General features: G+C 42.3%; 2 protein-coding genes and 2 long non-coding RNA genes across 7 annotated transcripts; 2 read left to right on the top strand and 2 right to left on the bottom strand.

The window, feature by feature from the left end:
* Positions 1-19048: 19048 nt before the first annotated feature.
* On the bottom strand, positions 19049-38199 carry rnf125 (ring finger protein 125, E3 ubiquitin protein ligase). Its single transcript, XM_072569740.1, has 6 exons — positions 37873-38199; positions 32070-32223; positions 25893-26005; positions 24826-24943; positions 22328-22435; positions 19049-21335 (listed from the first exon to the last, which is right to left on the bottom strand). Exons 1-6 carry the CDS (start codon positions 37956-37958, stop codon positions 21267-21269), a joined length of 648 nt encoding a protein of 215 aa, XP_072425841.1. The 5' UTR covers positions 37959-38199; the 3' UTR covers positions 19049-21266.
* LOC140476870 (uncharacterized) lies at positions 26980-52678 on the top strand. Of its 3 annotated transcripts, none has more exons than XR_011960617.1 (3): positions 26980-27025; positions 38835-38944; positions 52357-52678. It is a non-coding gene; the product is annotated as an uncharacterized lncRNA (long non-coding RNA). The 3 variants fall into 3 exon arrangements; XR_011960619.1 differs by having other exon boundaries at positions 52354-52678; XR_011960618.1 differs by lacking the exon at positions 26980-27025 and adding an exon at positions 38308-38574.
* A 13461-nt stretch (positions 52679-66139) lies between these two features.
* LOC140476868 (uncharacterized) lies at positions 66140-71939 on the bottom strand. The gene is made up of 2 exons (XR_011960616.1): positions 71699-71939; positions 66140-69794 (listed from the first exon to the last, which is right to left on the bottom strand). It is a non-coding gene; the product is annotated as an uncharacterized lncRNA (long non-coding RNA).
* Positions 71940-77957: 6018 nt separating this feature from the next.
* trappc8 (trafficking protein particle complex subunit 8) lies at positions 77958-219840 on the top strand. 2 transcript variants are annotated; one of them, XM_072569737.1, is made up of 31 exons: positions 77958-78264; positions 83240-83434; positions 107438-107521; positions 124854-124943; positions 130121-130295; positions 132345-132498; positions 133367-133463; positions 140372-140622; positions 147116-147231; positions 147894-148044; positions 156820-156920; positions 160161-160266; positions 164461-164592; positions 167310-167534; positions 170970-171078; positions 172919-173113; positions 176265-176425; positions 177718-177783; positions 182851-182980; positions 184384-184512; positions 185390-185544; positions 188083-188525; positions 191716-191866; positions 194204-194300; positions 196113-196181; positions 196303-196361; positions 199249-199425; positions 204070-204171; positions 206664-206809; positions 212935-213024; positions 218692-219840. In XM_072569737.1, exons 1-31 carry the CDS (start codon positions 78108-78110, stop codon positions 218924-218926), a joined length of 4548 nt encoding a protein of 1515 aa, XP_072425838.1. In that variant the 5' UTR covers positions 77958-78107; the 3' UTR covers positions 218927-219840. The 2 variants fall into 2 exon arrangements, with proteins under 2 accessions (XP_072425838.1, XP_072425839.1); XM_072569738.1 differs by lacking the exon at positions 107438-107521.
* The last annotated feature ends 32285 nt before the right edge of the window (positions 219841-252125 follow it).

Below are 252125 nucleotides of genomic sequence, written 5' to 3'. Positions count from 1 at the left end.
GAATTAATGGCGAATGTGGTGACATCGGGTTCACTAATGTCCTTTAGAGAAGGAAGTTCTGGCACACTGGGCCAAAAGGACATCTCGCTGGGTCTGCAACAGTCCGAGACTGCGCTGAGGCCAGGAGTTCAGGATGTTACCAAGAATAAAGAAGAGGGAAATAAAAACAGAAAAAAAAGAAGAAAAAAGAAAAAGAAACGAACGGAGTGGAGAAGCTCCTGCTGAAGCGACCAACCCCACCGCCATCTTGGATCTATCAATGGGGTTGGAAAAACTGCTGTTCTGAGCATTTTATTTCTTTATTTGTCAAGCTTTATTTTTCCTCAGAACTTGTACAGAAGGAACTGTGTCTATTGTAAGTGTTGGCTTGTAAACTTCTCACTGTACTCAGTTGAGTACACGTGACAATAATGCGAATACAATTCAGTTCAAATTCCATCATCCTTACCTCTTCCGTGCTTAACTCTTAACTGCTCTCTGCAATAGCTGAAACAGGCACCTAACTCAAAGGTAATGTGTGATGGGCAGTCATGGGTTTTGTTGCTCTAATGGAATATATTTTTCCCACCACAAATAAGGCCACCATGATCCATCTAAAAGTCAGGTCAGCGTAACAATATATTTTAAGCTCGATGTAAGATCCGGGAAAACACAGCAACAATTATAATCTGACCGTGAATTTCTTTGCAAATCAGTGCTTAAAAATGTCTACATAGGTACAATGTGACATTACAACTGTAATTCAGAGACTGTTTACCAGTCATCAGAGGGAAGTCGAGGCAGGCAAAATAACTTTTTGTTGATCATCTCTAACTGCCGTTGAACTGAGTGGCTAACTCGGCCATTTCAGCAGGCAGTGAAGCATCAGCCACACTGCGGTGGGCCTGGAGTCACATGGGTAAGGACGGCAGAATTCCTTCCCTAAAGGACATCAGTGAACCAGCTGGACATCCACAACAATCAGTGATTTATTCCAGACTGTAGAACTGAATTCAGATTCAAGCCATGAGATTGGAAGCCATGTCCCCAGAACTCTGGGTTACTAGCGCAGTGACATTCAGGCAGTGCACTGTTACTGAACCAAGGACCAATGTGTAAGCAAACTAGATACTGGAAAATCTTCCTATCTCTTGTAAACTGTAACTGTGTGTCAAATCAGGATTGCACGATGTGTATCAGAATCGAGGTAGTGCCATATGACAGTGGAATGGTTTACAGTAAGAGGATAAGGCAAATGGCCTGCTCTCGATTGTTGCAGTTATATTGTGAAGCGCGCCCTTCACGTTGGAGAGCAAGGGGGGGATCTGAAACAGGGCAATGAGTGAACAATCTGTTTTCAGCTGGTGAACAGACAGCTTTATTGAGTATGTCCTGATGATTCAGAAATTTCCTCATTCTTAATAAATTCATTTTGCTGACAGGCCAGTACAAGACCATTCAGTCAAATGTACCATCTGTTGCAATATGTTTTGGTGCTGGTATACCCATATATAGATGATGAAAAGCTTGATCAAACAGGTTGATTTTTGAAAGTAAGTTGTAAAGGAGGAGAAAGAGAGAGGCAGGAATAGGGAGAAGGGAATAGAGCAGGAACAGCTATCAATGGGAGAATAATTAAAGTTGATCATATGCAAGACTGATGATATGAACAAATAAGAATCATGCCACAATACTGCCAGGAAATGGCCATCTCCAATAAGCGAGGTAAAAACAATGACTGCAGATGCTGGAAACCAGATTCTGGATTAGTGGTGCTGGAAGAGCACAGCAGTTCAGGCAGCATCCAAGGAGCTTCGAAATCAACGTTTCGGGCAAAAGCCCTTCATCAGGAATAAAGGGAGTGAGCCTGAAGCGTGGAGAGATAAGCTAGAGGAGGGTGGGGGTGGGGAGAAAGTAGTATAGAGTACAATGGGTGAGTGGGGGAGGGGATGAAGGTGATAGGTCAGGGAGGAGAGGGTGGAGTGGATAGGTGGAAAAGAAGATAGGCAGGTAGGACAAGTCCGGACAAGTTATGGGGACAGTTACTGAGCTGGAAGTTTAGAACTAGGGTGAGGTGGGGAAAGGGGAAATGAGGAAACTGTTGAAGTCCACATTGATGCCCTGGGGTTGAAGTGTTCCGAGGCGGAAGATGAGGCGTTCTTCCTCTAGAGACAATCCAACCACTGTCCCAAGGCATTCCAAGGCATTGCCATCACTGAATCCCCCAATATCAACATCAAGGGGCAATACCACTGATCAGGGATTCAATGATACACCACATAAATACTGCGGTTACAAGAGGATTAGATTCCTGCAGCACGTAAGTCACCCCCTGACACCCCAGAGTTGGTCCACTACATACAAGGCATAAGTCAGGAGGGTGATAGAATACTCCCGACTTGCTATTGCACCTCCAACAACTCTCAAGAAGCTCAACACCAATTACGACAAGACAGCCGACTTTGTTGGCACCATATCCATTAACATCAACTCCCTCCCCCACACCCATAAACACTCACTCCCTGCCCCACACCCATAACACTCACTTTCTCCCCCATACCCATAACACTCACTCCCTCCTCCACACCCGTAAACACCCACTCCCTCCTCCACACCCGTAAACACCCACTCCCTCCCCCACACCCATAAACACCCACTCCCTCACCCACACCCATAACACTCACTCCCTCACCCACTCCTTCCCCCACACCCATAACACTCACTCCCTCCTCCGCACCCATAAAAACCCACTCCCTCCCCCATACCCATAACACTCACTCCCTCCTCCACACCTATAAAAACCCACTCCCTCCCCATACCCATAACACTCACTCCCTCCTCCACACCCATAAAAACTCACTCCCTCCCCCACACCCATAAACACCCACTCCTCCTCCTACACCCATAAACACCCACTCCCTCCACCCCACCCACAAACACCCACTCCCTCCTCCACACCCATAAACATCCACTCCCTCCTCCACACTCATAAACACCCACTCTCTCACACCCATAACCACCCACTCCCTCCCCAAACACCTGTAAACACCCACTCCCTCCTCCACACCCAGAAACACCCACTCCCTCCTCCACACTCATAAACACCCACTCCCCCACACCCATAAACACCCTCTTCCACCCCCACACCCAAAAACCCCACTCCCACCCCCACACTCATTAACCCCACTCCTGCCCACACCCATAAACACCCACTCCCTCCCCCACACCCATAAACACCCTCTTCCACCCCCACACCCAAAAACCCCACTCCCACCCCCACACCCATAAACACCCACCCCTCCCCCACACCCATAAACCCCACCCCCACACCCACACCCATAAACACCCACCCCTCCCCCACACCCATAAACCCCACCCCCACACCCACACCCATAAACCCCACCCCCACACCCACACCCATAAACACCCACCCCTCCCCCACACCCATAAATACCAACTCCCTCCCTCACACACATAAACACCCACTCCCTGCCCCACACCCATAAACACCCACTCTCTCCCTCACACACATAAACACCCACTCCATCCACTACACCCATAAACACCAACTCCCTCCCTCACACACATAAACACTCCCTCCCTCCCCCACACCCATAAACCCCACTCCCTCCTCTACACCCATAAACACCCACTCCCTCCCCCACACTCATAAACACCAACTCCCTTCCTCACACACATAAACACCCACTCCCTCCCCACACCCATAAACACCCAATCCCTCCCCCACACCCGTAAACACCCACTCCATCCACTACACCAATAAACACCCACCCGCTCCCCCACACCCATAAACACCCACCCCCTCCCCCACACCCATAAACACCCACTCCATCCACAACACCCATAAACACCAACTCCCTCCCCCACACCCATAAACACCCACTCCCTCCCCCACATCCATAAACACCCACCCCCTCCCCAACACCCATAAACACCCACTCCATCCACTACACCCATAAACACCCACCCCCTCCCCCACACCCATAAACACCCACCCCCTCCCCCACACCCATAAACACCCACTCCATCCACTACACCCATAAACACCCACTCCATCCACTACACCCATAAACACCAACTCCCTCCCCCACACCCATAAACACCAACTCCCTCCCCCACACCCATAAACACTCACTCCCTCCCTCCCCCACACCCATAAACACCCAATCATTCCACCCGATGGCACTCAGTTGCAGCAGTGTGTACTGTCTACAAGATATACTGCAGAAATTCATCAAAGATCCACAGATCACACCTTCCAAACCCATGGCCACTTCGACCTACAGGGTCAAGGGAGCAGGTACATGGGATTGAATTGAATTAAATTGAATTTATTGTGACATGTACCGAGGTGCAGTAATGCCACGACCCTTAAGTTCCCCTCCAAGCTACTCAGTTACTGAACATAAGAATGGTATTGCATCAGGGATGATGGATGATGATTCTGTATCACAGTGCAGGGTTGATTTAATCCATTTGCCTGCCCCGTTGTGCACTCGTCTTGAGTTGGCCTAATTCTGAGCATGACTTGAAGCTGTATATTCCAAGAAAAGTGCCAAGATAATCTACATTGAAAATAGTAAACTCCTGGTCTGATCTTCAAAGAACTGTTGACATAATTGTTTCTGAGAGGCTAAAAAGACAATTTGCCAAGGTGTTCTCACTCAGCGGCATTGCTTGGTGATGCTGAAGGTATTTTGAGTTCTTAAGAAAGTTCAAACTAACAACTTAGCTCTTCTCAAACACTAAAAACAGAAATTGCTGGAAAAGCAGGTCTGGCAGCATCTGTGGAGAGAAATCAGGGTTAACGTTTCGTGTCACGTTCCTCAGCACTTTCCGTCTGTAATTTAGCACTTCAGTTTGATGAAATTCAATGTGACTTGACTGAAGGCCTCAATAGTAAATAAATAGAATATTTATATTAATATCTCAAAACAGCCCCGAATCCTTTCTGATATGCTGCACTTCAAAAGTACTTAATTGCCGGTAAACTACATTAAGAGGCTCTGAAGTAATTCAATGTGCTAGATTGAAAATTTAGTTAGTATCAAAGTTCAATGGAAATTATGTAAGATCATAAAGGTAATTGAGAAATCATTCACTTTCAATGTGCAAATGCCAGGCAACAATGCCTGATTACAACAACAATGTGCATTTGTATATTGCCATTCATGTAGTAAACCAATCAATGGCCTTCCACAAGAGTGTCGCCTGACAGAGTTGGATAACCAGCCATGAAAGGAGGCATTGTAAGGTGACCTAAACTCAGTCAGAGAGGCAGATATTGAGGAGTATCTTAATGGAAGACAGAGAAAGAGAGATTTAGAGAGGTTAGGGGATTAGAGATTGCAGACTTTGGGACATAGGTCTGATATTGGAGTGGTTAAAATTGCAGATGTGCAAAAGGCTGGAATTAGATAAGTACAGATATTTTGGAGGGTTGTGGAGCTGGAGAATGTTACAGAGATAGAGAGGAGGGATTTGGAAAGAAGAATAAGAATTTTAAATTTAAGGCTAAATTCAAGAGTGACTAAAAATTCAGAAATTAAGATTCAGCAGAACAGTTGGATGAAATTGTTTGAACAAAGACTGATGGAATGGACAATATAAGAGGACCCAAGATGTAACTTGATCAAGGATTTTGAGAACCTCAGAGTTCCAGAAATAATGTTGCTGTACTAAAAGATCTTTTGATTTTTATTAACATATGAACTCAAACTTACCGATTACTTGTGGTGCTGGCTGGAGAAAACATAAAGGAAATTGCAAATTAGAAAATGTTCAGTCCTGTCAATGTCAGATACAATAAACTGCATGAATCCATGTAAGACTCTGTTAACTCAGTTTTTAGATTAGAATCAGTCTAAACATTATGGCACAGACAATAGCACACAGGGGGCTAACACCTCCAACACATTATCTGGGCTGACACCGATTGTTAAAGTTAACCTGAGAATGTAACTTTTTAAAGAGTTTTGTGATTTACATATGAAAGAAGTGAAACTAAGATGGTCATTCTAACAGATGAGAGATTTAACAAACAATCCAGGTTATTTTTCAATGTATTATTTCAGTTACGTCACACTGTACATTTTTGTTATAAATTCTGTGTCTTACAATTGTGTCCTCCACAACCACCCGATGAAGGAGCAGTGCTCTGAAAGCTAGTGCTTCCAATTAAACCTGTTGGACTGTAACCTGGTGTTGTGGGATTTTTAACTCAAGACGATAAGAGGCCATGATGTTGGAGGTAGTATATTAGTATGGATAAAGGAATGACCAGTAGAAGGCTGAGAGTTGGGATAAAGCAGGAAACATTCAGGATGGCAATATATGGTAGTGTGTCACAGGACTCAGAGCTTGGTTCACCAATACACATTAATGACTTTGATGAAGGAAGCGAATATACAATAGACACGTTTATGGATGACAAAAAAAAAGAAATTGGTGGGAATGCAAGTGGTGAAGATGGTTGAAAATGGATATAGATGGGTTAAATAAATGGGTAAAAACACGGCAGATTGAATATAACATGGGAAAATGCGAGATTACGCACTTTGGCAGGAAGAATAGAGGATTTGAATGTTACTCAGATTGTGGAGAACTGAAAGGGGAGTTGATGGCCTAGTCGTATTATCAGCATACTTAAATCAAGAAAGTCAATACTTATAAAGAAAGCACCCTATCTGGATGTGTCATAGTATGGTATGGTCACTGCTCTGTTCATGACTGCAAGAAACTATAGAGAGCTGTGAATGCAGCCTAGACACAAACTAGCCGTCTATCCATTGACTCTATCTACACTTCCCAATGCCTCAGGAAAGCAGCCAACATCATCATACACCCCTCCCACCCCGGTTATACTGTCTTCCACCCTCTTCCTTTGGGCAGAAGGTATAAAAATTTGCATGCATTTATGAACAGATTCAAGATTAGCTTCTTCCCTGCTGTTATCAGACTTCAGAATGGGCCCTGCTTAAGGGTGGCATGGTGGCTCAGTGGTTAGCACTGCTGTCTCACCGTACCAGGGACTCAGGTGCGATTCCCACCTCGGGTGACTGTCTGTATGGTGTTTGCACATTCTCCCCATGTCTGTGTGGGTGTACTCTGATTTCTTCCCACAGTCTAAAGATGTGCAGGTCAGGTGAATTGGCCATGCTAAATTGCCCTTAGTGTCAGGTACATTAATCAGAGGTAAATGTAATGTAGAGGAATGGATTTGGGTGGGTTCTTCTTCGGAGGGTCCATGTGGACTTTTTGGGCCAAATGGCCTGTTTCCATACTGTAGGGAATCTAATCTAATGTTGATGTTGATCTCTTTCTGCACCGTCTCAGTATCTTTAACATTGTATCCTGCACTCTGTTCTGTTACCCTGATTCACTTGTATGAAACAATCTCCCTGTAAAGCACCTGAGACAACATTTCACCTTGGTACATGTGACAGTAATAAATCAAATCAATATCCTGGGGGATCCAGGTTTGAATCCCACCATGGCAGATGGTGGAACTAGAATTCTGTTAAAATATCTGGAATTAAGAATCTACTAATGACCATAAAACCATTGTCAATTGTCAAAAAAAAACATCTGATTCACTGATGTCCTTCAGGAGAGGAACTCTGCCATCCCCATCTGGTCTGGTCTACATGTGACTCCAGACTCACAGCAATGTGGTTGATTCTCAACTGCCTTCTGAAATGGGCTAACAAACCAGTCAGTTGTATCAATCACTACAAAGTTTCAAAGAAATGAAACCAGACGGATCACCTAGCATCAACCTGGGCAACGGAAAAGACAACAGCAGAAACAGTCCCATCGACCCTGCAGAGTCCTCCTCACTAACATCTGGGGGCTAGTGCCAACACTGGGAGAGCATTAATCACAAAAAGCTAGCACCCAGGTTCAGTGGAAAGTAGAGAAGGCAAATGAAATGCTGGCCCTTATTTCAAAGGGAATAAAGTATGAAAAAAAGGAAGGTCCTCCTAAAGGGATACAAGGCAGCAGTGAGACCACAGCTGGAATACTGTCAACAGTATTGGGCCCCTTATCTAAGGTAAGTAAGACTGGCATTAGAGGCAGTCTGGAGAAAGTTGATTGTGGGTATCAAGGGATTCCCTAATGAGAATAGATTGAGTAGGTTGGGGCCTGCACTCATTGGAGCTCCAAAGGATGAGAGGCAACCTTATTAAAACATACAAGGTTCTTTATGGACTTGACAGGGTAGATGTGGACAGGTTGTTTCCCCTTGTGGGAGAGCCTAGGAGCTGGGGGAATAGTTTCAGAATAAGGGGTCACACATTTAAACAGAGAAGGGGAGGAATTTCTTCTCTCAGGGGGGAGTGAATCTGTGGAATTTTTTATCACAGAGGGCTGTCGAGGCTGAGGTATTGAGTATACTCAAGGCTGAGACACACAGGTTTTTAATCAGGAAGGGGAATCGAGGGTAATGGGGCAAAGGCAGGAAAGAGGAATTGAGGATGATTAGATCAGCCATGATCTCATTGAATGGCAACGCAGACTCAATGGGCTGATTGGCCTGTTTCAGTTATGACATCTTATGGTCTTGTCATCATAGAGATATAGAATTAAAACAAAACAGAAAGAGGCCATTTGTTCCATTGAGTCCACGTCAACAATAAGAAACCGGTATTTACCACAACGCAAACCTAGTTAATGAAATTGCTGATTTGACCACGAGATTTATACATTTAAGTGAAATATATTGACTGTACATACTCTAAGCGTCTTTTCATTTATTTTAGGGAGAAAGATTCAAAAACAGGGAACGCTGGAGAAACTGAGCAGTTCTGGCAGCATCAAAGGAGAGAGAAACAGAGTTAATGTTTCACAACCCGTGACCCTTCAACATAAACTCCAGATACTGCGAGACCTGCTATGTTTCTCAAGGACCCTGCTTTTTGTTTCAGATTTCCAGTGTCTTCCAGTTCTTTATGTTTATTGGAGACAGATCCATGTTGTTTTTGTCATCAATGGACATTGTTTCCCCAATGGCAGATTCAACCGACCTTCTTCATCACTTCATCGTGTGGCCAAGTCCTATTGGTTAGGATATTATTCCAAATACTTTTTATTCCCCAAAATATTCTGAAATCAACTTGGATTTACCAAATTTCTTAACACGTAGCAATAGAAATTTAAAACTTTTTTATTGCAGAAATAAGGACAAATATGATTTTGAAATGGTGGTGGTTTTATCTTTTGGTTTCACAATCAGAATCTCCTCAGTGCAGGAAGAGGCCATTCAGCCCAATGAGTCTGCACTGTCCCTCTGACGAGCATCCCACAAAGACCATCCCCATAACCTCAATGGGCTTTCGACCATGGCTAATCCACCTAGCCTACACATACCTGGACACTACAGGTGGTTTATTTTTTAAAAGCACAGCCAATTCACCTAACCTGCACATCTTTGGACTGTGGGAGGAAACCCACATCAACACGAGGACAGTGTACAAACTCCACACAGACAGTTGCCCAAGGCTTGAATTGAACCTGGGTTCTTTAGCACTGGGAGGCAGCAATGCTAACCACTGAGCCACTGTGCTGCCTGAACTCCCTTTACTCATATGGGCATTGCTGGAAAGGGGAAGTTCCCTTGGATTCAGAACTCAGCAGTGATATCAGAGAGTCAGGGTCTCCCTAAGCATTCACTCCATCCAAGACCATTAGCTGCCAATTCTTTTCACAATACAGAGACCAGAACCATGCAGAATTTTTTTTTCAGTTGCCCCAGCCTCAAAGACTGTGTTGGATGGACGGGGAATCCAAATTTCCACTCACTTTTTTTGTGGAGAATTGCTTCTTGATGTACTCCCTCAAAGCTTTTGCCCCTATTTTCTGGACCATCGCCTGTTAAAGAAAACTGTTTCTGACTATCGCCCCTATCCATTCGTACAAACCCTGTAAACACCTCAAACAGATCAACCCTTAATCTTCCAGAAACAAAACAGAAGTTACTGGAAAAGCTCAGCAGGTCTGGCAGCATCTGTGGAGAGAAATCAGAGTTAACGTTTCAGGTCGAGTGACCCTTCAAAGATTGGTTACAAGTTCAGTCTATGCAACCTAACATGAAAAGTCAATAATCATCATGTTACTGAGTCAAAGTACTTTTGACTTTTCGAAAGATATGAACATTCGACACATTTGATTAATCATTGCAAGTTCACTTACCAAAGCCAACGTAACAGTTAAGACTATGGAGAAGCACAAAGACAAGTAGAAAAAGCTGAAAGCCATGCTGTCTGAGGTGCATCTATCTCTGTGTGACTTGGGACTTTAGTACATAACTTGCTAGTTTGCACAGGACTTTGACACGCACGTGCTTTGACAGCAGAAAACCCAGTGATATAGGAAGATTGCCAGTCTTCTGTAAGAAAATGGAATGTTGGTGAACTTGGGCACTTGTCTCATTATATCAGGGAAATATTCACACATGCCGCAAGCAATCTGAATCCTGAGAACCAAATATTTGGGACAACTATCTTAAAACACTATGTTCATGACAATCTCTGATAACATTATTATCCGTTAGGGTGTCTGTTCTAAATGCATTTCATTTAATTTACTATTTTTTCCACAAATGTCAGTGCTGGCATTATTAGCTTGGGCACTTAAAAGATAATGGAATAAGTGTGCTGTAAAAGACCTTTGAAATATATTATCAGACAGGTCTTAATTGAGTAACTCACCTCCTGACTCCCAAAAAGCTGTCCACCATCTACAAGGCACAAGTCAGGAATGTGATGGAATACTTCCCACTTGCCTGGATGGATGCAGCTCCAACAACACTCACGAAGCTCAACACCACCCAGGGCAAAGCAGCCCCTGCTTGATTGGCACCACATCCACAAGCATCCACTCCCCCATCGCCAACCCTCAGTAGCAGCAGTATGTACAATCTACAGAATGCACTGCAGAAATTTGCCAAAGACCTTTTTGTTATATAATTATTTTTATTGAGGAAAGGATTTTGAATTGTTTACAAAAATATAAAATTACTACAAAATAATAGAACAATCTTGCAATATAACAACAATAACAGTAAACAAACTATTACTCTACACCACAAACAATCTAGGAGAAAAGAAAACTCTACACAAACTACTATTCAATAAATAACGAAATCAAAACAAAAAGAAACTAAATTAAACCAAGTTGAACTAAGGCAAATTACATTAAATTTGGAGCAGCATCATGGCCCAGTAGTTAGCATTGCTGCCTCTCAGTGCCAGGGACCTAGGTTCAATTCCCATCTTGGGTAACCGTCTGTGTGGAGTTTGCATGCTCTCCCTGTGTCTGTGTAGGTTTCCTCCGTGTGCTCTGGTTTCCTCCCACAACCCAAAGATGTGCAGGTGAGGTGAAATGGCCACGCTAAATTGCCAATAGTGTTAGGTGCATTAGTCAGAAGGAAATGGGTCTGGGCCGGTTACTCTTTGGAGGGTCAGTGTGGACTGGTTGGGCCGAAGGGCCTGTTTCCACACTGTAGGGAATCTAATATAATCCAAATTATGTTAAATTACAACACTCAGTGCAATCCCACTAAAGCTCCCCATTTCTGGGAGAAACTGTTGGCATACTCATTCTTGTTCAGAATCCCTTCCCCCAGGGGCTCCCGGGCCGCAAGACACAGCTCTCATGGCTGCACAAAGGCCCTAGCCAATATGGCTGATAAGTCCGTGTCTATATGGTTCAAAAAGGGCTGCCACATCCTATTAAAAAGTTCTGTTTTCTGGTGCACCATACTTGGAAGCAAGTCCATGGGGATGAGCTCCATAACTAACCAACGCCACCCCAAGAGTCCTGGGGAATTTCCCAGCTCATCAGAATGTTCTTCCTCGCACAAAATGAAAGGATGTTAAACAATTTCATCCAAAGAGGGGAGATTCGGCCAACCCAGGAGGAGGGACACTGGATCTACCTTGAGTTCAGTTCCCATGACACCTTCCAAAACACTTGCTATAGCGCCCCAATACCTATGAAGCTTGTGACATGACCACAAGCAGTGAGTAAGAGTATCCACATCTATTTTACATTTGGGGCACAGTGGGGATGCTCCCATATTAAATTTCACAAGTCGCTCTGGTGCCAAATAAGTCCTGGGGAGTCCCTTCAATTGCACAGCCTGCATCCTTTTGCAGATTGAAATGTACCTTACATTCTCCCAAATATCCTTCCACTCCTTTGGTGAGATCTCTATCCCAAATTCCTGAGCTCAGATTCCATACAGCCACTCGATGTCCTTCGAGACATTACCTCCTATAAGTGATAGAGGGTGCTGACCGAGAGAGTGCCTGTGGATCGAAGCACTCTCCTCCCTATATCAGACTTATAGGGACTAGCCATTAATGTAGTCTTTTTCAGTATGAAGTCCCTCGTCTGAAAGTAATGAAAGAAATCCCTCCTAGATAGCTCATATTTCTGACTCAGCTGCTTGTAAGACACTATGACGTCCCTGTCAAATGAGCCTCACTTTGTCACATTATTAGCCATGTTAAGTACAATTGGATTTCTGCAATGGTCCATAACAGTCCTCAACTTGTCCATGGACAACAGAGGGGACCTTTTGCCTGGGAGTCCTCGACGTCCAGCCAGATTGACTGCGGGTCCTGGCAAGCCCAATCAGCCACACAGGATAGTTGGGAACTTAGTTGGTATTTCTTACAGTCTGGAAAATCCACACCCCTCATCCCCAGCGGAAACTGCAATTTGACCAGCTTCATAAGAGGCCACCTGTAACGCCAGATTAAAGAGCCAAGCCAGCTGTTAAGCCTCTGTAGCACCTGCCTGGGCAACATCAAAGAAAGCATTTGCATGGGATGTAATAAACGTGGAAGAACATTCATTTTAACCAGAGTTTTTCTACCCAAGCAGGGTATTGGAAGATCGTTCCAGCGCCGAAGGTCCTGTCTTATCTTCTGTAGCAACTGCACAAAGTTAGCTTTATATAATTGATCAAAAGTGGGGGTGATAAAAATGCTTCCCTGTGACCACCTGAAAGGGAATCAGATTCCACCCCCTGGATCGGGTACTCCAGAAAGAGCCAAATAAATTAATCAACTGTATTAAGCAGGGCACAGATACCATCGGGTTAGTTAGAAACAGAACAACATCATCTGCGTAAACAGTGATCTTATGCCTGCCTGACCCCACCTCTGGGGTCTCTCTGAATGGCCTCCGCCAATGGCTCAATCACCAATGTAAGTAGCAACAGTGAGACGGGGGCACCCTTGTCGGCTGTCTCTGCCGATACTAAAATTGTCAGACAGTATACCATTAGTGAGAACTGCTGCTTTAGGGTTACTATATAACACTGCCGCCCATTTGTGAAAAACTCCTCCAAGGCCAAACCGTTCCAGGACATAAAAGAGGTATGGCCACTCCACCCCGTCAAACACATTCTCTGCATCCAGGGAGACTACCATGCTGAGAGTCAACCCTTGCTGGCACATCTGGACCATATTTAGCACTCACCGAGGACCTGTGACCCCTAATAAAATCTGTCTGGTCTTCCTTTACGATGGAGGGCAAGACCTTCTCTCGCCTTAACGCCAGCATTTTCAAGAAAATTTTAAAGTCCACATTTAATAATGATGTGGGCCTATATGAAGTACAATCCTCTGGGACTTTCCCTCGCTTGAGAATAAGAGAAATATTTGCCTCTGTCAGAGAGGATGGGAGGCAATCCTAAGTGTATGAGTAATTGTACATATCCAACATTGGCCCAATCAGCATGTCTATAAACTCCTCATAACACTCGATCGGAAATCCATCTGGGCCAGGCACTTTAACACTCTGGAGCTGCCTCACCACCTCCTGTATCTCTTGGATTGTCAGAGGGGCATTCAAAAGAGTCACCTGTCTTAAAAAAGGACTCCATCTTCTCCAATCTGTCCTCACAGCCCTCCAACCAGTACAACCCAGAGTAGAACTTCCTGAATGCTGCGTTAATCTTTTTGGGATCACAGGTGATAGTACCAGCACCTTCTCTAATGGATGTGATGGATTGGGGGGGGTGGGGGGGGTGGGGGGACACTCTTCTTTCTGGCCCAGCACCTAACCGGTTTATCAGCATATTCAAATAACCTCAGTTTTGCAAAGGAAATTTCCCTATTTGCTGTCTGGGTGAGCGCAGCATTCAGAGCAGCCTGGAGGCTTAGTTACAGACAGTCTGTCAAAATATGCTGTCTCTGGTGCCTTCAGCCGAATCTCGAGCAGACGCTGCAGCTCTCCTGTCTGCCACGTCCAAGTTGCTGAGTAAGAAATAATTAAACTCCTTGCATAGGCCTTGGCAGTCTCCCAGAGCACCGACGGATTACTGGCCGTACCTAAATTAATGACCCAGAAAATGTTAAAATCCCGTGAAAAATACTCAATGAACTTGCTATCTTTCAGGAGGAAAGGATCCAATGAGCAGTACTGCGAGCCCGTCCCATGGCCACCAGCCCTGACCTCCATGTACACTGCCACATGGTCAGAAATGGCTATGTTCCCAATTCCAAAGGACAGCACCGAATTCAAAAAGGCCGATGGGGCAAAAAACATGTCAATCCTAATGTAGCACTTGTGTGGGTTAGAGAAGAAGGTGAAATCCCTACCCTCAGGGTGAAGACATCGCCATACATCCACCAACCCCAAGTTCCATGTTCAGGTCCACCAGCTGCCTGGATTGTAGAAATTTACCTGCAAGACCCTAGGCATCCTTTCCATTTCAGGATCCATAAGTCAGTTAAAACCCCCCCACTATAATTGTACGACGCACCCCAAGGGCCATCAACCTCGAGGGCCCATCCATTAAAAATTTGAGGGGGTGTGCCAGGGGGCAATGTACATTCAGATTCCATAATTCTCTCCATGTATTAAAGCTTTAAGGATCAGAAACCATCCACATTCATCCTTAATTTGGTCTAACAACTGAAATGATAGATTCTTCTGAATGAGTATAGCAACTCCTCTACTTTTTGAATTAAAGGATGAAAAAACATCTGGCCGAACCCTCTCTGCTGTAGCTTTAAGTGCTCCTGATCGGTTAGATGTGTTTCTTGCAGCAAGGCTACATCAACCCTTTCCTTTATAAGGCTTGAAAGTATCTTTTTTCTCTTAATCGGTGATAGAAAATGATAGACAAACAAAGGGTAATGGGACGGGAGAAAGAAGGGAGAGGAGAGAGAATGAGAGAGAAAGAAGGGACGATCCCCCCATATTAAAAAGACAAAACCAGGTAAACCAGGCAAACTACAGATAAAACAACATGAACATCGATTGTCCATATTATTTGAGCCAGCCAGTTTATTTTAAGGTGTCCAGGAAGTCCTCTGTCTTTTTCGAGGAGTCAAAATTAAACACAGACCCTTATGTGCCAGATATCTTACAGAGTACTGAATATTCAAGTCCCTCAGCCTCTGTTTTACCTCATCAAAGGCTTTCCTTTTACAGATCATGCCAACAGAAAGTCTTGAAAGAACATAATTCTTGATCCTTTATATATATATATATATATATATATATATATATAGCAGAGCCTGTGGATCCTTTCCCAGTGTTCTAGAAGCTTCCAGCTTATAGAGTCATAGAGTCATAGAGATGTACAGCATGGAAACATACCCTTCGGTCCAACCCGTCCACGCCGATCAGATATCCCAACCCAATCTAGTCCCACTTGCCAGCACCCGGCCCATATCCCTTCAAACCCTCTTCGTATTCATATACTCATCCAAATGCCTCTTAAATGTTGCAATTGTACTATCCTCCACCACATCCTCTGGCAGCTCATTCCACACACGCACCATCCTCTTCGTGAAAAAGTTGTCCCTTAGGTCTCTTTTATATCTTTCCCCTCTCACACTAAATCTATGCCCTCTAGTTCTGGACTCCCCCATCCCAGAGAAAAGACTTTGTTTCTTTATCCTATCCATGTCCCTCATGATTAGTTTAGGGTGGGAGTAGATTGGTTTGGGGTATCTGGTTGGCATGGACAAGTTGGACCTAAGTGTCTATTTCCGTGCTGTACATCTCTATGACTCTATGACTTTGTACAGTCTCAACATAACCTCCCAACTCCTGTACTCAATACTCTGACCAATTAAGGAAGGCATACTAAACATCTTCTTCACTATCTACCTTCAACTCTACTTTCAAGGAGCTATGAACCTACACTCCAAGGTCTCTTTGTTCAGCAGCACTCTCCAGGACCTTACCATTAAGTGTATAAGTCCTGCCCAGATTTGCCTTTGCAAAATGCAGCACATCGCATTTATCTAAATTAAACTCCATCTGCAATTCCTCAGCCCATTGGCCCACACGGTCAAGATCCCATTGTAATCTGAGGAAATTTATTTCGCTGTCCACTACACCTCCAATTTTGATGTCATCTGCAAACTTACTAACTATACATCCTATGCTCACATCCACCAAAACTAGTAAATAACAGTCCAGGGGTCTAAAAGCAGTGATTTTCACCACAATGGGTAATAAGGGAGGGTGAATGCACCACTTTGGGTGTCTGGGCAGAGCCCAGCAAGGCAGACATAATGGATCTTCCACCAAAGCTCTTTAGACAGAATCTTCCAAACCCACAATCACTTCCCTCTAGAAGGACAAGGACAGCAAATACATGGGAACACCACACCCTACAAGTTCCCCTCCAAACCACTCACCATCGTGACTTGTAAATATGTTGCTGTTCCTTCACTGTTGCTGGGTCAGAATCCTGGAATTCCCTCCCTAAGGGCATTGTGGGTCAACCCACAGCACATGGACTGCAGCGATTCAAGACGGCAGCTCACCCTCACCTTCTCAAGGGGCAATTAAGGAGGGGTGAGACAAGCCAGACCAGCCAGCAATGTCCACCAATGGACACCACACAACAACTGCCATACAGGAATGTTCCCTTCCAGCTGGGGAACACCTCAGCGGCAAAGGACATTCAGCTTCTGATCTTGCAGGAGGTGGTGTTTCCATGTACCTGCTGCCCTTGTACTTCTATGTGATTAAGGTTGCAGGTTTGGAAAGTGTTGCTGGATGCGAGTAGCTGTGGAAATATTGCTGCAGTGGTTATAAACATTGAAGATGGTGGATGTGGTGCCAGTCAAATGGGCTGCTTTGTCCTGGATGATTTCAAGCTTCTGGAGTGTTGTCGGAGCTGTACTCATCTAGTCAAGCAGGCTAATTCCACTTTCCAGCTCTTGGCCTTGAATGTTATCAAATGTCAAGCACGCATAGAATCATTGAGACATTTAAAGGTGGCAGTGCATTCCAGATTCCATTTGTCTTTCCCAGAATTCCCTCTAAACCTCCTGCCTTTCACCTTGAAATGATGTCCCCTTGTTCTTGACTTTTCAACTCAGGGGAACAGCTGCTTCCTATCCACCCTGACCATGCCCCTTATAACCTTATGTCCCTCTAGCAGGTTCCCCTCTCAACCTTCTCTGCTCCAAAGAAAACAGCCCAAGATTATCCAGCCTCTCTCTCTATCACTGAGATGCTCCATCCCAGGCACCATCCTGGGGAATCTCCCTCTGCACCCCCTCCAGTGCAGTCACATCCTTCCTAGAGTGTGGGGACCAGAACCACACACAGTACTCCAGCTGTGGTCTCACCAAAGTCCTGTACAGCTCCAACATGGCCTCCCTGCTCCTCTCATCTATGCCTTGCCTTCTTACCTCCTCTATTAACCTGTCCCACCACCTCCATGGATCTGTGGAAAAGAACCTCTCCATCTCCCTATCGTTCTGGTTTTTCTCATACTCTGCCATTCATTGAATACTGTCGAGAGTGTGGTGCTGGAAAAGCACAGCAGGTCAGGCAGCATCTGAAGAGCAGGAAAGTCAATGTTTCAGGCAAAAGCCCTTCATCAGGAATGCATCCATACTTTCCACTCGAATCTCCAGTATCTGCAGTCTTCACTTTCGCCTCATATTCCCTTGTCTAGTTAATTCTTCCAAAGTACATCACCTCACACTTATCAGTGTTAAATTCCACCTACCACTTATCTGTCATATCTAGGATCTGGGAGTTGTTTCTTCATAAATGTTGACTGCTGTTCACCCAGATCTGTTCCACTCTCACAATCAGCCATCACTGCACAGATACAATTATTACCTTTAGTCTACAATCCATGCCTGATGAGGTGATACATATTTTAGCTCCAGTGAATCACAAATGGATGACATAGCATTGAAAGATTCAATAGATGTTTCTTATAATAGCTCCTGGCATGTACATATATCACAATCCCAGGTATTGCTGTATATGGGTTCCTACTGAGCAATGAAGTCACAAACTGAAACATTCTCCTCTCAATGTGCCATACTGGAAGCTGTCACGCTATGTTGGAGACATGATATGATGATGATATTATTAGCTTGTCTCTTAAAGATGTATTTCATACTAACTTTGAGACAAAACAATGTCTAGCACCTTATCTGAAGTTTTTTAGACAGCACTGTTCATGTCAGTAGCCTCTACCACTTACACATGGGGGAGGGCAGCAGATACAGGGCAGCTCTATCACCTGCAAGTTCCCCTCCAAGCCGCTCACTATCCTGGCTCGGAAATGTATCACCTTTTCTTCAGTGTCACTGGGTCAGAATCCTGGAAGTCCCTGCCTAACGGCATTGTAGGTCTACACGGACTGCAGTGGTTCAAGAAGCCAGCTCACCCCCACCTTCTCAAGGGCAATTAGAAATGGGCAATAAATGCTGATCTCATGTCTCACAGATACATAATTTTAAAAACACCTCCAGTTCTTGAATCACCTCCCTTCACTTACTGCTTTCTCTGACACAAAAATCCTCTTTTCAGACACTCATTAAGAGTCTACCTCCTTAATCAAACCTCCACCCTCTTGAATGGTAAAGCAGCCTCAAGGGGCTGAGTGGCCTATTCCTGTTCCTATCATTTAACTCCTGGACAAGGAGTCTCAATTATTATGCCTGCGCTATTATCTAGGAAAGTGCTAATCATTTGTTAGGTCAGTCAAAAATTAACCACCATAAAATCATCATTAAGGGAGGCAAGATTGGGAAACACATTTCAGATTAAAGTTCATATATATTTATTGTGCAAGCTTTACTCTTCAATGCAAATAAAAGAGATAATAAAATGCAGCAGATACCTTCAATATTCTATTTAAAGCATACCATTTAAAAGACAACAGAATATATTGATGGACATATTGCAGGAAGTTGTTTTACTTGCACTAAGCTCTGGGCGCAGTCTTGCCCTGAGTGGAAAGGCAAGTAACAGAACGAGGCAGGGAAAAAAAAACACAGGATTAATCCCCAGTGTCAAAGTACCAAGTCAAGGGCAAAGGTTGGAGGGATTTCTACTTGGAATTTCCTCATTGTTGTTTCACCTTCTTCAAGACTAATCTTATTTGATCAGCTGACAATGGGTATAAAAGAAGTTTCACCTGCACTTCTGTCAGTCACAGAGAGGAATGAGAGAGAGAGAGAGAGAGAAAGGACAAGAGAGAGACTGAAAGTAAGACAGAGAAAGGTGAGGGAGGGGGAGTGAGAGAGAGAGAGGGAAAAGAGATAAAGAAAGACAGGAAGAGAGATAAGGCAGAGAAAAAGAGTAAAAGACAGAGGAAAGAGAAAGGACAGAATAAGGGAGAGAGAAAGAAGGGGAGAGAAAAAGAGACAGAAATAAAGGGGGCAAGGAGAGAATGAGGGGGACAAAGGGATAGAGAGAGAAAAATACAAAGGAAGAGAATTAAAGGGAGAGAAAAAAAGGACTTGCATTTATATGACAATTTTCACATCATCAAAATTGCTCGACATGCATGTAAACAGAGTGTGTACCTCAACATTGGGGAGGTTTGGCAGTAGCATCCTCTTTAAAGGAAGGAAACAATGGGGTCTGCTTGGCCCAAAGGAAAACCACTCAGCAATCTAACTAGAAGCAATTATTGCATGTTAGTAACTAGTTCCAGGTTACAATGACAGAACGGACATGTTCCTGAAACTTTGTGGACGACTTGATGCTGGATCTCGGATTCCGAGCTGTAGTTTCCACCCCAAATGCACATGACATTGTCTTCTGCACCTTTCAGTCCCATTTACTATAAAGGGCTTCACAGTAGGAGCTACTTTTTGGTGTGTTGCAATATTGGAACACAGCAGCCAGGAAAATCCCACTGACATCAATGTATAGTGACCAGATGATTTGATTTTAATGATGTCAGTTGAGGAATAGATATTGTTCAGGACACAGGTATATTTGTTACCTCAAGGGAAAAGGTTCATCTCATCTACACTGCTGTTCATTCATAGGACAGGAGCAAAATGGCCATTCCTACAGGAGGAAGTATCAGAAGTTGCAAGTTATGGCGAATGTATTGGAACAGATGGAATGGCAACACATGAACAATACAACATCAGTGACAGAGAAAGAAGAACAGTATGGCAAGATGGTCATTCAGATTAAAAAGCGATGGAGAAGGGAAGAGAGTTACAGAGATTCACATTGTGATAGAGGCATTATGATACTATAGAGTCAAAGTTAAAATCAGATAGGCTATGATGTTATTGAATTGTATAGTAGGATCGAAAGTCCCTGTTCTTATACTAATCCAGAATCCCCGGCTATTGTTCTGGGGACACATACTCAAAAGCCACCCACTGGGACTCAAATCAATAGTCAATCCAAATGATTTAATGCAAATCCTAGTGTCAGTAATGGCGACCATGAAACGAAGATCAATTGTAGTAGAAAAACCCTGGTTCACTAATGCCCTTGAGAGAGGGGCATCTGCTGTTCTTACCCAGTCTGGTCTCCACGTGACTCCAGACCCAGAGTGATGTGTTTCACCCTTAACTGCCCTCTGAAATGACCCATTCAATCATCAATCCAAGGGGCAATTAGGGATGGGAAGCACACACTGGCTTTGGCGATGGGGGCCTCCATTCGACAAAAGAATAAGGACAGTGTTATAATGCTCGGATTATTGCCATGATACATTGAAGATTCATTACTGAAAACGAACATTCATCAAAAGGAAGCCTCAGCTAACACAGTACATCACAAGGAATTATTGCTGCAAGATTGACAATGTTTCATCATCGAGCAGAAAGGTTCTTTCAGAAATGCTACAAACAAAAATCCAAACCAATCTTCATCAGGGTCTGGGATGAGGTTCCTCAAAGCTTGCTTGCAAAGTCACTTCTTTAAAAGCGGATTTGAAAAGCACGCCTATCTTTTAAAAAATGTGTGTGATTTTCTGCAGGCAATGTTTCTTCAAAAGGGATTTAATCAAATGACTTATACGAATTCCAGATGGTGTCTTGCAGCATCAATTCTTCGTCTTGATCAAAATTCTGAAATCAGGGGAGAAAGCAGTATTCGAGGTTAACGTTCAGACAGTAAGACCTTGTCCTGTTTCTCCACCGGCCTGATTTTCCCAAGTCATCACTTCTGCAAAGGATCAGAGAATCATACAGGACAGAACAGGCCATTTGGCCTATCGAGTCTGTACTGCCAAAGCTACACTAAACCTACAATGGTCTCACTTTCCTGCACTTGGATGCTCATCAGAGGGTTGGTGTGGACTTGAGGGGCCAAATGACCTGCTTCCACACTGTAGGGACTCTATGAGAGAAAGTACTTCTCCTCATATCAGTAGGCGACACCTAATTTTTGACAATGCCCCCTAGTTCTGGACTCACCCACAGAAGGAACTATCATTTGCACATCCACATTGTTAACATGTTATTCATCGCAATTACCCTCACTCTAAACTCCAGTGTAAACTAGCCCAAACCGTCTAACTAAAAACCAAAAGAACTGCAGATGCTGTAAACCAGGAGCACAAGTAGAAATTGCCGGAAAAGCTCAGCCGTTCTGGCAGCATCTGTGGAGAAAAATCAGAGTTAACATTTTGGATCCAGTGACCCTCCCTCAGACTCGAAACATGAACTCTGATTTACTTTCTCCCACAGGTGCCGTCAGACCTGCTGAGCTTTTCCAGCAACTTCTGTTTCGTTCCCAATCTGTCTAACCACCTCATTCCAACATTGGCACGTCCACATCATTCATTTTTTTGTCAGTGTGGATCTGATGGGCCAACTGTGCTGTGCTGGCTCGAAGAAAACCCTAGTGATTGCTGGTATCAATCGAGTAAACCCCCTCTCAATCTTTAAATAAAAGAGACTGAAACTGCACACAGTATTTGAGACGTGGTCTCACCAGTACCCTCTATAATTAAAGCATAATTTTACTTTAATGCTCCATTCATAATACATGATAGTATTAACCTTCCCAATTACTTGCAATCAGAATGATATACACACACAATGTCAAATACACTCACCACAAAGAATTGGTATTGGAATTGGTGTCGGATTCTCAGGTGCTGAATAAAATTCCTGCTGTAATAATTTGGATCCCCCCACGGCATTGATGCACAAATTGGACAGATCTATAGGACAAGAATCCACAGTTTCAGCTAAAACGAGTCACTGATAGCATTCACACCTTTTGAGTAAGAAATACTGTGGGTTCGTGTCCCACTTGAGTACAATAATCAAAGCAGACTCCCCAGTGCGGTACTGAAGGAGGACTGCACTTTGCACTGTATGTGATATTCAACTATCATCTCCTCTGATTTCATTTCATTTATTGTCACGTGTACCGAAGTACAGTGAAAAGCTTTGATTGTGAGCAGTACAGGCAGATCATAGTAAGCAAGGGTATACAGATCATAGGGTGAAAAAAGAACTTGGACAGAGAAAGGCGTTCAGGCTACACCGCACAGAAAGTGCACTACGCAAGATCAACATTAACAAGACCAACATTATATGAAATTAGAGAGTCCATTCTTCAGTCTAATAACAACAGGGAAGAAGCTGTTCTTAAACCTGTTCGTGTGTGTGTTCAGGTTTCTGCGTCTTCTGCCTGATGGAAGAGGTTGTACGAGATCATTATCGGTTGGGAGGTTTGATGATCTCTGGCCTCTCAGGTGGAGAGCAGGACACAAAATGATTCAAGAAAGTGGCTCACCACTCCCTTCTCCAGTACAATCAGTGATGGGCAATAAACGCTGGCCTCACCAGGGATACCTTCAACCCATAAACACAAACAAAACAGTAGGGATGGTCCTCCTTGGTTATTTAGGTCAAAAAGTGGCGCTGGAAAATCACAGCCGGTCAGGCACCATCTGAGGAGCAGGAGAGTTGACGTTTCGGGCATAAGCTTTCATCAGGAATGAGGGGGTGCCCAAGAGAACTGAGAGATAAATGGGAGGGGCTGGGAGAAGATAGATTGGAATGCCATAGGTGGATGAAGGTGGGGGGGGAGGGTTGATAGGTTGGAGTGGAGGGTGGAGCAGATAATTGAGAAGGAAGATTAGGACAGGTCAAGAGGGCAGTGCCGAGTTGGAGGGTTGGATCTGGGATGAGGTGGGGGAGGGGAGATGAGGAAACTGGTGAAATTCACATTGATCTCGTGTGGTTGGAGGGTCTGAAGGTGGAAGATGAAGCCTTCTTCCTCCAGGCATCGGGTGGCTAGGATTTGGCGGTGGAGGCAACCCAGTACTTGGTGGAGTGGGATGGGGTGTTGAAGTGTTCAGCCACGGGGCGGTGGGGTTGATTGGTGTGCGTGTCTCTGAGATATTCTCTGAAATGTTCCACAAGCTGACATCCTGTCTCTCCAATGTGGAGGCGACCACATCGAGAGCAATGGACACAGTAGATGAGGTGTTTGGAGGTGCAGAGAAATCTCTGCCAGATGTGGAAGGATCCTTTGGGGCCTTGGATAGAGGTGAGGGGAGAGTTGTGGGCTCAGGTTTTGGACTTATTGCGGTGGCAAGGGAAGGTGCTGGGAGTGGAGGGTGGGTTGGTGGGGGGGATCTAACTAGTGAGTCACGGAAGGAATGGTCTCTGCGGAATGCTGAAAGGGGTGGGGAGGGATATATATCTCTGGTGGTGAGGTCTGAGTGTACATGGAGGAAATGGTGGAGGATGATGCATTGTATCCGGTGATTGGTGAGCTGAAAGGTGAGGACCGGGGGGGTTCTAACCTTATTGCAATTGGACGGATGGAGTTCAAGGGGGGAGGTGCGGGAAGTGGAGGAGATGCTCTGGAGGGCACTGTTAACCATGTGGGAAGGGAAATTGCAGTCTTTGAAGTAGGAGGCCATCTGGGATGTTCTGGAGTGGAATTGGTCATCCTGGGAGCAGAAACAGCAGAGGTGGAGGAATTGGGAGTAACCAGGAAACGTGCAAGTCTTTGTTTCATTTAATTCCAAGAATTTCTCAAGCAATATTTGAGGAATTCTGGAACAAAGAATAAACATTAAATGTAACTGATGTCCAGTGCAGAAGGTAATGGTTATGGTGCATCCAAAATATTGCTTTTATAAAGAAGAGTGGTATGAGAGTTAACTGTGAATCTTCCCAGAAACTGGGCTCCATTCTCAATGTTTTAATAGAGCTTGTCAGTTGGTGTGGACAGGAGTTTGTCCCAGTTAGATGCAAAGAACAAAGGCCTTCTATGACCCCTTTGGAAGAGTTTCCATTTCTGTAACGAGTATTAGGATATTTGGAGGTCACAAAAGGTGCTGTACAACTGCAAGTTCTGGCTGTCCATCCTTGTTTCACCAACAGGAGGAGGCCAAGATGAAGCTTTTAAGTCTTTCTTGTTGGTGTGGAGTGAAGGACAGAAAGTCCTCTTTGTTTAAATGTCAGATAAACTCATCACGTCTTCTGCCTGAGGAGGCATATTTTCTAAAAAATGGCACTCACTCAGTGTAAATGTTTTCATTGCACAAACAATTTGGTGATTAAGAAGAAACAACATGAAAGCACTTACCACATGCCGATATTCACCATGATGATACGTACAACAGTGCAGCACAAGGTCACCCGCGGCATAGCCACTTTGATGGCAATACGGGCAGGTAAATGTAGATCTGTTTGGTTCTGTGGCACTTGAAAATAGGGAAAAATAAACTGTGTTATATTGTTTGCTGATGGATGAACAGCTCTGAAACCACTTACAAGACAATTCTATCAAACAACTTTTAAATTGTCTCTACAAACCAAATAGATAAGCAGAATGAGTGAAACATCACTAGTTTCTCTGTGTTTGAGATTTGCACTCAGTGATGCACATAATCCAATAAACTACAAGAGAAACTATGACACGTTACATGAAAGATATTTAGCCCAGTTACTGAATACTGAATGAAATGTTGAGATACAAGGGATAACAAGTATTAAATTGCATCTTATCAATGACTTGGATTTCATTTGTACTAAATTCAAATTGGACAGACCCAGAGTCTAAACCTTCAGGCACCAGTCAGATAAAATAATCTAAGAAAACAGTGTAGCATTGCCATGGCCAAAGCAATAGCGAGTGTAGGATCCCCAAACACAGGAGTAATTCAGGAGTAAGAATGTGTAAGACTTGGATATATTCCCTTTCTTTGTGCATGAACGTTTCTTACCTGGATGGGTGGCACGGTGGCTCAGTGGTTAACACTGATGCCTCCCAGGGCCAGGGTCCCAGCTTCAATTCCAGCCTCAACTAACTGTCTGTGGGAGTTTGCACATTTTCCCCTGTGTCTGCATGGGTTCCCTCCCACAGTCCAAAGATGTGCAGGTTAGGTGAATTGGCTATGCTAAATTGCCCAAAACATGTTGGGGGAATTCAGAGGGTCAGTGTGGATTTGTTGGGCCAAATGGTCTGTTTCCACACTGTAGGGAATCTATTCTTAATGAGCATAACTGAACAACGTAATAGGTGCAACCATTTATTGTAAATTGGTCATTGGTGTCACATTTAGGATTGTTCAGCAAGTTCTGGAATCGTATCTAACAGTAGACATTTTGATGTGGAATTATGTTTACTTCCCTGGCAGGTCTGAAGCTTACCTGACTGAGGCAGGTGTTGGGAGTGGTATTGCACTTGTATTGCAGTCTGGACCATATTCCCTCAGGTACTGTGCGCAGGTAGTAGTGTGTGCCCTCATGTCAATCAGGTACACCTGAAAACAAGCCCACACTCTTGTTATACACATAAACATAGCAGGAGATATAGGCCATTCAGCTCATCAAGTCTGCTCTGTCATTCTATGAGATCATGGTCGATCTGATAATCCTCAACTCCACTTTCCTGCATAGCCCTTGATTCCCTAACTGATTAAAACTCTTCTATCTCATCCCTGAATATACTTAATGACCCAGCCTTGATAGCCCTTTGTGGGAAAGAATTCCACAGAGTCACTCCCCTCAGAAGAAATTCCTCCTCATCTCTGTTTTAAGTGGATGACCTCTTATTCTGAGATTATGCCCTCTGACCCTAGATTCCCTTCTCCAATTTAATAATCATCTGCCTATAGCAGGGCGACCAGAACTATACACAATACTCCAATAGTGGCCTCACCAACGTCCTGTACAACCACAGCATTTCATCCCAAATCCGATCCTCAATGCTCTGAACAAAGTAGGCAAGCATGCTAAACGCCTTCTTAACCTGTGAGGCAACTTTCAAAGAACGATGTACTGAAACCCTAGGTCTCTCTGTTCAACAGGGCCTTCCCATTAACTGTGTAAGTCCTGTCCTTGTTTATTTTACCAAATTACAATATCTCGCATTTATCCAAATTCAACTCCATCTGCCACTCCTTAGCTCATTGCCCCAATTGATCAAGACCCATGTATAATCTTAGATAACCTTCTTCACTGTCAAATATACTACAAATATATCCTTTATCCGAACATCCAAAAACCGAAGAGCTCTGAAATCCAAAATTTTTTGTGAATTTTTTTTCTCATTAAGGTTGTTTGGCGAGCAAACAGTTAACCCAAGTTGACACCCACTCCATGTGTGTCACTCAGATGCGACATGAGGAGGCGTGGCCAAGCACCGACAAACCTGGGGTTTCTCTGTGAATTCCCCCAAGTCAACACCCAACTCAAAGCGTGACACTCAGATGCAACATTGGGCGGGGGGGGGGCAGGGGAGCATGGCCAAGCATGTTCTTAGTTAGACGTCTGCTCCTCTGGTAAGATTTTTAAAAATTTCACCATTAAACTGTCACTATTCTGAAAAACGAAAAATTCAGAATTCTGAAAAACAGCTGGTCCCAAGCATTTCGGATAAATCTGCTACCAATACTAATTTTGTGTCATTCACAAACTTACTAATTATTACTTACTTACTAAATTTTCATCCAAATGTAGAAATGCTGATCCCTGCAGCACACTGCTGGTCCTAGAGATTTATCCACCTTTATTTGTTCCTGCGACCTTTAGCACCTCTTCTTCTGTAATAGAGTCATAGAGATGTACAGCATGGAAACAGACCCTTCGGTCCAACCCGTCCATGCCGACCAGATATCCCAACCCAATCTCGTCCCACCTGCCAGCACTCGGCCCATATCCCTCCAAACCCTTCCTATTCATATACCCATCCAAATGTCTCTTAAATGTTGTAATTGTACCAGCCTCTACCACATCCTCTGGCAGCTCATCCCATACCCGTACCATTCTCTGTGTGAAAATGTTGCCCCATAGGTCTCTTTTATATCCTTCCCCTCTCACCCTAAACCTATACCCTCTAGTTCTGGACTTCCCGACCCCAGGGAAAAGACTTTGTCTATTTACCCTATCCATGCCCCTCATAATTTTGTAAACGTCTATAAGGTCACCCCTCAGCCTCCAACGCTCCAGGGAAAACAGCCCCATCCTGTTCAGCCTCTCCCTGTTCAGATCCTCCAACCCTGGCAACATCCTTGTAAATCTTTCCGATAGGAAGGAGACCAGAATTGCATGCAATATTCCAACAGTGGCCTAACCAATGTCTTGTATAGCCACACGTGACCACCCAACTCCTGTACTCAATACTCTGACCAATAAAAGAAAGCATAACAAACGCCTTCTTCACTATCCTACCTACCTGTGACTCCACTTTCAAGGAGCTATGAACCTGCACTCCAAGGCCTTTTTGTTCAGCAGCACTCCCTAGGACCTTACCATTAAGTGTATAAGTCCTGCTAAGATTTGTTTTCCCAGAATGCAGCACCTCACATTTATCTGAATTAAACTCCATCTACCACTTCTCAGCCCATTGGCCCATCTGGTCAAGATCCTGTTGTAATTTGAGGTAACCCTCTTCGCTGTCCACTACACCTCCAATTTTGGTGTCATCTGCAAACTTACTAACTGTATCTCTTATGCTCGCATTCAAATCATTTATGTAAATGACAAAAAGTAGTGGACCCAGCACCGATCCTTGTGGCACTCCACTGGTCACAGGCCTCCAGTCTGAAAAACAACCCTCCACCACCACTCTCTGTCTTCTACCATTGAGCCAGTTCTGTATCCAAATGGCTAGTTCTCCCTGTATTCCATGAGATCTAACCTTGCTAATCAGTCTCCCATGGGGAACCTTGTTGAATGCCTTACTGAAATCCATATAGATCATGTCCACAATTCTGCCCTCATCAATCCTCTTTGTTACTTCCTCAAAAAGCTCAATCAAGTTTGTGAGACATGATTTCCCACACACAAAGCCATGTTGACTATCCCGAATCAGTCCTTGCCTTTCCAAATACATGTACATCCTGTCCCTCAGGATTCCCTCCAACAACTTGCCCACCACCAACATCAGGCTCACTGGTCTATAGTTCCCTGGCTTGTCCTTACCACCCTTCTTAAACAGTGGGACTACGTTTGCCAACCTCCACTCTTCCAGCACCTCACTTGTGACTATCAATGGTACAAATATCTCAGCAAGAGGCTCAGCAATCACTTCTCTAGCTTCCCACACAGTTCTTGGGTACACCTGATCAGGTCCTGGGGATTTATCCACCTTTATCCTTTTCAAGACATCCAGCACTTCCTCCTCTGTAATCTGGACATTCTGCAAGATGTCACTATCTATTTCCTTACAGTCTATATCTTTCATATCCTTTTCCACAGTAAATACTGATGCAAAATACTCAAAATACTCTGAGCTCAAAAACTGCATGAATTTATGTAAAACTCTGTTATCTCACTTTTTGGATTAGAATCAATCTAAACATCATGGCATAGACAGAGAACACAGGGAGCCAACACCTTCAACATATTCTGGGTTAGTGGTGCTGGAAGAGCACAGCAGTTCAGGCAGCATCCGAGGAGCAGTAAAATCGACGTTTCGGGCAAAAGCCCTTCATCAGGAATAAAGGCAGAGAGCCTGTATTCCTGATGAAGGGCTTTTGCCCTAAGCATCGATTTTACTGTTCCTCGGATGCTGCCTGAACTGCTGTGCTCTTCCAGCACCACTAATCCAGAATCTGGTTTCCAGCATCTGCAGTCATTGATTTTACCTACCTTCAACATATTGTCTAGCTATCACCATTGTTAACAGCTAACCAGAGAATGCAACTTTAAAAAAAAGGTTTTGTGATTTACACATGAAAGAAGTGAAACTATCACTGTGTTCTAACAGATGAAAGGCTTAGCAGACAATCAATCTTTCAATGTATAATTTCAGTTTCATCACACTGTAAATTTTTGCTATAAATTCTGTATTACAATCGAGCCCTCCACTATCACCTGATGAAGGAGCGTCGCTCCGAAAACTAGTATGCTTCCAATTAAACTTGTTAGACTATAACCTGGTGTTGTGTGATTTTTAACTTGATGCAAAATACTCGTTTAGTATCTCCCCCATTTTCTGCGGCTCCACACAAAGGTCCTATTTTCTCCCTAGTTACCCTTTTGTCCTTAGTGTATTTGTAAAAACTCTTTGGATTCTCCTTAATTCTATTTGCCAAAGCTATCTCATGTCCCCTTTTTGCCCTCCTGATTTCCCTAAGTATACTCCTACTTCCTTTATAATCTTCTAAGGATTCACTTGTTCTATTCTGTATATACCTTACATATGCTTCCTTCTTTTTCTTAACCAAACCCTCAATTTCTTTAGTCATCCAGCATTCCCTATACCTACCAGCTTTCCCTTTCACCCTGACAGGAATATACTTTCTCTGGATTCTTGTTATCTCATTTCTGAAGGCTTCCCATTTTCCAGCCGTCCTTTTACCTGCGAACATCTGCCCCCAGTCAGCTTTCGAAAGTTCTTGCCTAATACCGTCAAAATTGGCTTTTCTCCAATTTAGAACTTCAACTTTTAGATCTGGTCTATCCTTTTCCATCATTATTTTAAATCTAATAGAATTATGGTCGCTGGCCCCAAAGTGCTCCCCCACTGACACCTCAGTCACCTGACCTGCCTTATTTCCCAAGAGTAGGTCAAATCTTGCACCTTCTCTAGTAAGTACGTCCACATACTGAATCAGAAAATTGTATTGTACACACTTAAGAAATTCCTCTCCATCTAAACCTTTAACACTATGGCAGTCCCAGTCTATGTTTGGAAAATTAAAATCCCCTACCATAACCACCCTATTATTCTTACAGATAGCTGAGATCTCCTAACAAGTTTGTTTCTCAAATTCCCTCTGACTACTAGGGGGTCAATAATATAATCCCAATAAGGTGATCATCACTGTCTTATTTCTCAGTTCCACCCAAATAACTTCCCTGGATGTATTTCTGGGAATATCCTCCCTCAGCACAACTGTAATGCTATCCCTTATCAAAAATGCCACTCCCCCTCCTCTCTTGCCTCCCTTTCTATCCTTCCTGTAGCATTTGTATCCTGGAACATTCAGCTGCAAGTCCTGCCGATCCCTGAACCATGTTTCTGTAATTGCTATGATATCCCAGTCCCATGTTCCTAACCATGCCCTGAGTTCATCTGCCTTCCCTGTTAGGCCCCTTGCATTGAAATAAATGCAGTTTAATTTGTTTGTCCTACCTTGTCCCTGCTTGCCATGTTTGACTTGTTTCTGTTCTCAACTGTACCAGTCTCAGATTGATCTCTTTTCTCACTATTTCCCTGGGTCCCACCTTACTAGTTTAAATCCTCCCGAGCAGCTCTAGCAAATTTCCCTGCCAGTATATTAGTCCCCTGTGGACTGTTTCCAAGGCATCAATACTTATTTCCCCTGAGTTCACGAGCCTCCACAGATTTCTCCACAGGAAAAACTGATGTAAAATATTTGTTTAGTATCTCTCCCATGTCCTGTAGTTCCACACATTGATGACCGCATTGATCGTTATTCTCTCCCCTGTTGCTCTTTTGCCCCTTGTGTATTTGTAGAATCTCTTTGTATTATCTTTAATCTTATCTGTTAAGGCTCTCCCCTTTTCCCTTCTTGTCTTCCTAATTTCCCTCTTAAGAATGTCCCCACACCCATTATACCTTTCAAGAGATTCACTTTATCACAGTTGTACATACCTAATATACAACTCATTCTTATTTTTGACCAGAGCCTCAAATCGTTATTTGACCTTTGCTCTTTACTCCTACCAGCCTTACCCTTCAGTCTAACAGGAATATAGCACCTCTGGATTCATGTTATCTCACTTTTGAAAGTCTCCTACTTGCCAGTTGTCCCTTTACCTGCGAGCAGTGTACTCTAATCAACTCTTGAAGTTCCTGCCTCATGCCATCAAAGTTTACCTTACTCCAATTAAGATCTTTAACTTTTATACAAGGCCTATTCTTTTCCATAACTATTTAAAAATTATCACTGGTCCCAAAGTGCTCCCCCAGTAACACTGCAGTCATTTTCCCTGCTTTATTTCCAAAGACAAGGTCAGGTTTTGCTCCTTCTCTGGTAAGTGCATCTACATATCAGTAAGTAAGATTTTCTTGAACACATTTGACAAATTACTCCTCATCCAAGCCCCTAACACAATGGCAATCCCTGTCTATGTTTGGAAAGTTAAAATCCCCTGCTATTACAACCCTGATATTGTTCCAGATGTCTGATTCCTGAACTTGTGCCTTCTCAAGGTGTGTTACCAAATGTGAGATGCCATGAGAGTGTACAACTGAGACAAGGTTTGGTTAGACTTTGCCTGTATTCCAGTGTCTCAGATGAAACAGGAGAAATCCTGTTGAGTCTGTTCAGACTCCATATGTTGAGATGAGATTGTGCAGACTCTGGATCACATGGAGCCAAAGTATCAAGAGGCTGCTTTTCGTGAACTAACCTCAACATCACAACCTGTGCAATTTGCTTTCATCGTTCTCATCCAGGTCTCAATGTCCGTTGCTGGTGGCTCCATGCCAGAAGTGGGATTCCGGCACAAAGGACATTTTCCATCGTTCATGGCAAAGTTTTGGATGTGGCATTCCTGGCAAAAGCTGAAAGGAAACGAAAACAGTGAACTGGGGCTCCTATCCAATACAAAGAAAAAGATGACTTGGTGGGGTGGGGGGAACAGCCTTTGCACTTAGGAAGGTGCTTGATAGAGTAGACAGAGAGAAAATGCCAAAGACAAACAGAAAATGCTAGAGACACTCAGCAGGTCTGGCAGCATCTGTGCAAAGAGAATCAAAGTTCAGTTTTCAAGTCCAGTATGATGCTTTGGAATGTTTCCACTTTCGGAGAGACCAAAATTGAGTACAATAAGTAAAAGACAGTCACGAAGATATAAACTCTTGTCTGTGCTGAAGAAGAGTCATACTAGTGAGACTCTGGACAGGATGCTTTTTGGAGGGTTGGTGCAGACTCAATGGGCCACATAGCCTCTTCTACACTGGAGGGAATTCAATGATTCAATGGTCCATCCTAAAGGGTGACACCCAGAACTGGACAAAAACTTGATGAATATTTAGGGCATAGATATTAGGGAACTAATGCCTGCAATTTTGTATGTAACCATCCTACTGAAGTTCTTCAAAAAAAGTGACGTGTTATGGATAAAGGGAGACTGATGCCTATACTGTCTGTAGACTTCTAGGAGGCAAAAGTAAGGAGATAATGCTGCAGTTATACATGGCACTGTGAGATAATATTTGCTGGAGTTTTGAAGTGTAAGAGGTGACTTGATTGAAACAGATAAGATCATGGTAGATAATGGAGAGAATATTTCCTCTTGTGGGAGAATCTAAAACCAGGAGGTCACTGTTCCAAAATAATGGGTTACCTGTTGAAAACAGAAACAAGCCAAAATATTTCCCTCCCAAGGGTTGGTGAAATATTTCCTTGAAAATTGGTGGAAGCAAGTTCATTTGATTTTTTTTAAGACAGGGGTGGATAGACTATTGAGAAGGAAGAGGTGAGAGGTTACCATAAATGAACGGGAATGTGGAACAATCAGTTCAGCTTTGCTATTCATGAATGATAGAGAGCAGAAATGAGGGCTGATTGACCTACCCCCACTCCTTGTTTGTATGTTCATGTATTTGTCATGTCATATATATAGATAGGACTAAAGCCAAGTGTGAGTACATTATGCAGAGTCCAAACCAAAGTCTATTGATTGCAAAGGGACATTTCAGCATTAATGACACCCTAGAGCCAGGGGTCAGAGTTTAAGGATAAGGGATAAATCTTTTCGGACTGAAGTGAGGAGAAATGCCTTTGCCCAGAGATGTGGAGGTGCTGGCTTTGGACTGGGGGTGGACAAAATCAAAAAGTCCCACAAGACCAGGTTATAGTCCAACAGGTTTATTTGCCCGTTCACCAGGTGGAGACTTCATATGACAAAGAATTTAGGCTACTAAGTTGGATGACCAGCCATCATCATATTGAATGGCAGAGCAGGCTTGAAGGGCCAAATGGCCTCCTCCTGTTCCTAGCTTCTATGTATGTTTCAAGGCAACTCCCAGAATGAAATAGCCTCTCAGGTATTTTCTTCAAGTAATCTCATGGCAAACAATAAGCATGATATTTTGTTTTGTACATTACCCTGTGCTATCTGACCTATACCAGCACCCAGTTTGGCAATTCCTTAATTCCAAAGCTCTCATGTTCATTTTAAATTCTGCAATGCACTCACCCATCTATCTCTGAAACCTTTGGAATGGTAATAACTCGGAGATCTCTGTATTTCTCCAGCTTTAGCCTCCTGCACATTGCCAGACATTCACCAGGGCGTCCTACCTTCAGCTACCAACGCTCTAAGCTCTGGGAATACTTCCCTAAACCTCTCCAATGCTCCCTCCTCCCTTCCATTCAGATCTGTTTGAAGAGTCATTTGGTCACCAGTGTCCCCATAGAATCATCAAAACATGGAGATACAAATTCTGGCACAGAAAGAGGCCATTCAGCCCAGTTGTTCTTGTTGGACATCCCCTTATATGGCTTGGTATGAAAGACTCTGAGCAAGGAAGAGCTGGTACAGAATGCAGTATGCGTATTTATTGGAACTGCCAAATGTCCCAGGTCAATTGGTGGAAACCTGCTGTTGCCCCTTACCCAGGAGAGTGGTCCTGCTGCTAAACTGGGTTGCTTTGACCAACCCTAGTTGCCCTTGAGAAGGTGGTGGTAAGCTATCTTCTTTAACCTTTACTGGACCATGAGGTAATAGTTTGTGTTTGAGGGCAATTCTGCAGTTTCTCCTGATCCCACAAAAAACTCAAGAATGCCCAGTCTGTTCGCAGTCAAAGGCATTTAGCATGGTGATAGTGTCACACAGTACATGCAAAGTATTCTCAATCTGATGACGGAACTTTGTCTCTACAAGGATCATGTGTTGGTCACCCCTACCTGCTGCAGGCAAGCTAGTGAGCATGAGGTAAAATACCCATCCCAGCAGCTTTGTGATATTTTATGTTAAGGCCAGCATTTGATACCCACTCCCATTTGCCTTTGAACTGACTGGCTTGCTGACACCATTTCCAGTTAAGAGCCACCACACTGCTGTGGGTTTGGAGTCACATGTGGGCCAGACCACATAAGGACTTCCTTCCCTGAAAGGAACTAGAGAGTTTTTTTTTAACAACAATTGAGGATCGATTAGAAATAGTATTGAAACTATGTTGCAGATTTTCCTGTTAGATACTTGTTGAGATTGGAACACCGCTCTGCAGCTTATCAGTCCAGAGATTTCACCACTGTGTTACCATCTGTCCCTGTCAGTATAAACACTGAATTCATCTTAGTATAAACAAAACCTCAAACTTAGAAAGTGCTATGGGGAAAAGAGTGGAGAGTAGGGAACTAGTTCAGAGCCAAGATTGACAGATTGAATGGTCTCCTTCTATGCTGAAGCGTTCTATAACAGCTGTGAATTTATACAGATTAACCTCAATGTGGATTACTTTATCCCCTGCTTTGCTCCTAGTTAATTCTAAAGATGGATTTTTAGGCACATATAAGCGTTTCCCCCCTCCCCCCCTTTAAGTTATATGCTATTAGCCAAGTTCACATAGGTACAACTCATTTATCAAACTTCAGAAACAGTCTATTCAACTTTATCAAGTCTTAAAGCAAATTGTGAGTTTTTTTTGGGAAGCTGATTGTGATCCGATAGTACAGCTCCAACTTTACTCACAACCACAGAACAAAAATCAAAGAATCATAGAATGATTACAACGTGCCATATGGCTATTCTGTCCATCCTATCCATGTTGGGTCCTCTACAACTGTAACTCAATATGCTCTAACTGCACTCTCCCTTGTTGTTCGGCAATCTGGATTAGTGGTGCTGGAAAAGCACAGCAGTTCAGACAGCGTCCAAGGAGCAGTAAAACCGACGTTTCAGGCAAAAGCCCTTCATTGGTATTCCTCATGAAGGGCTTTTGCTTGAAACGTCGATTTTCCTGCTCCTCGGATGCTGCCTGAACTGCTGTGCTTTTCCAGCACCACCAATCCAGAATCTGGTTTCCAGCATCTGCAGTCATTGTTGTTCAGCAAGTTGTCTCATGTCAGAATACTGTTCTCTTTCTAAAGTTATGACTGAGTCTGCCTCCCCCACACTCTCAGGCATTGCATTCCAAACCTTCACCACTCACTGCTAAAGAGAGTTCTCCCTCAAGTTACGGGTGCTCCTTTGTTGGACCACCTTACATCTGGTTCATAGACATCTGGTTGAGGAACATTCCAACAATGAACTGGAAGGAAGGGCCTCCTTCCTAAGTTTTATAAGATTATGCCTGGTCTAATTGCGGCTTTGATTCCATGTTCCTTCCTGCCCACCTCCCAAGGGCCTTTGACTCCTTTGTCAATCAAGAAACTGTTTATCTCAGCCTTAAAAATATTCAATGTGCCTACCTCCATCACACTCTCTGGAAAGGAATTGGAGTTTCGTCCCCCTTTAGTTCGAGTCTCAGTAATCTAGTCTCTGCCACAAGGGGGAGATGTCCTTTCACACCCACCCTGCCAAGTCCCTTCAAGATCTTTGTTCAGATATTTTAAGATTTGGATTTTATTGTCAAGTATGGGAGTACAATGGAAAGTGTATAATGTCGCCACACAAGGGACCATCTTAGGTACGGGTTCCTAGGTACAGAATCATAAATCAGAAGTCACACTATACCAGATTGTAGTCCAATGGGTTTATTTGAAATCACAAGCTTTCGGAGCGCTGCTCTTTCATCAGATAGAGTGAAGGCAAAGGAGCAGTGCTCCAGAAGCTTGTGATTTCAAATACATCTGTTGGACTATAACCTGGTGTCATCTGACTTCTGACCTTGCCTACCCCAGTCCAACACCGGCACCTCCACACCACAGAATCATAAGAGCAAGAAAGAAATAACAAAGTTAAAAGTTAAACATTACAGCGTTCTTCATATTAAGTAGAAAAATAAAGAAATAAAGCTAAAAGTCGATCATTAAGGTGCTCAGTCACACTCCCTCCAGGGGCTCGACCTCCTCTGGTTAAATCAGATCGCCTCTCGTTGTTACAAACACCAATGAACAGCCTTTTTACCTCCCTCTCTGCTTTTAATGTTAACAGAATTGTTACAGTGCGAAGGAGGCCATTCAGCCCACTGTGCGGGCACTGATTCTTTTAAAATGGTGGCATTAAAATAGTGATATTTACTTATCTATGCTATTTATTTACTTAGTAATACTACTTAACTCTGTGATCTGCCTGTATTGCTCGCAAGACAAAGCTTTTCACTGTGCCTCGGTACACAAGACAATTAATTCAATTCAATTCTATTCTCCTGCCTTGTCCCCGTAACCCTGCACTTTGCTTCTACTTAAATAACCATCCAATGCCCATCTTGAATGCCTCGTTTGAACCTGCCTCCACCCAGATTTCCAGGCAGTGCATTCTGAACCCTGACTACCCACTGGGCAAAAAAGATTTTCTCCCACATCGCATTTGCTTCTTTTTAAACTTGTGCACTTTGTTCCTTGATCATTTTACAAGCAGGAACAGTTGCTCCTCATCCACTTTGTCCAGACAAGATGTCCCCTCTGCCTTCTCCTCTCCAACAAAACTTCTCCAGTCTACCCTCAGAGCTGAAGTTTCTCATTCCTGGAACCATTGCTGTATACCTCTCTCTCACTCTCTCTCTAATACGTTCCTGTGCCTCCTCCAATATGGCATTCAGAAATGTAGCTGAGACCTAGTCTCCTATACCACACAACAGAGAATGCTGGTGAAACTCAGCAGATTTGGCAGCACTGGTGGAGAGAGAAAAACAGAGTTAATAATAAATGAAGAAGGGTCATGGAACTCAAAACATTATCTGTTCCTTGTTCCACAGACACTGGCAGGTTTGTTGAGTTGCTTTCTGTTTCTATTTCAGATTTCCAGCTCTTACTTGAGCAGCTGCTATTTGAGCACCTTATAACGTCTCCTCTTTTACTGCTTGACCAACATCAACTTAAACCTTTCATAGAGATGTACAGCACAGAAACAGACCCTTCGGTCCAACTTGTCCATGCCGACCGGATATCCCAACCCAATCTAGTCCCATTTGCCAGCACTTGGCCTATATCCCTCTAAACCCATCCAGGTGCCTTTTAAATGTTGTAGAGAACACCCAGTTTTACAGAAATGGAAAGAATAACATTCTCAGAAGCTTCCTTAATGCTCCAATGTAACTTACACGTGTTGGCACTGAGTCCTGATTGGTCTGTGCAGTGTTTGCATGCAGATGGGGCAGTCAAAATCCGCAGCTTCTTTCGAATCCATCTGCCCTAGGGTTTCTGAGGTGTGCTGTGGGCTCTTCCCATCAGAATCAGCCCCCAGCGATGGTTACCAACTGAGCGCCTTCAGGAGACGCTGGAGTCCCAGAGGGAGCGTGGAAACTGACAGAGTGAAACTGCAGGCGCTCAGTGACGGCTCCAGTTCACCGAATCAGCTGGGAATTCCCAACACCGCTGAATTCCCCTCGGAACTGCTGCCTTTTTCCGGAAAGTCAGAGCTAAAAGAAACACTTTCACTTTCGGTCATGCGAACAGCTGTGTACACTGCAGGGTGGGATTGGCTGCTCCCTCTCACACTCAGTCTCTTATGCTCTGTTTTCGACCAGAACCTTTCCAAAGGGGTCGTGAGAATGAGTCTCATTGTGAAAAATCTTCACCTCAAATTGATGCCTTTTTAAGAGAGAGAGAAAAAAATAAACAGCAAACTGTGGCCCTAATCAGAGACAAAAGGGCAGATTGAATGGAAAATGTGAAAGTGAATTTAAACAGCATTAATTTTAAAAGTTTTTGCTTTGTTCGGTAATTGGATGATTAAAAAATAATGACAACGCGAAGGAATTAGACTCCACAGTTCAGTGCCAGAGAGATGAATATGTAAAAAGGTAAATTATTGGGGTGCTGGAAATCTGAAACAAAAACAGATTGCTGGAGAAACTGGCAATATTTGTGAAGAGAGAGAGAACCAGAGTTAAGGTTTGGAGATTGTTATGTCTCCTCAGGTTTGTTGGGGTTGGTTCATGGTGAGAACGCAGAGAGGAAGGAGAAATGAGTCTTTAAGGTCTGTGTTTGTGGCCCTGGTTGTTTACAATCTACATTAATGATTTGGACATGGAGACCTGATGCAATGTTTCCAAATTTGCAGATGACGCCAAACGAGGTAGGGAACTGGGTTGAGAGGAGGATGCAACAGGATTTCATGGGGATTCAGACAGGCCGAGAGAGTTTGCAGCAACATGGCGGATGGAGTATAAGGTGGGTAAGTGTGAGGTTAAGCACTTTGGTGAGACAAGCAGGTATAGAGAACTTTCTGAGCCATGGGAGATTGGAAAGTGTTGATGACCTGCTCTTGGTGGATCTTCATGCTGGCTTCGGCCTAACGCCAATTCAGGGACCAGCCAACCTCTGAGCTATGGCCTCAGCAGCCACTCGCCGCCCGGGCCAGGGCATTCGGAACACAGTCAGGGTGACTGTGAAGAAGGTGGAGGAGCACACACCGGTGGATCGGACGGTGTTTGTGAAGAAAGTTCTGCTGGAGTGTTGCGGCCTTGCAGCCGCAGACGTGTACTGCCTGCAGGATTTCCCTGGGGCAGGCTACTTCGATGTGACCTTCAGAAGCATGAAGCAGTGCGAACAGCTCCTGAAGGTCTTCAAGGAGAAGGAAGGGGAACCGCTGTTTTCCATCTTGTCGGCGACCCCATTGTGTGTGCTTCCTGCACAGAGGAATCGGGTTGTTACAATCCATATGTACAACCCCTACGTTCCAGCGGCTGATGTCCTGACCTTCCTGGGAAGGTACGTCCAAGTTGAGGGAGAAGCCACCGATGTGATCGACCCCTTTGGGATCTGGACCAGTAAGAGGCAGGTCAGGGTAACTCTGAGGGCCGATGACAGTGGGAACATCCTCCACCCACCCTCGAGCTTCGCAATCGGAGGGAGCAGAGGCTACCTGACATATGCAGGGCAGCCCAAAGTGTGCCGAACCTGCGGGAAGTCGGGACACGTGGCGGTGGATTGCAAAGCGACCATCTGCAGGAACTGCAAACAGGAGGGTCATTTGACTAAGGACTGTCGGGAGGAGAAGAGCTGCAACCTGTGCGGGGAGGCGGGCCACATGTACAAGGCCTGCCCAAGACGAGGAGCCGCCACCTACGCACAGATGGCCGGAGGTGGCAACACGAGCCGCGGACCGACAAAGTCCAACGAGGTACCGCGAATCAGCAAAGGAACGGTGCCTGGAGGCACCCAGAAGGAAGGGAAGGTTGTAGAGGAGCAGGCGGCAGACAGCGGGGAGATGGAGCAGCCGACCCAAGCTCCTACAAGACAGACGGAGGAAATGGAAGAGGAGGGTTCAAAGGAGGCAGAGCAGTGGATTATCGTTAAAAACAGGAAAAGGAAACCTCTCGAGGGCCCCAAAGCCACCAAGCGAAGGGGGAAGAGACACCTCCAAGAGGAGGATACAGGCAGCTCCTCCGAGGGTGAGGACGGGCGCAAGAAGGGTCGCCTCCGGAGGAAGAGGCAGAGCGCCGTGGGGAGAAAGGAGGGCAGCACCGCCCAAGAAGGAAAAGACGATCCCTCTGAGGGGATGGGTGAAGGCCTCCCCCTACCCGGTGAGAACCAAGGGGTACCCACCGGCCCACAGCTCCAGGGAACTGGGAGCAGCGCCCCAGTGACAGCCCTGCTGTCAGATGGAGAACGGGGCGATGCGGACCCTGGGTCTGACACGATGACACCAGAGCGGGGAAATGACTCCAGCGTGGAGCCGGACAACTACCTCAGCCCCGGGAAGGTCCAGCAGTTTGCTGTCACCACGGGGATGCACGCAGCTACCCCACTGGAGCAAGACCAGAAGAAAATGGACACTGGTAACCCCGTAAACTGTTGAAATGGGGTTTAAAATTGCCAGCATAAATGTGCGTAGCATTAAAGCGGCTACGCGATGTGTTTCAACGCTGGCCTTCCTGGCCAACGTCAAAGCCGATATCCTGTTTCTGCAGGAGTGTGGGATACCGCACCTCAGCAGTTACAGGAGATGGTCGAGCTTGTGGGCCCACGGGCCGTCAGTGTGGTCGGGGGGCAACGATAGCCGCGCCTCCGGCCTGGGTATCCTGTTGCGGGGAGGCAACTTCACCATCTCCGAGGTTAAGGAGGTGGTGGGTGGGCGCCTCCTCGTCGTGGACGTCAAATACAGAAACGCTCCCGTGAGACTAATCAACGTGTACGCCCCAGTGGGTAAGAGTGAACGGTTGGCCGTCCTGCAACAGCTTCCACTGCTGCTGGCTACGTCCAGGCCGGTCATTCTGGCCGGAGACTTCAACTGCATCATTGATGCAGATGGACGATCCGGCGGGGGGGACAGTAAACCGGACGCTACGTCCAGGGCCCTGATGGAAACGGTCAAAGACGCCAAGCTGCACGACGTCTTCAGCGCCCCTGCAGATGGAGCGCAGCGTAGATACACATGGTCACGGGCAGACGGGTCTATCCGCTCAAGGATAGATTACCTGTTTGTGTCCCGAACGCTCTCGGTCAGATCCACCGACGTCAAGCCGGTGTTCTTCTCTGACCACTGCCTCCTGCTGGCCGACTGTCACCTACAGGACGAACAGCGGGCGGGCAAGGGAACGTGGAAACTGAACACTAAGCTGTTGACCCCGGGAAACATCGAAGAGCTCAAGAGGGATTACGCAGGTTGGAGAACCGTGAAGCCCCTCTTTGAGTCTCCAGCGGACTGGTGGGAAACGGTAAAAGGGAACATCAAGAGGTTCTTTATCCTCAAAGGTGTCCAGGAGGCGAGAGAGAGGCGGGGAAAACTGTCCCAGCTCCAGGAAAGTATGCAGAACCTGCTCCTGCTGCAGACGATGGGGGTCGATGTCATGGAGGACCTCAAGGAGGTGAAGGGCCAGCAAGCCTCGCTCTTTGCCTCGGAGGCCTCCAGGATAATCTTCCGGTCCAGGGTCCGCTCGGTGGAGCAGGACGAGACGTGCTCACGTTTCTTCTTCCAGAAGGTGCACAAAGAGAGCTCCGTGCTCAGCAGCCTGAAGAAAGAAGATGGCTCGGTAACGTCATCTCAGGCTGACGTCATGAGGATCAGCAAATCCTTCTACGCCAGCCTGTATGACTCGAAGCCGACCGACAGCGCGGCCTCCCAGTCGTTCCTGTCCTCTATCACGGAGGTCCTAGATGTCGGAACACGAGAGAGGCTGGACCAGCCGCTATCTCTGGATGAACTGACCAAGGCCCTCGAGTCCTTCGAAAAGAATAAAACTCCCGGAAGCGACGGCTTACCGGTCGAGGTTTATTCCGCTCTTTGGGACTTGATCGGCCAGGACCTGCTGGAGGTGTATGTCAGTATGCTTCGGGCAGGTACCATGAGTGAATCCATGAGGAAAGGCATCATCACCCTCATCTACAAGCGGAAGGGGGAGAGGGAGGAAATTAGAAATTGGAGACCGATCTCACTGTTAAATGCAGACTACAAAATCTTGTCAAAGGTCATCGCCAACCGGGTCAGGTCTGCTCTGGGATCGGTGATCCACCTGGACCAAACCTGTGCTGTACCGGGCAGGAAGATCTCTGAGAGTCTCGCACTCCTCAGGGATACGATCGCCTACGTGCAGGACAGGGGGGTGGACACCTGCCTCATCAGCCTGGACCAGGAGAAAGCCTTTGACAGGATATCGCATACATATATGAGGGATGTCCTCTCCAAAATGGGCTTTGGGGAGGGAATCGGAAATTGGATCAGACTGCTCTACACCAACATTGTCAGTGCAGTCTCAATCAATGGGTGGGAATCAGATAGCTTCCCTGTAAGATCTGGAGTCAGGCAGGGATGCCCCCTCTCACCCGCCTTGTTTGTGTGTTGCATAGAGCCATTTGCCGAATCCATCAGGAAGGATGCGAGCCTGAGAGGGGTGACTATTCCTGGCAGCGGGGGCCTGCAGGTTAAGGCCTCCCTGTACATGGATGACGTCGCTGTTTTCTGCTCGGATCCGCTGTCCGTGCACAGACTCGTGTGCATCTGTGACCAGTTCGAACGGGCCTCGGGGGCCAAGGTAAACCGAGGCAAGAGCGAGGCCATGCTCTTCGGGAACTGGGCCGACCAATCCTCTATCCCCTTCACCGTCAGGACTGACCACCTGAAGGTGCTGGGTATTTGGTTCGGGGGGGCTGGGGCGTGCACCAAGACCTGGGAGGAGCGGATCAAGAAGATGAGACAGAAACTAGGCAGATGGGGGCAACGGTCGCTCTCCATCGCGGGAAAAAACCTGGTCATCAGGTGTGAGGTACTCTCAGTACTGCTATATGTGGCACAGGTCTGGCCTATCCCCAGGACCTGTGCCGCCGCAGTCACCCGGGCCATCTTCCAATTCATTTGGAGATCAAAGATGGACCGGGTCCGAAGAGACTCTATGTACAAAGACCGGTGCAATGGGGGAAAAAGCACGCCCAATGCCACCCTCACCCTGATGGCCACCTTTGTGTGTGGCTGCATCAAGCTGTGCGTGGATCCCCGGTACGCAAACACCAAGTGTCACTACGTACTGAGGTTCTACCTGTCCCCGGTGTTGCGAAGGATGGGCCTGGCCTCGCTGCCGCGGAACGCTCCGAGTAGTTGGACCGTTCCGTATCACCTGTCCTTCGTGGAGAAATTTATGAGGAAAAACACCTTTGACCACAAGTCCATCAGGAAGTGGTCAGCACGTAGCGTCCTTGAGACCCTTCGGGAAAAGGAGAGGGCGGATCCTGTCGAGCGGTTCCCTGAGCAGACTGTCAAAGCCATTTGGCAGAATGCCTCATCGCCAGAACTTTCCAACAAGCACCAAGACGTGGCTTGGCTGGTGGTGAGAAGGGCTCTGCCTGTGAGATCCTTTATGCACGCCCGGACTCTCTGCCGCACCGCACGCTGCCCTCGAAGTGGCTGCGGGGGGGACGAGACTGTCACACACCTCCTTCTGGAATGTGCCTATGCAGAGGAAGTCTGGAGAGGAATGCAGTGGTGCTTGTCGAGGTTCGTCCCGAGCAGCGCCGTGACGCGGGACTCCGTGCTCTACGGCCTGTTCCCCGGGACTCACACCGAGACGAACATTAACTGCGCCTGGAGGATCATCAACTCGGTGAAGGACGCTCTCTGGGCGGTCCGAAACCAGTTGATCTTCCAGCTGAAGGAGTTGACCCCGACCGAGTGTTGCAGACTGGCACATTCCAAGGTCCAAGACTACGTGTTGAGGGACGCGCTGAAGCTTGGGGCAGCTGCCGCCAAGGCGCGGTGGGGAAAGACCACCGTGTAAGATCGGCCTGCCGAAAGAAGAACAGGGGGCCCATACAGACGTTTATTTTGGGCTCTGCTGATGCCTCAGCCAAATATATGTATATATACAAGATTGAAAAATGCACAGGATTGTAAAGGACAAGGATAAAGTCGAATCTGTGTTTGTAAATATGGACATATGTATGGCATGATCCAATGTACAGACCATCAAATCATTTATGAATAAAGTATATTTTTGAAATAAAAAAAAAAGTTGATGACCAAAGCAAGTGGTCACCAAAGGAGAGAGTGGATCCTGTCACCTGAGCAGACTGTCAAAGTTGTTTGGCAGAATGCCTTATCACCAGAACTTTCCAGCAAGCACCAAGACACCACTTGGTTGGCGGTGCGAAGGGCACTGGCTGTGAGATCCTTCATGCACACCTTGTCCCCCATCTGTGACACTGCATGCTGCCCTTGAAGTGGTTGCGGGGTGGCGGGGGGGGGGGGGGGGGGGGGGGGGGGGTGTAGGGACTATCACACATCTCCTGCTGGAATGTACCTTTGCAAAGGAAGTCTGCAGAGGGATAGAGTCATAGACCTATATAACACTGAAACAGACCTTTCAGTCCAACTTGTCCATGCCAACCAGATATCCTAAATTAATCTAGTCCCATTTGCTAGCATTTGACCCATATTCCTCTAAACCTTTCTGATTCATATACCCATCCAGATGCCTTTTAAATGCTGTAATTGTACCAGCCTCCACCACTTCCTCTGGCAGCTCACTCCATCCACACACCACCCTCTGCATGAAAAAGTTGCACCTTAGATCCCTTTTAAATCTTTTCCCCCTCACCCTAAACTTATGCCCTCTAGTTCTGGACTCTCCCAACCCAGGGAAAAGACCTTGTCTATTTGCCCTATCCATGCCCCTCATGATTTTATAAACATTCAGTGGTTTATGTTGAGGTTCATCCAAGCAGCTCTGTGAGGCGGGACTGTGTGCTCTACACTCTATTCCCCAGGACACACACCAAGACAAACATCAACTGCACTTGGAGAACCATCAACTCAGTGAAAGATGCTCTTCGGTCTGCTCAAAATTTGTTGGTCTTCCCAGGGCACGGAGTTGACCCTGACCGAGTGTTGCAGATTGGCACATTCCAAGGTCCAGGACTACGTGCTGAGGGATGTGCTAAAGCCTGGGGCAGCTGCCACCAGACACAGTGGGGAAAGACCACTGTCTGAGGTCCTTCTGCCAAAGTTAAATGGGGGTCTGCTTAACTACTGGACCATCCCGCTACCTCAAATGTATGTAATTATAGTCCTAGTCAAGTAAGAGATGTCTTTTGTTTGGATAGAGTCAAACTCCAATGTTTATTTGTTTCCTTGATATGCGACTGTATAGACCGAGCTGCATTGTGACTATGTATATAAAGATACTTTTATGAATTACACATATTTTTGAAATTAAATAAAAAGGTATTGATGTCCAAAGTGACCTGGGTGTCCTTATAAATTAGTCCCTTAAGGCTAATAAACAAGTGTAGCAATCTATCAGCAAGGCTAATGGTATGTTGGCCAGTTCTGAAAAAGTCATACTGGACTGAAAAGTTTCACTTTGTTTCTCCCTCCACAGACCTGTTGAGTTTCTCCAGCACTTTCTGATCTTTATTTCCAATCTCCAACATCTACAGTGTTTTGCTTTTGTAGGAGTGTTCAGGCATCCTACTGCTCACCTTCAATATCTGTGGTCCACTCAAAGCAACCTTCCTGTGTTAGACCCAGCAGACATCCTGGATTCAGGGTCAAGGAATGGGGAGTCACCAACTAATTCTTGATGACAAAGCCCATATGATCCATAGTAGGAGTGCTAAGCTTCAGGACAAGCTAGGGCTACTGAACAGCAAACCTTCATCACTGGGGCTCAAGATAAATCCATGACACACTTATAGAGAGACACAGGCAAGGAGACTTTGACCGTCACTGAGGCAGGTTTTGTGAAATGAGTCTTGTCCCAGAAAATTCAGGAGTTTCGTGATGACCTGGGGATTTTCTGTCCTCTCCTCAGAGTCCCACTTTTGTTTTGTTAAACTGCACGTCCTCTGCCCAGAAAAAGTTAAAAATCACACAACACCACGTTATAGTCCAACAGGTTTATTTGGAAGGATCATAGTGGGGCAGGATCATAGGACACAGACCCTCACTGCACAGAGCCTGCCCCATTATATACCTGATGAAGGAGCTAGTGCTTTCAAATAAACCTGTTGGACTATAACCTGGCGTCGTGTGATTTTGAACTTTGCCCACCCCAGTCCAACACTGGTACATCCACATCAGGAAAAGTTTGGCTTCCTCAAGGGAGGGACAAACCACAGTGAAAAGCTGAATGTTGGGGTAGTGGGAGTATTCCTGGGGGTTGGCCCAGTTCTTGATCAGACGGTGAAGGGAGTGCTAATTCTGGAAGGGGGTGGAGTAGTTTGTTCACAGTTGTGGTTGGGGAGGGGGCTGTCGATCTCAGGGGTGACAAGGAGGTGGACTGGGAAGGAAAGCACCCTCGCTCCTTTCTGGCTCAGCATAAGCAGTGCTGGAAAAACAATTAACAATTCCACGCAGCCTTCCCTGTCACCTGCAGCCACCAAGGTTAAACCTGGAAAACGGGTTTATCGAGTCACACAGCTTCATTATAATAATTCAATAACCAATCTGTCAAATGGGAGCTTGTTGCTTGACATTTCCCCGCTCCACCTCTATCCAAAGTGGAAATGGAGGATGGGTCGGCAGTACAATTGGGGTTGAGTGTTTATTTGGAACTGGAGCATCAAAGACTGAAAGGTGTCCTTACCGGGATTTCTGAAATCATTTGGGTGGGTGGAGGGGGGGGGCAGTGGATAGGGTGAATAGCCAAGGTGTTTTCCCCATGATAGGGAAGTCCAGAACTAGAGGGCATTGGCATAAGGTGAGAGGGAAAAGATTTAAAAGGGACCGAAGGGGCAACATTTTCATGCAGAAGGTGGTGCTTGTATGGAATGAGTTGCCAGAGGAAGTGATAGAAATGGATACAATTACAGCATTTAAAACACATCTGGGCAGGTGCATGAATAGGAAGGGTTGAGAGGGACATGGGCCAAGTGCTGGCAAATAGAGCGAGTTCAGCTGAGGAAGCCTGGTTGGCATGGGCCCCTGGTTGGGCTGAAGGGCCTGTTTGCATGTTGTATGACTCTATGATTCCAATTTTCAAATATTAAGAACCCACCCCCATTTGAGTGGCCAAACTTGGCCCCACACTGACGTGATTAAACTTTCAGTGATGAATTTAGTTGGACCCTAACACAAATACAGGACCTTCACACTTTCAGTGCATTCCAAATGTGACCATGATGTGGAGGTGTCGATGTTGAATAGAGGTGGACAAAGTTAAAAATCACACAACCCCATTTTTTTTTGGAAGCACGAGCCTTCGGAGCACCGCTCCTTTGTCAGGTAGCTAGTGGAGTAGGATCATGGGACAAAGGTGAGGCAATTACAGAGATGCCATTTTCCTCACATGACAACATTAGGATTTCTGTGTTATGTCACACATCTGACTCTGGTCTAAACCTGTTGTAAAGTTGGTGCTTAAATAACAATCATTTACCTCACTGTTATGTTTGAGAGCAAATTCTGCCCAACTTCCTTCAGTGTTGCTAGGTTCAAATCCTGAACGCCCCTCTCTAAAAGGTGTACCTACAGCATGTGGACTGCAGAGCTTCAAGATTGCAACTCCACACCCCTCCTATTTTAGATTATACCCAAAGCGTCTACTTCTCCACCTCCTGATGCTGCCTGGCTTGCCGTGTTCTTCCAGCCTCGTGCTTGTTTACATCAGATTCCAGCATCTGCGCTTTTTTTCTTCTCTAATTAATTTTGTGGATATTGGTAGTGTACAGGTATAGGCCTGTGATGCTGTCCGGCCCTGAATGCCTGAGAGGGTCAACATCAAAAGCAAGTGTCATATAACAAAAGTACAAAGTGTGGTGCTGGCAAACTGCAGGCTGTGTTACCTGTGGGACCTGTCAGCAGATATGAGTCAGCATTCCAAGTCCCTAATTACACCAGTCTGAAACAAACCCAGGGAGATAACATTGTTGGAAGGGAAGGTAACTTGCCAAATCCATCCATGCATTCACGAGACAGCGCCAATGCCAAAGCACAGATGTCAGTCAGGCCGATGGGGAAATTCCTGAAACATATAGCTTTCAGATTTGAATCTAAATGTCACCTGGAGTGATTTCAATGTTCACAGAACATTGTGAACATGCTTCCCGTGGCACGGTGACCACATTGTTTTTCAACCTTTTGGCCATTGGCAGCTATCCCTTCAGGCCCAATCTCCGGATCTTCCTCCCAGCCTTCCCGTTTCCTTTTAAGACATTTCTTAAAATCTCTCTGGCCCACGTTTCTTTTCACCTGACTTAATAATCTCCTCAGCTGAAAAATGTGTTGCTAGAAAAGCGCAGCAGGTTAGGCAGCATCAAAGGAGCAGGAGAATCGACGTTTCGGGCATAAGCCCTTCTTCAGGAATTCTGAAGAAGGGCTTATGCCCGAAACGTCGATTCTCCTGCTCCTTGGATGCTGCCTGATCTGCTGCGCTTTTCCAGCAACACATTTTTCAGCTCTGATCTCCAGCATCTGCAGTCCTCACTTTCTCCCTTAATAATCTCCTCATCTGACTGAGTGACAAACTTTGTTTAATAACACTCCTGTCAGGCGCCTTGGGATGGTTCATTATAGTGAAAGGCACTAGATAAATGTAGGTTGTTGTTTTTGTATCAACGCTAACAGGCTTAGATTCTCATACTGCCCAAAGTGAATTCCAGGGAGACACACATGGCTGTCACAGTATGGAAAGTGAACTGATCTCACGTGGGAGCAAGTTCCTATCTGAGCCTCACTCACTGTCCTGACTTGGAAATATACAAACATAAGAACAAGGGACAAGTGCAGGCCATTCAGCCCTTTGGGCCTGCTCCACCATTCAATAGGAACATGGCTGATCTGCTTTTAACCTCAACTCTACGTTACTGCATATCCCCCAATAATCCTTCGTCGCATTAGCCAAATGGGAATCTGTTCGTCTCCTCCTTTAAAATATTTAAAGATTCTGTATCCACTGCCACTACAGCACAGTGTCTTCTTAAACCACCACAGTCCATGTGCTGTAGGTAGACCCACATTACCCCGGGGAAGGAATTCCAGGATTTTGACCCAGTGACACTGAAGTAAACAGTGATATATGTCCAAGGCACAATGGCGAGTGAATTGGAGGGGAACCTGCAGGGGGTGGTGTTCCCATGTATCTGCTGCCCTCGACCTTGTAGATGGAAGTGGTTGTGAGTTTGGAAGGTGCTGTCTGAGGATCTTTGGTGAATTTCCATATTGCATCTTGTAGATCGTGCACACTACTGCTTCTGAGCATTGGTGGTGGCCAGAATGGATGTTTGTGGATGTGGTGCCAACCAAACGGTCTGTTTTGCCCTGAATGTTGTCAAGCTTTTTGACTGTTGTTGGAGCTGCACCCATCAAGGGCAAGTGGAGAGTATTCCATCACGCTCCTGTTTTGTGCCTTGCAGATAGTGGATGGGCTTTGGGGAGTCAGGAGGCGAGTTTCTCGCCACAGTATTCCTAACCTCCAATCTTGTAGACACTGTGTTTATATGGTGAGTCCAGTTGAGTTTCTGGTCAATGATCACCCCCAGGAAGTGGGAGATTCGATAATGGTAACAGTATTGAATATCAAGGGGTGTTGGTTGAATCGTCTCTTATTGGCGATGCCATTGTCTGGCATTTGTGTGGTGCAAATGTTACTTGCTACTTGTCAGTCCAAGCCTGGATATTGTTCAGATCTTGCTGCATTTGAACATGTACTGCCTCCATGTCTGATGAATGACAAATAATTTGAACATTGGGCAACCATATGGAAACATTCCACTTCTGACCTTACGCTGAAGGGGAGGTCATTAATGAAGCAGCTGAAAATGGTTGAGTCAAGGAAACTATCCTGAGGAACTCCTGCAGAGATGTCCTGGAGCTGAGGTGACTGATCTCCAACAACCACAACCATCTTCCTATGTGCCAGGTATGACTCCAACCATCAGAGAGTGTGCCCTTAATTCCCATTGACTCTGATTTTGCTTGGGCATTCGACCGAGTGTGGCATCAAGAAGCTCCAGTAAAACTGGAATTAAACGGAATCAGGAAAACTCTGTTGGTTGGATTTATTCCTGGTAAGTAGGAAGATGGTTGTGTTCATTGGGGGTCAGTCATCTCACTCCAGGACATTGCTGCAGTACCTCAAGTACTGTCCCAGGACAAACCATCTTTAGCTGCTTCATCAATGATCTTCCCTCCATCATAAGCTCAGGTGTGAGGATGTTCAGCACTATTCAAAGACTAGGAATTCACAAGCACCTCCTGATTCCCCAAAGCCTGTCCATCATCTACAACACACAAGTCAGGAGTGTGATGGAATACTCCCCACTTGCCTGGATGGGGGCAGCTCCAGCAACACTCAAGAAGCTCAACACTATCCAGGACAAAGCAGCCCGCTTGATTGACACTACATTGACAATATATCCACTCCTCCCAGTAGCAGCAGCAGTAGCAACAAGATACTTTGCACAAATTCACCAAAGATTCTTAGACAGCACCTTCCAAACTCATGACCATTTCCATTTAGAAGGGATAAGGCAAGCGATGGTTTTGTGGTATTTTCATTAGAATTTTAATCCAGAATTTCACCTAATTTTCTGGGTTAGAATCTCACTATGGCAGAAATTTGTATTCATAAAAAATATCTGGAATTAGGAATCTGCTGATGACCATGAAACCTTTGTTGATTTTGGGAAATTCATCTGGCTCACTAATGTCCTTCGGGGAAGAAGTCATTTATATAAATGATTTGGATATGAACATAGGAGATATAGTTAGTAAGTTTGCAGATGACACCAAAATTGGAGGTGTAGTGGACAGCGAAGAAGGTTACCTCAAATTACAATGGGATCTGGACCAGATGGGCCAATGGGCTGAGAAGTGCCAGATGGAGTTTAATTTAGACAAATGCGAGGTGCTGCATTTTGGAAAGTCAAATCAGGGTAGGACTTATACACTTAATGGTAAGGTCCTGGGGAGTGTTGCTAAACAAAGAGACCTTGGACTGCAAGTTCATAGCTCCTTGAAAGTGGAGTCACAGGTAGATAGGATAGTGAAGAAGGTGTTTAGTATGCTTTCCTTTACAGGTCAGAGTATTGAGTACAGGAGTTGGGAGGTCATGTTGCGGCTGTACAGGACATTGGTTAGGCCACTTTTGGAATATTGCGTGCAATTCTGGTCTCCTTCCTATTGGACTTGAAATGGTTCAGAAAAGATTTACAAGGATGTTGCCAGGTTTGGGGAATTCGAGCAATAGGGATAGGTTGAATAGGCTGGGGCTGTTTTCCCTGGAGCATTGGAGGGGTGACCTTATAGAGGTTTATAAAATCATGAGGGGCATGGATAGGGTAAGTAGACAAAGTCTTTTCCCTGGGGGAGTCCAGAACTAGAGTGCATAGGTTTAGGGTGAGAGGGCAAAGATATAAAAGAGACTTAAGGGGCATCTTTTTCAGGCAGAGGGTGGTACATGTATGAAATGACCTGCCAGAGGAAGTGGCATCTGGATAGATATATGAATAGGAAGGGTTTGGAGGGATATGGGCCAGGTGCTGACAGGCGGGAGTAGATTGGGTTGGGATAGCTGGTCGGCATGGACGAGTTGGACCAAAGGGTCTGTTTCCATGCTGTACATCTCTATGACTAAATCTACCATCCTTACCTGGTCTGGCCCACATGTGACTCCAGACCCACAACAATAAGGTTGACTCTCAAATACCCTTTGGCCAATTAGGCATGGACAATAAATGCTGGCCTGGCTAGCAACACACACATCCTGTGAATGAATTAAAAAAAGATACTCTGACTTGGAAAATAGATCACTGTTCCACCAGTGTGGCTGGGTCAAAATCCTGGAACCTCCTCCCCAGGAGCCCTGTGGACATAAATACATTACAGGAGGCCTGACATCTGAATATCCCATTTACAAACACTTGTACTTATGAATGAGATCCTGTATTAGTTTTGAGGACCTGACATTTTTGCGCTCGCTCATACTTATGAATGGATATTTTATACTGGTGTGTCGTGTGTTTTAACTTGTGTGCAAATCAACTGAGGAACGTACTCAAGAACAGAGCCTGTTGTAACCCAGGACTACCTGTAGGCAGCTCACACCATCTTCTCAAGGCCAGTTAGCAAAGGCCAATAAATGCTGGCATAGCCAGCAACAACACCCTCATCCTGTGAAAGAATTTTAAAAGATACTGTTCCATTCCAGCAGAACATGTTCAAGGATTCTGTCGGACTGCACGTTATGATGAGCTGCATTTCCTCGTACAGATCAGCTACATCCTTGTGAGAATCTCAAACTTTGCGCAGTCTTGCTTTCGCAGCTGTCATCCAAGAAACCCGGCCTTGCTCGGAAAATCCATGGCTACTCAGCGTTACCCCAGCACTGAACAACAATAAATTCTCAATCAGCAACCATAACTTTGTATCATGCTGAAGTGAACAAGTATCATGTTATACTGTCTTTAAAGCTATCATCATTGTAAAGACCTTTTGCAATGCAGATTTTTATCTGCGTATCTCTTGTCCTTTACTTATCGGTTTGTAAATGTTTATCAAGTGTTGTATTGATATAAATAAGTGAATAAAGAACTGATTTGTTACTATTCATGTCACCATCTGTTATTGTGTGATATGCCTGATCAGGAATTGACCTTCAGAGGTATTTATTGCCAGAAACTGATCCATCATTTCCAAAACATACTGACGGGACCTCTGTTATTGCAAAAGCTTCTGAAAATGTTGTTGACAACTTCCTGTCGACTTCACACAGGAAGTGTACATTCTGAAAACAATGATCACTGCTGGATTGCACAAGGTCAAAAGATTATTCACAAAGGGTAAAAAGTTACATTTTGCACTCTGAGACAGGAAATTCTACTATCCAATCAGTGACTAGAACTGGGTAGTCGAGGTAGACTTGTCAGGATGGAATGAGATGCTTTTTTATTGAAGTGTGTGCACACAGGGAAAGCAATGACCTCGTGGCATTCTCACTAGTCTGTTCATCCAGAGATCCCAGAATTGAACCACAGATGATGGAATTTGAATTCAATTTTTTAAAAATCTGGATGATGACCATGAATCCATTGTCAATTCTTGGAAAACTAATATTCTTTAATGTCCTTTGGGGAAAGAAAACCGCCGTCCTTATCTGTTCCACACCCACAGCAAAGTACTTGACTCACAATTAGGGACGGGCAATACATGCTGGCCCGGCCAGTGACATGAATGAATTAAAATAAAATACAGTTTACAGAATACAGAAGTTCATTGTGAGTTCATGTATAAGCTGTGGCTGACTCTGGTCCCTGGGTCAAGCCCCACCCCCAGGAAGTGAGCAGAAATATTGAGGTCGCTGTATCCGTGCATTATTGTGGGAGCAGAGCATTGTAGGTGATTTGAATTTTAGATGACACAGTAAATTGCCTGCTCAGGGGATTAAAAGCCTGACCATTTAGAAGGAAAACAGGGGAATTTGCTCTTGCTTCTGAGCAAATATTTAGCACCTCAAACAGCAGGACACACGCCAATCAAATGATCTTGTGATCATCACACTGTTGGTCGTGGAAGATGCTGTATGTAAGTTGGTTGCTGTGTCTTCTACATTACAATACCACAGAAGAACTCAATTAGTTATACAGACCACTGAGATATCCAACAGTTGTGAAAGGTACTACAGAAATTCAATCTTCCTTTTTTTTCAGACATATATTGATATGTCTGGGGCAGCACAGTGGCTCAGTGGTTAGCACTGCTGCCTCACAGCACCAGGAACCCGGGTTTGATTCCAGCCTTGGACAACTGTCTGTGTGGAGTTTGCACATTCTCCCCGTTTCTGCATGGGTTTCCTCCAGGTGCTCCGATTTCCTCCCACAATCCAAAGACATGCAAGTTAGGGTGAATTGGCCGTGCTAAGTTGCCCATTGTGTTCAGGGACATGTAGGTTAGGTGCATTAGTCAGGGGAAATGTAGGGTAATGGGTCTGGCTGGTATAATCTTCAGAGGGGTGGTATGGACTTTTTGGGCCGAAGGGCCTGTTTCCACACTGTAGGGATTCTGATTCTAGTTCTAATTCTAATTCATGCCTGATGGGAGGTAGGTACCGGTAATTGAACCTATTGGAAATTGGGTTTTCATTTAAAACTGAGTTCTTTTAAGTATTCCTGTGTACCATAGTAACTGGCCTCCCACAAGCATCAACAAAAGATTTATAGAGTACCACACAATCTTATTATGGATGCAGTGTTGAGAAAATGAGAAGTTTTTGTTCTTGGAAGGAATGAAAGCCAACTTTCAAAGGAGATGGGCAAAGGGGCACCGATCATCCATGGGGTTATTGGCTAAGAGAGGTTTAGGCAAGTGCTTGACTGCATTTATTGACAGGCCACAAAATAAAGTATATCAAATGGACAGCTGGGGAGATGTGGTTATGAGCAAGAGGATACAAGGGATGAACAATCATCTTCTTGGAAGGAAGACAAGGAATTCCTCTCCATCAGTCCGAGGGAAGAACAAAGACTATGTCTTAGCAAAGATAGCACAACATTAGAGACAAAAACTCAGTAGTCCAAAACCACCCACTCAGTAGTCCAAAACCACCCATTCAGTAGTCCAAAACCACCCACTGGTCTCTACCATTTTACACAATGGCTTCAGGAATGGTAAAGAATTCTCATCTGTCATGGGTTACCTTTTTCTTTGTCCATCTGAAAAGTGCATCATAAATAAACTACAGCTACTCAACAAACTCAATAAACTTTCATAAAATTGCTTACAAATGGTCAACTGCCCTCTCTAGGTAACTGTGATCAGGAAGCTCCCCAAAATCAACAAGATCCCGGATCCCATGAGCCATGCCACTTGTGCAACTCTTTCCATTCAAGCACTGGAATGGCCAAATTGTTGGTGTTATCCAGAATAAAAGACACTTTGAATAGGTTTGTTTAAGAAATTCCAAAATAACACATGTATTATTAATAAAATTTATGATTAACAAAGTGGCAAAAGTGGTTACCAAATACACAAAGTTATGGAATTGAACAATATCCCTTTAATCACAGTCAAACACTTGCACATAAGAAACAAGATGATATAGTTCTGCAGATATTATATATCTTTTACGTCTTTTTAAAATCTCTCTCCTCTCACCTTGAAACTATGTACCCTAACTTTGAAATCTCTCACCCTAGGGAAAGGACATCTGCCCTTCACTTTATTTTTACCCTCTTGATAAACCTTGATAAGGTCACCCCTTAACTCCTGCACTCCACTAAAAAAAACAGCCCCAGCCTATCCAGTCTCTCCTTACAACTCAAACCCTCCATTCCTGGCAACATCATGGTAAATCTCTTTTGAACCCTCTCCATCTTAATAATATCCTTCCTCTAACAGGATGACCAGAACTGGACACAGTACTCTAGAAGTGGCCTCACCAACAGCCTGTACAATCTCACATGACGTCCCAACTCAAATGTCAGAGCAAAAAAAGCAAGCATGCTAAATACCTCCACCACCCTGTCCACATGTGAGCAATCTTCAAAGAATTATACAGTACTACCCAAGATCTACTTTTAATTGTATGTTGTTGTTTTACCAAAATGTAATACCTCTCATTTATCTAAATTAAACTCCAACTGCTACTCCTCAGCCCATTTAATTAATTGATCAAGATCTCTTTGTAATCTGAGTTAGGGTTTCTTCTTATATTTTCAGGAGAGAGAGCCCTTGCCCACTGTACAATTTGGAGGTCTTTTATTCTTCTCATGAAACATCCAGGTCCTAAAAATAACCAGGAACAAACTAGAAGACTGTTGCTAAGCAACCTTCAATACATAGGCCCCCATCTCTTCCAACCAAACTTGTTCAGTGATTAAAATCATAAACTTCAGCTCTTACCTCTCTTAAAAGTGTAGCTTGTTTACTTTCCAAAATAACTAGATGGTTCAGTAACTAACAGGTGAGTCACAGCTCATTTTACTGCTGAACAGTTCCAAGAAATAACACATTCCTTCAAACCCTCCTAGTTTATTCCAGAGTGTCCAGTAGTTCCATATTCCAGTTTCTCATGGTCCTTAATTATTAATATATATTCACAACAATTTCTCTAATGTACTTATGTCAAAAAAGAAGCCTTTGCATTAATCTCATCGATTGACAAAAGATTACATCAAGTCAAATAAACATGGAAAATAAAATGCACCAAAGGTGATAATTTTGGCACAAATGATAACAACAGAAGAATCAAAGGGGTAAACAGCTTATCCGTCACCCCTACACTCACTGGTGTACATTGGCTCCTAGTCCAGTAAGGCATCAAACAAAATCTCATCCTCATTTACAAATTTGTCTATGACCTCAGCCCTTTTACCTCTGCAATCTCCCGAAAGCACTGACAGCCCTGACAGATCTCTGTGCTTCTCTAATTTTGGCCCATTGAGCATTTCCAAATTTCATTGCTTCTTTTAGTAGCTGAACCTTTAACTGCCTGAGTTTGAAACTCTGGGATTCCTTAAACATTTCCAAATCTCCATCTCTCTGTTTCTCCTCACTTCAATGTCGTTCTGTAAAACCTGCCTCTTTGACCAAACCTAACATCAAAATTCTTCATATATCAGTAATTGGCTCATGAAATTTTGACCATACTTCTGGAAGATCTCCCCCATCCCCATCCCCCCCCACCACCACCCCGCCCCCCCCCCCACCACCCACCATGATGAAAGAATTGTCTTTCAAAGACTAACAAGTTGGGACTCTACTTGTAGGAATTTAGAAGGATGAAAGGTGATCTCATTGAAACATTGATTTTTAAGAGATTGTTTGGATAAATGGTGAGATGTTTCCCCTCAGTCTCGGACCAGAGGGCATAACCTCAGTTTAGAGAGGAACCAATTTTGACTGAGATGAGGCGGGATGGGGGAGACGAATTTCTTCTCTCAGAGAGTTGAGAGCCTTTGGAACACCTTGCCCCAGAGAGCTGTGGGAGCAGAGTCCTTGTGTATATTTAAGGCTGAGATGGGTAGATTCTTGATCAGTCTTGGAATTAAGGGTTACAGGGAAAGGGCGAGAAAGTGGACATGGGGAATGTTACATCAGCCATGATCCTATTGTGTGGTGGAGCAGCCTTGCTGGGCCGAATAGCCTATTCCTGTTCATATTTCATACTGAAAACTGATATGCTCTGTATTGGAGTTATGATGGTGGAACACGAACCAATCTGAGGAAATTAATAGGCATTGCCTCTTTAAATTTTGTCAGTTAATAATACATAAACATTTCACATTTAAGGCAAGTTGGGACTCTATTTGTAGGAATTTAGAAGGATGAAAGGTGATCTCATTGTGCTGTTGGATGTAATCATAAGTTGAAAAGCTTGTTTGTGTCCTTACAGTCTGAATTTTTTGATGATTATTAAGCAGGCATTGATCATTCACTTGTTGATTTACCTGCACTTGACAGATGGGGAAGTGGTGATGTAGCTTATTGTCACTAGGGTTGTAATGTTCTCAGTCATGGGTTTGAATAGCAACACAGCAAAATTTGAATTCAATTCATAAACCTGTAATACAAATAAAACTATTCTCATGGTAACCATGTAAATGTAAATGCACATCTGATTCACTAATGCCCTTTGGAGAAGGAAGATCTGCTGCACTTACCTGGTCAGGCCTACACATGACTCCAGACCCACAGCAATGTGGCTGACTCTAAACTGCCCTCGGAAAACCATTCAGTTCAAGGACAATTAGGGATAGGCAATAAACTGGCCAGAACACTCACATCCCAAAAACCAATACAGAATAGGCTGTTTCTGGCTTGGGTGTTAATGTAATCCAACATTGATTGACTTACGTTAATTTGTTAAGCTGCATTTAAACACACTTGGTCACCTCCTTTAAAATGCAAAAGAGATTTGTTTGGCATGGATCCCCCTGAAAAATATGATTTGGAGGTGCCGGTGTTGGACTGGGGTGTACAAGGTTAAAAATCACACAACACCAGGTTAAAGTCCAACAGGTTTATTTGGAAGCACTAGCTTTCGAAACGCTGCTCCTTCATCAGGTGGTTCTGGAGTATAAGATCGTCCGACACAGAATTTACAGCAAAAGTTTACAGAGTGATGTAACTGAATTTATATAATGAAAAAGGCATTAATTGTTTGTTAAGTCTCTCATCTCTAGAATGTGTATGTTGGTTTCAGTTCTTTTATATGTAAATTCCAGAACTTTCTTAAAAGTTTCATGTGGTTTTTGAGCAAAATAAAATGTGATTCTGCAAGTACAAATTCACCCCACAAACTTATAAATGTGTGTGTGCATGTGGGTGTGGTTGGGGTGGAGTTGAGAGTGTCTGTGAGAGAGTGTGTGTATCTGTGTGAGTGTCAGTGTAAAGGGGGATAAGTCTGTGAGAGGATGCTTGGATGTGAGTGTGGGAGTGTATGTGTGAGTGTATGAGAGAGAGTGTATGAGAGAGAGAGAGAGAGGGTCTGCGTGAGTGCGTGCGTGTGTGTGTGTCTTTAGTACAGTGGGGTCACCTGTAGTGTGACATGAACTCAAGGTCCAGGTTGAGGCCATTCCGAACTCTCAAACAGGTCAATGTTTGCAGCAAACTGCCCGGCTTTCAGGACAACTCCATACAACCCTGTCATGGTAGATGCTACAAGACGTGTAAGAGTGTGGACATGAATGCCGCCATTACATGTGAGGACACCTTGCTCCATGTACGCGGCAGATACTCATGTGACTTGCCAATGTTGTCTATCTCATATGCTGCAGGCAAGGATGCCCTGAGGCATGGTACATTGGTGAGACTGAACAGAGGTTACGGCAACAGATGAATGGGCACTGCACAACAATCAACAGACAGGAGGGTTCCCTCCAAGTCAGAGAACATTTCAGTGGTTCAGGACATTCGACCTCGGATCTTCAGGTGACCATCCTCCAAGATGGACTTCGGGACAGGCAACAACGCAGAGTGGCCGAGCAGAGGCTGATAACCAAATTTGGTACCCATGGGGATGGCCTCAACCAGGACCTTGGGTTCATGCCACACTACAGGTGACCTCACTGTACTACACATGTGTATACACACACACACTCCTACAGACCCATATACTCACGCAGACCCTCTCACATGCACAAGCTCTCTCATACGCTCACACAAATACTCCCACACTCACACACATACACATATGTGTACTCTGTCATAGACAATCATAACCCCTCCCCACACACACCCCAACACACACCCACATGCACACACACACACACACATTTAAGTTTGTGGGGTGAATTGGTACTTGCAGAATTACATTTTACTTTGCTCAAAAACTGCACAAATCCATGTAAGATTCTGTAAATCCCCTCTTTAGAAATAGAAGCAGTCTGAACATTGGGCCACAGACAGCCTCGCACAGGGCACTTCACACCATCAATACATTATCTAGGCCAACATGGCACCTATTGTTAAAGTTCACTTGAGAATATACTTTTAAGAAAGTTCTGGAATTTACATATGAAAGAACTGAAATCAACAGGCCCATTCTAAAAGGTGTGAGACTTGACAAACAATCCAGGTCTATTCCAATGTATAATTTCAGTTATATCACACTGTAAACGTTTGCTATAAATTCTATGTCTTAAGATCTTATACTCCACAACCACCAGATGAAGGAGCAGCACTCCGAAAGCTAGTGCTTCCAAATAAACCTATCACCTGGAGCAAAACCTGGTGTTGTGTGATTTTTAAACCTGACAAATAGATAGTTGGCCTGACCTGCTGTGCTTTTTCAGCACCACTCTAATCTAGACTCTGGTTTCCAGCATCTGCAGTCCTCACTTTTGCCAAACAGATAGTCAGCATGGTTTTGTCTGAGGGACACCATGCCTCACAAATCTGGCTGGATTTTCAAAAAGTGACCAAGTCTGTAGATAAGGAGAGTGCAGTTGATGTAGTTTTGATTGGATTTCAGCAAAGCCTTTCACAACATCCCACAGGGGAGACCTGATAAAGAAGGTAAAAGCACACTGGAGTCAGGGTAACATGGCAAGTGGATTCAACACTGACTTAGTCACAGAAGACAGAAGGTGATGGTCGCAGGCTGTTTGTGTGACTGGAGGCCAGTGTCCAGAGGTGTACCACAGACATCAGTGCTGGGTCCCTTATTATTTATGGTATATATAACGTAGGTGAGAGTTGGTGGGATGGGGGATGATGATAAGTAAGTTTGCAGATGACATGATGATTGGCCAGGTGTTGATAGTGAGGAAGAAGGTCTTAGGTGACAGGAGATTTGTCAGATGGGCAGATCAGTGGCAGATAGAACTGAACCGTAATAAATGTGAGGCCATGCACGTTGCAAAAAGTAACAAGACAAGGGAGTAGACAATGACTGGCATTTGGAAGCTCAGAAGGATCTTTGGGTAATTGTCCACAAATCCCAAAATATGGCAAGGCTGATTAGTAAGGTAGTTAAGAAGGCAAATAGGACACTTGTCTTTATCAGTCAAGGCATAGATTATAAGAGCAATAAGTTACATTGGAGCTGTATAAGACTTTGGTTAGGCCTCAGCTACAGTACTGGTCAGGGTCAAGGGTGTGTTGCTGGAAAAGCACAACAGGTCAGGCAGCATTCAAGGAGCAGGAGAATCGAGATCTTCGGCAAAAGCCCTTCATTAGGAATGAGGCTTGTGAGCCGAGGGAGTGGGGAGATAAATGGGATGGGGTGGGGCTGGGGAGGGGGGTGGGGGGGAAGGTAGCTGAGAGTGTAAAGGGTAGGTGGAAGTGGGGGGTAATGCGTAATGAAGAGGAGGGTGGAGCGGACAGGTAGAAGAGCTCATGAGGGCGGTGCTGAGTTGGAAGGTTGGAACTGGGAGAAGGTGAGGGAAGGGGAATAAGGAAACTGGTGAAATCCACATTGATGTGTGTAGTTGCAGGGTCCCAAGGCAGAAGATGAGGCGTTCCAAGTGTGGGGTGGTTAGTGTGGTGACGGAGGAGGCCCAGGACCTGCATGTCCATGGCGGAGAGGGAGGGGACTTATACACTTAATGGTAAGGTCCTCAGGAGTGTTGCTGAACAAAGAGACCTTGGAGTGCAGGTTCATAGCTCCTTGAAAGTAGAATCGCAGGTAGATAGGATAGTGAAGAAGGCATTTGGTATGCTTTCCTTTATTGGTCAGAGTATTGAGTACAGGAGTTGGGAAGTCATGTTGCGGCTGTACAGGACATTGGTTAGGCCACTGTTGGAATATTGCGTGCAATTCTGATCTCCTTCCTATCAGAAAGGTGTTGTGAAACTTGAAAGGGTTCAGAAAAGATTTACAAGGATGTTGCCAGGGTTGGAGGATCTGAGCTATAGGGAGAGGCTGAACAGGCTGGGGCTGTTTTCCCTGGAGCGTTGGAGGCTGCGGTGTGACCTTACAGAGGTTTACAAAATTATGAGGGGCATGGATAGGGTAAATGGACAAAGTCTTTTCCCTGGGGGCGGAGAGTCCAGAACTAGAGGAGAGAGGGGAAAGATATAAAAGAGACCTAAAGGGCAACTTTTTCATGCAGAGGGTGGTACGTGTATGGAATGAGCTGCCAGAAGATGTGGTGGAAGCTGGTACCATTGTAACATTTAAGAGGCATTTGGATGGGTATATTCATAGGAAGGGTTTGGAGGGATATGGGCTGGGTCTTGGCAGGTGGGACTAGAGTGGGTTGGGATGTCTGGTCGGCATGGACGGGTTGGACCGAAGGGTCTGTTTCCATGCTTTACCTCTCTATGACTCTAAGTGTTCGGCCACGGGGCAGCGGGATTGGTTGGTGCAGGTGTCCCAGAGACGCTCACTGAAGCGCTCTGCAAGTAGGCATCCTGTCTCCCCAATTGAGAGGAGACCACATCAGAAGCAATGGATACAGTAAATGACATGTGTGGAAGTGCAGTTAAAACTCTGATAGATGTGTCATAGAGTCATAGAAATCTACAGCACGAAAACAGACCCTTCAGTCCAACTCATCCATGCTGACCAGATATCCCACCCCAATCTAGTCTCACCTGCCAGCACCTGGCCCATATCCCTCCAAACCTTTCCAGATGCCTATTAAATGTTGCAATTGTACTAGCCTCCATCACTTCCTCTGACAGCCCAATGCACATACACACCACCCTCTGCATGAAAATGCTGCCCCTTAGGCCTCTTTTATATCTTTCCCCTCACACCCTAAACCTATGCCCTCTAGTTCTGCACTCCCTCACCCCAGAAGAAAGACCTTGTCCAACCACCCTATCCACGCCCCTCATGATTTTATAAACCTTTATAAGGTCACCCCTCAGCCTCTGACGCTCCAGGGAAAACAGCCCCAGCCTGTTCAACCTCTCCCTATAGCTTAAATCCTCCAACCCTGGCAACATCCTTGTAAATCTTTTCTGAACCCTTTCAAGTTTCACAGTATCCTTCCAATAGGAAGGAGACCAGAAGTGCACGCAATACTCCAAACGTGGCCTCACCAATGACTTGTAAAGCTGCAACATGACCTCCCAACTCCTGTACTCAATACTGTGACCAATAAAGGAAAGCATACCAAATGCCTTCTTCACTATCCTATCTACCTGCGCCTCCACTTTCAAGGAGGTATGAACCTGCACTCCAAGCAGGTTTGTTTTTCTTTGTTCAGCAACACTCCCGAGGACCTTACCATTAAGCGTATAAGTCCTGCTAAGATTTGCTTTCCCAAAATGCAGCACCTCGCATTTATCTGAATTAAACTCTATCTGCCACTTCTCAGCCCATTGGCCCATTTGATCAAGACCCTGTTGTAATCTGAGGTAACCTTCTTTGCTGTCCACTACACCTCCAATTTTGGTGTCATCTGCAAACTTACTAACCATACCTCTTAAGCTCACATCCAAATTATTTATATAAATGATGAAAAGTAGTGGACCCAGCACCAATCCTTGTGGCACTTCACTGGTCACAGGCCTCCAGTCTGAAAAACAACCCTCCGCCACCACCCTCTGTCTTTTACCTTTCAGCCAGTTCTGTATCCAAATGGCTAGTTCTCCCTGTATTCCATGAGATTTAACCTTGTTAACCAATCTCCCATGGGGAACCTTGTTGAAAGCCTTACTGTGGAAGGCTCCTTTGGTGCCTTGGACGGAGGTGAGGGGGGAGGTGTCGGCCCAGGTTTTGCAATTCGTGCGGTGGCAGGGAAGGTACTGGGAGGGGAGAGTGGAATGGTGGGGGGCATGGACCTGACAAGAGAGTTGCAGAAGGAATGGTCTTTATGAAAAGCAGATGGGGTGGGGAGGGCAATATATCTGTGGTGGTGTCCATTTGTAGGTGGCAGAAATGGTGAAGGATGATACGATGTATCCGGAGGTTAGTGGGTTAAAAGGTGAGGACTGGGGGAGGGGGAGGGGGAGGGGGGGCGGGGGGGCGGTAGGGGGTCTGTCCTTGTTGCAGTTGAAAGAGTGGCGTTTGAGGGCGGAGGTGCAGGATGTGGTTGAGATGTGCAGGAGGGCATCATCAACCACATGGGAGGGAAAATTGTGGTCTTTGAAGAAGGAGGCCATCTGGTGCGTTCTGTGGTGGAACCGGTCCTCCTGGGAGCAGATGCTGCACAGGCAGAGGAATTGGGAATAAGGGATCGAGTTTTTACAGGAGGCAGGGTGAGAGGAGTTGTAGTCCAGGTGGCTGTGGGAGTTGGTGGGTTTGTAGAAGATGCCTGTGTTGAGTCGGTCACCGTTGATGGAGATGGAGATGGAGATGTCCAGGAAGGGTAGGGAGGTGTCTGAGATGGTCCAGGTGAACTTAAGGTTGGGGTGGAATATATTGGTGAAGTTGAACTGTTCAACCTCCTTGCGGGAGCATGAGGTGGCGCCAATGCAGATGCAGCGGAGGAAGAGCTGGGGAATGGTGCCAGTATAACTCCAGAAGATGGACTGTTCTACATAACCGACAAAGAGACAGGCATAGCTGGGGCCCATGGCTACCTTTTTCGTCTGGAGGAAGTGGGAGGATTCAAAAGATAAATTATTGAGGGTGAGGACCAGTTCAACCAAACGAATGAGAATGTCAGTGGAGAGGTACACTGCTGGTCACCACATGATTGCAGTGGAGGAGGTGCAGAGGGAGACTCAGCAGGATGTTATCTGGGATGGTGCTCTTCAACACTGAAGAGAGGCTGGATAAGCTCTGGTTGTTTTCTTTGGAGCAGAAAAGGTTGAGGTGGGAACCTGAGAAAAATGTATAAGATTTTGACGGGAATGGACAGGGAGAATAGAAAGCAATTGTCAATTGTTCCCCTTAGCTGAAGATTCAATAACACTGGAGGAGCATCTGTCCCAAGCAGTGTTAGTATGAGAGGGGTCTTGAAGCTAAATGTGGAAGCTGTTTTTCCTCTCTCTGTTACAGCTAAAAGCTGGGCTTCTCTCCCTGCTGTTAAAATTGAATGTGAGACAATCTATTTTTCTGCATTTGCTTTTGTCAAGGGAGTGGATTGTTACTATATTAGAACAGTCACTGTTCAGCAGTTAAATAATCTGTTATTCGGTCACATTTTCCAATAGCGTTAAATTATTCAATTTTGTCTAGTTGTATTTTAAGTATACGTATGAATAAAATGTGTTTGCTTCCAAACTGGCAGTTTAATCAATCAAATTGCATCTGGACTGCAACGTCTGACACTTGCCTTTAAAATAAAAAAAAGTTAGGGTCTAGGTGTCTTCTGAATATATTTTTAGGGGGTTTGGTCTGGTCCATAACAGATCCCACAACCCTTTCGTCTGTAGTATCATGGAAAACAACAGTAAACATAATGTGTTTTTATTTATATTGAATTGCTGCAATCATAAATGAGGAAAGAATAGAGGTTGGCATGGTGCAGGGGCAGTCTAAAAACAAAAATAAGACAAATTATCTGATGAACCTAACACTCAAATGAATGATGCACAGAGGCTTGGTTTAAGTGCAGAAAAAATCTGGTAGATTTTGGAGCAACAGAATGACCATTCTTGTGGTGCCTTCGTTACAAATCCAGATCAGACCACAACAAAACCAGAATATGTCAATAGATCTTGCTGTGGTTTCACATTGATCCGTACAGGATTTTCCTTCTGAGTCACTGACACCCTGGAGGTTTTGTTATTAGATTAGATTCCTTACAGTGTGGAAACAGGCCCTTTGGCCTAACAAGTCTACACCCCCCCCTCTGAAGAGTAACCCACCCAAACCCATTCCCCTGCCCTATATTTACCCCTGACTAATGCACCTAACACTATGGGCAATTTAGCACGGCCAATTCACCTGACCTGTACATCTTTGGCTTGTGGGAGGAAACCGGAGCACCCGGAGGAGGCCCACGCAGACACGGGGAAAATGTGCAAACTCCACACAGACAGGTAGGAATCGAACCCAGGTCCCTGGTGCTGTGAGGCAGCAGTTCTAACCACTGAGCCACCATGCCGTTCTCCCAAACTTTGAACCGTGCCGTTCCAGTCTGTTATGTAACAGATTGATTTTTAAAATTCTCATACATGCTTTTCCATCCTTTCAATACCTCACTCTATCTTCACAAGCTCCTCCAGCACCATAACCCTCTGGGATCTTGTGGCCTTCCAACATTTTCTTGATTGTTCCTGATTTTAATTCCTCTACCACAGTAGCCATGGTCCTTCATCCTGAGCTCTGTGCTATTGTATGTTATCGCCCTCTGGTGGCTTATTCTCATTTTGCATTCTTTATTGTACAGTCTGTTCTGACAGAACGCGACAGTTCTGTTCCTGTGCAATCCCACGTTATAAGAAAATCCTCTCTTCGCAGCATCATTTAAACCAATGGGGCCGGAATTGTGTTATAGCCAATGCAGGAAAGGGAAGTTTGCCTTTTAAAAATAATGGTCTAAATTCTTCAATCCAGTTATATCCAATTCGTGTTTAAGAAATACACATTATAGCAGAACCAGCTCTACAGGTTTAGTTGTTCCATAAACTCAATATTCACCAAGACACTGAAGGAAGAATGAACCCAGTTTATTTGTCAATATGAAGGTAAGCACTGCCCAGTGACAATCCCAATATTTCTCATCTCTCCCTTCCCTTTTTTAAGATATTCCTTAAACATCTATGACTCTATCATCCCTTTCCTTATTTATCCTATCTCCTCAAGTGACTTGATGTCAAAGTTTGCTTGATAATTGTTCCTTTGAAATGTCTTAAATTGTAAAGTTTGGCCCAGAAATTACAGACAAGCCATCTGGGTTACGCTTCGGCGGGGCGGTGTGGACTTGTTGGGCCGAAGGGCCTGTTTCCACACTGTAAGTAGTCTAATCTAATCTAATCTACCCTCAGTAGTGGGGTAGCGTCCAGAAACAGTTATTCGGGACAGAATTATTAGTCACATGGAAGAATGTGGATAAATTCAGAAATGCTTCAGGGATTTGTTAAGGAAAAATAGTGTCTAACTAAAACAAAATGAAAGAACAGCGATTACAGGAAGTCATAAACAAAAAGAAATTGCTGGGGAAACTCAGCAAGTTTGCCTTCTGTGGAGAGAAAGCAGACTGAGGGGTTCAATGACCCTTCTTCAGTTCTGAAGACCCAAAACCTTAACTCTGATTTATCTCCACAGATTTGGAAGGCAGTTAAAGAAGCTAATGGCATTGTGAGGTTTATCAGTGAGACACAGAGAACAAAAAGAAAAAAAAGTAATGCTAAATATCTACAAAATTGGTCTCAGCTGGAGCACTGCATTCAGTTGTGGGACCACTCTTTAGGAAGATTGTGGGAATATTAGATAAGATGCCAGAGAAGATTCATGAGAACATACTTCAGTTACTGGAGAGATTTGGACTGCTCTTGTTGGAGAAGGAGTTCAGATGCCATAGACCTATTGAAAATGATGAGGGGTCTGGACAGATTATATAAAGAGAAATTGTTCTCATTTGTAAAAGGGTTAAGAACCAGAAAATACGGATTTTCAGTAACTGGCAAACCATGAGGAAAGATGCGGGAGATAAAAATGATAAATCAATAGGGATTTTAAATCAAAAGCACCTACTTTGCTACTAGGTTTTTCAGCAGAAGATGCGATTTAGGCTGTTTTTATTGAGTGTGTAGGACACATCAATGAGTGGAAAGCTTTGATAATTTAAAGGGCCGCACAGCTATTAGAATTCAGTCCCAGCTCCATAGCAGATGTCACTGCATGGGATCACAATGCCAATATTTCAGCTGGCAATACCACCAGAGGTCATGATCCACAGTCAGAAAACCTGGAGTGGGATCCTGAATAGGCTATCAAGAAGGTGTTGGAGTTAGGTTCAAAGAGGGAATTGAATTATTGAAAAGGACAAATCTGCAACAGTGTGAGAAAGTAAGTGGTATGAGGACTGAAGACTGAGTTGCTCATTACACACACCCTGTGTAACTCTTCTGACATCTCAGAAGGCTCTAAGAACCATAAAAACTTGAATGCAAATCTCACACTTAAAGGATTCGTTTTTTAAAAAATTCATTCATGGGATGAGAGCATCGCTTGCTATACCAGCATTTATTGCCCATCCCTAAGTTAAGAGTCAACCACATTGCTGTGGGTCTGGAGTCACATGGAGGCCACACCAGGTAAGGATAGCAGTTTCCTTCCCTAAAGGACATTAGTGAACCAGATGGGTTTTTCCGACAATCAGCAATGGATTCATGGATATCATTAGTCTCTTCATTCCTGGATTCATCAAATTCAAGTTCCACTGTCTGCCATGGCAGGATTCGAACCCAGGTCTGCAGAAAATTACCTGAGTCTCTGGATCAATAATCTAGTGTTAATACCACTAGGCCATTGCCTCCCCTTTTCCCTATAGGCAACCCCTCTCATACTAACACTGCTTGGAACAGATGCTCCTCCAGTGTTATGAAATCTTTAGAATTCCCTCTTAAACCTCTCTGCATCTTTATCTTTCTTTCCTTATTAAACTCACGTCTTTGATCACATTTTTGTTCATCCCTCCTTCTTGGTCTCTGTGTTAATTTTCATCTGATTACATCTCTACATTTTACTGCATCAAGGTGCTATGTAAATGCAAGCTGTTGTCTTCTCATTCCATCTAAATCCTCCTGGAGGCCAGACTGTGGACACTGATTGGCCTCAAGTGCTCTGGCTGAGTGGCCATTCAGCAGGTGGAGAACCAGACAGTGAACGTTCTGAGATAATGGAGACTGTCTCAGCCGAGACACATCCCATCTTCCCTCTGACTTCCCAGCTGAGCTCACTGATGAGGAACAGGATTCCTGGCCACTCCTCCCACTTCATAGGCCAGGGACACTGGGGGTAATTGAGGTCCCACCATAACCACCCCAGGAGTGGTTCCTCCCCCAGGTCCATGTGCTGGTTGATCGTATTCTAACTGCTGAGTGTCTGATCGTCTTTTTGGTCAGAGTGAGAGTCAGCACTGAAAGGACACTGAGTTTTATACAGAAGCTTCTATACATATTGATGTCTTTCTTTGATCATTGGTCAAATGTTAAATTGACATTCTTGAAATGATTGGACCGATGGTGGGAGAGGTTTGAGACAGACGGTTTCCCCTGTCTGAGCACTGCAGGGTAAACAACACAGACAGCACGCAGTGTAGGAGAATCAGGTGAGCGTGCTCCAAGACCTTGTGGAGACATCGGTGCCTGGTGAGGGAGGGGGGAGGAGGACACTGGAATGTTTTGTCTCCCTTGCGGGTTTGCTGATGTTCCTGGAGGTCTGACACAATCATTACAGAACCGACACCAGAAGTGTTCCTCCCTTGTGCAAGTGTGTTGATGGACCAAGTTTCTCACCAACATGGAGTCTCTGGTGTCTTGGAAGATCAGATATTTAGTTGAGAGTCTCTTTGTAAGAGCTGAAGGATTACTCCCCTGTGTGAATCCTCTGATGTCGCAGGAGGTATGAGGATCTTGAGAAAGACTTGTCACACACCTCACATGGGAACCGCTTCTCCCCCGTGTGAATACGCCGGTGATCCACAAGGGTTGATGACTGTCTGAACACTCGGTCACAGAGGTCACATTTAAAGGGTTTCTCTCCTGTGTGAATCCTCTGATGCCTTAGGAGATCAGACGACTGGATGAAAGACCTTTTACAAACACCACATTGGAAGGGTTTCTCTCCGGTGTGAATCATCTGGTGCTTCAGGAAGCTCGAAGATGTTGCAAAAGCTTTACCGCAAACCTCACACTTGAAGGATTTCTCCCTTGTATGGATCTTCTGATGAACCAGGAGGCTCCTTAAAAGTGAAAAGGATTTATCACACACCTCGCACTTGACTGGCTTCCCCCCTGTATGAATAGGTTGGTGTGCACGGAGTGTCGATAAGTCTGCAAATGCTTTATCACACACCTCACACATGAACGGTTTCTCTCCTGTGTGTGTGCGTTGGTGCCTGTGGAGGTTGCATGATTTCGAGAATGACTTTTTGCACAACTCACACCTGAATGGCTTCTCATCTCCTTGAGTGTGTTGGTGATTCATGGCTGCTGATGACTGTGTGCAAACCTGGTCATGTTCCTCACACTCAGTTGGTTTCTCATTCATGTCGTTGTGCGGCTGCTCCTTGGGTGATAGTCAGGATCCAGCTGTGCTGTCTATCTTCTTTGTATTCTCTGATGTCATACGGTAATATCCTTCTGTAAAACAGGAAAAGAAAACATTATTTCCTCTGATTCCCTCTCCTCCTTTCCTGAAGAGCCTGACACCTCAGTTAGAGACTGTTCCACCGTGTCAATATTGTGTGTGTTTGTGTGTGTGTGTTTGTGCGTGTTTTGGGGTGCATTGGGTGTCACTCCTTTCTTTTTCCTCACATACCCTCCCTTCCCAGCAGGAGATAACGTTCAGTATCAGACTACATGGCTACTTTCATTCCTCTACCCAGGCAAAGTACTGTGATTAGATTACTTAGTGTGGAAACAGGCCCTTCGGCCCAACAAGTCCACACCGACCCGCCGAAGCGCAACCCACCCATACCCCTACATCTACATCTACCCCCTAGGGGCAATTTAGCATGGCCAATTCACCTGACCTGCACATCTTTGGACTGTGGGAGGAAACTGGAGCACCCGGAGGAAACCCACGCAGACACGGGGAGAACGTGCAAACTCCACACAGTCAGTCGCCTGAGGCGGGAATTGAACCCGGGTCTCTGGCGCTGTGAGGCAGCAGTGCTAACCACTGTGCCACCGTGCCGCCCACAGTGATGTTTACACTGTGTTCACTAGTGGGTAGTCTTAAAACAAATCATGCAAATGTTTCCCAAATCATGTTAAGTTGGTGAAGGTCAGTTTTATCCTAAGAAAACAATTTAATATTTTAAAAACTGAGCAGAAATGTTAATTCGGTGGAGATTTTGAAAATTCTTTTCTTGATTTAGAAAATATTTGAAGAAAGCACAATGTTGCTAGAAGCTGAGGAAAATATTACTTCAGTGTAGTTGATTGAAGGGTTCAAGTTTATCCTGAGAAGTTAGATACACTGCACCCACTCAGACTGTACACCCCAAATCAGCCACAGCCCCAAGGTTTTAGGGAAAGGGTTATGCCCTCAGGTACAATCTTCAAAGAAGGCATGAAAAGACATATCAATAAGTGTGTCTCTAGGGACAGCAACTGAATTGAAATGAAAATGAAGCGATTGGGAGGAAGAAGGTCATGGAAGAATCTGAAAACAAGGAGGAGAAATTTAAAACTGAGGTGTTGCTTGACTAGGAACCAAGGTAGGTCACTAAGCGTAGGGCTGATTGGGGAACAACGTCTTAGTATCAATGAAGAAAAGGGAGCAGAATTTTGGATGAGCTCAGGTTTACAATGCACTATTTGAAAGCAGCTACGACAGCACTGGAATAATTGACTCTAAAGCCTACAAAGGTATGGATGTTGGTTTTACAAGCAGATGAGCTGAGGCAGGGCACCATTGGTCTCTCTGATCAACATCAGGAAATGACAACAAGAGCCAGGAATGGTAATGGCGAACCAATAGTCAAATATAAGAGGAGTGTGGCAGAGCTGCAATGTCTTTCAGATGTGATCTCAAATCTGGCCCCCTCCTTCTCTGTCTGAAGTGGGGATAAAAAGATCCCATGGCACTATTTTGGAGAAGAATGTGATGGCTGAGGGGTATTTCTATTAATCCTGGCCTGCATTAATCTCTAATCAACAACATTAAAAAAAAAGATCTGATCGTCATCAAACTGCAGTTTGTGGGAACTTGCTGTGCACACACCAGCTGTGACGTTGCCCAAATTACAACAATGACTCCATTTCAAAAGCCCTTCATTGTCTGCAAAATATTTTTACAGGTCGTCGTGAAAGGCTTTATCTAAATACAACTCTTTGACTGATTTGTTGATGAGGTTAGAGAGATAGGGTGATTGGAAGGATTTGAAGAGACAAGCAACATCCAGATTCAAACACACAAGATAGAAATGACAATTCACAGTGCACAGCTCCCAACAAACACACACACACACAGAACACAACAATAGGAAATAAGTTAAACCCCTCAGAAACTCTTCACCTCCCGGACAGTTACACCTTACCTTCTCATATTCAGGAATGAGCCTTCAACAAAATTCAGCTTGTAATTCAGAAGGGAAATACTCCCAGACTCTAGATCCAGCACACAGCTCCAGTCAAACAATTCAGCCCAGAACACCCAGTACACCGCTCTCTTAGCCCTGATTGCCAACAGGATAGTCAGACTGCCTGAAGACTGGTGTGGATACTTTGGGTACAATTTGTCTAAAAGCTGCTCCTTCACTCACCATCTCCTCACTTGGTTTTCAGTCTCTATGGGAAGTGAACCAGCTCCGGAAGAGGAAGAGGAGACAATTGGCAGAGTGGGTGGGCTCTCTGACTGACATCGCTCACAGTCAATCCAAATATCTTGGTTCACGTCACGCTTACGTGACCCCACCACTCTGTTCTCTACCTATAAAATCTCCATTATTGTCCTGTTTTGACACCATCGGCTTGACAAGTTGTTATGATTTCTCTGCCTTAATTAGTTTGTACAGTTTTGGATTACTTGTTACTTTGGTTGAACTGAAAATGTGTTGCTGGAAAAGCGCAGCAGGTCAGGTAGCATCCAAGGAGCAGGAGAATCGACGTTTCGGGATTTCCTGAAGAAGGGCTCATGCCCGAAACGTCGATTCTCCTGCTCCTTGGATGCTGCCTGACCTGCTGCGCTTTTCCAGCAACACATTTTCAGCTCTGATCTCCAGCATCTGCAGTCCTCACTTTCTCCTACTTTGGTTGGAACCTCGGCATGCGACTCTTATACGCATCGTGTTATTCCAGTCGTAGAGTCATAGAGATGTACAGCACAGAAGCAGACCCTTCAGTCCAACTCGTCCATGCCGACCAGATATTATAAATTAATCTAGTCCCATTTGCCAGCACTTTGCCCATATCCCTCTAAACACTTCCAGATATCATTTGGCTTGTCTCCAGCACCACATTATTTTAAATTTTTTTTATTATTACTGTGTCTCAATTAATCAGATTATAGGTCATCCCTTTGCTTGCTATTCAGACTTTACTCAGACTGACATTTGGCCTGTCAACACTACGCACACCATTTGTATGATTTTTGATTGCTCTGATTATAAATTCTGTGCCTGGGTGGTCTCCTCACTTCACCTGACAAAAGGGTAGTGCTCCGAAAACTCGTGATTTCAAATAAACCTGTTAGACTATAACCTGATGCTGTCTGACTTCCGACCTTGTCCATCCCAGTCCAACACCGGCACCTCCACATCACAAATATTTCTGGGGCAACATGAAACTTGGGGAACTGACCAGTGAATCGGAGGTGACTTTGTGCAGCAGGTCAGTTGGAGATTTAAACTTGACACTGTCCTATCTGAATAAAACCTCAATTGTTGCAGCTGCCCTGGTATATGTTTGAAAGGGGTTTCTAGAATGGGAATAGCATTCTTCATTCACTGAGGGTTTCAAACTGACAACATCAGTTTAAAATGGGATTCCTCAGATGTGTTTGACAGCAGATTAGATGAGAAAGGGCCATAGCATTCAAGATAGGGATGACGTGCAGTGGTGGGATCGGCACATTGTGTAGTTTGTGCTGTCCATGTAGCACCCTCAGTACTGGAGGAACACTCTCTCGTTTTTACTGTATCAGTTGTATATGATAGAAATGACAAATAAAAGCTACTGTACTCTACATGTACTAGAGAAAGACAGGGAGAGGGATATGGGTGAGACAAATCAAGGATTGAATCTGTGCTCAAGGAATAACCTGTTCTTAAGACACTGAAACTCATAGAATGACCCCTTGTGGAAGTGGCATCCCCTACCACTAATGCAGTGCCACTATTTAAGAAAGGTAGTAAGGAAAAGCCAAGGAGCTATAAACCAGTGAGTCTGACATTGGTGGCAGGCTCGTTGTTGGAGGGAATTTTGAGACACAAAATTTGCATGTATTTGGAAAGGCAAGGACTGATTAAGGATAGTCAACATGGCTTTGTGTGTGGGACAAGACGAGACGAGACTCTCTGTATTGGGATTTGACCTTCATGCCGGGCTACTGAAATACCTGGAAGCCGCCGAAGACCTATACGATGGGACAAGACTGGACAAGAAAGCCATTCCAGGCTGAGACCACTCCTCTTGCCCTGGACAGGACACACTGGGAAACCACCCAGCGAGGCACCTAGCCTATACCACTATTCCAAGCCATTGGAAGCCACCTCGTTGCTCGGCCTGGCTGGAAGAAGATGCATTGCGCTGTGCTCACCAAGTGATAACAGCATCCTCTAAGGCAATTAAGAACATTTGCCTTAGCATCAGAGAATCGGTGCAAACAGGACACCTAGTGATAACATTCATAGCTGTTCCCTTGTGAAATTAATCAGTGTTTGATTCTGACCCTGAAACGATACTCGGTACTATTAAAAGCCTTGTAGTTGATGGTCAGGTCCTGTCAATTATAATGGATTCTTAAAACCCTTGCAAGCTGGGCAGACGCTGTTACAAGACCCTGACTTGAGAGTTCAAAAGGACACTAGAGAGAGAGAAACCACTGTAGTGCTGAGGCTACTGAAGCCAGCAGAAAATTAACTCTTAGTGCTTACCTGCTATGGATTGAACTTAACTGCATTTTTGAGACTTTATGATGACGTTGAGAAGCCATTACCAGTTATTAAACACAAACTCCACAATAGGTGATATTGATGAAGTTTTAACTTACTTGATGTTTTTGCAGACCACTCTGCAGACCTTACAGACTGCCCCACTGTCAATTCTAACTAATCAGATCTTATGTCTTATTTGAATTTGAATCACAACCCTGAAAAGAAAGCATGTTTAATTCAAAGACTAATTAATCAGTTTAAATGCAACCTTACGGTAATATCTCAGCCTCAGGATCAGAACGATTCAGTGCTTAAAAAGCAAGAGTCTACTCCTAGCTTAGAAATTATTCTAGGCCGAACATTGAAGAGATTCTGGCACAATGTGTCAGGAAGCCATTTTATGGTCAAATGTTTGCCCTCCTTGCTAAGAAGTCATTTTGTAAAACAGTTGTATTTAACATGTGAGCTGTGCAAGGTTACTTGATGAACTCTCCAATTAGCTCAGACTGGTACCTCTTTATGGTAGGAGTTTATCTTGCTAGCAAGCACCTACTTGGCTTGGTATGTTTTTCCCACCTGATGAATTGCTTAGGGCCTGTAGGAGTGATTAGTCAAGCTTACACAGACCTGCCAATTAACTTTTCTTCCTTACGAATTATTGTCTTTCACTGTAATCTGTTTAATTAAGAACATACAATGTTTTTGTGCACTGGTACCCTACTCTCCTAGGTTATTAGAACCTAGTTAGTTTGGCTTATAGATATCAGGGTTATATTGTAACAGTAATGCTATTGATAAATAAAGGAAGTGACTAAAATTAAACTAATCTGTCTGTAAGAGGTTTTTCATTTCAGACTTCCAAAGAGTATGATCTCAGGGACAAACCAAGAGAGGCTTAAGGGTCCGAGTCCAGAAGAGATTCCCTGGGCCGTCTCAAATCTGTAGTTTAACACCTTGCAGATGAGGACGACTGTCTCCCACTCTCAGGGTGAGTCTGCAAGTGGCTGCATAGACCAATGCGGCTACTGCAGGCTCCATTACACTTGGGCCAGGTGGTGGTCATGGGAAGGGGTGGGTGGGGGATGAGTGTGACAGTGCAACACATTTGCTGCTTTCACCTGGTTTCCAGTTTTTCCTGACTGCAAGAATCCAGGTGCTCAATGACTTCATGGATGCTTTTCTTCCACCTTGGACAGTCTTGGGCCAGTGATTCCCAGGTGTCTGTGGGAATGTCTCACTTCGCCAGTAAGGCCTTGAGGGTATCCCTGAAGTGTTTCCTCTGTCTACCTGAGGCTCGCCTACTATTTCAAAGCTAGAAGTAGAGTGTCTGCTTTGGGAGTCTTGTGTCAGTCATATGGACAACGTGGCCAGCCTATTGCAGGTAGGTCGGGGGGCGGGCGTTGTTGTCAGTGCCTTGATGCTGGGGATGTTAGCCTGGTCGAGGATGGTGGTATTGGTGCCCGAAACGTCGACTTTCCTGCTCCTTGGATGCTGCCTGACCTGCTGTGCTTTTCCAGCACCACTCTAATCTAGATTCTGCTCTCTAGCATCTGCAGTCCTCACTATTGCCTAGCTGTATTGGTGTATCTTCCCAGCAGATTTACAGGATCTTGCGCAGGCAGATTTGGTGGTACTGCTCCAGTGCCCTTAGGGATTTACTTTAGATGTCTCATGGCTATGTAGGAGAGCCAAAATCACCACAGCTCTGTAAACCATGGCCTTTGTGTAGGGTATGATGTTGTTGTTCTCGAGCACCCTTTTCCTTAAGTGGCTGAAGTCTGCGCTAGCACACTGGAGGTGATGCTGGATCTCTTCATTAATAACTGCTTTGGCTGATAGGACACTTCTGAGGCATTGGAAGTGGTTAATGTTCTCTAGGGCCTCTGTGTGGACCTTGAAGATTAGGGGTTTGTGCCACAATGCAGGCCAGTTTTGGTGGATGACCTTCGTCTTGTGGATGTTCAGGGTGAGAACCGTGCTCTCATATACCTCTCTGAAGATACTGACAATGATCTGGAGCATGTCCTCTGAGATTGCACACACAAGTGTCATCTGCGTACTGCAGCTTGATGACACTGGTTGGGGTGACTCTGGTTTAGGCTTGAAGTCAGCGCAGGTTGAATAATTTCCCACAGGTTCTGTAAGTTAGCTCCACTCCAACTGGGAGCTTGTCGGCAGTGAGGTGAACCATTGCGAGGTAGATTGAGAACAGTGTTGGAGTAATGACACAGCCCTGCTTGACATGGGTCCAAATAGGAAATGGGTCAGTGATGGAGCCATTTTTCTTTATCATGACTTCCATGTCATCACAAAGCAGGTGAAGGATGTTGTCAAACTTCATGATATAACCAAAATGACAGGGATGCTCCATAATGCTTCCCAATCAATGGTGTCAAAGGCATTTGTAAGGTCGAAGGTGGCCATGTTCAAGGATAGGTTCTTTTCTCTACATTTCTTCTGCAACTGCTGCAAAGAAAATCATGTCCTTTGTGCCCCTCCATGGCCAGGGGCCACACTGTGACTCCAGGAGGAGTCCACAGGAGACGGTTGAGGAGGACCTTGGTGAAAAAAAAAGTAAAATGGATGCACTAGACAAACTCCTATCTCATGGGCTAAGTAGCCTATATGTTGTCCTGCTACTCAGCCACCATCGTGAATGAAGCAGTTTTTGGAAATATTTTAATCATTATCTGTTTTTTAAGACCATAAGACATAGGAGCTGAAATTAGGCCAGGTAAAAACAATGACTGCGGATGCTGGAAACCAGATTCTGGACTAGTGGTGCTGGAAGAGCACAGCAGTTCAGGCAGCATCCAAGTAGCTTCGAAATCAAAGTTTCAGGCAAAAGCCCTTTATCAGGAATAAGGGCTTTTGCCCGAAATGGTGATTTCGAAGCTACTTGGATGCTGCCTAGACTGCTGTGCTCTTCCAGGACCACTAATCCAGAATGAAATTAGGCCATTCAGCCCATCGAGTCTGCTCTGTCATTCAATCATTACTAAGTTTCTTATACCCATTCTCCCGCTTTATCCCTGTAACACTTAGAGTCATAGAGATGTACTTGATCCTTTTACTTGTTAATATATTGAATCGTCAATTGGATCACCCCATAACCTTCTAAATTCTAGAGAAACCAGGTGAATTAGGATAACAACTCCTCTTACAATCTGACATACACTCAACACAACAGCTGGGAATCCTGGAAGCACTGCGCAGACGCGGGCGAAGGGGCTGGACCAATGTGACGCAAGGTGGACCCTTGCCGATGATTGACATTCGGGTTGATTCGTCGGATTGCGCAGACGCGTCAACATGGGGGCGAAGAGACGTGTCGCCACGTGAGGGCGGGTCCTGGAACGTGATTGACAAGTCAGTGGCCGCAAGAGTACGCATGCGCGTTCCTGTGGAGGCAGGATGACAGCATGAGGGCGACCCCTGGAAAGTGATTGACAGAACGGTGATAACCAGGGCACGCAGGCGCGTTCCGAAGGAGGCGGGAAGACATGACGCTGCGTGAGAGCGAGCCTTAGAAAGTGATTGACATGACGGTGATAACCAGGGCACGCAGGCGCGTTCCGAAGGAGGCGGGAAGACGTGACGCACCGTGAGGGCGAGCCCTAGGACAATTGATTGACAGGATGGCGTACTGGGCGGAGTGCGCAAGCTCTCAGCCTGTCGTGAGGGGGTGGGGCAGAGGGCAACTGTCACGTGACGCGGCGTCGGGAAGGCAGAGAGAGACTGTGTCCAACATGGCGGCGCTTGGCCTGTCCTCTTTCCCCTGAAGGGAACAGCTTGTCGTCTCGTCGATAAAGAGCAGGGGGAGGGGAGCGCCCGGTCTCTGAGGGTCCCGGGGATGGCTCAGTGCGTGCAGAGCGTCCAGGAGTTCATCCAGGACACCTTCGTGCCCATGGTGGCCGTGCTGTGCAGTGAGGCCGCCGAGAGCTCGACGCGGAAAAACAACCTGAGTTTCGCCGAGCTGGTCAGGCCTTTCTGCCGCCTCACCTCTGAAGGTGGGTTTACCGGGCGGGTTGGATGGAGCCAGTGACAGTGAGTTAGGAAGAGGCCTTTTTCCAGGGCCTGTAGGTATCTAGTTATTCCCTTCCCCTGTTGTCAGGTCCCCGGGCTCTGCCTCCCTCACCCTCCGTTACCATCAACCGTCTCTGGGCTTCATTCAGCACCTTTCGCCCCACACTCCCCAACTTCCACTCAGTCGCTGAAGGTTTGTTTACCTTTCCGTGACTGTCACGGACCGGCCACACGAAATAAACGTTTCCGTTCTCCGCGTTTCCCTGCAATGCCTGCTGCCGAAAGTCCTGGGAATGCTCAACAGGTCTAGCATCAGAGAGGGAGGAAGCGTTAATATGTTTCACAGCGATGGCATTTCACCAGAGCAGGGAAAAAAAAAGTTATCCATGTCATGGATTTGAAGCAGGGGGCATAGGCTGCGCTGTATTTTCACTCTTAGGTTAGAAAGCTTTGGAAGCCTGCTGAGTAAACAACCGATCAGCTTTTCAGCTGACTCGAGTAAATTTTGTTCTGTACGGCGGTCCAATGGAGACTCTTGCATTATACTTCAAATTCAAACACTCTAATAAACTCGGGACTGAAGCTGACCAGGCCATCTTGTTGCTTGTACCGTGTACGCTTTAGTCCTGTGTTTTGTAGTTGAATCGATTTATACTTGAAAAGAGTGCATTGTGGTGCAGTTGTATGTAGAGTGAAAGCTTCTGTTTTGCAGGTATCATTGCTGCTGAGAGAAACAAAATTGGGGAGGATATATAATGTTTTGTTATAGTGTATTGGTACTTGATATTAAATAATCATGAGATTCAAACTTCTCCCAATGAGGAAGTGGCTGTTGTGTGCATAAATAACAACAGTTCATGTTTTTTCTTTGTTAATAGGGATGTGTTTGTCAGAAATACTTAATTTGGGGTGACAACTGGAATGGGGCAAGAACAGAATCCTTAATTTTAATTTAGTAAATAATACTCTGTTGCATTGAGTTCAAAAGGTTTACAAATTCACCAGTCATACGTTGAACAGATTGGTATATGAAACTCTTTGTTGCCATATTAAGTTTCATGTCACAGTTTTGATTTAGGTGATTATCTTGATGCCTAAGTGTAACATTTAGCAGATGTGTGTCCTGGCATTGAAGTTTGTGTTAATGAATTCACTGGGAAGAAGTAATGTGCATCAGTTGCATTATACTGATATTTACACGTGCTTGCAAACACCCTGCGTCCAGTGTCCATCTTGACATTTGGATTTATAATTTCAGGAGGAGGCAGTCTACTCTGCTTTTCAGTAAGATCATTGTTAATCTGATTTCAAATCCTCTTTCCTCCCTGCCTCCCATAACCCATTGACTCCCTTGTCCAAAAAGGATTTGTCTAAGTAAGCCTGGACTTAATTCACTGACCATGCTTGCTTGTTTATTAATTCACTGACCATGCTTGCTTGTTTATTAATTCACAAGATGTGGGTGTTGCTGGCTAAGCCTGCAGTTTATTACCCATCCCAGATAGTCTTTGAGAATGTGGCGATGAGCTGCATTTTTAATCTTTGCAGTCCATTTGGTGGTGGTGCACCTGTAGCTCTGTTAGGAAGTTCTAGGGTTTTGACCCAGCAGAAGTAAATATGTTCCCATTTCTTTGCAAGTTGGGTTGATTGGCTTGGAGAGGTACTTTGTGGTGTTTGTGTTCCCATGTACCTGCTGCCCTTGTCCATAATGGTCTTGGATGTGGAAGATACTGTTTAAGGAACTATGATTTGTTGCAGTGCATTGTGTAGATGCTACATACTGCTGTCTTTTGAAGGAAATGACTGTTCAAGATGGTGGATGATGTACCAATCAAACAGGACTGCACTATCCTGGATGGTGTCTGGCTTTGTGTTGGAGCTTCATTTATGCAGCAACTAGAAAACATTCTGTTGTACTCCTGCCCTATATTTGTAGATGGTGGGTAGGCTTCAGAGAATTAGCTGAGTTAATTGATGCAAAATTTCCAGCCTCTGGCCTGCTGTTGTAGCCAGAATATTTATGTTTCTGGTCAATAACCTCTAGGCCATTTTCTGATCAAGTGATTATTGCAGACTATAAACCGATTGAGAGAAAAGAATTTTCCTGTTTCCTTTTTAAAAGTCCTCATTCTAAATTGTTTCCCCTAGTTCTAGTCTCCCTGACGAGTGAACCTCCTTCTGATATCCACCCTGTCAAGTCCCATCAGGATCTTGTTTGCTTCAATAATATAACCACCAGTTTCTTTTTATTGGTTAATGAGATTTTATTGATTGCTTATCTATCATTCAGGTGAAGGTGGTGGTACATTGTCTTTTAACTGAGTGGCTGGCTAGGCCATTTTAGAATACAGTTGAAAGTCAGCCACATTGTTTGAGACATATCTAAGCTAGAATAGGTCAAGACAGCAGGTTTTCTTAGTTGAATAACCGTAATGAAGTAGATCCATTTTTATAATCTGAAAGTTTCATGTACATGATGACTGAAACTAACTTTTTATTCCAGATTAAGTAAATTTAAGTTCAAATTCTATCAGCCAATGTGGTATTTAAATCTGTCTTTGAATCCTGGCCTCTGGACTACTAGCCCAGTGACATTATTGCAATGCTACTATCCCCCATCATAATGCTTTCATCATTGCTGAGTCAATCCTGAAGACTTCCTTTGTAACAGCACTTAATGTATGTACACTATGTTCTTCAGGACTTCCTGAAGGCAGGTCGCTATCACTTTTTCTAAAGCATTATGTGCTGACCACGCTTGCAATGTCCCATGAATAAATGAAAAAATGGCAGGCAATGCTCAGTCTTATGAATTATAAATAGATCTAATGAACAAATGCATAAATCTTGCATAATTTTCCACTTTCATTTATTCTTGCATTTAGTCCTCAAGTTTCAGGATCCTAATGGCCTAATATGCAACTATAAATTTGGAAACCTATCATAAGGCACAAGCTATTTGATTTGAATATTGTCAGCTGTGCAATCTTTGTATATGTTAGGTACATGTTTCTGTAATGTATGTTTTTGTTTGTCTTGAAGAATCTACTATTATATTTAGAAAAACACTAACTTAAATGCTTTCTTAACTCATTTTGCTTACCAGTCCAGATTGCCCAGGAATTGTGCACAACTGTGCCCTTTTTGCATCCCCTTTAAAATTGTGCCACGTGTTTGCTCTCCAAGTTCTTCCTAAAACAACATAACCGTGTCTTAAATATAGAAAGTTAAATGGATGATCTGGAACTGTAGATATGCACTTAGATTTTCCAAATGTGTTGACCATGTTTCCCACAGTTACGTGTCTTTTGCTTAAAATCCTGGACTTTTTTCAACTTTTGAAGGCTACTTGTACAGCTCTCCATTCCATCTCTGGGTGGTGTGAGGAGAAAAAAACTAGATAAATTTAACTTTCACAACTGTTTAGTCTTTTTCACATTTAGAATTTCTCTAAATCTTACAAGCTTTGATCATGACAGTTACATTCCATGCTTGGCTTTCTTTGACACTTAATCTTCCTTGATGCATGATTCATTCAGTTTTTTTTTTGTTAGACTGACTCTTGTTCTCCTGTTCATTCTTATCTATGTTAATAGTCATGATATCATTTCCAGCTGCACATTGTATAAATTAAACCAAGCAATTTATACAATGCAGGGATGCGACCTGCTACTGTCTGGAGTTTGTGCATTCTCCCGGTGTCTGTGTGGGTTTCCTCTGGGTGCTTTGGTTTCCTCCCATAGTCCAAAGATGTGCAGGTTAGGTGGATTGCTAAATTGCCCAGAGTATCGAGGGATGTGCAAGCTAGGTGAAGTACCCAGGGGAAATGCAGGTAATGGGTTTAAGGTGGCAGGGAGGGACTGGGTGGGATGATCTTCAGTCGATTGTGACTCAATCAGCCAAATGGCTTGTTTCCATACTCTGGGGATTCCATAATTCTACAATACTGATACATATTATTAATTTTACAGCAGACATACACCATGTTTTTTTAACTTTAGGCCCAATGCTACTTATACATTAGTGGGTGGATGCCAACGATCTCAGTAGTCCTGGAAAGAGGTGTCCTCCCCATTATCTAGTATCCAGCACTAAACCAATATAATAGAAACTGATTTGGTTATTGTCACTATTGCTATTTATAGGAGCTTGTGGTGCTATAGCAAGTTGATTATCCTTTTACCTGCATTACAGCAATGCCTGCGCTTTCAAGATTGTTTAATTGGCTGTCAGATTGTCTTGTACAACTGTCCTGAAAAGTGCAATTATAAATATCTTTGAAAGGCAGCAGCTTTTATAAATTAAATGGCACAATGTTTGAAGGGGATACATGTGCAGAGACTTGGGTGTTCCCACGCAAATCTTTGAAGATGGTAAGACATGTTGAGAAAACTATTTTGAAAAGCATGAGGAGTCCTAGGCTACTCCATGTACAGGCATGGAGCACCAGATGCAGGAAGCTGTCCTAGCTTGTTGGAAATCCTTAGTGTGTACTTATGAGAATCATGGGTACTAATAGATTCATCACCTTTGAGTGGGGATGATTATACTAAGATTTCATCTTCAAAATGAAAAGTTTAAGTACAGAAGGAGCACCTATTTTCAATGATCGAAAGGTCAGGAACTTCAGTTTTTATATGGAATGCACTGCTTGAAAGGGTGGCAAAGGCAGGTTTAATTGTAATGTTCAGAAAAGAATTGGAGAAATACTTGGAAAGATTGTGTAAAGTGGAGTGAGCTTGTACCATTATTCTGTCAAAGAATAATTAGCTGAACTTCCTTTAGTAATGATGGGGTCTCACATGTCCATCTGCTTTGTGTATGAGACTTTTATTTCTGTGTACTCCAGGTAGGTATACAATCAGCATGTAATTAGAACATGCAATGTCAGGCTACAGTGAGCAGGATGTTGCTTTTATCTGTTTAGTGAATTTTTGCTGTTTTTTTCTTTCTGCCTAGTTCATATGAGAGATCCTAACAACCAGAGCCATGTTATTAAAAATCTGAGGATCAATGTTACCGGAATTGTTACCCAGCCGCCACAACAGACTGCCATTCGGAAATTGTTAAGTGAAGTGGTTTCTGCCAGTCAACCTGCAGAAGGATTGGTTGCTAATGTGATTACAGCAGGAGATTATGATCTCAATATCAGTGGTAAGCCCTCTGTTTCGTGTTTATTAATTACTTTTGCTGTGAAAGACACCAAGTTGTGGAAGGTATTTAAAGTTTAGATTTAATTCTTAAAAGTTGGAAATTCAAACAGACTTGATTAGCAGAGTTTTCCTTATGTTTTTCAGTGTCTGTCTGTATTTATGAATTTGAGTTGCAATTAGAGTATAAGTTTGCAATCACTAAGATAGTTTGGGTCCTGAAATTGGGTGGGCATTCTCTGTAATAGTACTCAGCAACTGTAAAGGGATTTGTAATAAATGTACATTGTATAAATGCTTCTGGCTAAGTTTTGTCATTGATCAGACTAAAATGCAAAGTGGATGATTCATTAAGCTTGTCCTCTCCATCCTGTTTATGGTTGATTGAAATAGCCATGAAATTATTTTATTGTTTGATTCAGGTAAAAAATTGAGGAGCAAGCTAACCAGAGAGAGAAGATTCAGATAGTAGTGACTTTTATTGGTTGGAAAAGGGGCAGGCCTTCACTGACCACTCCTCACCGTACCTCTGGAGTGCCTTAGTTTGGGTCACCTGGGACAGAGGTGGTGGTGAGTGAGTCAGTGGGCCTCCTTGTTCACTTGCTTCCAGGCCCACCCAAGGTGGTTGTCTGAAGGCCCAGGTTGGCCCTTTTTTTTTTAGATGAAAATCCATTTGAACATTTGGGGCACAGACAGCCTCACACCTTCAATGCATTATCTAAGCTGACATGTACCTATTGTTAAAGTTCACTTGAGAATGTAACTTTAAGGAAGTTCTGGCATTTACGTATGGAAGATCTGAAACCAGCATGGTCATTCTAAAAGATGAGACACTTAACAAACAATCCAGGTCTTTTTAAATATATAATTTCAGTTACATCACTCTGTAAACTTTTGTTCTAAATTTTGTGTCCTATGATCTTATACTCCACAACCACCAGATGAAGGAGCAGCGCTCAAAAAGCTAGTGCTTCCATATAAACTTGGACTATAACCTGGTGTTGTGATTTTTAACTTTGTCCACCCCAGTCCTACACCAGGATCTCCAAATCCTGGTTGTAAGTGGTTCTTTGGAGATGATCACTGTGGCTTGGCTCTGGATAAGGAGCATGTCGGTTCTGTTGCAAATCTCGAGGCTGTACCCAATTGGTTAGACTAACTCAAACCTTTGGATGGTCAGGACAATATGAATGAGTGAGATGCTTGCTTTTGTTCTGTTACTGGTTTGCTTGACTATGTCACTGCATCGATCTGGTGTAGCTTTAGTATGGACACCATAGAAGTCAGGAATAGAGAAATCCAAAAAGACTGCCACCCAGGAAGAGTTGTGAAGAACAAGATCTATTTGAGGCAAGAGTTTCTTTACCAGAGCATCATGGCACATTAGAATTTGTTTGGGGTTTAACACAGTGCATTGCCTGGAGATATTGTAATCAACTTTCAATCATAAAATACCTGCCCAATATGTAGGGATTGGGACTGTGCATCATCGTATAGTACCAGTGATTTGATAAATTCATTCTTGTACTGGATATTTTATTTTTCACAGTATGTTATAGAACATAACTGTTATAAGAGTATGCCCGAAAGTAGGTGAGCAGTCGGCATCAGAAAGTTTGCCAACTGTACGTTTCCTCCTGAAGGAATGACGTCCCATTTCAGCAACTTCATTCTTGTCTCTGTGCTTTTTAAAACATTGTCATCCTGCAGAGTTGCTCTGAAAATGACTAAACTTACCAAGGACTAAAACCCTAAAAGCTGGGAGAGATTCTCGAAAGATGTTGCCACAGAGATCAACCTCTTTATTGAATGAATTGAACAGTTATAGCGCTAAGGGAAAAATGGTATGACTGGTTTATACTTGCCTAATTACTGTATTTTGTTTCCTGGCCATTTTAACTGAATAGAAGAATTATTTTAAATTGTTATGAATCAATATAGCACCCTGTCACAAAATCTTATTTTTATAACTGATGTGTCTTGCTCAGGTTAGTTCCTACAGTGTCAAGTCAAAATGTATGATGTCTGACCTACAGACAATATTAGCATACTGTATATCCACAATGATGCTAGTGATCTTGCAGGTGGATCTTCTCATTCCGGTAGTTTTGTCTTTATAAGGTTATGGATCTTTGTGACCGGAATACAGAATGTTTGTTTGTTTGTGTTTGGAATAGGATCCAAGGTGGTGCTGCTAGTTGGTCTTGATCCTTTTTTGATTAGTTAATATGACCATATGTATGTTGATCAAAATTTGTATTTATTGGCCACAAACCTTTTGGTTATCACAATTTGTTGATATTGCCATTGTAAATTTGTGTCTGATTTTCAAGTTTAATTTTATGAAGAAATAAAACAGCCCAGTATGAAATAACCCATTGTTTTCTTGGGAAAGAATGTCTGGAAACTTACTTCCCTGAACTGAATGTTCCTAACCTTTGGAAATGATCTTTTCATAAAAATTGCAAGATTATTTTGCAACTGTGGAATTTTTTTTTTATTTCAAATACCTTTTGATTTCAAATACTTAGTTTTAAGTCTTGTAACTGTTCTGATTGATGGCCCAGACTTAGTTGTCAGTGGTAAAGCAGTAGTGCTCCCCATTGATCTTAAAACAGGTCTGATGATGCAGGCTTTCATTTTCAGAGCAGTCGTTTAAACCGGCCAAATAAAGATGTAGAGCAGCAGAGATGGCAGGATGAGCAGACCAGGAAGTGTCAAATCCTTTCATTATTTAAATTTTGAAATGTTAAAATTAATCAATTAAAATAAAATTTTAAAATTTCATGTTTCTTTAATCACAATGGAAAAACTTTACATTCCACAAGTAGAAAATTAGCTATTTGGGGTTATTGAGCATGTTTAGTAATTAATTATGAAGTGTTTATGCTGTTTAAAAATACAGTTGCATTTTTTAACAATGTACTATTTTCAGGAGTTGTAAAAGCAAGACTAGCCACAGAAGAGTTGACTTTCTCACCAGTTGAGTGGGTTGTTGTTTGTGGATGCCACAAAATTGTACCCAAGTGAGAACGGCAAAATCACTGATAGCAATATCTGGACCTCCACATTACTCTACATGTGTGCACTTCCAAAGGTGCTGTCAGATCCAATGAAGTGTGCTGAAGGTTCATAAAGAATTTTGTTTGTAAGTTTTAGAAGTGCAGAAATTCAGTTGGATTTGCATTTCTATATTGTGCTGAGATAATTTTACATTTTTGAGTTTTGAGTCGTGGCAACGTGTCTGGAAATGGTATTTTGAGCACTAAAGCCCACTGGCGCTCCGTGTTGAGGGCTTGAGGCGCTCTGTTTTATTTGTGTGGCAGGGGTGGTGTCTTGTGTGCATGACTGTGATGTAAAACCTGGTATAAAGGCAGGACAGTTCCCTTGTTCAGAGAGCCTCCTTTGACGCTCCGCAGGCATCTTGAAGAGTATTAAGTGATCCTCCAAAAGCTTGTAGTGGCTGAAATAAATCGTAGTTGTTCACAGAAATTGGCATATTGCAGTTACATCAAGTGTGTAAGAATCTAAAGAAGGGAACCTCAGATTTGGCGACGAGAGTGGGGTTCCAACATGTATGGAGATCCTAGGCAGACTAAATGATTATCTGCATGACAATAATGTGAGATGGATGGGCCCACTCGGTGAGATTTATCTTGATCTCTCTTACGAACCTATCGCCAACCCCTCTGGACTCTATAATGATGGAACCTCATTGAGGTAACTTGCGCACTTGTACACCAATGAATTTGTCCCATGGAGGTTAGAGTCCCCCTGGAATTGGGAGGTTAGAGTCCTCTAATAACAAGGTTTGAGCCCTGGTACATAATACATAAGATAAAGGATAACAACTATTTCTGTCTTAATCACCCTGCCTTAGACCAGTTGTTAAGAGGGGAAATCTGCCATGCGCAGGTCAGGACCCTAAAGTCAGTGTGTAGACTGAGGACACTGAACTAGGATATAGCGATAAGTTAGAAAGTTGAGACTTAAAAAATGGGGCAGAAGTGGAATAAGTCGGGTGTCAGAACCCATTTGCATCAGTTATACCAGGGTGACCACCAAAATGAGAAATGGTTCAGGTGCCCGTCAGGATGTTTTAAGTGTAAAAAAAAAAAATTGGGCAATGAAATTTGGCTGATAGGGGAAACTTAGCACATAGATAAAAGCTTAAAAGCAGAGGAGACAATTTGGAAATGTAATGCAGAGGCTCAAGTGAAAGCTTTAATGTCTGCGTGGAGAAAGACTGCTGTGGAAAGGATGAATAAATGTAAACAGGCCAGCTGGGAGAATAATGCATGCCAAAGAGGGATTACAGTGTGTGATTGTGAAGGAAACCCTAAGTCTTGGGAGGTGCAGAAGAATCTGTCAGGCTTGTGATATATGTAGAGAAGAAAATAGGAAAAATTGAGCAAGGAGAGGCAAAATAAGAAATCAGGATTGAAATACCAAGCCAGACAATTAAGTGGGAATAAAATGGAGGTACCTCCTGACATATCTGGTCTGCCAATAATGTTTCAAAATAATGACTAGCAATGGTCACTGTGCGGATTTCTGACCTCCTCTGGGACACCTATTCAGAACTCACTATATGTCCTCGATCTCCTCAAAGCCATCCTCCTCCAAAAGCAATTGTGCCATAATCAAATGTGCTGCCCATGTAATGGACGGTACGGACATCAGCAATGGCAATTCCAGAGCTGATTGAGCTATCAAAGACGTGGCAACAGCTCTCAATTCTATTGTCCTCTTAACTGGTTAGTGCTAAATTGATCACCTGCCTCGAACAACGGGCATACCAAGCATTGTACTGTGCAGCATTTACAAAGGGGCCCCTCTGACCCAGCAAAACAGATGTGGAAGATGTGTGGGTGTTCGAGTTCTGCGTCAAAAGGTCTCTGGATCACTCCAGTTTGCCAAGTGTGTATGCCTGATGCTTTGCTATGTTACCAATGCTTATTGACTAACTTCATACTGATACCCACCTTGACAAGGAGGGAAAGAGAGAGGAAATGCAAAGATACTTTCAGCAGGTAACATCGTCTCTAAAGTTTCTCCATTCACAGATAAAGCATGCCTTTGACCTACCGCCTGCACCTCCGCAACCTGGTCCAAGTCCCACTCCACTTACCCGCTCCCTGGAAATGTTATCCATTGTGCACTCAGTGCCATGTCACATTCCTGGAAACCTTGCTCACGGTTTCTGATAGACAATTGATCCCAGAACGTATTGCTTTTTTACATTTGACAGCAGAGCCAGAGCAGAAGCAGCACAGAATGCATTAAACGGCATTTAATTTGAACTCAAAAATCCTTGTGCACTCCAGTTGGAATTTTGTAAATGCGAACGAAGATAGCCAAAAGCAAACTGATGGCTACACCTAACCCCACAAACATGCACCCTGCCTTGGGAGCACACTTCATTACACAAGACCCCTATGACCTTGCAGAAACAGCACTGATCTCTGCATCTCCAGAGGCCTGGGCTCCCTACCCATTGTACCCAAAAGCACTGACCCCTGCCATTCCACATACTGTGTTCACCTACTGTGCTGCTGCACTTCATGCTTGGATATGCTGGTATCCTCCATCTGAGGCATCTCCAAGGATGCAAGTCTTGTCAGTTTAAAGTATTTAACTGCCCTTATCCAAGAATTCCGATTTCTCCATGGAGTGATATGCAGGACAGACTGGATTTTGTTTTCGGGTTGGACTTTACTGAAGGAGATTTTGAATAACTGGCTTGTTTCCACTCAATTTGGAGGGGGTAGAGTGGTCATTAAGGACTGGATTTAAAAACTTTACTGGTGAACACTTTTTTTTTCCACGTGGGAGTATCCTGGGGATTCTATTTACTGCGTGGACTAGTAATTCTTGTTATCATTGTATGTTGTGTGTCAATAACTTGCTTATATACTGGCTGTCAGATTCTTATGAATAAGCTGGTAGCACCTTTTTCAGCTCCATTTAGTTGGTTATCAAGGAATGATAAAAGAAAGGAATGAGATGTTAAAGGGTTAATTTGTTCTGCTGACTTGTAAGAGATTGGATGTCCCAGGGAGTGTTTTTCTGTCTTGCAGGCAGGATGTGACAATATAATCTTACTCAGTAAAAGCTGCAGTTTAAAGAATAACCTAATCTCTCACTTTCTGGAAATAATCTAATCACCTTATGTTTTTTGCATGGCATGTGACGATGGTGGAGTGGCAAGGGGTGGTGTCTTGCGTGCATGACTGACTGATGTAAAACCCTGTATAAAGGGAGGATGGCTCCTTTGTTCAGAGAGTCTTACTTGACATGCTCTGCAAGCAAAAGCTTGTACTTGCTGAAACAAATCATGGCTGCTTTCAGAAATTGTCATATAGCAGTTGCATCAAGTGTGTAAGAATCTCAAGAAGGGAACCTCACAGATGGGGTAGGAGGTGATGTACAAGCAGGGATTAATGGTCGGTTAACAAAAACGTAGGGCTAACTTGGTCATTCTCACATTGGCTTGAGGATCTGTATTTGGGGCACAACCTGTTCACAATCTATGTCCGTGATTTGAACGTGGGGGCAAGATGTGATATTTTCAAATTTTGATACAAAGCTGTGTTGGAATAAATGTTGAGATGTTTTGGGAGGATTTTGAGCGAGATGGCAAGAACATGGCAGTTGAGAATATAAAGTGGAAAAATGTGAAGTCATCTACTTGGAGAAACTGTGCAGTGTGTTTAATGGTAAGAGGTTGGAAAGTGTAGCTTTATCAAGAGGCTGAAGTGTCTTTGTGATCAGTGAAGTCTAATATACAGGTGCGGCAAGCTTTTGGGAAAGCTAATGGAATGTTGTGTTATTGCAAGAGGATTGGAGTACAGTTATAGTGAAATCTTTCATTTTATATGAACTTAGTCTGCACCTTAAATACTTTGAACAGTTTGGTCACCTTATCTCATGAAAGGTTTTTATTGCCAGAGAGGGAGTGCAGCAAAGCCTTTCCAGACCCTGGATTAGTGGCAATATGCTAACTTGGTGTCTATTCTGTAGAGTTTTGAAGGTCTCATTGAAACTTAAAGGGATACACAAGCCAGATGCAGCTGAGAGGCTTCCTTGTTTGGGGAATAGTACATTGGCAGGCACTTGTTTACTGTGGTGTCACCAATTCTATTCAAAAGTAGCAAACATTTTTGTTTTGATGACCATGAATGCTGACTGTTAACCAAAAGTTTGCAATACAATAAATGGTGATGGTTGTGAATCTGGAAACGTAGAACCCTGGTCTGGTGATCCAGAGAGCAGTTCAAATCCCACCATACCAGCTAGGAAATTTAAATCCCATAATTGCTTAATCTGCAATCAACTATCAGTTATAATAATGGAGACAGTGAAACTTCTGGATTGTTAGGGGGAATAAAAGCATCTAGTTCTTTAATATCTTTTGTAAGGTAAACTTGCAGCACTTGTTGAGCCTATGTGTACCGCCAGATCAGCAGTTACATGGTTAATTCATAATTCCTATGAAGCCACTCAGTTCCCTAATGATGGTCAGTCAGTGTTGTGCTCTGAGATAAAACAAGACATCCAATGCAAGTAAATGCAGATATAAAAAGCTTTCAAGTCAGTCTGAACAAGTAGTGCAATCAGCATAAATTCTGAGAGCACTTTGATCGTGGAAAAACAGTTGAGGATTCAGATTTTTGTTAGAACTGGATGTTTTTAAAGACTTCACTCATGCTTACCTTCCACTAGTCCATCATCTGACTTCCTTTTTCTTCCTTGACTCTGCTTTTGAATCTTGGGGTGTGAGGCTTGTTAACCATCCAGCCTCTTTGTTCTGCTCAAAAGCCAGGAACCAAAATGATTAGCTACATTCATCTCTCGACAAATGCCGTGAGACTTAATTTCCAGCATTTTTTGTTCTCATTTTGGAATTCCAGTACCTTTTTTGGCTTTTGGTAGAATGAGTAGTCTCTTTTCAAACATGAGATCTGTTTAAAAAATATGGAATTTTAGTGGAGCATGCTGAAATCTCAGCAGAGACTGAGTTATTTCAAGCTGTTATTTATGATACACCAATTGACAGTGATTCTGTTAACTGTATTCATAATTAATGTGTTTTATTCATCTGTGGGATTTGGGCACCTCTACACCACTTATTAATAAACCTGAATTTCTGAGCGGGCAGTTAAGAGTCGACCACATGACTGTGGATTTAAAGGTAAAAACAATGACTGCAGATGCTGGAAACCTTAAAGTCAAGTGTTTGCATGACCTGATAAGGATGGCAGATTTTCTTCCCTAAGAACATAGGGGCGGCATGGTGGCTCAGTGCTTAGCACTGCTGCCTCAAAGCACCAGGGATCCAGGTTTGATTCCAGCTTCTGGTGACTGTGCAAACTCCACACAGACATTCTCCCTGTGTCTGCGTGGGTTTCCTCCGGGTGTTCCGATTTCCTCCCACAGTCCAAAGATGTGCAGGTCAGGTGAATTGGCCGTGCTAAATTGCCCCATAGTGTTAGTTGCATTAGTCAGAGGGAAAATTGTCTGGGTGGATTACTCTTCGGAGGGTCGGTGTGGACTTGTTGGGCCGAAGGGCTGTTTCCACACTGTAGGGAATCTAATCTTAAAAAAAAATTTTAGGAACTAGACTCCTTTTTAATGACAATTGCAGTGATTGAGGTTGTTGTGTGAACTTTGTATATTTGTTTTTCTAAAATTGTACAGAAATTTCACTTATGGTGGGATTCCATTAAAATTTGAATAATATTATTAAAAAAGTTAATTTTAATTTGGTGCAATCGTGATAGTGCCTCAATCGTTTGCTCTTTTCTGACTACTTGAATTAGAAAATTGTTAAACAACGGGTATGGGTTGCTGCATGTTGTGCAGGAATGGTTGGTTAAAACTCTGTTTTACTAGACTGTGGAGACAGCTGATGTTGCAGGAGCTTATCATTTGAAAGTAGCCAGACAGCGGTTTATCAAAAATGCAGATTTGGTGACCGTTTCTTTGGTTGGAAACTGAACAATCGATGTAAGTCCACTGAATATTTTGTGAGCAACATTGGAGTGTTTAGTACTAAACCTGATGTGGTTTGTGGTTAAGTATATTCACTCAAGTTTGCAGTTTTTGAACAGTACATGCGACAGCAAACGTAAAGCCTATTGATTTTCTATGGGCTATGTTAGTCAGAAGTTTGCCAAGCTCCATTTCTGAACAAGTCATTTGAGGATCAAAAATTAAATGGTTCAGTCATTACAAACGTAGCGAGTAACAGAGCAGGAATTTAGTACTCAAAAGCTAGCTTTCATGGACTACATATTTGCAGTTCTGTTTTCGTGAAACTGCGTTATTGGGCTGTTTCTCAGTTGTTTCATTTTCAGTCAAGGAAGTTTTTGAAATTGTTTTTTGTCAATTTTTGACTGTCTAATTTCTCTTTAAAAATGTATAATTTCAATGGTCATGTGGAAGGAAGTGCCACATTCTGACCATTCCATGTGCAAATAAGTTGTTTCTAATCTCTCCTTTGATTTTTTTTTTAAGATTTGTTTTAAAATGGACTTAAATTTATGCCCTCTCGGTCACGTAGCCTTACAAGATGGAATAATCAGTTCTATCAGTTGTCTCAGCTCCATCTTCTCTTAGGGGAAGGGGATGTCCTAATGCTATTATTGCTAGATTATTAATCCAGAAACTCTGCAAAGGGCTTTGAATCCCACCACAGCAGGTAGTCATACAGCATGGAAACCAGACCCTTTGGTCCAATTCATCTGCACTGACACTTCGTATTTATTCGGATGCCTTTTAAATGCTGTAATTGTACCAGCCTCCTCCACTTCCTCTGACAGCTCATTCCATACACGCACCACCCTTTGTTTGAAGTTGTCCCTTAGCTCCCTTTTTAAATCTTTCCCCTCTCACCTTAAACCTATGCCCTCTAGTTTTGGACTCTCCTATCCTGGGGTGAAAAAACCTTGGCTATTCACTAATAAACTTCTTAAAGGCCACCCTGTGACGCTCCAGGGAAAAAAGCACTAACCTATTAAGCCTGTCCCTATAACTCTAACCTTCCAATCCCGACAATATCCTTGTAAATCTTTTCTGCACCTCAAGTTTAACAAAAAACCTCCTACAGCAGGCTGATCAGAATTGTAGCTGAAAATGTGTTGCTGGAAAAGCGCAGCAGGTCAGGCAGCATCCAAGGAGCAGGAGAATCGACGTTTCAGGCATGAGCCCTCCTTCAGGAATGAGGAAGGTGTGCTAAGCAGGCTAAGATAAAAGGTAGGGAGGAGGGACTTGCGGGAGGGGCGTTGGAAATGCGATAGGTGGAAGGAGGTTAAGGGGAGGGTGATAGGCCAGAGTGGGGGTGGGGGCAGAGAGGTCAGGAAGAAGATTGCAGGTTAGGAAGTGGTGCTGAGTTCGAGGGTTGGGACTGAGACAAGGTTGGGGAGGGGAAATGGGGAAACTGGAGAAATCTGAGTTCATCCCTTGTGGTTGGACCATTCCTAGTCCCCAAGTCCCCCCTCCTACCTTTTATCTTAGCCTGCTTGGCACACTTTCCTCATTCCTGAAGAAGGGCTCATGCCCGAAACGTCGATTCTCCTGCTCCTTGGATGCTGCCTGACCTGCTGTGCTTTACCAGCAACACATTTTCAGCTCTGATCTCCAGCATTTGCAGTCCTCACTTTCACCTGATCAGAATTGTAAACAGTATCCCAAAGGTGGCTTCACCAATGTCCAATACTAGATGTTCTTGGATTTAAATTAAATGAAAAAAAGTTTTTGGAATTGAGAATCTGCTGATGACCATGAGACCATTATCAGAAAAACCCATCTGGTTCCCTAACTTTCTTCAGGGAAGGACATCTGACATCCTCAGCTTGTCTGGCCTACATGTGACTCCAGAAGCTCAACAACGTGGTTGAATCTCAATTACCCTATGAAATGTTAATAGCAAAGCATTAAGGTGTACCAACTGCAACAAAGAAATGGAACTGGGAGGATAACATGGCAACTGCAGAAACAGCCCTGTCAATCCTGCAAAGCGCTCTTTACTAATGTTTGAGGGCTTGTGCCAAAATTTGGAGAGCTGACACACTTACTAGTTAAGCAAAAGCCTGAAATTGTATGGAAGGTATGGTTCCACAGGTATGCCTGTCTCAGGCACCACCACCCTCTCTGGATATGTCCTGTCACACCGACAGGACACACCCAGCAGGTCCCCTAGCCTTTACAGTGGTATACAGTCAGGAAGGCGTTTCCTTGGGAGTCCTCAACTTTATTCTAGACTCCATGAAGCCTCATAGCTTCAGGTTAAACATAGTCAAGAAAATGTCTTGCTGATTATCACTTACTGCTCTCCCTCAGCTGATGAATCAGCTCCTCTCCATTGAAGACATTTCGAGAAGCACTGAGGATTGCAGGGGCACTAAATGTACTCTGGGTGGAAGATTTCAATGTCTTTCACTAAGTGGCTCAGCAGCAGTACTACTCATCGAGCTGGTTGGGCCCTTAAGGACATAGCTGCTAGACTGGGTCTTTGGCTGGTGAGGGAATGACATATCTGATCATCTTGCCAACTGCCAATTGCAGAAGCATCTGTCCATGACATTATCAATAAGAGTCGACACTGCTTGTGAAGATGAAGTCCTGCCTTCACGTTGTACCACACAATAAAATGGCAGGTATTTTTCTCAATCATTTCTAAATGGCTCAGATGAAAACTAATCCAGCAACTCAATTCTGGGCATCCATGAGGTGCTGGGGGCCATCAACAGCAGCAGAATTCTACTCCAGAACAAACTGCAATCTCATGGCCCAGCATATCGACCACTGCCTTCAAGCCAGGGAATCCACCCTGGCTCAATGGAGAGTGCAGGAGGACAGGCCAGGGCGAGCACCAGGCATATCTGAAAATGAGGTGTCAACCTGGTGAAGCTAACAATCAAGACTATGTATGTGCCAAACAGCATATGCAGCAAGTGATCGATCTCACCACCAGCAGATCATATCTAAGCTCTGCAACCCTGCTACATCCAGTGTGAATGATGGACAATTAAACAATTCATTGGATGATCCATCTCTGCTTCTTCCATTGGTGCCCAGCATTATAGATGGCAGCCTACAGCCAATCTGATTTGCTCCACATGGTATCAAGGAACAGAGGGAGGCACTGGATACTGTAAAGGCTAAGGGATCCAACAACATTCCAGCTATAGTGATAACGACTTGTGCTCCAGAACATGCCACTCCCCTAATGATATCTACCTGACAATGAGAAAAATTGCCTAGATATGTCCTTTAAGTAAAATCCAACCCAGCCAATTACTGCTACATCAGTGGACTCTTGGTCATTGGTAAAGCGATGGAAATGGTCATTTGTAGTGCTACCAAGCAACAGTTGCTCAGCAATATCCTGTTTAGTGACAGTCAGTTTGTCTTTCATTAGTGCTGCTGATCTCCTGATCTCATTACAGCCTTAACTGTTCAAACGTTGACAAAAAAGCTGAATTCCAGAGATGAACTAAAAATGACAGCTCTTGACGTTAAGCCTGCACTTGACTGTGTAGGGCACCAAGGAGCCCTAGCAAAACTGTAATCACTGGATATCAGGGAACAAACTGTTTGGAGTCATACCTGGCACAATAAGTTGGTCATGGTTGTTCATCTCTGCTCCATGGTATCTCTGCAGGGCTTCCTTAAGGTAGTGAACCAGCCCCAACAATCTTCAGCTGCTTCATCTGACCTTATGATGGAGGGGTGGTCATTGATGTTTGATTCACTGGACAATGTTCAGATATGGACAGCATCATGACCCATCAGTTACTGATGCTGTCCATATTTAAATGCAGCATGATCTGGATAATATCCAGGTTTGGGTTGACAAGTGGCGAATGACATCTGATTCACAAATGCCAGGCTATGATCATTACCAATAAGAGGCCACTTCTTGCCATTCAGTGGTGCTACTATCACTCTGTCCCCCACTATCAGCATTCTTGAGGTTGTCATTGACCAACTCAACTGGACCTGCCACGTAAACACAGTGGCTACAAGAGCAGGTCAGAGGCTTCAGTTTTGCAGCAAGTAAGTCATCATCTGACTACCCAAAGCCTGTCCACCAACTACAAGATGCAAGTCTAGCTTATGATGGAATACTCCCCATTTGCCTGGATGGGTAGAGCTGCAACAGTACTGAAGAAGCTTGACATCATCTGGGGAAAGTGGCTTGACTAGCTCTGCATCCAGAAACATCCACTCTGTCCACCACTGACGTTTTAGTGGCAACAGTGTCTTAACGATGCACTGCAGAAATTTATTCAAGATTCTCAGACAGCATTATGCAAGTTTCATCTAGAAGGACAAGGGCAGCAGTTATGAGAATACCACCACTTGCAAGTTCTCCTCAAAGACACTCACCATCCTGACTTGGAAAATATTGCTATTCCTTCATTGTCACTGGATCAAAATCGTGAAATTCTGTCCCATTAGAGCATTGTAGGCCAGCAGGTGGACCGCAACGGTTCCTGAGCACAGCTCACCACCACCACCATAAGGGCAACCAGGTGTGAAGTATTGTGTTGTAGGTATCTTTACTAACTAGTTTACCAGTTCTCACGGTATTACTGAATATAGCAAACTGGTGAGTGAGTTAGGAAAAATATCTCTAGCACATGATATCTCTCATAGGGGTGGGCAGTTAATGTTCACTACCCAGTGATATCCAGATGTCGCAAATGAATTTTTAGATAAAAGCCCTGAATGGTATCCCAGCTGATGCCCTTATCACTACTTATTTTTGTGCAAATGGCCTTTTTATCGGCCTTGACTATTGAGTTTCTCCCTTGGGTGTGGCAGTGAACACTTCAGGAGGCCCTTATTTTCTGTTGAGTTTGAGGAAATCCTGATGTTCGGAAAAATGCTATATCAGTAAACTTGTTTTTACACTTGGGTAGGAGAAATTCTAATTTTAAGTTCTGCACATTTGTAACAGTTATAAGTTGTAGAGTAAGTGTAAGAAAAGATTTTTATAACCTTTGCAGCAAAGTGTCAGTATGAACCTACAAATTAGGAGTAGGTCACTCCATTTGATCCAGCTCTAACTTCATAAAGTGAATGGTAATCTGATTACTCCACATTCCTGCCTACTAACTTTTCACCCTGTGTTCAGGATGTTTCTGCCAACTTCGCTTTTTAAACATTCAAGGAGATTGTTAACACAGGCAAAAATGCTGCTCATCCCTTTCTTAAATGGGTGACTCCTCTTTAAAAAGTGATTCCCATTCAACAATCTCTGACAGGGCAAATTTTTTGCAAGCACCTTTCAGGATTCCTCTGGGCTGTGTTTTTCAGCCAAGTCACCTCTAAACCTCTGCAGGTGCAAGTAGAGAGTGTGGTGCTTGAAAAGCACAGCAGGTCAAGGCAATATCCAAGGAGCAGGAGAATCGATGTTTCGGGCATAAGCCATTCATTAGCCCTTCCTGATGAAGGGGTCTTGACCAAAATATTGGTTCTCCTCCTAGGATGCTGCCTGACCTGCTGTGCTTTTCCAGCATTACACTCTCTACTGTGATCTCCAGCATCTGCAGTCCTCACTTTTTCCAGAGGTACAAGTCTAGACTGTACAAATCTTCCTTAAGAAAAGTTACCCCTTCAAAGGATTAATCTGGTATACCTTCTTTCAATTTCCAGTACAGTTGTGTCCTCTTTTTTTTTAAGCAAGGAGACCAATACTGTACTCTAGATGTTGTTTCACCAATGCATTGTATAACTAAAATGGAACCTTTCTACTTTTGTGTTTGATTGCCCTCAATGATTACTCGCTGTATCTGAGGGCTGATCTTGTGCAATTCACGCACTAGGGCACCCTGATCCCTGTGCATCCAAGCTGTGTTGTCTCATCATTTAGAAGATCTTGGACCATAAGATGTCTGAGCAGATGTAGGTCATTCATAGAATCTGTTCCACCATTCAATGATATCCTGGTTGATCTGATGATCTTCAACTCTACTTTCCTGCCTCCCCATAACCCTTGATTCCCCTTGCTGATTAAAAATCTATTGCAGCCTTGTATATACGTAGCAGAGTCTACAGCTCTCTGGTAAAGAATTACACCAATTTACTGCCCTCAGGAAATTCCTGCTCCTCTTTCTTAAATTGTGATCATATCATCTGAGATTTTGTCTTCTGACTTGAAACTTTCCCGTAGGAGTAAACAACTTCTTGACATCTATTCTCAAAGGAGAAGGTGAGGACTGCAGATGCTGCAGATCAGAGCTGGAAATGTGTTGCTGGAAAAGCACAGCAGGTCAGGCAGCATCCAAGGAGCAGGAGAATTGATGTTTCGAGCATGAGCCCTTCAGGAATCCTGAACAAGGGCTCATGCCTGAAACGTCGATTCTCCTGCTCCTTGGATGCTGCCTGACCACCTGCGCTTTTCCAGCAACACATTTTCAAATCTATTCTCAAACCCTCTAACAATCTGAGGTGTTTCAATAAAGTTTACTGTATTTTTAACTCCAACAGCACAAGGCCAACCAGCTCAACCTCTTCCCCCTTGAACAAAAATCCCTTATACCTGTCCAAAAGGAGAAAAGAAAACCCATCTTGGAATTGTTGTTGAACAGAGTTTTACAGGACTCTGACAATGTAGGTATGGACTAGCACTAACACCAATGTACCTTGGGTAAGGAGACCAGAGTTGTTAATTGTATTCCAGGTGTGGTCTGACCTGGATCTTGTGTAATTTTAATAAGACCTCCCTATTTCTATACTGTTAATTTTCAGAAGAACAGTCATTTGCCTTCCCTATGAGCTGCTAAACTCGACCTGCCTATATGCCTCTCTTGATTGTCATTCTCATGACTTGCCTTCGCACCTATGTGTCACTTGTAAACTTTGTCGTTGTGTATTTACATTCATCAGTATGTATTGTAAATGATTGTGACTCTTACACTGATCCCTGTGGCTTTCCACAAGTTGCCATCCTGAAATGCCCCCTTATCCCAGTTCTGTCTTTTATTAGGTAGTCAATGTTAATATAGTACTTCCAATACTAAGTAGCCTTTTGTGTGATGGTCATCAAACATCTTTTGGATTTCCAGTACATTTTCACTAGTTTGGCTTTATCCTGCTTGTTACATATTCTCTGAATAATAACTGTTAACTAATAATCAAAATGTGATCTCCCCTTCATGAAGCCATGTTGACTCTGCTCAGTTTATATTTTGTATTTCTAAGTGCTTTACTATTACATCCTTCATAATGTCGCCAAGCCTTTTCCCATTGATTGATTGTTAAGCTTACAGGCCTAAGCTAGCTGTTTCCTTTTCAGAATAAATGTCACATTATCAATTTTCTAATCCATTGCGACTTTTCGAGAAAATTTCTACCATTAAATCCATTATCTCTGTAGGTATTATTTTTAAAGACTACTAATGCATTGCTAGTTCAGGCATCTTTTAGTCTGGTTATTCTAATGGTTATTATATTTACTTCCTTTTTTCGCTTTTAATTCTTTACCAGTCTTCTGGTTTACCTCTAATCTGTATCACATGTTTTTCTGTAATTTAATGCTATCCTTAACATCCCTGGTTAACCATAGTTGACTATCCCCTTTTTAGAATCCACCTTCCTCATGGAAATGTATCTTTGCTGTGAGTCATGAACTTTTTTTCTAATGTCTCTCATTGTTCCTCAACTGTTCTTTTTCTGCTAAACTCCTTTCCTAGTCCACACCAGCCAACTCTACCTTCATTCCTGTTTAATTACCTTTATTTAAGTTCAGCACAGTTGTTTCTGACCCAAGTTTCTCACTATCAAACTGCAAAATTCTACCATGTTACGGTGGCTGTTCCCTGCGAGATCTTTTTACTTTGACATTTTTAAACCTGCCTCATTACATATCACCAGGTCCCAAACTTTGTGATCCCTGGCTGGATCTGCATCACGTTGCTCTAGAAAAATGTCCTGACTACACTTGAGTTCTTATGACATCTGCCATTCTTTCTATCCCAAAATGCATGAAAATAAGTCACCCCTAACTAATGTATTGTTTTCTGTCTGAATTATGTAACAAAAGCAATGTAGATTGTTCTGAGGCAAGAGACCTCCGCTCCCACCTGTAGTAATCTCAGAGCAGGTTGATTAGAAAGGATTATCTCAACTGGAGAGGAATATTAGTATTCTGGAGGTATTAGCACAATGCATTTTCTCATGTATGTTCATCAGCTGGTCTTGTATGTTAATTCTTCATTGGTAAGGGGATGAAGGCAGGAGAATGGGATTGAGAAATATCAGCCATCGCTGAATGGCTAATTCTACTCCTATGTCTTATGCTGTATAGCAACTAGGCTGTGTGGTGAGCAGGATTGATGGTGTGTGGAGAGGTAATGCCATGTTTGTATAAATTTATTTTAAAAATGTTTAATTTAGTATTGTGAAGTTTTTCAAATTACTTTCTATGATGTTTCAATTTCTAAGCTACTTCTGATATGGCATTTACAATAGGATAATGTAATTCACTTAAAGTTTTACAAATTCAATTTTCAGGAGCAGAGCTACAACTCTAGATGGAAATTTAGTGTTACTTCTCGGCTAATTGTCAATAGTGCTGTTTTAAAATATTTTTAGGTAAATGTGTGGGAGCCAGACCAGATCGTCATTCATATCATTGAACACAATGCTTTAAAGCAGTTGTGGACATAGCTCTCCCAGTTTGCTTTTCTGTTTGTCCACGCCTTCAAATTCCTCCCTCCAAATTACTGTTTGTAAGTGAAAACACTTATTATGCCTTTGTCAGCTGAGATCATCACCTAAGAGTAGAGTAATGCTTAGGTTTATTTATCTGTACAAGTTAGTACAGAATGTCATGTGACTGTTACTTGCGATGGGATGAGGGATGTTGTGGTATCGAATGTTGGAAGATTTGAAGTTGTTGTTTGGTCATGAGGCAAAGCTCATCAAAGCTCATGCTTTGAGATTTTGACAGCTGGGACTTGTGGAAAATCTAATGCTTCAGGTTCCTTGCCTGTTGAAGTAACTTTGAAAATGAAATGAGGAAGCGAAATACCATACATTGCATAATGCCAAAGGAGAAGTTTCCAGGCATTAATTTTTAAGTAACTTGCAGTTGTGAACAAAGAAATCCAAGGCGGTGCAGATAGGTTCAGGCAATTCAGTCCATTGAGGTCTGTCCTCCTGTTTTACTTGCCGTGTAAACAGTGTTGAGGTACAGATCATTTTAAGAATTCCTTGAAGTCCTTGCTGATCAAAAGTACTTCTCGCCATCTGTCATACAAACTTTCAGTTGCTGCAGAATTCACAGCTATTTTAAGAGAAGTGGGAAGAGTCCACATTTTTAGCAAAAAATGGAAATTGCTTGGGGACTGGCTGTGTGCCCTGGTTAGAGACGATGGATTTTGGCTAGAGGTTCTGGAAAATGGAGCTGATTTACTGGATATTCTGAAATCATTCAGTGGGTACGGGGCAGGAATGCAAAAAAGGGCAGGACTTGAAGTGTGGGAGTGATACCTCAGATCATAGATTATACAATCCCTACAGTGTGGAAGCAGGCCATGCAGCCCATCGAGTAACACTGACCCTCTGAAGCGCTTCATATCCAGTTTTACTCTATACCTGTAATCTTGTATTTCCCATGGCTAATTTATTTAACCTGCACATCCCTGGACACCTATGGGCAATTTCCCATGGCTAATCCACCTAATATATATACCTTTTGGACTATAGGAGGAAACTCATGTAGATAGGTGGTGAATGTGCAAACACCACACAAGATGGTCACTCAAAGGTGGAATCAAACTCCGGTCCCTTGTGCTGTGAACTGTCCTGCTTTGGAGCTAAGTCTAGGACAAGGGTTTTAAATTTGGCTAGCGCTTCACTGAAGGTAGGACTGGTGGTGGTGCAGTGTGGACTAGTCTTGGTTTTGGATAGTTTGGGAATAACTTAGATTTTGAGATTGGAATGGGATTGGTGCAGGTGGTAGAGATGAGCAACCTTGATTGAGCTGAGATTTATAGCTGAGCTGTGTCATGTATTTACACATTCAAGTTTGAGTTCCTTTCTCAGGGCTGACTCAATGGCCAAATCAATTGTGTTGGATTAGTACCTTTAGGCAACTCACTCACTTGTCAGTGAGGTACAGAAAATTTGCAGATTCTTCAAGGCTGCTTGAGCAACCCTGATGCTGTTCCAAACAACTTACTAAGGGATATGGCAAACGTTAGCACTGGTGCCACAAACTAATGGGCTACCAATGAAAGACCATGCTTAAGAGAAGTGAAGCAAAGAAGACAGTGCATTCCATTTGGGGAATGAAGTCTGCACAGGTTTCACCATCTGGCTCTGTTCCATATTTGCATCATCCATGGAAAGGACTATTGGTTGAGAATTGGATTCTGAATGAGTAACTCCATGTTGTCACATGGGGAATTGAATACCAGTTCAGTAATTACAGGATAATTTTAAGATGTAGCTTCAACTGAAATAGTTAAAACTGTTCATTGTCTGCCTTTTGCGAAGGAAATTGCTGGGACTCTTTGACCTAAACAATGTCCAATTGTCATTTGGGCACTCAATGCAAAACTTCATTAGTGGCTACAGTTTATTAAAATGCCATAATTTGGAACAAAGACGATTCTGGAAATTCTGAAAAGAAAAATCAAAAGCTGGCGACACATTGTTATGACACAGGGTAACCCCTCCCACACCCCCCTCCCCCAGCTAATTTAAACCTGCGACACATGATTTAACCTGTGCTGTAATCCATTAAAATTAGAGACTAAGAACTAATCCACAGGTCACTATTTCAAGTAAAAATTAACAACATTATTTTCTCAACTTTTGTTTTAAAAAAAGTCTAACAAGAATTTACAACTCCTTTTATCTAACCTTTCTTTTATTTTCCCTTCTATAATACTGGTTCGATAAAACCCTGATTAAGATTTACCAAAAAATTCAAATTTCAAAACCAGCCAGCTGTCGAATCTTCTTTGTATCTTCCTCCGTCTTTTCTTCTTAAGGTTTTTGTTTCACAGGTTGTTGATAGATAAAGGTACCTTTTTAAGAGAGCTATTCTACAAGTTGGTAAAATTCTAGAATCCATCATTAAGGATGAGGTTTCTAAATTCTTGGAAGAGCAGAGTCTGATTAGAACAAGTCAACATGGATTTAGTAAAGGGAGGTCATGCCTGACAAACCTGTTGGAATTTTTTGAAGAGGTAACAAGTAGGTTAGACCAGGGGAACCCAGTGGATGTGGTCTATCTGGACTTTCAAAAGGCCTTTGATAAGGTGCCACACGGGAGACTGCTGAGCAAGGTGAGGGCCCATGGTGTTCGAGGTGAGCTGCTGGGATGGATTGAGGATTGGCTATCTAACAGAAGGCAGAGAGTTGGGATAAAAGGTTCTTTTTCAGAATGGCAGCCGGTGACGAGCGGTGTCCCGCAGGGTTCGGTGCTGGGGCCACAGCTGTTCGCATTATATATTAATGATTTTGGATGAGGGAACCGGGGGCATTCTAGCGAAGTTTGCCGATGATACAAAGTTAGGTAGACAGGCAGGTAGTACTGAGGAAGTGGGGAGGCTACAGAAGGATCTAGACAGGTTGGGAGAGTGGTCCAGGAAATGGCTGATGGAATTTAACGTGAGCAAGTGCGAGGTCTTGCACTTTGGCAAAAAGAATATAGGAATGGACTACTTTCTAAATGGTGAGAAACTTAATAAAGCCAAAACACAAAGGGATCTGGGAGTGCTAGTCGAGGATTCTCTAAAGGTAAACATGCAGGTTGAGTCTGTGATTAAGAAAGCGAATGCAATGTTGTCTCTTATCTCAAGAGGGTTGGAATATAAAAGCAGAGATGTACTACTAAGACTTTATAAAGCTCTGGTTAGGCCCCATTTGGAGTGCTGTGTCCAGTTTTGGTCCCCACACCTCAGGAAGGACATACTGGCACTGGAACGTGTCCAGCGGAGATTCACACGGATGATCCCTGGAATGACAGGTCTAGCATATGAGGAACGGCTGAGGATACTGGGGTTGTATTCGTTGGAGTTTAGAAGATTAAGGGGAGATCTAATAGAGACGTACAAAATAATACATGGCTTTGAAAAGGTGGATGCTAGAAAATTGTTTCCGTTAGGCGAGGAGACTAGGACCCGTGGACACAGCCTTAGAATTAGAGGGGGTCATTTCAGAACGGAAATGCGGAGACATTTCTTCAGCCAGAGAGTGGTGGGCCTGTGGAATTCATTGCCACGGAGTGCAGTGGAAGCCGGGACGCTAAATGTCTTCAAGGCCGAGATTGATAGGTTCTTGTTGTCTAGAGGAATTAAGGGCTACGGGGAGAACGCTGGCAAGTGGAGCTGAAATGCGCATCAGCCATGATTGAATGGCGGAGTGGACTCGATGGGCCGAATGGCCTTACTTCCACTCCTATGTCTTATGGTCTTATGGTCTAAGTAGTCTGTATACATTGGTGGTTTGGCAGTTCTCCCCCAGCTGTTCAGTTTTTCCCGGTTTTGTACCCCAAAGCATTGGATCATTTCATTGGTTTTAATATTGTCAAAATATTAAATTCAAACTTGATTGCAATTTGGTATCTTGGGGCATAATTTTAATTTGGCCGAATTTGAATTTGCTTTTGTCTCTTAGCAACCTAGGCACTGCTGGCTGCTGAACCAAATGCTACATTGTAAGTTTTCCAGTACTGTGATTCTCTCAGTGCCTGCTAACTTTCAACACTCAAGGGCTGAGGGGCTCATTCCTGATGAAGAGCTTATGTTTGAAACATCAATTCTCCCGCTCCTCAGATGCTGCCTGACCGGCTGTACTACTTCAGCACCATACTGTTCGACTTAGATACTTTATGGTCTAATCTGAATAATCCTTAAGAGAATTGTATGCAGAAAATATTCCAACCTTCGATCTACAATCAGGAAAATCTCAGGAAAAAGTGTCAATTCATGTGATTTTTTTTTCTCTCGGTTCAGTTTTAAAAGAAATTAGTTCAGATTTACATGTTATAGAAGATTAATGTTTGAGGATTCCCTGTTATTTTTTACCAAAAAAAAACTAGAGATGGTCATTTGAAATTGCCACTTCTTATCTATGACACTGCTTCCCATATTCTGGTTGCTGTGCAGGAGACCAGTTATGTCTGCACCTGCACTTCACCCAGTGCTATTCCTCCTGTCCACTGGCCCCGCCCCAAAGTCTGTCATCTTCCTTTCTTTAATGATTTAACTCTGCACAGGTAACACATGTAGATCTAAATTATTTGCTGCAATAAAAAAAACATATGTTTCCTTTGCTGCTTTTTCCAAAATGTTAAATTTCTGGCCCCTCAGTCTTGAGCCTTCCACTGATAGGGGAAAAAAAAACATTTGTCGGTCTGGTTTCTGTCTCGGTCGGTAGGTCTGTAATTATAAGAGGCGTTGTTGAGGCCCTGGAATATTACGCAGTTTTGGCCACCTTACCTGAGAAAGGATGCTCTTGCTATAGAGGGAGTGCAGCAAAGACTTAGCAGATTAGTTCTGCCATTCCAGGAATCAATATATGAGGAGAGGTTGAGTCTGTTAGGATTATATTCACTTCATTTTAGGAGAATGAGGGAAGGGGAGATCTCATACGAACCTGAGTCTAACTGGTTAACTTCAGGAAGAATGTCCCTGAAGGTGGGGGTGTCCAGACCAGTAATTATAGCTTGAGGATAAGAGATCAGCCTCTTTAGGACTGTAATAAGTGAGCCTATGGAAATCATAATACAGTCGTTGAGGTCAAAGTGGTGTTTTCAAGGAGGAGATATTTATGGATCTTGTGACAGAAGTGATCAAAGGATATAAGGGAGTTTGGGGTTCAGGCATTGAGCTCCATGATCAGACATGATTGAATTGTGGAGCAGGCTCGAGGGATTGAGTGGTCTATTCCTGCTCCTACCTATGTCATAGACATTCCTTAACTCTAGAATGATTGTGAAACTTTTCTGCACTCTTTCTAGTGCATTCAAATGCTAAAGTGTTGTGCTCAGAACTGACTGCAGTACTCCAATTGAGGTTGAACTAATGTTTTATACAGGTTCCACGTGACCCCCTTGCTCTTGTACTTTATGCTGCTATTAATAAAACCAAATGTACAGTCTGCTTTGTTTACCAGCCTGACTCTGTCCAGCAGCTTTCAGTGACTTGTGTACATTGTGGCTTTCTCCAAAGTAGATGTGGTAAAATCATAAGGACATTATCAGCTGGTACATTTATGTGAGCATGATATTCTTGACCATGACAATCAGAATGATATGCTCAAGTTAGTCCCAGTTTGCTACATTGGGACCGAAGAGTGAAATCTCCTTTTTTAGAAGCGCTACAGTAACTTGTGTTGTTTCAGCCCTGGCTCACTTGCAGTGTACAATTTGTTTGCTGTGTTTCCTACATTTCAATATTGAATAAAAATACTTCACAGTTCCCTGTGGACATGTAAGACTTGCATTTATATAGTGCCTTTCAGACCTGTCCTATGCAAACATTTGCAAATCCCACTGATGCTAAGTGTGAGGTTAAATTAAACTTTCATGCTGAAGTCAGACTGGACAAATGCCTTTTACCACCAGACGTTGAGACATTAAACTGTAATGCTGTCAAGTATGAAATGACTGTTGTTGTTCAGTCAGTACCTCTAATTTTCATAAGTGAGATTGAAAAGCATGCTTTGACTTCATTCACTTCAAATATCAGCATTTGATGAGCTATTCAAAATAGTCTTACTGACATGATTTAAGTGACACCTTTGTAATTGCCTGTGGCAAATCATCAGCGCCCTGTGGGATTAGTTGAGTTTGTATACTGTCATTTATCTTGTGAATCAGTGTACATTAAAAAATGCGAGTTTTTATCCTTCTGATTTTAAAAAGAAAAGCTATATTGTTTTAGGACTCCTTTTTAGTATTAGATATTCTGTACTTAGATGAGAAGATCTTTAACTCAGTAATAAGTCATTAATACCATGTTCTGTTTTCCATCAGATCGCTCAGTTAAAGCTAGTGTTCCATGGTACAGTAATTGGAAAGACACTTTGACGCAGCTCAGTTCGTCCAAGTTCCATGCAGGTATTTCATCAGTTGGTGTGGGATTAACAGTTCGCACTTTTCTCCACTTTCCATCTCTTAGCTTTTAAACACTTCCTCTGTAAAGCTCTGACTTTTCCCTATTCACTTCTGTTTTTGATCTATTCCACTTTTTGCATTGATTTGAGGCCATATAGGTTTATGGTGAAAGGGGAAAGTGAGATGTTATTTTTATATATATTTGGATTTTAAGAAGGCATTTACTAAGTTACCATACATTAGCAATGCATTTGCTAAGCTGCCAAACATTAGGCTCCTTAAGAGTCCATGGTGTTGAAGGTAGTACATTAGCAGAGATAGAGGATTGGCTTCCTAACACGATAGTTAGAATAAGATGGGACTATTTTCAGGATGGTGATCTTTGTGATTAGTGATGTGCCACAGGACTCAGTGCTGTTTATGTATAAATAATTTTACAATATCTATTAATGCCATGGTTAAGGAAATTGAATGTTCTGTAGTCAGGTTTGCAGATGACACCAAAAATATGTGGGAAGGCAATGATGGTCTGCAGAGAGATATAGACTTGTCAAGTGAGTGGGCAAAAACCTGATAGATGGATTATAATGTGGAGAAACGGTTATGCACTTGGTCAGGAAGAATAGAGCAGTTGAGTGTTATTTAAATGGAGAAAGAGATTGCAGAATGGTACCGAATGGAGGGATTTGAGAGTCTTATCTATTAATCACCAAAGCTAGCATTCACGTTCAGTGGGTAATAGGGAAGATAAATGAAATGTTGGCCTTTAACTCAAAAGGGATGAAGTATAAAAAAAAGACTGATTTGATAAAACTATGCAAGAAACAAGACAGACTGCAGCTGGACTACTGTGAATAGTTTGGAGAGCTAATATAAACAAAGTTCGCTCAGCTGATGTCCGGTATGGAAGGACTGTTTTATGAGAAGTTAGTAGATTAAGTGTGACCTCATTGTAATATAGATGAATGAGAGGCAACTTGGAAACATACAAGATTCCTGGTGGAATTGACAAGCTATTTGCAGCAAAGTTGTTTTCCCTGTGGGTGGGCCTCTAGGGACAAAAGGTGTAATCTCAGAACAAGGCTTTCACATGAGAGGAGGAGGAATTTCTTGAGGGTAGTAAATCTGTAGAATTCTTATTACAGAGGCTTGTTGTAACTAGATTATTTAAATATATTCGAAGTTGAAAGACAAATTTTTAATCTGCACTGCAATCGAAGGTTGTAAGGAACAGGCAAAACTAGAGTTGAGGATTATCAGCTCAGTCGTAATCTCATTTGAATGTTGGCACAGACTCTTAGAGACAAGCTAATGAGATTTAAGTGAAATGTTTGTGGAGAAATAACAATTTGATATTTTGGCTTGTCAGTTTGCATCTGGTTTAGCTATTTATTTTTAAGGCTGGAGTAATTTTAGTTTGGACATAATTAAGTCACACCTCCCTTTATGTCACGAGCGGAGTAACCCTGAACCCCAGTTTAATGTTCGGGTGATACAGATTTGAATCCCACCAGTGGAGATGGTCGTGTTAATTCAATAAAATGGTAGCCTATTGGCAACCATTGACAATTGTTAAAAACCTATCTGGTTCACAATTCTTTTAGGGAAGGAAATCGGTCATTCTTGCCTGGTCTGACCTCCATGTGACTCCAGGCCCACAGCAATATGGCTGGTTCTTAATTGCCCTCTGGGCAGTTACTTGTGTGAAACATGTTGGCCAAGCCACATTCTATGATCAATTTTAACAAGGGTCTGAGAGAATCTAAATTTTAATGACATTGAAATCAGCAATGGGTTCTTGTCAGATGCTCCATTTTTTAAAAAAAATGATATTTTTCTGTTCCTTGCTTTGGTTCTTTTGCTGCATCCTTCTAATAGTTGTAAGCTGCTAAGTACACTCTACGTTGACTTGAATGTTTTGTGCTGACAACGTCCAGTGTATCTGTATAATAGCTTATTTTAAAATAAGTATCCGGCTGGTTTATTCTAAAATGTTGAACCTTCTCTGGAGATAAGCTTTTAATGCAAAATCGAATTGCAGGAAAAAAATTGACAAGACAAACCAGTTAAAGGCTTGAAACAAATGACAATGTTTGGTGCAATGCGAATTATCTTGGAGATGATTAATTTGCCACATTTATTAATGGTCACTGGATCAGTTGGTTCAAGAATGTATTATTTAGGAGCATGAGTAACCCATTTCAGACCTCTGAGCCTGCTTCCCTATTGAATAAGGTTATGGCTGCTTTGTTAACACTGCATTCCAGCCTACTTCTGATAAACTTGCACCCATCTGCTTAAGAAGAATCCATCTACCACTATCTTAAAAAAAATTCAAGTACTATGCTTTCACTGCTTTTTGAGGAATAGAGTTCCAAAGTCTCATGATGCTCAAAAAATTGTCCTTTATTTTAATAACATACCTTGATCTAGTAAAAACAGATCTGCAGGTGTTAGTGATCTCCTAGCTCTAGGTCGTAAGAGAAAGCATCCTCTCCCCACCCACCCTGTGAAGACCGTTCAGGGTATTTCATGTTTCAATCAAGATGCCGTTAATCTTCTAAATTCAAACCGGTGGAAGCCTAGCGTGTCCCACCCTTCATGAGGGAACCCAAACATTACAGACATTAATCTAGTAAGTTTTTCCAAACTGCATTGAATGCATTTTATTCCCTAAATAAGACCAACATTGTATGCAGTGCTCTGTTCTTTTATCTTAAATGGCCTATGTAACCTCCTTGCTTTGATAATTAAACTGGATGTGGATGCTGGACACTCGAAATAAAAACAAACTACTGGAAAAAGTGAGCAGGGCTGGCAGTATCTGTGGAGAAAGGGGAAAAACACGTCAACGGTTCAAGTCTGATGGCTCTTTAAGAACATTGGCTTTTTTTGTAAAGGTAAAGTTGCCTAGTAGCCTCATTCCCTCTTTGTAACTTATTTTTGACTCAATTTTTTCATGAGCAAATTTATCAACCATACCTTTTGCCTCTTCATCCAAGTAATTGATATAACAGTTATAAATTTTACAAAAAACGTTCAGACTCCAGCACTGATCTGTGTAATAAGCATCTTGCCAATCAGAAGTCAAGCTATTTATGCCTACTCTAGCTAGTTAACTGGGTACAGGCCATACCGTTAATTGTATTGTAGCAATGAAAACCAGTTTAACTTCTCATCTAAAAGGTTACATCTGTCAGTACAACTGTCCTCCACTCAGTACTTGAACTATCCAACTAGATGATGTGCATTATGATGTTTGCACTAACGTATGTTCAATGAATCAATTTTTCTGATCAGTGATATGGCTGAATAAAATGTTTCTTATGCTAAAGCTTTTGCTTTTACAAATGTAAAGCAACTAGGTTCAATGTGGCAAGTTGTTTTCCTTTGTTAAGCAAACAGCACATTGATAAATGTTCCCCGATCGCAAAGTGTTATTGGGAGTAAATTACAGAAGTGCATTGACCATTGTACTGTTTTGACACTGCATTTATGTGCTAGAGAGCCACTGAAGCAAAATTTTGAAATCAATGTCTTTGTACTTCGTACTTTTGATCTCGAGCTCTGTGAGATACTATACCATAGCTTCTGAATTATCACAGTGTGGTTTCTTGGGATTTCTCTCCTGAAGGTTTGGATTTTTCTTTTGCATGTGCCGTTATGTACAGTTCTTGGTGTCAAGATGAAAAACACAAACTTGTATCAAGGCTTTTGGTCACAATCCACTGTTGGAAGTTGCTATTTCTTGCACGCTGAATAGTTGTTTGGGGTATGAGTGATAAAGAATCAGAAGTCCATGGGAGAACACCAGCTCCTCTGATTAATCTTTAAATTCACACTGATAGTCTTATATTAAACAGAACAGAACTTGACATTTTATTAATTGATTTTTGGCTGAGAGCATTTCCATTGATTAGTCACAGTCTTAGAGCCGATAACCTAATACAGTTGGTTGAGGAATGTCACATTTTGGAGGGAGATCCAAAAGCGTAACTTCCTTATGAACTTTGGTCTTAAAGTTTATTTGGAGTGCATCTGGATCTTAACTCTGTTTTGTCAGTAAGTCTGGTAACATTTTGGTCTTGCTGTTTTCATCTTCAGTTGCAGTGATTATTTTTGAATTCTAGCCATATGGTTCCAGCAGTACTGTCTTGTTTGCAATCTGTTCCACAATTATCTAACCTGCAGTGTTCTTGTCTATCTGTCTCATTCTTCATTGTATAATTTGTGTGCCAATGCTACTAATTTTTTTTAAAAAGAAAGAAATAAAGATAGTTTAGCTTCATTATTTTGTTGAAAACAGTTGAAATTGTCTTGGTCACGTTGGGTAGTATGTTGTTGACTGATCTTCCAATCTGAATAAAACACTGATTAGGCTGCAGTTACAATATTGTATGCACATCTGGAGTCCACATCTATAGGAGGAATGAGGGAGCCCTGGAGAGGGTGCAGACAAGATTTACCAAGATGTAGTTTTATATATCAGCATGCTATAGTTTGCATTTTACATAAGTTGATTTTTTCCTGATGGTATAATACCTGGGTTTACATGCTTGTGTACAGTTCTACTTTTCATCGTTACTGTTCAAGTTTGTTGAACCTCTTGAGTGCCTTTGAGAGTTCACTTTTTTTGTACCATTTTTTCATGAAGTTGAAAGCAACCGTAGTAAAGTAAGCTGTCAAGTTGTAACATTCAATCTCTGTGCAGTGTCTGCACACTTCAGAAACTGATTAAAGGTTCAAGGAGCAGATTCATTTACAAGGTAGCATGTTGATTTTAAAAGTTACCTTTATTCTATCCTAGCCTATTAAAATGTGGTGGGAGAGGGAAATATCTGTCTATAAAGACAACTTGAGAACTTGAACCTGGGAGCAAAAAACAAGGTTAATGCCCATTTCATAATGTAGGGCCATTTGAAAAACACTTCTGTGCATTCAGGATTTTGCCTCTGATGGAAACCGTTCCTTTTTAAAATATTTTTATCTAGTTGCACAATAGCTATAAAGAGGAAGCATAAGGTAAAGACGTAAGTATCCTGGCTTTTTGAGCATTAAATGGTTTTCAGTTTCTGCTTGAATGATCCAGTAGTCAAACTAATTTTTTAACATAAAGTTTACTGTACTAGATTATGTAAGTGTTAACTTGTGTTCATTAACATCTAGAAGAGCCTTTAAGATGAATAGTGTATGTACTTAGGAGTAGTTCCTGTAGTAAACTAGCTCTCCTTTTGAGGATTATGAAAAGGATACCATAAAGATGTTGTGCAATATTTCAGTTATGTTTACAACATGTCCCAGATACACTTTAAAAATAGTGCTGGCAGCATCTGTGGAGACAGAGTTAATCTTTCAGGTTCGATATGACTCTTCAGATCTGAAGAGGTTAGAAAAATGGTGTGTTTGTTTTAGACAGGAGGACAAGGAGCAAGTGAAACAGATTTGTTAATTCGTTAAAGAATTCTAATAAATTTGTCAGTCACAATGTCGTTCATGAAGTCATGCTGATCTTTTTTGACCAGAGTGCTGCAGGAGTTTGAGCTGTGCCACCTGGCCGGCCAGCATTGATAGCCCATCCATATTTGCCCTTGAGAAGCTGGTGGTGAGCTATGTTTTTGAATTGCTGCAGTCCACTTGCTGTTTGACCCACAATGCCGGTAGGGAGGAAAATTCCTGATGAAGGGCTTTTGCCCGAAATGTCCATTTTCCTCCTCAGATGCTGCCTGACCTGCTGTACTTTTCCAGCACGCTCTCAACTCTGATCTCCAGCATCTGCAGTCCTCACTTTAGCTTCGGGAATTTCAGGATTTGACCCAACGACTGGGAAGGAATGGTGGTATATTTCCAAGTCAGGGTGGGGAGTGGCTTGGAGGGGATCTTCGAGGTGGTGGTGTTGCCAAGTACCTGCTGCCCTTATCCTTCTAGACGGAAGTGGTTGTGGGTTTGGAAGGTGCTTACGAAACATCTTTGAATTTCTGCAGTGCATCTTGTAGTTACCATAAACTGCTGCTACTGAGTCCAGATGGTAGAGGCAATGAATGTTTGTAGATGTGGTGCCAATTAGCAGGTTGCTATATCCTGGATGGTGTCAAGCTTCTTGAGTATTGTTGGAGCTGCACCCATCCAGGCAAGTGGCGAGTATTCCATCACACTCCTGACCTGTGCCTTGTAAGGGTGGACAGGCATTGAGGTGTCAGGAGGGGAGTTAATTGCTGTAATGTCCTGACCCTCTGACCTGCTATTGTAGCCATTGTGTTTGTGGTGAGTCCAGTTGAGTTTCTGGTTATTGGTAACCCCAAGGATGTTTACAGTGAGGGATTCAGTGATGGTAATACTGTTGAATGTCAAGGGGCGGTGGTTAGAGTGTCTCTTGTTGGTGATGGGCATTATCTGGCACTTGTGGCACAGCTGTTACTTGCCACTTGTTGGCACAAGCCTGGATATTGTCCAGACCTTGAAAGTGAGCATGGACTGCTTCAGTATCTGAGGAGTCACAAATGATACTGAACACTGCAATCATCGGCGAACATCCCTACTTCTGACCTTGAGACAGAGGGAAGGTCATTGACGAGGCAGCTGACAATTGTTGGGCCTTGGACACTACCTGAGGCACTCTTGCAGAGATGTCCTAGAGGTGAGATGACTAACCCTTCACAACCACAGCCATCTTCCTTTGTGTCAGGTATGACTCTAACCAGTGGTGTGTTTGCCCCTGACACCCGTTGATTCCAGTTTTGCCAAGGCTCCTTGATGCCATATTTGGTCAAATGCAGCCTTGGTGTCAAGGGCTGTCACACTCCCCTCCTCTCTGGAATGAAGTTCTTTTTGTCCATGTTTGGACCAAGACTATAATGAGATCAGGAGCTGAGTGACCCTGGCAAAACCCAAACAGGGTGTCGCTGTGCAAGTGCTACTTGATAACACCGTTGATGACACCTCCCATCACTTTACTGATGATGGAGAGTAGACTGGGTGGTAATTGGCCAGGTTAGATTTGTCCTGCTTTCTGTGTACCGGACACACCTGGGCAATTTTCCACGTGTTGTAACTACACTGGAAGAGCTTGTCTAGGGGAGTGGCAAGTTCTGGAGCATGTTTTCAGTACTATTGCTGGAATGTTATCAGGGCCCATTGAATTTGCAGTATCTAGTGCCTCCAGCCATTTCTTGATATCTCGTGGAGTGAATTGAATTGGCTGAAGACTGATAATCTGTGATAAGACAATAGACAATAGATGCAGGAGTAGGCCATTCAGCCCTTTGAGCCTGCACCGCTATTCAATATGATCATGGCTGATCATTCCCAATCAGTATCCTGTTCCAGCCTTATCTTCATAACCCTTGACTCCACTATCTTTAAGAGCTCTATCCAATTCTTTCTTAAATGAATCCAGAGACTGGGCCTCCACTGCCCTCTGGGGCAGAGCATTCCACACAGCCACCACTCTCTGGGTGAAGTAGTTTCTCCTCATCTCTGTCCTAAATGGTCTACCCCGTATTTTTAAGTTGTGTCCTCTGGTTCGGCACTCCCCCATCAGCGGAAATATGTTTCCTCCTGCCAGAGTGTCCAATCCTTTCATAATCCTATATGTTTCAATCAGATCCCTTCTCAGTCTTCTAAACTCAAGGGTATACAAGCCCAGTCGCTTCAGTCTTTCAGTGTAAGGCAATCCTGCCATTCCAGGAATTGACCTCGTGAACCTACGCTGCACTCCCTCAATAGCCAGAATGTTTTTCCTCAAATTTGGAGACCAGAACTGTACACAGTACTCCAGGTGTGGTCTCACCAGGGCCCTGTACAGCTGCAGAAGCACCTCTTTGCTTCTATACTCAATTCCTCTTGTTATGAAGGCCAGCATGCTATTAGCCTTCTTCACGATCTGCTGTACCTGCATGCTTACCTTCATTGACTGGTGTACAAGAACACCCAGATCTCTCTGAACAGCCCCTTTACCTAATTTGATACCATTGAGGTAGTAATCTGCCTTCCTGTTCTTGCCACCAAAGTGGATAACCAGACATTTATCCACATTAAACTGCATCTGCCATGTATCTGCCCACTCCCCTAACTTGTCCAGGTCACCCTGTAATCTCCTAACACTGGAGGAATCTGAGATGGATCATCCACTTGGCACTTTTGATGCAAATGTATCAGCCTTATCTCATGGATGCCCAGTCTTGAGCTGCTAGATCGGTTTGAAGTCTTTTCCATTTAGCATAGTGGTAGTGCCACACAACATGGAGGTTATTCTCAACATGAAGGCGGGACTTCTTCTCCACAAGGACACTGCAGTGGTCAATTTTACCTATACTGTCATGGGCAGATGCTTCTACAGCTGGCAGATTGGTAAGGATGAGGTCAAGTATGTCGTATCCTCTTGGTTCTTTCACCACCTGCTGCAGACCCAGTCTAGCAGTTATGTCCTTTAGGACCCAACCAGCTCGATTAGTAATGCTGCTGTCGAGCCACTTTTGGTAGTGGACATTGCAGACCCCCTCCCAGAGTACATTTTGCTGCCTTGCCACCCTCAATGCTTCCTCCAAGTGTTTTTCAAAATAGAGGAGTACTGGTTCAACAGTCGAACATGGAATGCTACAGCACAGTGCAGGCCCTTTGGCCCTCGATGGTTCCACAGGTGCAAATCTGAAGCCCATCTAACCTACACTATTCCACTCGTGTCATATCCCTATCCAATGATCACTTAAATGCCCTTAAAGTTGGCACATCTACTACATTGCAGGCAGTGCATTCCATGCCCCTATTACTGAGTAAAGAAACTACCTCTGACATCTGTCCTATATCTATCACCCCTCAATTTAAAGCTATGTCCCCTCGTGCTAGCCATTGCCATCGGAGGAAAATGACTTTCACTGTCCAACCTATTTAACCTCTGATTATCTTACATATCTCAATTAAGTCGCCTCTCGACCTCCTCTCTAACAAAAACAGCCTCAAGTGCCTCGCCCTTTCCTAGTAAGACCTTTCCTCCATTCTAGGTGAAATCCTTGTAAATCTCCTCTGAACCCTTTCCAAAGCTTCCACATCGTTCCTTTAATGCAGGGACCAGAACTGTATGCAATACTCCAAATGTGGCCGCACCAGACTTTTTCCCTTTACCAATAGAAGCTAACACACCGTATGCTGCCTTAACAAACCTATCAACCTTGGTGGCAACTTTCAAGAATCTATGTACCTGGACACCGATCTCTCTCTGCTCATCTACATTGCCAAGATCTTACCTTTTAGCCCAGTACTCTGCATTCCTGTTACTTCTTCCAAAGTGAATCACCTCGCACTTTGTGGAAGGAAAACTGTACATGGTAACCAATAAGAGGTTTTCTTTTCTGAGTTTTAACGTTAAGCCATGAGACTTCATGAGGTCTGGAGTCTGTCAAGGACTCCCAGTGCAACTTCCTCCTGACTGTATCCCACTGTGTCGCCACCTCAGCTGGGTCTGTCCTGCTGGTGGGACAGCGTATGTCTAGGGATGGTAATGGTGGTGTCTGGGGTGTTATCTGGAAGGTATGATTCTGTAACAATGATTGTCAGGCTGTTGCTTGACTAGTCTGTGAGACAGCGCTCTCAATTTCAGCACTCGCCCCCACATCTTGGTAAGAAGGACTTTGCATTGTCGACAGGACTGTTTCTGTTTTTGCCATTGTCTTTTCTGGTTCCAAGGTCGATGCTGAGTGGTCCGTCTGGTTTCATTTCTTTGTGACTTTCTAGCGATTGATACAACTGAGTGGCTTGCTCTGCCATTTCAGAGGGCAGTTGAGAGTAAACCATGTTGCTGTGGGCCTGGAGTTGCATGTAGGTCAGAGCAGGTAAGGATGGCCGATTTCCTTCCCTGAAGGGCATTGGTGAACTAGATGGGTGAAAATGTAAATATACTCTTGCCAAGTTTACAGATGACAAAAAATATGTGGAAGGGCAAGTCATAGGGAAGATACGGTCAAAAGGGGTATAGACAGTAAGAGTGGGAAAAATGAGGTTATGTGCTTTGACAGGAAGAATAGTCAAGCTCAGTGTTAGTTAAATTGACCACAGAAAGCAACAGCACACAGGGATTTTTATGATCCTTGAATCATAAAAGGTTAGCATCCAGATTTAGTAATTGGAGGGAAAATGGACTGTTGAGCTTTTATTTGGAAATGAATGAACTACAAAATAACAAAGTCTTTCTAAATCTGAAGGACTAGTCAGGCCACACCTGGAAAATTGTGAACAATTTTGATCATCTTCCCAAAGGAAATATGCTATTATTGAATGCAGTGCCGAGAAGATTCACTTGGTTGGTCCCAGTTATGGAGGGGACCGTCTTATGAGGAGAGGTTGGACCTGTACACCTTGGAGTTTAGAAGCATGAGAGGTGACATAATTGGAACATGGATGACTCTTGGGGCTTGACAGGGAGATATGCAGTAGTTGTTTCCTCAAAATCCAGGGCAAAAGGACATCACCTCAGAATAAGAGCCTGTTTGTTTATGACAAGATGAGGGAGATTTCCTTCCAAGGGCCAAGAATTCTGTGAATATCTTTTTTCTTTCAGAAGACTACCAAGGCTTGGCCTTGAGAATGAAAATCCTGAAAAATCTCCCAATCAGTGTCTTGTAATCATTAAGCTAATGCCATCAGAGCTAGACTGTCTCTAACCTCTTTCACAAAGAATTTCAATAAAATACTGGAAGTGTAACCAGGTTGGGGATAGGCTTGGAAAGATACTGATGGACATGGTAACCAAGTAATTATTTGAATGCTTGATTACAAAGAAAAACTTTATTTTTAGAAAAATTACTTTGATTAGAAATTGAAGAAAACTACTAAAGTAAAAGTTGCTAATAAGATTCTCTGTACAAATGAGAGAATTTGGTGTTCAAAAACTTTGAATGATTTATTGTCACTTGCATTTTACATTAAATAATAGCTTTAAAATTAAAGTGAAAAGATAAATTGAAAGAGGGTCTACCCTTGGTCTACCACCTCTGCCAAGAGACCTGAGTCAGCCCACTAGCAACACTACAGCTGTGCTATAATCCCCCCCTCCATCTTGCTGGTGCTGCTTTCTTGAAGAGTCCACTGTTGGCACTGCTGTCTCTGATCGCTGCAGGAGCCTTGTCACTGCTGCCAGCCCTGAACACCAGGAAGATGACCTTGCTGCTGCTGCTGCTGCCTCACCTTGCAGGGGTGAGTCGTGTCCATCCGCCAGGAGGCTGCCGCCTCTCCGCATATCCGCTATCACTGCCATGCTGATACTGCCAACTGACCTGCCAAGGAGCAGAAAAATGAAAGGACTAGAAACAGAGCTGAAGTTAAAAGGGAAGTAAGTGTGCAGGAGCGGGTGCGCCCTGGGCAAGGTCCTGCCACCCCATTACTATCTTGGACCCAAGGGGTAAGCTGTCCGCATTGGAGCGGTGGGCTATATTTTGCAGTGGCTTTAATGGCAAAGTTATCAGTCTTCACCATTTTTCCGTTAAACTAACACAACTTTGTATTTCTGCATGTAAGCACTCCAAATTTTCTAATCTACCTCTTCAGAGTTGTTATGCTCTTCTGGAGCAGATGCAAATTAAACATGGGTCTCCTGCAATGAATGAGAAATCTAAGTTGATGAGTTGTTAATCTCACTGCAAAATTTGTTAAAGTTGCACTCTTTATACCACAACTGATTTATAGTTTCATGGTCATCCTTAATGAGACTAATTTTCTATTCGCAATGTATTGAAATTTAAACTTCTCCAGCTGCTATGTTGGGATTACCCTAGGACTCTTGGTATGAGACCAGTGACATTGCTATATTACTGTCTCACTGATGTACAAAATCCTGCAAAGTTCATAGTAATTGTGAAGTATCCCCTTTGGCCAAGAAATGTTCATTTTATTTGTTGAATGTCCAAAATAGTGGCTACAAGAGTAGGTCAGACGGTAGGAATACTGCGGTGAGTAACTCTCCTTCTGACCCCTGAACCTGTCCACCATCTATAAGGCACAAGTCAGGAGTGTGATGGAATAATCCTCATTTGCCTGGATGAATGCAACCCCAAAAACACTCTGGAAGCTTTACCTATCCAGGTCAAAGCAAGCCTGTATGATTGGCACTACACCCAAAACCATCCACTCCCTCCACTGACGCTCAGTTGCAGAAATGTGTACTGTCTACAAGGTGCACTGCAGAAGTTCAAAGATCCCCAGACAGCACCTTTCAAACCCTCGACCACTTATGTAGCAGCACGGGTAATAGATATCCCTCAGCGTTGTCAAAATCCTGGGATTCCCTCCCTTATAGACAGCAAGTGGACTGCAGCGGTTCCAGAAGGCAGCTCACTGCCTCCTTCTCAAGGGCAACTGGGGATGGGTAATAAACACAAGCCAGTCAGCGATGCCTACATCCCACAAAATGAATAAATAAATCATAGATATCATAATCGAAATGTTTCTGGTGATGACTCTATTGGCTAAGAGTTTGGGTTCTAAAGTGGAGCTACAATGGGTTTTAGTTTTAGGTTTGTGGATTTGTTTTTAAAAATAAATGTCGAGGTCATTTTGGATGTCATTTTAAAAAATGGTAGCGTTTTCAATAAATCATTATTATTTCAGCTAAATGGATAGCATACTATCTAGGAAGAGAATCACTACAGTGTTTGTGACTTGTGTTTCCTAACCCAGAGGGAAAGGAGACTGGTAGTGAGTTCATTCAGACATAAACCGTATCTGTCGAAGAGAAGGATCCTTGATAGAAGGACTGTTATGACCACGCCAAGCCTTGAGGCTCTTCAGGAGAAGAATGCTGAAGTTGTTATTTAGAAGAAATCCAGAAACAAGACTTTTGAAGTGTCTGAGTGGAAGAGCTCCTAAAAATTTTTTTGAGTTGAATTTAAAGAACATAAGTAGTACTTGAGCTGAGTTAGTTTAAGAGTTTGCAAAAGAGACATTAAAAAGCAAAAGCATTGGGGCGGTGTCAGGGTTGGGGGAGGATGCAGACATATGCAGTGAAGAAGTAGGTTATAGTAATGTTGAAAGCTTCATCATGGAGGGAAGGTTCAGGTTTTGGTAGTCTGTAATGTGGCAAAAGGATTGAATCATTGTGATATTTGTAGGAAGACTGTGTTTCAAATAGTTTTATTGTGTCATCAACATTTACATGTTTTGTGTAATCAACATTTAAATTTTGGAAAAGTATGTTAGCATCTTGTAACTGTTCAGTGACTGATCTCCGCAGAAAACAAAAGTTTTTTTGGTCTATCCAGTCAGGTGTCTCTCGTCCAGTCTCAGCTGAGATAATAACATTACACTCAGTATAAAAATTTATATTTTTTTGCATAATCCAATCAGCAATTTATTCCCTCGTCTGAAATCCAAAATTAGATATGATAGATCCTTACTGTCCTTGCAACTACTTGGTTTCTTTGTGTGTACTTTGTGGTGAGTTTCTCTCAACTCTGTTACTGGATGCCTGGACATCACTGACTTGGTGTCAGGTTTTTAATTTCCTGATGGACAAAGGAAAATGCAACACACATGTCCACATGTTTGTGACAACTTGCCTTTAAAGTCAGCAGCAAGCACATTTCAATGCTAATGGAAAAATCCAGACCAGTGTAATTATGTTGTCAACATTCCCTTCTGATGTAATAGACTGGGAAATATTACTTCCAGAAGTTGGGTGTAATTCTGGAGTATTTGTACAAATCTAGTCAATCCAGGAATTTACTTGGATTTGAAATTTGTTTTCTGAGGAACTTGCAAGTTTGAGAGTCTGAAGAGAATTTGTTTTTCTGGTGATTAGTTAGACCATGCCAAATCATGACTTCCCGTTTGAACGGCGTTCTCCAAATGAGTTGTCCAGTACAAAATAGCTAAGTACTCCATGAAAAAAACACAAGTTAAAGGAGCACTGTGACTATAGCAACTGACGTGGTTCATGTACTCTGGATGAATAATAAGCAATGCGATATTTCAATGTTGAGACTGAAAAATGAAGTCACTGAATGCTATTTTATGCTCCCGACTCATTCAGTGGTGACAGTTATTTTTTTGATTTTGTATTGAGCAACATGTATGCTATTTAAAATATAAAATTCCCTTTCATACAAAATTGTTTCTTGCAGAGTGATGACAAGGGATGTGAATTAGTGTATTGAAGTTTGTGGCACAGTAGACCGTGAAGAAAGTTTTCTGAGATTCCAAAGGGATCTTGATCAAATGGGTGAATAGGCTGAAAAATGGCAGACAGAACTCAATCTGGATAAATGTGAGCTATTGCATTTTGGTACAACAAACAAGGTTAGGGCTTTATATAGTTAATGATTGGGCCTTGGGTAGTGGTAGAACAGAGGGAGCTCTGGGTGCAGGTACATAATTCTTTAAAGTTTGCATCACATATAGACAAGGTAGTTAAAAAGGCGATTGACACACTTGTCTTCATTGCTCAGTCCATTTTGAGGATAGAAGTTAGGAAGTCATGCTGTGGTTGTACAGGATGGTTGCCCAGTTATAGGAAGGATATTATGAAGCTGGAGAAGGTTCGGACAAGATTATACCAGGATGTTGCCAAGTATGGAAGGCTTAAGTCTTAAAGAAAAGCTGGAACTTTTTTCATTGGAGCTTAGGAGGTTGAGACGACCTGATAGAAGTTTATAAAATAATGAGAGAGAAAGGTAGTTAAGGGTAGTTGTCTTTTCCCTAGGATGGGGGATTTTAAAGACTAGAGGACACATTTTTAAGGTGAGAGGAGAGAGATTTTAAAGAGGCAAATGTTTTGTTTAGAGGGTAGTTTGCATGTGGAATGAACTTTTTCATGAGGAAGTGTTAAATATGGGTACAATTACAACATTTTAAAAGATATTTGGATAGCAAAATAATTAGGAAACATTTTGGAGGGATACAGGCTCTCAGCAGGCAGGAGTAGTTTAGTTTGGGATTATGTTCAGCATAGACTGCTTGGATAAAAGGGCCTGTTTCTGAGGTATATGACTTTATTTCGGTAACAAGAAAAACACATGAACAGGTAAAATAAGCTCTAAGATCTTGTAAACAGCAAAGAGAATGATTTAATACATTTCACAGCAATGTCCTTCAGCATCACTTCTGTCTTCACTTTCAATGTCTTAGTCAACTGAGGTTGCAAGTGTTGCCCATCGAGGAATCCACAACCACCGGATGTGATTCTTATCACTATCTTTCCCTGATAGACAGTTCTTTTCTCAGTGAACTCCAAGAAGAAATTCAGCTTTTTTTTTTGAGCTACTTTGATTGCTGAGTTTGCCTAACAGCACAGCTGTAGGTTTGGATCTTTTTGTTCAACTGAATCTTGTGGCCCCTCATGCAACCTTTTTTATCCAACGTTGTAAAAGTTCAATTTAGTAGCTTATCCGGTTACTTAATCTAAGTCATGTGATTTCTTTGCGATATTGTCTTTATCCATTTTTGAAATGTTTGAAACACCGAATTGGAAATCAAATACCCATCTCCCTTAGTTCCCAAATAATGTGCTATAAACGTTTGTAAATGCATCTGAAGTGAGGGCCTGATCTGGCACTGGAGAGAAGCATTGTTTGTACACTTCAGTGGAATGTAAATGGGTTGAACACAAGAATGGATTCTTGCCCCAAGTTTACAAAGGAGTCAAAATCACTTGAAATACTGAAAGACTAGGATTTCAATGTCTGCAACATAAATGACTGGGAGTTCACATGCAGTGAGCTCTGCTGGGCAGAAACATTCAAGCTTCCTCTAGATTAAATAGATCTGTCTGGCTCATCTCATCAGGCAGTAAGTACTACATGAACACTGTAGTATAAATGTGGCTGGCTTATGGTGCTAAGGGCCAACAGTAGCAAATGATAGGAATTCTCAAGTTAGATAAAATGAGGAACCCAGTGTTTACAGTTTGCAGTTAAACATTTTGTGAATTTAGTTCCGATATTGCGCAAATATGTGGGTTAGTCACCTGTTGTGGGAGGTGCAATCCTATTTCTTCTAATTCTGCTTCACTGCATCTCATTGGTAAAAATCTATCAGTTAAATTTAACAAAAGACCTATTATGATGCTCTGATTAGCTTGCCAGCACTTTGCTACTGAGACCCTTGTGTTAATTATGGATGACTTGCTTGAGGTTGCCTCATTTGTGGAACTGTACCACTATAAACATGCTCCAAACAATATTACTATATTAGTGTGCTGATTTTGTGACATGACAACTGATTTTTAAAAAGTCTTGTTCAAGAACCTTGTCTTGACTGTTTATGGTGCTAATTGTACTATAATCAAATTCTGTATTTCTTGCAAGATGTACAAGTCTCGGAGAAACGAGAGGACAAAATATTGGAATTATGCTATGTATTGAAATATAATCTTTTTTTCTTGTCTTAATGGGGCCGACAGCATTGGAATACCTGTCTGAATTATTTTCACTGTATAATTATTAGAAGTATACAGTATGTTGCTAAGTTCAGGTTTTATTTTCATAGGAAATCTCGCAACCTGTGTTTGCTCTAATATTTCCGGCTACTTCATGGACATCTGAGCAATCGCTTCTGAAACTGCAAATGTGTACAGAGCCCGAGAGTGACCATACTGCTTAAAGGGAACGTTGATCACAATCTGTGTAGCTCTATAACCATCCCAGCATTCAGACTCTAATCAACCTTTTGCTTCTCGTGCTTCCTTCATTTCGTTCGCCCTTTCTTTAGCCTTACCTTGGGCTCCAAGTTAAGGAATTCGCTTCCTAAACCCATTGGTCCTGTTGCTCTTTAAGAGGTTCCTTTTTAAAATCAAAAATCTATGGGCTTTTGGCTACATCTTAAATTTTGTCCAAAAACATTTTGAAGCACTTTGGACAGTTTAAACATATTAAAAAGGCTTGTTGCGTAAACCAGTTTGGCCTCCATTTTCAGATACATTTAACTGATCATTTTTGGTTTGAGTGAACAATTATTTAAGCTTCGCTCCTTGGGATAAAGGCTTTAAGTTCTTTGTAAACGCTTGTGTTTGGTTTTTTTAAATTTAAGCTTTTTTTTCTAATCAACCAATTCAGTGTTATCGTACCCCTGGAGCAGGTAGGACTTGAAACTGGACCTCTTGGTCCAAGGGTAGGGAACTCTACCTCTGCATCACAGGAGCCCTACCTCTGTTTTATGGAGCACAAGATAAGTGTCTTCACCTGTGAAGAAACTATTAATACTTTTTCCTATATAGGAATGAGTGATAGAACATAATACTTCAGCTTGTTGCCACAAATTGTGAATTATATTTCCTAGAGGTTATCCTTTTTTGTCAACATGTTTAAAATGGTTAATTTTTATTCATGGTTGTCTTTTAATTTCTGTACTCTTCTAGCTACCACTCCCTGGTTTGAGGCCTACAGAGAATGCTTCTTTCAATCCATGTCTCCCTCCGATCACGAGTTTCTACACCACTATTTGGCATGTATCCTTTTTCTGGATTATAAGTGGGTTGGATATGCATATTTCTACAAGGTAAAATACATTGTTGCGACAAATAGAGGATACTAGAGGTTTTATTGCACAAGTGACTGTGTGGAGTTTGCACATTCTCCCCGTGTCTGTGTGGGTTTCCTCCCACAGTCCAAAGATATGCAGGTCAGGTGAATTGGCTATACTAAATTGCCTGTAGTGTTAGGTGAAGGGGTATAGGTGGGTTGCGCTTTGGCGGGTCGGTGTGGACTTGTTGGGCCGAAGGGCTTGTTTCCACACTAAGTCATCTTAAGCATGAAGGGTAGATGTATCCATGTAACATTTGAGATATATAAAATCCTGATTCAGTGGGTAGATGTGGAAAGGGTGTTTTCTCTTTTGGGAGAATCTAGAACTGGCCAAAAATCAATGGTTACCCAGTTAAAACCAATTGGACTAATTATTTCTTTTGAAATAATTACCCCTGATACTCTCTTCCTGAAAAGGTGGTGGGAAGCAAAGTCTGAATATTTTTTAAGGCAGAGGGAGCTTTTAAACAAAGCTTCTCAGGATAGGAGGATTTGAGGTTGCAGTCAGCTCAATCATTATTGAAGGCTTGAATAAGCTCTTCAGGCTGAATTGCCTCCCCTTCCTTCCTTCCTTCCTCATGTATGTTGGTATCATTGAGAGTAATCAACAAAAGGGTAGCACATTTTCTACGAAGATAAATTGCTTCTATCTGCCATCTTTAACTTAGTCAAATTCCCAAAGACACTTCATAAGCATTTAACAAACTAAATTTTGCACTAAGCCACCTGTGTGTCAGGAGTTGATTGGTCAAAGGTTTGATCAGAGGAAGCGGTATGATTACAGCTGATACTGGAAAAGTCAAATCCCAAAGTGAAATCTGGCTTGATGGATTTCTTTTGATTTTTAACTAATTGCTCTCTCATTAAAACAAGTATGCAACATTGTACATGTGGTTCAAGCAAATGAATGACAATAGAATAAGCCAAACTACATAAATTTTAATAATTTTGAAGTGCACATTAAAAATACAATTCCATAAATCCAATTCGTAGTGTTTTAGAGAAAGCTTAATGGAGCGCATCTCCTATTTTTATCATCTCAAAGCTTAAATTTTGTCAGCTTCAAATAATCCCTGTGGAGTTTTAACCTGAACACTTCTGGTCTGGAGCTGTTACTGAACCCCTTATGCCAAGATTTTATTTTAAAATAAATCCAGCTATCAAAGTTTGTGAGAAGATTTGTAGCTCGGGTGCTCGTTGTGGTTCTGTTCGTCGAGCTGGGAATTTGTTGCAGACGTTTCGTCCCCTGTCTAGGTGACATCCTCAGTGTTTGGGAGCCTCCTGTGAAGCGCTTCTGTGATCTTTCCTCCGGCATTTGTAGTGGTTTGAATCCGTCGCCTCTGTTTGTCAGTTCCAGCTGTCCGTTGTAGTGGCCGGTATATTAGGTCCAGATCGATGTGCTTATTGATTGATGAGGAAAGATCACAGAAGCGCTTCACAGGAGGCTCCCAAGCACTGAGGATGTCACCTAGACAGGGGACAAAACGTCTGCAACACAAATTCCCAACTCTGTGAACAGAACCACAACAAATCAAGCTATCCTCTACTTTCTCAGACACAATTGTTTAACATGTCTATCTTCAGCTGAGAACTTTGTAGAACCTTCAAACTGAAACTGAGAAATTTCTATCCCAGCTGTGAATATTTCCTCCCACTTTTCTTAAAATCTAGAATCTTCTATCAGAAAACTTAATGTACTTTGCTAGAACTTGATTTGCTTGTAAACTCTCCCAATGCGCACAGAAATCCATTAGATCTTGCTTCTCTCAAACTGTTTCAAAATAAATTGCCATGACTAAAAATACAAGTCAATCATTAAACCCCTTTATATGTCACTGATTCAAAATTTCAAGATCCAAGCTTTCAAAAATAAATTTTAAAACATAGATAAATCTCTCATCCTATGTCTTATTACGTAAAGGATGAAAAAGTCAAGGAGTGATTTAGGCGGGGGTTCTGGAGCTTTGGGTCTGTCTAAGTGAAAGCTTAGCTGCTTCCGGCAGAGCACTTCAATTCTGGAACACAGTTGAAGCCAATATTGGAAGGCACAGCAGTCTGTCAAGTTATGGAACTAAAGGAGGTTACATACATCAGGGTGAAGTGTAACATTGAGATGTTATTGAACTGGAAGCTAATGTACATGAGGGAAGACCTGGTAATAGATGAGTGGGTGTTACATGAGTCAGGGTAAGTAATGGAACCCAAGTTGTGGCTGAGCACAAGTTTACGACCGGTGGGAATGGCAAGCATTGGAATAATCAGGTCTACGGGTAACAATGGCATGGTGAGGATCTCTAGCAGCAGATGAGTAGGGAGGAATTGGAAGATGTTGCAGAATTGCAAGTAGACAATCTCATCAATGGCACAGATGGTTGGAAGCTCACTGCAGGATCAGAAGCTGTTTGTATGGCTAAAGAGAATGTGAATGGACCTTGCCGATAAGTTGCTGAAGGTTAGTATTTGGGTGCAGCAAGGCTGATGGAATGTTGTCCTTTGCTGCAAGCAGATTTGAAAACCGGAGTATGAGATCTTGCTTCAGTTCAGATACTGCTTAGACTGCACCTAGAGTAGTGTGCTCTTTTGGTTTCCTTATCTCAGATCCATTAAGGGAGGGCAACAGAGGTTCACCAGACCTGGTCCTAGATGGTGGGACTGAACCATGTGGAGAGATTGGGCAAAACTAGTCTGTATTCTCTCAAGTTTCAAAAAATGAATCTTACTGAAACTACAAAATAAACAGGCTAAATGTAATTAAGATGTAAATTTGTTCAATTTTTAAAAAAAGTGTGTAGCACAGTGGTTAGCACTGCTGCCTCAGCGTCAGAGACCTGGGTTCAATTCCCACCTCAGGCGACTCTGTGTGGAGTTTGTACATTCTCCCCGTGTCTGCGTGGGTTTCCTCCGGGTGCTCCGGTTCTTCTCCCCCCCCCCCCCCCCCCCCCCCCCAGTCCAAAAAGGTGCAAGTTAGGTGAATTGGCCATGCTAAATTGCCCGTAGTGTTAGGTGAAGGGGTAAATTTAGGGGAATGGGTCTGGGTGGGTTGTGCTTCGGTGAGTCGGTGTGGACTTGTTGGGCTAAAGGGCCTATTTCCACACTAAGTAATCTAATCTAATGTTACGCCTAGTTAGTGAGTGTGGAATAATGAGACACCATTTCAAAATAAGGGGAATGCTACTCTGACCTGAATTAAGGGTGATGGGGAAAGGGCAGGAAAGAGGACATGTTTGGATCAGCCATGATCGCATTGGATGATGGAACAGGCTTGATGGGCCAAATGGCCGACTCCTGTTCCTATTGATAATGTTTTAGGGTCTTAACTGCAACTCAGGTGTTTGTTCCTGCTCTGCTTAAAAGTAACTCTCCCTCACTCACTCCTTTTTAAAAAAAAAGCTAAATGGTTCAAACTTTTAATTTTCAACTAGGATATTCTCAATAGGTATCTACTTTTAACTCTATGTTGATTCACTTGCTGCAGTCATTAGGTCAAGGATTCAAGCATGAAATTGCCAAATTATTATTAAAACCCATCTGATGCACTTCTGGGAAGGAAATGTACTAAATCTGGCTCATGTGCTTCAGACTTGCAGCAATGTGTTTGACTCTTGGCTATCCTTTTGAAATGTCCAGCAAGTCACTCAATTATGCAGAAGGCAGCATACCCATCACCACCCAAGGGCCATTAATGATGCCAGCACTTGTAGTGATGCCCACATCTCAATTAATAAAAGAAAAAGGTTTTCAGGTGCACTGAATCTCTGGCATAGCTAGTTGATACTTAATGGCTTAGTCAAATGTGCGATTAACGTAAAATGGTTGTGAAACTGTTTAAAGATGTCTGAACAGAAGTTTTACTTCAACATTTTGTTTCAGCTTATTTTAGTGCATGTTTGCAGTTCATATGGAAGGGTTCTTGTTTTTGGAATGGGTCAGGGGGGTGGGGAAGAAGTTAAGATCTGGCTTTAATTCATATACTTAGTCAATTTTAAGAAATAGTATTGCAAGAATTAATTTGGCATAAGTGTTCAAATGTTTCTGTAAAATAATTTTAGCCAGACAATTTTTAGATTTGGTATTTTCTTCTGGAAAGGGATGGGCAATAAATGCTGGCCCAGCCAGTGTTACTCAAACTCTGAATGAATTTTTAAAAAATATCTGGTATAATTGTTTAAATGAGACAAGTTGGATATTGACATGCCCAGAGGTTTAATTTGATTTAAGTGTATATCGATTGGTGGTGTCATTTAGCCACTTTGTGCATGGAACAGTCATTGTACATTGAACTCAAATTACACATTGTATGTAATCACTGACATTTTGATCGAAGTCCTTTATATAAGGGACAACAGCATTTACTGTATATACCATCTTCCACTAACTCAATATCCTAAAATGTGGGATACTTATGATCAAGGACAGTAGTATATGCAACAGCCACTGTGCGCTGCAACCTCCCACAAGCAGCATGTGATGTCCAAATTTCCTCAACTGTGATGTTGGGTGAGGGTACATATTGGCCAGAATGTCAAAGAGACCTCTCTGTTGTTTAAAATAATAAAGTTGTTTTCACCCTTTTTAAATGCAGTTTTAAGTGCAGCACAACTGTCAGTCTAGATTTGATGCTCAAGTCACTGGTGTGAGACTTGAACACTTAATGTTCTCAATTAATCATGAGTGGTGCAATTCAACTATTGCTGATAGCAAATCTCTTGAAGAAATCTGTCTGCTGTGATGCTCAGACTTTGGGGTGAATTCATTAGCTTCCTCCTTCATGCTAGACTTGCATGTTGGCTGAAGTAATTCCCTCTACTTGGGATGCTAAGACCTACAAAACACGGAGTGGAATAAGACCTTTCTTTCATGTGATGCAAGCTTTACTTTATTGTAAATATGGCATGACGACATTGTCACTGCAGAAAGGCTGAGGGACAAATTTCCAAGCTCAAGATACAAATCTTGTTTCAGAGAGAAGAATTGGTGGTCTTGAATGATCAAATATTAATTCCATGTTTTTCCCCAAGAGTTAAGTCAAGGTGGTTCATTAGTTCGTTGCATTCAGGAAATTGGGCTAAAATTGTTTGTGTTTTCCTTAATGTTCTTTAAGGCATGCTTGTAGCCTCATCGAGGGACTCTGACCCAGTGGACCAGTTTTTGAAATTATCACAAGAGCAACATCGTATTCAACACAGCAGTGACTACTCCTACCCAAAGTGGTTCATTCCAAATACGCTAAAATATTATGTTTTGTTACATGATGTTAGTGAAGGGGAGGAGCAAAGGTAAGTTTTATTATATATGATCTGGGGTCAGCACTTAAAATATTAAAAGTTGCCTTCAAATGCTAGATTCTGGTAGTACATCTTCAAAAAAAGTAGTTGGAGTCAGTTTACATTTAATCGCCTTATCTTAAATGTGGTCTCCATCTGGAATGAGCTATATACACTGAGAAAATTGCACCCAGTGCTCAAATGGCAGAAAAGACAATATCAAACCATTTTGATAGAATAATTCTTAGTACAATAGTTTCTCCAAGCTCTAACTGCAAAGACCATTTTCAACAGTTAAAGCACAGCCCCGTCAGTAAGGGTAGTTAGAAAATATCTGTGCTCAGCCTTTCTGTATTGGTTCCCTTTCCCCATTGAAATGGTACTAATAGCAGTGGGTCAATAGTGAAAAGTGTGTATACGGATGCACAATCTTTTATCCAAAATGCTCGGGACCAGCTGGTTTTCGGAATTCAGAATTTTTCAAATTTCAGTATAAGTGACAATTTGGTGAAATTTTTAAAAGTCTTACCAAACAGTAGACACAGTGAGTGTGTCCTGAGGGCCCTGAAACAGAATTGAGGCCTGCCAGTGCTGGGCCATGCCCCCACACCTCGCATCTGAGTGACATGCATCAAGTAGATGTGGTGCTGGATTAACTGTTTGCACGCCAAACAACCTTGTTAATGAGAAAAAAAACTTCAAGCCTTCAGATTTCGGATTAAAGGTTTCTACCTGCATTTGGTTTCATTGTGATGTGGTACTGGAAGATTCTTGAAAGAATGCTTGCCTGTTGGCAGTTTTTGTATTTTTAAAAAATAAATGCTTCACAGTTAGAAACACGCAGCACACTACCCTTATGTATGGTAACTCATTCTAAGAAAATAAATTTTTGCTTCTCCCACTCTTATCTGGTGTTTCACTTATAGGATGGTTTGAGAGACCTTTTGGTATCGAAGAGATTTGAGGCATTAGGCACGGTGTATTCTTGTGTGATGCTGGGTTACCTATCAGGGACCATTATCCTCGCTAGTTTAAATGGCTGATTTTTTGTTTCTTCTTCCCATGCATGTTGAGCATTATTGGCACTAACCTTTAAGACACTTAGCCAAGTATTTTCTCCAATGGAAGAAAGACGTAAGGTCACAAAGTTGGCAAGTTACTAATCAAGTGCTTTAAACCAGATGCAAGAGCTTACATTTCAAAAATAAATGAGAAAAATATTCCTTATTTCCAATTGTGTAATTGATCTCCTAATTGAAGGACCTCAGTTGGAGAGGTTCTGAAGGAAATGTCACAATTAATTATTTCTGTTGGATATCTGCATCATCAGAACAGGCTTGAGGGGTAAAATACTGAAAATGTGTCGCTGGAAAAGTGCAGCAGGTCAGGCAGCATCCAAGGAGCAGGAGAATTAACGTTTCGGGCATGAGCCTTCTTCAGGAATCCTCCTGCTCCTTGGATGCTGCCTGACCTGCTGCGCTTTTCCAGCAACACATTTTCAGCTCTGATCTCCAGCATCTGCAGTCCTCACTTTCTCCTTGAGGGATTAAATACCCTAATCCTTTGGATAATTGTGCCTAAGGTGTGCATATCTGTTATCTCTCAACACTAGGTTATAGTCCAACAGGTTTAATTGGAAGCACTAGCTTTCGGAGCGCTGCTCCTTCAGGTGATTGCAACCACCTGATGAAGGAGCAGTGCTCCAAAAGCTTGTGCTTCCAATTAAACCTGTTGGACTATAACCTGGTGTTGTGATTTGTAACTTCGTACACCCCAGTCCAATACCAGCATCTCCAAGTCATATGTTATTGGCGCTTTAGTACCAGCCATTGTCTGTCTATTGTCAAATCTATTCATGGTTTTTTTTTCCCAATCTACTCCTAGCCACCTCTAGCCTCAACCTCCTAGTTTCCTTTTGCCTGGATTTAAGACTCTAGTTTCAGAAATTGTTGCACTCAAACATGTTTAATACTTGAAATAAAAAATGAAAATGTGAAATCACTATTTGCTTAATTACTTTGACTTTAACTCATTATCTTTGGATTCTAATTTACCCTGCAGAGCTGAATCTGTTTATGAAGAAATGAAACAGAGGTATGGGTCACAGGGGTGCTATTTGCTGAAATTTAATTCTCGGCTACCATCAAGTGGAACAGATGAGCAGATCCCTGATCCTTGGAGTCAGTATTTGAATCGAAATAATTTGCAAAACCAGGTATGTACATTTGTAAAGACTGATTTAGGGCAGTTGAATTCACTTCACACCTGGTGAACCTTTGTTTTTGGCCAATAAAGCAGTCCGTTTTATTCCAGTGAATTCCCATGAATAACCGTGAAAGTCACCAGCTAATATGGTGGAGTGACAAATGTTGGTGAGAGCAGTTGAAGACTTCCATGCTGCTGAGGTAGAATGGAGAAATGTTTTAACATTTATGTAAATGACAACATTTTAATACTCTCTTTCTAGCAGTGAGCTTTGTTTTAAAGGGTGTACCATTGTTTTGTTTTTAATACACTAATATGCATTGACTCCTTTTAAACTTTTTCCAACTTCATTATATGCTTACCAGATCAGCTGGTTTGTGATGGAAGAAGGATGACAACAGTGTTGGTTCAATTCCTGCACTGCCTGAGGTTACCATGAAGGACTGTCCTCCTTTAACCTCTCCCCTCACCTGAGGTTTGGTGACCCTCAGATTAAACCATTACCAGTTGTCGCTTTCTAATGACACAACAGCACTATCGTCTGGTAGGACGACCGTGACTTTTTAAAACTTGCTAAACTGGTTTATGTAGGTCCAGATGTTGGATGTGCAATGATCTACTCCAGAGTAAAATCCCACCTTGTATTGTCCTTGTGGCCCTAAGTGAAATTGCTGTTTTACTCTACTGATTCCAAACCATTTAAAGCTAAATGAATTAGCAATGTTTTAATCAATCAAGAGAACCTTCATCCCATCAGTTTTGAGCCAGATCCTGGCATCCCTGAGCTGCACCTTTCTAAGAATATGCCCAATTTTTAATGTCTTGGATTTTAATTTCAAATTGGAAATGTTTTGAATTTGTCTCATCACTTTTTGAAGGAAATCTGTGAAGATGGTTTTGTTCCACTTGTCAACAAGAATAAAGAAAACAGCACCAATGCACTTGAGCTGGATGGATTGGACAGTTCGATCAATGGTAAACTCATTCAAAGAAATAAAAGTTGGGTGTCTGTTTTGTGACTCTTCTTATACCAGTGTTTCCTCCTTACAACAGCACGTGAGGGTCAAAATGTACAAATTAGGAACATGATTAGGCAACTCAGCTCCTTGAGCTGGGTTTGCTCTGTCCTTATTTATAATCAGGACTGATTTAATTGAGGTTTGTATTTCATTTCACATCCATAAACTGTGCATGCATGCAGCAACTTTAAACCGAGAGTATATGATGCTTGGAAGTTGCATTCAATGTTCATTTCAAGAAAAATGTACTCAGGCAAGGCAGTAAAGACAGGAAAACCGTGTGAAGTAACAGTGCTCGTGAGAGTTGGCACAGAGGTAATGGGCTGAATTGCCCCGCCTGTTCAATAATTCTGTGCTTCGAAGAACTAATTGTATTTTGTCTCATTTAGACAAAGGATGAGAAAATTATTAAACCTGCTCAAAATTATCATACCACCTCATGCTACTTAATCATGGTAAATAGCAGGAGGCGGCTCATATGAAACAAAAACAGTGCCATGGATCTGTTGGACCAAAGGACTCTGTCTGTTTCATGTGAATACTATAACAATGTAGGTGGAGAAATTATTTTCACTACTTCATATGGCAATAACAAAAGGGTTAAATTTAAGATAATCAAAAGGTGAGCGCAGGAGGCTTTTTCAAATCTTATGGATGGTTTAGAACATAGAATGCACCCTCTTTCCCCCCCCCCCGCCCCAACCAAATGACAGACAGGCATATCTGTAATTAGAAAGTAGATTGGTATTAGAGGCGTGCAGGAGATAATTGGGTAGGGTTTTTTATGGAGCCAGTTAAAGTATAGTGCTTTTGCAGTCAGCATCGTTTTAGGCGATGTACAAAAAGCAATGCACAGTCCATTAGCGTAAGTGTGTTGGTGAATGTACTACAACATTAAGTCAAGTAACAACTTTGATATAACCAATACTGGGTCAACGTCCAGGAAGAATCTGATTTCAGAGTCAGCTGACAATCACAAACAACTCGTGCTGTGCTGTTATTTTAGTCCATTGATTAGATTACTGTGTTGTACTTGTGGCTATCCAGTGTCCTGCAGTCGTTTGAGAAAACCTTTCTCCGAGCTTAAAAGTATAAATATAAGATGATTCAAAGACTAGGGTTGCCCAAAATGTAGTTGCAAAAAATTCCTTTTAAGTCGCAATCCTTTTACATGATGACCAGTGATTTATTTTCTCAACGTAGCTACTACTGAAACAAAACTAAAAGCTATATGTGTGCTTGAAATTAACAGAATTTGCGCATCTCAAATTCTTAATGTGTGACTCCAGAGCTAGCCATTTTTCTCTTCAAATAAAACCAAACCAGCAATTTTTGGCTTGTAGCTCATTGACCCTTTTGAACCATTGATGTTCTATTTTCAGAAAGAGGTTTTAAAAGCACTATCAGTGAACATGTTAATACTATCTTCCTATTGTCTTCCCCTGAGTTATTGTCTACTTCAGTAAACTAACCACTATTTACAGGATTTGGAGCTGCCGGTGTTGGACAGGGGTGTACAAAGTTTAAAAAACACACATCAGGTTATAGTCCAACAGGTTTAATTGGAAGCACACTAGCTTTCGGAGGCTCACTATCACCTGATGAAGGAGCGACGCTCTGAAAGCTAGTGTGCTTCCAATTAAACCTGTTGGACTATAACCTGGTGTTGTGATTTTTAACTACTTACAGGGTTTAAGTATGCAAAATGCCTTTGGATTAAAGATCATTTGGATGGGTGACTGGAATAAAGGCCTAAAGTAATTTATAAAGGAAAATTTTTTTTCTGTACAAAGCAACAATGATTTGTATTTTTACAGCCTATCTTGTATATACTAAAATATTAAAACATGCTTTCCTCCTCCTTCCCCACGCTATTTTGAATCCATGGAATTCTCTACCCCAGAGAGCTGGAAACTCTATTGGTTACGATACTCAAGACAGAGATTATTAGGTAGTTAGGATAGTATGTGAAAATAGCATTGTGATTGAGTTAGATTTGTTTGATCTTAAATAATGGGCACGCTTAAAATAATACACACTTAGAACTTTTGTAGCATGGCAAGAGGCCCATTGTATCTGCACCGGTCATAGTTATACAGCATGGAAACAGACCTTTTGGTCCAATCGTCCATGCCGACCAGATATCCTAAATTAATCTTGGTCCATTGGCCAGCATTTGGCCCATATCTCTCTAAAGCCCTTCCTATTCAGATGCCTTTTAAATTTTGTAATTATACCAGCCTTTATCACTTCCTCTAGCAGCTCATTGCGCACACAAACTAAAGAATTTGAGATGAGCAGATTCTGTTCATCTCAAGCACATATACAGTTTGAGAATAAGCTCTTAGTTTTTTGTTTCAGCAGTAGCTACGTTGAGAAAAGCCAAATCTGGCATTGACACTGGTCATCTCTGGGAAAAGTTGCCCCTTATGTCCCTTGTAAATCTTTACCCTCTCACCTTAAACCTATGCCCTCTAGTTTTAGAATTCCCCATGCTAGGGAAAAGACCTTGACTGTTCACCCTATCCATGCCCTCCTTGATTTTATAAGCTCTGATAAGTCACCCTTCAACCTCCGCTCAAGGGAAAATGGCCCCAGCCTAGTTAGCTTCAGACCCTCCAACCCTGGCAGCATTCTTGCAAATCTTTTCTGTACCCTTTCAAGATTCACAACCTCCTTCCTATAGCAGGGAAACCAAGATTGCAGACAATATTTTAAAGTGGCATAACCGATGCCCCTATGAAACATGACCTCCCAACTCCTCTACTCAATGCGCTGACCAGTAAAAGTTAGCATATCAAATGCCAACTTCACTATCCTGTGTACCTTCAATTCCACTTTCAACTGTGAACCTGCCCTCCAAGGTCTCAAATTATATTTAAGAATGCTCCCCAAGACCTTACTATTAGGTGGATAAGTCCTGCCCTGATTTTGTTGCCAAAATGCAAAGCCCCCTATTTCAATTAAACTCCATTTGCCATTTCTCAGCCCATTGACCCATCTGATCAAGGTCCCAATGTTCTGAGGTAACCTCCTTTGTTGTCCACTATGCATCCAACTTTGGTGTCATCAGTCTATTCTAATCCCATTTACTTGAACTTGGCCTCTAGGTTTGATATGGTGTTTCAAGTGCTAACCTAAATTATTATTAAATATCTGAATGCTTGCTGCCTCTGCCATCCTTTCAGTCAGTGTTCTGGATGTCCACAAATTTCCTCAAATCCCCTCTCAACTTCCTGCTCTTTTGGTTTTAAAATTGTCCTCTTGATCATTGCCCACTTGACTGACAGGAGATGTTTCTCCCTAATTACTCTTGTCTGTAGTCTTCAATTTTCTACGCTTCAATTGATCCCCCAGATTCTCTGCTCAAAGGAAAACAATCTCATCCTAATTAACCTCCCTTCATAGTTGAGTTGTTTCCAGGTCAAGCACTACTCTGAATCTCTTCTGCACACAGTCTAGTGCAGTTAGATCCTTTAGTGTCTCCTGAGGGACTGAATGCCTTGCTGATATTCCTGTTTTCTACAAAAGCAAAATGCTGTAGATAGAGGAAATCTGAAATAAACTTGAGAAATCCGGGTCTGGCAGCATCTGTGAAAAGAAACTGAACATTTTGAGGCCAGTATGACTGTCCTGGCCATAGTTTCTTGACATCATTTGGCCTCTAGTGTTATGGGGAAAAGGCAGGAATGTCTGGCAACCATAATCCTGTTAAATGATGATACAGATTTGAGGGGCCGAATAGCCGCCTCCTTTTTTTTTAAGGGCCTTAAAGTATTCCAGCAGGTGACCAGCTAACTATTATAGTTTTAGCACGACTTTCCTATTTTGTATTTCAAACTGTTGAAATAAAAGCCGACATTCCATTAGACTTCTGTTACCTCCTGAACTTGCAAGCTATCTGCGTGATTCATGTATGAGGCCACCCCCAATTCCTTTGTGCTGCAACTTGATGCAGTATTTCTCAATTTGCATAATATTCAGTTTCTCCACCTTCCTGCCAAAGTGCATGACCTCTCATTTTCCTATATTGTATTTAAATATGCCAAGGTTTTTGTTCACTCAACATGTCTGTCCTTCTGTGAACTGTCATGCTCACCACTTGCCTTTCCAATTGTGCTAGCATGGACTTGGCAAGTGTATGTTTGCTTCCCACATCATAGTAAGTAATTGTGGGCTTTGCACTGATATGTGATATTCCGCTAGTTACAGATTGCTATCCACCTTTGTCCTAAATGTCTTCTGTTAGTTAGCTAATCTTCTAAGTATGCTAATGTCCTACCACAGGCTCTTAAGTAGCCTAATACACCTTGAAGGCCTTTTTGAAATTGTGTTCCATACTTATTGTGGTAATCATAGTATGAATGATTTACAGGGAGCGGATTGCATGAAATGTATACAAGGAGAGCTTATCATCAACATGTAGATGGTCCTACATGGGACGATGCAGTGTTGGACCTACTTTAGGAACAAAGCCAGATGTTGGAGGTGACAGTGGAGGAGCATTTAGTGATAGTGATCAAAGCACTTTTAAATTTGTTATGGAAAGGGAGAAAGATGGCCTGCAAAACAGGTTTTGGATAGGGGTAGGTTGATTGTATTAGAAGAAGGCAGGATCTGGTCAAAATAACAGTAAACAGCTACTTGAGGGTAAATCCACAGCAGAACAGTGGGAGGTGCCCAAAAACTAATGGGGTGGAGTACAGGCCTCACCTGTTCCCTTTCGGATGAAATGTAGGAGCAAGAAGCTGAGAGAAGCATGGATGCCTAGTAATATTTAAGACTGGATAAAATCAAGACATACAGCCACTACAAAAGGAGTAAAACAATGGAGGCCTTAAAGCAATATAGGAAGGGGGAAATCTTAGAAAAGTAATTAGAGCAAAGGAGGGATATGAAGAAACACTGGCGGGCAAGATTAGTCACGTGACACTGCAAGGCTATCAAGAGGAAGAGAATGAGGGAAGTAGCAGGGCCAGTTGGGGACCAAGGACTAATGTGTGAGAAGTCAGAGGACGTTGGTAAAGTGCTAAATGAGTACTCTCTGGAAGGGCACTCGGAAACTGAGGGGAGAGGCTTATCCACAGATCCCTAAACCTGACCGGACAAGTTAATAGGAAAGTTAAGGCATTGGTATGGCTTGCCATTCATTTTGAGGCATAGATTAGAAGAGCAGGGTGATTGTTAGCACCTACAGAACATTGGGCTGCAGCTGGAATACTGTGTACAGTTCTTACTATAGGATGGGAGTGAAAAGGAGATTCACCAGGATATTGCCTGAGATGAAGTATCTCAGCTATGAAGGGGAGCTGGATATGCTCAGGTTGTTTTCTTTGGAGTAGGGATGGTTGGGGTGGGGAGATGGTAGTGAACAGAAAGCAGCTGTTCTCTTCGTTGAAGGGACAGTAAAGAGGGGGTGTAATTTCAAGATGAAAGGTAAAGGTTTAGAGGAGATTTGAGTAAGAATTTTCTCACCCAGAGTGCTGTGGAAGTCAGGAATGCACTGCTTTGGAGGGTAGTTGAGGTGGTGACCTCAAGCCTTTTAAATATTGAACCCTTGAGTCATAACATTAAAGGCTCAGCGCCTGGTGCTGGAAAGTGGGACTAGTGTCGATAGTATTGTAGTTTTTTTAATACAGACTTGATGGGCCTAAGGACCTTTTCTGTGATTTTCAGAGGTGTATTCCATCCTCTGGTTCTCTTTTTATTTATCCTGCTTGGTACCACCTTAAATTCTGAGTTGTCAGGCATGATTTCCCCTTCATGAATACATACTGACTCCACATTTCTGAAATTACTTAATTCTATTACACTATTATAATCAATGTTTAGCTATCTGGCCTATACTCCTGTGTTTCTTTTCCTGCCTTTTTCAATAAGATTTGCGTTGGCACTTTTCCAGTCCTGTAGGACTTTTCCAAATCTTGAGTTTCTGTGATTACTACCAGTGCATCCAGTAACTCTGTGGTTCTTTGCTTCAATCTCCTAGGGTGTACCCTGTTTGGTCCAAGGGACCTTTTGGTCTTTACCCCCATTAGTTTCCTTAGTACTGTTTCTCATTGTTGTTTGTATTTATTTCTATACCTCATTTTGCCCTCTTAGTTTTTTTTTGGAATACTTTAATGTCTTTGTAAAGATTGGTTATCATCTAATCTTTCACAGTAAGAGGTTTCCCATTTAAAGTAGTGAGGAATTTCTTGAGGGTCATGAGTCTGTAGATTTTTAAAACTGCAGCTAGCTGTCCAGTCTACATTATTAACATGTATTGCAAATCTCATAGCAAGAGAGTTGGAGTACAGAAGCAGGGATGTCTTGCTGCAGTTGTGCAGGGCCTTGGTGAAACCACACCTAGAGCATTGTGTGCAGTTTTGGTCTCTTTTATCTGAGGAAGGATATTTTGTCCATGAGAGTGCAACAAAGGTTTAACAGACTGCTTCCTGGGGTGGAAGGATTGATGTATGAGGAAAGATTGAATTGATTAGGATTATATTCATTAGAGTTTAAAAGAATAAAGGGGGGAATTTTAATAAAATGGCTGCACATTTTAAAAAAGAAATGATGTTCCTGATGATCAGTCTAGAGCCGGTCTAGCGACATGGTATCGGCCATTTAGGACTGAGATGAGAAGATTCGTTACCCAAAAAGTTGAGCCTGTGAAATGTCTTCCATAGAAAGTAGTTGAGGCCAATAGGAGATGGATCTCTTGAGGCCCAAGACGTATATCTGTCTCTGGGTACAGGAGGAAAGTGGGAGCGGGGTACTGAGTTGGACGATCAGCCATGATTATATTATATTAAAACAGGTTTCAAGGGCTGAGTGACCTACTCTTTTCTGTTTCTAACTGCTCTTCCTTTATTTTAACAGATGGAATTCCAAACGACTTTAAATCCCATCTATTTCAAGATGGTCCTGTGAAGTCGGGGGGACTTGATGGTCCGAACCGACCAAAGTCTGTTGAGACGGTGAATGATTCAATCAAACAAAACACCTTGACTGCTCATGGACTCAGTTTAACACTCACTGATCATGATCGAATTAGACAGTTCATTCAGGAGTTCACATTTCGGGGATTGCTGCCACACATAGAAAAGACTATACGACAACTAAATGATCAGGTGTGGCTATTCTTTTTTGTGTATATTTCTTTAATCATTCACTGCAACTGTTCAAATGATCAGATACCCATGTCATGAACTGATGATTAAATATTGCAGAATCATAATTACAGAACTTCAAAAGTACTTTGTCTTCTATAAAGCACTTTAGAGTGGCCTGAGATCAAGTAAAGTGCTATACAAATGAGTTTCTTATTGAAATGGTAAAAACTGTTTACTTTGTACACAAAAATGCTGATCAGTTAGCACCTGAAGAAAAGATGGGGTAAACATTTCATATGCCTTATGTTTAAGATTTAAGTCTCAAAAATGCTGTTGGTTTGTTTCTTCTATTTGCATAATTATCACAGTGTAATAAAGGTAAAACTGAGTTGAATGTTTACAAATCACAATGATAAGCTTGTCTGCCTTGTAAATCAAATGTAGCATTCTTGAAACCCGTTTTGTGCGAAATGAGGCACATAACGCAGAGCCTATCCACATAACAGAGCTGACTATTCCTTTCAGCCTCATTGGCTTAGCTGAGAGTTTAATTTCATGAACTTTCAATACTTTGCAGAGAAATGTAGGTTTCTGTACTTGATACGTGGTGAAACATTTTTGTTTGAAGAATATTTAATGCTGAAAATTGTGCATGGAAAGTATTGTAGTAATAACTTCTTCCTGTCACTGGGTGGTGCAAAAGTCCTGTGCTGCTCAGGATTGCTTCATGAAGTTTAGTCTGAGCCAAGCTCTGCACGATTAGAAAAGCCAAAATTCAAGGAATATGTTGATTTGCCAACATCATGATTAGCTGTAGGCCACTTGAAACATAGGCATCATCTCTGTCCACTAGAATGACAGTCATTTATACAAGCTGATGTGTACCACCTAAGTAGCAAGGCAACGAAACAACAGGCTTCCATACAGTGCTAAACATTAAACAAAGCTGTTAATTTAATTTTATTTGGCACAAGCATGCTACATGGGCCATTCAACCGCTTGAGTCTACTCTGCTATTGAGTTAGATCATTGATCTGTTTTTTGCCTCTGGAGTTGTCAATGACATGCAGACAATGAAACTAGGTTTTGTATTAAGGTAAAGAATTATTTTCAACCTCTGATTTAAATCTTATTTTCGAGGTGCAAAATTAATACAAAAGTATCCCTGGCCAGTGTTGTAGAGTCATACTTTGCAGAAATAGAGCTTTATTCCTGATGAAGGGCTTTTGCCCGAAACGTCGATTTCGAAGCTGCTTGGATACTGCCTGAACTGCTGCGCTCTTCCAGCACCACTAATCCAGCCTCAGTCCAACTTGTTCATGCTGACCAAATTTCCCAACTAAACTAGTCCCAATTGGTTGCGTATGGCTCAAATTCCTCAAAGCCTTTCCCATTCATGTACCTGTCCAAATGTGTCTCAAATGTTGTAACTGTACCGTCTCTATCACTTTTTTAACAGCTGATTCCACACACAAACCATCTTCTGTGTGGAAAAAGTTACCCTTTAAATCTGTCTCCTATCACTTTAAAATTATGCTCCCTAATTTTGAATTTGCCTACCATCGGGGGAGGCTGCCATGATTTGATATGTATTTGCATTTACACAACAAAATATTTGAAAGCTTCAGTTTTTAATGCTGATCATTTCTGACCTGTGTTAAGTGAAGCTGCTACTTTAATATAAAAAAGCTTTGAATTCACTCGTGAGTAATAAGCTTTATTCCAGGTTGCTAGGTGAGTGAAATTGGAGCAGGGTTCAAGCCTGAGCAACTTAGCCATCACTGCAGGTTTTCAAACTGGCAGCTGAATCTGTTCTTTAGTGCATAGTTCATGCATCGTCAGGATAGTGAATTCTAACTACACCACCTTCCTATTAGGACCAGTATAAAGCAGCTACGCTTTATGGGACTAATGCTTAGTTAGACATTCTGGTTAATACAATCTTTTATTGCTGTAGTACAAATGCGGATTACTCTCTGCAATGATTCACAACTGCTCTCGCTCGCTCCTACAGCTAAAGTAACCTGGGGCTTTTCTTTCTGGTTTGTCCCAGTCAGCCACTGGAAAGTGGGATTAGGCAGGATAGCTGTTTTGTTGACTGAGAATGTGCCAAATGGCTTCATTGTGTTGTAAATTTTATTTCCGTGTAAGTTACCTGCGGATGGGTAGGGACCTGTTCTGAAGTTGCTGTAATGAAATGTCATCTTTTTGTCTTTTAGTTTCTACCTTACACAATTTTTTAATTTTGTCCAAAATATAAGTATATCTATAATCTAATAACACTATAGTTTCATAATTCTGTACCATTTCTGTAACTGTATCTACTCTAGGACAAAGTGTAATTTGGCACTTCACATAATACAATTTGTGCTGCTGCTGTTTTGCACACACTCAGCTAAAAGAGTTGGGTTTTTGAGTCTTGAGTTTGAGTCTGTTGTAAGGTAAAAGGTTCAACTCCTTCGGGGTCTTAAGTAGATTATCTAGGTATTTCTTTTAGTCCAGTGACTATCAAATGCGTTATGTTGGATAAACATTAATCCAAGTGCCTGTCTGCATTTTCAGGTAAATAGGAAAGATCTTAAGACACTCTCTTTATTTTGAAGAGCAGAGAAGTTTTCCTCCATGATGTCCCCATTAATATTTTACCCTCCACTAACTGCAAGAAGTCTCAACAGGTCTGGCAGCATCTACATAGAATATAGAACATTACAGCGCAGTACAGGTCTTTCGGCCCTTAATGTTGCACTCACCTGTGAAATTAATCTGATGCCCATCTAACCAACACTGTTCCCTTATTATCCATATGTATGTCCAATGCCCTTTAATGTCAACGAGTTGCAGTCAGGTCGTTCCACGTTCCTCCTCCTGAGTAAAAAAACTACTCCTGATATCTGTCCTCAATCTATCACCCTTCAATTTAAAGCACTGTCACCTCATGTCAGCCTTCAGCATCTGAGGAAAACGTCTTTCATTGTCCACCCTATCGAGCTCTCTGATTATCTTCTACATCTCGATTAAGTCACCTCTCCATCTTTTGTCCAATGAAAACAGCCTCAGTTCCCTCAGCCTTTCCTCAAAGACTTTACTTCCATACCAGGCAATATCCTAGTAGATCTCGTCTGAACCATTTCCAAAGCTTCCACATCCTTCCTATAATGCAGTGACTCCAGGTGCAACCATACCAATGTCTTGTACAGCTGAAGCATGACCTCGTGGCTGTGAAACTCAATCCCCCTACCAATAAATGCCAGCACACCATATGCCTCCTTAACAAGCCTATCAACCTGGGTGGCAACTTTCAAGGATTTATGCACCTGGATACTGAGATCTCTGTTCATCTACACTGCAAAAGTTTTATTAGCCCAGTACTCTGCATACATGTTATTTCTTCCAAAATGAACTATCTCACGTTTTTCTGCATTAAACTCCATTTGCCACTTCTCAGCCCAGCTCTGCATCTTAGCTATGTCCCTCTGTAACCCACAACTTCCTTCAGCACTATCCACAACTCTGCCTACCTTAGTGTTATCTGCAAATTTACTAACCCATCCTTTTGAGGCCCACTCCCAGATCATTTTATAAAAATGACAGACAGCAGTGGCCCCAGAACAGATCCTTGCAACACACCATTAGAAACTGAGCTCCAGGATGAGCATTTCCCTCTGTCATCTTTCAGCTCGCCAATTTATGATCCAAACCCCTAAGTCACCTTCAATCCTGAAACTCCATATTTTGTGCAATAGCTCACTGTGTGGAACCTTATCAAACTCCTTACTGAAGTCCATATACACCACATCAACCACTTTACCTTCATCCGCCTGTTTTGTCACCTTCTCAAATAACTCAATATGTTTAGTTAAGCATGACCTACCCTCCACAAAACCGTGTTGACTATCCCTAATCAAATTATTCTTTTCCAGATGATAAATCCTATCTCGTAACCTTTTCCAACACCTTACCCACTGGCCTATAATTACCAGGGTTGACCTGACTCCCCTCAAACAAGTGAACGACATTTACTATCCTCCAGTATTCTAGCAGTACTCCTGTTGACAACGATGACCAAGATCAAAGGCTCTGCAATCTCATCCTTGGCTTCCCAGAAAATCCCGTCCAGCTCAGGGATCTTACTAATTTTCAGATCTTCCAAAATTGCTAAAACCTCCTCTTTGTCAACTGCAATCCCATCTAATCTAGTAGCCTGTATTCTCCATATTCTCACTATGTGAATACTGACTAAATGTGAATACTGACTAAAAATATTCATTAATTGCTTCTCCTTTGTCCTCAGATTCCATACGCAACTTCCTATTGCTGTCTTTGGCCTTAATCTTACTCTCATCATTCTTTTATTCCTGATCTATCTATAGAATGCCTTAGTTTTCCTTGATCCTATCTGCCAGCAACTTCTCATGTCCCCTCCTGGCTGTCTCTTTAGATCTTTTCTGACTAACTTATAACACTCAAGCCCTCTGAGCCATCACACCTCATCCTCACAAGCCTTCATTTTTCTCTTGACGAGAGCTTCAACTTTAGTAAACCATGGTTCCCTTGACAACTACCTTCCTGGCTGATAAGTATATACTAATCAAGCACCTGCAGTGGTTGTTCCTTGAATAAACTCCACATTTCAGGTTCATCCATCCCCTGTAGTTTCCTTTCCCATCCTATGCATCCTAAATTTTGCCTAATCGTATCATAATTGCCTTTCCTCCGGTTATACCTTTCCCTGCGGTTTATGCCTATCCCTGCCCATTGCTATTGTAAACATAACTGAATTGTGGTCACTATCACCAAAGTGCTCACCGGATTCATTCCTCAGTACCAAATCTAATATGGCATCTCCCCTTGTTGGCCTGTCTGCGTACTGTCAGAAAACCCTCCTGCACATATTGAACAAAAGCTGACCTTATTCCCAGTCAAGATTGGAGCAGTTAAAGCCCCCATAACAACTACCCTGTTACATGTTCTTATCAAAAACAATCTTTGCTATCATGTCCTCTACATCCCTGGAACAATTTGGAGGCCTTTTGAAAACTCCCAACAGGGTGACCACTCCTTTCCTGTTTCTAACCTTAGCCCAAACTACCTCAGTGAATGAGTCCTCAAATGTTACCTCGCTGCTGTAATGTTATCCTTGGTGCATCGCCACCTTTGCCTCTTACTGAAACAACATCTAAATCCCAGAATCTGCAACAACGATTCCTATTCCCCCCTCTAGCCATGTCTCTGAAATGGCTACAAAATCAAAATCCCAGGTACCAACCCGTGCTGCGAGTTCATCCACCTTATTCTGGATGCTCCTGGCGTTGAAATGCGCACACTTCAAATCCATATCCTGGATGCTGGTGACCTCTCGCGACCTTGTAAACCTATCCCTGACCTCACTACCCTCAACCTCCTGTAAACTGGAACTACAATTCAGGTTACCCCCCTGCTGCATTAGTTTAACCCCCCAACGCCCCTTGCCGAAGAGCATTCGCAAACCCCCCTGCCCAGAATATTGGTACCCCTCTGGTTCAGGTGAAGACCATCCTGTTTGTAGAGATCCTGCCTTCCCCAGAAAGAGCTCCAATTATCCAAGAATCCAAACCCCCTCTCCTGCAGCAACATGTTCACTCCACTCTTTCCCTGTTCCTAGCACATGGCACAGGCAACAAACCCTCTATGATAACTGTTTCTTCTAGCTCTAAGCTTCTATCCTACTCCCTGAATTTCTGCCTTAGGTAGGAAGAAAGGTGGGGATCTATGTCATTGGTGCCTATGTGGACCACGACTTGGGGCTGCTCCCCCTCCAGGTTCCCGAAAACACTATCTGAGACATCACAAACCCTGGCACCTGGGAGGCAACACACCAATTGCAAGTCTCTCTCATTGCCACAAAACCATCTAACTATGGCGTCCCCAAAGACTAAAGCTCTGCTCCTCTTTCCCCCTTTCCCCTCTGAGCAACAGGGTTGGATTCTGCACCAGAAACTTGTGCCCCACTGGTGAGTTGTTTACCCTCCAACAGTATCCAAAATGGTTTCTTGCTGAGGGGAACCACCACAGGAGATCTTTGCGCTGCCTGCCGATTCCCTTTCCTACCCCTGACGGTAACCCATCTACCTTCTTCACACAGCTGTGGAGTAACTACCTCACTGTAACACCTCTCAATAACTCCCTCTGCCTCCCGAATGATCTGCAGTTCATCCAGCTCCAACAGTCGAGACATTGATGCCTCCATTTATTTTGAGACCTATTTGTTTTAATTTTTTTTGTTATGACAGTCTACTAAAAAGGTCGCTTATGGGCTGTCTGAATGATACCTTCTCAACTGCATGGCCACGTGCAGATTTGAGGATTCATTTGATTTAAAGGACACATTTTTAGCTTTGTCACATCATCCTACAATGATTTGTTTATAAAACTTATGCATTTTCAATTGTAGAGGCCTAGACTGATACCTTACTCGTGTTGTGAATTGTTCAAACAATCCATCTTTTCGAAATCTTCTGATTTGTTTCTGCAGCTTGTATCCAGAAAAGGTCTCAGCCGCTCTTTATTCACTGCTACAAAGAAATGGTTCAGTGGGAGTAAGGTGCCAGAGAAAACCTTGAATGAACTTAAAAATGCCAGCAGTATATTGTAAGTATTCTGGGCTGAAATTCTTGGTTGGAATTTTTTTTAAAAAGACTACAGACTAATTAATTTCCTACATTCAAAACTTTATAATGAAAGGAAGTGTTTTCCCATTGGCCTTGTATGGCTTTGTTTTTGAGGTACTATTGTAGAAAATATTTTGATAAAGATTAGCAATGAGGAGTTAAAATGCAAAGGAAACCAGAGAGGCTGGAGACCTAAGTTAGTCCAAGAAATTGAAAGTTCACACACAGCCTTGAATTGAGGTTGAGGGGAGGAAATGAAAATGAAAGTCTGAGATTGGAAAGACTTTTTCCATCTTGAGAAAAAAAGTACAACCAGATTTGCAAAGATTGGTTTAATTTGTGGGTTGAACCTTTCCACTGATGATTTGTTCAAAATTAGATAAATTGTGTGCCAAAGCAGTAAATAATATGTGGAAGAGTTCTTAAGTCCTAACCATATAATCTATTTTTTGGGTGTGTGAGTATATCTGTTTCGTTCTGAATCAAGTGAGTCACATGCTTGGGTAATGAGTCCTTCAAGAAATGCTTCGATCTGATGTACCTGTGGAGCACTGAAATTGCCAGGTATGAATTTGGCACTTGCAACAGCCGAGGGTACAGGAATTTAGTTGCTGACTCTGCATTCTGCTTGATGATCTTCAGGTATCCACCAGAAGCTCCAGAGCTGCAGATAAGAAAAATGGCTGATCTGTGTTTCTTGGTCCAACACTACGACCTGGCTTACAGCTGCTACCATACAGCAAAGAAGGACTTTCTCAACGATCAAGCAATGTTATATGCTGCAGGGGCATTGGTTAGTTCTTAATTACCCACATTATTCAACCAATATGTTGGGAGATGACACCAAAAATGCAGGGTAACTGAATGTTAAGAATATGTACAGTGTTTTGAAAATTACATTGGTACCTCCATTCTGATACTCCTATTGATTTTAAGGAGTGCGTCTCTATCTGTGCCCCCTCTTGCCTTTTCCACAGTTTCTCCTCTTCCTGGCCTCGGCCCAGCTCCCAACCCCCAAAAGGGAAAAATAAGTCCGTGTAGCGAATACTTTCAGTAAACTCTTCTATTTCCCTCTTTTAAACGAAAGTTGCAGCTAAAGCTGCTCACAGTGGGTTTAAACAACAGTGTCATGTTAATTATTCTGTGGTGGTGCTGCTGTTGGACTGGGGTGGACAAAGTTTAAAAATCTCTCAATACCAGGTTATAGTCCAACAGGTCTGTTTGGAAGTACTAGCTTTCGGAGCGCTGATCCTTCAGGTAGCTGTGGCGTAGGATCATAAGACACATTTGGAGCAGCTGTCCAAACGCTAGTACTTCCAAATAGACCTGTTAGACTATAACCTGGTGTTGTGATTTTTAACTATGTTAATTATTGGCAGATTTCTCTGTGGGATTGGGCAGGTGTATTTTTCATGTTTACAACTGAAATTTCCTCTAGCTTGAAGCCATAAGCAAGCAAATCGATCAACGTTGTCGACTGTGGAGCTGAAAAAGCACAGCAGGTCAGGCAGCATCCAAGGAATTCCTGATGAAGGGCTTATGCCCGAAACCTTGATTCTCCTCTTTGGGTGCTGCCTGACCTCCTTCTCTTTTCTAGCACCACACTCTTGACTTTGATCTCCAGCATCTGCAGTCCTCACTTTCTCCAAATCAGTGAATGTACAAAAACCAAATCCCAGCCATGACTATAAATTGCTTAATTTTCCACAAGGAGAGCTGAACCATCTGAGTTATGGCAATCCACAGCTTAGATAAAGGCCCATTGTGTCCACACTGATCAAAATTAACGACCTAACTATTCTAAGCCTGTTTTCCAGTGCTTGGTCATCAACTTTGTGTATGCCTTGATGTTGTAAGTGCACATTTAAATACTGCTTAAGATGTTATGAGGGTCCCAACCTCCCTGATTCTGAGCTCCTGATTCCCACCACTGAGTGAAAAGGTTTCTCATCCCATCTCCTTTAAACCTTCTCGATGTTCAGTGGCATTATTTGTAGTACACCAGATGACATGGACTGGAATCTGGACTGGACCAGGTATACAAATAGTCTGGGAATTCTGCAGTGGTAGCTTCCTGTTTCCCAGTGCCTGTGCTCCAGCTAAAAGGGGCAAGTTAGAAGTATGAAAGAAAATTGTTATCTAGCCTAGAAGAGTGCAGCTGAAATCTCAAGAAGCTGTACACCATCCAGTATTAAACCCGTTTGACTGGCACCATGTCCACAAATATTCACACCCTTCACCACTGACGCACAGTAGCAGCAGTGTGAACCGCAGTAACTCATCGCCAGCACCCCTAGCATCTGGAATGAAAAGGGCAGCTGATGCATGGGTACATGACCTGAAAGTTCCCTTCCAAACCCCACACTGTCCTGACTTGGAAATATGTTACCATTCATTCAATATTGCTGGGTCAAAATCCTGAAACTTACTTCTGAATGGCACTATTCGTGCACCCCAGAAACTGCAGGGATTCAACTCCTCATCTCAAGCAATTGAGAATGGGTGTTAAATGCTGGCCTGACTGACAATGCACATGTCTCAAAAATTATTTTAAAAAGTGCACGGTGAGACACATTTGTCTATTTGATGTCACTTTGAAAGAATTTCACTAAACATGTAAAGAATTATGGAATCGTAGAGAGCACAGCTCTTTTTAAAAATGCATTGAAGTAGTGTCATATCTCTGTAATCCTTCAGATATTTTTCAGGTTATCTTTAGAAAGTTACTGTTGAATTGATTGCCATGTATTGGACCTTCCAAACCTTTACTGTGATTCTAGAAATAGCAAAGATGCACCCACTCCTGTTTTTAAGTCAAACCTCACCTGAATGAACACTTAAGGTAGTAAAACATTTTTACTATTGATTAAGACAAAAGTTGCTTAAGGTTCTTGTATTTCTACAATACCTTTGGTTCTGAAATTAGGTACTTATTCTGCAGTCTTGTGCTCAAAAGAAAATTTCTGAATTTGAATTCTCTATCTCTGTTGAATTTATAATCTATTAATTCTCTTTGATTATCCTCCCTTCAAAAAGATGAAAACTGAGTAGAAGCTGTTTCTTCATTAATTCGCTTAATTTGGTAATCCTCATTCAGTAATCAACCTTGGACGATTTCTAGATGCCTTCCAATACTTTTATTTTCTTTTATTCTATTCAAGGTTTGTGTGAAGATTTGTAGCTCAGGTGCCAGTTGCCGTGATTGTGCGTATGTTCACCAAGCTGAGAAGTTGATTTGCAGGCATTTCGTCCCTTGCCTAGATGACAGAAGAGACAGTACCGTTTCACAGGAGGCTCCAAAGCACTGAAGATGTCATGTAGCTAAGGGATGAAACTTTTGCAAATTATCTTCCCAGCTTGGTGAACATACCCACATCTTTTATCTTCTAGTCTGGAGCTTAATCTGGAGTCACTAGTTCAAAAGTGACTTAGCCCTTCTGATTATGTTGAGGCTGTGGTTATGCAAACAGTAAAGTGCAGTTTTAACAAAGCCCTTGGTTTGTACTGCTGTTGTCTCGAACACATCATTCATTATCTACACACATGGTTCCTTTTCCCACATGTACAGAGGAACCTCGATTATCCGAATACCAGTCAGCCATGATCATATTGAATGGCGGTGCAGGCTCGAAGGGCTGAATGGCCTACTCCTGCATCTATTGTCTATTGTCTATCCGAATTTCAGATTATCTGACGATCTCAAGGTCCTGATTTAAAGACATTACATCAATGAGGTGTTACCAACAATGATCGCGTCTTTTGTTTAGTGATTAAAAGTGAAATGCTGCTGAGAACATTCCTGTACATTTGATGGGAGCCCAGGCACTGTCTCCAAATGACTGACCACCTGCCCTCCCCCTCTCTCTCCACACTTTTTTTCCCTGGAGTTCTACACAGGGCTGTACCCTAATCTTCTCCAGCATTGTTGTGTACAGGGCAGAGTGGGAACTTGTCAAAAGGTTGTGTGTGTGCGCGGCTGCATAGTGTGCTATTTTGAGACTCCCCCTCCCAAAGGCAGCATCTATCTTGCTGTAGGTGTCCAGTCTGGCTGCTTTCTCCATTACTTCATTTCGTCCTGGAGTCCCATTGGGGAAAAGAGATGAGGCATCTGGCCACTTCACCCAATCTGCTGGCTGGAAACGTGCGAGGTGTGCTGCTGTCTAGGCTCCTGAACGGGGAGCAGACATAGCAAGTGCTTCCCCCCTCCCCTCTCAATCCCATTGAAGTGAAGCAGTGGCAGGGAGAGGCTTCAGCAGTGCTGCAAGTCCCTTACACACACGTGAGTCTGCTCAGAAACAAACCCTGAGACCGAGATGGAGCAAGGCAGGCCGAGCAAGGAAAAAGGAAACTTCAGAAAACCGAGTCCTAGAGAAGAGGCATGGAATCGGTTATCCGAATAATCAATTATCCGAATGAAGTGCTGCCTGCCCATCTCGTTCGGATAATCGATGTTCCTCTGTATAACATTTTTATCAGTGGTTTAAACTGTTGGCATTATTTAGCATTAATGACTTATTTTTGAACTACATCAGTATTTTGCTCTCCTTTCATCTACTTAGATTACTTTGATTTTCTTAACTCATCTCCCTGAGCCCATCTGAATTAGCTAACTGCAGTCCTTATCTCAAACTCCTTTTTATCTTTGTACTGCTCACAATGAGATTTCAAGAGTATTTATAAAAACAGAAGTCAGTTCAGAAATAAAAATACTAAAACCAATCTCAGTGGAGGGCATGACTTTAGCAAAATCAGGAACAATTTATTTAGTGGTGGTACAATTATGCAGTTACTCAAAGATTTCAACAACTTGCGTTTATGTTTTAGGATGCTGTAGAAAATAGAAACGAATGGAGTTAAAAGAATAACTGTAACAACTTAAATGTTTTAAAGGAAAAAGTGGAGTGAGGTTAGGTCAGCTCAAGAGGAAGTTGGGGAGTAAGAGACTAAGATATGGCATTAAAAGCAAAATTATTAAAGCAAGCGAAATATAGAGGAAAGCCAGAAAATAGTCAGGTTTTCAAAATGGTTGCATTGATTTGGCCCCAGTGAAGGACTTTTTATTTGTTCACGAGACGTGTCCCCAGAAAATTACCTGGATCTCTGGATTAATAGTCCAGCAATAATACAACTAGGCTATCACCTCCACAAGTCTGATGTCTCCTCAAATCTTTGAGATTTGTGTTTAACTGAAGTTGTCCTTTAGCTGTTATTCAGCCAGATGTCTTGAGGTTGCAGTGGGGCAATCTTGTAAATGTTTGTGTATCATGAAAACTTGTAATTTGAGGAAAACCCTCCAGAGGGTGGTATTTCTCCAATTATTTCAGTTCTTTAGTTTTATAAAACTAATCTGTGGAGGTCAAGCCAAGATCTTCTAAAGCAGTCAAGTAAACTATTTTGTCGAGTCATTGTCAATATGCTGTCTCTTTTTCTGCAGATAGTTATCCAGTTTCCTGTGACAAACCACAATTGAATCTTCCTCCACCACAACCTCAGGTTGTGCATTCTAGATCTTAACAATTCGTTGTTTTTAGGAAACTTTCCTCCTTTTCAATATTAGTTCTCCAGTCAGTCACCTTTTGGTTTGAGACTTCTGGTTGTCAACCCTTCACTAAAGGGAGGAGTTTCTCTTTTTATTTAGAGCCCTCCTAATTTTGGTGACTTATTAATTTTCTTTGCTTAAATAAGAGTAACCTCCAGCTTTTCCAAGAAACCATGCTGGTATGTTGTTTCTGCTCCCTCTATAGTACTTCTGTGCAGTCTAGTCTGCGGTCACATTTACCTTCTGCCAACTTGTCACTTCCCATAAAATGAAACAAAAGCACATCACAATGGAATTTGCCTCTTTTGAAAAGATAATTCTCAATGAAGCCTGTTGTCTTTGGTTGTAAAACCTAAGAAACATTTAAATAGTATTTTAGTACTGTACTGTTATATAGGAGAGAGCTTGAACAGTGTATGAGAATAAACACAAGTGCATCTTCTGGGTTTTATTGTGTTGGGTTCATTGCACAGAACTTCAAATTATAGAATCCCTCCAGTGTGGAAGCAAGCCATTCGGCCCATCAAGTCCACCCTGTTTATCTGAAGACCATCCTACCCAGATCTTGCCCCCCCACTCTATCTATCTCTATCTACTATGACTAATCCATCTAACCTGCACCTCTGGTTTGTGGGAGGAAACTGAAGCAGACACTGGGATAATGTGGGGTTTGCACAGCCAGTTTGGGGGTGAAATTGACGTTTCCTGTTGCTGTGAGGCAGTGGTATAAATAACCTGCCAATTTGTAATTGTAACTCTGGATAAAACCACTTAAAGATGTTTTCAATAAAAAGAACTTACTGAACTCAAAACACCTTTCAACAGTTAAGAAAATCATACAATAAAAGCAGACCAGCAAAGCTGTAACTTTGTCTCATCTGCTTGGTTATCTGTTCAGTCATTGCAGTTAGCTTGGAAGTACAACTATGCAGTCTGATATTCCCATTCAGCTCTGAAGTCATTTAGGCTCAACATGAGCTTACTGTCTGTCCATGAATGCTGTGATCTCCAGCACTTGTTGTTTTCAGTACAGATTCCAGCATCTGCAGTAATTTTCTCCCCTCCATTTGTGATTTGGTATGGAAACAGAATTCTGCTGATTTGAGTACTCCCCAATCTCTCTGGTCAGTAGCCAGATGACTGTATAAATCTGTTCCACAGGTTCTTTTATGGTTTTTTTTCTATTCAACTCAAGCCTTCAACTTCTCAAGTTGACTGACCAGGTTAGTTTTGCAACTCTGTCCTGTCTCCGTGTGCCTTGACCTGTGAGCTCTCACCTTCTGAAACTCTGATATTTGCCTCGTCCCTTACTTTCCACTTGATCCGTCTGCTCCTCCCTCCAATTCATCCTTGCTACACAATATGTGGGGCATTCCAAATAGCTGCATCACTGCATTTTAGATGGAGCGTGGGGACTTGTAACTTGAGGAGTGGAAGCAGTAAAATGTGAGATGCAGGCAGTCACCGGAGGGTGGAACCAGGTACCTGGCATTGAGGCAGCAGTGCTAGCCGCAGGCACAGTGCCATCCATACCCCTCTGCAAATGACTCCTGCAGAGGATAGCAGTCTAGTTATAACTAGTTGTCTGTCTGAAGCTAGTTTGGATGAGAGCATCTGAGGAAATCATTTCTGTTACATCTCCCTGTGCCAGCTTTTATTTTTGATGACCTTTTCCTGCACCTCATGGTTTGCATTACCTTTTGTGCTGAAGTCACTGAGCACGTTTAGCTTGTCTAACTTTGATACTGCAGCCCTGAACGAATAGACTTTTCCCTTTGCTTCATAAGCTAATAGTGCCCATACAAGAAGTAGGTCTTCTGGTGTACGTAGAGTATATTGTCCATTGTCATGCAGGGAGAGTTTAAGGATCATCAGCCAAGAAGTAACGCTTGTGGGATGGCAGGTAACTTGCTGATACAAGTGTTCCTAATAGCAAAGCCTGCACCAACTTTTATACTCCTTTTCAAAGGGCACCCCAAAGAACATGTAGCTGACCTCGATTTTCCTTGAGGTCATTCTCATCGCATCATAGAATCACTGCAGTATGGAAGCAGACCAATTGTCCTATTGAGTCCACACCGATACTCTGAAGAGCATCCCACCCAGACCTACTCCCCCTACCCTATCCCTGTAATTCTGTATTTACAATGGCTAACCCACACAACCTGTCCATCCCTGCATACTAGTGGCAATTTAGCATGGCCAGTCCACCTAACCTGCACATCTTTGGACTGTGGGAGGAAACTGGAGTACCTGGAAGAAACCCATGCAGAGACTGGGAGAATGTGTTTAACTCCATGCAGACAGTCAACTGAGGCTGAATTGAACCTGGGTCTCTGGCACCGTGAGGCAGCAATGTTAACCACAGCCATCGTGCAACCCATACTACTTGGTTAGATGATTCTTGCTGAGGGTGATAATCTAGATGTTGTTACTAGCTGGCTGTCTAATGCTAAGGATATCCGATCTGCCGACTGTGGTATGCTGTAGGAGGACATACAGAATCCATGTGCCAGTGGTGACAAATGTCACTCTTGCTTTGATTTTTGAGATTGACTTGTGTCTGTGCTCTTGTGATCCTTACCAGGAAGATGAAAGAAACCATTTCTAGCTCTTAGTCATTTGTGGATGCTGCTTAGTTCCACATCCTCCAATAAAAATGTTTGTGTGGCTTGATGGGCTAGGCACAGGTTCCTGGCTATAGCTCCCAATGAAACCACACCACCTGCTATGTTGCTTGCCCATTACCACTGGGCATGTGATAAATAAATAATTGATAACACTATAGAAAAGTGATCAACTTGTGTGTGAATTAGATTAGAGTGAAGACACGTTGCATATAGTTAGCCTCACTTGCTGACCTATTTTGGCCTTGCAGTAAGGCTAGTCTAGATTGCTGGTTACCCACTGCATCCAGGTCCAACACCAATGTGTTAGTCAAGCTCTATGTTTTGTAACATCAATGCTGACCCATCTTCAAAACCATTGGCTGTTAAATTGCTCTCATCTGACCGCATGTGATGGGGGTGCATGACCTCTTTCCTAGATAGATCATTCTGGCAAAGTTAGTATATGCACTTAAGTGAATTGAATCTGTCTTGCGTGGATGCCTTTTTTGAATATCCACTTTAATCTTGTAACCACAAGCAATTTACCTTTTGAAGCTCTGGCATTTTGTCATTAATTATAGTTTTGCCCTTCCTTAGAGAACTCTGAATAGAAAGACGAACAATTTAGTGGTCATAAATTATTCAAGGCAGTACATTTGAACATGGTCATTATTTTTGAATATTGCTGAAAAATATTTTTGATTTGCACTCATAGAACATTTCCAAAGGAGAATAACATTTTGTTGCATAAAATGAGTGGTAATTCATTGGCAAGGTAGAATTGTTGTCTTGGAGAATGCTCTGGTTAGATGACTGTTAACCACTACACTCTTATGGTTATATGATACTCTCTTTATGCCACATGATCTATCTGTGCTTGGGATGTATCAAACAGTATAACCTTTTGACTGTTTGTGACAGGCAAAATCCTGACTGTATCCAACTGTCCTATGCTTACAAATCAGACCAGTGTGCAGCATTATGATTCCGAGAAGGGGTGGGGTTGTCAAGTAATTGTGTGCTCAGAATCATTGTGTTAGCTAGTTCACACTAATTGGGCTCATGCTGTGATACACTTGTGAATACAGGAAGCTCCAGATTAGACACAATTGTATTCTTTGCAGAAATGAAAAACATGTATACGTTGTGCCAGGTTTCTGGTGAACCTTCCTGATGATTGTAAATGAAAATCTTGAACTGTCTTTCTCAACATTACAACCAAACAAGTATAATTTTCATCCTCTTGCCTAAATAATATTGATATTTCATGAGATTTTTTATTGCATATGTTTGCTCCATTTCAATGTATATAAAATACTACTACAAGACTAAATAAACTATATATTATAAAGTTGCACTGTCAAAATGCTGGATGTTATACTTGAATAATGTTTCCTTTTTTGTAAAAATTTTATCAAAGGAAATGGCAGCAGCATCCGTTTTTCTTCAGCCGGGAGCACAGAGGCAGTATCCCAGCCATTACATGGAAACAGCTATTCAGACATACAAGGATCTCTGCAAGTATGTGCCATCATCATCATTTGGGAATTAACACAAGTTGAGAAGGGACTAGAATTTCTAACACTGTTCTAGTTTGAGGCTGTTTTGAGGTTAGGAGCCAGTTCTGAGTTTGGTGTGAAGCCCTTGATTTAGGAGAGTGGGAGGACGAGTTGGTAGCTTAATTGAGCAAGTGTCAAAGTGGACTGATCATGTAGAGTGGGACTTAATTCATAACGCAACAATTACTCAACTCTGTGTAAAATGATGACCGTAAAGCAGATGATTTTAAGGTTTAAGGATTCTTTTGCGGTTTGACTTGTCATGTATTGAGAAAATGATGTAATTGTAATTATAGACTGTTTGTTTTGTTTTCTCATGTTTGAAATATTGTGAAGTTCAAGGGGCAATGAATTTTTCAGATAGTTGTGAATGGTTTTTGATATAACCCAAGGATATTCGTGCACACAAGTGCTGAAAAGATGATAATGTAGCCCATGTAGTTAAGATCTGAGGTTATATAGGATCAGTGCCAATGGAAGGATATTGAATCCATGAAGGATGTAGAACCGATACATGCTAGCTTCGTCCTTATGGAAAGCAACAAAAATTATTTGTTCTGTTTTTTTCTTGACTTTGAATCAGCACTAAGTTTCCTCTGACTTTATTTGTGCATAGTCCAATGTGAAACTGAGAGGCTTCAATCAGAAAGATTCCATCTTTAATTCCAAGTCTTTGGTTGAGTTAGTTGTTTAACTGTATGATGTTGTAGTGACCTCCATGTTCCTGGACTAATGAAGAACCAGTTGGGGTTGTTACTCTTTAACTCTCCCATTGACCCTTTGTCTGAACTTGGTGTCAATGTTGGATTATTTTGGGATTTGTTGATGTCAGTGTGTACCCCACTCCTTATTAAATGCCCTGTTTGCAAAGGGTCTTGATTGACATTAATTCATTGGAATGAAGATTGGAAAAAAATCAGTAAGGTCATTTGAATTTTCCCATACATCAATCGTTTGGACTGATAGAAAATGTTAGCATTTTTTTAAAAAGTTGCATTTATTCATTAGAGAAGGGGTAAGACTTTGGTTTCCAATTTTAGAAAACCATACAGGATAGTGCTACGTACATGTGAACCCAAATTCAATCATTTATTTGGGTACAAAATGTTCAAAATCAATGCAAGGAAAGTCGTTGTAGCTAGCAGATTAACTAATATATTTAAATTCACGTGAACTTTTAGTAGATTGGATACAGCTAGAATTAAGGCTAGTAAGGTTGTGCTTGGAGTGCCAGTATTGTATTTTTAACCGAATGAACTGCAGATGCAGGAAACCATAAAGATAGAAATTGCTGGAAAAGTTCAGCATGTCTGGCAGCATCTGTGGAGAGAAATCAGAGTTAACGTTTGGGTAGAGTGACCCTTCATCAGAACTTCTGAGCAATGTGCTGACCTTTACCAGCAATTTGTTTTTTGGTTTTGAATTCTTAACAGTTGACTGCATTTGCATTTCTACAGTAGCTTCCACTAGCTTTAAGCACTTAGCCCTAGCCACTGTTCCCATCTTTCTTTTCTCCTACCTAATGTGTATTTCAAGCTTCCCCTTTGAAACTAGGTAGCAATGACACTGAGTCAACAGGCTCATCAGCTCTTCCTATGCCTTTCTTCTGGACTGTGCTCTGCAAGTGCAAACAGTTTCTCTCCATCCAACTTCTCTTTGTAATTTTAAAAAAATGTTCTGTTGTGTCTTATGTTGGTCTCCCCTTTTTCCTCCAAATAAAGAAACTCATCCTGGTCAATCTTTTTGTCATGTCATGTTCTTGTAAATCTTCCCTGTATTTTCCTAGTGCTTTGATACTATTTGCAGGATGTGTGATACAACAAGTGTGATCTAACCAAGATTCTATTTCAGTTTAAAAGTGTCATCTTTTATATTCTGTAACTTCAGTCATTTTGTGATACAAACAAAGATGGGCTAATTCTTCTTGGAGCTGAGAAGGTTATAAGAGGTCATCTTAGTGAGGTGTTCAAAATTATGAACAATTTTGACAGGGTAAAGAAGGATTATCTGTTTTCAGTGGCTGGTGTCCAAGTAACTAGGGGTCACAATTTCAAGTTTGCCAGACAAAGAATGAGGCTTGAGTTGAGAAATGTTAGACTTGTTAGGACTTGGAATGATGTGCCTGGAAGAATGTTGGAAGCAGATTCTGTGCGTTTCAAAAGAGTTAGACATACATTTGAAAGTTATCAATTTGAAAATAGAGGACTATCCAGATAGAACTGGACTAGCTGGGTAGCTGGGACTGACACAGGGGAGCCAAATGGCCTCCTGTATGTTGACTTCTGAATCTGCATTTATTAACTACTTGTCTTGCTAATTTTAACAATATGTAATTATTTTATCTTCCAAGGAATATGTAACCACTATTCTTCCTGCCAAACTGACTCGGCAGCACACCACTTGCAAATTTCTGCTAAACCTGAGATCACGCTTGATTCCTACCCCCTATGCCGTAATCATTTTTCTAATTCATTCTGTTTCCGGCCTTTTTTCTTCCCATTTTTCCTTTTGTCCTGAATTTTTGCTGAAATATTTGAAGGCAATTTGAGAGGGCTTTATCGAAGCATTGAGATACACCAGAAGAAACGATACACCAGAAGCAAAATGTGAGCTGAGTCTAAGCAAAATGTGAATTTTTAGAGAGCCATTGCATCCAGCCTTGTCCTTCCCCCAAATATCAAATCTTATGATAATGCTAAGAGGGTACAGAGCAGATTCTTGGATTTATTTGAGAATAAATTTTAACACTTGATGTTGAAAATTTAATGTCATTCATGTTGGTGTTGCGTTTAACACTGAGGCTGAGTACAGTGTGGGATACAGCTTGTCTGTAAAGATTCATTTTTCAACACCAGTAAATGTTAGTTTAGTATCTGGTATGGTGCAGCTCGATGCAGATTCAATCTAAGTTGCTGAAATTAATTTGGCAGATGATTTTGGTAGAACGACCGTGCTTTCAGACTATGCTAGCTCAACAGCTTTATTTTGGTTCTGTCGCAAGTGTCATACGTAAGACATTATCAGTGGACAATTGGGCTGAGATCCTTTCTGTCTTGTTCATCTGATTAGAGTTACTTATCAACCTTGGTACCACTTAGTGAAATCCAGCAGTTGCTGTAAGCCACAAGAAACTTTAATATTTTGTTTTGGTTAATTAAATGTTACTTGGAATTTTATTTTTTTGAAATTTATTCCATCTTAGGAACTTGGTACTTGCTGAAAGGTGTACTTTGCTAAGTGCAGAAATTTTAAAAAGTCAAGCCAAATATTCAGAAGCTGCAACACTCCTTATCCGGATGACAAGTGAGGTAGGAGAAGTTAGAAATTCCTTGATTTTGGAGTTTGATCATTTTGCTTTGTATTTAAGTTTTGTACAATCTGAAAATGGAATTTTTCACAATTTCATAAATGGAGTGAAAATGTTTTATAAAATTTATTTCCTCTAATTTATATATCACTTATTATTAACTAGTCATTGCCTATATAGTTGATGCAATAGTATGTGGAAACATAAGGCAAGTGACCTGTTGGTAACATGGTGTATGAATTTTCCACATGTGCCATTTAGTGCATTACACTGCAGCATAAATAAAGTGTAAGATTTTGGATTATAATTTAAAGAACATTGAATCATTCAGTACCATTTAAGGTTTTTATTCAGCTTCAGTATGCTTTGGTCTCATTCCATTGGGAGCATAGTCTTTTTGGTTGTTTTTCTCAGGTTATCTGAAGTCTCATGTCAACTTGTGTAAAAGTTTCTTGCCTTGAATTTGAGTACTTTTCATAATCTACTGCTGATACTTTGGTTATTTTGGCTGATATTTGCCACTTGGGCTTTCGTCAGTGGAATGAGGTTTGAAAGCTGAGTCTGAGTACCCTTCCCAATGAATTTAATGAATAGCATAACCAGAAGGAGGTTGTTCAATTCTTTGAAGAGCAATTTAGTTTGTTCCACTCCCCCACTGATTTGAGCTGTTTTTTTTTCGTTGTGTCTCATCACTGCATGGTTATTGTTTGAACAAAAGGCAAACTGAATGTGATTTGACTCCCTGGAAAATTAAGCTGACCGTATCATTTCGAGGTTGTGTGTTACTGGAAAAGCGCAGCAGGCCAGGCAGTATCTGAGAAGCAGCAGAATTGACGTTTCAGGCCAGAGCCCTCCTTCAGGCCCTTCCTGAAGGAGGGCTCCAGTTTCAATTCTTAGTTTGTGTTAATGAATCAACATTTTGAATTCTAATTTTGAAATGTTTCTGTATTCCCAGAAAGCCTTGGTGTTTAATTTTCATAATTAAGTTTGAAAGTACAGTACATTTGGATTGGCTCAGGCTTGGAGGGCCGAAGACAATGTTCCTGGGCTGTAAATTTTCTTCCTTTGAAAGAATGCCAATACCTGGTTTGTTTTATTTTTTGAAGAAGTGAATAAAAGTTCAATAGAATAGTATTTATTTTAAACACTTCTTGGTACCTATCTAAACATAATTGCTTGCTGACTGATGATCCTTTCCATGGGTTTATATGTCAGACTGTTAGTGGTTTCTGCTTTGGAGATTTTGGCATTCTCAGTGACCAGCCTGTTGCTCCCTGCTCAGTTCTCCTCCTTTCTTAAAAGAAGCCCTCTTGTTGTGAATCCAGCATAAACCTGATTGTGCTCTTGAAGGACTGGAAGCCTGCTCAATGCTGTTGGCTGAACAAGATGAGTACGGAGATTCCAGAGGGAAAGAATTTGAGCTTGGTGGCGCCTACCCCATACATGGCAGACCACCAACCAATATTGAACTCCACTTGGAAGTTCAGAGGATGGAAAGGGCACAGAATTTACGTTAAGTGGAGACTTTGTAGCATCACTGCCAATCAAGCTAGGCAAGTCTTAAGTGACAGCTGCTAGACTGGATCAGTGGAAGGTTCTGAGCAAACAGAAGTGGAAACTACATGATCTTATCCTCACCGATCTGCCTTTTGTAAATATCCGTGGCCATTATTGGTGGGAGTGACCACTGTGTAGTCGTTGTGAAGACAAGGTCCTGTCTTTGCTTTGAGAATATTTTGTGCAGTGTTGCGTGGTACTACCACTGTGCTAAATGGGTCAGACTTTGTACAGATCTCCCAACTCAAAGATGGGCATATATTCAGCACTATGGGCCATTTGCAGCTGAATTGTCTTCAATTACAATCTTATCTCTTGACCTTGCATATCTCAACTCTATCATTACCATCAAGCCAGCTGATCAGCGCTACTCAGTGACAGGTGCTGGAGGACATATCAGGCATAACCAGGCATTATTAAAAATGACTGGTTGAAATTGCAACATAGGGCTGTCTCTTGCTAGAGAATAGGCATAGCAGTAGATAGGGCTAAGTAATCCTCCAGCCAGTAGATTAGAACTAAGCTCTGCTGTTCTTTCAAATCTGGTCATGAATGGTGGTGGCAACAGGAGAATGAAGCTCCACAAATATCATTATCAATGATGGGCATTTTTACAAAAGATGAGACTGAAGTATTTGCATCCATGTTCAACCAGAAGTGTCAATTGGACAAATCATCTGTCTTTTACCTGATGTCTGAAGTGTTATAGATGCTCGTCTTCAGTCTGTTTAATTCATGCCAAGTAACATAAATGGCTGAAGACACTGGATGTTGCAAAGGCTGTGGACCGCGATAACATTTTGGCAAAAACAATCAAGACTTGCGTTACACAATTGGCTGTGCTCCTAACCAAGCTATTTGAGTGCAGCTTCATTGGCCACAACGTGGAAACTTGTTGAAGAAAAGTCTGGTTGACATAAAGCAAGACACGACCAACACTGCTAATAACAGCCTATCAGTTAACTCTTGATTGTCACAAAAGTGATGGAATGGATCATTATTCCACAGCAAGTGCATGGCTAATCTGTTCACTGATACTAGGTTTGGGTTTTGCCAGGGCCTAAGTTACACTTAGGCTAAATTGTTCCTCACCTAATTACAACCTTGGTCCAAACATTAATGAAACAGCAGCAATTTCAGAGGTGACTTCAGAATGATTGCCTTTGATATCAAGGCAGTGTTTGACAAGTATGGCATCAAGGAACCCTAGCAAAATGAGTCATTGGAATCTGGGAATGGGAATATCTCTGCCTTTTGGAGTCAGACGGAGAACAAATGAAGGTGTCGGAGGTCAACAGTCTCCATGCAAAGACATTGCCTTGAGGAACTCCTACAGTATTTTAGCCCCAAGCATGTTCAATAACCAACCTTCCATCATGAAGTCGGAAGCAGGAATTTTTGCTGGAAATGTATCATTCTCCCTTCAGTGTCACTGGGTTAAAATTCTGTAATCTGTTGCTTACAGCTGTGTTGATGGACCTACATGTTATGGATGTCAGTGGTTCAAGAAAGCACGCTAACCTACAGGACAGTTAGAGAGGGGCAATGCAAGTATCTGAACTGAAAGCAGAAGCAATTCCATGTCACACAGGATCTTATAAAATTTCATCAAATTAATCCTTGATCCCCTAAATTCTAGGGAAAACTAGCTCAACCTGCCCAATGTTTTCCTATAATAAATGCTGCTTATTTAAGATATCAATCTAGTAAGCATCCTCTGATATGTCTGAACTGCATTTACTTCCTTGCACAGTCCAAAACGCACGTACTTTCAAGATGTGGTCTCATCTGTAGACTCTTTAACAAGCATAAAGTTGTAACTTATGTTCAGTTCTTCTAAGGAGGATGGCATTCCATGAGTTGCCTTAATCCCTGGCTTTACTTGCATACTATTTTTGTTTCACACACACTAGAGCACCTTCATCCATCTGTTCCTTGGAAATTTGCACATCCCAGAATAAAGTGTCTAGATAAAGACCCACCTTCCTCAAATAAAATCCACTGCCGCCACCACGTACCAGTGCTTGCAGCTCAATGTCTGAGCTGATATTCCTGCAGCTACAGAGTTCAAATGTGCTTTTACAATTGATACAGCTTTCACTGCCAACTAGCTAATGACACCACATCCATGAGCAAGCAACAAAAAGTTCTGATGAACTTTATATGCCTGAGCAGAGGCTGTTGGAGCACTTTGATCAAGCAAAGGTTCACCAGATCAACCACTGATTTGCTTTTAAATCCAAGTCTGTTGGTTTATCACTTCCAGAGAATATCTTGATTTTGAAGCAATTGCTTGGTGAACAGACAGCTCAAATTGGTCACGAGCTATGGGCATGAGATTTCCACTTGTGTGTCTTGAGCAAAAGAGAAAAGGATAGTGATTTAAAGATTTATCCTTGTGGAATTTCTTCTCTAATTCGCTGCTCTTTTCATTTTATGGTGAGCATTCAAAATACGCTGATTGCTTAAGTGCCTTCTCAGAATTATTGAATTATTAGTTTTCAGCCTTTGTGTTTGTGTCAAAACTAAATTGACGAGGGGGTGTTCCAATCACACATTTATTTCAACACAAAGTCTAATTTAACCAATTTGTAGTGACATGAAAGACTCATGCCTTATGTTTTGAAAAAAAATGCAGGATTCAGACCTCCGAAGTGCTCTTTTACTGGAACAAGCTGCCCACTGCTTCATCAACATGCGAACTCCTATGGTACGCAAGTTTGCTTTTCATATGATTCTGGCTGGGCATCGGTTTGCCAAAGCAGATCAGGTAAGCATGGCACTTGAATAGTGCATTTAATTAATTTGCTGTACTGGTTATGTGCTAATGTATTTAGCAGGTTAACTCTGCTTGGCTGTTTCATGGCCTTTTAGTTGTCACGTTATTTTGAAGCCCTGTTATTCAGGTTTCCAAGACACTTTTTGGGAACATTTTTTGGGACTAAATCTTTGCTCAAGTTAAAAAATTTGAGTGAATAAATTTATTACTATGAAGTTTCCTGAGTAAATTGTCCTCTTTAATATTATTTCATTGCTGTTTAGCTGTGTCATCTGTGAATCTTTACAAGATACAATGAAGAAAGTTTGTAGATTCAAGACCTTGCCCATAACTTGGATATCACATTTCTCAATTTGGAGGATTTGGTAAATAAATGTCCCATGCTGGGGTGATCACCTGAGCCCCACTGAAGCTACATGGAATTTTAAATGTTTCATGGTTTAAGTAGTGTTAATAATTTGTCATGAGTTAGTAACAAAATTATATTGGCAGATTGCTCCCAGCAAGCTAATGAAAGAATCTAGAATTAAAAGCATCTGTTTATAACCTGAGAAAAACATGGGGAAGTGTCTTCGTTGTCTTGTTTTGGTATAAGTTCAGCCGGCCTTTCCTGTGTTCTGGAAGTATTTCCCAGATGCCATAGAGCCACTGAGTCAGGCCCTTCTCATCAATGTATCCACGTCAACCAAGTTTTCTAAACTGAAGTAGTCCTACTTACCTGCATTTGGCCCATGTCTCTCTCAACCTTTCCTATTCGTGGACCTATCCAAATAGCTTTTAAATGTTGTAACTATACCTGCATCTACGACTTCCTTTGGCAGTTCATTCCACACATGAACCATCATCTATGCAAAAACCTTTAACATTTTATAGGAAATTGGCCAAGCCAGTGACACCAGCACTTGTTGCCCAGCCCTAATTACACTAGCAAGAGTTGCTATGACCTGCTGCCTTGAATCAATTCCATTACCTTGTCTTCTGTCTTTTCCCTATATCCTTGCGCGTCACTTCTATCCAAATAATCATCCAGTGCCCACATGAACCTGCCTTCTCATTTCCATAACTTAACTATTTATGTGGAAAAATGTTGCGTCACTCTTACTTCATTTGCACGTCACTTTATATCTGTTCCATCTCTTTGTTCTTTTATGGGTGGAAACACCTTCTCCCTTTCTACTCTATCCAGCCATAAGGTCTGAATATTGATATTGATGTTTATACCTTGAACAGCAAATGTTTGACTTGAATAATACCAGCTTGTTACCTGTTCTGAATCTAAATGATCCAAGTCAGATTGCTGATAAATTGAAAATTTGGTTATCCTTGACTGTGGCCACCTCCATTCCAGACCAGTATGGAATAAGGTAAACTTTGTAAGCCTAATGATCTCTGACAGTAACTAACTACTGTGTCTAATTGGGGAAGAATTATAGTGAGATGTAATTATAGCCAAACTCTGAGCAGATCTACCCGATTGAGCTTTAGCAAAGGGTGCAATCACAAAGGCACATTCAACTTGCCACTTTTGTAGATCATCCACAAAGTACAATTTTTTAGGTTTCTTTAGTGGAGGCATTTTTACTATTAATATTTGGAGTCAGCATACAAAAGTGATTTCATATCCAAGTAGAACAGTGTCTTGTTACAATTGCTTTTATTTAGCTAACCACCATGTCTGTTGCTTTCATTCCTGAGGCAACTTGACTTGGATGTCAAAAAGATCTTTCCTCTGGGTGAATCTATGTCTAAGGGTCATAGCTTAAATATAAGAATTGCCTATTTAAGATAGATGAGGAAAAGTATTTTGAGGATTGTCTTTGAAATTTCCTTCTCCAAAAGGCAGTAGATTTAGAATCACATTCTCCCCGTGTCTGCGTGGGTTTCCTCCGGGTGCTCCGGTTTCCTCCCACAATCCAAAGATGTGCAGGTTAGGTGAATTGGCCATGCTAAATTGCCTATTGTTAGGTGAACAGGGGGATGGGTCTGGTTGGGTTGCTCTTCTGAGGGTCGGTGTGAACTTGATGGGCCGAAGGATCTGTTTCCACACTGTAAGTAATCTGATCTTTGGGTATTTTTAAGGCTGAGGTAACTTCTTGGTGACCATGGAGATGAAAGATAATAAAGATATGCAGTGATGTAGCATTGAGGTAAAAACGGGTCAGCCATGATCATCTTGAATAGTGGAGCAGGCTTGGCCTAATACTGTTTGTTGTTCATATGCTTGTATGTTGAGAATTGAAGTACACAATGTAGAAGGATGTCCTGTATATAAGTGAGCCACTTAAATATTGGAGACCAGTGTATGCCGTTTTTAAAAAATATCTCCAGGTAAGTAGAAGATAAAAGTTGCAATTGTCCTACCAGAACATAGGGCTGCTGCTGCTCTCATTAGAGAGAGATGACTGGTGGTGGTTTAATCTGAGGGCCACCTGCCTCTGGCAAGAGGAGAAGTTGAGAGGGAGGGTCCTTCGAGGTAACCTCAGCAGGTGCGGGACACATTGGCATCATGCTGCATTACAAGCCAGCTGTTCAGCCAACTTACCTTTGGAGAGGTTCACTTAGTTATTTACATAATGGGCAGAGCACCAATAAAGTCAAAATCCTGACAATTATCCATTGAAACCGCCATGCCATAATTGAATCTCCAGGGGACTTGTTCTGCTTTCTCAAATTCGAGTCTGAGTCAAGTTAATTTTGTTTTGTTACAGCGGAAGCATGCCTTGCGGTGTTACAGTCAAGCCATGCAAGTTTACAAAGGGAAGGGATGGAGTCTGGCAGAGGATCATATTAACTTCACAATTGGGCGCCAGTCCTTTACCCTTCGACAGCTCGACAATGCAGTGTCAGCCTTCAGGCATATTCTGATCAATGACAGTAAGCAAACAGCTGCTCAGCAGGAAGCTTTCCTTGGGGAGTATCTGTATGTTTACAAGGTAAGAAAAATTGGGGTATAAAAAGTAGACCAAGTTTTCCTCATTTATTTTGCTTGTGTTAGTAGCCAACCGTTGAATTCCTGACTTGCAGTGCTGTTTGTAATGATTTATTTAAGTGTATTCCTTAGTGCCTTTGTTTTCTACCCCATTCACTTATTTTCTAAGATGTGGCGGTGCTGGTGTTGGACTGGGTTGAGCAAGGTCAAAAATCACACGATGCCAAGTTATAGTCCAACAGCTTTATTTGAAAACACTAGGTTTTTGGAGCGTTCTGAAAGCTGGTGTTTTTGAATAAACTAAGCTGGTGTGGTGATTTTTCACCTTGCTTTCTAAAGAATAGGTGTAGTAGTTCTCTTATGTCTGTGATTCATCACTGCATCGCTGCCTCATCTGCAGTTTGGTTTGTTTTGTGTTCTCTTCGACAATGTTGCTTTCTTTCTCAATGCAATTTCTAACTTTAAATTCTTGATATCATCTTGTAAGCACTGGAGCTATATAATTTGATACTTCTGCTTTTAAAATTTAGACCTATTGGTCGTACCAGAATTGGTAGGCTATTCCCGGTGTTTTCTGCTTAATTTGATTTGCCAGACAGACATGCATTCTGGACATATTCAGAGCTTGTACTTGTGGTGTGCACTGTAGTTATGAAGGATTGTTTATGTTCATTTTCATACTGAAGCAGCTTTTGAGATTTCTCTCTCATTTGAATGAGATGTTAAACTGAGGCCTTTTGTGCAGTCTTGGGGAGGTGTACAAATTTCTAAGAAGTTTGAGGAGCAGTGGGATGGTTCTCCTTGGTGACTTGATCGATATCTATCTATCTATCTACCAACTAATATCATTATTTAAAAAGTTAGCTAGCAGAGAACAATTAAAACATGATGCAATTTCACATTCCGTTTGAGACTGAAACTTCTGTCATAAACTGAAATCAAGACATTGTAAGGTAATGAAGGCAGAGATGGCTAAAGTTGAATTGAAAACCAGGCAAGAGGTAATCTAGAGTAGGAGTGATGCACATTTCTGGCGATACTCCCAAACACTCAAAGATGTTTGAGAGAGACACTAGAAGAAGGATGTGATATTAGTGGCCAACTAAAAGTTAAATTAGTATCACGTTAAAGGGTAAAATGTACAATGCTTAAAGTTACTGGTAATTCAGAACATTGGAATTTTTTTTTTTGAAGCATCCAAGGATTACTAAAAATGATAGCGAGAAGACTAGTGAAAAAATAACAAAGCTTCTAACTGTACATAGTAGGAAAGCGCAGCAGAAGTGTTGACTCCTTCAAATGGGGTCGGAATGGGAATAGGAAACAAGCATTTTGTATTTGTCTTCAGAGAAGATGTACAAGTACCCAAGAATAGAGAAGTGAGGGGCAAAAAGGGAGGAAGAATCACTGAGTTGGAAAAATACTGGGGCTGAAGGATATGAGGACTGAAGACCCTGAATCTGCTGGCCGACATGGTGGGTCTGGAAGGAAGTGACTGCAGAGATTTTTGGATGCACTGGTTAAAATCTCCCAAATTCCCGAGATACTGGAAAGATCCCAGTAGTTTAGAAAACTCTGCATTTGACATCATTATTCAGGGGAAGAAGGGAGATAGGAAGTGAGAAGTATAGGCCAGTTAGTCTAGCATCTGCCATTAGGGGAATGCTCGCATCTCTTAAGGAAATGGAAGTTGGATAAAGTCATAAATTTCAGTGACAGCAAGGATTTGTCCAATGGTATTCGTGTCTGTCAAGTTTTGAATTCTTTTGCAGATGTAACAAGCAGAGTGGATGAAGGAAAAAACATGCAGGGACTTGGATTTCCAATAGCCATGGAAATTTAGCATTTATGGTGGAAAGAATGCAATATAAAAGTTAGGAAGTTCTGCTGCAATTGAACAAAGTAATAGCGACACTGCACCTGGAGTGTTGCATGCAGTTTTCAGATCCTGTCTTCAGAGAGACCTGGAAAATTTCTCTCAACAGCTGTGATTTGCTCCCTTACTCCTCAGCAATCCTTACATCCTATCTGGGATTGGCAACTTCTCCACCTGGAGTCCTGCCAGACTTTTGAGCATCTCCTTTATCTCTCACTATACTGCTCAGTTGCTCAACACCCAGGTTTTCAACTGGACCAATGCTACTATATTTTTTTAAGTTGAAGACAGATTCAAAGTCCTCAATTAGTACTAAATGAAAACCCAAAAGAACTCTGGATATTGTTAAGTCAGCAACAAAAAGGTTGCTGAAAAAGCTCAGCAGGTCTGGGCAACATTTGTGAAGAGAAATCATTAACATTTTGGCTATGGTGATCCTCCCTTCTGAGGAATTACGATCGCAATTTCCCAAATTCTCCCTCACTCTGTTTTCCACTGGGCCTGTCCCATTTCCCAGGATCAGATCCAGCACCAGATCCTCTCTAGTAGGACTGGAAATGTAGTGTTCCAGAAAATTCCCCTACATGCTTTGTACAAAGTTTTCCTCTTCCCTGCCCCACACTTTTTTTTTCCCCCAGTCAGCCCAAGGGGAATTGAAATTGACAACCATCTCAATTCTACTTGTCCTGCTGATTTCCATAATCTGCCTAGAAATGCTCTCTTCTATTTCCTTCCCATTATTTTGTTTTGCTATCTTTTGTTTTGCACCTCCAATGGATTCTAATTGTGTTCTAATGCATCTCATTCAAGAACTATGATTTTATCTTTGACCAAGATTGCTACACCATTTCCTTTTTTGCCCACTCTGCTTCCACTAAAAGCCTTATAACTTGGGATGTTAAGTATCTCTGAAGGATATGTCTTTTATAGAACTATGTTTTTATTTCCTAAGAAAGTTATTCTTCAGAGTGCAAAAATCTAGCAATCTCAATTTTTAAGAGCCTATATGGGAAGACATTACTCTTCATCTCAGACTAAAGTGAGTGACTCCTTCACCCAAGGCTGTTCTCCAGAAAACAGTACCTCAGCGTCTGTTCTCCTGACCATTCTCTTCAGTACCTGTGTTTCAATGCGATCACTGTTTTTAGGAGTTCGTATGTGTATTCTGTTCAATCTCTCATTGTAGCACGTTCCTTTCATTTTAGCAATTGATTTGGCTAACTGATGATGTACTGAACCTTTGAACTTTTAAGAAAAATAATGTGCATTGCTGAAGTGTTCTGAACTGTTGCATGTAGTGAATGCAAAAGAAATAACTTGCAGCTAGTTTTTTGTTAGCCTCAGGGCATCCAAGTGTTCTGCAGCCTCTGAGGCACTTTTGAAGGCTACTTACTGGAATAAATTGAATAATGAGAAGAATGAAAGGTTAATGGTATAAAAATAGTCCAGTATGGTGGGCCTAGAGAAGTGAGCAAATTGCTAAGTCTATTAAAGTTTCTGAAACTGGAGTTACTTTTAATAGATTCTATCAGACTCTGAATTTTTTTTCTCTTTACATTTTAGAGTGTGAATCAGTTGTCACCTGATGGTCCTTTACCCCAGCTTCCTTTACCCTGTATTAAAAGCTCAGCAACTCGGGTATTTTTTGGACATGACAGGCGACCTTCTGAAGGTTAGTTGTTTATTTGTTAGTTTGCTTTTTTAAATAGGGATAAAAGATGCAAACGTATGAATAAAAAAGAAGAATAAGCTCCTCTGTCTTTTGAGCCTGCTCCATCATTTGATAAGATCGTGGCTGATCTGATTTTAATCTACATTCCTGCATACACTGTGTAATCTTTCATCTCCTTGGTAATCAAGACTGTCCATCATTGCCTTAAGATAACTTGGAGATTCTGCAAATGCTGCCTTTTTGAGGAAGTGAATTCCAAAGACACTCAACCATCTGAGAGGAATTTTGTTTTCTCATCTGTCATGAATGCCTCCCCAACACCACAACCATTTTAGTTCTAGATTCTCCCGCAAGAGGAAGCGTCTTTTCTATATCTAGCTGGTGAAGTTTCCTCAGAATTTTCTGTTTCAGTTGAATAATGTCTGACTTTAAGGGCCAGAGGATTCAAGCCTAACCTGTCTAGTATCTCATATTAGCAATCTATTCTTTCCTGGTGTTAGTCTAGTAAACCTTTTCGAATTCCTTCCAATGCATTAACATCCTTCCAACAAGACAAGCAGGATTTCCTTTGATTCATTCTGGAATTCAGAGTGGTAGAGTATTTTATTTTGCCTATCTTGCAGTCCTGAATTTATGTAACTTGTATGCTGGATCATTTTGAGGCAGTGAAAAGCAGCCACTCTGCTTTGAGCATGTTATATTTTGGCCTGACGAAAGAGGTTGATCAGTAGCTTTCCTTCACATAGAGACCTCTAGTGAGCTAGATAACATTTACTGACAATCCAATAGCTTTTTGGTGACATTTAGTGGTAACCAACTTTTTATTTACTCTTTTAAAAACTTCTGAATTTGAATTGAGTACTTGGATTTGAACTTGTCTTCTCAGTATTAAAAAAACTTTGTCTCTGATTTACTAGTCCAGCCATCTTGATAAGTCTAATCGAATTTTGTGTTTAACTTTTATTTGCGTCGAGATTGTTTTTCCTCCTTCACACTTGACCCATGTTCGACACTGGCTTTTATTGCCTGTCTAGATGCCCTTGTGAAGCTGGTGGGTTGCTGCCTTGAACCATGTGCTGTTGGTGACCCACAATGCTGTTCGGGAGGGAGTGCCAGGATTTTGACTCATAACACTGAAGGAACAGTTATAAATTTTCAAGGCAGGGTGGGGGACTTGGAGGGGTGGTGGTCCCACGCATTTGCTGTTGTCCTTTTTAGATAGTAGTGGCCATGGATTTGGAAGGTGCTGTCTAAGGAATCTTGTGAAATTTTGCAGTGCATCTTGTAGATAGTACACATTGGTACTGAGTGTTGGTGGAAGGAGTAAATGTTTATTGGTATGGTGCCCCTCAAGTGCTTCCAAATAAACCTTTAGGGCTATAACCTATTGAGATTTTTTTTAAACCTAAAGTGGGTAGCATTGTTCTGAATAGTGTCTCACTTTGGTGAACTTGTTCCGTAATGAAACTATTAATTGTAATTTGGAGAAACGTAGCATCCCGCATTCACCTGCGAGTCCTCCAAATCTATCTTGTACCATTTTTCACTGAGGCAATGGCAAAAAAAATTGAAATGGGGCAGGAGGGTTTTTAAGACAGTTACAAACTCTCCCATTATTTTTTGGAGTTGTAGCTCTAGACAAAATTGAAGCCATATTATGACACCTAATTTTTTTTATTTAACACTTAGATCAAAGTGGGCGGCAAATTATGTAAGTGTGTTTCAAGGAGATTTTGCCCTTGTTTATCGTTTCCTTTTTCCATAGCAGTGAATTTACTGCTCCACAAAGGAATCCTATTAATTAATTCATTACATATTTAACTAATCTTATTTCTAATAGGAGAAAAGCAAGCGGCCACCCATGTCAGTTTAGATCAGGAATATGAGCGTGAAGCGCCTCAGCAATGGAAAGAGCTTGAGGAGCAAGTAGTAGCTGTGGTGAATAAAGGAGCAATACCACTGAATTTTCAGCCAACTCAGTACTGCCTGAACAACCAAACAGACAACCTGCGATTTCCTGTGACTGTATTGGAAGGTAAATCAATCTCGATTAATTCTTCTAGAAGGATGCTTATGTGTTGAATGTAATTTTTTGACCAATTAATGCAAGATTTAAACTTTTCTCGCTAGTAGATCCTAAATTATAACCTACTGGACATAATCCTGTTCACTTATTTCAATTAACTTGACCCTATCGATTATCTTAATGCATTGGCAGTATTTGTTGGAGATCTGGAATGTATTTGTGCCCTTGCTAACTTTTGTCCTGAAACATGATTAAATATGAATTATTGGCTTATTCAAACTCCAGACTTTATAAAAGATCTTAAAGTAAGGGAACAGTTAGGAAGCAGCGATCATAATATGGTAGAGTTCAGTCTGGAGTTTGAAAGAGAGAAGGCAAAATCGGATGTAATGGTGTTACGGTTAAATAAAGGTAATTATGAGGGCATGAGAGAGGAACTGACAAAAATAGACTGGAAGCAGAGGCTAGCAGGGAAGACAGAGCAAAAATGGCAGGAGTTTGTGGGTATAATCAAGGACACTGTACAGAGGTTCATCCCCAAGAAAAGAGATTATCCAGGGAGGGATTAGACAACCATGGCTGACAAAGGAAGTTAGGAAATGTATTAAAGAAAAAGAGAGATCCTATAAAGTGGCCAAGAGCAGTGGGAAATCAGAAGATTGGGAAGAGGATAACAAAGAGTAATAAGAAAGGAGAGGATCAAATATGAAGGTAGGCTAGCCAGTAATATTGGAAATGATAGTAAAAGTTTCTTTCAATACATAAGAAACAAACGACAGGCAAAAGTAGACATTGGGCCACTTCAAACTGATGCTGGAAGCCTAGTGATGGGAGATAAGAAAATAGCAGGAGAACTTAACAAGTACTTTGCGTCAGTTTTCACAGTGAAAGAAATGAGTAATATCCCAACAATTAAAGGGAGTCAGGGGGCTGAGTTGAGTATGGTTGCCATTACAAAAGAGATAGTGCTAGAAAAGCTAAAAAGTCTTAAAATTGATAAATCTCCTGGCCCCGATGGGATACATCCTAGAGTTCTGAGAGAGGTGGGTGAGGAAATAACGGAGGCGTTGGTTGAGATCTTTCAAGAGTTACTGGAGTCAGGGAAAGTCCCGGATGATTGGAAGATCGCTGTTGTAACCCCATTGTTCAAGAAAGGATCAAGACAAAAGATGGAAAATTATAGGCCAATTAGCCTAACCTTGGTTGTTGGTAAAATTCTAGAATCCATCATTAAGGATGAGGTTTCTAAGTTCTTAGAGCAGAGTCTGATTAGAACAAGGTAAAAACAATGACTGCAGATGCTGGAAACCAGATTCTGGATTAGTGGTGCTGGAAGAGCACAGCAGTTCAGGCAGCATCCAAGTAGCTTCAAAATCGGCGTTTCGGGCAAAAGCCCTTCATCAGGAATAAGAACAAGTTAACATAGATTTCGTAAGGGGAGGTCATGCCTGACAAACCTGTTGGTATTCTTTGAAGAGGTGACAAGTAGGTTAGACCAGGGCAACCCAGTGGATGTGGTCTATCTAGACTTCCAAAAGGCCTTTGCTAAGGTGCCACAGGGGAGGCTGCTGAGCAAGGTGAGGGCCCATGGTGTTCGAGGTGAGCTACTGGGATGGATTGAGGATTGGCTGTCTGACAGAAGGCGCAGAGAGTTGGGATAGAAGGTTCTTTTTCAGAATGGCAGCCGATGACTAGCGGTGTCCCGCAGGGTTCGGTGTTGGGGCCACAGCTGTTTGCATTATATATTAATGATCTGGATGAAGGGACTGGGGGCATTCTAGCGAAGTTTGCAGATGATACGAAGTTAGGTGGACAGGCAGGTAGTACTGAGGAAGTGGGGAGGCTGCAGAAGGATCTAGACAGTTTGGGAGAGTGGTCCAGGAAATGGCTGATGGAATTCAACGTGAACAAATGCGAGGTCTTGCACTTTGGCAAAAAGAATAAAAGCAGAGACTACTTTCTAAACGGTGAGAAAATTCGTAAAGCCAAAGTACAAAGGGATCTGGGAGTGCTAGTTGAGGATTCTCTAAAGGTCAACATGCAGGTTGAGTCCGTGATTAAGAAAGCGAATGCAATGTTATCACTTCTCTCAAGAGGGTTGGAATATAAAAGCACCGTTGTGCTACTGAGGCTTTATAAAGCTCTGGTTAGGCCCCATTTGGAGTACTGTGTCCAGTTTTGGTCCCCATACCTCAGGAAGGACATACTGGCACTGGAACGTGTCCAGCGGAGATTCACACGGATGATCCCTGGAACGTGTAGGTCTAACATACGAGGAACGGCTGAGGATCCTGGGATTGTATTTATTGGAGTTTAGAAGATTAAGGGGAGTCTTAATAGAGACGTACAAGATAATACATGGCTTGGAAAGGGTGGATGCTAGGAAATTGTTTCCGTTAGGCGAGGAGACTAGGACCCGTGGACACAGCCTTAGAATTAGAGGGAGTAAATTCAGAACAGAAATGCGGAGACATTTCTTCAGCCAGAGAGTGATGGGCCTGTGGAATTCATTGCCGCAGAGTGCAGTGGAGGCCGGGGTGCTAAATGTGTTTAAGGCAGAGATTGATAGATTCTTGTTATCTTGAGGAATTAAGGGCTACGGGGAGAATGCGGGTAAGTGGAGTTGAAATGCCCATCAGCCATGATTGAATGGCGGAGTGGACTCGATGGGCCGAATGGCCTTACTTCCACTCCTGTGTCTTATGGTCTAATTCCATTGCAGTTTGTGCCACATTCCTGTGTGTACATTGTCCGCTAAGTTTACTCCGTTACACTGAAGCGTAAGCATTGTTGCAAACTGTTTTTTGTGTGAAGTCAGAGAATGCACTGCAGTTTGTTTTTGACCATGATTCTGTATTTTCTTGATATAGGAGGACATTCTCCTTCCAGGTGTTTATCGCCCTTTCTTGATGCTCGTTTTAGAAATGCAGTCTCAAGCTGTAGACTGTCTGAGCCAAAGTCTCAAAGTTTCCTGTCAGTATTGACAGAAATGGAATTTCTTAAACTCTAATTTCTCCTTGCATTATTTAGGGTTTATTGGTTTCTTTAGCCCATCATTCATACTCACTTCATAGAGGCTTGGACAAGTGGTTCCATTTGATAATCTTCCATAATGCAATTTTTTTGTCATTCTTAAATGTGCTTTTATTTTTGTATGTAGAACCAGTCACAGTTGAAGTTGTCTTCAAAAATCCGTTGAAGGTACCTCTACTGTTAAAAGATCTCTCGTTGTTGTGGAAGTTTAATTTTAGAGATTTTAATAAAAGTCCAGAAGAAGAGGCAAGGGAGTCAATTAGCAATGAAAAAGATGGTCATCTCAAGGTAAGGAAGTATTTCTTGAATATATCTAGCTTTTCTTTCTGCTTGTGACTTATGCATGTGGATGGCTTGGTGACTGTTGGATTAGCTTGATAAATTGATCATTCTCACTGGCCATATCTCAGATTTTTAAATCAGCTTGCATCTTTTAAGTGGCTTAGCTGATGCCTTACAATAAGTATCTGCTGCACCACATTGTGGTGTGTTGCCCATATTCCTTTCTCCTCCTACTTGATTGCTTAGTTTGAGGAGCACCACTCCTCAAGGCTGGGACAGGGTCTTCATTTTACTATTGAGTTGAGGTGGGGAACTCTAATCATTCTCCGACCTTGAGTGAGGGGGTTTCTTCACATCTGACTGCTTAATCTCAGGATAAGGGTGCAGCATTGTATCCAAAGTTTTTAGAACTCTACCAAGCATGAGAAGTATCCTCTGAACATCTGTATTCATGCCCAGTAGGAATTCCATATTTCAATATGATCTTTTTGTATTTTTATTGTAAGGAATCTAGTTCCTCTAATGCAGCCTGGTCTAGGACATCGTGCAGTGTGGACTGCGTGATCATATCTGTTCTTGTCTTAAGGTGCCATTGAGTAATGAAATAATATTGACTGCTCTTGTATTGATGCATTGTTTAATGTCATATACATTAAACATTTGTGTTTAAGTTACTTGATTTTTTAAAAAATTTAATGGGGTCTGTTTAGGAAAGTATTTTTCCATACTTTCTAGAGTGATTTCTAGGGAATGGAGTTACTTTTTCAGTCCTTTTTAACCACAAAAGCCTTTTTTCACAGAAGCTTCTTCCTTACATGTATTTCTTGTTTTAAATTTTGTCCACCTGTAGTTGCTGTTCATCTCTGCAAGTTTTGATAATTTAAATAATATTTCCCCAGCAGTAGTTGGCACATCACTCTTGTGGATAGTGAGGATTGTAGATGCTGGAAAGCCAGACTCTCAAGTCCTGATGTAAGGCCCCAACCTGAAATATTGACTGCTCTGCTGCTTGACCCACTGCTTTTTCCAGCTCCATACTTTACCGACATATACCTCGTGGACAATCGGTTATCGACTTGTAGTGCTATTTTTGTTTGAGCATGACCTTTCATGCATCTTATGCATCTGTAACATAGCTATTAAGTTGGAATAGGAATAACATGCCTGTTTTCAACTACAGTTATGGCTTAATGCAAATCTTGCCTTTTGAATTCTTCTATATTTGGAGGATGAAAACTACCTGTCATAAGAAATATGCAATATTTATGAAATAAAATCTGCAATTTTCATGATTACAGACATCCTCCAGTATTGCCACAGACGTGATAAGTGAATTTCAAATAAATGGTGAAGAGACTAAAGCGGTGAGTGAGAGATTTATCTTGAAACTGAATGTGACCTTCATCTTATTTTGCAAATCGTGATTTTCATCTTAAGTTCTTTCCCCCACTGCCCAGCAGGCATGAACTTGTTGAACAGCTGCATGTGTTACATTTGCTTCTCTGGGTATCTCTCTTTTTTTTTTTGTATTTTAATAATTCCATAAGGAATAACACAACCTGATCCACATTAGCATTTCCATCAATGGGAATGCAGATGTAAATATGGTCCTGTATGCCAATTGTCATATCCCTTAACTGCGGAGGCTGAGATCATCTCATTCAACACAGAACAAGGATTGAAGCAGGACATGCACTTGGCTTATCCTTTGCATGCAATGTTGAGTGGACTTCCAAATGCACTTTAAATCCAAACTGCTCATTTTTTGACATTGTTGAAAAGTGAGCAATTCAATTACGAAGTGCAGATGAACAAAAATCATGCTTAGTGTAACAAATGATCATAGTTCAGTCAACATTGTGTAGTTCGCTCCCTGACAGTTTAAACATGCTATTCAGTGGCTGCTTCACAGTTCAGCATGCAATCAAAATGATTTTGTCTTTGGTATCTTGAGTAATTAGAACATGGTTTAAATTGCGTTTAAAAATGTTCAAGATGCATTTATCAGGGCATGCTTGGATGGAACAAGAATATTCAGCTTGAGTTCATAATCAGGAAGGACAGCCACAGTTTTGAAGCAGGGTAGGTGCTTTGGATTGTTCCAACCTGGTTAAGATAAAATAAATGCTAATTTAGACTAAAATACTTTATTAGAGGTGAGACAAATTCATTGCAATGAGTGGATCTGGCCTGCATGAATTGGATCGAAAAGGTCGGCAGACCAAACTGTTGCAGAACAATGGCTTCCTGAAAGAAAATTAGAAAATAGGGCAAGGAGTAGGTCATTCAGTCCTTCGAGCCTGCTCTGCCATTCAATATGATTGTTTATGGCTGATCATCTGACTCAGTACCCTGTTCCTCACTTCTTCTCCCCTTTGATCCTTCAGCCATAAGAACTATATCTGACTCCTCCTTAAAAATATTACATGTTTTGGCCCAAGAACCAGAGAATCCCTCCATTGTTGGAATGGACCATTAGGTCCACACCACCCTATGGACACTGGTCAATTTAGCATGGCCAGTCCATCTAGCTCCAGCATCTTTGGACTGTGGGAGGAAGCCCCCACACACAGGGATAATGTCTGTCTGTCTGTCTGTCTGTCTGGAGGTTGCATGGTCACCCGAAGGTGGAATTGAACCGGAGTCCCTGGTGTTGAGGCAGCAGTGCTAACCACTGAATCATTGTACTGCCTCAACTGTTTTCTGTGGAAGAGAAAGCACAGGCTCACAACTGTCTGGGTGAAGAAATTTCTCCATGTCTCAGACCCAAAAGGCCTTACCCTGTATCCTTATACTGTGACCCCTGGTTCTGGACTCTCCAGTCATTGGAAACATCCTTCCTCTGTTTACCCTTTCTATGCTATCACCTCTTGTTCTTTTGAGTGAATGCTGTCCTGACTGATCCAGTCTCTCTTCATATTTCAGTCCCGTCATCCTAGCAATCCCTTTGGTAAATCCTTGATGCACTCCTTCCATAGCTAGAACTCCTATCCTGATAAGGAGATCAAAACTGCACACAGTACTCCAGGGGTGATCTCATCAAGATCCTATACCATTGCAGCAAACCTTGCCTGCTCCACTTGCTTTGAAGTTCAACATATCGTTTCCCCCTTCACTGCCTGCAACACCTGTATGCTTGCTGTCAGTGATACCCAGGTCTCACTGCACCACATTTTTGTTGAATCTATTACCATTCAAATAATCATGTTTTTGCTACCAAAATGGATAACCTTAACACTTATCCATCTATTTCACCCTGCCTTCTATTTATTTGCCTCGTTACTTTTTTCCAAATCACACTGAAGCATTTTTGCATCCTTCTCTCAGTTCACCCTTCCACCCAATTTTGTCATCTGTAAACTTGATGGTGTTACGTTTAGTTCCCTCATCTGAATTATTAACTTTGTGAATAACTGAGGTCCAAGCACAGGTCCATGCGTTGCCATAGTAGTTACTGTCTGCTATACAGAAAAACCTTTTATCCCCTGTATGCCGATCCAGTTCTCTATTCCTATCAGTACATTGTTCCATATCTCTAATTTTACACAGTCTCTCATATGGAACCTCATTGAAAGCCTTCTCAAAGTTCAAGTAAACAACATCCACTGGCTCCTCCCTTAACTCTACTAGTTAACATTCTCACAAAATTACAGTAACTTGTCAAGCATGATTTCCTTTTCCTCTTCATGAATCTACACCCTACCCTGTCCCTCTTTTCAGAGTGCTCTGCTACTGAAACTTTTATAGTAGACTCTAGATTTTTCCTCACTACTGATGCCAGACTGTCTGTAGTTTTCTTGTTTAAGTAGTGGACTTACATTAGCTTCCCTCTGATCCATTAGATTATAGGAAGCAGAATTAGGCCATTAAGCAATTTAGGTCTGCTTCACCATTTGAACATGGCTGATATGTTTCTCAACCCCATTTTCCCGTTTTCTCCCTGTCACTCCTTATCCCCATACTGCACGTGATATGGTGGCTCTGTGGTTAGCACTGCTGCCTCTCAGTGCCAGGGATCTGGGTTCAATTCCCCCCTTAGGTGACTGTACAAACTCCACACAGACTGCGTGGGGTTGCTCCGGTTTCCCCCCTCAATCCAAAAGTTGTGCAGTTCAGGTGAATTGGCCATGCTAAATTGCCCATATTATTGGATGCATTAATCTGGGGTAAATATAGGGTGGGGGATTGGGTCCGGGTGGGTTACTATTCAGCGGGTCGGTGTGGTCTTGTTGGACCAAAGGGCCTGTTCCCATACTGTAGGGAATCTAATCTAATCAATAACCTATCTATTGCTTTGTCTTGTGCATACTTTTTCTATTTCATGATTTATTTTCTTAACCCATGCTACTGCTGAGACACCTGTACATAATTCCCACCAGGGACTTTTTTTCCTTTGTGGCTACTCACTTCTACCCACACAGATTCTACATATTCCAACTCTATCATTTCTTGCTTTTTGATTTGTTTTTGTTTCCTGCCAATAAGACATTCCTCCCCCTTCTGCACTTTCTATAGAATGCCTAACTTTGGATATTTAGTTCTCAGCCCTGGTCATCTCATCAGATAAATGCCTGATGAAGGGTCCGATGTGGACTTGGCTTTAATGTCTTATTTGACAATGATGCCTTAATCCAGAGCATCCTCAGCTTGGCCTCTCGGGGGAATCTTGAACACTGAACCTTCTGACTGATGATAGGAATATCACCACAATTCAAAGCTTGTGCGAAGATTTGTAGCTCGGGTGCTCGTTGTTGTGGTTCTGTTCGCCGAGCTGGGAATTTCTATTGCAGATGTTTCGTCCCCTGTCTAGGTGACATCCTCAGTGCTTGGAAGCATCCTGCAAAGATTAGAACAAACAGTCTTACCGCAAATTCAACCCAAACTCTGGGTCAGGTATTTGGACGACACTTTTGTAATCATTAAAAACACAGAAATAGAGAACACACACCGGATCATCAACATCACACTCACAGGAATCTGATTCACTAGAGAGGAAGAAAAGGACAACCAACTCCCATTCCTAGACATGATGGTACAGAGAACACCGAACGGAGAATTCACCACAAAGGTATACAGGATAGCCGCACGCACACGCACGCACGCACGCCCCCATGCCCCCACCAAGTCCTGAACTACGAAAGCAACCACACCAACACACACGAAAGAAGTTGCATCAAGACACTGTTCAAAAGGGCCACAACACACTGCAGCACACCAGAACTGCAAAAAGAGGAAGAACAACACCTCTTCAATGTATTTGCCAGAAACTGATACCCCCGCAATTTGATCAACAGATGCCTAAGGAAAAGACAACGGAATGAGGACATGCCACAACCCAAAGGACTAGCCACTTTACCATACATCAAGAACATTACTGAACTGACAGCCAGACTACTGCGACCACTAGGACTCATAACAGCACACAAACCAACAGCCACTCTCAGACAACAACTCACCAGGACAAGGGACCCAATACCCAGCATGAGCAAAACCAACGTAGTGTACAAAATCCCATGCAAGGACTGCACAAAACACTACATAGGACAAACCGGAAGACCGCTAACGATCCGCATCCATGAACACCAACTAGCCACGAAACGACACGACCAGCTCTCCTGAGTAGCCACGCACTCAGATGACAAGCAACATGAGTTCGACTGGGACAACACTACTATTATAGGACAAGCCAAACACAACAGCCAGGGAATTCCTGCAGGCATGGTACTCATCCACAGATTCAATCAATAAGCACATCGACCTGGACCCAATATACTGGCCACTGCAGTGGACAGCTGGAACTGACAACCGGAAGTGGCAGATTCAAACCACTATAAATGCCGGAGGAAACATCACAGAAGCGCTTCACAGGAGGCTCCAAGCACTGAGGATGTCACCTAGACAGGGGACGAAACGTCTGCAACACAAATTCCCATCTCGGCGAATATAACTTCAACAATATCACCACAATCATTGGCTGTCAAATCGAGTAATTGGACATAATACGTTACCCTCCTCTCATTTATCTCTCCACCCTTCAGGCACTCTGCCTGTATTCCTGATGAAGGGCTTTTGCCCGGAACGTCGATTTTACTGTTCCTCAGATGCTGCCTGAACTGCTGTGCTTTTCCAGCACCACTAATCCAGAATCTGGTTTCCAGCATCTGCAGTCATTGTTTTTACATGATACATTATCAGTAAAGCAATTACTCAAAACGCTGGTTTTAAAATAATTTTGATGAATACGTTCATTTTAAACCAGTGCACTTGATGAGAACACAGATCTCCAGTAAAAACTCTTTTCACAAATCTAGTATTTTATAAATGTTGTTTAAGCTTGGCACTGTATGCTGGTATTTTTGTCAATCTTTGAAAATGTTTTCAGTGTATAATCTTGTAAATATTTTTGAAAACTTGTGTTTTTGTGACTTTAGGCAAGATTAAAACTGCTTCCTCATCAGACAGGAGAGTTGCACATTCTTGGTGTTGTGTATAATCTCAGCACTGTACGGTCATCTCCTACACAAGATGGAATGGACTACAGTCCTGGGATGCAGATAGCAGGTAAGAACATCTGCTTTTCTAGATATCTTATAGAATGGACTGTATTTTCTGACACTGAAGCATGGGTGGTATACTCTCAAGAGACTTTTGGACTTGTACTCTCTTGTGTGTGACTCTGGTGGCCTGCATGCATGCAATTGGTGCACCTGGTGTCAGCAACCTCTGCCTATCTAATGAGTCTCTTTATACCATTTTTGATTGCATATCAATGTATACGGTAAATATTCACATGCGCAATCAAACTCATTTAAACATTTTATTTTGCTTAGCCTTGTATTATTTTGGAGAATTGCTTACCATGGCACTGTAGCGGATAGATGTCTGAGAGATTTTCAGTAAATTATCTATTTAATGATAAATCATTAAATCACTTGTTTTGAGAGCACACCCCTTTTTTTAGGGAAGGTACAGCGAATATTGGAAATCTGAAACAAAACCAGAAAATACTAAAAATACTCACCAGTGAGTGCCTATTAGCCCTTCAGTTTTGAAGTTTGTTACATCACAAAGGGATAGAAGTGCTGGAGTCTTGCTTCATTGAATAAGGTTTTGGTTTGACCACAACTGTGCAGAGCATAGTTTTAGTCACCTTTTTACATTGCTGTGGGTCTGGAGTCGCATGTAGGCCAGCCCAGGTTGGGATGGCAGTTTCCTTCCCTATAAGACATTCATGAACGAGATGGGTTTTTACAACCATCAGCAATTGGATTTCATGGTCATCATCTGACTCTTGATTTGAGATTTATTGATTTCAAATTCTAACATCATCCATAGTGGGATTTGAACCCAAGTCCCAGAACATTTCATGAGGTTAATGGCTGGGATGAAATGATGATTGTTCTCTGACGCAAGATTGAGTTGCCTCGGTCTGCATAGTCTGAATTTTGGTGGAATTTGAGGTGGTGTAATGGAAACAAGAACTCATAAGGGACTTGACAGGGTAAATGTTTAGGGGATGTTTTCCCTTGCTGGTGAGTGTAGAAGGTGGATAATAATCTCAGAATAAGGCATTTGAGTATAAACTGATAGGTTTGTTCACTTGAATGGTTGTGAGCCTTTGGAATGTTACCCTGTAGAAAACTGGCATCTTCAGTTATTAAGTATAGTCAAGCTGCAATTGACAGTTTTTTGGTTAAAAAAGATACAGTGCATTTGAGAGTCATACAGGAAGGAGGAGTTGGGAGCAGGTCTGCTATGATTGTATTAAATGGCGGAAGGACCAAATGATCTATTCCTGCTTTTATTGTTTCTAGCTGGTTGAATTTCTTTAGCTTGTAACATTTTTCTCTGTTCTTGGATGTTGGCTGATCAATTGTGTATTTTTTAGCACTTCCTGTTTAAGTGTGTGAAGATTGTGTTGATTAGTTCTTGTCACTTTTCCTCTCTGTTATCTGTTCTTACAGGCAGTTACCTCAATGCCAGCAACCTCCACCCACCAAAGTCTGGAAGCAAACAGCAGACTTCTCACAATCTCCATCAGTCCAGCTCTTCAGATCAACTGGAATATTTTCATGGGCTAAGCTGGACAGAAGGTTAGTTGGGCTGGTGAGAAGTGGTGGTGGAGCAGCCATTGGACTAGTTTTTGGTCAGTGTTGGTCAAAAATAATTTGTTGTCTTGTTACAAGCCAACTCTTAAAAACATGAAATGTGGCTTCCTATGTTAGACACCAAAATGTATGTAACTTTGTGTGTCAGTTGAAGGCAACTTCATTGTTTGGGCTCTACATCTTAAATATTGTAATTCTTTTCCATACATTGTAGTTCGTTCTTCAAATTCAAGATTGTTGAAGTTGAAAAAAATGATCAATTATGATTCAAATTGATGATCTGCCGAGCTTTTTCCCACTTGCTTAATCTGCCTATACTGTCTGCAACTGCCATTTTCACTACTTCCTACCTACTGTCATCCACAAGCCTGGCTATAGCTTGTTCAATTTTCTCATCCAAGTTATCGGTATGTATAGTAAATAATTGTGGCCCTTAATTAATACCTACAGGTCATCATCCTCAAAATGCCTCCTTATCCCCACATTCTTCTGTTAACCAATAATTTACCCATGCTAACATACTACCTCCAATACGCTCATTAAGTAGCTTTGTTTTATTTGGTGAGCCTATGGAATTCACTGCAAAAGAACACAGTCGAGCCAAAAACACTGATTTCAAGGAGGAGTTGAATATAGCACTTTGGGTTAAAGGGTTCAGAAGATATGGGGGACAAAAACGGGAACAGACTACGGAGTTGGATGATCAGCCATGATCATGTTGCATGCAGGGAATGGATCTGGGTGGGATTCTCTTCAGCGGGTCAGTACAGAACTGCTGGGTCAAATGGCCTCTGTCTTGCTCTGTAGCAATTGAGATTCTGTGACATAATTTTGCTCAAGCATCCATTTCCCTTTGATTTAGGCAAGATGCCTCATGGATTATCGGTAAGAGGACGGCAAGATTTGGAAATCCAGGGACCTAGGCTCAATAACACTAAAGAGGAGAAAACATCTGTTAAGTATGGATCAGATCGTCGGCTCGATCCCATCATCACCGAAGCAATGCCTTTGTTGGAGGTAATACCCATTGTGACATGAATTAGCCCAGCCACTAGTATTGGTACTCCAGAAGCAAAGCATTAGTCTCCCCACTTTCTGGTAATTGGACTCTGATTAGATGATAAAATAAAAACAGGCATACAAATGTATTAGATTATTCAGTGCAGGTGTTCTTAATAGAAAAAATGCATAATTTGAGGAATGAATGCACATTCCAATGTTTACTGATTGGATATAATTTCCATTACTTGTGCATGTTTCAGAGTTGCCGTACTGATTGCCTAGTGAAAAAGCAATGATAAGGCTGCATTTAAAGCCTCGCTGGTTGGTATTTTGAACAAAATTGGCAGCTTTGTGATGAATTCTTGATGAATTGCCTGTTGCTGCGAGCGAAAGAGAAAGGGGAAAAGTCTAGGATCTATGTTTACGCTAAAGTTCATGTGACTTTGAACATTGAAAGCTCAAACATGTCTTGTAAAATTCTAATATTTACTGTTTTGATTTCTTTGTACATTTGTCAAATGTTGCAATGAATCTGGGAGAAGCCTGTCACAGGAAACATTTGAGCATTGAGCAGTGAAATAGTTAAGTCTGAATTTGTTGAAGATTCTGGCAGTATCATTTGAAATTTAAATTATATTTTAAAAAATCAAATTTTTTAAAAAAACAAGCTGAATGGTAATTATGTAACAGCCCTGTTGATTGATATAAAAACCCATGTCATGTTCTTTTAGGAAAGAAATCTGTCCTTACCTGGTCTGGCCTACATGTGACTCCAGACCCACAGAAATGTGGCTTACTCTTAACTCCACACCATTAGGGATAGACCATAAAAGCTGGCCCAGCCTGTGTCACCTATATCCCATGAACGAATCATGAAAACGATATAGATGATTTATCCATGAGCCTTCAGTAACAATCACTCAACTTCAGAAAAAAGTCATTTGTATAACTAGAAAATTGAAGAGCAGTAATTTTGAACATCTGTTTTAATATCTGCACTGGGAATAATAGAAGTGTGACATTCAGATAGTTAAAATGGAGCTAATTTGTGCTGTGTCCTTCATATCTCTGGCTCAATAACACTCTGATCAGGTTGTCATCATATTATGGCTATTTTATATTGTCTCTGAAATTAGCTTTCTGCTACTGTATTTTATTACTATCTTAATGCTTAAAAGAAGTCTCTGTGGACATGGTTTATTTCATGTGCATACCCAAGCATGTTACAGCAAAGTCGTAAGAACTGAAGTTCAGCAAAAGTTGGCAGAGAATTGCCACCTGCATTCTAACTTGCAATGACACAAATTATGGAAAGGTATAAAACTTGACAAGCAATTTTGAAGCTGTGGAAAATTCAATATATTTAATTTTTTAGAAGGTCTAATAAAATGAAGTTCGATCTTACACTTTCGAAATTGAGAGCAACTTTCCTGTGGGTGTAAAGATATTTGTGTAACTGCAGTGCAGCAAATTTGTGAGCAAGGCTATTGCTCATGGAATAAAAGGGAAAGAATATGGATGGGATATTGGATGACCAATAGGAAACTGGAGTTTACAGTTGTGTCTCTGGACTGGAGGGAAGTTTATGGTGGAGTTCCTCAGGCATCTGTATTGGAACCCCTGCTCATCTGGTCTGGATTAATGATTTAGACTTTGGTGTTCATGGCGCAAATTTCAAAATTTGAGTGATACAAAGCTTTAAAGCATTGTGAACCATGAGAAGGTAGTGTTGAACATAACAGATGTTGGAGGCAGATTTTGGAAATGTATCGAAGTAACAGGGTTGTTGTCATGAGTGACTTTAGCTTCCCTAATATTGATTGGAACCTCCTTAGCTTAAATAGTTTGGAGCAGTTTTTGTCCGGTGTATCCAGGAACGGTTCCTGATGCAATTTGTAGATCGGCCACCTAGAGGGAAGGCCATATTGGATTTGGTGCTTGGCAATGAACCCTGCCATATGTCCGATCTTTTTGTGGGAGAGCATTTCTGTGATAGTGATCACAGCTTCCTGACCCTCTGTATACTCGTGCAGAGAGATAGGAGCATACAGTATAGGAAAGTATCCAATTGGGGGATTGGTTAGAGGTGCTCAGAATTACCTGGACAGAGTAGGTGAGGAGAAATTGTTCCCATTGGAAGGCACACGAACAATAGAGCAGAGTTATGGTAGCTGACAAAAGCAGCAATGAAGACACCAGGGAAAACTGAATGCAGTCACTGATTAGGATTTGGAGTGCATTGTCTAAATGTGTTGGAAGCAGGTTCAGATAAGACATTCTCAAGGGAATTAGATTATCTGAAAAGGAAGAAAGTGCAATGTAATGGGGCGAAGATTCCTTTTGTGTACTTAGTCCTGAAATGATAGGTTAAACTGCTGCTTTCTGTGCTGGCCCTATTGAGATTCTTCTGAGCCCTTTGATCGAAATGAAACGTTGCAGTTTGCAATAGTGTCAATCTTTATTTTCGTGGCTCGAACAGATAAACTATGTGTTACATTAACATCAGATTCAATTTTAAGGTTAATGTATCTTGATCGAATTTTTTCTTTGCAGGTATTTTTCATAAACTTTCCTACTGGACTGCTTTGTGGAGAGTTAAGAAAAACGTATGTCGAATTTGTGAACGTAAGCAAGTGCCCTCTTACCAGATTGAAAGTTGTGTGCAAAGATGCTGATTTCTTTTCCTTTGGAAGCAAAACTGCTGCGTTGACGCCATTAAGTCCAACAGCTTCTGAAAACTGTAGCGCCTACAAGACTATTGTGACTGACTCTGCATGCATGTCTTCTGCTGTGACATCATCCGTTTCCCTTAAAGACTTTGGGATGGACACAGGAAATCCACTTTGGGTAACCGATGTGCCACTTCCTGACCCTGTGTTGTTGCCTGGGGCTTCTGTGCAGCTCCCTATGTGGTTGCGTGGACCAGATGAAGAAGGAGTTCATGAAATAAACTTTTTATTTTATTATGAAAGTACAAAACCACACTCAAAGCTGAGGTACGTTTTTTAAGAAAGTGATCATTGGTTTGACTTCGTCTTCGTGTCACATTTCACTTGTCAATCTTTTGAGTAATGGAGTTAAAAAGTCACTGTTTTTAGATGGAGTGTATGAAAATTTAATAACCCTGTTTTATTTCAGTACCCTGCCTCAGTGTTCAGTTCTCCTGACTTTTGGGAATGACTTCGCTGGTGCTTGTTTGCTTCCAATTGATCCTTTTGTGTGCGAGTCTGAGTGTGCACAGGCAATTTATCACAAGAGACACTTCACGGCCAATCAGGATCCTGTTCCTTTCTGAATGTGTTCACTGGCAAGTGACTTACACTGGGTGCCAGTCAGAGCCTGCAAGCTTCGTCTACCTTTCTTTGATATAATCTACAGGTGCTGGGCCAATCGTAGTGCACCCATGTCCACCTCGAAGTAATATTAGCTCACTCAGTACATACTTTTTTTTATTTTATGGGATGTGGTCATCCACTGGACCAGCATGTATTGCCCAGGGTATGGTAAAATTCTTGAACCACTGCACCCCTTGGAGTTTAGGGGCACTTGTGGGGCTGTAATTAAATTTCCAAGATTTCAACTCAGCAATACTGAATGAATGGCAAGATGGTCAAAATAGTCTATGGCTTGGAGGGGAACTTGTGCTGTTCCAATACATTTGCTGCATCTTGTCCCTGTAGGTGGGTGTGGATTTGGGAGGCCATTTTGAAGGAGTCTTGGCAAATTTGAGGTGCATCTTGTGGGTGGCAAATACTTAACACAGTTTTGGTCATAGTGCAAGTTGAAGGTGGTGAATGGGCTGCTTTGTCCTGGATGGTGCCCAGATTCTTGTGTTATTGGAGTTACACTCATCTAGGCAAGTGGAGGGCATTCCATCACATTCTTGACTAGTACCTTGTAGATGTTGGACAAGGGGGTGATGGCAGCTGGGTGTGTCGGAGTCATAGCCTCTGACCTGATCTCATAGCCACAGTATTTGTGGTTCTACTGTTGTGTTATGTCATTTGTCACCCAAGGTTGTCATCAGTGGGAGGGTGGGGTATTTGCCTTTTCTGACCTTTTTATTTTGTTCAGTGTGCAAGTTATTGATGCAATAGGTAAACTTACGGAGAGGTTTTACAAGTTTTCGAAACTGGTGTAATTTAACCTTCAGTGACATTGGGTTACTTGATTAAATTCTGCTGTTGTTGGGAATAAGCATTGCAGCTACTAGTTATCAGCAGTACAGAGATTTGTCACTTTCGTAAGTAATATACTAGGACAATTATTTTTCAGTTATGACATACTGAAAATGTGATTTGCCAAAGAAACTTGCAAGGAAATTGAAAATTTTGAAATAAAATTCATTTGGAGACCCTTTTGTGTATCTCGATGATTTGTGCATTTAGCTTGGTCACTGAGAATGTGAACTGATTGGCAGGTTCTCTGATCAGGAAGGAGAACAATGAATACTTGCAAGCTAAGGTAATAGAAACCTGTCAACCTGATGCATCATTATCTTTAACTAAAAAACATCTTTCAAGATCAAAAGAAAATTGATAGGTTGCACTTGAATACTGTCTTGGACAATCAGAATTTGCAAACAGTAGATAAATGGAATTGCGCTGTGGGGATTTGAAAGAAAATTTTGAAGCCAGCTATAATTAGGGAGAGATATAGTTTATGGTTTTGAAGGAAATGCTGGAGAAAAATTGTGATTATCAAGCCCATAGAAGTATTCAGTTTAAACAGGAAACTGCAAATTGAAATTAAGATTTATTTGCCAACTGGTTCCAAAGAATCTGGCTCTTTGCAAGCAGACATTTGGATTGGGTACTAACCAGTTTGTGCCAGTGATGTCTCGCAAACCTGGGTGCATGGTAATCCCCAGCAACTACCTGACTCTGTGATAGCAGAGTGTAGTGTAGAATTAAACACAAGAAATAAATTCTCAATTATCTAGTTAAAGAACTCTGAACAAATCCTGCGTGTATTTCATAATGCCTAGTTTTAACAACACTCTCAGTAGAGACCCTGCTGAATATTTTCTTGAGGATCAAGTGTTAGTAGGTAAACATTTGGGGGAATAATGATGATTGCATCATAAGCATTAGTTTGGCTTCAGAGAAGGCCCGGTAGGAATAACACACTGGATAAATGCCAACTTCAATCAAGTCAGAATGGATCTGGCCCAGATAATTGAAATCAACAATTAACAGGAAAATACATTGCTTTCTTTGAGAGTTTGACTACTATCGAAGCACATCTCCACAAAGAGGAAAGGTTGGACACAAATCGAGAGTTCCTCTGACTATAGCGATTGAGATAAAGCAGATAAAATGTGCTGCTTGAAGTGTCAGGGGAATTGAAGAATTGCAGTCAACTTGTTGTTTAAGTGCAAGACACTGCTGTAAGGAGGGGATCAGCATGTCCTTCTGCATGAATCTCAAAATCAGTGTGCATGTACAGCCAGTGACACTGTCTTTATTGTAAAGCTGGTGCAGCATGTAACTGGGATATCTTGCTAGATGAATACAGGGCATTGATGACACTGCACTCTGTACTATAGGCAGTTTTGATCTTTATTCAGGAATTGATGTACTTTAAATTGGAAGCAGTTCAGAGAACATAAGAATTAGGAGCAGGTGTAGGCCATTCAGTCCCTCAAGCATGCCCCATCATTCCATAAGATCTCACCCAGGTCTCAACTCACTATTTCAAAAATCTCTTTTCCTCCCCTTTTGTGACCTAGCCTTCATAATTCTCAAAGTTCCTTTGCACCTCAGTTATTCTTCAACTATGTCTCCTATTCTAGATTCCCCTATTAGTGAAACTGAGCATCCACCTTGCTGAACCCCCTCAGAATATTGTTTGTTTCAATAAGTTCAACTCACATTTTAATGAATTAAGTCCTAACCTGTTCAGTACTTTTTGATAAGTCAACCCTTCACCCCAGGAATCACCCTGGCGAACTCTTCTGAACTGCCTCCATTGCCAGTATGACCTGCCTTAAGTACCAAACCTATACACTGTGCAGCCTCACCAGTATATGCTGATCTGAGATGAGTGCAGCATACACACCAAGATGGCCTATATCAGTGCTGTTTGTGCGTTTGGGTATTTTCTAAAACTGTACAAAGTTTTACTCCTCTATGGAGCAGTTTTCAAGTGTAAGTCCACTAATAAAACCAATCTCTGTTTTAACAGTCACCGAGTATTAAGACACACAGCGATAATATGCACCAGCCGTTCTCTAAGTGTGAAAGCGACAGCGTGTAGAAGTAATGTCCTGGAAGCTGAAGGGAAGAGTGACAGTGATAATCTGTTGGTATTTTTGGATGTAGCAAATATCAATACAGTAAGTTACTGAAACTGAAATGTTGACATTAACAAAATCAATTGAACAACTTTGGTCAATTTATTATAGGATAGCTTTTATCACAATACTTTTGTCACAAAACAGGACACAACTATTTCCAAAGAAAAATGAAACAAACTAATGTTACCTAGAGGATGAACTACCTACTGTAGCAAGAATGTTATTTTGTCCACTATGTGGGGGGAATAAAGTGTATTCTTAACTGGTAATTTTGTTTGACATTTTAATAAACTGCCTTATTTGAATCATTTAAGCCAGCAATTATCAATTATATTTTTATGTAAAAAAATTTAATAATGGTTTTAAAGTTTTTTGAATTTTCTCCATGGCTGTAGTAATAAGTCAAGATTTCTGAAAAATTCCTGTATTTAAGGGAAGGTTGCAGTGGTGGCACAGTGGCTCAGTGGTTAGCACTGCTGCCTCAGCACCAGTGACCTGGGTTCGATTCCAGCCTCTGGCAACTGTTTATGTAGAGTTTGCATATTGTGTCTGTGTAGGTTTCCTTTGGGTGCTCCTGTCTCCTCCCACAATCCAATGATGTGCAGGTTAGGTGAATTGGCCATGCTAAATTGCCCATATGTTCAGGGATGTGTAGGTTAGGTGCATTAGTCAGGGGTAAATGTGGATCAGTAGGTTTGGGAAATGGGTCTGGGTGGGTTACTCTTCAGAGGGTCGATGTGGACTTGTTGGGCTGAAAGGCCTGTTGCCACACTGTAGGTGTTCTAGTTCTAGAGAGATATATATAAAATTATTTGGCTAGAGTTAAAGAACGCTCATTTTGATCATTTAACACCAGGTTCGGTGGGTGGACTTGGCATTTGGAGGGTAGGGTGGGTAAATCTGACCTTGTCTGTTTTGACAGGAATGATAGAAAAGTGGTATATTGTTTAAATGGATAGAGATTGGAGAATTGAGGGGAATCTGGTTATCCTGATACATATCACAAAATGTTAGCATGCAGGTACAGCAGGTTATTAGGAAGGTCATGAGATGTAAGAGTTGAAGTGGGACATTCAGTCTGAGTTTTCTGCATATTCATGGCTGGCTGATCTGATAATCCTCAACTCTACTTTGCTGTCTTTTCCCTCTAATGCTTGACTTCCTTACTAATTAAAATTTTGCTTCTGGACCCAGCCTCAGCAACCTGTCGACAGGTTTACTGCACTCAGAAATTTCTCCTCGTCTCATTTATAAATAAATGACTCCTTCCTCTGAGATTTGTCCTCTGTTCTTAGGATGTTACCCCTTGTAAGCAAGTCTTTCTCCACCTGCCTTTTAAGCCCCTTAAGAATCTTGTATGTTTCTGTAAGATTTCCTCCTCCTCCTCAAACTCCTAAAATGAATACAGTCATGAATGTAGTGCTGGAAAAGCACAGCAGGTCAGGTAGCACCTGAGGAGCAGGAAAATCGAAGTTTTCTGGAAATTCCTGATGAAGGGCTTTTGCCCGAAACATCGATTTTCCTGCTCTTCAGATGCTGGCTGACCTGCTGTGCTTTTCCAGCACCACACTCTCTCCTCTAATCTCCAGCATCTGCAGTTCTCACTTTTGCCTAGCTCCATGAGTACAGGCCCAACCTACTCTTATTCCTAAGAATATCCCTCCATACCCTGGATCAACCTAATGAACCTTCTCTGGGCATTCTCCATTGGCAGTGTATCTTAGCTGAGGTAAGGGACCCAAAATTGTTCAATTTTTTAGCTTTCCCTAGTTTTAGCAAGATCTGCCTATGTTATAATGCATTCCCTTTAAAATAAAGAGCAGCATTCCACTTGCCTTCTCTATTACCTGCTCAACTTGTATGATATCATTTTCTGATGCATCATGAGGCCCTCCAGATCTCTCTTTACCGCAACACTCTGCAATCTTTCCCCATAAAAATACATTCTGCTTTAATGTTTTAATACAAAGAGAATAAAATATAGAAGTGTGGATATACAAGGCCTTGGCCTAAGCACATCTGAAAGGGAACACCATCAAAATTCCAGCTAGCTGGTAGCTGCCAGTGACACAAATGAGCAAATACTGAACGTGTTCAGAACCTAACTCTGCAGATGTAAACATTGAGATTCCAGTGCAGGTGATAGAGCGCTGCCATTAATTTGCCATCATGATCAGTCTGCACAGAGTGCACTTGCATTGGGCCTTCTAAATGTGAACATTTCAATGGTTTTGGAAACCTTCTGAACAATTCAAAAAAAGTTTTCATGTTGCTCTTTGAAAAAAAAACTCTCAAAAAGTTGTTAGAGCCACACTGGCATTTTATTTTTCTTCAGATGGTATGTGAGATGTATTAATAGAAACCTTAATCTTTCAGAGTGAAGCAGGTGTGAGAGAATTCCACATAATCCAGGTGTCCAGTGGTAGTGAACATTGGAAGCTGCAAAAATGTATAAATCCCACTGAAGATAAAGGTTGGCTTGCTCTTTTTCTGTTTTTCTTGATTGCAATCTAATGTGACAGCAATAAATATAGATGTCTGATGTCCTTGTACCTATATGTGCTCAAGTTAAAATATCCCATGTATATTGGCGAATGTGCGTAAGGATGGATCAAATTAGAGAGCATGTGCCATGTATCATTTGGCAATTTTATAAATGTAGAGTCACGGATTATTGTTTAATTATCCTTCAGAAAACCGGTCTTTACACTTCAAAATGTTTATTAAGATTGAGAAGTTGGATATATCTCTTGCCAATTTAATTTGATCTCTTTAATAAAAGAGAATCTCAAATGCACCATTTAGCTAAATGTGATGTGCTGCATATTGGAAAGGCAAATCAGGGCAGGACTTATACCCTTAATCATAAGGTCCTGGGGATTGTTGCTGAACAAAGAGATCTTGGGGTACAAGTTCACAGTTCCTTGAAAATGGAGTTGCAGGTAGATAGGATAGTGAAGAAGGCATTTGGTATGCTTGCTTTATTGGTCAGTGCATTGAATATAGGAGTTGGGAGATCATCTTGCGACTGTACAGGACATTGGTTAGGCCACCTTTAGAATGCTGTGTATGATTCTAGTCTCCCTGCTAAAAGAAAGGGTTCAGAAAAGATTTACAAGGATATTACCAGGGTTTGGGGGTGTTTGTGCTATAGAGAGGCTGAATAGGGTTATTTTCTCTGGAGTATTGGAGGTGGAAGACTGACATTATAGAGATTTATAAAATCATTAGGGTCATGATGGGGTAAATAGTTAAGGCCCTTTCCCCATGAGTGGTGGAGTCCAATCTAGAGGGCATGGGTTTAAGGTGAGCGGAGAAAGATTTGGAAGGAACCTAAGGGGCAACTTTTTCATGCAGAGGGTGGTGCATGTATGGAATGAGCTGCCAGAGGGAGTGGTGGAGACTGGTACAATTACAACGTTTAAAAGCCATGTGGATGGGGATATGGGCCAAGTGCTGGCAAATGGGACTAGATTAGGCTAGGATATCTGGTTGGCGCAGACGAGTTGGACTGAAGGGTCTGTTTCTGTGCTGTCCATTTCTGACTCTAACAGGCGCATCAGTGCAGTTTGGAGAGACTGTGGCATGCAAAATCAGAGGCCCAGGCTGATGCTCTGGTTTTAAATCCTGCCCAGTAGCTAATACTATTAATCAAATTTCAGTGCTAATTGGGTTATAAAACTACTTTTCAGTAATGGTAACCATGAAAAGGGAAGAAAGATTGATAATTCCCTTGGAATAATGGGGTGCATTCTGGTATATTATAAATGGCTCTGAAGATAGTGGGTACTGTGGTAATCTTTCAAGAATCCTGCTTCAGGTCAGAGGATTGGAAAACTGCCAATGTAACATCTTTTATTTAAGGAAGGAAGGAAGGCAGAAAAAAAAACACATAACCAAAGGCCAATTAACTGAATGTCTGTCTGTCTGTTGGGGAAATATTAGGGTTTTCTATGCAATAGAGCATTCAGAACATGATTAAGCTGAGTCAGCATGGCTACACAGAGGCAATTCTACCTGAGACATTTACTAGAACTCTTTTTTGGTCAGTGACCAGCAATATAGATGAAAAGTAGGAGTAGATGTAATATATTTCAAAACTGGATTGTCGTTTGAAAAGGAAGGATGTGTAATTTTTGGGGATGAGGTGGGGCAATGCCACTTGGTAAACTGCACCTGCTGGGAGTCCATGCTGACATGGTGGGCCGAATCACTGCCTCCTGTGCTTTTAAGAATTCCTTTACTCTTTTTGTGTAACTCTTCTCTTTGCATTTTTACATATCAGATGCAAAACTTGGAAGTCGGGAGAGGGCAAAACTCTGCTTTCGAGCAACAAGGTGTCAGAATTCAGAAGGTGAGGTCATAAAATCTGGATGTTTTGCAGTCAGTAATTTTTTTTCTAATAGTTTACCATTTAAAGTGGCGACAGCAGTAAAATAAAGATGAATCGTTCAATTTTCTTCTTGCTTTCTTAGCTACCTCATGTACAGAAGGAAAGTATATATTTGCAGATATCGTTCTGGGGAGTGAACAAGTGAGTAAGCTTAATTTCCTAAGCACTCAATTTCAGTGCATTTCTTGCAACTAACTTTCTGATGTGCTCTTGATTTGCTGGGTTATTTCATTCTTTTGTGACTATTTAACATTGGCAATTCTTCTGAAAAGGTGATGATGGAAGCAGTTGAAGCCCTGATTTTTGAGAAAAATTGTAACTAGATAACTTCTGTGAGAATCAACCACATAATGTGCTGTAATCTTTAACCTGCAGCAGGCTTTCGTTATTCGTTTTGACTTGGATATTGGTACTCCTAATTTTCTAGCTGGGTCTTGCAGCTCATTGCTGATAGTCTGCAGAGTTTTTAAGCTGAGTGAGTTTCAACAGAATCCAGCAAATGTATTTGGGATGACCCGGAATGCACCAGGTTCCTCGCTGTTATGTTAGCTGGGGTAAGGCTGTAATGTGGTCTACTTTGTTCCGTTGGGTGTCTTTGTAAAATTCACTAGTTTGCCAGTAATGTTTGTAATTTCTCAATCATCCTAAAAGTTGTTTTCCACTTGTCCTGGTAGAAATGATAAAGCCACACAACATGGAAGCCGACCCTTTGATCCAACTCGTCCATGCTAACCAAGTTTTCTAAAACCAAACTAGTTCCACTTGCCTGCATTTGGCCCATGTCCCGCTAAACCTTTTCTATTTGTGTATCTATCTGATTATCTCTTAAATATTTATAACTGTTCCTGTATCTACTAGTTTCTCTGGCAGTTCATTCCACATGCAAACCACCCTCCGGTCCCTTTTTAATTTTTCTCCCCTTGCCATAAAAATATGCCCCTGATTTTGAACTCCAGCACTGGAGGGAGAAGAGCTTTGCTATTCATATGTTCCCCCTCATGATTTTATCAACTCAACCTCCCACGCTGCAGTGGGGAAAAAAAACAATTCAAGCCTCTTCGTGTAACTCAAACTCTCCAGTCCTGGCAACGTCTTGGTAAATATTTTCTGAACCCTCTTCTATTCCTGTAGCAGGGTGACCAAAACTGTACATAGTAATCCAAAAGTGGCCTCACCACCATCCTGTACAACCTCAATATTATGGGCCAACTCTTACACTTAATGGTCTGAGCACTGAAGAAGAGTACTAAATGCCTTTGCAACCTCTCTGGAAGATCTTTCCATGTTTTCCTGATTGTGCTTCCAAGTATTGGTTATTCAAAGGCAGAAGATGAAAATGGATTGTCTGGCATGCTAGAGAGCTCCAACGTGACTGAACCATTTCATAGTGGTGGGAAAGTTCAGCTGTTTTTAGCTTGAAATGAAGACGAAATGCAGTCTCTCACTGATATTTTGACTTACTAGAGTATTTGATGTGCACATTCCCTTTTTAACAATTGCTTTTGCAATTAGAATGTAGTAGTGGATGATTCAGCTAATTCTCATGGATTCTGCTGGATTTTGTTGGATAAGTAGCCAACAGGCCATTTGACCCGAAGAATCAGTGCTGGGATTTGTTGAGGTTCATCCTGGCTTTATTCCTTTTCTACTGTAATCCTCTGTTCCTTTCTCCCTCATGCTTACCTAGCCTCCCCTTCAGTGCATCTATACTGTCTGCTTTATCCACTCCCTGGTATTGAGTTCCACTTTCTTTTCTGTGTCAAGGTATGAAGGAAATGAGAGGAACAATGTACAAGTTCGTGAAAAAGCAGGAGAATACCTTTTTAAGCAGGATTCTCTTTGGAGAGCCATTACAAGCATGATGGGCTGCATAGTTGTAACAATTCTGATCCTGTCACTTTCTTTGATTAATGGCTTCTAGTTTTGCACTTTTCCAAAAATGGGAACATTATCTGCCACCTCTGTCAAAACCTTGCACCATTTCCAAAATCTTTAATCTTCCCTCAGTCTTGTTGAAGAGAAAAATATCCACCCTGTTCATCTTTCCTTAATAGGTGCATCCTGACGTTTGTTTCTTATTTGTTCATAGGATGTGGCATCACTGGCAAGGCTGGCATTTATTGCTGATCCCTAATTGCCCTTGAACTGAGTGGCTTGGTAGGGCCATTTTGGAAGGCAGTTAAGAGTCAACCACATTGCTATTGGTCTGGAGTCACATATAGGCCAGACCAGACTAGGATGGAAAGTTTCCTTCACTAGAAGGCATTTGTGACATGGTCGCCATGAGGCTAACTTTTTTTAATTCAAGTTTTTTATTGAATTCAAATCCCACCATCTGACATGGTGAGATTTGAGTCCAGCTCCCCAGTTCTGAAGAAGGGTCACTGGACCTGAAACTGCTTTTTGTCCTCAGACGCTGTCAGACCTGACTTTTTCGAGCATTTTGTTTTTGTTTCCTCAGAACATTAGCCTGGGACCCTAAGTGACATCACTTTATCGTAATTGGTGTCACCCTTGCAACTCTTGTGTTATTGTTCACCGTTTTCTAGAAGCAGTGAGAAGGACTACACTTTTTATAGGCTTATTTCATGTGGGGTGCAAATTGGAATGCTTTACACTTTGCTTGCATAATGATAGTTACTAATAATTCAGTTTTAGGATGTACATTGTAATTATAACAGTCGAGTTCTATACTGGGAGTTCTGATTCAGAATGAGTGAAACTGTTGGACAGGGCGCTAAAATTTACTAAAATCCAAGCAAATGTTATAGACACTGAAAATCGAAACAAAAAGTATTGAGAATACTCAGGACTGGCAGCATCTTTGGATAGAGAAACAATCTATATTTTGAATCACTTGGAGTCCCATTATTGTCCTTTTGTTATGAAAAGTTCCAAGTATTTTGTCCTGGAGGCCTTTTGGTTCTTGTAGAAGTTAGTTGTTGAGCACAGGGCAATTGGCAGATTCAAGCTACAAACTAACCCATGTGATTGTATCATTGAGAATTGGTTCTGCTTTGTGTTACAGATAATCAGTGCAACCACTCCATGTGCAGACTTTTTCTTTCAAAGTTGCTATGCTACAAGATCTCGGAAGATGATACCACAGACAAGTATGGGGCCGGGGAGACCAAAAACTACTGATCTTGCCAAATTAGTGCAGATGTGTAGTGAGGTGGATCTCAATGTAATAGTATTATGGAAGGTTTGTATACTATTTTAAGCTTTTATGATGATGAGGTGCACATTAAAAGGTCATGCCGATATGGTGTATTTTTGAATAGTTACAGAATTCTTTTGCTTCAGAGAGAATATAAAAAACACTTACTTTAATCACTTCCTAAATCAGTACAGTGATTTGAAAATGTTCTTGCCTCCCCTGTTATGGTATAGTAAATAATTTAAATATTACAGAAATTCATAATGTACTCTAGTTGAATACTGACTGCTGCTCAAGTTTCTGGCAGTTTCTAGTGTGTTTTGTGAGCATTTTATGGAGCAGTTACTTGTTTTTGTTTTTGCAAACCGCTCAAATAGAACCAAAGAAATCCGTGTAAATGTGAGGCAGTGAAGGAGACCAGTTGGCCCATTGTGGCTGTGCTCAGTGTAGACTCCATTAATGTCTTGTATTAAGATCACAAATTGACTCAACGAGTTGTCCTCTCCAGCCAAATAGCTGTCGTCTTCCTCCCTATTGTCCTAAAAGTATGTGACACTTAGCTTTTCTTCGCCATAGTCTTAATCTCATCCTCTTTCACTGAACATCTGATTAGAAATGTTCTCAGGTTGATTGAATTTTCAGGATGCAGTAATTCTCGATGATTACTTGCTGATTTTGTTTTGATTTGATTTATTGTAGTGCTTTGTTTTAAGAGTAGTACAGAGCTGAAAAAGTGTTGCTGGAAAAGCACAGTAGGTCAGGCAGCATCCAAGGAGCAGGAGAATCGACGTTTCAGGTATAAGCCTTTGACTTGAGCTTTAAAGTGCGTCTTAATGGTGGAGAAATAAGAACCAAAAGAACTGTGGATGCTGTAAAACAGGAACAAAAGTTTAAGGTGTGATAGAAAGGTATGTAAACAGGGTGGAGGAGTTGCTTTATTGGTAAAGGTGTATCACTCAGCTGTACCGAGGGAGGATACAGCCCAACCAGGGAAGGGGATATACTGGACCTGGTTTTTGGGAAATGAGCCAAGCCAGGTGAGTGAATATTCAGTGTGGGAGCATTTTGGGATTAGTGATCATAATACCATGGTTTTAAGAAAGGATAGGGATCATGGCAGTCCTAAGGTGAAGATATTAAATTGGGGGAAGGCGAACTACAAAAATATTAAACAGGAAAATTTTGATTGGATGTCGCTGTTTGAGGGTAAATCCACATTGGACACGTGGGAGTCTTTTCAAACAGCAGTTGATAAGAGTTCAGGAGTGGTATGTTCCTGTGAGAATTAGGGATCGGTATGGCAAGTTACGTAAACCTTGGATGACCAGGAATGTTATGATCTTGGTTAAAAAGAAAAAGGAACCATCCGTAAGGCCTAGGAGGATGGGAACTGATCAAGCCCTTGAAATATCTAAGGAATTTAACTCTTGAAATATATAAGGAAAGTAGGAAGGAACTGAAGCAAGGAATTAGAAAGGCTAAAAGGGGTCATGACAAGTCATTAGCCAAAGGATTAAGGAGAATTCCCAAGGCTTTTTATACATTGTTTTAAAATAACAAGATTAGCCAAGGGAAAGGTTGGCCCACTCAAGGACAAAGGAGGGAATCTCTGTGTGGAGCTAGGAGAGGTAAGTAAGGTCCTAAATGAACACTGTCAGTATTCACCAAAGAGAAGGAATTGGAGATACGTGATCTCAGGGAAGGGACTGCCAAATGTTTAAGCCAAGTTGCTATTTAAAAGGAAGAGATGTTGTGTGTCTTCAAAACTATTAAGGTAGATAAATATCTGAATCCTGATAAGATCTGTTCTGTAATGTTAAAGGAGGCAAGAGAACAAATTGCTGGAGCATTGACAGACCTCTTTGTATCCTCTTTGGCCACAAATGAAGTCCCAGAGGACTGGAGATTAGCCAATGTTGGCCCATTGTTTAAAAAGGGTAGCAGGGATGATCCAGGTTAATTACAAGCCCATGAGCCTCGTGTCAGTGGTCAGGAAATTATTGGAAAAAATTCTTGAGGACAAGATGTATACGTATTTCGAAGAATCGTTTTGTGCAGGAGAGGTCATGCCTCACTAACTTAATCAAATTGTTTGAACAAGTGAAAGATTGAGGGAAAAATAGTTGATGTTGCCTACATGGATTTCAGTGAAGCCTTTAACAAGGTCCTTTATGGCAAGCTGGTACAAAAGATGAAGTCACATGGTACCAAGGGTGAGCTGGCAAGCTGGATACAAAATTGGCTTTGTCATAGGGTAACGGTGGAAGGATGCTTTTTGGAACGGAGGGTTGTGACTAGTGGTGATCAGTGCTCAGACCTATTATGGTCTGTGTAAATGATTCGGAGGAAAATGTGGTTGGTCTAATTGGTATGTTTGCGGATGATACAAAGATTGGTGGAATTGCAGATAGTGAGGAGGATTGTCAAAGCATACAGCAGGATATCGATCAGTTGGAGGTGTGGGCAGAAAAATGGCAGATGAGGTTCAATCCAGACAAATGTGAGGTGATGCATTTTGGAAGATCAAGTACAGGTGGAAATTATGAATGGCAGATCCCCTATGCATATAGAGGGTTCTGGGTGTGCAGGTCCACACATCACTGAAGGTGGCAATGCAGGTAGATAACGGAGTAAAAAAGGCTTATAGCATGCTTGGCTTCTTAGGAAGGGGCATTAAGTATAAGGATAGGCATCCTACGCTGCAGCTTTATAGAACTTTAGGCTACACTTGGATTATTGCATACATTTCTGGTCAACGTCAGAAGGATGTGGACGCTTTGGAGAGGGTACAGAAAAGGTTTATCAAGATGTTGCCTGGTATCGGGGATTTTAGCAATGGATAAAGGTTGGATAGACTGGGTTTATTTTCATTGAAATGCAGGAGGTTGAGGGGTCACCTGATAAAGTTATAAGATTGTGAATGGCATTGATAGAGTGGTAAGTATGAGGCTTTTTCCCAGGGTCAATTACTAGGGGACACCGGTTCAAGGTGTGAGGAGGGAAGTTTTGAGATGAGGCACCACACAAAGGGTGGTGAGTGCTTGGAACATACTGCCAGAGGAGGTGCTGGAAGCAGACAAATAACATTCCAGAAGCATCTGGACGAATACATGAATAGGATGGGAGTAAAGGAGTACAGATCCTGTAAATGAAGACCGTTTTAATATGGAAAGGCAAAATGTGTTGGCACAAGCTTGGAGGACTGAAAGACCTGTTGTGCTTTTTTTTTTAAACATTAGATTCCCTACAGTATGGAAACTGGCCCTTTGAACCAACAAGTCCACACCAACCCTCCAAAGAGTAACCCTTGTAGACCCATTTCCCTACCCTATATTTACCCCCTGACTAATGTATCGAACACTATGGGCAATTTAGCATAGCCAATTCACCTAACCACACATCTTTGGACTGTGGGAGGAAACCGGAGCACCTGGAGGAAACACACAGACACGGGGACAATGTGCAAAATCTACACACAGTTGCCCGAGGTGGGAATCAAAGCTGGGTCCCTGGCGCTGAGGGATAGCAGTGGTAACCACTGAGCCACCGTGGTTATGATGGGTAATCTCGTTCTGAGGTATTAAGAAGGATATATGGTGCGTTGGCTTTCATTGGCTGGGGGATTGGGTTTAGAGCCGTGAAGTTATGCTACAGCTCTGTAGAGTTCTGATTAGTCCACACTTGGAATATTGTGTTCAATTCTGGTCGCCTCATTATAGGAAAGATGGGTAAGCTGTACAGAGGGGATTTACCAGGATGCTGCCTGAACTGGAGTGTATTCTTTATGAAGAAAGGTTGAGGGAGCTAGGGCTTTTCTCATCTAAGTGAAGAAGGATGAAAGGTGACTTGATAGAGGTGTATAAGATGTTGAGAGGCGCCGAGTGGATAGCCAGAGACTTTTTCCCAGGGCAGAAATGTTTATCACGAGGAGGCATAATTTTAAGGTGATTGGTGGAAGGTTTAGAGGACATGTCAGGGATAAGTTTTTTTTTTAAAGAGTGGTGCGTGTGTGGAATGCTCTGCCAACAGATTTGGTAGAGTCAGATACATAGGGACTTTTAAGCAATTCTTGGATCAGCGCATGGAAGATAGAACAATGAAAGGTATGTAGGTTAGTCTGATCCTAGAGTAGCATAAAAGGCTGGCACAATGTCAAGGGCCAAAGGACCCGGCCTGTACTTTGCTGTTCTATGTTTGTTGCCATTGGACGTTTTCCTGTTCGAAAATGGTGACCGTCTCAGGACAATGCCTCCCAAAAATGAGGAAAACTGTAGTACCTGTATTTATTCACAGCCAGTGACTTAGTTTATATAGGTTTACTTGGTCTGTATGGAAATGGACAAATTTGCTGTGTACGTTTGGATCCAGGGCATTGTCAGGGCTGGGGTTGAGATGGTTGTGGAAGCATGTACTTTGTTAGTGTTTAGGGATCTACTACTTCATTAGCTTTAATGGCCATCTAGGTGCGGAATGTCTGTTTGTGATTAACTGAAAAATTGACCAGCCATTATTAGGCTCTTTGTGTAAAGAGTAAGGGAGCAGCCAGCTTTATATGCAAACTGATAGTCTTGTACCTGGTCTACTTTCTGTTCATACAATATGAAGTAACAGTCTCTCACTGAACAATGGTGGAAGTTTCAGTGAAATATTTGTGGCACAGAAATTTATTTTCCCTTTTTCTTGTTACAGGCATATGTTGTTGAGGACAACAAGCAGCTTATATTGGAAGGCCAGCTTCATGTTGCTTTGGAGTCGATTGGAAAAGAAGCCTGTTCGTTGCCTCAAGTACAGGTAATGCCTTTCTGACTCAACAGCCTAGCTTGATCCAGTTCAGTCCATTCCATTCCATTGTAATCCATTCTGTTAGTGATAATGTTTCTCTAATTTGCTTCTGAAATTGATCTTAATCTCAATATGACTTGTGCTGGTATTTTCCTGGACCTGTGGACTGCAAATATTAAAAATGAACAACACCTTGCAAGTCATCTTAATTTATCCAAACAAAAAATGTTTTCCAGTCCCCATATTGTAACAACTCCTTGTTTGTATAAAATAATTCCATATGGTTTCTGCCATATATTGACAATTCTTTGTGAAGAATGATATTGTAATATCAGGCCTGTATTTACATTTCACTGAGTTTGAATCTGTCCCCTCTTGGATTTACTTTATATTAATAAGATTAATACAAGTTATTTTGTCTTAATCACAAATATGTTGTAACGCACAACACTGCCATTTAGCCAATCATGTCTGCAAGTGCTTTCTGAATAAGCAAGTCTTCGTCTTGTTGTAGGGGTCAGCAGGCCCTGGTGCTTTCTTAATGTCATTGCCTCTACCAATTACAAATGTAAGAAACATTAAAAACTAGGAGCAAGAGTCAGCTATTCAGCTCTTCAGTCCTGCTCTGCCATTCAGTATGATCTCATCTATTTCACTGCCATATTCCTGTTTTCCCATCATACCTTTCAATATCTAAAAATGTGTCAATCTCTTTCTTGAATGTACTCCATCACCAGCTTTCACAGCCTCCTGTAGCAATAAAATTCCACAGATTAACCATGCTGTGAGTGGGAATGTTTCCTCCTCAGTCCGAAATGGTCTACCCTGTGTCCCCCTAAGACTGTGCCCCTGGTTCTAGACTCTGCAACCAGGGGGAACATCCTCCCTGCATCTAGTCTGTCCAGTCCAGTTGGAATTTTATACATTTCAATCCGATCCTTTCTGTCAGTCTAAACGCCAATGAATACAGGTCTATTCGAACTAAAGTCTCCTCATAGGACAGTCCTACCATCTCTGGTATCAGCCCAGTGAACCTCTGCACTCCGTGGTAAGTGTATCCTTCCTTAGATAAGGAGACCAAAACTGCAGACTGTACTCCGGTGCGGTCTCACCAATATCTACTGAATTCACATCATGTCATTGTGTTCATGTAAAATGAAATGTGGGACCAACAAATGAAAAGATCTCTATGTCAAGGGATGTATAGGATCGAAGAGATGAGAGAGAAAAGGAAACTTATTGTAGAAACTGAAGGCTGAAAACAGTAGATGCCTTAGTATAGCAAATTCAGGGGATTACTCAAACTTAGGAGAGCAAAGATGGGAAATTAGAAAAAATACCGCAGGTAACATCAAGAAAAATCTAAAGGTGTTTTAAAAGTATACAGAGGAACCTTGATTATCTGGCATTTGATCATGTGAATATCAGATTATCCAGCAAGGTCTCGATACTTGTCTAAACTGTTATCTGGCATTCAGTGCGGAATTCGACTAACTGAACAAAAAAGCTTCCCGTCCGTGCCCTTCAGATAATCAAGGTTCCTCAATTAGAGACAAACTAAGAACTAGGGAAAGAGTAGAACCACTAGGGATCCAAATGGCAATCTGTGTGGAGCTGGAAGATGTGGCTGATGTTTTAAGTGAATGCTTTGCTTTGCATCTATATTTTCTGTAGAGAAAGATCTTGAAATCAGGGAGGGAAACTGCGATGTATTTGAATAACTTAGCATTGAGAGATGAATTATTGGTTTTAGGAGGCTTAAAAGTGGATAAATCAAAGGCCCATGTACAATATATCTGAGGCAAGGAGGGAAATTCCAGGGACTTGGACCTGAATTTTTCAGTCATCCCTGGCCATTGGACAACAACCAACAATAATGATATGAGAAGTGGCATCTTTAAGGTGTGAGGTTTTTTTTCCACTCATGGAACATGAGTGTCACTGGCTAGACAAGCATTTATTGACTATCTCTAGTGCCCTAGAGAAAGTGGTAGTGAGTCACTGCCTTGGACCACTGCAGTCCACGTGCATTAGGATCTGGAATGCACTACCTAAATGAGGATGTGACTGGAGCTGATCTGATTCTGTAACTGTTTCTAGTAAAGGTTAGAGTGACGCTGGAAATGCACAGCAGGTCAAGCAGCATCCAAGGAGCAGGAAATTCGACGTTTCGGGCAGGAGCCCTTCATCAGGAATTTCTAATGATCATGATTCCTGATGGGCTCCTGCCCGAAATGTTGAATTTCCTGTTCCTGGGATTCTCCCTGACCTGTGCTTTTCCAGCACCACTCTAATCTAGACTCTAATCTAGACTCTAATCTCCAGCATCTGCAGTCCTCACTTTCACCTAACAGTTTCCAGTAACCATGCATTTAAAGGCATTGTATGAACTGCAGACATTTTCTGACCCTTGAGCGACGATTGCTATTGAGTTCAGTTTTGGGAAGAAATAAGTTATCTAGTTTGCATATTTATTTTGGTCCCTATCTTGCATATTCCAGGAAGCACAGGAAATGGTTCTGTTGAAATTTGTGCGACCTGAACAGCCACAGCAGCCTGCAAGACCGAGTATGGAACAGCTTTCCCACCTTATTAAGATCAGCTTGCATTACCCTGAATACTACGACCATCCCTTTCATCAAAAGAGGTTTGTAATTTGCTTTTTAAACATGTCTAATTGGAAGTGTCTTAGCATGGAATTAACGATGCTAAAATATGCTTGAAGGGAAAGAATTAATTATATACTTCTGTGCTGAACATCATGGTAGATTGCGAATGTAAGATTGAAGGATTATTCCTCACAACAACATACCAGTGTCATTTTCCGTTTCTTGAGTGAAACTTCTGTGTTTTATGCTCCAACAGCATTATGCCAGGATCATCTTGGAGAGGAGTGTTAACTTTTAGCTAATTTCCAAACCAGCAGCCTCTTTTTCACCCTGTCTGACCTGTTCCCTTTAGTCGCACATTGCCACGATCTCATAGAACATAGAAAAATACAGCGCAGTACAGGCCCTTCGGCCCTCGATGTTGCGCCGATCAAAGCCCACCTAACCTACACTAACCCACTATCCTCCATATACCTATCCAATGCCCGCTTAAATACCCATAAAGAGGGAGAGTCCACCACTGCTACTGGCAGAGCATTCCATGAACTTACGACTCGCTGAGTGAAGAACCTACCCCTAACATCAGTCCTATATCTACTCCCCCTTAATTTAAAGCTATGCCCCCTTGTAATAGCTGACTCCATACGTGGAAAAAGGTTCTCACTGTCACCCCCTAATCATCTTGTACACCTCTATCAAGTCACCCCTAAACCACCTTTTCTCCAATGAAAACAACCCCAAATGCCTCAGCCTTTCCTCATAGGATCTTCACCATAACAGGCAACATCCTGGTAAACTTCCTCTGCACCCGTTCCAGTGCCTCCACATCCTTCCTATAGTATGGCGACCAAAACTGCACACAATATTCCAGATGCGTCCGCACCAGAGTCTTGTACAACTGCAGCATGACCTCAGGACTCCGGAACTCAATTCCTCTACCAATAAAAGCCAATACGCCATATGCCTTCTTCACTGCACTATTTACCTGGGTGGCAACTTTCAGAGATCTGTGTACATGGACACCAAGATCCCTCTGCTCTTCCACAGTATCCGACCATTAGCCCAGTACCCCATCTTTTTGTTACTCTTATCAAAGTGAATCACCTCACACTTAGCTACATTGAACTCCATTTGCCACCTTTCTGCCCAGCTCTGCAGCTTATCTATATCCCGCTGTAACCTGCCACATCCTTCCTCACTGTCTACAACTCCTCCGACTTTCGTATCATCCGCAAACTTGCTCACCCAACCTTCTAACCCTTCCTCCAGGTCATTTATAAAAATGACAAACAGCAATGGTCCCAAAACAGATCCTTGCGGAACACCGCTAGTGACGGCACTCCAAGATGAACCTTTGCCATCAACTACTACCCTCTGTCGTCTTCCAGCCAGCCAATTCCTAATCCAAACCTCCAACTCACCCTCAATGCCATATCTCTGTATTTTCTGCAGTAGCCTACCATGGGGGACCTTATCAAACGCCTTACTAAAATCCATATATACCACATCTACCGCTTTCCCCTCATCTACCTCCTTAGTCACCTTCTCAAAGAATTCAATAAGGTTTGTGAGGCACGACCTGCCCTTCACAAAACCATGCTGACTATCCTTGATCACATTATTCTTATCCAGATGTGCATAAATCCTATCCCTTACAATTCTCTCTAAGACTTTGCCCACAACAGAAGTGAGACTCACTGGCCTATAGTTACTAGGATTATCCCTACTCCCCTTCTTGAACAAGGGAACCACGTTTGCTAGCCTCCAGTCCTCTGGCACTACTCCTGTAGACAAAGAGGACACAAAAATCAAGGCCAATGGCTCTGCAATCTCCTCCCTTGCTTCCCAGAGAATCCTAGGATAAATGCCATCAGGCCCAGGGGACTTATCTATTTTCACCCTTGCCAGAATTTCCAACGCCTCTTCTCTACATATCTCAAAGCCATCCATTCTACTTATTCGTACCTCAGTATTCATATCGACAACAATGTCCTGTTCCTGAGTGAACACTGACGAAAAGTATTCATTCGGTGCCTCCCCAATCTCTTCAGCCTCCACACGCAACTTCCCATTACTATCCTTGATTGGACCTATTCCAACCCTAGTCATTCTTTTATTCCTAACATACCTATAGAAAGCCTTAGGGTTTTCCCTAATCCTACCAACTAAGGACCTTTCATGTCCCCTCCTTGCTGCTCTTAGCTCTCTCTTGAGGTCCTTCCGGGCTACCTTATAACTCTCAATCGCCCCAATTGAACCTTCACGCCTCATCTTTACAAAGGCCGCCCTCTTCCATTTTACAAGGGATTCTAATTCCTTATTAAACCACGGCTCCCTCACACGACCCTTTCCTCCCTGCCTGATAGGTACGTACTTATCAAGGACACTCAATAGTTGCTCCTTGAACAAGTTCCACATATCAATTACGCTCTTGCCTTGGAATCTACTTTTCCAATCCACACATCCTAAGTCATGCCTCAACGCATCATAATTTCCCTGCCCCCAGCTATAACTCTTGCCCTGTAGTACACACTTATCCCTCTCCATCACTAGAGTAAAAATCACCGAATTGTGGTCACTGTCCCCAAAGTGCTCACCTACCTCTAGTTCTAATACCTGGCCTGGTTCGTTACCCAGAACCAAATCCAGTATGGCCTCACCTCTTGTTGGCTTATCTACATATTGTGTCAGGAAACTCTCCTGCACACATTGGACAAACACTGACCCATCTAACAAACTTGAGCTATAGCTTTCCCAATCTATATCAGGAAAGTTAAAGTCCCCCATAACAACCACCCTATTACTGTCACTCTTCTCCTGAATCATCTTCGCAATCCTTTCTTCAACGATTCTAGGACTATTAGGAGGCCTGTAAAAGACTCCTAACAGGGTGACCTCACCTCTCCTATTCCTAACCTCAACCCAAACTACCTCAGATGGCAAATCTTCGTCCATCTTCCTTTCCACCGCTGTAATACTATCTTTGACAAGCAAAGCCACACCCCCCCCCCCCCTCTTTTACCCCCACCTCTGACCCTACTAAAACATTTAAACCCTGGAACCTGCAACAGCCAATCCTGTCCCTGATCTAGCCACGTCTCCGTAATAGCCACAACATCGAAGTCCCAGGTACCAACCCACGCTGCAAGTTCACCTACCTTATTTCGTATACTTCTGGCATTAAAATATACACACTTCAAGCCACTCTTCTGTTTACAGGCACCCTCCTTTAAGATTGATGCCATATTCCTAACCTCCCTACACTCCAGGTCCTGCACTCATGTGCCTATATTTTGTCGCTGAGCTTGATGTTATCTGATCAGCTGCTTCTGAAATCTCCATCCCTTCCCACCAAGCCTCTTTACAGATTCCCACTTGCCCCTGTCTCTCTTCTATATCTCATCTCCAAGTTTATCTTGACATTACACCCACCCTGGTGACCCCTGACACTCATGGTTGCTGATATTTTAAATGGTTCTGTAGCCTTGGGTAGCATTCTCTTCTTCCTCAAGATATCTCTTAACATTGCATTCTGTCTTCCTCTTCTCTTGCCAAACGAGCCCCACCTCCAATCTCCCTTTGCTTTTCGTAGTCCCTGCGCATGTTGTCATGTCCCAGTTCTGTTTTTCAAATTCAGTGCTGGCCTTTTATGTTTCCACTTCTACCAGAGCACTGAAACACTAGTGTTTCCAGTGGCATACCTGTGAAGACCATGCACTATCTTTTTCTGTCCTTCTTGACTTGTATCTCTTCACATGGGCACTTACGCCATCCTCCTCCAGTGTCACTACTCCTCTGATCTTGATTATGCCCACTCTTACTGATCTAACTATGAGAAGGTATCAGCAATAGCTTGTTTTATCTACCTCGTCCAACACCCATCCTTTAACTCTAGATCTGGATCTGTCCTTGGCTGTGATCTTTACCTCATTTACAGCTGTTTCTTGGTAACCTAATTAACAAAGGTCAGGCCAGGTTACTGCAGCCCTGCAACTCCCTGACATCTCTACAGTCCTCTGATTCTAGCCTCTGTGCACTTCCAGCTTTCATTACTCCAGCATTGGAGACCCTGGCCTTCAGTTGTTGTAGTTGCAAACTTCAGTCGTCTTCACCTCTCCAAAGTACCTACCACCTCCAATCAAACCTTTGGTCTCCTAACATGTTGGGTGAATTAATTTCATACTTTGTTTCATAATATTCCTATGAAATGCTTTGGGCCGCCTTGTCACGCCAAAGGCACTATAAAGTTTTGCTACATGCAGATCTGACTCCTCCACTCCTCAGTTCTGTCATAGCACTTCTTTCAGTCCTCAATGTCCCACAGTTTCTTCCACCTAAAGGTGAGGAAGACTTAAAGCATTTTATTCTTAGATATCTTACCCGTACTCTTCTGATCCCCCTCATGCTCATCAGTTTACACAATCCAAGACTTGTGATCATGTTTAAATCACTTTGTGGCCTTCCTCTCCCTCATGCTAATGTTCTGAAACTCTACCTAATGGTATTATTGTTAGACTATTAATCCAGACAGCTAGATAATGTTATGGGGACCCAGGTTCAAGCCTCTGCCTTGGCAGGTGGTGGAATTTGAATTTGGTAAAAGGCTGGAATTAACGTTGAAATGATTGTTGTCAGGAAAAACCCACCTGGTTCACTTGTTTCCTTCAAAGAAGGAAACCACCATCCTTACCTGGTCTGGCCAGTGACTCCCACATCCAATGCATGACATTTTTAAAAAAAAAATTGTTCAGCTCCAAATCTGGCCTAATCTGCTTCTGTAAGTCTCTCCTTCACATTCCTAATTTGTGACTGAACTTTGTGGCCTGGAATTTCTTAACTTTGTTTCTCTGTGCTCCTTTTTAAATTGTCTTTTAAAATCAGTGTCTTTGAAGGTTTTAGTTGCCCTTCCTGTTATTTGCATCTTTGACTGATTTCCAATTCTGCCACTTTTAAAATAAAGCTTCCAAACTAATAATACGAATTGGACACCTTCCATCATTATATTGTGACGATACTATGGCCTTTATCCTGGTTTATTTATTTTTCAAAGTGAGGTTTGAGTTAGAGGTAACGAGTTGTCTTTTCCACCCAATAAAGTAAACAACCAGTGAAGCCCCTGGGGTTTTTAAAAGTTAGAACAATAGGAGCAGCATGAACCAGGGTTTTAGTTTAGCTTTCAGTGATTGGGATTTTGAAGTTGGCTCTGGAAGTTGTTACCTACGTCTTGGCTGCAAAAAGCTAGAATTCTTTCTCTCTGCCAGAATCGCAGTAGACAATCTATTTTACAGAACTTGCCTTTGCCAAGGGTGTGTTTATCGGATGCTGCTATATTGGTACCATTGCTATTTAGTTAAATCTATTGTTCTGTTAAGTTTTCCAGTAGAGTGAATTGTATCAATTCTTTTGTTAGTCTTATATCCAGTTAAAATACAAAAGTGTGTTTTGCTTAAAGCCAAGTAGTGTGACCAATTGAGTGACACCTGGAACACAGCACCTTACACTTGCCTTTAAATAAGCCAAAAGTTAGGGTCTAGGCTATCTCCTTAATGTAGTTGAAGGAGGTTTGGTCTGGTCCATAACAATATATTGAGCACAATCTTGTGCTTGGAACTTCTGGGGTATTTTCTCTGATAATTGAATTGTTGCATTTCATTGTGAAAACAATTTAAGAAGAACATGGTCAGTATTTAGTGCTTAGCTGAAAATGATTTTTTGAATTCACATTAACTTTGTTTACTGATAAACTGGTTAAAGCGAAGACAAAGTGCAGTTTATAAAATATAAGCTTACAACTAAACCCAGAAAGAGACGTTCCACAAAAACATCACAGGACTGAACTGGATAAAAAGCAAGCAAGTTAGTGGAACCTCAGAAAATATTGGAGTTATAATTGTTTTGAGGAATGTGTTTGCATGTGATTGGTAAATCAAGTGGCTAGTGCACAATACTTCATTTCCTATATTCAAATAATAAAGACATATTTTTTGACTTTTACTTCATGGCCTTTTTGCCAAAGAGATGTCAGTTTAGAAACATTAGAATTCTAGTATATGAGCTTCGTATTACGTTAAAGTTCCATTTTTATGCTCAAATATGTATATTTGTAGGTGCTGGGAATCCATTAACACTTTTTTGTGATTTCATATTTTTCTCTGACCTGCAGTTTATGTTTAGTACCAGTTACTCTCGTTCTCTTTAACTGCTGTCAGATTGAAGTGGACATTATCATTGATCTTCGACACAAGGCCACAAGGTAAGGCCATTTCTAAAACTTCTAAGTTTCATTTTCAAACTGCTAATTCTAAAATAACTTAGGAATGCTTTATGTCTTTGTTATTTCAGTGATTATTTTATTGGAATAAAGGCAAAATACTTCAGGTGCTAGAAATCTGAAATAAACATAGACAAAGCTGAAGAAGCCAGTGGGTTTGGGAGCGTCCGTGGACCGAGAAACCATTAATGTTTTGAGTCCAGTATGAACATATGAAAGAGGAGTCATTCCAGAATTGAAATGTTAACCCTGATTCTTTAGCTACAGATCCTGCCAGAATTCAGAAATTCTGAATTTCTCCGGGTATGGATTGCAAGGAATGTGAATTCTGTTTTGTATAATCAAGTCTCATCATCTTACCAGACTGCTGTCTCATTATAAACCGAACCAACTGGTGGTGGTTTAACCTGGGGCCACCATCCCTCAGATGAGGGGAGAGGTTGAGAAGGAGAGTCCGACATGGCAAACTCGGGCAGTGCACGAATTGAACCCTCACTTGTCAGTGTCACTGCTTTGCAAACCAACAATCCAGTCAAATGAGCTAAACCAACCCCCTTTTGTATAATGTTGGAGTAATAATCTGGAGTTAGGAAGCTCCATCAGTAACGGTGATATTGCAGTTGGTTGGATTGGCATTAAAACCCAACTGAGTCACTAATGTCTTTTGGAGAAGAAACCTTTTATTCTGTGTTGAAACCTGTTTTTTAATTAAGAAATCTCTTTAATGTGCTTCCATGTATTGCATGTGTCTTTCATTGCTGATGCATTCAATGGCAACCTTCAAGTTTTAAGCAATTAAACCTGGCATTCATTGAAGCACTGAGTTCAAAAACTAAATGAGTTTTGCAAGTAAAAAGAGAAAATACTGGAAAACTCATCACGTCTGATAGCATCTTTGGAGAGAAAGCAAAGTTAAATGTCCAGTGACTCCTCTTCAAAACCGATTGTACCTGGGAGAAGGTTGGTGTAGACCCTGGAAGAAAGTTAGGCACGGTGGCTCAGTGGTTAGCACTGCCACCTCACAGCGTCACAGACTCTGGTCCGATTCAAGCCTTGGGAACGTGTCTGTCTGTGTGGAGTTTGCACAGTCCCCCTGTGTCTGCATGGGTTTCCTTCCACAGCCTAAAGATGTACAGGTTAAGTGGATTGGTGATGCTGAATTGCCATGGTGTTTGGGGATGTACAGCCTATGTGTATCAGCCATGGGAAATACAGGGTTGCAAGGATAGGGTAGGGGGTGGGTCTGGATGGGATGCTCTTTGAAGGTTACCGTGGACTCGGGCCAAATGGCCTGCTTCCACAGTGTAGGGATTCTAGACCAATGTTAGCCTGGGAGAATGAATAGCTGCTAATGGGGACTGTTGGTGGCTGCCAGTTTTGGATTGTTTGTGGTAGCAGGCCATGTGATGACAAGAGACCAGGCTTGGTGTGTGCAGGTTGGAGTAAGGAAATGGGTAAAGGTGCTCAGGCCCTACAATTATTGAACTTGGAATAGAGTTCAGAAGGTTGTAATCTTCCCAAGCAGACTGAGAGGTTATTCTTAGAGTTTGTATTGAGCTTTGTTGGGGTGCTGTCGGAAGCCAGAGAGACACATTAGCCAGGCAATGAAGTGATGTGTTGAAAAGGCAAGCAACCAGCGTCTGTCATCTTTGCAGACAAAACATGGGTCGCAAAGCAGTCGTCCAGTCTGCGCTCTGTTTCTCCAATGTAGAGGAGAGCACAGACCACAAGATTTGTCCGAGTGCACTCTGAATGCTGTTCCAGTGTTGGACAACAGTCCATCATAAATAAGCCTCCGGATAGCTGGCAGGTCCACTCCGTTATTCCAGGCTTTATTGTCCATGATGCTATGCCTCATTATGCGTGCACAGAATCATTACAATGCAAGAAAGGCCATTCAGCCAATCCAGTCTGTGCCAGCTCTCCAAATGAGCATTTCACCTATTTGTCCTTTTTCAGATAATGGTCTAATTCCCTTTTGAAAGCCTTGATTGAACCTGCCTGTCCTTACACTCAGGAAGTGGGTTCCTGTTCTGAGCCACCCACTGCATGAAAATGGTTTCCTGTTCTCTCTCCCATGAACTGGAGCAGGTTCTGAGTTATGCTGTCCAGAACCCTCATGATTTTGAACACTTAGCAAATCTTCTTGGAATCCCGAGTATGGAAACAGGCCCTTTAGCCCAACAAGTCCGCACCAACCCTCTGAAGAGTATGCCACCCAAACCCAATCCCCATTACTTGACATTTATCCCTAATTAATGCAGCTAACCTACACATCCCTGAATGCTATGGGCAATTTAGCATGGCCAATTCGCCTAACCTGCATGTCTTTGGACTGTGGGAGGAAACTGGAGCACCCAGAGGAAACCCATGCAGACACAGGAAGAATGTGCAAACTCCACAGTCACCCAAGGCTGGAATTGAGCCCAGGTCCCTGGCACTGTGAGGCAGCAGTGCTAACCGCTGAGCTACCATGCTGCCCCAAAATGTTTCCTAAGACTCCCTTTCTTTTGCCCTCTCACCTCTGCCTCGCTGACCACCCCCCTTTCAGAGGAGTCCTGTCTGAAACATGAGCCTCCACTCTCCACAGGCAGGGCTCCTCCGCCTCACTCTACCCTACGTACCCTTACCCCGCACCCTACCCCACGCTAGCCTTCCTAATTCTAACTCCCTGACTACTCCCCGCTAACCCCTTCTCCTCCTAAGCGCCCTCTCTCTCCCCTCTGGCTCTGCCTTGCCTCGAACCTGTCACTGACTGGGGTAGATTGCAGGTAAGATCTGAGCCACCTCCTTCCTAAGGAGAACAGTCTTAACTCTCCAGACTTTTCACATCCTTCCTAAATGGTAGTGGCCAAAGCTAGACAGAGTCAAAATTAGTAATTTCTGCAAGTGCATCAAAACTCTGTGCTCTTCTACTGTGTGCACCTATGAAGAAAGTGTAGGGAATGTGTGCTTTCTTAACTGTTCTTGAGCAGTTTTGTGACCTTCAAATACGCATGTGTATGCCAGGTCACTTTATTGCATATTGACGACTATTGAAGTGCTGCCTGACTCCCTTAAGTTTGGCTATGAATAGTCTGAAGCTTTCATCTTTGTCTGTTTTCATACATTAGTTGGATGTAACTTTTTTTTAAAAAAGTTAAATTCTGAAAGCACTAAGGTCTGGCAGCAGCCGTAGAGAGAGAAGCAGTTAGTGTTTCAGGTCTATGGTCTTTCAGTTGAAAGGGAACAAATGATTTAAGCAGCTGAAAGTGTGGGAGAACAGACGTGGGAAGATCTGTGATTGAGTGGAAGCAGAACAGATTGAATGACAAGTTGGTGGAGATCAAAGGGGAATACATTTAAACTTTTGGAAATATTTCATCAGGAGTATATACATCAGTGGTATCAGTACATATGCATTTGCCAACTCTTTGTCGTCATTATTATGCAGTACTGATGTCAGTTTAATTTGGGAGTAGTATTTCATACTTGTCTATGTTAATGTCATCTTGCTGTTCCGAGATATTTAGCAATTGGCTTCTTTGTTTTTTCCAAACTGCCTTTTTCCATTTTCAGTCTGCATGGAAATTTAAGTATTTTGCTTTGCAATTCTAAGTCCTGGTTATTCGTGTGAAATAGTTAAGTTCCCGGTATCTATTCTCTGGAGGACTCTGAGTGACTTCAGCCACTTTGCAAAATTCCTGTAAAAGTGCCCACCAGTCAGGCCAACAAGTTGCGTTCCTCTTCAGCTTCAGACTTTGGGATCTCCTGAGGCAATGAAAGGTGGCCGAGAAATCAGCCTTTCTCTTTCTACCTTCCGCATAATTTATTTATTTCGCATTTTCTAAAATCTAATTTACCTGAAGCTTAAACGGATGTTGTCAGATATTTTTGCAAGGCAAGTGTGTCCATTTGGGATTTGACTTCATCAGAAAAATTATTAGCAGCTTCTCTGAATCTTTCATTCTGAATCGTTATTGTTCATTGTCTGCAGCTTTATCACAGTCAGTCCTTGCATTGCTAATGGGTCACATGTTAGCTTATTGAAAGTAGATACCATGTTGGTGTGTTATAGAGTCATAGAGATGTACAGCATGGAAACAGACCCTTTTGGTCCAACCTGTCCATGCTGACCAGATATCCCAACCCAATCTAGTCCCACCTGCCAGCACCGGCCCATATCCCTCCAAACCCTTCCAATTCATATACCCATCCAAATGCCTCTTAAATGTTGCAATTGTACCAGCCTCCACCACATCCTCTGGCAGCTCATTCCATACACGTACCACCCTCTGCGTGAAAAAGTTGCCCCTTAGGTGTCTCTTATATCTTTCCCCTCACCCTAAACCTATGCCCTCTAGTTCTGGACTCCCCGACCCCAGGGAAAAGATTTTGTCTATTTATCCTATCTGTGCCCCTCATAATTTTATAAACCTCTATAAGGTCACCCCTCAGCCTCCGACGCTCCAGGGGAAACAGCCCCAGCCTGTTTAGCCTCTCCCTATAGCTCAAATCCTCCAACCCTGGCAACATCCTTGTAAATCTTTTCTGAACTCTTTCAAGTTTCACAACATCTTTCCGATAGGAAGGAGACCTGAATTGCACGCAATATTCCAACTGTGGCCTAACCAATGTCCTGTACAGCCGCAACATGACCTCCCAACTCCTGTACTCAATACTCGGACCAATAAAGGAAAGCATACCAAACGCCGCCTTCACTATCCTATCTATCTGCGACTCCACTTTCAAGGAGCTATGAACCTGCACTCCAAGGTCTCTTTGTTCAGCAGCACTCCCTAGGACCTTACCATTAGGTGTATAAGTCCTGCTAAGACTTGCTTTCCCAAAATGCAGCACCTCGCATTTATCTGAATTAAACTCCATCTGCCACTTCTCAGCCCATTGGCCCATCTGGTCCAGATCCTGTTGTAATCTGAGGTAACCCTCCTCGCTGTCCACTACACCTCCAATTTTGGTGTCATCTGCAAACTTACTAACTGTACCTCTTATGCTCGCATCCAAATCATTTATGTAAATGACAAAAAGTAGAAGACCCAGCACCACCTACTCAGCATAAAATAACTTTTTCCTGAATCGAGTTTTATCCCTGCAGATCACTTATTTTGCACTGAGTGAATCTGTATTTAGTCCAAAGTTTTAAAAAAAAATTAGACTGATGAATGTTTTGTATTAGTTATATTACGATTAAAATTGCAGTTGGGTTGCTGCAGTATGTTTTATCCAAAATTAATGGTGTTCAACGCCATTTGTTGAGAGTACAGAGTTAACACCTCCCATTTTGTGTTTTTGGTCCTCACCTTTTCCTTGTCATCTTTGAATATCCATCTGTATCACGGAAGACCCCTCTGTTTCTCCTTTGAGCAGAGGCACAAGCGGTTCCTAATCTACTGCTAACACTTTACAGCACATGGTTAAAGCTCTCCTCATATTAAACAGATTCCCCTCCAGGTCAGATGTTTTACTATTGAAACCTGTATGGGTTATTACTCTGCCTGCCATTTTATGTAGGCGCACACAACATTATTCTTGCCCTCCTTTCAGACATCTATCTCACATCTCTCTTTCCACTTAGTTTAGGAACAAGAATAAGTCAAATGATTAGCAGATGAGATGTTAGCTGATCTGTGAATGTTTTCTTTCTCCTAGTCCAGAAATGTTGGAGGTCCATGGTTCATTCACATGGCTTGGACAGACCCAGTACAAAATTCAGCTGAAGGGCCAGGAGGTTTACACTGTTCCATTGAAGGCTTGTTTTGTTCACGCTGGTGTATATAATCTTGGGACGCCCAGAGTCTTCGCCAGGCTTGCCGACCAGAATGTGCAGTGTGAAACCAGCCAACAGAACTCCACACCGGCCTTGATAATTATCAACAATATCTGAGGAACTGGCAGCACCTCGTGTCCCTATCACTGTCAATCTCAGAAGGAATCATATGTACTGATTGCTTTCTTTTGTAGCTATTGTTGAAATTTCCTGCAGTTGTACCCTGCACCCACAAATACAGAACTAGTAACTCAAAACTGTACAGAACAAATGGGTGGGGTGGGGGGTGGTTGAGGACTAAACCAGACCTAAAATTATTTTGTCTTTCACAATAAAAGGACTTCTGAACTTGATGTGCATATGTAAGATGATTTTTGAATATATTTATCATTCATCTCTGCTTAGACCTTTTTTAATGCAAATGTTGAATATAGGTGTGCAGGTTGGGCCATCTGTTAATGATGCAGTTTAAAACTGCTGTTACCTTTTCCAGCACATGGTTTGAATATCTGCAGTTGTCTGAGAGGATATCGGTTGTAACTTTGGCTTTTTCTTTCTTTGGCCTTCATTTCTTACTAAATCAAAAGACCAGTGATCACTAACTGTGTAGTCTGTGGGAAAAGAGCATTAATGCATGAGCTAACTCCTCATTGGTAATTGTGCGAAAGCAAATTGTTTACGTTCACCCCTTTAAGGTGTAAAATTAAACATTGCTTACACGAATTATTCCAATGCCCTATTGTTTTACATATTCATTTGTTTCCTCAATATTATCTCAGGTTTAGAAGATGGCGCTGAATAATGAAGCATACCTATTTTTGGTTTGATTGAATTCAATCCAATGTTTATTTCACAGCCACAGGGTTTTGAGTTGGACCCAGCTAGCTACATTATGATGGAACTTTGCAAATTTAATATGTTATTTAATGTATCGACAGAATTAAAATGAACACAAATGTCTTTTCAAGAAATGATGTATTATATTTATAGCTAATGTCTGTAAATAGAATAAAACATAACCCATATATAAATGAGTTGTTTCTGTCTGTCACATGGGAGTGTTTTTTTCAAGTTTATTCATGGTGTATGTACCACTGGCTGGGACAGCATTTATTATCCAGTTGCCCTTGAGAAGATGGTGGTGAATTGCCGCCTTGAATCACTTCGTGTGCTGTAGGTAAACCCAAAATGCCACCGGGGAGGGAGTTCCAAACTCTTTGACCCAGCAGCACTGAAGAAACAGTGGTCTATTTCCAAGTCAGGAAATCCAAGTGCCTTGAATGGAAACTCCGAGAATGGTGTTCCCATGTACCAGCTGCCCACAGTAGTAGTTGCCTTGAGGTTAGAAGGTATTATTTACCAAGCTGCAGTGTATCTTGTAATAAGTACACACCGCTGCAACTGAGCATTGATGGAGCTTGTGGATGTGATGCCATGGGCTGACTTGTCTTGAAATGTTTCAAACTGCTTTAGTATTTTTGGAGCTGCACTCTTTCTAGCAAGAAGAGAGTATTCCTTCACACTCCTGACTTGTGCCTTGTCCAGGCTGGGAGATACAGGAGGTGAGTTGCTCACTGCAAATTTCCTAGCCTGTAACTTGCTGTAGCAAGTGCATAAATGTATATAAATGGCTAATCCAATATCTGGTCAATGCTAACCGCAGGATTTTGGTAGTGGGGCATTCAGTAGTGAATAAATGTCAAAGGGTTACCATTGGATTGTCTCTTATTGGAGATGGTCATTGCCTGGCACTTGTCATTCCAAACCTGGATGTTGTCCAGGTCTTGCTGCATTTGGACGTGGTGTGTTTCAGTTTCTGAGGAACATTGTGCAGTCATCAGCAAACATCTGCACTTCTGACCTTATGGAGGAAAGGTCATTGGTGAAACAGCTAAAGATGGTTGGGCTTAGCACACTACCCTGAGGAACTCCTGCAGAGCTGCGATAATGACCTCTGATAACCATAACCACCTTCCTATGTGCCAGGTAGGGGAGTCTAGCCTGCAGAAAGCTTTTTCCAACTCTCTTTGATTCCAGTTTTGCTCAGGCTCCTTGATGTCACACTGGGTTGAGTCCAGCCTTGATGCTAAGGGCTGTCCCTCTCCCCTCCCCTCTGGAATTAGCTCTTTGGTCCATGTTTGAACCAAAGCTGTAATGACGTCAGGAGCTGAGTGGCCCTGGCAGAACCCAAACTGGGTATCACTGAGCAGGTGCTGCTTGATGGCGCTATTGATGATGCATTTCATTGCTCTATTGATGATGGAGAGTAGAATGGTGCAGTAATTGGAAGGGTTGGACTTGTCCTGCTTTTTGTCTCCAGGACATGAGCAGTCATCCACATTGTTGAGTAGGTGTCAGTGTTGTGACAAGTGGAACAGCTTGGCTAGAGGTGCCCCAAGCTCTGGAGCACAAGCCTTCAGTGCTGCTGGGATATTGTCCGGTCCCATTGTCTTTTTAGTATCCAGTGCCTCCAACCATTCCTTGATATCACATGGAGTGACTGCAGACTGCTTGTGGCTGAAGATTGGAGTGAATTCTTTGGCCTTATCGTTTGCATTGATATGCTGGGATCCCTCATCGTTGAGGCTGGGGATGTTTTTTGGAGCCTGCTCCATGGAGTATAATTGTACCATATACGTAGCAGAGTTTAGATCTGATTTGTTGGTCGTGGGATCACTCAGCTCTAATTTGTTGCTTTACAAGGTTGTTACATCTGGTGCTGCTCCTTTCATGTTTGAACCTAGGTTGATCCCCTCACTGCTCTGGTAGAGTTGGGGATTTGCCATGCCCCGAGGTTGCAGATTGTGTTGAAGTACTGATTTTGGAGATGCTGGTGTTAGAGTGGGATGTACAAAGTTTATAAAATCTCTCAACACCAGGTTACAGTCCAACAATTGGAAGCACTAGCTTTCAGAGCACCGCTCCTTCATCAGGTGGTTCAGGAGCGACACTCCGAAAGCTAGTGCTTCCAATTAAATCTGTTGGACTATAACCTGGTGTTGTGATTTTTAACTCTGTTGAAGTACAACTCTGTTGCTGACGGCCTTGTGGATGCTGAGTCTTGAGTTGCTGGATCTGTCTGAGCTTCTTCCTATTTATCATGGTGATTGTGCCACATAATGGAGGGTGTTCTCTATTGTGAAGACAGGAATGTCTCCACAAGGACTGTGTGGTGGTCACTCTTATGTGGACAGATGTATCCACAACAATTGTTGCAGATGTGGTCAAGTTTTTTTCTTTATTATAATTCCTAATCCATCAGCATTTTTGTTTGCTGCTTAATCTTGAACATTAGTCATTCTGTGACCATGTTTTTCACTGTCTTAAACTTTTTTTTAAATTATGGGATTTAAATCATGGGTAACATGCTCCTGTCTACTGCTCAGTCAAGATAAATGATCTTATGGTATTATTCTGAGGAAGGGACTGGAGCTGTCACCAAATATTCTGGTCAATATCTATCACCTTTTTACATTATATACAAAAACAAGTACCTTGGTAATATGGGAGTGTGTCAAAATGACTTGCATTTCCAACATGATATGGAGGTGCTGGTGTTTGACTGGGACAGACCAAATTTAAAAATCACATGACCCCAGGTTACAGTCTTAGCTTTCAGAGCTCTGCTCCTCCTTCAGGTAACTAATGGGGCAGGATCATAGGACACCGAATTTATAATAGTCACTTAGAATGGTTTGCAGGCTTTGATTAATTAATATGTAAATCCCAGAACTACTACCAAGTCATTCCTGAGATAACTTAAGGTAAGTTTACTATAAATTGTGTCCTATGATTTTGCCCTACTAGATCCTTAATGAAAGAGCAGAGTACTTCCAGATACACCAGGTTATAGTCCAACAGGTGGGTGGCTTTTAACTCAAATCAGAGCAGTGATTACACTTTAGAAGTACTCCATTGTCTGTCAATGATTTCGGAGCGTCCCGAGTTGATGAAAAGTGCAAGTTCTTCCTTTTTGTTTAACTGGGAGGGATTGAGGACTGCAGGTGCTGGAGATCAGAGTCAAAAAGTGAGGCACTGGAAAAGCAAAGTCAATCAGGCAGGAATTGAGGAGCAGGAGAGTCGACATTTCGAGCATAAGCTGTTCAACGGGAACGTGTGATGAAGAGCACATTCCTGATGAAGAGCTTATGCTCAAAACGTCGACTCTCGTGCTCTTTGGATGCTGCCTGACCGGCTCTGCTTTTCCAGCACCACACTTTTTGACATTGGCAAATTTAAGATTATTCTGTAAAAGTCTATCAAGTTTTAGCCTCCAGTGGATTTACAATGTTAACTGTGAGTATCTGCATGACCAGGGAGTGTGGAAGTGAAATTATGCTCCTGCCGTGAGGGAACAGGGTTGTCTAAACAGACTGGCTGCGTTTATGTAGTGTCCTTATTGTTGTAAAATGACAAGATGCTTCACAGGAATGTTATCAGAAAAATATGACACCAGATCAAAAGAGCCTATTAGGGCAAGTGACCAGTAAAATTGGGTTGACTAGAGTGTCTTCGGCTAGAAAAGTGGAGAGGTTTGGGAATGGGGTGAGAAATTCAGAGCTTTCCAACTGGGAAGTTGGAGACCAATCATGGACCAAATAAAAGCGTGGATGCAGAGATCTAAAGGGAGTTTAAGTTCAAGGAAGTTTTAAAGTCAGAAATCACATGACACCAGGTTGTGGTCCAACAAGTTTGTTTGAAATCACAAGCTTTCACAGCACTGCCCCTTTACCTGACGAAGGAACAGCACTGTGAAAGCTTGTAATTTCAAATAAACCTGTTGGACTATAACCTGGTATAATGTGACTTCTCTCCTAAAACTTTCTTGAATAAGCTTTGAATATTGAACTTTTATGTACATTCAGAATTTAGATATTAACACTAATCCTAAAAGCTGTGACATTGAGAATGCAGCTGGCCCATTTTATATTTGGCTATTCTACTGTTTACCAAACGGCTTGACTGAGGAAAAGTCTGATGATTGATTTGCTGGTCAGTACAATTTTCCAGCAGCTTCATTTGAACGTATGAATCCTCTTGGTCACGGGATGTAGATGTCAGTGTGTTTATTGGCTGTGCTTCTCGTTCTGAGTAATTGGCTTTTAGCTCACCCTGAAACACACTATTGCCAAATAAATGACAACCCAACAAGCAGGTGTCGAAGGATTTTGCTGAATGTGCGTAAGTTGCAAGCAAATCAGTTAAGATTCAAAAAGTGTGGTGCTGGAAAAGCAAGCCAGTAAGGCAGCATTCCTGATAAAGAGCATACGCTCAAAACGTCAAATCTCCTGCTCCTCGGATACTACCTGATCGGCTGTGCTTTCCTAGCACCACACCTTTTGAATCTTAACTGATTTGCTTGCAACTTGTGCACGTTCAGCAAAATCCGATCTCCAGCATCTGCAGTGCCGTCTTTTTCTCCTGGCAAATCACTTTAGCCTATGTATTCCTTTGATGACAAACTTAAGGGGTTATATCAATCAAGGAACACAATCGGTTGCCCTATTCTTTTGGAATTGATTTTTGACTTGATAATGGCTTTTAATAAGATGAAGGGGCTTGTTAGGTTCAATGTGGAGAAGGTGTTTCCACTCTTGGAGAAAGTAAGAGCTAAGGACCATCAACATAAGACAGTCACTCATTATTTCAATTGAGAATTCAGGAGACCCTTATTTAAATTTGCCGTTAAAGCTTTTCATCAGCAGGACAGGGTAACAAGAATGTCAAGTCTGAGGGATTTATACTGCATAGGGCGCCAATTTGTTGGCAATTAGACTCTGTACTGCAGATATTCACCAAGGCTTCTTCGATAGCACCTTCCTAACCGATGATTCTTCCATCTAGAAGAACAGGGCAGCAGGCATTGGAATGGAGATTACACCAGGGAACAGTTAATTGCCAAGCCTTTGCTTAAACTCAAACCGGGCAAATTGGCATAGCTCCTTGAAAGTGGAGTCACCGGTAGGTAGGATAGTGAAGAAAGTGGTATGCTTTTCTTTTTTGGTCAGAGTATTGAGTACAGGAGTTGGGAGGTCATGTTGCAGTTGTACAGGACATTGGTTTGGCCACTTTTGGAATATTGTGTGCAATTCAGGTCTCCTTCCTATCGGGAAGATGTTGTGAAACCTGAAAGGGTTCAGAAAAGATTTACAAGGATGTTGCCAGGGTTGGAGGATTTGAGCTATAGGGAGAGGCTGAACAGACTGGGGCTGTTTTCCCTGGAGCATGAGAGGCTGAGGGGTGACCTTTCTAGAGGTTTATCAAATTGAGGGGCATGGATAGGGTAAGCAGACAAGTTCTTTTCCCCGGGATGATGGAGTCCAGAACTAGAGGCCATAGGTTTAGTGAGTGGGGAAAGATATAAAAGAGACCTAAGGGGCAACGTTTTCATGCAGAGGGTGGTACGTGTATGGAATGAACTGTCAGAGGAAGTGGGTGGAGGCTGGTACAATTGCAACATTTAAAAGGCATTTGGATGGGTATATGAATAAGAAGGGTTTGGAGGGATATGGGCCGGGTGCTGGCAGGTGGGACTAGATTAGGTTGGGATATCTGGTTGGCATGGACAAGTTGGCCCGAAGGATCTGTTTTCATGCTGTACATCTCTCTGACTCTGACTAATTGGTCAAGGCATTGTGGTAGGGAATGCCAGCCCTATAAGCTTTTGTTTGGCTGAAATAGTTATAATGTGTGGACTTGCTCCTTCTGTTTGCAAAGAACAGAGCTCTGCAAGTGAATATATGTAACTTCTGGCACACCAAGTCACATGACCAGTCAGACTAATAATTTTCTTGTGTAATTCTTCACACAATTGAAATTGATTTGTAAGTACTGTCCAGTCATGAGATTACAACAAATGTCAAATACTGTTGAGTTTTTCAAGTACAGACTATAAATTCTATGAAATATTTCATAAGACAGAAAGGATAGTTTTCTCTAGGAGAAAGAAAATTAAAAATTGCACCTGTAAGACTTTAAAATGAAACTTCCTGATTCTCTGCTAATTCATGATGTTATTCTGCAGTGAGTGAGTAATTCCCATTCATACTGCTATAACCTGATATTTGTGTCTTGTGGAAAGAACAAAGAATGTAATGTAGAGAATTTTTGTTGGTCTTTCTTCTGTGGAACTTTCAGCATTGTGAATGACACTTGAAACCTTCAGGCATGCACTTCATAGAATACGTCAACATGCAGTTTCCAAATAAAGATTATAGTTGTGTCAAAGAATTTATGTTAATAATGTTTCATTATTTTCTTTTGGAAAATACACAATTGTATTTTAGTGGAAGGTTTTTAACCTTTCAAGGAGCAAAATACTTTAGTTTCGACATAGTTTTTATTTAGGATACATATTTGAGTCAGAGTGCCTATACTTTTCAGCAATGACTTCAGCAAAGTTCAAGGTACTTATAACCATCTGCCAAGGCTTGTTTAATCCGATCCTCATCTATCTTCTACAAACTACCACATTATCATTATAAAAGTAAGAACCAGATGTAACTGTGTATCTTCTTAACCAATTGGATTTAAGGATTGAGAAGGATATGCTTGAATCTTCTCAATGTGTCAAATGAGGGACAGAAAGACAGAGAAAAACAGAAAACACTTCTGAAATATATTTTCAGTGCTGTGGAGGTTGCTTGGCAGTAACTAACACCATGTCATTACAAGGATACATGAGACTTACTCTTCTAATCTGTTGCCCAAAAGGCTACTCTATGTATTCCATACAAGGAAATGGAAGAGCAGAGGCAGCCAATTCAGCCCATTGAGCCTCCTCTGCCATTCAGGGAGATCATGGCTGATCTGGATCCACTTTCCTGCCTTTTCGTCATCACCCTTGATTCCCCTCATAATTAAAAATCTATCTCCGCCCTGGATACGCTTAACAACTCTGCTTCAATAGTCCTCTGCAGTAAAGGATCAACACGTTCACTACTGTCTGAAGAGAGATTTCTTCTGATCTTTGTCTTAAATATACAACCCCTTATTCTGAGATGATGCCCTCTGGTCATAGAGATGTACAGCATGGAAACACCCTTTGGTCCATGCTGACCAGATATCCCAACTCAATCTTGTCCCACCTGCCAGCACCCGGCCCATATCCCTCCAAACCCTTCCTATTCATGTACCCATCCAAATACCTCTTAAATGTTGCAATTGTACCAGCCTCCACCACATCCTCTGGCAGCTCATTCCATACACCTACCACCCTCTGCATGAAAAAGTTGCCCCTTAGGTCTCTCTCATATCGTTTCCCCCTTACCCTATACCTATGCCCTCTCGGTCTGGACTCCCCGATCCCAGGGAAAACACCTCTTCTATTTACCCTATCCATGCCACTCATGATTTTATACAATCTTTATAAGGTCACCCCTCAGCCTCCGCACTCCAGGGAAAACAGCCCCAGCCTATTCAACCTCTCCCTATAGCTCAAAACCTCCAACCCTGGCAACGTCCTTTAAAATCCTTTTCTGAACCCTTTCACGTTTCACAACATCCTTCCTATAGGAAGGAGACCAGAATTGCACACAATATTCCAACTGTGGCCAAACCAATGTCCTGTACAGCCGCAACATGATCTCCCAACTCCTGTACTCAATACTCGGACCAATAAAGGAAAGCATACCAAATGCTGCCTTCACTATCCTATCTACCAGTAACTCCACTTTCAAGGAGTTTGAACCTGCATTCCAAGGTCTCTGTTCAGCAACACTCTCTAGGACCTGTCCATTAAGTGTATAAATCCTGCTAGGATTTGCTTTGCAAAAATGCATCACCTCACATTTATCTGAATTAAACTCCATCTGCTACTCCTCAGCCCATTGGCGCATTGATTCAAGATCCCATTATAACCTGAGGTAACTTTCTTTGCTGTCCACTCTACCTCCAGTTTCAGTGTCATCTGCAAACTTACTAGCTATACCTCTTCAGCTCACATCCGAATCATTCATATAAATGATGAAAAGCAGTGACCCCAGCACTGAAATTGTGACACTCCTCTGGTCACGGGCCTCCAGTCTGAAAAACAACTCTCCATCACTACCCTCTGTCAGTTTTGAGCCAGTTCTATATCCAACTGTCTAGTTCTCCCTGTATTCCAGGAGGTCTAACCTTGCTCACCAGTCTCCCATGGGGAACCTTGTCACACGTCTTACTGAAATCCATATAGATTATGTCCACCACTCTGCCCTCATCAATCCTCTTTGTTACTTCAAAAAATTCAATCAAGTTTGTAAGTCATGATTTCCCATGCACAAAGCCATGATGGCTATCCCTAATCAGTCCTTGCCTTTTCAAATACATGTACATCCTGTCCCTCAGGATTCCCTCCAACAACTTGCCCACTACCGAGGTCAGACTCACTGGTCTATAGTTCCCTGGCTTGTCCTTACCACCCTTCTTAAACAGTGGCACCATGTTAGTCAATCTCCAATCTTCTGGCATCTCACCTGTGATTATTGATGATACAAATATCTCAGCAAGGGGCCCATCAATCACTTCCCTAGCTTCCCACAGACTTCTAGGGTACCCCTGATCAGGTCCTGGAGATTTATCCACTTTTATGCGTCTCAAGACATCCAGCACTACTTCCTCTGTAATACGGGCATTTTTCAAAATGTACCATCTATTTCCCCACGTTCTATAACTTCCATATCCTTCTCCACAATAAACACTGATGCAAAATATTTGCTTCGTATATCCCCCATCTCCTGCAGCTCCACACAAAGGCCGCCTTGCTGATCTTTGAGGGGCCCTATTCTCTCCCTAGTTACCCTTTTGAACCTAATGTATTTGTAAAAACCCTTTGGATTCTCCTTAACTCTGTTTGCCAAAGCTATCTCATGTCCCCTTTTTACCCTCCTGATTTCCCTCTTAAGTATACTCCTACTTCCTTTCTATGCTTCTAAGGATTCACTCGATCTATCCTGTCTGTACCTTACATAGGCTTCCTTCTTTTTCGTAACCAAACCCTCAATTTCTCTCATCATCCAGCATTCCCTATACCTACCAGTCTTTCCCTTTCACCCTGACAGGAATATACTTTCTCTGTATTCTCGCTATCTCATTTCTGAAGGCTTCCTATTTTCCAGCAATCTCTTTGCCTGCGAACATCTGCCCCCAATCAGTTTTGAAAGTTCTTGTCTAATACAGGCCCAAAAGTGTTCCCCCACTGACATTTCAGTCACCTGCCCTGCCTTATTTCCCAAGAGTAGGTCAGTTTTGCACCTTCTCTAGTAGGTACATCCACATACTGAATCAGAAAGTTTTATTGTATACACTTAACAAATTCCTCTCCATCTAAATCCTTAACATTTGGCAGTCCCAGTCTATGTTTGGAAAGTTAAAATCCTCTACCATAACCACCTTAGTATTGGTTCAGATAACTGAGATTTCTTTTGTTTCTCAATTTCCTGCTGACTATTAGGGGGTGGATAGGTGATCATCCCCTTTTTTGATTAGATTCCCAACTGTATGAAAACAGGCCCTTTGGCCCAACAAGTCCACTCCAACCCTCTGAAGAGTAACCCACCCAGAGCCATTCCCCTACCTTGTATTTACCCCTGACTAATGCACCTAACACTATGGGCAATTTAGCATGACCAATTCATCTAACCTGCACATCTTTGGATTGTGGGAGGAAACCCATGCAGACACGAGGAGAATGTACAAACTCCACACAGACAGTCACCCGAGGCGGGAATTGAACCCGGGTCCCTGGCACTGTGAGGCAGCAGTGGGAACCACTGAGCCACCATGCTGCTTTGTTTTTAAAAAGTGAAGAGGAGGGCAGGGATCAGATTAGATTAGAATCTCTAGAGTGTGGAAACAGGCCTTTCGGCCCACCATGTTCACACTGACCCTCCGAAAAGTAACCCACCCACACCCATTTCCCTCTGACTAATGCACCTAACAACGTGGGCAATTTAGCATGGCCAATTCGCCTAACCTACACATCTTTGGACTGTAGGAGGAAACTGGAGCACCCAGACGAAACCCACACGGACACCGGGAGAATGTGCTAATTCTACACAGACAATCGCCCAAGGCTGGAATCGATTTCTCAGTTCCACCCAAATAACTTCCCTGGATGTATTTCTGGGAATATCCTCCCTCAGCACAGCTGTCATGCTATCCCTTATCAAAAATGCCACTCCCCCTCCTCTCTTGCCTCCCTTTCTGTCTGTCCTCGAGTCTCTCACAAGGGGAGACAACCTTTCCACATCTACCTTGTCAAGTCCCCTAACAATCTTTATATCTTTCAAAAAGTTCACTTCCCATTCTTCTCTACTTCCAACAAATATAGGTCTAAGATACAAATAAGACAGTCCCTCCAAACCAGGTATCAACCAAGTGAACTTTCTCCAGTCTGCCTCCAATGCTAGAATATCTTTTGTTAGATCAGGGGCCCCAAACTGTTCATATTATTACAGTTATGGTCTCATGAGTGGCATGTATAGTTTTTGCAAAATCTCCTTACTTTTACACTCTGTTCTGTTTGAAATAAAGGCCAAGATTCCATTTGCCTTCCAAATTACCAGCTGAACAAGTTTGCTCACTTTTTTTGATTCTTGAACAAAGATTAGGGGGAGGCAACAGCCTAGTGTATTATTGCTAGACGGTTAATCTTGAGATCCAGGTAACATTCCAGAAACCTGGATTTGAATCCTGTCATGGCAGATGGTGGAATTTGGATTTGATAACCATGAAACCATTTTGGGTCGTTTGAAAATCCTACCTGGTTCACTAATGCCCTTTAGGGAAGGAAACTGCCATCCTTACCTGGACTGGCCTACATGTGACTCTAGACCCACAGCAATGCCATGGTGGAATCTGAATCTATGTCCCCAGTGCATTAGTCTGGGTCTCTGGACAAATCACATTAGCACTAGGCCTCCATTGTTTCCAATAATAGTCATGTTGTACTTACAAGATGTCAAATTATGCAGGAGTAAATCATTGTTTCTGAGTTAATTTGTTGAAATAACCATCAACTACTTCCACTCCCTCTGCTTTACTCTCGCAGCTTCATACACATGTCCTTTTGAAGTATTTATCTAATTCCCTTTTGAAAGATTCTGTTAAATATGCTTCCACCCTACGCTTGGCAGCCTGTTCCCCATCACATGCTGCCTGACCTGCTGTGCTTTTCCAGCGACACATTTTTAAGCTCTGAAAGTAATCTGTGCCTGAACACTGGGCATGTTGGCTTAGAGAGGTCACAGGTACTGGACTGTCTGCCCTTGACAATCTGTAATTTGTCCCTGAACTGGGTGGCTTGCAAGGACATTTCAGAGGTCAGTTAAGCATTGGTCTGGAGTCACATGCCAGTTAACCAAGTAAGGTTGTTTTTTTCCCAAAAGGGCAGTAGTGACCATAATAAGTATTTATGACAGTGACTAATATTAGGCTAGTTTCTCATATCAGATTTTATTTAACTTCAAATTTTGCCAAATGTCAAAGGTGGGATTTGATTCCAGGTCCCCAGAACATTAGCCTGACTCTAATAGTTCAGTGATATTATCACCAGGGGTGGTATGGTGGCTCAGTGGTTAGCACTGCTGCCTCACAAGGTTCAATTCCAGCCTTGGGTGACTGTGTGGAGTTTGCACATTCTCCCTGTGTCTGTGTGGGGTTCCACCAGGTGCTCTGGTTTCCTCCCATAGTCCAAAGGGGTGTAGGTTAGGGTGGATTCACCATGCTAAGTTGCCCATAATATCCAGGGATGTGTAGGTTATGCAGTGTTATGCATGGAAAATGCAGAGTTACAGGGATGAGCCTGGGTGGGATGCTTTTCAGATAATCAGTGTGGACTTTTTGAGCCAAATGGCCTACTTCCACACTGAAGGGATTCTAAGATCCTAAGACCATACCAGTGCCTCCACGTAGACACAGACAGAAGAGTTAGTAAAATTGTTGTTTTGTTGACCAAGTGCTAGGTGCGGTCATCACCAAAGTCTGCACTGGTGTAGTGCATACTTGGTTGAATGTTGAATGTTGAATTTCATCATCAATCCTTGCCCTTATTGAGAGAAATCAGCTAGGTGTGATAATGATTCCATTTTGTCTAGTTGCTCACCATGGATCTTGACATTTGGTTATTGGTGTTGACCATGGGAGCAGGCTTTGTCTTCCAGATGTTAATGTCAGACCCTTCTCTCACCTATGGCTAGGAATACATTTGGAACTTGGCCTTTGAGAGTGTGCACACCAAACTGTTATTTGAATTCTGCAAATCAATAACAGAAATTAAGGTAATTTTGGTTCTGGATTAGAGGCAATACAAGAATGAACAGTTTCCCACTTGTTCTGTTGAGAAATGTGACTCCAGTGGGATGGAGTGTTCTGTCCACGAAGATGATGAAGACTGTTGGTGTGATGACACATAGCTCCATTGATGAAGACTACAGCTTACATGCCATTGTGCGGCAGGAAGGGGACAGTGGTGAATTTCTGTTGGCAGCCTAGTTTGAGGAGGACAATCCATAATACAAAAGATGGTGGAAGTGAAAAGAGGCTGTGACAGTACCTGAGGAAAGACAGGTTTGTTTAATTCAATTCACAGGACATGGATGTTGTTGGCTACGTCAGCACTGATTGCAAGGCGGTTGAAAGTGCTAGACCAGAGGTCCAGGCCAGTATATCAGATGGCTGGTTGGCCTGAGTAAGGGACAGTTGGTGACAGGGCTCTAGGCCTCAACTTTAGACCTGAGTGGAGCATCACAGTGCATATAAGCAATCGAGGAACAGAGTGGAATTAAGTCAAATAGACCCATTGGGAATGTGAGCACTGTCCAACACACTTTAGCTGAAAGAAATTCTGAGGAAAAGTCAATAATTTTAAAACTTTCCGGGAGAGATAAGTTAGTGGGAGAACTTGTAACACACCACAATCAAGCAGGGTAGAAGGGAACAGGGAAGATTAATACTGCAAAAGTGATCTCACTGGAGCTTGGACCAACAGGTTCAACTCTTAATTGGCTTTCTATCTCTTCAGTTTTACTCTCTGTGCCATCCCTTTTCCTAATTTGTCACTTTTCTGTCTCAGCTCTGTCCCGACTCTCTTTGTGATTCTGTATTCCCCCTCATCTCATCACCGCTTGGTTTTTAAATATACCTTCTGGAGCATGAATTACTTTCACCCAGATCAATATATTTGTAGTTTTTTCCCCAACAGTAAAAGAAAAATCAAGAAACCATCAATAAAAGATGGCAATCTAAGTCTCGAGAGGATTGCTGGTTTCCTGGGTAGAACATTCTGTGATGGAGAATGTGAAAACAAAAGAGCTGACTCAAGGTCACATGGGTAGGTAGTAATGCAGTGGGAAGACAGCATTAGGGAATACAGCAAGTCTGTGTCAAGGCTGGCTGAGAAGCTTTGTTTGTGACTTTGTGACAGGCAGGCACACAAAAGCAACTGAATCCTTTATTTTATGTGACACAGAGATGGTTAAGAGATATCAAACAATCCTAATATTGTTTAAAGAAAGGTTGCTGGAACATCAGTGGACAAATTGTAGAAAGAAATAGGAACTTTTATGTTGAGAGCATACAAGTGGAAAGTACCAGGGTTGGCAGGGAGGGGAGGTTAAATTTGAACTTTTGGAGAGGTTGTGGGTTAAGAACAGTAGGAAATGGGTTAAATGCATGGAGATTGACAGCACCAAGCAAATAGCAACCACTCAATCCCACTCTCAATTTAACTGTAGCTCATTCAGTAGCCAACAGGTAGCCTGGATGTTAATTTTAATTGTTCCATTAAAGCAATTTAAAAGATCATTTATCTGTAAGCTCCTTGAAACACACAAGTTATTGAATATATGCAAGATGAAGTTGGACAGATTTTTGATTGACAAGAGTGTCAAGGGTTATAGGGGGAGAGAGCAGACTGGAAGGTGGAGTTACATTTGGATCAGCTATGATCTTAATTGAATGGTGGTGCAGACTCAAGGGGCTGAGTGGCCTCCTCCAGCACCTATAATCTTTTGTGTGCAGGGAGTGGAGTGCATCATTTCTCCCTCCAACTCTATTTTGATTTAGTCCCTACCCTCCCCTTCACCGTTTTGATCACACAGCATTGCCCTGTGGTTTGAAGGGCAGTGCTTGTCACTGGCCACTCGGGTGTTTTTCCTATCTTCCTGGTGGTGGAAATTGAATAAAGATAAAAAAAACGAAAAAAAAATCTTTTGTGTTCCATAGAATCCCTGCAGTGTGGGAACAGGCCATTCAGCCCAATGAATCCATACTGACCCTCTGAAAAGCATCCCACTCAGACCCACCCCTCTACCCTATCCCTGTAACTATGCATTTCCTATGCTAACCCACCTAACCTATAGATCCCTGGACACAATGGGCAATTTTGCATGGCCAATCCACCATAATCTGCACATCTTTGGTTTATGGGAGGAAACCAGAGCATCTGGAAACCTGCACAGGCACAAGGAGAATGTGCAAATTCCACGACTCCACAGTCGCCCGAGGCTGGAATCGAACCCGGATCTCTGGCACTGTGGGGCAGCAGTGCTAACCACTGAGCCACTGTGCTGCCCCAAACAGATTAGCCGATACGAAAACAACAAGTTCACCATGTGTAATCATCATGTTGGCAGAAGCCCTTTTCTCCTCTGCAAAGAGCACGCAGTTGGCTGTCTCACTGCTGTGGCTGCACACAATGGCCAAGTGGGAGTCTTTTTTCAGCAGAAACGCATGCACTTCATACTCACGGTGTTCTCTCAACTCCAAAGGACAAAATGCTTTACAACCAGATTACTGCTATATGTATTACCACTGGAGAGATGGTGGCATAATATCAGTGAAATAGTACTCTGGAGGAGTGGGACTATATACAGTCTGGATCTCGGGAATGGCTGTTGTATGTTGTTTAAATTTGGAGAAGAAACAAGAACAGTGAATAGAACCCCTACAATGATTCCAGAGAGGAACAGGAGTTGGATATGTTGGTCAAAGCTGCAATGATTATTATTCATTATACACCCATTATTGCAACATTTCCCTAACTTCCAGCAGACCATCTTTCTGACAGACGTGTTCAAAGACCACTTCCCCTCCCACAACTTCCCCCAAAGGAAAGCAATTACACAAACACCTTTTATAACCACCCATAGCTCAGCATCGATTTATGCCTAACAGTTCATCACAGGTAAGAGAGACCATTTGGCAGGTAATTAAAGGGCATCATGGGAAAGAAGTGGAAAGATTAGAATATTTATGCCTTGACCAATCAGAGTCAACTTACCTGCTTTGACTTTAAACAGAAGCTTGACAGTTAACTGTTCCCAGATGTATTCTCCATGTCAACTCCTCTATCAAGCAGAACTAGTGACAGAAAGGCAATGATGAAATGGTAATGTCAGGAGACTTGCAACCCACAGGCCCAGGCTCAATGCCGGCAAAACCAAGGAACCCATTATCGGCCGGATGTTACTCATGCCCCCCTACTCATTAACAGCACAGAGGTGGAACGATGACCTGGGAGTGGTCATCCACAACAAGCTTTCTTTGACTCTTCATGTGGATGCACTGGTTACAAAGGCCCAACAACGTCTCTTCTACCTCAGGCAGCTGAGGGAATTTGGCATGAGGGCAAATACCCTTTTGTAGGTACACCATCAAGAGCATTCTGTCTGGATGTATCACTACCTGTTATGGCAACTGTACCATTCAAGATTGGAGACGGTTACAGAGAGTGGTGAACTTGGCCTGGACAATCACAAAGGCCAACCTCCCATCTATAGAATCCATCTACCAGGCCCACTGTCAAGGAAAGGCCACCAGCATTCTCAAAGATCCATCCCATCCTGGCAATGCTTTTCTACAACCTCTACCACCGGGGAGAAGGTACAGAAGTCTGAACTCACGCACCAGCCGGTTTCAAAACAGTTTCTACCCTACTGTTGTTAGAATACTGAATGGACTCACAAACTCTTAACATTTGCCTGTACCTGTGTTTTTGTTTTTGCTGCTGTTTACCTATTATTCACTTATCTGTGCTACCCAACTCTGTGATCAGCCCGTATTGCTCGCAAGACAAAGCTTTTCACTGTACCTTGGTACATGTGACAACAAATTCAATTCAATTCAATGTTCTGGGGTGATGAGCTCAAATCTCACCAAGGCAGGTGGTATTATTGAATTAAATAACAAACTGGCATAAAAATGCCAGCCTAATGGCAACCATGCCACAGTTGTTTTTTATTAAAAATCCAGCAAGTTCACTATTGCCCTTTAGGGAAGAAAATTTGCCATCCTTTTCTGGTCTGGCCTTCATGGAACACCAGACCCACAGCAATGTGGTTGGTTCTTAATTGCTCTTTGGGCCATTAGGGATGGACAACAAATGCTTGTCTGGCCTCTGATGCCACATCCCATGAACAAATTTAACAAGGAAAAGTCCATGCGCTTAAAAATCAACCAGAACCCCTTCTCATGCAGAATAAACTGCTGTCCTGATGTTATTTGTCCTGATGAGTGCAGCATGAAAATGTTGATAGCATATCTTTACTCAGCAATGTTTTCTTTTATCAAGTGACCATTCGGTGTTTCAGTAGTTAACCAGAAACTTAAATAGTTCATAGTATTGTGTGTTTCACCCATATGCACATGCTTATACTGATACAAATCTTTACTCTGTCTCTTCCTAGCTATGTCATATAGCACCAGCAGCTTACTGAGACACACTCCTCATGCGTATCTCCTCTGTTGCTGCTCAAATGATTGACTAGCTTTCACTGACAGGTTGATGCCGCCTCTTCCAGCTCCAGCATCAAATCAAGGAAAGTGTCTTGAACACGAGATCCAACCTTTGAGTGTGGGCATTCCTTTCACTTCTGCTGCTTCCTTGAGCCTGCCCTCAGTCTGTGGAGCTCTTTTCCCCAGATAACATCGGAGTCAAGCTCACTGAATACTTTTAAGGTGGAATTGGAAAGATTCTTGATTGACAAGGGTGTCAAAGGAGAGTTGAGGCCACAGTCAGAAAGGGCTTATGCCCGAAACGTTGACTCTGCAGCTCCTCGGATGCTGCCTGACCGGCTGTGCTTTTCCAGCACCGCACTCTTTGACTCTGATCTTCCAGCATCTGCAGTCCTCACTTTCTCCACAGTCAGATCAGCCTTAATCTTATCAAATGGTGGAGCAGGTGCGAGGGGTCAAAGCATTTGCTCCAATGACTGTATGGTATGTAGCTGCAGAATCTGACAAATGTCATGTTGGCAAAGTCCCTTTAAACAAAACAGGTGAAATCGACACAGCAGGTGACCACCAGGACAACTCAAACTAATTTGCCCAGCAACGTGGAAATAATGAAAGAAAGAAGTGGCTACGATTAAACATTCCGCATCCATACCTAGCTTTCCTGTGTTCTACTTGACCCCCTTACCAATACTCACCACCTCCCACTTAAAATCCAGCCCTGTAGCTCTAGCCATTGTGAATTCATTTATAGGCACTTCTGTGCAGTCAAAAAAGGCAGTATTTTTCCACGTAACCTTCATTTTATTGTTTTCACCTTATCCACTTAACCTGCCGCTTAGTGACTAAATAAATCAAAAATTTACCTATTTTAATTACCGTTTTACACCGCGTTTATTTTGTATTGGTGTGGGTGGTTAAATATTACACTCTTAATTGGATGTAGTTTTGTTGACAATAAATTTAATGTTGCCCGAGTGCTTCTTGTGAATGGTCAAAAAAATTGAAACAGTGAAAAAAAAACGATAATCACGCTGAGAGACAGAGGCAAATGAAGAAATACGGGGGCTGAATCAGATAACATAAGTGGGATAAGGGCATGAGGGTTAAATTGTAAGCATCACAGATTTACAGTCCTTCCTAGTCAGAGTTTATATTCTACATTACATGCCTAATGTGTATTTATCCAATCAATTTTAGATAATAGGTGCAGGAGTAGGCCATTCAGCCCTTCTAGCCTGCACCGCCATTCAATATGATCATGGCTGATCATTCCTAATCAGTATCCTAAGCAATGATATTTTCTAAGCAATGATAACAGAACCAATGCACCAAATGTCAATTGTTGAAAAATCTCACCTATCTCCGGCTACTAATCTGACTTGCCCTCCAGTTGTGTGGTGCCAAAGGCATCTTTCATTCCTTCCCAATATGTTGTAGGTTTGCCTGATAAAACCTCAGTTGAAAAATGTGGTGCTGGAAAAATACAGCAGGCCAGGCAGCATCCGAGGAGCAGGAGAATCGACGTTTCGGGCATAGGCTCTTCTTCAGGAATGAGGCTGGTGTGCCACATTTTTCAACTCTGGTCTCCAGCATCTGCAGTCCTCACTTTCTCCTGTTAAAACCTCAGCCCAATTTACCACAATTAGTTCACTTCCAATCCTTTTGAAGTTACCCTTACTTAAATTTAAAAACTTCATATCTCAGCAAACAAGTCCTGTTCTCCAAATGTACCATCAAATTCAATTATTTCACAATCATTATTTGAAAGGTTTTCTCTTACCATTAGGTTGGTAACTCATCCTGGTTCACTAATCATCTGGTGCAGTCTTCTGCCCTGATGGGTCACATGGATTTTGGATGGGCTGGACTATTAATGTCACAGATACACAATTTATGATGTTGTGTGGCACAGGTTTGATGCAGTAGTGTATTTTCTAGACTATCACTTTCATCCGTTGACTTTGTTTCAGAAAATCAGCCTCAATACATTCGAGAACAGGCCCTTCAAAGTCCTGTGATTCCCTGGTGTGCTCAAGAGACAAGAATTTCAAGTTGTGAATTCTTAAGGAAGCAATAGCAGCTATCGAACCATAGACTGATCTCTGGCAGCTACAAGACCCCTTTTAATCCACGCATTTTTACTACCAGTAGAAGTTGCCTAACAGACTGTTTTTTGAGGCCTGGTTACTGTTGTAAGAAACGTCTGTTGAAAGGAAGCTTTTATTTTAAGAGTAGAAACCCTGCCTTTACAACAATCCAATTCCAGCAAACAACTAAATATTCTCTACTTGAGAATTGAAGTCACTTTCCAAACAAGAGTCTGCTCTACGGGTTTCCTAAACCCCCCATTTTCTCCAAGAGTTGCAAAGTCTGAGGCATTAAAATTTGTAGGGAGATGGTGGTATAATGGTAATGTCATATGCATAGTAATCCAGACTCACCCCCGCCATCTGCCCCATCCAAAAAGAACATTGTGCTATGATGAGAGTTAGAATGCAACCAAGGGCAGATGGATAAGAATTTGGAAGAAAGTCTAATTGTGATTATGTAATTATTAGTATTTTTTAACGCAACATCTGACCTTTAGGATGAAAAATCTGGTATCATTATCTGATCTGCCCTACATGTGACTCCAGAGCCACGGTAATGTAGTTGACTCTTAATGTTAACAATTAAGCATAGGAAATAAATGCTGACCTAACCAGTGACAGCCACATCCTATCAACAAATAAATGTGTATAAAAAAATGGAAAAGGTTTCAGGAAACATTGTTATGGAAATTTGTTGCCTTTATGACTTGAGCCTCAAGAGTTGGTGGGTGGCTTGGCTTTCTACACACTACCCTCTTGTGCATTTGAGGTCATTCCAAAATTCTGCTGCCTATGTCCTTCCTTATCCCTATCCCTGTTCGTCCATCAACCCGGTCCTTACTAATTTAAACCTGATTCCTGACTTTAAAATTGACATCTTTTCCGTGACATTTGCTGCACTCCTCAAACTCTGGCTTTTTGAGCAGAAGAACAGTATATTTATTGTTCCACCAGGGCTGCCTGGGCCCTGGCCTGTGGAATTCCCTCCCTAAACATTTCTGTCTCGGAATCGCTTTCACCTTTTAAAGCACTATTTGAAATTTACCTCTGACAAAATTCTTTGTCACCAGCCCTAACGTAGCTCAGTGTCAAATTTTGCTTTATAATGCTTTTGTGAAATGCTTTGTGATGTTTTATTACATTAAAGGTTCTATATAAATAGTGGAAATGGTGGTATGGCTTCTCACAGTCTATGTGAAGATTAAATTCTTCCATCATAACCATATTGTTCTGTTACATTCTTCCCTCGTCTCCATGTTTATATATTCTCCTGACTAAAATATTACTGTCAGGGGATCTGTAGATATTTCCCATCTATCTCTTTTATGTTTCTTACTTTCACAAATAATTTTTATTTCCTGTTCATCCTTCATAAAATTCTGTTTTTCTACTCCTGGAGCCATGTCCTTTATCTATATCAATAATTCCTCTTTCCCAGTTTTTCTGTCTTTTCAATGAGACCTGTGTGTTCTTGGTTCAAGATTTCTGCATGCAGTCTCCAAACATTTTCAAATTTGGCCAAGTGTGTACTTTAAAATTTGCCTTAAAGCTCCAATGTGAATATTTATCAGTCATATGCAACTAGTGGTTCTTCTATTACTGAAGAGGAGATCAGAGTGCAGGAACCTACAACATTGAATCCCTACATAGGTTTCCCCAGAGTTCCATAGAGACAAATGGTTTAGGATGATCCTGCTTTGTTAACAATCTCCTTTGATAAAGAGATATATGGTCTGAAACTGCAGGCTACCAATAATTATGTGGGAGAACGGGGTCTCAGAGAGGGTGCCAGTGAGGCTTGCAGAGGTCCTGCCAATCTTAACAGTGGGATATGGTTACCACCGTGTAGCTCTGTCACAATCCGATCAGCCAACACGGAGTGTGTTGGAGCGAACCCAAGCTGGAAGGAGGCCAGAGCCGAGGAACCTTCAGAACTGTTCTCTGCCAATTGGTAACCAGATAGAGGAGATCAGTGAAGATCATCAGTTGAATGAGTGTCACTGGGGAGAGAGAGAGTGGCCTTCAGATTGGGGGTCAGAGGTTGTGGCGGGGGGGGGGGGAGGGGCATGCAACCTCAGGTTGGAGGGGTAGGGTTGAACTCAAACTGAGGCTGCAGGAAGAATCAATTGAGTGGGAGGTTTTGCTGCAGCTCTATAAAACCCTGGTGAGACCACACTTGGAATATTGTGTCCAGTTCTGGTTCCCTCAACATAGGAAGGATGTAGAGAGGGTGCAGAGGAGAACCCAGGAAAGCTAGGATTGTAGAGCTTGTCTTATGAAGAGATGTTGAGTGAGCTAGGGCTTTTCACATTTGAGAGAAAGAGGAGGAGAGGTGACTTGATAGAGGTGTACAAGATAATGCGAGGCAGAGAGAGAGTAGATAGCCAGAGACTTTTCCCCAGTGCAGAAACTGCTGTCTTGAGGGGTCATAATTTTAAATTGATTAGAGAATGGTATAGAGGAGATGTCAGAGGTAGGTTCTTTATGCAGAGAGTGGTGGGTGCATGGAATGCACTATTAGCAGTGGTAGTAGACTCAGAGACATAGGGACATTTAACTAACTGCTGGACAAGCACATGGGCGGACGTAAATTGAGGGGTGTGTAAATTGGGTTGATCTTAGATTAAGATAAATGCTCGGCACAACGTTGTGGGCTGAAGGGCCTGTACTGTGCTGTACTGTTCTATGTTCTATTGCAATCAGGACTGGATGGGAAGGGGAAATCAGCAATTGGGAGGTGGGGTAGGTCTGCTTATGGGGCTGGAAGCTATGGGATTGCAGCAAACTGACGTGGAGTGTTGAAGAGCAATTGGATAACTTCTGATTGGGCTCCCGGTTGCACTGTAGGAATGCAGGAACCCAATTTCAACATGTTAACAAGTGGCTGATTCCAGAGCAGGGCACTCAGTGCCTCAAATTTCACTTCTGGGCTTGTATGCAACAAGTCACAGATTTCAGTTTTTCATCCGGCTCCCATTTGGAGTTTAATATCAAGGCCAAGGTATCTTAACAGAGTCAACCACCTATTACCTCCTGTTCTTTTCTCTCGCTGTAAGATTGGTCTGAGCCACAACATGTGATTACTGCCATGAGTAGGGCAAAGGTGCCAGGTTCAAAATTGTATCTGCTGCTCCCGATGCGGGCTCCTCCACACTGGGGAGACTGGACGCCTCCTCGCAGAGCGCTTCAGGTAACATCTCTGGGACACCCGCACCAATCAACCACACCGCCCCGTGGCCCAACATTTCAACTCCCCCTCCCACTCTGCCGAGGACATGGAGGTCCTGGGCCTCCTCCACCGCCGCTCCCTCACCACCCAACGCCTGGAGGAAGAACGCCTCATCTTCCGCCTCGGGACCCTTCGACTCCAGGGCATCAATGTGGACTTCACCAGTTTCCTCATTTCCCCTCCACCCCCTTACCCCAGTTCCAACCTTCCAGCTCAGCACTGTCCCCATGACCTGTCCTACCTGCCAATCTTCCTTCCCACCTATCCACTCCACCCTCCTCTCTGACCTATCACCTCTATCCCCACCCCCATACCCCCATTTACCTATTGTACTCTTTGCTACCTTCTCCACCCACCCCACCCCCCATCATTTATCTCTCCACCCTGGAGGCTTCTTGCCTCTATTCCTGATGAAGGGCTTTTGCCCAAAACGTTGATTTTCCTGCTCCTCAGATGCTGCCTGACCTGCTGTGCTTTTCCAGCACCATTCTGATCTAAACTCTGCTTTCCAGCATCTGCAGTCCTCACTTTTGTCGAGGTTCAAAATCCACCCCAGCTAGATTGAGATCGAAGTCTGTGAAGCAACCTTATCAATCTAATTTTGACCAGCTACCTGCCCTCTGCAAATGGAGTCTGAGTTGCTTTGGCAACATACACTTTTAAAAGCACATTGCAATGTGGAGCTTTGGTGAATCAGGAATGTCTCTTGATCTTATCACTGGTCATGTTGCAAGGGTTTTCAAGTTGATTCTCAATATGTTTGCCAGTGTTACAAATGCACCTTCCTCTAGCACCAAGCCCTGGAATAGGATTGAACCTCAAACATCTGGCTTGGCTCAGAAGCAGGAACCTGCTTGCTGTACCACAATACCTAGTCAACTGGCATACATCCACATAACAATTTAATCACCTTTCTCTGCATTAAAACCTGGAGGTCCTTGCTATTAAATAATATCCAGAATTATTCAAGATTGAGCTATGGTTGCGTTCTATATACCTTACCGCACAACCCCAAATTCAAAATTTCCCCTTTTAATTACTGCTAATATTGACAGAGGTGTAATAAAGCACTCACTTATTCAAAGGATTTCTGTCTGTGATGAGAAAACTAGGAGCTTCAAGGGAAAGGAAAGTTGTTCCTTACCCTTCTACACTGTCCCCTGCCATCTGTCACGAACTTAATCAGAATCTCCAGTTCATTTTAGTTGCCTCTTGCAATTCATTTCCAAAACTGTATTAATTAGAACCTAAGCTATATTGCAATCAAATGTGCTATTTCAGTGGGACTAGATTGGGTTGGGATATCTGGTCGGCATGGACGGGTTGGACCGAAGGGTCTGTTTCCATGCTGTATATCTCTATGACTTGACTCTATAAGTGCCTAATATCTTATGACACTCAGCTGAATTCAAGGCGATTACAGAAATGGTTCCACACTTGTAGTAATGTTAGACCAAAAATGTTTAATATTTTGCTCTAAAATATTGGAACATGTTATAGGTAAGCACAGAGGTGCTCAGAGTTGCACCAGTCGTACTACGTGGACAGACATAACATCAGCTGAATTTAAAGGAAGTCACATGATTAAACTTTCCACAGTTGTTCTGAGTATTATTAATTTTAAATTAGTGTGAATACATTCTTAATAGGAAATGATGAGACCACAAGAGAGTCAGCTATTATTCCAGATACGAGCTGAAAATGTGTTGCTGGAAAAGCGCAGCAGGTCAGGCAGCATCCAAGGAGCAGGAGAATTGACGTTTCGGGCATGAGCCCTTCTTCAGGTATTATTCCAGATAATTTGAGTCATTAAGCATTATGGAAACAATACACAGGTACAACAGGATAAATCAAATTTGCTTGTGCTGAGTCATTCTATAAGGTATGTGTGGTGGCCCCGCAGGTTAAATCATCACCAGTCGCTTCTCTCTAATAAGAGAGCAGCCCCTATGGTAAGAGTCTGGTGACACAATAACAACAACAACAAAAGGTATGTAGCTAGGTCAGAGTGAATAGAAAGATCAGCTGTTATCTAACTAAAAGGCATAATAGGCTTGAGGGGCTGAGTGGCTTACATATGTTGATATGCAATTGTCTATTTACACATACAATGAGCTACTACCCTTTGGTGCTGTGTAACTTGCAAGAAAACTAGTGTCAGAGTTTAAATAAGATTGTCCAGTAATTTCGAATATACATAATAGCAAACTTTACTTCTTATAATTAATGTTGTAGCCTTGGAGTTAATTCATTGCTCGTACTTAAAAAGTTTCAAATGGAAACATTTGTTTGTGCTTTATTTTAGAGATTGAGGAACATTCCAATTCCGGTTTAATGAACATTTTTAATTAGTAGAATATCAGTTCCTGGAATAGCATGCAGATTTTAAAAATGATTACATTTTCTTGCCCATTCAGTCATTTTTTTCCTTGTTATCTGACACTATGCAGCACTCATTAACAGGCCTGACAGATTAGCCATTTTAAGGCATCTGCCAATTGCACTTGTTATAAGATAGCACACAAGTGACAAAGGTCAAATCAGGTTAATTTTCCACCTCGTACAGCAAGGAAATGTTTCATCTCTATTTGATACCTCTCTTTGGCAGCCAGTTTCAAAACAGGAACTCCCCTGGTGGGGAATCTGTAGTATCCAACCACATTCTCGCATGCTATTGCTTCTGAAATATTTATAACACATGCACCAGGTTGTATCTTTTTTCCACTTGTACCATCTCTTTCAGCCAAGATCCTTAATCAATCAAATAAACACTACCTGCCCAAGCTGGCTATCATTCAACTTAACACAAGTTAATGGTATTGAGCAATCTTAAAAATATTCTGCCATTAAGATATTTTAGGGATGAAAAATGTATAACATCTATAAAATATTGATGACAGGAAAATGGAGCAGAATTATTTCTATTGTGCCTTTTGAATACATAATTAATATGGCAAGCTTTCCCTCAGCAACCTGCAATCAGGAAGCAAAGGATACATTTTCCATTGGGTTTGAAGCTTAAATATAGACTGGCAGAGAGTAAGATTGGATCAAACGTTCACTTTGTGTCTTATTTCAAGTATAAAAAGATTGAAATACAATGAGAAAGAAAAAAACATGCCTCTAAATATTTGGGCATGAATTATATTAAAAGTACTGTACAAAGAGCTTGTATAAAGAAGACTCAAATTCATATAATATGTACTACAATCTTAAGACTCACTGAAGAGCTTTAAATACGTGGAAACAGAAATTAGCATCAGGAGTCAGCTGGTCAGCCCATTCAGCCAGTTCCGCCATTCAATATGATCATTGCTCAACCACAATACTCCTGCTCTCCCAATTTGCCTTGACATTGAGAGAAACATAGAAGAAAGGACAATATGAAGCTGTTCAGAAAGGAGATGCAGGATACTGACTGGCTACAATGATGATATAATGGAGCTTGGAGGTGGTACTGTTCCTGCACATCTGCTATACTGCTCCTTCTAGATGGTTTAGATTTATTTATTTAATATATCATCAGTTGTATGTAGGTAGTGAAATGTGGATAATGTCACTACATTCACACACCATCTTGGATTACAGGATAAATTACTGAATAAATTGTACAAATGGCAAAATACTGAACAAATTAATACTAAATTGATATTATTAAAACTGGAACAGCTTCAACCGTTCATCTTGCCCTTTCCATAGCCTTTACCCTATCTGTTCCTCCAGTCATCACCGTCCAACATTGTTTCTGCCACCTAGGCAGTGTGCCCCTTTTCTGCTGTCGCTTCCACATCCCCTGGCTCCAAGCTGGAAATGGTCACACTGTGCAGGTCCCGCACCTCCTCCGAATCTGGGCATCGACTGATGGGTCCTGGCTCATCTTCCAATGCCACTTGAGATGGAGAGGGGATGGAGATACACGGGGTCCCAAGCCTCCTGCAGGAGGTCATCCCAGGGCAACCAAAACAAAAAAAACGTTACTGAGCTAGAAAGACAATGATGAAGTCACGTGGATGTGGCAGAACCTTCTGCATGAGCCACAAGCAGCTGAGATCCACAATCAGAAACCAAACACTGCTGTCCCTATTGCCGCCATCTTGGAAGTCTTGGAACAGGCCACAGTTTGGGAGTACTGTTGGAAGAGCCTTGGTGAGTTATTGCAGATGGTACATAATGCAAGTAGTAAGGGAGTGACTGGTGAAGGTGGTGAATGGACTTGTTCTTTGATATTAAGCTTTTACAGTGTTGTTGGGAGCTGCACTCAGCTAACTGAGAGTGTTTGTGGTGTAGTGGTATTGTGCTGGTAACGCAGATGCCTGTTAGTTTTCTGAGGACAGGGGTTCAAATCCCACCCTGGCCCTGTACCCCTGGATAACCCCCTCCGGTCATTCCGGCCCTGACCCCTGGATAACCCCCTCCGGCCCTGTCCCCCTGGATAACCCCCTCCGGTCACTCTGGCCCTGTCCCCCTGGATAACCCCCTCCGGTCACTCCGGCCCTGTCCCCCTGGATAACTCCCTCCGGTCACTCTGTCCCTGTCCCCCTGGATAACTCCCTCCGGTCACTCTGGCCCTGTCCCCCTGGATAACCCCCTCCGGTCATTCCGGCCCTGTCCTCCTGGATAACTCCTCCGGTCACTCCGGCCCTGTCCCCCTGGATAACTCCCTCCGGTCACACCGGCCCTGACCCCTGGATAACCCCCTCCGGCCCTGTCTCCCTGGATAACCCCCTCCGGTCACTCCAGCCCTGTCACCCTGGATAACCCCCTCCGGTCATTCCGGCCCTGTCCCCCTGGATAACCCCCTCCGGTCACTCCGGCCCTGTCACCCTGGATAACCCCCTCCGGCCCTGTCTCCCTGGATAACCCCCTCCGGTCACTCCGGCCCTGTCCCCCTGGATAACCCCCTCCGGTCATTCCGGCCCTGTCCCCCTGGATAACCCCCTCCGGTCACTCCGGCCCTGTCACCCTGGATAACCCCCTCCGGCCCTGTCTCCCTGGATAACCCCCTCCGGTCATTCTGGCCCTGTCACCCTGGATAACCCCCTCCGGTCACTCCGGCCCTGTCCCCCTGGATAACCCCCTCCGGTCACTCTGGCCCTGTCCCCCTGGATAACCCCCTCCGGTCACTCCGGCCCTGTCCCCCCTGGATAACCCCCTCCGGTCACTCCGGCCCTTCACTCTTGCATTCAATAAATCACACTACGTCATTCATTCATTCAATGATTAAACTTCATTCATTGAAACATAGTTCAGTCACGGTAACTCTAAGAATTATCAGATTGTTTTCTTTAAAATAATCTAGTTCATTAATGTCCTTTAGGGAAGGAAATCGTTACCTCATTTGGCCTACATGTGACTCTGGACTGTCCTCTGAAATAGCCCATCAGCCACTCCATTCAATTCCTATCAGGGATGGGCAACAAGACAGGGAACATGTCAACAAGGTCTGCTACTCAAACTACTGGAGCCAAAAAATAATTACTGAATGAATTACTTTTGTAGTATATTCACTATTGTAAGGTAGAAAACCAACTGCGCAAAGCAGCATCCAAAGAAACAATGTGATAATAATCAGCTGTTTTTCTGACAAAGCAGAAACTGGGTTGACCTCCCCCGTTCTTTTTTAAAATAATGTCTGTAACTACTTACATGAACTGGACGGGGGAGAAAAGAACGATGGCTTGATGTCTCATTTGACACCTTGGGTACTGCAACACTCCCTCAGTATTTCATCAGAGCAGCAGCCTAGACTTTCTTTCTAAAATTGAGTAAAAACAATGACTGCAGATGCTGAAAACCAAATACTGGACTGGTGGTGCTGGAAGAGCACAGCAGTTCAGGCAGCATCCAACGAGCAGCGAAATCGACGTTTCGGACAAAAGCCCTTCTCGGCTTTTGTCCGAAACGTCGATTTCGCTGCTCGTTGGATGCTGCCTGAACTGCTGTGCTCTTCCAGCACCACTAATCCAGTATTTCTTTCTAAAATTGTCTGGCACCAGGAAATGGTGTATTTGAATCACCAAGCATTGATGCATCATTAACATTTCATGTCTGGGAGTGGGAGGTGTTGGTAATGGGGATACTCTTTCCACAAGCTTTGACTGAGTATGGCACCAAAGGACCCTTGGATACCTGGAATTGGATTTTTTCATTTATCTGGCTGCTGAATGTGAAGTGCGTCATCAAGCAGAGGTCCAGTAGTTTGAGTAGCAGACCTTGTTGACATGTTCCCTGTCTTGTCATCTGTTCTGGTTGTCCAGGAAGTTGGTTATTGTCTCTTTGTAGCTACTCTCACAGATGTCAAGGATCATAAATTCGACTGTGACAACAAACCAATAATAGGACAAGCCAAACAGAGGACAGCCAGAGAAATTCTCAAAGCATGGTACTCATCCATTGAGTCCATCAATAAACACATTGACCTAGACCCAGTATACTGACCACTGCAATGAACAAACTGGAACTGGTAAGCGGAAGCAGCAGGAACGAAACCAAATAAATTCTAACCAACCCTGTACAGCAACGCTTCACAGTCACTTCCCAGCTTGGCAAACATACCCACAACTGCAAACACCTTTATTTTTAAACTGACAAAAGCTTACTGATTAAGCTGCTTTCTTCAGTCTACTCTGGTGATAAGAAAATGTGGAAATATGAAGGGAATATGGACATTTTTAATTGATATTTTCCATAACAGTCAAGCCAAAGTACATCTTTCACACATCTCCACACAGAAGCTATTCAGTCACTTTCCTCTACACTTAACTAACTTGTACATTGTCCCTTTCTCTAAGTTGATGATCATCACAAAACTCCACTGTGTAAGTTAATATTCACTAGGCTATTGAATGCAAAAACATCAAATTAAAAATCCTGGCCAAGTGGATGATCCATCAGCCTAATCATTCAGCCACTCCACAGCCAATACAGCATGCCTGCAATGTGTACAAAACTGCTTGAGAAAATGATGGTAAGTCTCCTGTAATGGAGTGGCTTGCTCAGCCATTTCAAAAAGTAGTGAACAGTCCCCCACATTGCTGCAGTCTGGGGTCAGACATGGGCAAGATGAGAGAAGAATGGCACATTTCCTCACCGGACAGACATTAATAAACCTCAGATGGGTTTTATAAGAACCCAGTATTAGATAATCAATATTAATGAAGCTAGAAAGTTATTCCAGATTTATTATTTCATTGAATTTAAATTCTCCAGTTGCCATGGTCTAACATGCATGCACTTACCCAGAGCAATAGGCCAGGGTTCTGGATCATTATCCTGGTAACATTAGCACTATGCTGCTACTCACATTAAAGTTCCAAAGATTTCTTCAGCACTGCCATACAAAAGGAAAAAAGTAGCAGGCATATAGGAGAGTCATCACCTTAAAGCCATGTCACCATCCCTTCACCGTCGTTGAATCAAAAGCCTGTAATTCCTGAGCTAAATTCACTGTGGGATGTACTTCCACCTCAGAGAAATCTGAATCAAACCCAAACTGATATTAAGAAATCAGGAATTCCAAATCCCTCTATACTTCTACTCCTCATTAAGATGGTCTGAGTGTCCTCAGCTTTCTCCTTGAAATAAAGCTCACCAGGTCTCCATCCAACATCACCCTCCTCTGCTTGACTAAACTTGTTCTTATGTTTGATGAGATGAGAATGGCACATTTCCTCACCGGACAGACATTAATAAACCTCAGATGGGGTTTATAAGGATCCAATATTAGATAATCATTATTAATGAAACTAGAAAGTTATTCCAGACTTATTATTTCATTGAATTTAAATTCTCCAGTTGCCATGGTCAAATATGCATGCATTTCATGTTTTTGCATTCAATAGCCTAGTGATTATTAACTTACATAGTAGAGTTTTGCGATAAACACCAAATTAGAGAAGGAGACAATGTACATGTCTCCTTAAAAGACATGCATTTTGCCCAAATAAAAAAAGATTACTGTGCATCCACATGGGTTCCAACAGTGCCTGTCTACTTGTGGGATACATGTCTTCAAATGTTTCTCTCCCTTCAAGTTCTCTGTCCCCATTCAAGAGGCTTGTCAAGGCTCCTCTGGTCAGCACCTTCCAAAACCACAACTACTAATATCTAGAAGGACAAGACCAGGACAGACAGAGAAACATCACCAGCTACAAGTTCCAGCCAAAGTCACACAACATGCTGACGTGCAAATATAGTGATATTCCTTAATGGTCACTGGGTTAAAATTGTAGGTGAGAGGCCTCCTGCAATATTCACTATAAATCTAATGACTCATCTACCTTGATTACAGTTCCTCACTCTGCTTCCTATATTGATACATTCCATTCTCACTGCTTCTTTATCTTTCACTACCTTCAGAGTGCTGTCATCACCAAACACATTTTTCTTCATCCTCACTTTCAGCATGCTGAAGAGGCCATTCCCTCTATTACATTCTTCAATGCATGTCTCTTTCTCTTAAACTTCACTCAGCAGCACAGTGGGATATTTTATGTCCTTAAGGGATCAGACAGAGTTTCAGTTTAATGTCTCATCTGAAAGACAACACTATGGAAAATGAAGCACTGCGGGAATTGATCTACATTTTAATACCTGGAGTGGGATTTGAATTGGAACTTTCTGATCCATTTGATTAGTCTTTTACAGCACATACATCTTTTTTGTAAGATTTACTACCTATGTTGAAGAACTGGTTTTCAGACTGGAGGTCTGTGATCAATAATGTGCCACAAGGATTGGTGGTGGATACACTGCTTTGTTCATTTATATAAATAGTAGGAGCAATGGTTAGTGAGTTTGTAGCTGACACCAAAATTGCATGGTATAGTGGCCAGTGAAGAAAGTTATCTCAGAGTACAACAGGACCTTAATCAGATGGGCTGAGAAATGGTAGATGGAGTTTAACTTAGATAAGTGTGAGGCATTGCATTTTGGTTAGGCAAATCAGGGCAGCACATGTACACTTAATGGTAAGGTCATGGGGAATACTGCCAAAACAAAGAGATCTGGGGGTGCAGGTCCCCAGTTCTTTAAAAGTGGAGTCACAGGTAGAGAGGGTGATGAAGAACACATTTGGTACACTTGCTTATATTGGTCAGAGCATTGAGTATAGGAGTTGGGAGGTCATGTTACAGCTGCACAGGTCTTTGGTTCAGCTACTTTTTGAATACGGCATGCAATTCTGGTCTCACTGCTACAGAAAATATGTTGCTAAACTTGAAAGGGCTCAGAGATGATTTCCAAGGATGTTGCCAGGTTTGGAGGCTTTGAGAAAAAGTGAGAGGCTGGATAGACTGGAGCTGAGGGGTGACCTTATAGAGGTCTATAAAAGTATGAAGGCCTTTTCTCCAGAGTAGGAGAGTCCAAAACTAAAGGGACTCAGGTTTAGGGTGAGAGGGGAAAGATTTAAAAAGGAACTGACGGGCAACATTTTCACACAGAGGGTGGTGCATGTATGTAATGAGCTGCCAGAGGAAGTGGTAGAGGCTGGTACAATTACAATATTTAAAAGGCATCTGGATAGGTACATGAATAGGAAGGGTTTGGAGGGATACGTGCCCAAGTATCTGGTTGGCATAGACAAGTGGGACAGTGCTGCACATCTTTATGACTCTAAAAACTAAAAGTTGAAAAGGAACAAAGAAAAATCACAGGTCTCACTTATTTTTCACCCCCCCCCCCACGACTTTAAAAGACCTGTGGCCACACGTTACACCAGAATCTTGTATTGCTAAGAATGATACTCCTCCTTCCAAAGATGGCGACACAGTGGCCAATTGCCTAAATGTATTTCCTTTTTGGAAGACGCATGTGCAAGCCCAGGCCTCTGCCCCCAGCCCCCCCCCAACTTTGGCATTAGACGTTGTACCGTGAGAGTGGGACCACCTTGATGTCACCGCGATAGGCACACGTTGGGGGGACAGAGACCACGATGTAACCGCTGAGTTCCATACCTATAGGGAGGGCCTCAACCAGGACCTTGGGTTCATGTCACACTATAAATGACCAGCATTGCACTATACACACTCATACACACTCCCACATGCATCCTCTCAGTCTTAGACACACACACACATACACTCTCTCACACCGTCACAAGCCCCCACCCCAGACACACACACAAACCCACATACACATATTCGTTTGTGGGGTGAATTTGTACTTGCAGAGTTACATTGTACTTTGCTCAAAAACTGCATGAATCCATGTAAGACTCTGTTAACTCACTTTTTAGATTAGGATCAGTCTAAACATTATGGCACAGACAACAGAACAAAGGGGG

The sequence above is a fragment of the Chiloscyllium punctatum genome, chromosome 5 (genome assembly GCF_047496795.1).
Source record: "Chiloscyllium punctatum isolate Juve2018m chromosome 5, sChiPun1.3, whole genome shotgun sequence".
NCBI classification, from domain to species: Eukaryota; Metazoa; Chordata; class Chondrichthyes; order Orectolobiformes; family Hemiscylliidae; genus Chiloscyllium; species Chiloscyllium punctatum.
This window is presented reverse-complemented; position numbering and strand designations above follow the sequence as displayed.

Excerpts from the sequence above, each read along its gene's own strand:
- rnf125 (XM_072569740.1), bottom strand. The coding sequence starts at position 37,958 with ATGGATTCGAAAGAAGCTGCGGATTTTGACTGCCCCATCTGCATGCAA. Across the intron at positions 32,224-37,872 it reads AGGACTCAGTGCCAACACGT|CTTTTGCCAGGAATGCCACA; the intron begins GTAAGTTACATT and ends GTTTCCTTTCAG. Across the intron at positions 24,944-25,892 it reads CCAACACCTGCCTCAGTCAG|TGCCACAGAACCAAACAGAT; the intron begins GTAAGCTTCAGA and ends CCTATTTTCAAG.
- trappc8 (XM_072569737.1), top strand. The coding sequence starts at position 78,108 with ATGGCTCAGTGCGTGCAGAGCGTCCAGGAGTTCATCCAGGACACCTTC. Across the intron at positions 156,921-160,160 it reads ACATACAAGGATCTCTGCAA|GAACTTGGTACTTGCTGAAA; the intron begins GTATGTGCCATC and ends ATTCCATCTTAG. Across the intron at positions 176,426-177,717 it reads AAAAAGATGGTCATCTCAAG|ACATCCTCCAGTATTGCCAC; the intron begins GTAAGGAAGTAT and ends TCATGATTACAG.